Source organism: Paramormyrops kingsleyae, chromosome 15 (genome assembly GCF_048594095.1).
Source record: "Paramormyrops kingsleyae isolate MSU_618 chromosome 15, PKINGS_0.4, whole genome shotgun sequence".
NCBI lineage: Eukaryota > Metazoa > Chordata > Actinopteri > Osteoglossiformes > Mormyridae > Paramormyrops > Paramormyrops kingsleyae.
In genome coordinates this window covers 3,952,911-4,236,223 of record NC_132811.1, presented here as the reverse complement: position 1 = coordinate 4,236,223, position 283,313 = coordinate 3,952,911, and the positions used below count along the sequence as shown (strand labels likewise).

General features: G+C 46.2%; 13 protein-coding genes and 1 long non-coding RNA gene across 44 annotated transcripts; 8 read left to right on the top strand and 6 right to left on the bottom strand.

The window, feature by feature from the left end:
- Positions 1 to 2,519: 2,519 nt before the first annotated feature.
- Positions 2,520 to 11,376, bottom strand: lpxn (leupaxin). Its single transcript, XM_072699735.1, has 9 exons — positions 11,156 to 11,376; positions 9,309 to 9,418; positions 9,135 to 9,196; positions 8,616 to 8,715; positions 7,691 to 7,978; positions 7,128 to 7,301; positions 4,240 to 4,321; positions 3,985 to 4,133; positions 2,520 to 3,218 (listed from the first exon to the last, which is right to left on the bottom strand). Exons 1-9 carry the CDS (start codon positions 11,166 to 11,168, stop codon positions 2,952 to 2,954), a joined length of 1,245 nt encoding a protein of 414 aa, XP_072555836.1. The 5' UTR covers positions 11,169 to 11,376; the 3' UTR covers positions 2,520 to 2,951.
- A 2,269-nt stretch (positions 11,377 to 13,645) lies between these two features.
- On the top strand, positions 13,646 to 21,763 carry znf692 (zinc finger protein 692). 5 transcript variants are annotated; one of them, XM_023844145.2, is made up of 13 exons: positions 13,646 to 13,924; positions 14,287 to 14,400; positions 15,092 to 15,275; positions 15,731 to 15,762; positions 15,937 to 16,572; positions 16,991 to 17,066; positions 17,175 to 17,246; positions 17,325 to 17,429; positions 17,578 to 17,637; positions 18,688 to 18,766; positions 18,851 to 18,965; positions 19,307 to 19,406; positions 19,614 to 21,763. In XM_023844145.2, the coding sequence occupies exons 3-13, from the start codon at positions 15,112 to 15,114 to the stop codon at positions 19,912 to 19,914; spliced, it is 1,740 nt and encodes a 579-aa protein (XP_023699913.2). In that variant the 5' UTR covers positions 13,646 to 13,924; positions 14,287 to 14,400; positions 15,092 to 15,111; the 3' UTR covers positions 19,915 to 21,763. The 5 variants fall into 5 exon arrangements, with proteins under 5 accessions (XP_023699913.2, XP_023699911.2, XP_023699912.2 ...); XM_023844143.2 differs by lacking the exon at positions 14,287 to 14,400; XM_023844144.2 differs by having other exon boundaries at positions 13,646 to 14,400.
- Positions 21,764 to 24,191: 2,428 nt separating this feature from the next.
- Positions 24,192 to 57,074, top strand: fcho1 (FCH and mu domain containing endocytic adaptor 1). Of its 2 annotated transcripts, XM_023843794.2 has the most exons (28): positions 24,192 to 24,348; positions 29,587 to 29,664; positions 30,347 to 30,406; positions 35,496 to 35,587; positions 41,097 to 41,171; positions 41,528 to 41,669; positions 42,344 to 42,496; positions 42,913 to 43,017; positions 44,759 to 44,857; positions 45,567 to 45,663; positions 46,745 to 46,862; positions 47,225 to 47,249; positions 48,249 to 48,303; positions 49,080 to 49,261; positions 49,360 to 49,384; positions 49,537 to 49,593; positions 50,043 to 50,094; positions 50,260 to 50,321; positions 50,455 to 51,408; positions 51,991 to 52,097; positions 52,433 to 52,559; positions 52,742 to 52,877; positions 52,987 to 53,142; positions 53,680 to 53,812; positions 54,156 to 54,355; positions 54,465 to 54,529; positions 54,996 to 55,163; positions 56,611 to 57,074. In XM_023843794.2, exons 3-28 carry the CDS (start codon positions 30,380 to 30,382, stop codon positions 56,637 to 56,639), a joined length of 3,441 nt encoding a protein of 1,146 aa, XP_023699562.2. In that variant the 5' UTR covers positions 24,192 to 24,348; positions 29,587 to 29,664; positions 30,347 to 30,379; the 3' UTR covers positions 56,640 to 57,074. The 2 variants fall into 2 exon arrangements, with proteins under 2 accessions (XP_023699562.2, XP_023699565.2); XM_023843797.2 differs by lacking the exons at positions 24,192 to 24,348; positions 29,587 to 29,664; positions 30,347 to 30,406; positions 35,496 to 35,587 and adding an exon at positions 40,691 to 40,992.
- On the bottom strand, positions 57,072 to 87,003 carry rfx2 (regulatory factor X, 2 (influences HLA class II expression)). 7 transcript variants are annotated; one of them, XM_072699964.1, is made up of 19 exons: positions 86,777 to 86,908; positions 84,693 to 84,827; positions 70,469 to 70,581; positions 69,580 to 69,669; positions 68,583 to 68,665; positions 67,684 to 67,975; positions 66,434 to 66,508; positions 65,037 to 65,218; positions 64,812 to 64,931; positions 64,607 to 64,728; positions 64,227 to 64,345; positions 62,753 to 62,865; positions 62,218 to 62,369; positions 62,017 to 62,114; positions 60,826 to 60,975; positions 60,539 to 60,747; positions 59,986 to 60,139; positions 59,851 to 59,893; positions 57,072 to 59,747 (listed from the first exon to the last, which is right to left on the bottom strand). In XM_072699964.1, exons 3-19 carry the CDS (start codon positions 70,571 to 70,573, stop codon positions 59,626 to 59,628), a joined length of 2,229 nt encoding a protein of 742 aa, XP_072556065.1. In that variant the 5' UTR covers positions 70,574 to 70,581; positions 84,693 to 84,827; positions 86,777 to 86,908; the 3' UTR covers positions 57,072 to 59,625. The 7 variants fall into 7 exon arrangements, with proteins under 7 accessions (XP_072556065.1, XP_072556063.1, XP_072556067.1 ...); XM_072699962.1 differs by lacking the exon at positions 84,693 to 84,827 and having other exon boundaries at positions 86,777 to 87,003; XM_072699966.1 differs by lacking the exons at positions 84,693 to 84,827; positions 86,777 to 86,908 and adding an exon at positions 86,361 to 86,667.
- A 9,373-nt stretch (positions 87,004 to 96,376) lies between these two features.
- Positions 96,377 to 111,506, top strand: acsbg2 (acyl-CoA synthetase bubblegum family member 2). The gene is made up of 15 exons (XM_023843973.2): positions 96,377 to 96,565; positions 99,194 to 99,314; positions 99,709 to 99,821; positions 101,766 to 102,034; positions 104,973 to 105,061; positions 105,355 to 105,475; positions 105,813 to 105,893; positions 106,163 to 106,312; positions 106,568 to 106,744; positions 107,330 to 107,511; positions 107,617 to 107,853; positions 108,893 to 109,110; positions 109,195 to 109,334; positions 109,751 to 109,997; positions 110,134 to 111,506. The coding sequence occupies exons 1-15, from the start codon at positions 96,559 to 96,561 to the stop codon at positions 110,250 to 110,252; spliced, it is 2,271 nt and encodes a 756-aa protein (XP_023699741.2). The 5' UTR covers positions 96,377 to 96,558; the 3' UTR covers positions 110,253 to 111,506.
- A 1,377-nt stretch (positions 111,507 to 112,883) lies between these two features.
- On the bottom strand, positions 112,884 to 128,009 carry mllt1a (MLLT1 super elongation complex subunit a). The gene is made up of 12 exons (XM_023843522.2): positions 127,652 to 128,009; positions 125,096 to 125,276; positions 122,878 to 122,960; positions 121,096 to 121,239; positions 120,863 to 120,988; positions 118,425 to 119,084; positions 118,252 to 118,339; positions 117,587 to 117,698; positions 116,807 to 116,906; positions 116,568 to 116,636; positions 116,346 to 116,417; positions 112,884 to 116,256 (listed from the first exon to the last, which is right to left on the bottom strand). Exons 1-12 carry the CDS (start codon positions 127,661 to 127,663, stop codon positions 116,128 to 116,130), a joined length of 1,776 nt encoding a protein of 591 aa, XP_023699290.2. The 5' UTR covers positions 127,664 to 128,009; the 3' UTR covers positions 112,884 to 116,127.
- Positions 128,010 to 134,624: 6,615 nt separating this feature from the next.
- On the bottom strand, positions 134,625 to 139,925 carry acer1 (alkaline ceramidase 1). 5 transcript variants are annotated; one of them, XM_023843671.2, is made up of 8 exons: positions 139,657 to 139,925; positions 139,247 to 139,367; positions 138,357 to 138,479; positions 137,924 to 138,038; positions 137,042 to 137,180; positions 135,735 to 135,872; positions 135,458 to 135,595; positions 134,625 to 135,358 (listed from the first exon to the last, which is right to left on the bottom strand). In XM_023843671.2, exons 3-8 carry the CDS (start codon positions 138,456 to 138,458, stop codon positions 135,181 to 135,183), a joined length of 810 nt encoding a protein of 269 aa, XP_023699439.1. In that variant the 5' UTR covers positions 138,459 to 138,479; positions 139,247 to 139,367; positions 139,657 to 139,925; the 3' UTR covers positions 134,625 to 135,180. The 5 variants fall into 5 exon arrangements, with proteins under 5 accessions (XP_023699439.1, XP_023699441.1, XP_023699440.1 ...); XM_023843673.2 differs by lacking the exons at positions 139,247 to 139,367; positions 139,657 to 139,925 and adding exons at positions 138,570 to 138,709; positions 139,162 to 139,222; XM_023843672.2 differs by lacking the exons at positions 139,247 to 139,367; positions 139,657 to 139,925 and adding an exon at positions 138,570 to 139,240.
- An 8,170-nt stretch (positions 139,926 to 148,095) lies between these two features.
- myo1f (myosin IF) lies at positions 148,096 to 172,155 on the bottom strand. The gene is made up of 28 exons (XM_023843873.2): positions 171,727 to 172,155; positions 167,800 to 167,931; positions 165,596 to 165,685; positions 165,405 to 165,499; positions 163,555 to 163,642; positions 163,071 to 163,160; positions 161,992 to 162,123; positions 161,695 to 161,829; positions 159,310 to 159,442; positions 158,110 to 158,306; positions 157,920 to 158,000; positions 157,705 to 157,791; positions 157,179 to 157,265; positions 155,084 to 155,251; positions 154,790 to 154,875; positions 154,500 to 154,581; positions 154,249 to 154,355; positions 154,062 to 154,160; positions 153,453 to 153,597; positions 152,427 to 152,541; positions 152,094 to 152,263; positions 151,624 to 151,769; positions 150,716 to 150,862; positions 150,449 to 150,597; positions 150,216 to 150,275; positions 149,757 to 149,964; positions 149,442 to 149,611; positions 148,096 to 149,329 (listed from the first exon to the last, which is right to left on the bottom strand). Exons 1-28 carry the CDS (start codon positions 171,727 to 171,729, stop codon positions 149,253 to 149,255), a joined length of 3,279 nt encoding a protein of 1,092 aa, XP_023699641.1. The 5' UTR covers positions 171,730 to 172,155; the 3' UTR covers positions 148,096 to 149,252.
- Positions 172,156 to 174,007: 1,852 nt separating this feature from the next.
- On the bottom strand, positions 174,008 to 221,250 carry adamts10 (ADAM metallopeptidase with thrombospondin type 1 motif, 10). Of its 4 annotated transcripts, none has more exons than XM_023843695.2 (25): positions 221,103 to 221,250; positions 211,257 to 211,626; positions 206,175 to 206,536; positions 204,371 to 204,530; positions 203,538 to 203,740; positions 202,187 to 202,270; positions 200,979 to 201,124; positions 199,720 to 199,763; positions 199,105 to 199,210; positions 198,215 to 198,361; positions 197,667 to 197,808; positions 196,319 to 196,426; positions 195,359 to 195,504; positions 194,611 to 194,674; positions 193,387 to 193,489; positions 188,865 to 188,998; positions 187,480 to 187,603; positions 184,878 to 184,958; positions 184,519 to 184,682; positions 184,293 to 184,419; positions 183,665 to 183,794; positions 182,090 to 182,294; positions 176,497 to 176,673; positions 175,993 to 176,149; positions 174,008 to 175,898 (listed from the first exon to the last, which is right to left on the bottom strand). In XM_023843695.2, exons 2-25 carry the CDS (start codon positions 211,357 to 211,359, stop codon positions 175,789 to 175,791), a joined length of 3,327 nt encoding a protein of 1,108 aa, XP_023699463.2. In that variant the 5' UTR covers positions 211,360 to 211,626; positions 221,103 to 221,250; the 3' UTR covers positions 174,008 to 175,788. The 4 variants fall into 4 exon arrangements, with proteins under 4 accessions (XP_023699463.2, XP_023699461.2, XP_072555530.1 ...); XM_023843693.2 differs by lacking the exon at positions 221,103 to 221,250 and adding an exon at positions 216,600 to 216,744; XM_072699429.1 differs by lacking the exon at positions 221,103 to 221,250 and adding an exon at positions 216,470 to 216,528.
- An 83-nt stretch (positions 221,251 to 221,333) lies between these two features.
- On the top strand, positions 221,334 to 240,919 carry zap70 (zeta chain of T cell receptor associated protein kinase 70). Of its 8 annotated transcripts, none has more exons than XM_072699431.1 (15): positions 221,334 to 221,562; positions 222,336 to 222,511; positions 224,562 to 224,815; positions 230,828 to 231,376; positions 232,219 to 232,379; positions 233,057 to 233,195; positions 233,290 to 233,368; positions 233,580 to 233,602; positions 233,700 to 233,739; positions 234,516 to 234,711; positions 235,114 to 235,320; positions 237,189 to 237,381; positions 237,526 to 237,666; positions 238,215 to 238,327; positions 239,952 to 240,919. In XM_072699431.1, exons 4-15 carry the CDS (start codon positions 230,975 to 230,977, stop codon positions 240,073 to 240,075), a joined length of 1,818 nt encoding a protein of 605 aa, XP_072555532.1. In that variant the 5' UTR covers positions 221,334 to 221,562; positions 222,336 to 222,511; positions 224,562 to 224,815; positions 230,828 to 230,974; the 3' UTR covers positions 240,076 to 240,919. The 8 variants fall into 8 exon arrangements, with proteins under 8 accessions (XP_072555532.1, XP_072555531.1, XP_023699465.2 ...); XM_072699430.1 differs by having other exon boundaries at positions 224,507 to 224,815; XM_023843697.2 differs by lacking the exon at positions 221,334 to 221,562 and adding an exon at positions 221,573 to 221,620 and having other exon boundaries at positions 224,507 to 224,815.
- An 899-nt stretch (positions 240,920 to 241,818) lies between these two features.
- On the top strand, positions 241,819 to 249,548 carry mob3a (MOB kinase activator 3A). The gene is made up of 4 exons (XM_023843995.2): positions 241,819 to 242,080; positions 244,034 to 244,697; positions 247,335 to 247,537; positions 248,100 to 249,548. Exons 2-4 carry the CDS (start codon positions 244,280 to 244,282, stop codon positions 248,127 to 248,129), a joined length of 651 nt encoding a protein of 216 aa, XP_023699763.1. The 5' UTR covers positions 241,819 to 242,080; positions 244,034 to 244,279; the 3' UTR covers positions 248,130 to 249,548.
- A 2,725-nt stretch (positions 249,549 to 252,273) lies between these two features.
- mknk2b (MAPK interacting serine/threonine kinase 2b) lies at positions 252,274 to 263,659 on the top strand. 3 transcript variants are annotated; one of them, XM_023843803.2, is made up of 14 exons: positions 252,274 to 252,419; positions 252,995 to 253,167; positions 253,850 to 253,937; positions 254,076 to 254,177; positions 254,382 to 254,479; positions 255,823 to 255,902; positions 256,200 to 256,273; positions 256,457 to 256,561; positions 256,688 to 256,743; positions 256,827 to 256,922; positions 259,783 to 259,977; positions 260,333 to 260,497; positions 260,591 to 260,631; positions 260,869 to 263,659. In XM_023843803.2, exons 2-14 carry the CDS (start codon positions 253,117 to 253,119, stop codon positions 261,134 to 261,136), a joined length of 1,419 nt encoding a protein of 472 aa, XP_023699571.1. In that variant the 5' UTR covers positions 252,274 to 252,419; positions 252,995 to 253,116; the 3' UTR covers positions 261,137 to 263,659. The 3 variants fall into 3 exon arrangements, with proteins under 3 accessions (XP_023699571.1, XP_072555656.1, XP_072555657.1); XM_072699555.1 differs by having other exon boundaries at positions 256,457 to 256,743; XM_072699556.1 differs by lacking the exon at positions 252,995 to 253,167 and having other exon boundaries at positions 256,457 to 256,743.
- A 3,073-nt stretch (positions 263,660 to 266,732) lies between these two features.
- Positions 266,733 to 267,976, top strand: LOC111860266 (uncharacterized). Of its 2 annotated transcripts, none has more exons than XR_002842005.2 (2): positions 266,733 to 266,982; positions 267,303 to 267,976. It is a non-coding gene; the product is annotated as an uncharacterized lncRNA (long non-coding RNA). The 2 variants fall into 2 exon arrangements; XR_002842004.2 differs by having other exon boundaries at positions 266,733 to 267,054.
- A 349-nt stretch (positions 267,977 to 268,325) lies between these two features.
- On the top strand, positions 268,326 to 282,699 carry rexo1 (REX1, RNA exonuclease 1 homolog). Of its 3 annotated transcripts, none has more exons than XM_023843780.2 (16): positions 268,328 to 268,697; positions 269,325 to 271,234; positions 272,203 to 272,310; positions 273,441 to 273,651; positions 273,865 to 274,004; positions 274,283 to 274,420; positions 274,585 to 274,708; positions 274,833 to 274,958; positions 275,684 to 275,821; positions 275,917 to 276,030; positions 277,591 to 277,664; positions 277,919 to 278,029; positions 278,263 to 278,378; positions 278,778 to 278,916; positions 278,989 to 279,109; positions 281,217 to 282,699. In XM_023843780.2, exons 1-16 carry the CDS (start codon positions 268,514 to 268,516, stop codon positions 281,303 to 281,305), a joined length of 3,843 nt encoding a protein of 1,280 aa, XP_023699548.2. In that variant the 5' UTR covers positions 268,328 to 268,513; the 3' UTR covers positions 281,306 to 282,699. The 3 variants fall into 3 exon arrangements, with proteins under 3 accessions (XP_072555965.1, XP_023699548.2, XP_023699547.2); XM_023843779.2 differs by having other exon boundaries at positions 273,438 to 273,651; XM_072699864.1 differs by lacking the exons at positions 278,778 to 278,916; positions 278,989 to 279,109; positions 281,217 to 282,699 and having other exon boundaries at positions 268,326 to 268,697; positions 273,438 to 273,651; positions 277,919 to 278,285.
- Positions 282,700 to 283,313: the final 614 nt, after the last annotated feature.

Genomic DNA, 283,313 nt, shown 5'->3' with positions numbered 1-283,313 from the left:
ATAAGATCTAGTGTAGCACCTCTGCAAACGTCATTGGCTGTCTCAGTTTCTCCTCCTCGTTTTATCTCACTCCATCCTCTCCTCTGCCTGTGAAATGCTTCTGTGTGACCCATGGGCGGACCCTGGCAAAGGGCGAGAAGGGCAATCGCCCAGGGCGGCATCTTCTGAGGGGGACGTAGCAAATCTCTGCCACTATCGTCACCCTGCCTGACTTGTCAGTGTCTGTGACAAAGGGACATTGAGCGCTGAAGCTCGCTGAGGCTCTGCGCGGGCTTTGACCGTGAGGGGAAGAGCAGTCAGAATGGCGAGGGGAGATGTCCAAGCCGTCATCGGTAAACAAGCCCGTTATTTACTGGTTAATTTGCAGCCCCTATGATGCCGGCACTTTCCGTGAAGCCAGGGCTGTGATTCCCCCTCTCTCCCCTCCTCTGTCGCGCTCCTCGCTCCCCTGAACGTCTATCACTTGCACAGCATCGCTTGCACACGTGCATCACGCTTGGCTTAGCACACACACATAAACACGGGGGTGGTTCGCAGCTCTTTGTGGCCTATATCTGTGCGCAAGTGTGTGTGTGTGTGTGTGTGTGTGTGTGTGTGTGCGCGCACATGTGTGTATGTCATTATCCAGGAGCCGCTCTCCCCACACCCTGCCAGGATCGGTGGCTGTAATTGATGGCTTTGTCACGTTGCCCTAACTGCCTGTAACATCTTGCCACGGTCTCGGGCCCCCAAGGCACAGCGAGGGCCCCTGCTGACCGCTAAGTGACTTTCGTCATGATCATGGGGCCCCAGAGTGGGGTCGGGTTTCAGTGTCATGATGGGGTTATGCCCCCCACCTCGCTTCATCCTCTCAGCTGCCCCCCCCCCCCCACACACACACACACACACAGGGTTGGCCCCCCTGGTTCCCATTAGCTTGTTACAGCGCAGTAAATGTCACCTGAGTTAAGGCCCAGGAGCCCATGTGCTTGGCTGCGGTTCATCAGCCCACTGAATGGCCACAGATGCTCTCCCGTTACCCAGCATTCCTCTCTCCCTCACTCTCTCCTCCATCTCTCCATCATCCTGAGTCCATTTGCGCCATCCTCTTCCTCATAATGAGCATCCTCTTTCTCTCTTTAACCATCCTCTTCCTCTCATTAACCATCTTCTTCCTCGTAATAACCATCCTCTTCCTTGTAATAACCATCCTCTTCCTCTCATTAACCTTCCTCGTAATAACCATCCTCTTCCTCTCTTTAACCATCCTCTTCCTCTTTCTCCCATCACATCAGTTTCTGGATTTCACAGGAAGAGCGATAAGTTCAGCAATTCCAAGGGGGGTTTACTGTCAGGATTAAGCCTGAATCTGAGTGATCCCCCCAAAGCCTTAAACTTAATCACCTAATGAAAGTAATCTGGGGGTGACCTCTGCGGGCGGCGTGAGGGGTGGGGGGTGTGATTTGTTTCAGCTGAGCCCCTGCCTGCACTGCTTTGCACGGGACCCCCCCTTCGTGAGAGCTGGACAATAAAGCCCAGAGAACTGCACCGTAAGGGGCTGCATCATGGACCTGCATCAAGTCGGGGTACAGGCAAGACCGGCGGGGGGGCGAGGAGGGGGGGGGCTCTGAATGCGGCGCTGACAAGATGATTTATTCCCAGCTCCCGGTAACCCAAACACCCCCCTGCTCTCCTCTCACTTTCGCACTCTCCATGGTCCCCCGCCCCAATACACACACACACACACACACACTAGCTACCCCACTTGTACTACAGGTTTCACAGGGGGGGGACAGAGATGGTGGGGCGGTGCAGGACACAAAAAAGAGAAACAAAGTGTAGTGATTGGTGCTGGGGGGGGGGGCAGACTTGAACAGAAGCGCTGCTCAGCCGGAGCGGACGGGGAAGACGGGGGTCTCGGGGGGATTGAGGAAGCAGCAGAGAAAACACTGAGTGGGCGCGAGCTGGCCGGACAGGGCCTGGCGCGCGTCTACAATAAACAGAGGATCTGGGGCGCAGCGAAATCTGAGGCTGCAGGGACCCTGCTTCAGCCGGGCTCTCAAAGCGCCAGGGTTCCTGCCCCCCCCCCCCCCCCCAAAGGTGTTTGTGCTGGCAAGCGCAACATTCTAGGGGTTTACAGACCCTGTGCACACGTGCGGTAACGGCACAGCAGGGTGTCTGCGGACGCCGGCTACAGGAGGCGTGTGGCTCCGTGGGTTGGGCGAGATCAGAAGGTTGCTAGTTCAAACTTGCTGTTGGACCCTTGAACTAGGCCTTTAACCTCCCTGAAATGCTCCATAGGCACCAGAAAAGTGATCCTGCCTAAACTTCACTCTCAGCTGTGATTGCGCGTGTCTCAGAGGAGAGTGAGATGAGAGATTCACTGCTTGCTCCTTTTCAACTGCAGCCTGGTTTCTCGTGCAAAAAAAAGGCTGTTAGATTTACTGCACCGTCTGTGATAATTACGAGCCTCGCTCCAAAGGACCATCCACACAACATGCCATGACTCCTTTTTATTCAACAGAAAAAGTAAAAAAATATGAGTGGAGATTAGAGCTTTATTGCTTGACACAAGGCGTCACTGGGACTGCAGCAGGATCGGTAACGCATGTAACTTCTAGCTAGGCAGCAAACATTCTGTGAAGTGAGGAGCACCTCTTCAGATGGAACGGCCCCTGAAGATGTGGCCCTGTCATGGCTGACTGTGTACACCAGCGGTGGCCAATCTTACCCGCAAAAGGGCCGGTGTGTGTGCAGGTTTTTGGGGTAACCGTTAGGTCAGCTGTTCAAACCCAGGTGTGAGGACAGCCAATCGGTCCTCTAATTAGTGACCTAATTAGGGAGTTGCAGCGAAAACCTGCACACACACCGGCCCTTTTGCGGGTAAGATTGCATGCACTAGCTGAGCTGTTTAGCGGGTAACCTTGCGATCATGTGACTGACCACCAGGGGGTGCTCTCCCCCCAGCACCATCAGAGGAACAGCTTGCTGTGGCAGGTGGCACAGTAGGGTTTGCCTGCCTGCTCTTTGAACACCCCCTGGGCGAGCTGCCGCAGGCAGAAGGCGCAGACGAAGTGCTCCGGGTGGAACTTGCGGTCGAGCGCGGCGATGCAGCGGCCGGAGATGGGGGCGCCGTAGCCTCCACACAGCGTTCCCTGCCGCGAGTGATAGTGCAGCATGCAGAGCGGGCGGCCGTCCAGCTCCATGAAGCAGCCATCCGAAAAGGGGGTCAGGCAGTCCTGAGGGGCGGGGGGGGGGGGGGGGAGGGCAATTTCAGGGCACGTTGCTTATCGCAGTAATCATCGCAATACTCATTCTGTAGTCGCATCGTGTTAGGATGCTATGTACGAAAGACTCTAAAATAATTTTAGAATAATACAGTGTTTAGAGTATAGTTTCACGAAAAACAACATGACAGATCCATATGATAACATGTGTGATAGATACAGAGCTACAGCGTTCATTGGGTATACGTCTCGTCCTTGGGCTGTGCATGCAAACAAATTGGCGTGCAGATTCATAATGAAAGATAAGGAGCACGCTCTCGATTATTTACTTATTTTTTGGGAAAGGGGGGTCTGTCGATGTTGGGGGGGACCCCTCCCACTTATCCTGCCTATTTCCAATGCCCCTGTCCAGCTACTGGTCAGAGTCTGTTGTGACTGTCTGTGTTGGTGCTGGGACATTTAGAGAGGAGGTATGGTGAGATGAGGAGAGGAGAATGGGGAGGGGACGTGTTTTGTGGGGGGGGGGAATAAGGTTAAAATAAACCGCTTTGCATCTAGAATGTGGTGATGCTTTGTTTCTGTGACAGATCTTACAGTCTGTCCTCCAGGAAAAACCCTCCAATCGATAATCATGCCTATTAGCAATGCAACACCCCTGCATAAGGACAATGAACACTGCTCATGAGCGCCCCCTGGCTTTGTGTGTAAGGATGGCGTGTTTGTGGCACACATATGGTACAGATGGCCCTCACGCCGGTCCGGGCAGAAGGCGACATACAGCACAGACGAAGCATTGTGGGTGCCAGGTCCCGTTGGCCGCAGACAGGTAGTTCTCCTGCACTGGCTTTCCGCAGCCAGAGCACTTGGGCGCGAAGAGCCGGTAAAAGTCATTGCAACAGTAAGGCTTGCCCTCGTGCTCCATGTACCCTGCAACAGCAGCAGACTTTGAGCAGGGGGACTTTTATTTTGAAACATGATGATGGATACAGGGCCTTCAGCGTCAAAGCTACACCAGGTTCCTCCTGGGACTTACCCTCAGAACCAAACACCTCTCCACACTCGGCGCAGAAGAAGTGCTCAGGGTGCCAGGATTGGTTCATGGCTGTCAGGATGTTCTGCGGAGAGATTGGGGTCGTACGGAAAAGTTATCGTCCCTAAGACAGCAGGGCACAGAGTGGTGAAGGAAATGCTACACACTGAAGGTCCAGGAATGGCTGACACAAGGAGAACATGCAACCTCCACACACACAGAACCATGGTGGAGACTCGAACCCTGATCCCAGAGGAGCCAACAGTGTTAACCACAGCACCTCAACAGTTATGTAGTAGATCTGTAATCTATTTAAAATAGGGGGGCACAATTGGGATTACCATGTTCGGTGAGACAAAAAAGAGGACACTGTCACTCACAAAATGCCACAAATACAAATGTTTAAGTGATGTGACTTCCGAAAACACGTAGGGATGTCCATATCGTTTATTTTTTAAAGAAAACGTGCAAACGCTGCGCGACGATACTGAGTGGCCGCCATGCACTGGAAACTGGTGCCTTTTCCTTCACTGTAACTTGCAACACTGGGTCACGTGGGTTGCAGTGCTAAACCTGGGCAAACAGGCGATTTTTGAAAAAAAATCCAGACGCCCAGACATGGGCCCCAAAAAGAGGAGATGTCTGGGGAATCCTGGACGTGTGGTGACCCTCGACATGATGGCACAGTGGGTAACGCTGTGGTGTCACACCTCCAGCGTTAAGCCTGATTCATACTTCGGTGTAGAATCTACGCAGTGATGTGCAGTAATATTTCCTGGGAGGTACATGTCAGGCTCCAGCAGCACAGGGTGTGCGGCTACTCTGTACCTACGACGCTCTACCAACGGCATACATTCTACACATAAATATAAATCAGTGTTTAGGGTGCGAATCCTGCCTCTGTGTTCATGCGTCAATCGCCACATGGTGCCTCTGCGTTCTCCAGCTTCCACCCACAATCCAAAGAAATGCAGCCGGTCTAACTGGTGTCTCTAAATCGCCCATTGTTTGTGTGTGTGTGTGTGTGTGTGTATTCCGTGATGGCCTGGCATACTGTCCTGGGTGTACCCCAGCCCTGTGCCCTCTGATGGCCTGGCACGCTGTCCTGGGTGTGCCCCAGCCCTGTGCCCTGTGATGGCCTGGCACACTGTCCTGGGTGTACCCCAGCCCTGTGCCCTGTGATGGCCTGGCACTCTGTCCTGGGTGTACCCCAGCCCTGTGCCCTGTGATGGCCTGGCACTCTGTCCTGGGTGTAGCCCAGCCCTGTGCCCTGTGATGGCCTGGCACGCTGTCCTGGGTGTAGCCCAGCCCTGTGCCCTGTGATGGCCTGGCACTCTGTCCTGGGTGTACCCCAGCCCTGTGCCCTGTGATGGCCTGGCACTCTGTCCTGGGTGTACCCCAGCCCTGTGCCCTGTGATGGCCTGGCACTCTGTCCTGGGTGTACCCCAGCCCTGTGCCCTGTGATGGCCTGGCACTCTGTCCTGGGTGTACCCCAGCCCTGTGCCCTGTGATGGCCTGGCACTCTGTCCTGGGTGTGCCCCAGCCCTGTGCCCTCTGATGGCCTGGCACTCTGTCCTGGGTGTGCCCCAGCCCTGTGCCCTCTGATGGCCTGGCACTCTGTCCTGGGTGTACCCCAGCCCTGTGCCCTGTGATGGCCTGGCATACTGTCCTGGGTGTGCCCCAGCCCTGTGCCCTGTGATGGCCTGACATACTGTCCTGGGTGTAGCCCAGCCCTGTGCCACCTAGAACAGGCTCCAGTCCTCTGCAAGACTTTTCAGAATAAGAGACGCGTGACATCCTCCACAAACCCAACAATAATAAAAGATGGATGTAGTTTTTGATAAATGAAATTTTAAATAGTTCCTGCCGTTTGGATTGTGTTGAAGAACAATCCAAATTCAAATCCAATTCAAAGCGTTAAATGAAGGCAAACAAAGTGCAGCACAGCTGCCTGTGCAGGTGGCCCTGGATGTGTACGATTCGTACTTAACAAGGAAACACAAAACAGAATTTCCATTCAAGCCCATAGCTGGAGTCTTGGTTTTGTGTTATAAATTATTTGAAATTTATTTTTAATGAAATGACCAAGTGCCTGTCAGGGGACTTTTAGCCTCTGTAATATATCGCAGAGGAGGGATGCAGTCATCTTCTCTTTCAGTGAGGGGGGGGGGGGTGTTTGTTCACCATACTCTGGGCTTGGAAAACTACTTCTGCTTTCTTTAATTAAGGCTTCCTCGCCACACGTATTTGTAAAAATGTGTCATATTTCCCAAACTGCAGTCCAGTGAGTTCAGCTGATTTCGTAATAAATGTGCTTTAAATGAGTTCAGTATATTTCTAATTTTTGTGAAATTATACAAATTAAGAAAATATAAAATAGGTGTATAAAATAGATATGAGTCTGAATGTAGATGGGGTGAATCATACAGGCCAGAAAGCTGCAAAGTATAAAGGGAAATATATTTTTAACCAAAAGGTTTCTGTAAAAAGCTTACATTATACTATATCAGTGCTTCACCACCCAGCCCTTGGGGGCCCCCAGACAGTCCACGTTTTTGCTCCCTCCCAGCTCCTAGGCAATTACGAACATTGAATACCAGTGATGGCCAAATGAAGCTTCATGAACCATTTGCTGTATTTTTCTGACACCACTAGATGGTGCTCTCTGTTCAAAAAAAGGGCATAAAGCATGCCCCACCAAGAGCACCCTCTAGTGGGGTCAGAAAAATACAGCAAATGGTTCATGAAGCTTCATTGAATACCTGGTACAGATATGCTGGGAGCTAGGAGGGAGCCAAAATGTGAACTGTTTCGGGGTCCCCAAGAACTGGATAATTCTGGATAGATGTTGCTAAGCAACCGACATGATTAATAATGAGAGCATGGTGCACCTGCAGAATTGGGGCCTTGCAATAGCCACAGCGAGGAGAGAAGAGGTTCTGGTAGTCCTTCTGGCAGTAGGCCTCCCCCTCCCTCTCGAAATAGCCGGTGGTGCCCAGCTCCACGCGACAGATCAGGCAAACAAAGTGCTCCGGGTGCCACACCTGCCCCAGGGCCGTGATGAACTGCAGGACAACAGGGGGCAGCAGAGAGTGGGGGCAAATTGAAGATAGATTACAGACAGGTTTCAATATAAGGAAAGAGAAGAAGAAGTAATCATTCCTTGTGAATAATGACCAAAATCACACCATCTCTCCTTTGTCATTCATATGCTGTACATATGGTCCATTGGTAATGTTACCAAGCCAGTTTATCATTTTAATTTATCATCTTAACTGTCTGAACTGTCTTTTCTGTACATTTGTTATTTCTATTGTGTTTGCATGTTTTTGCATATACTGTACTGTGTTTCTCCTGTGTGTCTTGTGACTTACTATTCGGTACTAAGCCGAAACCACATTTGATACATATTGACAACAAAGTATCAAAGTTCTGGACAGTAATAGTAGCACACCTTTCCCACAATGCACTTCCCACAGGATGCACAATGGCCCTTGGCTGAGGTCTGCACTCCCATCTTCTCCATATCGGAGGCCAGTCTGCCTAGGAGATCATCTATGGAGGCACCGGCTTTGCTGGGTTTGACCTCCTTGTTGGACGCATTGTCACATGTGCCCAACACACTGTCCTTTCCTCCCTTCGCTTGTCCCTCATCCACCCCCTTCCTCTCCGTCTTCTCCCCCTCCTGTCCCGATTTTGGAATGAGTGGGGACGGTGCCGAGGTTGTGGGAGAATCGCAGAGCTATGGACAAGAAAGAGCCAAGACATCATTCCAGCCTGCGATGGAATACAAACCCTGTTTGCAAACCCGGGACGACGGGCACGAATACTGCAAAGCAAGTCCGATGCCCCGAAACAGGCGTTTCATTGTTATCTTGAGGAAAGTTGGAGCTAAGAGCTCCCCCTGTTGGCCAGTCGAGCAAAGGCTGAGAATCCAAGCGCTAATTTCGAATGAGGTAATTTCACGAATTAACCCTCTGGAGTCCGCATGCGGGATAAAACAGAAATCTAGCCAAACCGTGTAATAACCTCTGCAAGTTATTTTTGTCACAGACGCATAAAAAAACACACCCAGAAACCTTAAATAGTCTATATATATATATATATATATATATGGGGTGGAACCATACAACTGAACAGTTTCAGCTATCAAAACCAAGATGTTATTAAAAAAACATGTGATTCCTCTTACCAGTTTGTCATGCATTTCCTTGTTCCAAGAAAACATTTTATTTATTTGTTTCATCTTCCAAAAAATACAAGCAAATACTATCATTTTAAACTTGTGATTAATTATGATTAATTACATTGTGTTATTGTGATTAACTGGCTTAATAATTTTTTATTGATCGAACCACTAATAAAAATATAAACTTTACCCCTTGTTCCAGGCCCAGAAGGTGCTGCATAATGGAGTCCAGCTCCCTTGTGGCAGAGCCGGGGCTCAGCAGCGTGGTCTGCACCTGGTCCGGGATTTGGCTGGCATACCGGGGGTAGGTGTAGAAGACAGTAGGAGGTGAGTTAAGGATGAGATGGGGGGAGGGGCTGACATTAAGGTCTTGGTGAAGCTGAAATTCAGCAGTGGTTGAAACGAATGCTGAATGAGCCGATGCTGGTCAGAGAGTTGGGGGTAAAGGCCGTGAATGTGGGGGGTGGAGATACCGGGAGGCGGGAGAAGAGGAAGGGCCTGGAAAGCTGGGGAACCTGATCCACGGAGGGCTGATGTGGGGGTGGGATTTGAGGATGACCCCTCAATAGGCCATTAATAAAGCCGTAAATCGGAACTCCAGTCCTGGAGACCCACTGCTATTGGCCGATTGAGAGGTCATCCCACAAACCTGCCTCCACACCAGAAACTCCATGAATGAGATTTTCCACGCCAGCTGTAGATTCTGCACCTGTAGACGTGGACGCTGGATGTATCCTCAGCTGGCAGTTTGGTGGTGTACACTGGAGTGATCTGGGGATAAGGACACTCAGAGGACTCTACCCACACAGACATCTACTCCATTATCCCAAATGAAGAATCCTCCCCCCTAAATACAGCACTGAATAGCATAATCTCAGTTTACCTGCCCAGGCTTACTGCTTGCTTCTCCTGTCCCAGTTACTCCCACACTAGCCTGAGGAATAGCATCTGCATCCTGGGAAGACGTCCGGGACAGTTCCTCCAGAAGGAAGTCTGCGAAATGCATTAAATTCTACTTAACATGCTGCTTTAAGGTTTATGGCAGGGTGCAAATATGATATTCATCATTGTACTTGTCACGCCCCACTCTGTCCGCTCCTGATGTGTGCCACGCCCACCTCGCAACCTCGTGTTCATCCCTGGTTGTGATCAACTGTGTCCTGTTATGTCTGGCTAGTCTTTTGTATTTAGTCCGTGTCTCAGTTAGTTTCCCCAGATCCGTCATTGTAGTGTCCGTGGATGTCTCTGCTTGTTCGTCTGTTGCCTATTAAAACCCTGATTACCCGTGAGTACGGCTTGCTCTCGTGCTTCCCTGCTCACCTTCCTGCCAAAATGTGACAGAACTCTTTATGAGACAGTAGACTGGTTCACTTTGGAAAAACATAGGCAACTTCTTTGGCTTTAATTAAGGGATGATTGGCTCCTTGCCTCCTTATTTGACCGTCTACCTGAACATTCCCAATGTGCCCAGTGTTGGTATCTATTCCCCATGCTCTAGCGATCGTTTAGATCTGCTAGTTCCCAAAGTTCCCACCACGTTTGCTGAGGGAAGTTTGATGTTGGTTGATTTGGTTACATTGAATATGCTCAAAGCGACTCCAAGACCTCTCACATTGATACGTTTAAGTCTATGTTGATGAGGGTTTTAAGACTTGAATTAGGTTCATGTCATTGTTTTTAAATGCACCGTTTTAATTGTTGTAAAATTTAAATTTGTTTTATTGTATGTTTTTGTTGTCTGTGTTAATGTTTTTTCTTTCTGCTATCACACCACTCTTGGCCAGGGATCTTGATCTCCAAAGGTCTCCAGAGGTGAAAAGTTCAGGTCCAGAAAGTACAAATTCCAGACCAAGATTTTGTTTCACCCAATCAGTTGAGTATAAAGAGTCACAGTCACAGAGCACTCAACTGGTCGGGTGGAACAAAATCTTGGTCTGGACTTGTACTTTCTGGACCTAAACTTTCCACCTCTGAAGGTATCCCAGGTTAGAAAATACCAGCAAACAAACAGACAAATGTATTTCTTTATATACTTGAGTCATTGTGGAGTTTTTCCTGACTGATGTGTTTGCTGATTCCTCCATTCGTGGTGGTCAGACTGACAGCCAATGGCTATCGCTCTCAGTACAAGAGTAGATTCTCCACGCAGGATTAGAATTAATTTACCCTATGCTGCAAAGCTGGATCTGCATGCTGGAAAGGTACAGGAATACCACTCTGCTCTGCTCTTGTGATTATACTCAGATACTCAGTCTCCAGCATGTGCATCACCTAAGACAACCCCCCCCCCCTTTCCGTTCTCACTGCAAGGTGCAATATGCCTGCACTGTCAAACTGTGCTCTGGTTTATTTCTGCTTCCTGAGGAAACAACCCACAGCCACGGCTCAGGCAGCAGAAGTGAGACTCTGACACAGATGACTAAATGCCTTCCATTACTCAAAAACAGCTTCGGGCTGCCAATCCTGGAACACTTTACTGATAACTTATGTCACGGTTAATGTATTTCTAGAGATTCTTTTTATACCAGGCTTCTGAGTGTGTTTAACACTGCATCACTGCATTTACCACACATCCGCAGTTAAAAGGGCATTAAATAAAAACTGTAACTGTCCAGAACAATCTTTAAACACTGTAACCTGTTTGTAAGCTGAAAAAACAAATGAACCTAGACGTTTATATGTATATATATATAAATGATTTGTTAAAAGGAGACATTTGAAGAAACTCACCAAGCTCATCCATCTTTGCCACCTCACAGTCTCGCTGACTTTTAGAAAGAAGTGAGTTTCAGCCTTGGTGATGCATTTGTGCGTCGAGAAACTGATTTGCTGTCAGTTACTGTGACGACGGGACTAATCTCGCATCAAACCGAAAGTACAACTTCCTTTGAAAATTTCAGCATTCGGGGTGTGAATGTTCTACCCCTGTTTGTACAGGTCCATGTCCAATCTTCGAGCTCAGGTGGTTGGTTGAATTTGTTTCTCTCGATGCCCCCTTCTGTGGGCGTGCCCTGTGCCGGACTGGCATCTCAGCCAGGATGTCCCCTGCCTTATGTCCTTCTCTTCCAGGCACAAACAAACCTTAAAATGATTCTTTTATTTCCTTTTTGCCCACCAATCCTTTTGCTGTAACCGCTTGTCCTATGGAGACTCCATCTCAGTAGCTACAGGCACAAGGCAGTTAACAACCCAGGATGGGGCACCAACCCATCACAGGGCACACTCACACACCCAGGATGGGGCACCAACCCATCACAGGGCACACTCACACACCCAGGATGGGGCACCAACCCATCACAGGGCACACTCACACACCCAGGATGGGGCACCAACCCATCACAGGGCACACTCACACACCCAGGATGGGGCACCAACCCATCTCAGGGCACACTCACACACCCAGGATGGGGTGCCAACCCATCTCAGGGCACACTCACACACCCAGGATGGGGTGCCAACCCATCACAGGGCACACTCACACACCCAGGACGGGGCGCCAACCCATCACAGGGCACACTCACACACCCAGGACAGGGTGCCAACCCATCACAGGGCACACTCACACACCCAGGACGGGGCGCCAACCCATCACAGGGCACACTCACAGTCATTCACACCTGTGGGCAATTTGGTAACTCCAATTAACATCAGCGTGTTTTTGGACTGTGGGGGGAAACTGGAGCACCTGGAAGAAACACACACAGAGCCAGGGTGGAGACTTGAATCCTGAAGTAACAGTGCTGATCACCAAACTGCCCCCTGCTTCATTTCTCTACACCCATTTATCCAGCTGCATATTTCAGTAGAGCAGTATTTCCCAACCCGGCTCTCAGGGACCCACAGATGATTCATGTTTTTGCTCCCTCCCAGCTCCTGGTAAGCAAACACATGGCCTTGTTTGGGGATCCCCGAGGACCGTATTGGGAAACACCGCTCTTGATCATTTCACATCAAGCACCTGTTCTTCAGGATCTTCATGCAGGAGATGTTCTGAGGTATATATATATATACACACACACATACACATATATGAGGAGCTCAGTGAATTCAAGCGTGGTACTGTGATAGGATGCCACCTGTGCAATAGAAATTTCCTCGCCACTAATTATTTCACAGTCAACTGTTAGTGGTATTATAATTATAACATAGTGGAAGCAATTTGGAAGAACAGCAACTCAGCTAGGAAGTGGCAGACCACGTAAAATCACAGAGCGGGGACAACGCAAGCTGAGGTGCACAGTGTGCAGAAGTCGCCAACTGTCTGCAGACGCAGTAGCTACAGAGCTCCAAACTTCATGTGGCCTTCAGATTAGCTCAAGATCAGTGCGTAGAGAACTTCATGGGATGGGTTTCCATGGCCGAGCAGCTGCATCCAAGCCTTACATCACCAAGTGCAGTGCAAAGAGTTGGATGCAGTGCTGTAAAGCACGCTGCCACTGGAATCTAAAACAGTGGAGATGTGTTCTCTGGAGTGACCAATCACGCTTCTCTGTCTGGCAATCCAATGGACGAGTCTGTGTTTGGCGGTTGCCAGGAGAACGGTACCTGCCTGACTGCATTGTGCCAAGTGTAAAGTTTGGTAGAGGGGGGATTATGGTGTGGGGCTGTTTTTCAGGGGTTGGGCTTGGCCCCTTAGATCCAGTGAAAGGAACTATTAATGCTGTAGCATTCAAAGCCATTTTGAACAATTTCATGCTCCCAACTTTGTGGGAACAGTTTGGGGACGGTCCCTTCCTGTCCCAACATGACTGCCCACCAGTGCACAAAGCAAATCAAGGACATGGATGAGTGAGTCTGGTGTGGAGGAGCTTGACTGGCCTGCACTGAGCCATGACCTCAACCCGACAGAACACCTTTGGGATTAATTAGAGCGGAGACTGTAAGCCAGGCCTTCTCGTCCAACATCAGTTCCTGACCTCACAAATGCTCTCCTGGAAGAATGGTCAAAAATGATCATAAACACTCCTAAACCTTGTGGACAGCCTTCCCAGAAGAGCTGAAGCTGTCATACCTGCAAAGGGTGGGCCAGCTCCATATTAAAGCCTATGTAAGCCTGGATGTCATTGAAGTTCATGTGTCCCAATACTTTTGGCAATATAGTGTGTGTGTGTATGTGTGTGTGTGTGTGTAAGCGACTTTTACGCGTTGCACGTTTCGTCATTCCTTTTAAAAAAAAAAAACTACATTTCCCATAAGGCTTTACCGACGAGGAAGCGCTTGGTAAAAAGCAAAACCCTTTCCACTTCCTGTCATGCCTTAGTTCCTGTGTAGGGCTTCATTAAATGGTTTTTCCGTCATTAAACGCATTAATCATCAGTTGATTACAGGTTAAATATATCGGAACGACTTTCTTCTCCTTTTCGAGGCACCGTGAATGTCCTTTGCTATCGGACAGGTCCTGAACACGGATTTCCAGGATTTGCACGTATTTCAGTTCAGCCGCCGAACTTAAAAGGGCAACTGGGTTATGGCGGGTGGGACCCGCTAGTAATCAACAAGGTAAAGTCAGTTAGGGTAACCCCATGTTGCAGTATCCTGTACGTTTTTATGTTCTGCTGAAATACATGTAGAAAACAACTACAGTGTCCAACAGATATAAGGATTTATTTACAAATGTCGGAATTTAGGCTATATTCATGTGCCCGTATGCATGCATCTTTCTATAACCAGCTGTACATTGTCAATCAGACGTCACTGAAACGTGCAGGATAGAATTATTTCAAAGTTTTTATTAAAATATGAGTTGTTGATTGAACTGTTAAATTCAAGGATCGGTATTTACAAACGGATTCAAACAGGTGATTAAATCGCGTTTGTGACTGAGTTGCGCTCCTTGCGGAGTGTCCCTGTTCCTTCCAAAGGGTGCCCTTCCGTACGTCGTGCGTCCCGGCATGGGTTCGCGACCCTGAAGGGATGCATCCGTAGACTGCTGTCATAAAACCTCATCAAGAAAACTATTACTTCTTTACATCTGGGTGAGACGGACTTTCAATGAGACATCTACGATGGGTTGGAGCCCTATCCTGGGTTGTTCCCTGCCTTGCGTCCGTAGCCTCCAGGATGGGCTCTGGACCCACCCCGCGACATTGAATAGGATAAGTGGTTACAGAAAATGAATGGATAGATGGAGTAAGATATTAGACTAAGATACGCGTTTCACGTTTTCAGGCCGTTGAGCTGCTAAAGTTACCTAATCAAAATTCATTAACGACTTATCAGGCAGTGGTGTCTTAATGGTTAGGGAAGCGCACTTGTAATTGAAAGATTGCAGGTTCGAATCCCCGATCAAGCACCACTGAGGTACCATGAGCAAGGATCTCCCGGTCCCCGGGCGCTGATTTAACTGCCCCCTGCTATGTCACGACGTCACATATGGGTTAAGTGCAGAGGACGCATTTCGTTGTTGTGTGCTGTGGTGTGTCAACACTGATCACTAAAAAAAGAGGTTTTCATAATAGCAACAAACTAATTGAAAAATATTAAAGCGCAACTTTGCAGTATATATAATAGTTTAGGACATTTAACCTTTCCAGTTTTAAAGATGATTGTAATTAATTCCATTGCAAAACTAGTACTGAATAAGTGGCTATGGAAAATAAAAGGATGGCTGGATTGATGTACTTTATTTAGGCTAGGTCTTTACAAACCTGCCCGGTGCTTGTTTAGAGGGCAGCCGAACTGCGGTCATGTTGTCCCGGGACGCGCTGCGGCGCCAGCGCAGGAGAGAGTTGGACGCTCGGCGGAGCAAGTCGCGGGTGCGCCTGGGGGGGTGCCTGCAGAGCTGGGGACAGCTGAAGGACAGACTGGGCTTTGCCCTGCACTCGGAACTGGCTCAATACCTGCTTGCGAGGTACAGTAACACTACCTGCCCCATTCCGGACAGTCTGCCGTATGTCCAAAGCGACTTACAAATATACTACACAAAATATTATACAAAAGTACAGTCTGGCACCCGGGCTCAGTTTCATGACCCGCTCTTATACTCTTAAAGGGAAGTCTGCTAAATCGACAAGTAGCATGTTTGTATAAGATCCGTAGATATCTTAGACTGTAGTATGACCTTACCGATGTGTGTCTCACAGATTACAATAAGAAATGAGGAAGTTATGGTGTTGTGGGAAACTAGGATTTTTTCACAGTTTAATAATATTTTTTGCTAGTTGCACAATTGCCGAGTTTTATTTGGAACCACATCCTTGGTTGCAAAACAGTAGATGAACAGTAAGTTTCCATTTTGAGTTGAATTAAGTTTTGCCTTGATTACAGGTTTTGCTCTTTAGTAATAACCTGCTCTGTCTCCCTTAGCTATTTCTCCAAGGTCTGCATCAAGTGCTCAGGTAAATGAGCTCACATTGGCACTGTTTGGTGTCTTGCTTTTTAATTGCACGTTGACACCATGTTGCTGATCTATGTTGCTGATCCATGTTGCTGATCCAGGTCTTTGTGCTGTTCCGCACGGTTCACAGCAAGCGGTGTTTAGGTGAGAGTCTGCTTTGGCACTTTTCTTCCAGGTGGCATGAGCTTCGAGCAGAGAACGGCGACCATAGTGACGTCGACAGAGATGCTGCAGGGCCTGGTGCTGCTGGTACATCGACACGGGCAGCAGTGTCCTTTCCCGCCCACCATCTGCCGGGGCACCACGGATGAGGACACCTGTGGGGGACAGGAAGGGGATAAACAGCCAGATGAAGAGAAGTGGGCAGTGAAGAGGTGTAGGGGAGCTGGAGAGGCTGAACTTGGTGCTCAAGGGTCAGCCGGTCATGGAGAAGGAGGATGTTCCTCCTGCCTGGTGAGGGAGGAGGAGCAGACAGAAGCAGAGTCTCGGACAGGTGTCGTCCTGAGCTGCACCTGCCGGGGGGGGCATGTCTTCTCTTGGTGTCCATCTGGGAGCACCAGTGAGGAAGCTGGAGAGGGAAGTGGGAGTGATGTCACAAGGGACGCTGCCCCCCCCGCAGGCCTGAGCAGGTACACAGAGCTGCAGAGCAGGGAAGTTAAAGAAGCAAGCAGGGAAGTTAAAGAAGCAAGCAGGGAAGCCGCTGGGGTGGAAACCAGAGACACTGAAGATGGCAGCATCGAGGAAATTAGAGAAGCGGGGAACCGGCCGGAGGATGGTGACGGAACCACAGAGACAGAGGAGCGCAGAACAGGTCCGTCTCTGTCTTTGTGTTTTCTGCATTTAGTCTCCTCCATGTCTCAGTCCTTATTCCTCATACACTTGAATGTAATGTATAACATTATTGGGTGCCCCCATGACTCTGGGGGAGGGCACTTTTCACCCACTTTCAGAGTTAAGGGTTCAAAATCCACCCCACCCTGTGTGTGTGGAGTTTGTTCTATGTCACACAAGTTTCCCACAGATACTCATGCCACAGTCCGAAGAGATGCAATTAATCTAGTTGGTGTCTCCAAATTGCCCATTACGCTGTGTGTGTCCATGTCCTGTGATGGACTGGCATGCACTGTGTCTTGTGCTGTGCTTGTTGTGATTGGTTCCAGACGATGGATGGATTGATGGATGGAATGGGACGGGATGGCATGATAATTTTGTGCATTTTCCTTGGACAGGGTCAAAACCAGTGTCAGAATCAGAGACAGGACAAAACGTCCCACCAACAGAATCTGTACAAACACAGGAGACATGGTACGCTGGTTTTCTTAATAACTAAGTGTTTCTCATATATGTGTTTGTTTATTTAATTTTTTTAAGTCTTTCAGATTCACTGGTGTCTGTTCCCACTTTCTGTTCTAGGAAGCCCACTGACGGTGAAGAGAAAGACCTGCACGATGCCAAGCACAAGCACTACAGCAACGTCGTGGAAAAGTATTTTTATAACTTCCTGTGTGCGATGATTAATACCAGTTTGTGATTGTCGGTGTCAATTAATTGCTTCCCCTTCAGGGAGTCAACTGCCATACCAAAACCTACCACAAGAGGGAGACAGAAGACAATGATTCAGCCCTCGACGGAAAAAGCGAATTTCAGGTTAATCACGAGGGACAACAGGTGCCCCCTTTTTGTACCTTGAGTAGAATGTTTGTTGTTTTGAATGTATCTGAATAAAGTAAGTGGATGTGGACAAACAAGCCAGACACAGGTGCATCATCAGTAGCAAAATGCCAATCATCTCTTGTTATCTCATGTATTTCCTTAGGAACACAGCGAGAGGGATAACCAGCGATGACATTTCTCAGATTGCTGGCAAAAGAAAAAGGTCGGAAAAACGTTCTCATTATCTGAAACCTCCAAACAGATGGTTGTGTTTTACTGTGACTTCCGTGGAAAGAGATTCACATTCCACTGATTTGTACCATGCCGTGTCTTAATGTGTCTTAGGCTGCTTATAAGTGCTGCTTGGTAGTGACTCCTGGGCTCATAGCAGCAGTGACTCCTGGGCTCATAGCAGCAAGCAGCAGTGACTACAGGGCTCATAGCAGCAGTGACTCCTGGGCTCATAGCAGCAGTGACTCCTGGGCTCATAGCAGCAAGCAGCAGTGACTCCTGGGCTCATAGCAGCAAGCAGCAGTGACTCCTGGGCTCATAGCAGCAGTGACTCCTGGGCTCATAGCAGCAAGCAGCAGTGACTACAGGGCTCATAGCAGCAGTGACTCCTGGGCTCATAGCAGCAGTGACTCCTGGGCTCATAGCAGCAGTGACTCCTGGGCTCATAGCAGCAGTGACTCCAGGGCTCATAGCAGCAGTGACTCCAGGGCTCATAGCAGCAGTGACTCCAGGGCTCATAGCAGCAGTGACTCCAGGACTCATAGCAGCAGTGACTCTAGGGCTCAGCACCAGTGACTCCTGGGCTCATAGCACCAGTGACTCCTGGGCCAAGACTATATCGCTCTCACCTTAGAACACATTCTTACTATTCACAAAACAAAAACGATAGTAGACTAAACCAAAAGTAAATTGTAGTACGGGGAGTTCCACTGCGCAAACCATTACCCTAAAAAAATAACTATATGCACATTATAGGAAAATTGTAAGAACATACTGTTACTCATTCTGCAAGGCCCCTAATTCTGTCTCTTCTTGGACCTTCTCTTCATTCTGCCTCTTGCCAAATTCACCACCCGCACCTTCTGCCTGAGACGATGCTGCGCATATTGTCGATCTTCTGTAGGCGGGCGTTGTGATTATACAGAACATCTGATAGCTGACGTGTGTGCAGTTTCTTCTCTGTGTGCCCACATGGTTGGTGGGTGTGGGGCATTTTTAAGAGAACCCGTAACTGCAGCCGCTGTCCTGAATCCGATTCCAGGAAGGCGACACCCAGGGACATTTTGCCCTGTGAGGTCGATGGCTGCGACAAGATCTTCTCCACTCGCCAGTACCTCAATGTGAGTAGGACACCGGCGGCCTCCCCGTCGCCGACAGGCATTCCTCCGGCGCGGCGTGGTAACTCCGCCCCTTCTGTTGCACAGCATCACATGAAGTACCAGCACTTCCAGCAGAAGACGTTCACTTGCTCCCACCCACCCTGTGGAAAGTCCTTCAACTTCAAGAAGCACCTGAAGGAGCACGAGAAGCTGCACAGCAGTGAGTAACCCTCCGCCCACCGCCTCCATGTCAGTGCAGCAGCAAACGGCATGCATCCCGTTACCATGGCAACAAGGAACCGCAACCCCGCTCCAGTCTAACTGGCGACATAGCCCATCCTTATTCTTCAATTTTAGCAGCTGTAATTTTTTCAAACTTATTGATGTATTTAATGACTTCAGTATATGTGACACGCAAGTTAGGGGTGCATGTAACGATAATATCATAAAAAAACAAACTTTATCTGCAGCTCTGAAGTTGTGCCTTAAAGTTGAGTGAGTTTGTAGTGAGAGCTGAGGGTGTGGACGCTAACAGCGCCGTGTGCCGTTTGCTCCGGGGAGACCGGCGGGACTACATCTGCGAGTTCTGTGCCCGCGCCTTCCGGACCAGCAGCAACCTGATCATCCACCGCAGGATCCACACTGGCGAGAAGCCGCTGCAGTGAGTTGCATGTTGGCGACGTTGGCGCGGGCGCTGCATCGGGCGTGTGAGCTCGTGGAAGCATCAAGGAAGCAGGACCATGCCTAGATCATTAGCGCCGCTAACGGATAGCGATGTTAGCGGTTAGCGGATAGCTAATTGTTAGCGACGCTGACAGTTAGTGTTGATTTAAAGTAATGCAGGGTGTGCATGACTCCCTGCCCCCAGGTGTGAAGTCTGTGGATTCACCTGCCGCCAGAAGGCCTCCCTGAACTGGCACATGCGCAAGCACAACGCCGAGAGTGGGTACCAGTTCCCGTGTGAGATCTGCGGCCGGCGATTTGAGAAGAGGGACAACGTGACCGCACACCGGAGCAAGAGCCACCCCGACCAGTCCCCTGCCCCCCCCGTGGGCACCGACCACATAGAACCAGCGCTTGACTCCCCTGGGGAGTCAGATACACCCAAAGGCAGGGACCTCCCCTCTCCGGCAAGCGACAGTGATGGTGACTCCTTGTCTGCAGTCTGAGTCTCATAGATAGATGCCTTTGTAATATGTGATACACTGTGCCATTGTGAACGAGTCCACAGATCAACCCATATGCTGTGGTCTGACTGGTAATGTGCCGTCACTCCTTGTCTTTCTTACAATTGCTACACTTGTGCCCTCTTGTGGTGGGTATTATGATTGTTACGGTAAGCTGACATCTAGCTCTGACTCAAACGCAGGACTGTCCCATTCCGGTGAGTTTGCAGATTTCCCTGCTCGAAACACACCTTATTCAGCTCACCAACTAATTTCCAGGTTTAGTAGGTGTGCTTGAGCAGGGAAATCCGCAAGCTGTGTCACAGACTGGTCATCCAGGACTGGAATTGGGAGACCCTGCTGAAAAGATTTGCCGTACGTTCCTCTGGTCATGTGTTCAATTCCAAATTCCTCTTGTACTACAAGTCTGATAGACATCATACAGGAAACTGCCCTTCAGAATGTGTTCCTTTGGACAAACAATTGAGTAGCACATATAGGGTTTTACCTGGACATTTTTGGACCGTTTTGAATACTGTTTTTACAGCGTGTTTTTGGAGAGGATGGGATGATGCAAATTGCTCTGTTGCTGCGTCTGTTGCCAATCAGCAAAGGGAGCAGCAGGAAAAGCTTCCTCCTGATTGGTCCAGATTTGCAGGTGTTTATTTTCATTGTTCCTGATTGGTCCAGATTTGCAGGTGTTTATTTACATTGTGCCAAGCTCCTAAAGCAAGGGAAATGGAGATTTTGACATTTTAAGACTTTTTGGAACAACCTTTTGGAACAACCTTTTGGAACATTTTGAACATTTTAATCTTATTTTAGATACATTTTACCATTTTTGTAACTATTAGGATACATGTAGAAAAATGTCACGCCAGAGGTCGTCTTGGGTGTAAAATTTTCTCAACATCCTACATTATTTTTGTATCGTCAATGTTGTTGTGATTCCTTGCCATCAAATGAAAGCTGAACATTGGCAACAGACCAGAACCAGAACTTTTAAAAAGAAAAAAAAAAAAAAAAAAAAAAGAGCTGTCCGTCTGTTTGGATGTCGGAGCTTTTTTGTCTTAATAAAGACCTCAGATTTATACCGTTGGCCGTTTTGGGCTCGATTTCCATCAACTCAGGGGTCTGCAAGATCAGGAACACAGCGACACCCTTTTGCGGGACTTTCTAAAAGACTAAATCTAGCTAGTTCATCGGTCGGGTCTTTTGACAGCTAGGGAAGATGGCAATTAATTTGATTCTGGAAAGCATTTGGCTCCGTAGCAAAACGGATACCGTCGACTGGCGTGCACAATGGTGTCATTACAGTTGCAAAGAGGACGTGTGAGACTATTTCAGGTGGAGTTAAATGGACTAATTCAGCTTCCTTCCAGTCATTCACTGGCAGCTGCCCCGGCTTGGTCTGTACGGCTGTGAGTCTGAAAAGGAGGGGGGCAAGTCCACTTTCTAAGTACCAGCAGATAAGTTGATCCGCTTCTGCTTTTAATTGTTTCATTGTCTTGCTTAACTGAGAGCACAATCCTCTTACTAGATGATTTAAAAAAAAAAACAGCAGCGGCTGCAGCGGGAAGCACGTTACCAGAAGGTTACAGGTCTCCCATGTAGGTCTTGTAGGATTTCTGGGTCCTCGACCTGCATGCTAATAAGTTGCACAGGAAGAGACTAACCGATTGCTCCCCCCCTTCCTTTCAGTGATGAGATACAAACAGTCTGCACTGATGGTATCGAGGAAACTGGTTTTGGTTTAGTAACAGAAACAGATCTTCAGGCTGCTGTGCTCTGAACATATAGATTCCTCAATTTAAATATAAACTGTATTTGCCAGTAAAAGTTTTGAAAAATCTTTTGTGAAGTGAATTGCTGAAAATATTTCATTTCTGGGCATTGCATTGACCACAGGTAATATAGAAAGCACATTAAATTCCTTCTTGCTGGTCTGATTTTATCTTTCCAAATGATGCTGAATCAATGATGAAATATGATGCTTGAGGAAAGAGGTGTGGTATATGAATCTTTGAATATTTGGCTTCAGTGCGTGACCTTCTGCATGAACCCTATCAATAACTCTTAAGGGATGGTACTGAAACTGGCCCTCATTCCCAGTCTAGGGGTTCCTGTATGTATGCTAGTGTTGTAGTCAAGACCGCCTAAACCGAGACCAAGACATTCCCGAGACCGGAGGGTATCAAGACCAAGACACTGCCGAGACTTGAGGGTACCAAGACCAAGTCCAAGACCAAGACCGAAAACAGACTAGCGCTAGAATCGACATCACATTACTCAGATCAACTGTAAAGGCATTGCTGTAAAGTGTCATTACTCGTTAAATCAAATTCATGTTATCTTTTCAATTATATTGTCCATATGTCAATATGTCTCTCATTTAAAATCTCCCAGATTTGTCATAGTTACGAGGCCTGATTGAAAATAATATTCTCAGCAATCCTCTCCTATAACCATTTTATCAGACGTCGTCAAGGGAAAGAGATGGGATGTACCAGAAAGATGTTCATATTAAGTCTCTTATACCAGGGACAGAGGCCTCAGGTAAGCTATGAATACAGCTATTTAATGATCCTTTGCTTTGAATTGAAGAGAATGAGCCTCCAGATTGACTTGCACCTCCATGACCGTGCTTTCTAATGAATGTAAAATACCTAATTTATTTGAATTATAACTATGCTATAGACTTCACGCTATGATGCGATGTGTATGATGTGTGTGGACTGTGAAGCACTGGCAGTGTCCGTTGAGAAAATGTATAAAATGTAACGTTTTTAAAATAGATGCATCTGACTGGTTGCATTTGAATTGAGGCGCATAATAATGATACTGTTCTGTGAGGATGTGCTGTTTTCTCTTTTTGTCCCCATCCCATCGAGACCGCTATATCCGACACCAAGACAAGACCGAGACCAAATGGAGTCGAGACCAAATAGAGTCGAGACCAAGACAAAACCGAGACCACAAAAAATTGGTCTCGAGAACTACAGCACTAATGTATGCTGGGTGTCCTTTGGTTTTTTTGGATTACCACTGTTCTCACAGGTGAATTCTGGGATTTGGGGTACATTTCTGAGTTACATTTTTAAATGTCTTTATACACCCTAACCAGGAAAAGCGGTTAGACATGGCCGAAATTAGGGGGCGGTGGTCCCTGGGCTAAAGTCGTTGGAGCCCTACAACTGGGGGCCCTGGGCTACAGCCTGATTAGCCTGTGCACGAGTCCGGCCCTGTGGTCGGGCTACAGCCCCAATTAGTGCCTGCATGAGGCCCTGCAGTTAGAATGTAGACCCAGTTAACCTGTGCATATAAATTATTTTTCTAAAACCATTTAGCAATTCATCCTGAATTTACCCCTTGTTCATCAAGTTTTTTCCTAGGGAAGCTGGGGGGGCTGTTCCATATTTCTTTAGGAGCTTACCCCCCCCCCCCCCAAAGGCTCAAATCTTAGAACTGCTCCCGGTTGCCTAGTAATCTACTGTGATCACTGTACTGGGTATGTGGCTTGAAGGACGACAGATGGATGGACAATGGACCTGTATCACAAAATGAGATTTGTCAGTTAGCGAGATAACTTGCCAGATTTAAGGTACCCCAGTTTAAATTGCTTCATTCACTTACATGTAGCCCAGACTACCTTAAATCCGACACGTTATCTCGCTAACCCAAAAATCCAGCTCCGTGATTCAGGTCCATCGTTCCTCTTTTTTGATCTCATATTCCCGTTATTCAGCTGAATAGCTGAATGACTTAGATTAATCATAATTTAGCGGAACACTAAGGCAATGTCAGAGGTGCAGAAAGTATTATTTTTAAGAGAATAGGAGACTAAAATCCATAGACTTGTCAGTTAATCCAAAAACAAATACTACCAAATGCTAATTAATTTATTCTGGATACTTGCACTGTTATCAAAAATTAAGGTGTGTGCATACCTAGAGCATTCTCCATGTAACTCGTATCTGGCACTTAAAATCAAGAGGAACGTGACATAGTTACAGTTGCTAATATTTCCCTAACAGAACTTAGCATACAAATATAAACTTTCCTTTTGAGATGCAGAGATTCTGAAATAAGTCGTATAATGGGGATGCTGTTATTTTGAGGTGATTACACTCCTTAAAGACCCGTAAACCAGTAATAAAAATTCGTAATCCAAGTTTAAAAAGACTGTAATTACACCGCACAGCTATTCTTACTAGTCGAATTGAAAATCTGGATCGGAGCCGGATTTGAATACTGAGCGCGCCGATGTCTTCAGATCCATCCAATGAGGAGCGGCGTGGGCGTGGCCTCGCGGGGCCTCGTAACATTCCCAGATGAAAGAGGGGAGCGCAGCGTTCTGTACGTATCGCGGCCGGGAGACGGGACAGGTGGACGGGCTTGGATGTCCTTCTGCTCCGCCTTGTATGGAAATATGCGCAGGTGAACTAAATCCTTTCGTTTTCCGGCGGTTTGTAGAGTTCCAGTCTGAGCCAAGTTTGCAAAAAGCGGCGCTAGTGCCAGTGCAGGTGGCGATGGGGCTGGTGATCGTTTTTGTGCAATTATTAGTGAGCGCGATGGCTGGAACAGTGCGACGATCCCGTTAAAGTTTTTAACAATCACTTAATGGAAATGCAACCTGCTAAATGATCGTCAGCATTTTCCTTCTCTTTCTGGACTGAATATAATGTCGCTTGGAACGAACACGTGCTTTTTGATCGTGGTGTATTGTAACTGCATGTGAATTATCCCACTGTTTCATTGTTTTACGGTTAGAGATTTCTGTCGTGTCTCGACTGAGATGGGAAGAGAAGCGCTAGGTAGGATATTGAAAATGCACCCCGAACTGGTCGCATGCATACGAATGTCGGGAGATCCCCCGTTTTTTTGTCTCAGATGAGCTTATCTGGTCTTAATCTGTTTGTTGCACAGACACTTACTAAGATGTTTCAGATTCTAGGCCGGATATCAAAGTGGGCAAATGGATGTTAAACTATTTTTGTCTGCGGTAGAGTTGAACCCCTGTTCCTTGTGCAGCGTGCTGCAGTTACGGCGCTAGTTCTGCATTTACTTATCATACAGAAAAAAAACCCTGTACCCTAAGGCAGGTTAGCTGCAGAAACTCCTCCGTTTGGGGTTAAATAATGCCGGCTGTCGTGGGTCAGACGCCGCAAGCCGCATTCGGAGCCGACTGATGTGACTGACTGACATGTGATTTGACTGATGTGGGACGTAAAAGCTTAATCTCGGCCGATGAATGAAGGCGGCATTAATTCTCCACCGAGTCCATTTATATCACTGTAAAGCATAAGTAAGCCAGACTTAGTCGATCATTATTGGCATCGCTGTAGAAGTGTTACCGAAAGCAGGAGTGTTTAATTGCTTTTCGAATTGCTTTACTCCAGGTGCCTGCTTTAGGGGATTGATAAGATCCAAAGGCAGTGGCCTTACCTTTCAGAGCCTCTGAAATTAGTGAATGTGTGTGTGTGTGTGTGTGTGTTTTGTTTTACCTTCTTACGTGACCCCTACATTCACTAACTAGTCCCAATGCATCTGCCATAGTGTTTTTGTACCGAACAAATGTTTAAAGGATGTTTTGTTAGGCCTCAGGTCTGTGTGTTTCTCTTTGACATTGGAACTGGCCAATAAAAGAAAATTTAAAATATAGAAAAGAAACTGGGTAATGCAAAGATATGCACTGAAATAGGGCTGCATGCAGTTCAGTGGAAGCTTCTGTGGTTTTTTTTTTAATGTAAGCCGGGAAGTCTGTTTTTGAGCATGATCACGGTTCAGCGGCTGTCCGCTTCCGGCTAGCTATCGTGTGGTCAAGCCCCTCCACTGTCACTGCAGGACGGAGCGAGGTTCTGGCCCCCGTCGGCGCTCCGAGGAGTCTGGATGCGGGCGGACAAAGTGGGGCCTCTCTGGTGAGGCGTTGTCTTTGGTGCCCCGTTATTAGAAAGCTGGGGGTTTTTTTTCTCTGCCAACAGTGTTGCAGGTGGTAGGACGTTTATGTGGGGAAACAGAGAGGAGAATGTGTGAGCTATCTTGATGGGTGCATGGGGGTAACTGTTGGCACCATTAAGAATGTAGTTATTAAAAATCACAAAAAAATTACCCACAAATAATAGAATTGTAATGGCTTATATTACATCAATAAAAGCTTAGCAAACAGTTGAGTGGGCGGGACTTGATGCTCCCCCTTGTTTGCACGGCCTGTTCTGCTGGTGACTCTGAATTGGCGTCCCGCTTCCTTCCATGTGTGAAGCACGACATGAAAATGACTAGAACTGCTCTAATATTTCCCTTGGAGTTATGACCGGAAAACACCGTCCAGGGCGTCAACCAGTCTGGGCTTTTAATACCCCCACCCTGTGGCTGTCATGGACATGCTTCTCTGTGGATACCCCCCCCCCGCCCCGTGGCTGTCATGAACATGCTTCTCTGTGGCACCCAGCCTGACGGTTTACCGTCCTTGCTGGCCAGGAAGGAGGTGACAGGTGGGGCTGGCCTCACCAGACACCCCCCCCCCCCCCCCTGCGGCAGATGGGATTGGCCTGGGCCATTCTGCAGGGCGGAATGGAGGCGTGGGTTCCACTGTTTTATTTAGAACCAGTTTGGGTGTGTGTTTCTGCATGGGCTCCAATTTTGGGGCTACAGTCGCGGTTCTGCAGTGTTGGTGCAGCAGCACCGAAGGTGTGATGTGCTGTGCTCGCATGGGGGGGGTGGCCAAAAAGAACATACCATGGACTGGCAGTTGGAGTGTAGTCAATGAGCAATATCTAACTGCAACTATTTTTTAAATTAGAGTTTTGGTGGTTCTGTTTTTTTTCTCTTTCTTTAGAAAGATGAAGAGTAAATAAGTTCTTTTATAAGCTGAATCCGACGGGTGGCCCCTTGGGTGGAGAATCCGACGGGTGGCCCCTTGGGTGGAGAATCCGACGGGTGGCCCCTTGGGTGGAGAATCCGACGGGTGGCCCCTTGGGTGGAGAATCCGACGGGTGGCCCCTTGGGTGGAGAATCCGACGGGTGGCCCCTTGGGTGGAGAATCCGACGGGTGGCCCCTTGGGTGGAGAATCCGACGGGTGGCCCCTTGGATGACACCGGAAATAAAGCTGTCCTGGGATTGCATGTCATTTTGTCTTCAATTCCCCAGTTTGCTCCACATTCATTGCGTCCGGCGCCAGCGTGACATCAGCCCTGCCTCTCGGTCACGACGCACTAGGCCTGACGTAGCGGGGGGTGACAGGAACGCGCTCAGCTGAACACTGGGTGTTAATCATTGCTCTTTCACACCCCAGATGGGTCAGTTTCATGGAGTTTTGACCAAACGTGGTTGATGATTCTGTTTGATGTATAAAACTGGGTTAAAATGTAGAATGCAAAGTTTCACTTGCAATAAACATTGAGATCTTTATTAATCCAGAGAAATTTATTTGCATATACTAGATTAGATTTATTTGCATATATGAACTAGGTAGAAACAGTGTGAAAGCTCCAGACAAAGTGCACATATGGTGCAAAACATACTGAGCAGGACGCGCCCAGTTTTCAATAATGATGCTTGGTTATTAAAATAAAATCAAAAGCTTATTCTCAGTTTTTATTTAAATGATAGATTTGTAGAACACGAGTGGTCAAAGATTTTACTTAAGGTGATTTACTAACCGTGTTGTTAAATTATCCTCAGAATGAATGTCTGTATGTATTGAAATCAAGATCATTTCAACTGTGAAGGTTAACTTTGATTCTGTGATGTTCTCACTGTGTGGTGTGTGTGGTTAGGGCAGTCGGGTTTTTGGTGAATAAAGTGTTCATTTGTGTTCTTGGCGTGCTTCTGAGCCGCGTGCGTGTGGTCAGTGTGTCTGGACTCTCTCCTGGGCTTATTTTGCATTTGCGGGCTCCCACAGTCCACTGTCTGCTGGGCCACAGGGATCCTCTTTCAACGGGAAAGTTGAATCGTCGCTTGTGTTTGGATCTCCCAGTGTGATGTCATTTCCTCTGAGGGAATCTGAGGGGGGGGGGGTCTTTATATCCAGAGGGTTTATATCTATGTACAGGTAGGGTGGTGTTCTGGGACACACTTTTCTTGGGGGTGGGTGTAGTGAAGCAGGAAATCGGCAGGTCTGTGATTTGGTGAAGCACCACAGGCTTCTTTCTTCCTGTTATATTTCCGTTGTTGCTTCCTTGTCACAGTCGAATCTTTTCTGTCTCACTGCGCTCCTGCTCTTCACCCTCCCCTTGGTCCCGCCCTGTGCATCTCTTTGACTGTTAGGATTTGGCCCAGCTGGTAGCCGGTAGCTGACCGGCCTAGTATTGTGTCACTGACTGTTCACAGTGACGCGCAGCCTGTACCACTGCCGACACGTTCTGAAGGTCCCTCTCTAGGCGAGCGAACTCTGCAGGCCGTTTTTAGCTACGTCTGACCTGATTCCGAAAGCCCGTGGATTCCTGGCTAGGTATCCTGCTACTTGGGGCTTCAGAACTCAAGTGCAGGATTCTGTGATGTATTATCAAGGTGGAACATGGTACCTGGAGACCGAATCTCTTTCTGCTCTCCATCACCACCTCCGAAGCTGACCCAGAAAAGTCGCCGTAGAGTTAATTGCCGTTCTGTTCTATATGGATCGGTCGCAGTCTCCGACAGCTTAAGCTGCAGTCCTCAGCAAGGACTTAAAGTATGGCGGCGATGTGCGTGCGCTGATCTGCGTCGTGTTCTATAAGGGTTACTATAAGCAAATTTTTATTTGAATGAAGTTGCCTGGCCTTGTTTTTACATCACCAGTGTGTAAAAAGTTATAAAACAGTATGTGTGTATAGTATCCGCCGAGGGCGTGGCTGGCCGCCCGCTGGCTTTCCCGCGGACCTCTGCGGAGGGCGTGGCTGGCCGCCCGCTGGCTTTCCCGCGGACCTCTGTGGAGGGCGTGGCTGGCCGCCCGCTGGCTTTCCCGCGGACCTCTGCGGAGGGCGTGGCTAGCCGCCCGCTGGCTTTCCCGCGGACCTCTGCGGAGGGCGTGGCTAGCCGCCCGCTGGCTTTCCCGCGGACCTCTGCGGAGGACGTGGCTGGCCGCCCGCTGGTTTTCCCGTGGTGCTCCGCCGAGGGCGTGGCTAGCCGCCCGCTGGCTTTCCCGCGGACCTCTGCGGAGGGCGTGGCTAGACACTCCTGTGCACCGGTGCTCTACGTCGCATCTCCCATCCAGGGCCTGATCATCCGATGAAGCCTTTACCTGTGTTTGTAGGTCAGCCATGAGTGTAAGAGCTGCTGAATGCTTCCAACACCTCCAGCTGCTGTTTGTGAAACACTGCAAATCGAAACAGTGAGGATGACATTAAGGGGACGTTTGAAGTACCACGCGTCGTGTTTAATGTAGGCGGTAATCCCCTTCAGCTGCGGCAGAGACTGAGCGCTGGCCTTTCCTGCGTCTAACCTGTCGCCGGTCATGTGGTCTGGCCCTTCCCTCTGGATGCTAAACACCGCTGCCTCAGCACCTGGTTCCTCACTTCCTCCTTGGTCCTCCCCGCTTAATCCCTTGAGCGGTCTGCCGCGTGTCAGTGCTCAAGCGTGTCAATAGTTTTAAAGTTAAAACTGGTGTGTCTGTCTCTTTGATGGTGACCCCTGCAACGGTTTCCGTGGCAACCCGAGTGACCCTATCCCCTGTGACACTGTCCTTTCCCATGTCTCAGGGGCGGTGTGGCTGAGTGCAGACACTGGTACTCCAGGGCTCTGGGTCCGGAGAGCTACCAGAGCGTGATCGTCCCTAGGTGAGTGTGGAGAAATTCATCCTCCTGTGTGTGAGATTGAGAGTGAGAGGTGTGTGTGTGTGTGTCTCCCTCTCTCTCAATACACCATATCCTTTGTTTTTATTATCTACGCTCCGTTAGAAGATGAGAGTACGACCGTAAGCCACTCTGCTGTTTCAGTTTCTCCTTCTCTGCCCTCGCTGTGTAGTTCTGTCTTAGTCAGGGATTGGTGACCAGGACTGCCTTCTGCTTTGGTCCCCACTGAGGCCTGGATCCCTCTTTACACACGCACACACACACACACACACACACGTTGCTCTTCGCTGCCGACGTGGGTGCTGTCCCTGCCCCTCCCGCCAGCGTCACCCACGTCACCTTCAGTTAAGCATCTGTTCTGCTCTCCTGCTTCTCCTGTGCAGCTATTGCCTGGAATCTTTCCGCCTGCGTGCGAATTCCCCCAAAAAACTGCTGCTCTCGTGTGTTTATCAGCTTCTCAGTTCTTGACGTGAAATTCCCTTGAAGGTGGGAGGGAGCCCTGGCTGAACGCTGTCCTACAAACCCTGGCTTTGCCCCGCCCCAACCCGCCCGCCCCATCCTGCCCTGCCCTGCCCTGGAGACCCAGTGCCCTACACCATGGGCGCTGTGTGTCACGCCCCATTACCGACAGACCCTTAACACTGGTTCTTCATTCTCCCACTCTCAGATTGCTGTAGAAGCCAACGAGAACGGAACCAAGATGGCGTTCTTCAAGAACAGCTTCTGGGTAGGTGGGCCTGCTTGGTGTGTGCGCGCGTGCGTATGTGCCAGTGTGTGCGTGTCACTCGGGCTGCGTGCTGACAGGCCCCCTCCCCATTTCCCCGATGCTGACTTGTCAGCTGGCCGCTAGCTGGCTTCCTTCCGGCCGCCAAGGCCACCTGCACCACTCTGTTAGCAGAGCGAAAGGGGAAACGGACCGGATGGTTTCACTTCACTCGAGTCTCTCGGCCCACTCCCTTGCACAGAGGGGGCGGTTTCGGCAGCTCAGTTTTTGCCCCCCCCCGACATGAGTAGTACCTCCCATTTATCAGCCTCTCTCTCCTCGAGCCTCCCCACACCTGCATGCGCTATTTCAGGTGTGTCCTACTTAACTCGCCGACTTGCCGCAGAGTTTGGGGGCAGGAGCCTAGAGGTGGTGGGGGGGGGGTGCACTGTTCCAGCGCTGAATGCGATCAAACATTTGTTCTTGTTACATAAAATTGGGCCAAGTCCTCTTGCTCATCATGGGCCTGCTGAGATGTTTGGGTTCCTGACAGCTCTCGTTTTTATTAGCGTTTGTTAGCGCCATGGGTGCTTCTCGGGACCAGGAACGCAAAGATCGCACTCATGGTGTCCGCAAGATCGGTCTTGCTAACTTGCCTCCCAAGAACAAACTTGGGACACTATGAATCATGGGATTGGTCTCATTTTAGCTACTGATGTATCCTTGATATTTCGGACAGGGCAAGAACAACATCTGGGGATGTTTACCCTCCTCTGTACTCTGTTCTTAGTATTGGAACCTGTCTTCAGCAATGGAAGACGATGTAAATCGGACACACGAGAACATAAGTACGGTCAGGAACACATCATGAGAAACACACCGTGTCTTTATGGACAGTTGGGCTTGGTTGACATCCTGTTGACCTTTGTGGCACCGGCCTGCCCCTTAGTGCTTAGGGGTACAAGCTGGTTTGTGCTGAATGTACCTCAGTGAGGTCTGGAGCCCTTGGACTTCCCGTTGTGCTGGGCTGGGTGGGGAGGGGGGAGGACCCGGACCCTGCCTCTCGGTCTGCCCCATGGGTATCATTGTGTGTGTGCACAAAGCCCGCCCCTCCCCCAAGAAGCATAGGAATGCGGCGCTCGGGGAGCCAGGGGTCAAACAAGGGCCTCCTGTTGTGGTCCAGTCGATATCCCGGTCGCGCCTCCCCCCAAGTCACCACACCTGGGCAGCTCTGCCCCCTCTTGGTTGTGAATGGGATCGGGGGGGTCCATCTTACACTCAAGTCGGTGACCGCGTGGTGAGTAGACCCAAGTGGGCCGGCGCCACGGGCCGCCAGATGCCGGGCTGTGTTAGGGAATTACACGCGCGGTAATTAATTGCGGCTCTGTGGGGGATTATGGGCCTGCGGGGGCCCGGCCCGTGAGCCTAATCCGAATGCTAATCCTTCCTCTGCTTTTGACAGCTTACAATACAGCCTGCATACAGTGGCCTGTTGGGATGCTTGCCTGCAAGGTAATTTGCGTCACTGCGTCGAGGGGCCCGTTCTGAGCGCGTTGCCGCATGGCATTCTGGGAACAAGCCCTTAACTTCTGGCTCATCCGCTGTGTGACTGCAGGTGCACTTAGATTGTGCTGACCAGTGTTCGGTCCGGATCAGAAAAAATCTGAATGTTGGAATGTATCTACTTTTAATGTGGGAACTTTTGAATTCCCAAAGAAACTGGCGCTAATGGAAGAAGGAAAACTGTGTGCAGTTCTGAAGCTGCAGGCCTGCTGTGTGTAGTGCTGAAGCTGCAGTGCAGGCCTGCTGTGTGTGTGTGTGGGGGGGGTACTGAAGTGGGCCCCCTTTGCTGTACCCAGGTGATCCACATGCCTGGGTGTGAATCGGCGTGGTGATGGAGTCTCTCTGAAAGCGCAGGTGTGCTGTGGCCTTTCATTGGCTCCAGGTTCCCACCCCCCTCTCTCAGCAGCCTATCCCTTATAGGATGCCATCTGTCTGTCGTTTGAATTCAGAGAGGTGATTGGTGGATCTATCCCTCCAACGCTGCAGAAATTGGGCTGAAATCAGTCAGCCTGGATGTTGTCCTTGTCTACATGGCGGGGGATGGGGGGGTTGCAGGCTGAATAATCCATGCTGGTTCTGCTCGTTCTCCTGCAGTTATCTCCATCCTGTTTGCCTTAACCTGGAGCGTATAAAGGGGAGGGACCATAGCCACTCTGGCTCCAGCTGAAATCTGATTGGTCCCTAGAGTGCCCACTCCTCTGTCATTAACTAATTCAAAGCATATCATTTGCTGATATTAATGTTGTCCCCTCCGTATGAGTTATGGATCCTATTGTGCCCCCACCTTAAATCCTTCAAGGCCGTGCCCCCCCCCAGCTCCTCCTGCTGGCTCAGCTGACAGAATCGACACAGCGGGTGTTTAGCTCTGACCTTAGGTTCTCCCGGGGTGGGGGTGGGGGCGGTGTCTTTCTGTAGTCAATGTTGTGCTGAGACCCTGATCTCCATTGGGGGGGGGGGGGGGGTATTCAGCTCAGAGCTGCTCAGTCTGCTGCCCCCCCCCAGCTGCACAGCCTGGATGTGTTGTCCTGGCTTTAAACTGGGTCACCCAGAATGGCGGTGACATCACAGCGAACCTTGATTATTAAATAATTAAGCAAATGCAGCCGTGGGCGGCCCAGTTTTGTTTAATGAAGCTCCCAGCAGCCCACACTAGGCCTTAGACGGGGAGATTAATGCAGGCCAACATCAAGTGCCCCCCCCCCCCCCGTCCCATCAGCGTCCCTTACAGCTGGCAGCTGAGCAGGCCAACCTGGGAGGAGGGGGCCTCTCCCGGAGCACCCCCTGCTGGCTACAGACCTCATTCTCATGCAAATAAGCCCAATGAATGGGGGGGGGTGTCGGAATTCACTAGAAAACAGAGCGGAGGAGGCGAGCTGTGACCCACACAATCGGGGAGGGTAAATGTGCAAGTTGCACTTTTATGACACGCCGACTACAGCGGTAATCTCTGCCGCTCGGTAATCTGGCCGACTACGTGAAATGGTTACTTTGGGCTTTTTGAGGTAGTGGGGGGGGGTGCGTTCATTCCAGCCCCTTTCTGCCCCTGAATGTCACTCACGCACACGGTGTCTTTACCGCGGGAATGTGCCGGCGGTCGGCTGTCCTGAGCACTTTAAGCTGGACTGTCGGTCCGCCGCAGCCGTTTTGCCGATGGATGCAGTGCAGCTCAGTCCCACACAAGCCAGCGTCCAGGTGTCTCTTTCCTCCCAGCTTCTCCAGCGAGAAGTAACCACCTGTTCTGCCCCCGGTTCATCGTGCTCCCAGAAGCCCACAGCGGCCTCGTCTCGCAGCCTGACACAGGAATGAACCTGATGGTGAAGGAGGTGACGGTGATAGTGGAAAATGAGCAGCACTGTGACACGGTGTGGTGTACGACCGCAGTGGGCCGACGTGAGCGGCTTTCCCGCTCCGTTTTGCTCTGTTCCTCCGTGCATTGTAGGGATCTGGCTCTCCACACGGTTGTACGTGCGTGTCTCTGCACTTCGAAACGTTTCTGACGTTCCTCTCCAACCTGGCGCTCCGGCAGGTATTTATAGACGTCAGGGGTGGCTTGTGGGCTCCCCTCCCATGCTGAGCTCATGAGATGGTCTTTTATCCTCCTGGGGGGGGCAGAGAGGCCAGCTCGTGGGTCCCGCCGTCCAGTCGTGGCTCGGCCAGGGCGGCGGAGAGGCCGGCGGCCCAAAATCTCTTGCTTTGGGTTCTGTTCTGATCCCTCTCTGACAGGGACCACGTCAGTGTCACCTTCTCCCCTGAGATGCCCCCACAGAGAGGCAGCTGTGCCACACTGTTTCCTGCTTGTCCCGTGGCTGATGCCACAGCATTGCAGCTGCACAAAAATAGGTTTGGCATAATGCCAGCACATCCATCCATCTTTAACCCCTTATCCTGGACACGTTCACAGGGGGACCTGGAGCTTGGAACCTATCCCATGCCGCACAGACCCCGATGCTGGGGCAGGCACAGGCGACGGGACACGAGTCCATCACAGGGCACGAACAAACGCACACTCGTACACGACTGCGGGAGGAAACCAGTGTGACATGGGGGAAAGACCCCACACTGTCCGAGTGGAGGTGGGGATTTGAACCCCCAACCCTGTAAGTGTGAGGTAGCGGTGTTTAGCCACAGTGCTGCCCCCGCGTCTTGACTTGTAATGAGAATGTTCTGTCTGAACGTGCAGATTATAGTATCACTACATGGCATCATGCAATTGAGAAAATAGGGTCACACACACACACACACACACACACACACACACCTCTGGAGCAACTGGGGATTGAGGGTCTTGCTCAAGGGCCCAAAGGTGACATCGCTGACCCAGGGATTTGAACCAGTGACCTTCCGGTCACGGGCACAGTCATTTAACCTGCTGAGCAACACGCTACTCCTGCCGGCTTGTGTGGGGGTGTCGTTTACCACTGTTTCTGCGGCGGAAGCCTTGAGTGTCAGTTCATCGGCCCAGACTGGGTGGACCCCTGAGGTGGGGGGGTTGCCTGCTCACTCCCATAAAGAATGGGTCGTCTTTGAGGGGGTGTACTAAACCAGGGGATCCCCAGGTGGTGGGGGCTGCAAGATGACCTGCAGAGTTTTTATTTATTTATTTATACAACACACCAGGAAAAAAACCTTAAACCTGAAAAAAATCCATTAGAACAAGTATATACAAGAGTATATTTTATGTTAATTTATTTTGTTCTAATTTATTCTCATTAAATTTAATTTGTATTTATAATTTAAGGTAATTGTCTTGATTGTCCTTGCTTGTTTTGCACAACACGCCAAAGCAAATTCCTTGTAAGTAAAAGTACTTGCCAACAAACGATTCCGGTTTATGTCATGTGACTCACTGCCAACTGGAGTACAGATTAGATGACTGATATATCATAATACTTATAGTAGGCAGCCGGAACTGTTCATTTGGTAAGTAGACAGAAGGTTCCAGAATATCTGGGGGAGGTGATTTGCATACGGATGCCAGCCCCCCCCCCCCCCGAGTCGCTGCAGAGCTGGTCCCTTAATCCCCCAACACTGACGTGTCATGTGCTTGCAGGGCGAGAAGAACGCCGGTTTCGACGTGCTGTACCACAACATGAAGCATGGTCAGATAGCCACCAAGGAGCTGGCCGAGTTTGTGCGGGAGAGGTAAGGGGGGGGGGGGGTGTGACTCCGAGCCGCACATGGGAGAGGTGGGTGCGAGGGACACACCTGTCACCTGAGCAGTGCCCCAGTGATTCTGTCCCCTCTCATTTCATCTTTACGCAGTTATTTCTTTCATTAAGTGTGACACATCAAGACCGGTGAACGACCTTGTCTTTCATAATTAAAATTCAGTCTGGTGACGGGTTCCTGAATGAATCACTCTGTTGACACTGAAGCACTGCTTAAACATAGCTGGGGTTGCACTGTCCGGTGTGGTTTTATGTATGTATTGGTGTTTCTTGCTTGTTAGTGCGTCAGTTTCTGCTGCCAGAGCCAAAACCTGCACTTACCCATCATGCATTGCAGGCCAGTGGAAAAACCACAAGATCAGCGGCATTCAGTGTTTAAATACTGCTGTTTGCGTTACGGGAGGGTGCTGCACTTCTTGGTTTGTCTCTGACATTCTCTTACTGTTAAAATGCAGGTAAACGCTGATCTCTCACTGGAATCTTTGCAGTCGGTCCTCCATCACTCGGCACGCTCTTAACACTGCAGCGAGCGCAACAAGAACGTGCCTCACTAGGAAAATGAAGGAGCTGCTTTTTTGGTGCAAGACACGCAGTGGACCTGAAACCGGAGAACAGTAAACGGCAAACTTGAGGATGTTAGCTAGCTAGTTGGAGATTCCATGCTGTACTTACTGCACGTCACGGATATTTTTTATTTTATGAAGCGCTGTAAAACTATATATGCGGGTCATTGTGGTTAGTAATGCAGAAAAGTACCTTTTATTACAGTAATAGGACACTCAGTGAATTATATTCCCCGATGGGCCGGCTGCAGGGGGTTAACTGAACAAATGAGGAAAGGGGCTAAATTAGGAAAATGTCAGTCTGCTCAGATAGAGCCCCCCCACTAAGAGAATCTGTGTAATGTAGCGATTTTTAATCAGACTTAAAATTAGATTTTCTAATCCCCCCCCCAATCTCTTAATAGGAAAACAACGGTCACAGGCAGCGATTCCCCAGGTGAAACAGGAAATATTCTGCCGTCATAGTTTATAGTTCAGGTTCATTGAGGGTTGGGGGGGATTTTCTTCATCTCCACCTTCCTCATGACCTTTCTTGTCTGATAAAGATTCTTTGCTTGCTCATGCTTTAGTGCCTTCAATGCAACACAAGCTCTTAAAGTGACAAAAGAAGATCTGGAAGCTGATTGGCTTATTTTACACTATTTTACCCCCCTGCCCCCCCCCCCCCCCCCCCACCGTGTCCTGTCTTGCATCCTACCCCCACTGTCACGTCGCATCTGAGCCTGCAGAGGGGGCGGCAGCGTGCCAAGCCGTACGAAGATGAGGTGTGCGGCCGCACGCACAAAGGGGACCCTGTTCTGTGGTGTGGGACCATCCCAGCATGCACTGCACCCTCTCTTTGAGCGCGCTGCCTGCGGTCCCGGGAAGGCCGTTCAGCGCAGACGCAGACCCCCGGCGCTCCAGTGGGTAAATAGAGGGACTGAAAGGTGACTTTGCTTAACAAGGTCAGACTGCTAGATGCTGATGCTTAACCCACAGTGTCAGGTGAAGAGTTCAGTGTCACCTGTGGGACTGAAGTCGCCGTCCCTCTAAGCTGAATTTAATTACGCTGGTCACCTAGAGAAGCCGACCGGCTTAGCCAGTTGACGGGTTCGACCCTTGAAGTGGCAACAGGACTTCGAAAAAACGAGTCAAAAATGTTAAACCTTTTTCTGAGGGCTGCAACCTGATGACTTAATACCTTCGAGTTTTAAGCAGCAAAGGCGATTGGTGCCGGACTGGAGCGAGAGGTGTGACATGAGAACTTAGTGACGACAAGTTCCTGGAAGAATTGCTCTGTTGAAACCTGAAAAGGGGATTTAAACGGTGATCCTGAAATACGGCATCCAGCTTTGGTGCCGTTTGGAGGCCGGATGGGTGGAGCAAACCAACAGCAGCTGGAGGTATTGGAAGGTGGAGCTATGAGAGACTAACTTGAGAAGCGCACGTCGTTCTCCTTGGTAGTGGGGGGGGGTTGTTTAGCTGCAGATTTTTAAGTTGTAAAAATGAATCAGTCCGTCACACCCTGCCATTTGGTCTTGCGTCTGCGGTCTGGATCTCCTTGAAGTATCTATTTATGTTGCTCTAGACATCCCTGAACTCAGGAAACCTAAAGCAGAGGGACAGACTGACCTCGACATGTGTTCCCATGGTGATGAGTCAGAGGTTGACTGGGACCGTTTGGGTTCTGGTTTATTTTCTGCATAGTTATCATCTAGGTTGCTAAAACACTCCGTGAAGAAGGACGTTTATATGGGAAGGAGCCCGGGTAGGAACAGCCCGATAAAGTAAATTCTCAGTGCTGATGGTGCAGTCTTGCCGTTTACCGCGGGTGGCCCAAATAGACAAGCCCTAAATGGCGAATTGCTAAGGAGACTTTGTGATGCTTATTCCAGCTGCTTGACGTCATCGTGAAGTAGACTTGGGTTATATACTGCCATGCTGACGTGCCCTACGTTGCAAACCTTTTCCGTGGCTGGTGAACTTCAGTTTAGGTTTGTCGTATTTAATCCCAGCTAACAAAATCACAGCAGGCGGGCACATCAACGGAAATCTCCCTTTTGATGGCCGGCCAGTGGGGAATCCAGCTCACTCTGCTGAAGGATCAGCTGGAGCCTTTGCTGCCTTATGCAGTGACCCAGGTCCACTGGGTGAGGAATGACGTCCATCCAGCACCTTCAGGCTGCTGGGTAAGGTGGCCTAGAGCCCATCGCTGGCAGCATAAGGTTGGATGTACCCTGGGGGAGATGCTGGTCCATCACGGAACACACACACACACACACACACGCACACACGCACAGTTATACTCTGGGCAATTTTGAGTTACCAGTTAGCCATGCTTGGTTGGACATGCACACACCCCCAAGCCTCCCCCCATTCTCTATACCAGTGTTTCTCAATCCCCGGGGACCCACAGACAGTCCACAGAGCGAAAACGTTGATGTTCTGTGGGAAACGCTACTCTATATTGTTGCTGACGCAGAAATCCTGGCGATTCTGCCGCCTGTGTTTCCATGCGGAAGATGTAAACGCAGCACCCGCTATATACCAGGGCACGCAGCACCCGCTATATACCAGGGCACGCAGCACCCGCTATATACCAGGGCACGCAGCACCCGCTATATATCAGGGCCGCTTATTTACAGCTTTTAATTTTTCTTTTGTGGTTTGATTTATTTCTGTCCTTACCTCTTCCATTCTGGCTTTGCTTGGTTTCTAGTGCTATTGAAAATAATTCACATGGCCGTGTGTGGACACCACAGTGAACAGGGACACATATAAATCATTAAACTTCTATATTTCACCTCAGAAAAGTAATTAACAAATCAAAACAGGTTAACTGCTACTGACAGATGGTGGAGACCCACAGCCACCCAGCAACGGCCTCGCTTTCACCCAGTGATGTTACTGGTGCCTCTGGACGTGTGATTGTATTTAGGAATTACTGCAAATGTTTATTAATCACACCACTTTGCAACACCTTTTACTGTTTATGTTGACTTGCTGCCAGAATCTTTTAATCTCCATGGAGCTGGAAGTGTGAGATGTCAGCACAATGGACAATGCATTACATTACAGTAGTAATTAATATGCAGTGATGTATACAGTGCACTATAGCTATATAAATATTTGTCAGTGTACAGAGTACAATGAAAGTTTTGCTGCCGTCGAAACGGTCCACTCACACACATCATAGTAATTAAACTGAGGTATAACTGGAGTACATTGTGGAAGAAAAATTGACACATGAACAGTTTTGTACATAAGACACTGGACATAGCATAGCAGCATGAACCCTGTATGGACACGACAGACCATAAATAGATGAGCTATTGCACTGAGGATGCTACCTGATATTGATGTTGCCCAAACACTGTGCTATCGTATCACGTACTAGGTGCAGTAAATGCAGTCACCAGTGCAGTTAACACAGATAAGGTGCAGTGGCATGTTAACACTTGCAGTGGTTTTTTAATGTGACTAGTGCCCCAAATTGACAAATGAATACTATTGGACGTGACATAAGATATAATGACAATAAACCACGTATTAGATAGATAGATAGATATATGGATGAAAAACTTTGGTGTAGAAGGTCCTAATGAAACTGCACTCTTCGTATCCCTCCACGATAAGCGATTGCTCGCCTGCTCTGAGATACACAGCACAAGAGCACATTCCTTCGGCCACTTTTCTCGACCATGCTTCACGTCGCACTGAAATCATCTTTTTGAACTGGTCTCAGAGGTGTATGGCAACAGTGCCAACCAGTGCACCAACATGGCGCCCTATAAAACGACATGCATGATGGGAGACTAATGACACTAATTAGATGGATGACTGGGCTGCAGCCTGCTGTAACTGGATCAGCCCCCCACCCTCCCGATAGCAGAGGAGTCCACAGCACAAGTCTCAAGGCAGGATGGCAGGAATTAACTGATCTTTCTGGTAGGGGGGCATTTGAATTTAATTTTATATATATGTCATTACTTTTTTTCTTGAGGCAGGTGAAAATTAAATTCATGTGGAGTAGTTAGGTCAATAATTTTTTTTTTTAATTTCACTTTTAGTTGTAGAGCAATATATAAAACCCTTATATTCTTTAAAAGGTAACACTTTACTTCAGGGGACACTAATAATATAGTATTATGCTATTACTTATGTATTAACCACAAATTAAGTCTTAGTTACACACTGAATCCTGATGCATCTTGTATCTCAAGTAATTACTATATTTGCTATATCTGTTAATTCTGACTGAACTGAAGGAACTACTGAAGGAGCAAATCATGAATAACACACTGAATAAAATACTGATCTCATGTTTGTTAATCATTAATGAACCATGATGCATCTTAAGATTGTTACTACTAAGTAACAACTATATTTGTTCACCATTTGTACTTGAGTTTTTACTAAGTATTTGTACCTCCTCAAGTGTTACCTTTCTTTAATAGCAATCTCTGAAATCAGATCACTATTAAGCACAGCTGTGTGTCCTCTTTTTAATAGAAGCGTAAAATCAGCAGAGTGTTCCCTATAAACCTTAAAACACTTCCTCCTTTTTAGGTGTCATCTTGAGTCCGTCATCAGATGTTTATTAGGAGAAGTGGTCTCCTGGCCAGAAAGCGTTTCAGTTCCGTAATCGCTTTGTGTGATCATTGTCTCTGCTGGTGACATGAGGAAGTTGGCGACAGGTAAAGGAATCACAGTATAGTGACAGATGGCGAAGGGGGCGGCTGTAAAAACGGTAGACAGGGCCAGCCTCGTGCGTCCAGCCGAAGCCGCGTAGATTAGGCCGGTTATTGTCGCATGTTCCCACGTGTCCGACTGCAAGGTGGGTTTCCCGTCTAAATACCATTGAGTTAAGCGAGTGCTTTGCCCCTGTTTGTGCATCTCCTCCTTCTGATTGGTTGTTTCCTTCTTTCCCTTTATAAATAGGGCAGCTCTTGAAGAAACATATTCCAAGTCTGTGAGTAAGATGGCCAAGATGGCGAGCAATGGAAGCCCTCTAGGGTAAGGAGGAGACATTTGTGTCACCGTCATCGATCTCCTGTGTCCCGCAGGCAGTCAGTGTGCATCTTTCTCACGTTGGCTCAGCAGGAAATAGAGTGGGAGGTGAAATCAGCCTTTTGGGGGTGGGGACACCTAAATTTGTCCCTAACTAATGAAATTTACTGTGCATCCAGTAAGCAGACATGGGCTCCTGGTTTATATCCGTCCATCAGTCTGTTTTGTACCAGCAATTCCTGTCAGGCTGTTTGGATGTCACATGTTGGGGGGGTGCTGCTTAAATATGGCACACTTGATTTTTTTTTTAAGTAGTATATATCTAAACTTGGCTGCTGAATATTTAATCCTGCTTCCCCCAGGACTTTTGCCCCAATGTGGGACCTCTTCCGCATCTCCTCAGACAAACTGGCACTGTGCCACCTGGAGCTGATGAAGAAGATGAACGATCTCCTTCGAGACATCAACAAGTATGGCGAAGAACAGGTCAAAGTTCACCGTAAGGTCAGCCTGGGCCGTCAGTCCAGATGTGTGCGCCATTAGTCCGGCGTTCGGTCCCCTTCCTCATCCCTCTCTTCTGTCTTCCCGTTTTCTGGCCCGCAGGATTTGCTCATTTGTTCTGCCTCAGTTCATGACCCCATAACAACTGAAGAGCAAATTTCCGTGCACGGGACACGTTTCCCAGAAAATTACCGTGGACTCAGTGATTTTTGGAAATGTGACAAAAGTTCTTTGTTGGATCAGGACTGAGTGGGTTTTGGTTCCCGATACTGTAACATAAGGAAGCCTGACATTACTGCCGGTGTCATCTCAAACGGCAGAAAGACGAGTGACATTTGGAAATTTGCTCCTCAGTTTCGGGTCTGTCATGTATGTAAGCTTAGGACACTTGTTAATAGTGGCAGCAGATGAAAGACGCACAACAAGGTCGTCTTGGTATTTTTGTAGCTGTTCTCTTTTTTTAATTTTATCTTCCTATTGGCTATTTCCAGAACACACTGTCAGTGTTATGTCCACCTAGTGGCTGAAGCAGTAACTGCACAGTAGTGTGTGGATGTGTAGCTCCATGCATTAGCACTGCGGAGGCTGGGAGCGAAGGCCCTTGTGGCGTGTGGCCCTTGTGGCGTGTGGCCCTTGTGGCGTGTGGCCCCTCTCAGGTGAGCCTGTCGCCCGCACAGATGAAAGAGACCGCGGTGGGAACGCTGGAGTCCGTCCAGGCCCTGCAGACGCACAGCAGCCAGCTGCACAAGGCCCGAGACGGCCACCTCTGCAGGCGCGCGGAGGTGGAGCGCCTACACCGCGAGGGCGCCCCCCAGAGGGACTTGGAGAAGGTGCGCCCCTGAGCGTCTAAAGAGAACAGAAGGATAACATTGGCATGAACTAAAGACGTATAGACAGTTTTGCTGATAAGAATTGATTTATGAAGGAAAGGTAAAATAACAGCACCAGTGAAGTCTTTAAATTAAAAATTTTTAACTACATAAGGCATGGACGTATACAGGGGCGGGGCCAGAGGGTCAGTGGCCCAAGCTGAAATCTGATTGGACCCTAGAATACCCCAGCCTCTGTGACTCACTGATTCCAAACATATCATTGGCTAATTATAAGGTTGGCCACTCTGTAAGAATTATGGCCCCTGTTATGCCGCAATCTTAAAAAAATCCTGAAAAGAAGGCCTTTATTGTAAATGACGCCCCATTTTGTTATATTCTTACTCTGTCATCATACCACCACTCCCCCCCCCCAGGCAGAGCTGAAGTCTAAGAAGGCAGCTGCATCCTTTTCCTCTTGCGTGGAGAATTACAAGCATGTGGGCAGTGACTTCGAGCTGAAGATGAGTGAATCTGCGCAGGTTAGTCTGGCGGCTCGCTGGGGTTTAACAGCCACACGCCTGCCGTTGCTGCCAGGAAGCACACGGTCACTCTGCCGTGGCTCTCGCTGGCCTCGGCTCTCCTGGAGCAGCCCCTGCGTCGGGTAGACGCCTCTTTTCATTTTTAATCCCAGTGGGATTCTCAGAGGTGCCCAGACTGATATCCAGAGTCACTGATCCTCGCTGGGGAAGGAGTCTAAGCTTCCTTTCGGCGCTGCACAGCTGCTTTATCCCTTCAGTGGTCTGATAAATCTTGTAGGCTCATGCAGACCAGAGACAGATGGCTTTCCTGAGGTATGATGTCCTTCTGATATCACATTTCAACCTTGAGAAAACTTTGAGAAGCTGCCATTGTTTTTTTTTCCTCCTTATTTGACTTCAGGCTTTTTAAAAACCCGGCATTTGCATTTGGTTGCCTTGTTCACGCTTTAACCTGCTTTTTAAAACCCATTTTTAAAAAAATCCAAGTTTTAACCCATTTTTTCAGCTGTCCCTGCTCTACCAGCCTGTTCTATCACGGTCCACTCTGCTGCCACCTGCTGGTGTGGATGTCCTTTTTGATGAAGTGTATGGTATGATGTGCTCAGAAACAGAATTCACATTACTGGCCAGGTACACCAGCATGTACTGGGAATTTGTCTTGGTGGTATTGGTGTGTACGTTCACAGACAACATAGGACATAAATTAAGAAAATAATAAATAGTATGAATAACCATGCAAATCAGTACAGATTAGTCGGTAAAACGGTATTTACAAAATGTTCAGTGAGTACAAGTCTGACTAGATGTGCAACTAAATGTGATGTGTATGTTTCTCTTGAAGGCCTCATGTTTACAGGAAAGAAAGGGTCTTATGAAATAATACAACCAGTGTACTAATATATGAAGTCACAGTCACACAAATATCTATGTGTGTGTGTCTGTGTATAGATACCTTATTGGTCCCTTGGAGGGCCAATAGGGAGCAGAAATGTGGGGTTAAGGGCCTTGTTCAAGGCACCACGGGTGTGGCAATTCTGCAGAGGGTGAGCCCGCTGAGGCAGGCACAACCCCTCGAGTTGCACTTAAGTTGTGAGTTCCCTTATGTGTACACAGACTTTTTTGTCTCTAAGTCTAAGACAGACTATGGAGGGAACAGCGATCCTCCTTTTAAGCAAAGGGCAATACAACAGTAAAACAGATCTCAAACCATCTGTAGTTAGTTTCAAACCAAAACACACCAAGAACCAAACTGGTGACTGACGGAAGCCTTGTACCTGCACTGAAATGAGGCACCTGCTGCCTCCACTGAAATGAGGCACCTGCTGCCTCCACTGAAATGAGGCACCTGCTGCCTCCACTGAAATGAGGCACCTGCTGCCTCCACTGAAATGAGGCACCTGCTGCCTGCACTGAAATGAGGCACCTGCTGCTTGCACTGAAATGAGGCACCTGCTGCCTCCACTGAAATGAGGCACCTGCCACACCATACAAACAATCAAACCCGCTGGCTGTCTGCAGAAGTGGTGCCAAGCGTCTCTATGCCACTCTGGGCCTCCTGATGCCCCCCTCACCTCCCGGTGACTCCCTCAATCCCTTGCCTCCTGCACCTCCCGGCACCTTCCTCACTTCTTGGCACCTCCCTCAATCCCATACCTCCTAGTGCCTCTTTCACCTCCCTCACCTCCTCTACCTCCCTCACGCTAGTAAATCGATTTGTGTGCTGTGCTCTTGGTCTGAGCAGAAGTTCCAGGACATAGAGGAGGCCCATCTGCGGCAGATGAAGCAGCTCATCATGTCCTACGTCCACTCCGTGGAGGACACGCACGTGCAGGTGGGACAGGTGAGCAGGCCCTCCTGTTTAACACCAAGCAGATTGAGCGTTTGCTCCTTTCTCTTCACTCCCTCCTCATCCTGTCTCTCCCCTGCTGGACAAACACGCAGGGTTACCTATATAAAGAATTAATATTAGGTTGGGAGATTCTAGCAAAGTTTATGAAGCTGATGAATTTTTGTGGTCTTCAAAATTTAATCTATGTGACCATTTAGAAGACTCTTTGATATTTGAGAAAAAAAAACATTTAGACGTTCTTTCAGATGTACAGTACTGTGCCGAAGTCTTACTTAGTCAAACATGATCCTTAAATTATCTTGATGTCGGTATAAAACTGTGATTTTATGTTTGTGAAAATGTCAGCTTAGCCGTTTCAAAACCTCTCCTGAAGTCACCCCAGTATTTCCTGCAACCGTCCAAAACATCCATGCATTTTTTTACCTGACCACCAGCACACATTGATGGGCTAATCAAAACCTCATTGAGTTATTAAACTAATTTAATTAATTCACTACTTGAGCTGGTGGTGACCCAGGGAAGCCGTGTGGGTGGTGCTCTTGCAGACATCCAACATGATATTGTTAACCTTTTGGAGAACAGAAGAAATTCTTGTTAGTGTTTGTTGATGCTCTTAATTTGCATGCATTACACTCTTTGACTGGTTAAGATTATTGCACAGGGCGCCATATGTTTTAATGCTCTGCTGGACATTGCCCAGGTGTACGAGGAGTTCAAGCAGAACGTGGAGAACATCGGCACTGAGAAGCTGCTGCAGCGGTTCGCTGAGCAGAAGGGCACTGGCAAAGACAGACCGAGTACGTCCACCGGCCGGTTCCACCCCAAACGGTGCCGCCTGCATCCATGTGGGTCTGTAGATGGACAGGTGTGGTCTGTAGATGGACAGGTGTGGTCTGTAGATGGACAGGTGTGGGCTGTAGATGGACAGGTGTGGGCTGTAGATGGACAGGTGTGGTCTGTAGATGGACAGGTGTGGTCTGTAGATGGACAGGTGTGGTTGTTATGGGGGGGTTTGGAGCCTCTGCTGGGAATCTCAGGGGTCAGAGCAGGGGTGCACCCTGGGTGTTTGAGGGGGGGGTTGGCGGTTGATTGTGAGCACACGAAGGTACACGCACACAATCACAAGATATAGGGGTTCAGAGATGCCGTTGGTTAGCCTAACTGGGAGGATTTGGACTGCGGAAGGACAGGTGTGTGACACTGGGATCATGTGCCGACTCGGCACTCAGAGCAGAAGTGAGACTTGACCCCAGACCTTGCCGGTTTGGCCGTGACCATGCCACCTGCCTTGCCGTCTTCCGGCTAAACCCAGGGATCTCTGTAGGCATGTTCTCCCTGTGTTCTCTGCAGGCTTTTCTCTGACGGTACAAAGGCATTTTCTAAATTTCTCCTGGCGTGTGATCATGTGTGAATGTGCCATGTATGCTGGGCTGGTCCCCATCCAGCGTGTCCCCTGCCCTCTGTCCCCTGCCCTCTGTCCCCTGCCTGCTGAGATGGATAACTCTCCTACTGGATAAGTGGTTATAGAAAATGGAAGGATGTTTTACATATTTCCTTTTTTTAGTCCTGTTAAGCTTGGTGATGAAATTAAACCAGTTGCGGTAAATACGGAGGTTCTCTCTGCAGCCTTTCTGTTTCTTGCTGGACTCTTATGGGGTTGGAAATGTAAATGGGGCCATTTTTGATTTTCTTCCTGAAATGAGTCCATTGAGTCAGCTGTACACTCAGAATAGGTGTCAATGCAAATTTATGCAAATGTGTTCCGGCGTTTTCCGAGACCGGCTGAGAGCCGTTAACTCTGCATGCGCCGCTGTCCAATGCGCTGGTGCTGGTTTGCCTCGTGTGTCTCACTGCGTCTCGTCTTCCCATGCGCTCCAGCCTCGGCCAGGTTCGAGGAGCACGTTCCCGGCACGGCGCCCGAAGGGGCTAAGAAGACGCGCGGGAAGTCCTTCCGGATCCCAGGACTGGGCAGGAGGGATAAGGAACCTGGAACCACGTGAGTGAGCAGGAATTTGCTGGATTATAAAAGTTGTGCTGACAGTTTCTCAAAGCTTGTATTCAGGGGACAGTGTGTGGCTCATTGGGTTTGGATCCTGTTCCTGTGATCAGACAGTTGCTGGTTCAGATCCCCAGGTCTGCAGAACCTTTTTACCGTTGGATCCTTGAGCAAGGCCCTTAACCCCCAATGGCCCCGGGGACTTGGCTGACCCTGTTTCTCAAAAATGTGTGTTGATTTGGGGAAAAAAAGCATCTGGCAAATAAAATGTAAATGCACCATGGTCATATGTAAAAATTCTCCTGCATGTATGTTAGTGACATCTCTGCTGTTTCACTGGCGTTTACTTTTGTGTGTTACAGGGATTTCACTCCTACAGAACCCCTGGTGAGTACAGCAGCACACACACACACACACACACACACACACACACACACATTAACCCTAATTCCAACAATGATGACCTTAACCCCTACCCAGCCCTAACCTTAACCAAAAGTAACCAAACAAAATACAGGACTTTTGGCATTTTAAGTTTTCTGATTGCAGTCACAGATTTTTATGAAGTTAAGTTTCCCCTTGTGGGGACCAAATGGTCCCCACAATGTCATCAACATATATCATTGTGGGGACATTTGCTCCCCACGCCTGCACAGGTAAGCTGAAAGGCCAGATCGCAGGGATCTGGTCACATCCCTTCACACTGCATTTAAGCGCCAGTGTCCAGGTTCAGCCTGGGAGCTGTGAAGCATAATTACAGCCCCCAGCATTTCTTTTTTCCCCAACACTCAAAAATGGGGTATAATGTAGCCCATGGCCCTGAACTGGGTATGTAATGTAGCCCATGGCCCTGAACCGGGTATGTAATGTAGCCCATGGCCCTGAACCTTGTATGTAATGTAGCCCATGGCCCCGAACCGGGTATGTAATGTAGCCCATGGCCCTGAAACGGGTATGTAATGTAGCCCATGGCCCCGAAACGGGTATGTAATGTAGCCCATGGCCCCGAACCCGTATGTAATGTAGATCATGGCCCCGAACCGGGTATGTAATGTAGCCCATGGCCCCGAACCAGGTATGTAATGTAGCCCATGGCCCCGAACCGGGTATGTAATGTAGCCCATGGCCCTGAACCCGGTTTGTTTAGCAGTTGGACTTTGGGTGTTGAGTGGTTGGCTGTATGGGTCTGTATTTGCCGACCAGCTGATATACACAGGCCGTGTGTGTAGGGGGGGTCACCCGTTGGGTCATAGGTGCTGGTCTATCTGTCATCAGGCCTATTTAATGCGTACACTGCTACCGGCCTGGAAGGCTGATCTGTGGCCGCTGACGCCCGCGGCCGCGTTGGGGGCAAACGCCGCTGACCACCATCTTGTCTGCCCACAGCATTCCCAGGAGGTGGACGAGGAGGGCTTCGTGATTCGGACCGACGGTCAAGGTGATATCCTTCACCGCGAGGAAGGAGCCGTGCACATGCCGCACCCCCCCCCCCCCCGCATTATTCTGTCTCTGGTGTTGGCTGCTGCCCCAGCGAGGCAGAGAGGGCACCAGCAGGAGATAGCAGCCACCTCCCTGCCGCCGTGCCCCCCCATTCTGCAGCCGGAGCACATGACGCTGTGCGAGTGGAGTTAAATAACAGGAAGACGAGGGCGATAAGATTCGGGGGGGTGGAATCAGAGATCCTTCCTGTCCTGTTACCTCGCGGCTGGTGGATGTCAGGGCCTTCGGTTATCACCGAAACAGCCGGTTTTCCATAAACATCGTCCATACTGCATTCCAAGGATTAAAAAAAATACTTTTAAAAGGATTATGGGGAATATTATAAACTGTCCTGAAAATGTATTTATCTGAATACCCTGCAGTCTCTCTGATTTAAGGGAAGGTATTAAATACTGTATATAATTGGCCCGTATGTGCAGGAGGTCCGTCGTCGACTGTGTACTTATTCAGAACCAAACACAGCTGGTCTAAGATAGTTTGTCACAGAGCCGGAGAGACTTAATGTCGGTCAGTTCTGATAAAATGTGCAGCCATCTTTGCGTACTTGGTTTTGAGAAACGCCCTTTGTTCGGTAGGTGTGATGCTGGGAGATTAATTTTATGGATGCCTGAGGCTCCAGAAGGTCTAAGGCTGAGCATCCTTTGCGAGGCTCCTTTCAAGCTTGTTTCAGAATGCCGTCGCCCCCAGTCCTGTTCTGACCCTTGACTGAAGGCGTACGCTGCCCCCAGGACAGGGAGGCCAACTTCTACTCTAGTGACTCAGACTTTGACGATGACGAGCCGAAGAAGTTCCACATTCGGATCCGGCCGGCGAGCAGCGGCAGTCGGGGTAGCTCGGCGGCCCACGAGCTGGAGCTGAGGGCCACGGTGGGAGCGCTGATGCTGCCCCCCAACAGAGGGGTACGCAGCCTGCTGGGGATTCGGGGTTTGGGACACCGGGCCGTCGGTGGGTCTATTGGACATGTGTGACTGACTGTCTCTTCTCACTCAATTTTCAGATGTCAGTGAGGAGACACCTCGTCCGTAAGTCTGCCTTTTTCATAATCTCTCCTTCCAGAATCTTCCGGAAGGTCTCATTGACCTCAGTGACTCGTCCCCATATTGTTCCCGTCAGGAGCGCCCAGTGAGATCCGTCCAATACTGCGGCATCCTTATTTCTTGTACCTGTGTTGCAGGGGCCACCAGCTGCACAGCAGACAAGAAAGGAGTGAAAGAGGGTGCCCCCCACGGAGGTGAGATGGCCCCCTCGCTCCTCTTTGCGCAGACATCTAGGACCACAGATTATGGCTCATCAGAGCTGCTGCATCGTAACAATTTGCTCTCCAGTCCAGCACTTCATGATTTAGGCTCTGATCAAGAGGATCTGGTCAGCTTGTGACTCATTAGGCATAATCTCTGTGCCAGTGATCGGAAGGTCGCCGGTTCGAGTCCCAGCCACGTCTGTGGGGCCTTAACCCCCAGCTCCATGGGTGCTGCTCACCTACATGTGTGTCATGGAGAGCAGGATGGAAACCGCTTTGTGGAAACATCACCAGATCTGCAGTGTAACACCATGACAGAGCATCATGCCGCTGGTTTTCCGTCTACGGGCCCGTTTCCCGTGTTAGGGCGGGGTGTCCGCAAACGCCGTGTAGTGTGTCCTGATTGGTGGTGCTTGAGTATGATGGTTTTTCTGCCTTAGAGCTCGGACAGGATGGATTGCGGAGGTCGGCTTCCAGTCCGGACCCCGGCAGGTAACCGGCACCCGCCCTTGGCGGAGTTTTAAGGGAGAAAAGTTTTTCTTCTGCTTTCATTGGTGTCATTTGGAGTGGCGTCCTGTAAGATGAACTATTTGTTGATAATAATGACAATTGCAATATGGTGGTAACTGTAAGCTTTCCCTTGTTGTTTTGCTGCAGATTGACAGCAGGTTCCTGTTCAGAGACTCTATTCGGACCGCCGCTGGAGTCCGCGTTTGCTGGTACGCAGCTCGGGCCCTCAGGGTCATTCCCGCGTGCTTTGTCTGGTCGATCCCTTCAGTAGCATGTAACACGGCCTGTGACTCACGCTTTGACTCTATGCCCTGCGCTTTGACTCTATGCCCTGCATTCCAGATCCGGCCTTCTCTTCTGACTCCTCGTCCCCAGACAACGTGGAGGACTCGGGGCTGGACTCTCCTTCCCATCAGCCCCTGGGGCTGTCCCCAGACCCAAACACGTGGGCGTCGTGGCCCATCACCCTGCAGAGCGCGGTTCAGCCTGGGCCTGTCAGAGCGCCGGACACCGTCCTGACCACGTTTGGCAACCCGTCATCCCGACAGACCCACCCGGAGCGGGATGAGCCGGTGGGTGACCGGACTCAGGGACGCCGGTCTCCACAGCGCCCCCCCGCTCACGCTCCCTGTGTCCCAAAGACGGATCCCCAGCAATGGAACTGTAAACAGACTCTCTTGCTGGACTCCTTCCTCCGCACACATAAAAGGAGTGCATCCCCCGCCCCACCCCCACCCTCCCTGCCTCGAGATGCCAGGGGGGGGCAGGCACGCCAGGACTCTACCTCTGTCCCCCAGAAGGACACGAGAGCGTTCCCGAACGCCTCCGCCTCCCAGAGAGAACAGGACAAGGAGACGACAAAGGAGTTCCCCATTCTGGATTCCCCCGAGGACCCCTTCTCCATCACCATGATTGGCAGCCCTACGCACCAATCGGCTTTGGCCGCGGCGACTGCCTGGAACAGCGGCAGCAGCAGTAGCAGCGGTAGCAGCAGGCTAACCTCCACCTCCACCTCCACCTCCGGCTCCGGCTCGGGGTCCCGGCCCAGAAAAGATATGCGCTGGGGCTCTGTGCACAATCCCTTCAGTGAGGGAGCCTCTGTCGGGGTACCGGGGGGGCTGCGGGACAGGGACCGGAGGTTCCGGGCCTCGGACAGGGGGCCGCGCAGGAATGCAACGTCTTTCGCAAGGAATTCTGGGCCCCAGGAGGACCCGCGTGTCCCTGCGGACAAGGAGCAGAGTGGCTTCCAACTGGGCAGGCGGGCTGAGTGTCACCCTGCTTCTGGCCACAGCACCGGTAGGGGGGGGGGGTTCATTATCTGCTTGCTGGTGATGGTGAATTTACAGCTTTGTGAACGGAGTGTCACTGTCACCTTTTGTCACTGTACCTGCAGCCAGAGTTTGATTTTTAAATGTCAATTTGTGCTTCAAAGGATGGATACTTTGTCTATTTTATATAAAGTGAAGTACAGTAATTCTGTGACATTCTGATTAAAATGCCTTTCAAAGCTGCGGAGATGCATTTGTGGGCAGCTTTACTCATAGGCTTCATGTTAAGCAACAGAGGCGGGACCACAGGGCCCCAATCGATAGGTTATTGGACCCGCCATTCAGCGATTCGAAGCCCATCATTGGCTAACAGTACCGTTGACCCCTCGATGATTTTGTCCCCCCTCTTAGGCACGAACTTCCTAATTTAAAAAAAAAAATGTAATGGCAAGTTTTGCTTGTTGGAAAGCAGATATGCTGAAATCTAAGGGGAAACACAAAATATAAAGACTGATAATTTCTACACTTCCAGAATAGTAAAGTTTGCAATTATTATTGCTGAAGCATCTTGTTTTCAGACCATTAATCTGTTTCTCGCCTTTTCTTTTAGACATGCCCCCTCATCCACAGCGGGAAAATGCTGAGCTCCTATTGGCTGCACCACCGCAGCCAGCCAGAATGCAGAGGGCCAATGGCCTGCTGAGTGGTTGTCACATGGTACATCACTTTTTTTTTTCCTTCTTCACTCCTGTACTAGCTAACATCCGACACCTGAAATCAATGTCCATCAACCGTTCTTATCTTTCACTTTTTAAACAGTCTGATACACAAAACAGTCTGTAACATCACTAAGAAAATATCTATGGGATGAAACAGATTTGCTATTCTTATATAAGTATGCTATTCTTATACTGTCTCTGCTAAATACTTACACTCCTAAACTCTGACTCAGAATTAAAAATTTGTGAAATGTGACATTGATTCCCCTTTAACTTTGAAAGTGATTAATGACACAGTATAAACTGTTTGTAATGGCGTCGCTGCTTTTCCAGTCCAGGTCTGTGTGCTCCTCTCCGCTTGCTGACCCAAACCCCATCCACACCTCATCATCCTCTTCCTCCAGCCCCAGTGAATGGGGATGTCAAGAGCCTAATCACCGGGTCCGCAGTCCCACCCAGGGTGGGTATTTCATTATTCTTAACCCTAATCTAAATTTCAGGGCGGGTAATTCTTTCTTTAACAATAACCCAAATCCCAGGGCCTGTAATCCTAGCCGTGGTGGGTAGTTCTTCAGCCTTCCCAAAATGCATTGCATATACGTTTCTGGCCCCCATTATAAGCAGCCTTGTTCTTGCGTCCAGCCACACTGCCGATGACCTCGGCCGGTTTGTCGCGAGGCCCCAGCCCCGTCTCCTTCACGACCCAGGATGCATTGCCTGTGGCTGCTGCCATCACAGAGTACATCAGCGCTTACTTCAGCGGGGGAGAGCACAGCCGGTCAGTATTCACTGCTCGTCGTTAACGGGGACTCCTTTCTGGAAATGTGAGTTACAGGTGGGGGGTATGACTTTGACGGCGAGATCTTTTGGCTCCTATCTCCACCTAGCTGTCTGGTGAAGATCACGGGCGACTTCACCATGTCCTTCCCTGCTGGAATCATTCGCGTCTTTGCTGCTAACCCCAACATCCCCGTCCTCAGCTTTCGATTAGTCAACCTTGCACAAATAGACCAACTCGTACCCAATCAGAAGCTGCTCTACAGGTGAGCCTGCGCTAACACTTAGCATATCACTATCATGGTGATGTACACTGTGTGGATGAAAAGCATTAGCAACATTTGTCTCTGTTTATGTTATTTTATTCACCTTCTAGAAAAAGGCAATAACGTAATACATATCAAATATTGGAAGGAGAAGTGTTGAACGTCTCGGAATTTTCTCCGATTTTTAGACTAAAAAATAGCCCCCTTTTGTTAGATGATGGCACTGCAGACTTGTGGTACTTTCACCCAGCATCCAGATGTAGCCGTCTGGAACGCTTATCCAAAGGTCCTGAAGGAGCTTTCAACAAGTTCGGGGCACAAGTTGCTACCTTGCTCTTCCTTTTCTATCCAGCTCATGCTAAACCAGCTCCGTAGGGTTTAGGCTGGGGGGAGGGGGGGGGGATTGTGGGGGCCAGGTCATCTGTCACAGCACTCCATCTCTTTCCTTAGTCACAAGATAATAGGTCATTATCGTATTGAAAAACAAATGATTTTCAGTGCTTTACAGATTTTTGACTGGTGTGCTGTTTTCCTCAGTGAACAGTCCCAAAGTGAGCAACACACCAGGGACTTCTGGTTCAACATGCAGGCTCTCAGCAATCACCTCCAGAGAGAGGCTGAACTCAATCCCCAGGCCTTGTACCACAATGTAGGCCTGGTGAAGTATCAGGTGAGAGAGGGAACGCCTTGCATTGTCTATAAATCATGTCCGGGGGTGTATCTCAGTAAGCGTACTGCACTGTACTTATGTTCTTCCATTACCCAAGACCTGTTCCAATACTAAGAACAGAAGTACTGACCAGATGTTGGTCTTGACCCGCCCCAAATATCAAGGATACATTGGTAGCATCCTTGCCAAATGAGACCAATCCCACAATTCATTGCAGCCTAAGTTCGTTCTTGGGAGGCAAGTTGGCAAGATCGGTCTTTCCAAGACCACGGGTACGATCTTTGTGTTCTTGGTGTCGAGAAACAGCCGCGGCGTGTATTTTTTTTTTCTTCCCTCTCCCCAGGTGTCGTCCCAGGACCCCTGTCGTGCCCCACTCCTGCTGTCCGCGGAGTGCCAGCGAGGGGGCACCGTCACCCGCGTCTCCCTGGATTACCGCAGCCCGGGGCCTGGCGTGGCGCCGTCTGCCCAGCTGACTGGCATCCAGGTGCTGCTGCCTCTGCAGGCCACAGCCAGCGACGTGCAGTGCCAACCACCCGCATCCTGGTGAGACAGCGGGCACGTGAGCGTGGGGAGGAGTAGGGTGAGGGTGTACAGACAAAAATGTGAAGAAAAACATAAGGAATGATGGAGGGTATGGCTGGGTCTCCTACAGGAACGCTGAAGAAGGATGGCTTCTGTGGAAACTGCCCAGCTTCTCCTCCGCCAATCACAGTCAAGGTACCGCCCCATGTGGTGTTTCCTTCCCCATCTGTCTCTTCAGAGGCTGCCTCTCTCCTGCCTCCGTTTGATGTGCAGGATGATGTTTCCCCTCCCTAACGCGTGCTTTCCGAGAGACGCCACCTCAGTCAGCGTTTTGGCGTAGCAGAGCTGTCTGTTGTGTGGTGTGGATGAGTTCGCGTGCAGGGGGGGGGTGTATTGATGGACTGGGATAAACAAACCTGACGTATCTAGGTCACGCAAAGGAAGACGGCACCGTTCAGTGTACCGAATAAGACCTCTGGGTGTTTCAGATTGTCCATGACGGGGGGAAAAAAAAAACAAAACGTATGAATACTTATCCACTGTGAGGGCATCTAGGATGTTGCTGCTGGATTTTCGCCTTTTAGTGTTTGGTCATCAATGATCGGCCAGCAGTAAAGCTTGTAAACGTAATGAATGTCACTCAGTCTTCCCACCCCCGCAGGCCCAGGCCGGCTGTGTGCAAGCTGGCAGTGCTCCGACCCCCCACGGGGACCGCCTCCCAGCCTCGGGGTGCAGTTCCTGGGTTCCGGAGCCTCCCTGTCCGGCCTGGACGTGGAGCTGGTGGGGAGCAAATACCGGCTGTCCCTGGTGAAGAAGAGGTTCGCGACAGGTAACGAGGGCAAGGCTGACAGAGCCCGGGCTGCACACTGAGCTATAGAGCACTTTGGGTGTCCTGAAAAGTTTGATATAACTGTGACATTCACACTATCAACCGTAAGAATGTGCAGCTCTTCAGATAAAATAGTAAACCATCAAGATGTTGCATTTATTTACGACGCAAACCTGTTAGCAGACTGATTCTAATTAATGAATGAATGTCACATTTATATCAAACTTTTCAGGACACCCAAAGTGCTCTATAGCTCACTGTGTAGCTGCCCCCCCCCCCATCTAGATGATGTGACAGCAGTCATTCTACACCAGTGCGCTCACCACACATGGCTGAGGTAAAGGGGGCAGGAAAGAATTCACCCATTAGAATCTGCCCCTTTACCTCAGCCATGTGTGGTGAGCGCACTGGTGTAGAATGACTGCTGTCACATCATCTATGTGGGGGGCTACACAGTGACCTATAGAGCCTGAAAAGTTTGATATAAATGTGACATTCACTGATAGGGCCACAGTGGGCAGTTTAGCCACTGGGTGCCCAGATCTGCACTGAGATCCACACAGACCACAGGATGTGCGCCCCCTTCTGGCCACACCAACACCTCTTCCGGCAGCAACCCAGCTTTCATAGCTGGTCTCCCATCCATGTACTGGCCAGGCCCAAACCTGCTTAGCCTCAGGTGGATTATCCAGTCTGAACTGCAGGTGCTATGGCTGCTGGCATAGTAATGTTTTCCTGATCTTCAGAGTTATACCGACTTTATCAGGTTGGCTGATAGCATAACTTTAATAAGGAAGGCAATGCAAATCAGTGGCAGCACAACTGTACACTAGGCCCTGGGGCAAAAATGGACCATGCCCCCAACATGTACCCATCACGCACTGCAGCAGTTAGCAAATTCCACAATCATGCTTTTTTTTCATTAAATACAAGCCTCAACAACATAGTTTGACTACGAAACATTACAAACTACTACATTTGAATTTTTAAATATCATGCCAAATATTTTTTGGGTTATGACTCCCACCATAATGAGATTTTGTACATAAAAATGAGATATAAAAGTAGCATGTCATGGTGTCATTGGTTGCCTTAACCCTCACAAATATTTAGCATATATGTAAGATTCGCAATCGCAGTGGGGCCCTCGACATCGCAGTGGGGCCCTCGACATCGCTGGGGGGCCACGGCTACCTTGCCTACCAGTCTGCTCCTGATGCAAATGTACACAGCATTCTTTTTATGGAGAATGGGACATCCACCAGTGTTTCATTAGATCCAGCAGTGGCCGCTAGTGCTTCAGTTGGCACTGGATGGCTGAGACAGTGAAATGTAGAAACATCTGTTTAGATTTAGGGGCATATAGCCTATAGAGGCCCACCTGACCATCCGGGAGAAGGCACAGGCCACCAGCTGCTTACAGATGCCTGTGTGTGTCTCTCTGCAGGGAAGTATGTGGCAGCTTGTTCAGTGTGAGCGGCACGGATGCCTGGGCACCACAAAGCACTTTGGCCCCCTTCCTGTCCCCCCTGGAGGGGACGAGCAGTTGAAGAGGCTCCCGCCCCTCGAGGATGCAGCCACACAAAATTCAGCAGGGGGGGGATGGGGGAGGGAGGGTCCTGCAGAAAACAGGCCCATCGCAGGCAGATGCTGTACTGTACTGCTCCTTGTTAACCAGACACTCATTTAAAAAAATGCACAAGCGGACAGCTTCAGACGCTGTTCTGGGAGAGTCTTTTTGTAATTAGGTTATATGCTGTTTGCATTAATGTAAATAAGTTTAGCTGCAGATAAGCATAACTGAAAACTATGGGTTGAATTACTGAGTTATTCCTGCCAGTGGTCAGTAGTGGATTTCTCAGCAAACTCAGTTGGTCTATTACAATAAATGATACTTTTTCAAAAACAAAAGGTGACAAACTCATTTTTTATTGGATCCCTGTCTAATCAACAACAAACCAAACCTGTTTACACCAATTTTTAGACATTCTGAGAAGGTACGAAATACAACTTAACTATGCAGTTTTGTTAAAGACCACAGCATGTCTTCAGGCTAGGCAAAGTGTAGTTGACATTTTTAAGTAAAAAAAAAAACAAAAAAAAACCTAACATTTTAAAACACCCTCAGCCCTACCTTTCCACAACATTCATACAAGTTAGAAGACACTGCCTTACTGGGATCTTAACAGGTAACAATACTGGGACATGGGGTAGGATGGTATGGAGTGACATAACTAAATGACAGGTCTCCAAATAACAAGAGTATTAGGAAATGCAAACACTGCAGTTCAATTGTTTTACCAAGGAGCAATCACTTCAGAAGCATCGTGACATTTTAATATTATTTATTATAAAATGTCTTGAAATACACTGAATATACAGCAGGAAAAGGGGTAAACAGCTATAACAGAGCTGTGGGTGGGGTGAATGAGGGAGAAGTAGGGAAAGAGAGAGAGAGAGACAGAGAAAGGGTCACCGAATACAGGCGGAGGGGTATCGGGGGTCAAAGGCAGACTGGACAAACACTGGGGAAGACCAGCCACACACCAAGTCAGTCCCCGTCCCCAAGCACCGACCATGACCGACGGATGATCGGCTCCCATCGATTATGAACATGGGTTTCAACATAGAGGTGACGGATGCCGTACAGCCCATTCAGAGAGCTACAGTCCACCAAACTAGCTCTGACGCCCATTCAAGCATGCTCAATCAGCCAAAAGAGCGCCGACGGGGACTGACCAGTCACTGATAGCCCGACTGCAGTGACGGCTTGGTGTGATCCAGGGTTAAGACTGGTCTTCCCACATCACAAACTGCTTATCAGACGAAACGTACAGATGGAGGCTCACCTGGCCCATCAGGGCTGACGTTTCTAGAACCACTCCAAACCGTTTCCTCGTATCCGATTTCGATAAGCATCTTAGATCTGATGGGGATGAAGGCCACATTTACTGCCACTGGTGCCAGAGGCAGGATTAGTCTGAGGGGAAGTTGCAGAGCTTGAAGTCAAGGTGAAAATGGAAACACCACTTTTCTACATTCGAAGCTGGAGTGGAGGTCCTAACCCTCCCTCAGTAATGTCCCCTGGGGTAGAACGACAGCAGCAGACTCAGAGCAGCGATCGCCAAGGTGGGGGTTTCAGTGTCGAGTGGTTAGCGGCACGGGAAACACTGACGTCCTAATATGCAGTTGAGGACAAAATTATTAGCCCCCCTATGAAATTTTAAGTTTCTTCAAGATTTTCCAAAGTGCATTTTTAACACAGCAAGGAATTTTCAACGTAGCATTTCTGAACATATTAGTTTTTTTTAGAAGGAATAAATTATTTATATTTGCACACAGTAGCAGAATTATTTCAGAAAAAAACAAAAATGACCAGGGACAATATTATTAGCCCCCTTTAAGAAATGACAATTTATTGACATTACAAGCCACTTATGTATAACGATGTGCTTTAACGTCACAGGTGATTTAACTTAACAATTAAGTTGACAGGCAGAGTTGGAAACTATGACTGCAGGCTGTTATCCAACAAAAAGGATACACAATTGACTATTAATATCCGGAGGGCTAATAATTTTGACCATGGTAGTTTTTGGTTTCTGTGGCATATTTTCATTTCTGTGCGAAAAGTAAAATAATGTAAGCATGCAAAATAAAACTGAGATGTCTAAAAAAAGCCATCTTAAATATTATTTGCTCTATTTAACAGCACTTGGGAAATATTTTTAAAACAATGAGATTTTCATAGGGGGGGCTAATAATTTTGCCCTCAACTGTATATCACCTGTGCGTCAGGCATACTGCGAGAAAAGGCAGGATGGGAACTCGCAAGGTCACGACGGCCTCACGTTCTCAAGACAGGTCACGTACAATCGATTCACAAAGAGGACAGATGTCATACAATCAGCGGCTTATGGAAAAAAGGACCACGTCACGTTCGAGTGGAGAACAAGAATCCTTTGGTTGGGGGGGGGGGGGGCACAGCCGAGGCCACAGGTTAAGGTACGTTTACAGCTACGCCCGAGAACAAGCCAGGCTCCGAGATGATACATTCAGACTGTGGGGGAGGGGGAGAGGCACCGCTGTGGGAGGGGGCTGGAGTTTTTTCCATCTAAGGCACTGGAGGAAGAGGAAAAAAGAAAACATAGTACACAAACCACCAACCAACCATACAAGGGTACTTTGTATAGAAAGTGAGTACTGTACAAGGTATGTCCTTATATTCACAGTTTGATTTGTAATACAGAGGAGGAATTGGGGGGGGGGGGGTAACAATCTGAACCAACCCCCTAGTGAAGTCCCACAAAATCCCATAGTAGCACTTGTTTCTCTGAGAGATGGACGGCCCTTTGGAGAGAAAGTCCAGATGGAGACCCCATACACTGCTCCTGCTGCTCCTCTGGTGGACCTCCCGGCCTGCAGAGGGCGCTGTGGCAGCTGGCCCAGCGCCTTTTTACCCTCAGATCTCCTGCAGAGAGTGATTGATCTCCACACGCTCTCTCTTGACCGTGGGCTCACCGGTCCTCTGGGAAGTGTCGCCATCGCTTCCCATCTCGCTCATGTCGTCAGGGTACGGCGGCTCTGGGGGGGGTAATAGGCGACAGGGGGAATGAGCGGCGACATCACGGAGGAGCCCAGGCGACTCCCGAGCTACCGAATGGGCGTCGGGGATGTCGGGGCTTACCTTTATCCATAAGCATGGGCATCATGGAGTTCAGATCACTGAACTACAAGGGAAAAACATGGTATGAATGGGAAGAATCTATAACAAGCTAAACGATACCATCAGCACGATGTAAAGCGGCGGCCCGCTGCACACCTCCCCCATGACGGCGATGGGCGTCTCCCCGGTCGCCAGGGCGACGCGGTGCTCTACCAGGTAGAACATGTACTCGTCGTAGAGCAGCCGGATGAGGTGGAAGGAGCCGAAGCTGGCGGCGCTGCGCAGGGTCAGGTCGCGGATCACCATGGAGCTGCGGGGAGGCGCAGAGGGTCATTAGTGCGACCCCCTCACCCCCTCACCCCCTCCGCAGAGCCAGCTGGCCCTCGGCGTTAAGTGGGGGTGAAGGAGTCAGTGCAAAAAGTGCAGCTCATCTGTGGAATGTCAGTAGCCGGAAACTGTCTGGTGTTACGGTCCTAAGCGATGCTCCTTTTCACAAGCACAATTAATCAAAAGTTCTTTTGGTTCATTTTGGTTCTTTTGGTTCTTTTAGTTAATGAGACCTGAATATAGAGGGGAATTCCTCTTAAAATAATGGCTCTTAAAGGATGCAGCATTTTCTAACAGCCGGAATGATGAATCCTCTAATCAAAGAGCCGATCGCCAGCAGGCGCCCCCTGGAGTCGAGACCTGGGAACAGCGGGGGCCGTACCTGTAGAAAGACCACTTGAGCAGGAACTGTCGGGCGGCTCTGGGGAAGCTGGGGCTGCCTTCATGTGGCTTCAGCACCTGGTTCACCACGTTGTCCAGCCAGGCGGCCCACTGGTCCAGAGAGCTCTGCTGCTGCAGCGTCACCTTGAAGTCCTGCTCCAGTTGCTGGACCACGCTCTCGTTGCACTGGCACACCCACGAGGCCTGCTCCTGTGAGGGGGGGGGGCATGCTCAGGCCGCCAGCAGGGGGGTGCGGGGCGTGGGGAGAGGATGCGGCACGGAAGGTACCTGCACGTTGGCGAAGTCCACACGGTTGAGGTCGCTGAGCATCTGGTTGATCTGCGAGGTGTTCTGTAGGACTGCGCGCGCCGCCTGCGCCAGATGGTTCAGGGAGGTGTATCTGCGCAGCGTCTGTGCAAAGGCGCTGACCACCGCAACCTACGACACACACACACACACACACACACACACACGTCTGTGTTGGTGTCTTTGTGGGAACCGACCATTCATTTCTATGGACATAACCCTAATCCCAGCCCTAACCTTAACCATAAGTAACCAAACTAAATACAGTGGGGCCTGCAGTTCACAAACGCAATCCGTTCCGGGAAAGTGGTTGAGAACCAATTCGTACGCGAACCAAGGCAATTTTTCCCATAAGAAAGCACTGAAATTCCATTAATTCGTTCACAAGAATATCAAATAATTTTTGTTAATTAATTTTCTGGTTTTATAGTAAAAACTTCACAGAAAAACACAATACAGTGTGGCGACGGGCAGACTGAGGCATCGCGGGAGCAGAGAGAGACAGAGACTTGCTTGCCGGGAAAATCACGCTCCTTATTAACAGTCCTTAACCCTTGTGGTGTTGTTGTTAATGTTAATGGTGGCGTTTCCCTATTGTCATGCGTGTGTTTGCGTGTACCCGGTCCGATCCTCGCGTATATTTAGCGTGTGTAAATCTTCCATTGCGTGTGCATCTTGCAGTTCACCGTCTGACAACCTCGCGTTTCCCGTCTGTGTATTTGGGTTCGGTGCTCATTGGGTGCCTGTTGTGGTCCTTCTATTTACAATCGCACACAGGGCATGCTGGGACATGCTGGGGCATGCTGGGGCATGCTGGGGCATGCTGGGACATGCTGGGACATGCTGGGACATGCTGGGACATGCTGGGACATGCGCCCCGCTGGTGCTGCACTAGTATAAAAAAAGGAATCTGGTCGAGGAATCTGTTCGTCAACCAAATATTGTACGGGAGCCGATACATTTTTTCACTAAATTTTTGGTCGTGAACCAAATTGTTCGCGAACCGCAGGCACCACTGTACTAAACGCTTGGCATTTTTAGGGAGACAATCATCTCTGCACAGAATGCAAAAGACACATCAGCTATGACAGAACAAATTATTGTTTTTCTAGCATCTTTGGCTGATTTCTTTTGGGGGGGGGGGTGGGCACAGTGCCGACAGCAGGGCAGTACCTTGGAGCGGACGATGTCCTGGGGGAAGTCACTCATGGCTGTAGTCAACCAGCTTTCAAGACTCTTGGCAAAGTTTCGTATGGCTTGAGTTAGGGTGCCTGGGGGGGGGTTTAAAGGTCCGTTAAACAGAATACACAGAGGGGCGGCTCTATGGGGGGGCTATATCCACGCAGGTGCAGGAGGGTGGGGCCGCGTACTCACTGGGGACGGGCCGCAGCACGTTGGGGATGAGGATCTCTACCAGCGCCTGGTACAGGATGTGGTCACAACTCCGCATCCACAGCTTGAGGGGCTCGTACTTGCACAGGGCCACCAGCTTCTCCCTGGTGAGGGAGCTCTCGGGCTCCTCCTCGCTGCAGAGACACGGCCCTATCAGCCGCAAGCTCGCGCTCGGTCACGTGACCAGTCTCAAAGGAGGCGCTGCCCACATTTCACAACTTCCTGTGGTTGTTATGCCTTATGATTACTTTGGTAGGAATACACACAAAAACAAGGCAGCCAGTCACTCCATTCCCGAGTGTAGGGCACTATCGGTTCATCGGAAACATTCATATTTCGTGACACATTTAAACGTTATTATGTGCAGTAATATGACAGGAATGTGTTTGGGCGTGTTCATTTTGAAAGCCACTTATGATCTCTGGAGTGCCTCAACTGCCCTATCTAGACAGTCATACACAAAATAAATTTAATTGCTCGTGGGGGTGTTCTCCATTCCAGTGGATGCATTCATTACCTATTAGGAAGTGCAGTGGCTCCGTCACTAGAGGGCGCTGTTGAATACCAAAAGGTCTGCCAGAGTTTCTCAATGTAGTGGAACTGCAGGTTCATCACCACGTCCAGAGTGGCCTGTGAGACACCACAGCAAACAAATGAAAGCTAATCTTGTGTAACGATTACAACACCGGGCTCTCGGTTACACAGCTGCCAACTTCGGTAACCCTTTTATGATACATTTTCCTCCTCATACTCCCACAAGCACCGTCACTATTTACTCAAACTTAGCTTTAAAAATAAAACCTTAACTTTAATGTCTAAAACTCTGGTCTCTTATCCGGGATACACTGGTGGAAATGTCACTTGTATCAATGCAGGAAGTTAAAAAAAAACGTCTTATTTATTGCATAAACTCAGAATCAGTCCGCACTACACTGACTGTGTGTACGTGCTCGCAGTTGACAGGTGGCAATCCGTCTATGTGAGGAAATGCCTCTCTTCCCCTAGTGCCTCTGTATGTTCGGAGAGCCTGAGGGTGAGGAATCCCTGACCAAGACACACACGTGCATCGGGTGCTGGAGAGACAAGCAGCAGCATGCGAGCAGACAAGAACGGCAGCTGGGATAGAACAAGAGCGCCTCCAACAGGCCAAGGCGAGGACTCGCGACACTGCACCGTTCCACATTTGTGATTTACACTGTGTTAAGCAGAACCTTCCCCCGATAGCCAGTGTTTTTGCAGAATAGATTTTCTTTCAGTCTCGGGATATGTTTTTGCTCCCTCAAACTATTGCCATAGCAACCTTGTTTGCTGTTGCCCCCAGCAACTGCTTAAACACTGGACTCCAAAACAAAAAGGAAAAAAAAAAATTCCCATCCAAAGGGGGGAAAAAAACAAGTTTTTCCCTCCCGTGTTTTCACAAAGCTGGCTTTGAGCCTGCCCGAGGAGCCCCGAGTTCAGAGGAATGAGTCGGCAATTCCATGCAATCGCCCACTCGCTGTCACGCTCCACTTTTGTTTAATGTCACAATTCAGGCCACAATTCAGGCCATCCGATCATGGATTTCAAAAACATCCTTGGGACGGTAATCACTGGTGCTGGATGCCCACGCAGCATCTGTGCACCACGACTGTACCTCAAGTCCACATCAAATCCATGTGTAGCCCAGGTCTGTACCCAGGGGCGATGGGCCGCTGGCCTTCCGCAGAAACCTTCTGTAAAACGCGCACCGCTGACATCCCCCTCTGCTCTGTGTAACGCCCATTATCAGCCACATGTTCCTCTGCTCTTGTTTCGCTTTCGCTCCAATAACATTTTTTAAGTGTTTCACAATATAGGCTAATCATTCAACAACCACAGCAGCGCCACCTCTGCCCCTTTGCTCTTAGTCATTAATGAAACGCACATTAGTCACTTAGTATTTAGTGGTTGCAGTTCAGAGCTCGCTCCCCCCCCCCATGGGTCCTGCTGAAAGCGCCCCCTGCTGGTCATACCTCGCAGTGGTCCCTGTACAGTCCCTGTAGCTTCTTCACGTCACTCACGGTCAGGCACTCAGGCAGCGGGTGGGAGTCCAGGTTGGGGGTGGGGAACGGCGGCAGCGTGCGGGACAGATCTGGCGGGACGGTCACAGGGACACGCAGCCGTGAAGGAGCCATGTGCTGAGGCCTCGAGAGTGGCTCCCCCTTTCAAACATCTCCCACCCCTCTGCCAGAAGTGCCTTAATGGCTAAAATAAGTTAATTACACAAGGCACAGTACCTGGGAGCCGGTCTACAATTCCCCTGTCATTGCTATGGAAACAGGTAAGAGATGTGGTCACGATGTCAGGCGAGCTGAGCTGCGCCCCCTGGTGGCCACCCCGGCTGGCACCTTACCGATGTACTGTTGGTGATGCTGACTCTGGGCAGCTACTGACTGCTCGGGTGTGATGGAGAGGTGCTGCGCCCCCCCGGACAGGCCGTCCACCCCGCCGTCTACCTTCTGCATCGGCTTGAACCTGTGGGAAGGTGGAACGGGGAAGTGCGTTAGTAGGTTTCCGCTAACAGAGGTGTGCGTGTTAGAGTGGGGGGGAGGGGGCACCTCTGCTTCTGGTGCACGGGTTGTTGCCGCATGGCCATGTACTGGGAGTCCTCCTGTAGCCGGTTGAGCGGCGAATCCGGCTTGACACGGATGCCGTAGTAATGGTACTTGGAGTTCCCCCTTGTGGAGAGAGAGGGTAGTGCTGGTGAGCAAGGATTCTAAGAGTGTCATGGCGGCGCCCTGCTTTGTAACCCGACCCGGTCGGACGGCGGCCCCATCTCGCACCTGGTGCCCAGGCGACGCGTGCGCAGGCCCATGAAGACGGAGCGGATGAGCTTGCCGAAGGAGGCGGCGTTCACCGGGTCCAGCTTCTGTTCCTGGCAGTGCCGCAGGTAGTGGTTGTACAGGGAGCTGCGCGGGAGGCTGACGCCCTCTGCTGTCTCGTAGTTGTCCAGCAGCCACTGGAGCTGAGCAGGACACATGGGCAGATTGAGGCACGCTGACCGCTCTGGGCCAGTGAGCCAGGTCTGACTGTGAGCCTGTCCGTCACAATGACAATGAGCGCCATCGGCACGGAGCGGATGACCAAGCAGACGCATGGGATCTCCTAATCTCCCGGGGTCTTCGTCTCGTTACACCCAGACGACAGGCACAAACAAACGCGTTTTAAAAAACAGTGAGAAGTTTCAAAGTTCCATCCCGTACCGCGCTCGCAGGGAACCAAGCGAATCTGGCGGAACGTCACATCCATTACACTGAAGCTTAGTGGTCCGACATGCAGATGTGCCATTATTACAGGAAGGGGAGTGAAACACCGAGGCGGTTTCCCACAGAGGCTGCTCTGATGTCATGGATAATTATTTTACAGTTGTGCAGCACGTAGGGGGGGGGGGGGGGGGGGGAGGCAGGGGTGGGGGGTGGTGCATCTCTGAAAGATACATAATCGTCTGTGTAACTACAGCAATGTAATCTCATCTCCAGGGCGAAGAGATCCGTCAGGAGTCTTGGACGAGCCGGACAGTAAGTGGCAGTTGGGCACAAGGTGCGGAGCAGAAAGGGGAGGGACTGGAGGACAAAGGCAGCGTATCGTGGGGAATCTCCCAGAAGGCAGACTCTCTGTTATGAGCATTAGGGTGCAGACTATCCCCACGATGGCAGAGCAAACGAACAAACGCTAGCGTCACAGTCGTGATTTTCACCTGAAGGCGATTTTGGCCGAGTGTCTGAACGTCTCGCATGAAGGAAGGCCGGGGGGTGGGGGCGTGAATTATATTCCGGGTGTGAAGACGGAAAGCAAAAAGGAAATCAAAAGGCTCCATGTCGGTCGCGCCCATTCCTGAGCGTCTGGGAACCCACTGGCACGCCGATTGGCCCTAACCGAACTCTGAGGATGTTATCCAAGGAGAAGGGTGTTGGAGGGTGCAGGTGGACGGGGGGGGGCGGCAGCGGGAGGCTTCGTGCGCGCACACGGCCACACAGACACCACAAAACACACAAGAGGCCCAGGGATCAGGTCTGAGGATCAAGGATCGACTGATCTGGCCTGAGAAGGCCGAGAGGCGATGGGTTTGGCTCGGTCGTGGTGGGGCGGGGGGGGGAGCAGGCAGGCAAGCAGGCAGGCAGGCAAGCAGAGGAAGGGACCCATGTCTCCAAGCGCGCTCCTGGTTGACTGGTTGACTTACATGGCTGTTGAGCAGGGTGCTTTTGTGAGTTGCTATCCCCTCAGACTTTTGGAGGTTTTCAATCGCCATTTCAAGCTAAAGAAAAAAAAAAAAAAGAAGAGGAAGAAGCATGCAGATATATAAAAGAGGGAAAGAAAAAGAGGAGAGGAAGAACAAAACACAACAGAAGGGAAATGAGACTTAGCTGCAGCCAGATCTCTGCGTTCCCATTACACTCGAGTCAGTGTTGCAGCCGAATTCATTACCGCTAACAAAAAGCATGCAAATGAGAGGACTCATAGGGTTAAGCTGCAGACTGAAGGCCCTCCTTGTCTGACAGTGAAATGTATGCAAATGTGGACTACAAGCGGGGCACGGGGCCACACAGCAGTCAATGGGAGTAAGCTGTCAATTTCCAGTCCCGCCAATAAAATTATCACCCCTCCCAGCAACCTCTGACAAAGGGGGTGGGGGGGGAGGAAACAGTGAAAAATCACCAGAGTAATAAGGAAGCACATCGCATAAAACCCCCCCCCCCAGCCGGCGCCATGCTGCAATGCCAGTGTCCTTCCTGGTTATCGTTGGCATGCATCGTTTCCAGCATGTGCCCATATTTCAGCCCCGTGCGGATGCTTTGAATCCTACAGCCCCAACCAGGTGATCGGGAGGGTGTCATGTGCTGAGGAAGTATCCGTGTGGTTAAGGGGGCAGGATAGATGCAAGCGGAAGAAACAGGGCCCCCAGCTCCCAAGGCTCCAGGGGGGGCTTGTGAGCGCCACATGCTGCGGTGGCACGAGGTGGGAGAGGCTCGCCAGTGGCGAGGCAGGTGAAGACACCGCCGGGCATCGTAACCATAGCGCCCTCTACCAGTCACCCACAGAACTGTGTGGAGCAAACTGATCGTAAGCAGAGGATTTTGGGAACTGTGCTGGATACTAATTACTCAGCTGGACAGGAGCTAATGAAAATATTACTGAATAATATGATACATGTTCAATAACATCAAAGTCTGCAGTGACGCTCTGCTCATTTCCAGCATGTCTGGCTTGATAACTTGACCTGACATCACACAGCTCTGTGCAGCCCGGAGCCTGTGGGTGTCCTCATGCTCGTCAAGCGCACCACCGTTAGCTCGCGTGACTCGCCCCCGTCCTGACCCACAATGAAGCAGATGCTCAAACACACCACCAGGGGCAGTGTGACGGTTACGGCTGCCTCTCGGCGCCGGCTGCGGGGTCCCGGAGGCCCCAGCGCCTCCCATTGGGGCGTACCATGGCGGACGAGGCTCGGGCGGAGTGGGAGACGTGATGCCGGCTGCCCTCCATGCCGCTCCCGTGGATGAGGTAGGCGCTGCCCCCGCTGGAGATTATGTGACTGCCGCCCACATCCATCGTGATGCCCACCATGCCGTGAGGGGGCCCGCCACCCCCGCCCCCGCTGCCGGCGGCGGACGACACGACAGCTGTGACTGGCGTACCGGCCCCAGCCTGCGTGTCGAAGTAGGTCCCTCCGCTGGACTGGCCGTACAGCTGCCCATCGGTGTTGTAGGAATAGGCTGTGCGACTGGGTGGGGGGGTGGGGGGGGAAAGGGCAGGTATTTCAGGAGCAGTGTTTTCTCCAACATCGCACACTCCGCAGTGCCCACTGGCTCAGCAGTGACACGCGAAGTGAGAAGGGGCCACACTGCAGCACACTGATAAACAGGCATCAGGGCATCACACACTGCAAACAGCCACAGGAAGCATTTCAGTCTGATGGAATAACTGACAGGGAAAATCCTACCTTGCAGTCCTCAGCCAAAGAGAGCCGATAAGCGCTTCCCAATTATTCCTATTGGCTGGGCTTTAAGTCTGTTATATCACTCTAACCTTGTGCACATCTGTTTAATTAACTTTTAATTACAAGCCAATTAGTGACACGGCAATGAAAAGGCGACAGAAAGGCAGATAAGAAATAATACTGACAGAAGAATGCTGCCTTGTCGACTTCAATTACCATTTCATGGTGTTATTTATTTATATCGCTAGTGGCGGGGAAGCCACCTGTGGTCGGGAAAAGAAAACACTCAAGCTAACGTGATTTTTTATTTTTTTCGGGGGGCACTCTAAGTACACGCTCCCCCCGGCTACACCCCCCCCCCCACCACAATAGCTCTCAGCCAGGGACTTACATGGTTCCGTTGGTGTACACTGCCTCACTGCCATCCACGTACTGGATCTGCGATTGGTACACATGCTGGACCTGCTGCTGCACCTTCGGGGGGGGTGGGAGAGGGGGGGGGGAGCGTCAGATGGCGGGCATCCGAAATGGGGACTTTAAGGAGCAGATTCAGGAATTTGTGGGATGGGGAAGTCAAATCAAAGCCAACCAGTCATAAATATCCCGTAAGGCACTGCACAGAGACAGTAAGCTACCCATTTCCCAGGGGTTACCATGCAAATGAACATCCATCCATTGTCCAACCCGCTTATCCTACTGGGTCGCGGGGGGTCCGGAGCCTATCCCGGAAGCAACGGGCACGAGGCAGGGAACAACCCTGGACGGGGGGCCAGCCCATCGCAGGGCACACTCACACACCAGCCACCCACACATGCACACCTAAGGGCAATTTAGCAACGCCAATTAGCCTCAGCATGTCTTTGGACAGTGGGGGGAAACCGGAGTACCCGGAGGAAACCCCACGACGACACGGGGAGAACATGCAAACTCCACGCACATGTGACCCAGGCGGAGACTCGAACCCAGGTCCCAGAGGTGCGAGGCAACAGCGCTAACCACTGCACCACCATGCCGCCCGCAAATGAACATCTTTCTCTAAAATCAAATAGAGATTTGCTTGGGCAGTCCTGTCCCAGTTGTACGATGTCTACTTTGCCACTGGACACTTATAGTCAAACCATTTTCATTCAATTCATTCATTCATTTGCTTAGGAGATCCTTACAATCTATCTTCTGTAAAGCATACAGTCTCAGTCACATGACCTCCACCCACCCCCTACATTTCTCCAAAGGCTTCACCTTTACTGTACAGAAGCACCTACGTGTGACAACTAGCTTTACTGAGCGGCTTCGTTTGCACAGATTCAGAGGAAACTTGCGTAAAGACAAGCGCGGGCATGGCCGGCTTCCTGCCCGCGTTCTCCGGCGGCCGGGCGTGGCGTGCCTACCGGCTGAGGGACCTGCTGCACCCTGGGCACCGGCAGCGGCTGGGCGGGGGTGCTCTTCTGGGCCGAGCCCGTGGCCTGCACCAGCACCCTCTGAGGGGGAGACGGGAAGCCCCTTCATATCAGCACACATCCCCCCCCCACCCCAATTCCTCCCTTATTACATAGGTGTTTAAAAGCTTTGCAAGCCCGAAAGTGTGTTGGGGGGGTGTCGGACATTTTCACGAGTGCCCCCTAAGCAGCCACAACGCGGGCTATTTAGTGCCTGGTTTATGTCAGAAGCTCGCGATCTGCGAAGCTACAGCCACATAGATCACACAGCTACACTAAGTAGGGCAGGGCTGGCTTTGCTCAGGGGGGCTCAGCCGTCAAGGCTAAATATGATGCACTAGCAGAAACATTAACAGTAAAACACAAAAGCCGGCTCTTGGCTCCCTCGCAAAATCCTGATTCCAAAAGCACCATCTGTAAAAGCTGTACAATTTCTAAGATTTCTGTGGGGGGGTGGGGTAGGCGGTAGCTACACATGGCCCCTGCTTTGACAACACAGCTATGGGCAAGCAAGCGCCATAGAAATCACTGCACATCTCTCACTGCAAACTCATCACTGTCTGTGCTCACAGGTCGCAGGGGGTCACACTGGAGGGTCTGCGCTAAGTCGCTGATGGTAAACAGTGGCCTGCAGGCACCCGAGCGACCTGTAGAGGGAGCTTCTGCTGGGAGACGGTAAACCTCCGTAAATCTCCTTGGAATCGAGGCAGGCGGGTTCCCTGTGTGATTATGCTACATTCTGAGCTATGGAACGACCCCTTCGTTATATCGGTGGAGGGACTCGAGAGCAGGGTTACGAGAACGTCCTGAATCCCAGACGACTGATTTCACCCAGAGGTACCTGCTGGGAAGCGGGCACGGCCTGCACCACGGGGGCCTGGGCTGAGGTGGACGTGCGCAGGGGCCCGCTGGACGCCGAGTCGGACCCTCCCTCCGAGCTCTGCATACTGAAGCCTGTGGGCAGAGGGCACAGTGAGCCAGTTCAGGAGGTAGGAAGCCACACGAAACACAAATCCCACAAGTCCCGGGAACCACCATAGGAACAAGCAGAGCCACCACTACATCACACTACTCATTTATCTGATGCTTTTATCCAAGGCAATTAACAGTAGAGGGAAGGGTTACAATTTGTGTGTGTTGCCTGGGATTTGAACCTACGACCCGTGTGCGATACTCTACTTATTAAGCTACAGCATTACATCCACCTAACCGGACAGGGAACAGGAAGCCGGCAGACCCAGAAAGAGTTCCCACATGGCTCTGATCCGTGAGGCCCACTCCAAATCACGATAGCAGAGAGACCGTCACGGCAACGGGCCGAATGCTACCGACAAACGGGAAGGAGAGTGACTCTGTGGCTAAGCAAGAAACAGGACGGCTCAGAAACCTTAAGCGGTTCCCCAAAATGTACAGGACACAAACCATGTGACATGCAAGAAAGTGAACAATAGCTGAGCACAAAGAGAGAAGCGCTGTGGGAAATGAGCGTCGAAGCAGAGGAGAACCCAAGAAACCACTTCTTCTCCCTCAAAACAAAAATCTCTACAGGCAGCGGGGACTCGGCCCCCGCCTTGCTCCGGAAGGTTTCCAGCATTTGTTTCAAATGAGAGATGTCCTTTGGGGGTTTCAATAATCCAGCTGATATGAGGAAATTCCTGAATGCTTTGTAAATGTTGGTCGGTTGCTATGGTGAGGAATCCATGGCAACCACCCCCGACCCTGCCCTCCCAAATACCCCCTGCACCCCCTTTCTATTTTCTTTTGAAGCTCATGCAAAGTAACTTGAGAATAGAGGGAGAGAAAGAGGGGGAGAGACAGAGAGAAAGAGAGAGAAGGAGAGAAGGGAAAACGACAAGGAGGAGGGAGAGAAAGGAGGAAAACTTAGAGGGAGCACATCTACGAATGGAACGTGCGACCCCTAATCAGTCAGCAAACACAGACGAGAGACTTCATTACGCCATCTGTCACATGCAAGATCTGCGCAAGACCACAGTTTAAGTGATGGGAAGTTTATTAGTCATAATACCCCAATATAACATCATAATGAATGCAATGATATTACATACCATACCAGGCTTTAAACCTTGAGATAATTCATTTTAACTCCCAGGAAAGGAAACTTACTGGTTCATGAAATCATGAGAATGTTTTTTTATGATTGTGTTCAAATTTAATGACATTCTATAAAGCATTGTAAGACTATTTCCTTTAAAGAAAAAAACTCTGGCTCCTGTTTGTCGAGCAAAAATACTTCCTCATTTTACAGGGAAGCATAAAGATTTTGAAATCTCATTTTCACGCCATCAGATCTACAACCACCCTGGCAATGGGTGTGCCGCCTCTCTGGTTGCCGGGACAACAGACTGGATTGGCAAAGGAACGCAAGGTGAGTAATCGGTGTTAAGGATGGTGCAGGTACTCAAAAACACCAAGGTGACTGGGGTGGTTACCTCTTCAGGACACGGTTACCAAACCGGTCTGCACGTGCACGGACATACACATGCCTGTGTACGTCTATACGTGCAAATTCAACATTTTGCATTTCTAGAAAAATGTTCATACAGCCATAACAACAAAAACATGTTGATGGGCACGTGTGCACGCCTCATTCCAGAAGCATCTCAGCTGTCATCCGCCCTATCAGATGGCATCCAGAGGGAATGACAGCACAGACGACCCTATGCTCCACGGTAACCACGGTACCACCCCTGTTTCTCAGTCAAAACACCCGTCGCTCGAATGCATCTCACATCATGCCGCTGGAGGGGGGTCCATAAGAGACACAACACCCACCAGTCTGCCCACAACATCAGCAAAACAGCTGGTCAAATCCAGATGCGGCATATTAAATCAAAGCTCTTTCAACACTACAGCCTGATGACTTTCATACCTTACTTTGACAGAACGAAAAAGAAAAAGTCAGGGTTCAAGTTTCATGCTCTTTTAAAAGAAAGGAATTTGACCACTGCGTCCACTCAGTTATAAATATGTGCTTGACAATCTCTCCAGTTATCTTTGGACTGGTTTCCCCAGTGGCAACATTTACTCACAGGGGAGAGGAATGAGCCAGACTCTTACGTCCTGGAGCTAAACATGGCCCGTTAGAAATCAGCCGCTTTACTTAGACCTGGGAACTCTCAGATACACAAAGAGAATTTCAATAAAACATATCAGGCCCAAAATGCCATCAATGGAGTGAAGCTGACAGACAGCGCTGGACTTGGGGGACAAGGGGTAGCACTGAGCGCAGGGACCGTGGGCAGGCATTCTCCCCAGCCCGCCAGAGGCCCCGGTGAAGGTTAAAAGCCACACAAAATTCCCCACCAGCCGCTGTGAGGCACACAAAGGCCACGGGCTGCGGGGGTCCTGCAGTACCCCGGCCGAAGCCGAACGGGGCTGCGCTGCAAAACTTCAGTTTTCTGGCTTCCTCGGCGAACTTTCTCCATCTCCAAGTTTCACAGAATGACAACAGAGACGCTCGAACAAAGGGGGACACTTATGCAGAACACGAGAATGTGGAATGACTGCTGCAGCAGTGAATATCACTACAGCTGTAGATCCATTTACTGCAATTTAACTGTCACTTCCAGCTGAAAATCTCTGAGCGAGAGCAAAAGAAACCTGGGAAACTCGATTTTTAAGCCTCTATTAATTTAATACAAAACCATACCTGTTATTTTGCAGGAAAGTTGGGGCACGGTGTAATACATCAGTCACTGGCTTATCTGATTTGCGGAGCATTCAATCAGAGAAAAACACATACAGATGTTCAATTAAAAGCAGGAGCCCACAGTCTTGGCTCTTGTTTGCACTGGCCCACATTGTTTGCAGAGCAACAGCGGTTTCCAGGGGCAACACCGTCCACTCCCGTTTCCAGGAGCCTGTTGCCAGGCGACCAACAGAATACTTCCCAAACCAAACAATGCCATCCCCCAACTGATCCCTCTATCTCAAATTAGCCAGAAACTTACAATAAATATGTGAGCCATTACTTTCAGGCACCATGAACAGGACAGAGGGAGAGGATTTAGTTCCTCTGCCACAGACTAGTTCTGACAAGCCATGGCAGATTAAATAGTTTTGTCCTTTAAAAACATTTTAATCAACTAATTAAAGAAAAAGGCAAAGGAAATTATAGTCACTTCCAAGGAACAAATAACATTAAAAAAATTATTTGTAAGCAGAGGCAAAAACATCCCAAATTACTTAAATTACCCTGTTACAATTACTGAAACCATTTTATAATTATCACAGGAAAAAAAACACATAAATCAGATCATTTCACTTATCCAAAACAAGTTGTCACAATAACGACAATGCCTTCACTAAGCTAACAATTCCATCGGAAAGGTATATTTACAGGGCCATGTGAGAGTGAGACTCGTGTGGGGTCACCCTATATTTACAGGGCCATGTGAGAGTGAGACTCGTGTGGGGTCACCCTATGCGTGGCTCATATTTACGCTTGTTAGCCACGGTTGCTAACAGGCCAGCCTCACAACACTCCAGACAGAGAACCGAAAGCTAGAATGGAGAAGGCGAAGAGTCCTGCTTTGTTCTGTACCGCAGACACCCACGGCCCACTTTCCTCCTCTGCCTTCTTCCACCAGGATCATTGTTATGAATATTCACTTACAGCCTCCTTACAGCTGCAGAAGGACACACAGGAGCTCCGAGACCAGATAAGCATGTGTGATTGACCGTCTGCCAGAGGTTTGCTGGGCTTTGCTTTGATCCCCCGTCTATCAACAAACTGAAATGTGCACATATGTAACTTCAGAATCAGTCTCAAAGTAAACAAAGGCGGCACATGAAAAATCCACATGAAACCTGCTCTTCAGGTCTTACATATGTATGTCATTTGCTACTGAAACAAAGTTACTCCTAAGGGTGTCAATGGAACACGAGCTGGAGGGGTTGGTCGGGGGGGGATGCACAGCTCCTTAGCATGAGACCCCAGATTCATCCCCCCTCCATCCTTCTGGCTGTAGCCCACGACCAGTGGCCCCCAGTAGGAGCACATAAACTAAGAGCGAATGAGGACACTGTTCCCATGGAGACAGCCCCCCCCCCCCCCCACCACCCATCCCCTACAAGCAGACCTTCACCCACGGCACATCCTGAAAAGTCGAACGCTGAAAATGACAACAAGCTGGAGCAACACTGCTGAACTGGGGCATCTCCATCGCAGAGCAGGAGGTTCCCTGGCCCTTCACTGCTTTTCACAGTCGGTTCATCTCTACAGACAAGATTGTATCGCTTCTCAAGACAAGAAGGCAGGGTGGGGAACAATGGCCAATAATAGGGAGAGGGAGGAACAACATTTGATAAATGACAGCTGAGTCGACCTATGGCACGTTAGGCCACATTTTGGTCATGATCAGTTCCCCAGGCCTGAAGATGACGCATGAAAACAGGTAAGTCCTCAAAGCTAATGACTCACTGCATCTCCTTACAGATCTCCACCCATCAGGTGAGGAGGTCACTTACGACAGACTTGCATCCCATTCTCATGTAACCAACATACCGATTCACAACCAGTGTCCAAGTACACCACTCTGGTGTGATTTATTACCAAAATCATAATTGTTTTGAATACTGATTCCCACAAACACTGCTCACTATGCAACTGACAGCTTCTGGGAACGCTTATGGTATTTCTTGTTGACTTACTAAAAGGTAGAGAGGATGAACTATTCACATGAAAGAAAAGCAGTGTCTTCATTAGTGTTAAGACAGTTTACAGCAATGCTCTCACTAGATAAATTGTCTGCATTTGGCACAAAATTCTGCATGAAGGCTCCATAATAAAAACCACACCATAGCCTGTCTTGTTATTAGCCTCACATAACTGACTGCAAGGGAATTCCAATCAGATTCCCGGATGCTATTATTTCTCTACAAGGCCACAAAAGGCAAATTCATAGAGAAACCTGTTTATAAATAAACAGAGTTAAATGCTCTGCATTAGTATACAACAGGAAATGTCTTGTTTGAAGTCAATTCACTGAACCCCAAACTACTTCTTGCCTTTGCAAAATAAAACTGAAACAAGTTTAAATACACAGTTTGCTTTTGGAAAGTAAAAGTGAAAGGTGTTAAAATATACAGTGGTCTTCCTGAAAACTGCAAAACCCGAACTGCTGATAGAACTTCTCTACAGAATTCAAAACAGGGAAACATTTCATCCATCTGTTTATGGAAAACACCTTCATACACTATAAATATAAAAGTATAAACTCTGCAACTGAGAGTTTGTTTTGAAAACTGAGCATGCTGCAAGATAGTACACAGGCAATATGTTTATTAATACACACTGCATTTACAGGTCAGGCAGACCACCACAAACAAACAATGGCTAAAAGTATTTTCTAATTGGTAGCAGTCGGACAAACCCTGAATGGGCTATTGTACAGAATGAGAGATCACCCATCATATCAGGTGGCTGCACATAATTTAATCCTTTCAAGCGAGGAGGAGAAAAGCCAGCAGTGACTCAGTGACATGCTGTGGCTATTAGAACACAGAACGGATTCAAAATAATTACAGAATAGATACCAACTATTAGAGTACCGTACATATTTAATTTCCACGTTTTTGGTGAAGTGCTACCACGACACTTAATTGGACAAACATAATGGAAACGGAATGAATATATACATGATTGAATTGGATAACGACAAAAGCGATTGTGTAACAGGGCAAACACAGAATAAAACAACGATTTTGAATGATCAAATATGATCTTGGAGTAATAAATCATAACTGAGACATCTCAATGCAAAGAAAGCTCCCTGAAACAACCCAGGGCGATTACTGCGAACACCTGTGGGACCACATTAAGCACTACAGCTCAAGGATGCTGCCTAACTAATGAAACGCAATGCAATTTATTATAGTGTTAAATAAACATAATTGAAATGAACACTTCACAAACGCTCTACGTGGGACAGTATTACAGTAGACAAGAAAGAATCCTTGAGTGATTCTGAACTTATGAGGCATCCAAAATGACAACATCTGGTATTAAGGGAAAAGGGTATTTTAAAGACAGAAACACCAGGAAGAATATCAAGTGTTTGAATCATCTACAGCACTCTCACTATCAGTACACGGGGGGGGGGGGGAGTTCAGGTCTATCTGATCCTCTCGAATTCTGACACCAAACACGCTCAAAATTATTAAAGAATAAGAAAAAAAATAAAACGTCACCATAACTCTATTTTAAGGACAGGGGAGAGTATAATCTGCAGTGAAACTGAAGGTCGTTGCTTGAGAATTTCTTATTAATTAAATAAATAAATCTGGACTCATTCCAGATCAATGTCAAGAAGTGACAATGCCTGATGGTCATTCAGGCGTGACTCACAATGCACAGCAAACAATGACGGAGTACAAACGCTCTAAGATGAAGACGCGCGGCGGCCATCTTCCACACGACACCTTGCTACCTTTGTTCTTTCAATGTAAAGAGTGTAAAGATAAGAGAACAGGACCATGCTACTCGTATCAAATCAGTGCAGCTTATGAGTGAAAATCCGACTACAAGAAGCGACGCGAACCACACCAGGGAAGCAAAGGTCTCGCAGAACCTGCCTGTAAGAGGCTGCGTATGTAAGCAAAGATAAGTCTTCAGTGTCAGCAGGTATGTATTACGGCATTTGCTTCCGAGTACTTATATACATTGAGGATCACCTGCCTTGTAGTGATACGGCTGGCATCTTTCACAGTGGACTCGACAGGCCTGTGTAATAAAGAAATACAGTCTTCTGGATATCAGACGGCTGGGGAGCTTCTTCAAACTGTCAAGCCGCTAAGGAACAAATGGTATCTTATCCCTTTCAAACCACATCTGAGGACTGGGAAACGTCACTCGTGCAGCATCCTACCTCTGAATGTCACAGGCAGCCCAAATCAGTGGGGGATCATATAAACACCACAATCCATCCAGCTTCCTCTCAGAAAGGCTTATTCTGCTTGGCAGCGAGTCGGCAAAACAAAGACGCGACCCTGTCATGTTTCATGCTCTTCCGCTAGTATTATTTCAGACAAGCGAGTGAAATGCAGATTAACCGTCGTGCCCCAAACAGGTGTGACCGGTTCCCACTGCAGTGTGCCCACCTGCCCCCCCCCCCAAATAAAGCCTCAGCAGGAAACCTACAGATCCCGGAATTTCACATGCCGAGGTTGAGCAGAGCCAGTGGGCCTTCGTGTCACAGGCATCAGTGTCAGGCTAGAGGGCTTGGGTCAGGTGACAAAGCAGAAAAAGCAAACATGGGAGTAACTGGGACCAGTGAGTGAGGAGGTGAGTGCCACAATTGTTAAGGAAAACTTTAAGGGCAAAGATGACAAAGAAACACACACCTTAATATACTGAAGAAAAAGAACCAGTCAGCTCAGGGCGATGTCAGCCCATCCTGTAGAATGACCAAACACTCAAGCCACTATAAGAACAGACATAGCAGGATGGAAATAATCATTAGGAATGTCAGGAACTTAAACCTGAAGGGAGCTACGAAAAGCAGGGCAATAGTTTTTAATGGAGTTTGGCCACATCCTGAGGGCTTCTCATCTGGGAAACTGATCATGCTGTAAATTTTATAGTGTGGCTAGGCATGAAAAGACCCACAGATTGCTTAAAACATTAGCAAGTGTCAAGAGAGTACACACCATCAGCAAGAGGACAATAGGCAGCCGACCGACGATGTCATCAAACCGTCGTGGGCCTTGAGCAGACATTCAAACACCAGATCGCTGGCTCCAGAATTTGTTCCGGACCTTCAGGAACCTGGCATGTACTGTGGACGCCGTTTTCTTGAGCCCCAACCACCAGACATCACGCCTGCTGCCTTGTACTAATCTCACTCAAAAAAAAAAAAAACAAAACATGTTTTTGTTTGCCACATGCCAAACAGCAGCCAGCCACGGCAAGAGAGAGGTGGTGCTCTGCTTTGGTGAATACAATGATGAACCTTGGAAATGTGTGACGAGCACACAGGCATGAAACCACCACACCCAGCTATTAAAGAGACAGAAGTGTGCAGCACTGCACCTCAGCTTCCAGGAGGACCTTGTCCTAACCGCACTGCGAAACATCAGGTGGGAAGCTGACAACCATAACAAACACAGGAAGGCCCGTGCAGCTCTCCAAGAGCTTCATTCCCTCACCCGGCACTGAGACGCAGCCCAAAGTGTCTCTAGCTTACCTGCAAAGCACGGAACACCCAGAGTTTGCTAAGAAAAACCCACAGCCTGGCAAGGTACCCAGCCCACAGAAGCACCAAGCTGGAAATAAACTGGGTGAAAAGGCCTGCACCAAAACGGCTATACGAGCGGAAAGGACAGCTGAAAATTACTTGCAGTCGAGTCAACTTGAAAAGGAACACCAGTGTGCATGTGACACTTGGGAGTGGTCCAGGCCACCAGTGCCGTCCACCTGGACCGGAAGACGCTCATATGACACCGTGCGGCGAGAGACTCCGAGAGGGAATATTCATGCGACAAAGCATGCGCTGAGCGAATCAAAACAGCAGTCGGCAACTCATTCAAAGCAGTATGTATAGGAGGCTGTAACCGTGTTTACAAAGTTTCAGGCCCCTAGAATTACAGATAGGATCTAATCAGAGTTTTGGAAGTCACATGCCATTGTCATTCATTATATACTGCCGTCTTACATAATACCTTCTGTAAAATGAATATTTTATAAATGTTTAGAAATATATGAACCCAGCAAGTCATTTTTATATAAACAGTTTTTATCATTCTGCTTTTATCTCACACGGCTGCTCATCTCAAACATACAGCAGATATCTGATTTCAGATAAAAACTCCACATTTGACACTGAGCTCCACCAACAGAACCCTAGCAAGGACAGAAACACAAAGAGTGACGCCTCAATGAGTTAAAACCTAAATCACCTAATCGAGGCCATAGAGGAAAACACCAAGCCATTAGGCTGGTACAACAAGACCATAAGCTGCCTCTGTTAACCCTGTAACATTTCCATGAAGAGAGCTTAAGATGTGAGCAGCTTATTTTGTTATGGGAGATATCAACAAATTACAACCAGTCTGAAAAACCCTTGTGAGATTTTTTTAAAAAGTGTGCTTTTCGTTCAATGTGGGGGGGAAACACATACGAGTATGTTTTATGTGTTAGTGTTCAGAGGGCTTGAGGGGGGGCTCTTTCTGTTTTTACTGTCCCCAGAAGAATGGCCAAAGGAGAGGGAGGGGAAAAACAGCCATTGTAATGTAAATGGAAATGCCCTGTCGGCTGTTTGCGGCAGGAAATTTAATTAGCAGTTCTGTAGCTACAATACAAACCAGGTGGAATGTAAGGAATGCCCATGGCAATGAGGACAGCCAGGAGCAGAAGGAAAAGTGTGCTCCACTACGAGGAGAACATGTCATATTAACGCAAGTTCCAGCTTGCTGCTGTAGAACGGAACAGCCATTTGCCGTTAATGTTTTTTTCCCCAGAGTAGAGATGGCTTGTCATGGGCAAATGTGCAAACCCAGAACACCAATTTTACTTATCACTCTTTGAAGGCCCACATGGATCCTGAAGGAGCCTAATCAACACACTCCATATACAAGTAAACAAAGAAACAATACATACCTTTCTCATTTTAAAAGGTTGCAAAATGGCACAGAGAACCCTAGAACAAATAAAAATAAATCCAGGCCCCCCCAGCTCTTTACAGACGTTGATAGTCTGCTGGGCCTGAAATTTATGCCAGGGCTCTGCGCTGTTCATTTAGAGTAACAAAAGGCACGATTAATTAATGAAGGCCAGCTGACTAAATGCTCTGTTGCAGGGTTATTATTGGTGTAAAATAAGAATTTTGGGGAAAAAAAACACAGATAAATGAATAAATCTCTCCTACTTCAGAGCAGCAAGACGCATCCTTTCATCTTAGGGCAATAATAGTAATTGCCTGAGCCACTACTACAACCTTAATCCCAAGGCAGTGACTAAGACATCATCCGTTCTTTTGTTCTGCACGGAAACACAAAGTTTGTGGCACTGGAGGTTAGTTGGTGAACCACAGTGGTGCATTTTCCACTCAGAACCAACTGTCCTCTATACATGTGTATCTCCAGTGAAAGCAGGTGTCCATGAAGACTCATTCACTGAGGCAGCAGCCACAAAGTACACTTACAGTATCAATCACACTCCATCCCAGCAGCCAAGGGCTTATCAGGGTTGCATATGTTAGACGCTCTAAGATAGGATCTGGGCCAGAAGGTAAATAATCTAACAAGGTCACTGATTACAAACACACATCCATTCAGAGCAGTTTATGTGTATTAAAAAAAGCACAACACAGTTTCCATTTTCTGCTACTGTAAAGGTACGGAGAGGGTTGATGTTTCTTCTAACTGGTGAGGAGAAGCTTAAACTGACAAATGCTTCACTCCTGTACCTTGCAGTGTGACGATTAATCACTGATAGCCAGGGACGTACAGGCAAATTTGAAGGCAGTAAATAAATAAGGTTGTCAAGTTAACATGTTAATGTTTTCTTTCTTAGATTGTTTTACACATGAAGTATTTTGATACACAAACGGGAAAATAGTATGATCAAGGATTTTTAAGAGACCTATAGTATTCCTTCCCAGCTGTAAACACCACCAGGGTTTTGGTAGTGACTTTGCATGGAATCCCAGAATTCACAGCTAAAAATCAAAACATACAGGTAGCCTGTCACTGGAAGCTGATGAAGGGGAAAGAGGAGGAAACGTAGTTACTTAGTTCATTTGGTTTTAAATTTACAGTTAGGTTTCTGTGTTCCTAAACATTCACCTTTTGTCTTGAGAGCAACATCATAAAGCAAGAAGAAAATTAAGGGCCCGTTGGTGGACCTAGGGAAGTGGAACGCTTTTATGTCGAAGTTGCTTTTTTTGACCCATGCAACAGTAATAGAGGCATAATTTATTTTTGCCTTTATATTGAGAGTTCTGTTTAGAATAAATGCATTTCTATACTGAAAATAAAGACTATCAAATCACAACATGAAATTAATCTGCAAGGTGTATGATTTAAAAAATAATAATAATTTAATTTCACAGCCCTTATAAAACAATGCCCTCCGTTGTCTTAGTGCCATCTGTTCACTTTTCTGTAAGTATTGAAATTCATTCTGTACTTGCTTGCAGGTAGTATTTCTACTGGAAATTAATCATCTGTACATCATTTGGGGACCGGATGTGCAAATATTTATGATCATAAGTTTTAATGTTTGGTGTGATGAATCACGATTAAATCGAATAAAATGGGCCAAACGATTCATTTTTAAAAATGGATTCACCGACCTATGAATTAGTAAATAAATTTGAAAAAAGTGTAAAAAGTATCTCTGCAGTACAGACTGGCCTGGATGCCAGCCTCGCACGACTCTGAATATCAGAACTAAGCATGTACTGGAAGGGGGAGGTGCTGGTGAACACACCAAAACACGTTGGGTTTTTCCGACCCATTCCCCACGGGCAGTAGTGACTGCAGGGCATGGATCTTTTTTAACCCACGGTAATCCTGTGCCCTCTGCATCAGACACTATAATGCCTGCATATGTCCCCCCCCCCCGTAGTCGACGTTCTTTTGCAGAAGTCCCAAAAGATATGTAAAGCAGTGGTTCCCAACCCGGTCCTCGGGAATTCCGAGACAGTCCACATTTTTGCTCTCTCCCTACCGACAGCAAAAGTGTGGACCGGCTTGGGGTCCCCGAGGACCAGGTTGGGAACAGGGCGCGACGACATGCTGACGTTTACCAGGGAACCAATGGGAAGAGGCGAGCCACGACTATATGTATGTGACGGCAGAGTGCAGTGTCGTCGTATCACTGCTTCTCAATGTGGACTGCAAGTATGGTTGGGGGGAGGCGGCTTAACTAACAGCAGGTATTCATTCCTTCTTGGGATGATAATCAAAGAAATCACAAGGAAAACTCAACGTTTTGCATGTGTGTGTCCTCTTCTCCCGTCTGCAAAAAAATCATGAGTCTGTGAGCTGGGGCCTCTACCTGTACTCAGGTATACCATACAAGAGGATACTGCCATTGTCTCCCACCCAAACAAGCGCCAAGTGCAATATGACATACACAAAAGGTGGGGACATGCAAGCAAGTATAAGGAGTCAAACCGGCCTATACCAGTTGCTCCCCCTCACCGAAGCACCTATTCCTGTGACCTGTCTATGCAAGTTCAGAAATATGCACCTACAACAATTCCGCAAGAGACCTGATTAAAAACACCAACTTTAAAAGAAAAAGACTCTACCCCTTTTTTTCATTACTTTGGGTGTATTTGTGTACTGGGTTGCCATGTACACAAAACAGCTGTGTGCTCTGATTGGTGCTTAGAGATTCATTACCATTCCTTTATTTTCTTTGTTGTTCATGTGCAACCAAATTAGAAGCTGAAATTGCACACATGCATGTAACTAGATGCTCTGTCAAATGAAAAATGCATGGGAAAGAGTTATATGGTAACACTTTATGGGGACTTTTTATGATAAAAGAAATAGAACTATGTTTAAACTACATTTGCCGTACACAGGTCTAGCAAAACAATGTCACCAAACTACTGATGCACTCATTTCAGGCATGTAGCAACTGAGAGTTCATCACCAGCGAAACGGCCAAGCCGCCTGACCAGCTGTCCGGTGCCATGTCCACCAAGGGATGATTTAATGGAGCTGTTCACAGTCAGCAAATGTACATTTTTAAGCAAGCAGTGACTCCATTAATACTGAAGAGCCGGTTACAATAAATTCTGCCATGGAGCACAGCTACGACTTGCAATTCAGATAGAAATATAGCTATAAACACCTGGGTCGTACAATTAAAACGCACTTCAGCCTGTCATTCAGTAAAGTATCTATAAGAGTTACAGTTATAACAGAAAAATGACCCCGTGACACTTGCGGCAGCCGCTCTGAATAAAAAGACAAACACAAAGGTAGAGTATGTCACTGAGCTGAAGTAGATGGACAATGTTACATTTTATGAAAAAAAAAGACTATTAAAAACCTCTTAAATCCAGAAGGTCAGTTCAGAATAAAGACCCAGGATAAGTACAAGGTAAAACTGGTACTTTGGTTCATGGATTATTTACCGGTGTTAAATTTCCAAAAGAAGATAAAATAATCTAGTTAAGGTAGCAGGAAAAAAAAAAGTCAATAATAGAGGAGTAAAACTCAGGTAAAGTTGAGGGTTTCTAGCTCCACCACGAACCATCTAACAGCATCTTCAGTTGTGTGCTCATTAGGTGAAGCAAAAGGCATGGGGGCGTGTAACAGGAACAAAACTGTATGCTTGAGATCTCAGCAGTCAATTATATACAGGCACAGTCTCCCACAAGCACTGATACACATATACTAAATCCTCTGCATGACATCTACCATTGGTTCTAATATGCCCATCCAGAAAACCAGAACCAAAGACCTGTATTATGAAACAAAAAGGGAAAGAGCCATTGGTACATCACCCACGCCACGATCATGCCAATTATCCCTGTTAATGCCACAGCTTTCAGAAACCTGGAAAAGCAGCCAAAAAGAGAAAATCGGCAGCAGCCGCACGCAAGATTACAGTCGACTCCCACAATATGCGGCGTCACTGTGCGTAGAGCTCATTAAGAGACGCGCACCGGAGCACCTCCTCCGAAGTGCTGGAACCAGAATGCGAAGGCGAGTCGCACGGCATGACACAGGAAGCCGCGACTAGCCTGTCCTGTGCACCCTCGCACAACGACCAGCCCTAATCAAGCCATTCTCACATGGAACCACACTGAGTAATTAGACAAATGTACAGCATCACAGATCTTGCAAGCAGTTGTAATGCTCCGTCATAATTAGCCACACTACAATCTTCAGTTTACACGAAGATAAAGTAATCTATACTGATAAGCCCCTTGCTATATAAAACAATCAAAAAAGAAGGGGGGGAAAATCGAGCGAAAGACAAAATAATGGCACCAAACCAGCTAGCTATAATATCTTCAACAGATTCTGAGCTCAATCAACGTCTGGGGAAGGAAAAGCATATGAGAAAAGTGAAAACCCACCTATAGCATAGTTTCAAACACCGAGTAGATCCATGTTGATATTCTGAAGCTCATTCTGTCTTCGGCTCTGCTTGTGAGTATTACCTTATCGCCAAAGCACAGACACCAACCTCAAAGGACAAACCCAACAGGCATCTGCAATTCAGGCAAGCAACAGGAGGCCAGGTAGTCTTCCATTCAACTCCATATCCATAGTACTCATCCCCCAAGGGCAATCAGTTACTCTATCCACCATGCAAAGAACTAAACCAAAAAACTTCCTTTTCTTCTTAAATACCATACACCATGCGTCAGTTATTATTATGCAGAGAATAACTGATGAAATTAGTTGTACACTATGCCATATATACGCACGATAATAGGTAACATAGTACTATTTCAGATATTTCAAAAGAATTAAGTTTAAAATAAAAGATAAAGGACATAAATAAATATAACACGCAAAAACCACCCAAAGGCCACAAACTTTCTCCTCTCACTATTCAGGCATATATTTTAATTAAAGAACAAGAAAAGAGGAAAACATTCCAAAGCAAGAGGTGTTCATGGTCATATTTGTCTCAATTACTGCAGCAAGGGATGGTCCTTATAGCCTTTCTTGGTCGGTCTTCTATTAAAACCGAGCTTTGATTAAAAGATCAAACACGCATCTTCAACGACAAAAAAGCTTTCATTGAACAATGTCCGCATGCTGAATGACATCTTAATTGGGGAACGGTAAATATTCATTTCGTGCTACAAAGGCAAAGAGGAAGGGATGGCGAGGAGAAACACACATCTTAACAATGGAATTCTGAATTCATTACATCTCCTAGCCCTGTGTATACTATCTTTGAGCACACAATACATGGCGATTTGAATACTCAAAAATGAGCAATCATGAAAGCAAGCTACAGTAAAATAAGAGTAACATATTCGCTAAGAAATGAGCAAGGTCAATCTAACGATGGTAAGTTTCAGTTGGGGCTCAAATCAGCAACAAGTGTCTAGTCACTACTGCCATCATTGCTTTAAATCGCGAAGCATAAATATGGCAGATACACGCCTCGTGTGTAGATCGCATATACGGGAAAAATACTTTGCCATTGCACCGTGCTTTTAAAACACGTTGATGTGGTTTTAGCTGTAGTTTTTGTCAGCTATCTGAAGCAGCTATGCAATACCTTGGTAAAGACCGGACAGGCGGACACGGTTGGCGCTAGTCAACAAAATGCGTCACTGGCAGCCACCCCGCCGACCAGAAAGCCGTCTTAAAACTTTAACATTTTAAATTTTGGTCCCGAAAGCAGGGAAAGCTACGTGACATATCGACGGAGCCACCGGGGAGAAACTTACGACGGGATGCCACCTCGAGTCACGCCGATCCCCTGAACAGGATTTAAAAGGTTCTAGCTAACTTTTGACCCTAAAAACCAACATTAATAAGTGCCGCCGAAGAAATCGGCGAGCTAAGCATGGACTGTCAGACATGACAAGTTTATAAAAAGTTTTAGTTCAGCCCATTTTCCGCCTGACTACATTCAACAAGTGTTCGCCAAGCGGAGCCCCCCCTTTTAGTCGAAGATACGCGTTTCCACTTATGTGTCGCCATGAACAAAGTACAAAATAATCAACACGAATTGTGCCCCGAGACAACTGGTAGAGAAACACGCCGTTCATGGAGCTCACCGACAGCCCGGAGATGGACCAAGCCCGAAATGTGGCCGCGCTGGCGGCGCCCGACTGCCTGGCTGGCCGCGGCACTAACAGGCGGCCACCCTCCCCTCCTCACACCCTCAGCCGGGCGGCTCTTTTTTAAAGTTACTCGGCTATTAACTTGCTGCCCGTTTAGACAAAGATAGTGTTCGGGTTACCAGGTAGGAAGCTAAATTAATAAACAGACTCCTGGCTTGTTTCTCCGTGTGTTGACTAGTACGCTCACTGGCCACCCAACTAGCTAGCTACGTTTACTGAGTGCATGAGGAGGGAACTGGGGAATATAGAAGAAAGAAAAAACACACGTCCGTCCTCTCGCTATCATTGATAAGTGAGAACAAATTCGTTTTAGTTATCTAACCAGTAAATACATATATATGTATATTCACCTTTGACTTGTGTATAGTTCTGATCTGGCTGAGCTCTCTCTTTCTCCCTTTCTCTCTCACACGCTTTCTCGTTTCCCGTTGCTGCTGCTGCTGCTGTTGCTGCGTGTTGCTCCCGTTGGTAAGTAACTGTCTCCACGACTACAGTCACTATGGCGCGCGGGGGTCTCGAAGCAACTGTTGCTATCCTCTTCTGCATACGTCATCAAAAACACACACACACACACACATGCACACACGCGCATAGGAGGAGGGAGGCTAAGTTAGACTCCGCCCTACCTCTTCTCTGTCTCCAAACTTCCACAAACGACAAGAATTCTGGCGTGGTAACCATTTGATTTTCAGTATTGAGTGGGAAGTTCTCCCCCATGTATAAAACTCAATTTATTAATACATTTATTTACAGCGCAGATATCAAAAGTTGCTAATCTAATAAATAATAGGCCTGCCTAAAGGTATACTAGTGCCAAGTCTGATTGTAATGTCTTCCATAATTATCAGTTTTTGCAGATACTTATGTGAAGTTAAGAAATTTGTAACGAAAAGTGCTACTATGACATCGATTGGACCGTTAACATCTTCAATACACATAGTTTCTGAAAACATTCAACTGCATGACTACTACAAAGATTGTACGTTAAGTACATAACTTCGGATAAAGGTAATTATCTTAACAATCACAATACTGTGAAAAAACACTTGAATTTCTGTATGCCTGCTCATGATCAACAGTATATATTTATAGATATTACCAGAAAGGGAATCCCAAAAAAAGAACATGATTTTATTTGGTAAAGAATCAAATGGCAAGATATGCAACACCCAATACTCCTGCAATTGTTGATAATTTTCTCACAGTGCTGTGGTGGAATTCTACACTCCTTGGTTCAAAACTGTCAGTGACATTAGTGTATTTCAGCCTGAAGATATCTGTGGAGTTTAGATTTGGACTTTTACTAAGCCAGCCGAAAACCAGATATTCCAATGTACTCTTGCTAAGGAGTCAGATGTTTTCGCTGGAGGACCCAACTGTGTTTCAGATTCAGGTCACAGATGGCCTGATATTCTCTTGTAGGGGTTCGTTGTATGTATTCACAGCTCCTTTAATAATGGCAATTCATTAAGCTCCTGATGCAGGAAAAGTTTCTCCAAATCATGACACTATCGTCACCATGCATCTTAAAATGCTGGATTCATGGATAACAGCCTCAGCCAAAACAAGAAGGACCTACAGATGCTCTTTGTGACTTTCTGGATGATTGTATGCCTTGTTTTTGGAGAGATTTTGGCAGGAGTGTGATTGCCAAACAGTTTTCCTATTGTCCCAGTCTTTCTCCAGATACAGACAATACAGCTCTTACTGTGATTCAGTGGAGCAAAAAACCTTACAAATGACGCTTTAAGCGTTCCCAGATTGATAGCAATCAATAATTTATTTCAGCAAACCTACAGGAACTTTTTATTCAGTGTGTGATGATTTGCCTCTATCTCCCATATACTGACTTGTGCTCATAGAAAACCTGAGCAGGGCAGGCTCAAATCAGGTATGACTGTTTTTAGTCTACTAAAAAAGATCATCCTAATTAATCATTTATATGGGTTGAATTAACTGGGGCACGCAATTACTGTTTCACACCTGAAGATTACATGTTCTATTTCCTTGGACACCAAAGGGAAAAAGTTCCCCTGAAATCCCCCGAAAAATCTAACCAGATTTAAGCAAAAAAAAAGAAACGAAAATTCTTTTCACGTGTGAAAGATGTAACAAATACTGTTTTATATCAGACATGTTTATCCTGCAACGTTTGTCAGTTTCGCTTTGCTGAAGAGCAGTGAAACAGTATACTGTATGTGCATAATACCGAATTTCATTATCCACATTAAATAAGTTCATTTTCCACTAAAAAACAGGCAGCAAACTAAACTATCTTTGTTAGAAGATCCCTTCTAAACAACGATATACGGATTCTGATTTTGGCTTCTTTAAATAAGGCTGTCGCTAATATACGTTGCAATGTATACGGAACATTGTATAAACATCCTTTTTAAATAACCCGGTCGCTTAAATTAATGGGCTATGCAGCAAAGTATGCCATAAACTGAACGGGAGATAAGTTCACCGTACATGTTAGCGAGCAACAGCGAATGTTAGCGACGTTTGTTACTATATTTACAGGCGTTGCTATGCGGAAGTGTCATCACTGCCGATTTGTCACGCGGCGGAGTGGCCAATTACATGATCTGGCGGAGGACTAGTGTTAGTTCATGTCACGTCAAAAACAACCGGCTACAGATTTTTAGAAAATCCAGCTCTGAATGATCGCACAGACGCTGAATATGTACTATGTGAAACAGAACGTTTAAAATATCTGTCATTGAAAAACTTCACAGCGGACACCCTAACCGTGGAGAATGGGGAACTGCCCAGACATACCACATAAAGGTGGGCTCATGGTATTAGTTAATTAACTTGCACCTGAAAGTTACAGTCCCAAGATGGTGGTATTTTAACAGTGACCATTTAAATAAATCTGTATATCAGTGATGACGGTGACGTCTAAATACAGGAATGAGGGGTTGAAATAGCCCCAATTTACCACCACTGCACCAGTCTAGTCCAGGGTTATTCAATTCCGGTCCAGGAGCGGAATAACTGTGTTGCACACTGGCCATACAGGGCTGGAGTTGGGCAACCCTGGTATTGTTGATTTGCTGCAAAAAATAATTTTAAAAGCTGCTTCTACTACAGGGCATGGGCAGTTTCAATGGATCAGAATACTGAAATGAACCAGGAATATTCCGTGACAATGGTAAACAAATAGACTGGGACAAACACAGCATGATGGACTGTATCTTTGAAAAACACGTCAATTTTTTGTGTCTATGAACACAGGCCTAGTTTAAAATGTATTAAAACATGTTAAAATGTTTTGATATCATATTCTGAGAGTGATTAATCAATATATTATGACACATTTTGAATTGTGCAAAGCACTGAAATCACTTAAGTAATAAAAAAGTGCTGAATATCAATATAATGGAAACGAATTTTGAGCTTAAATGAATTTCCTGATGATAGTTGTACTTGAAAAATGTACCACTGGGTGGCAGTACATCTATATGGTAAGACCATAAAAGCAAAATTCACGATTGCATCATTCTTGTCCACGTGTACAAGAAGTAGTAATATACTTAGAAACGTTAAATCCGGCCAAGTCACTGAGTAAACCCAACATCTGTGCTAATCTGGGAGTGGTGAATATCTGGACCGATAGTAAGCTTAGCATACCGTGGACGGACAATAATAACAGAAATCCGCTGCTATACTAATTCATCTTTAAAATTGAGGTTGAAGACAATGTTTAATCTTTTGTCGCCTGAATTTGTCACATGCCAAATACCGTGGCTACATAAAACACGTTTCCTTTTACAGAGTGGCCATTTTATTACGTATGTCTGCTCGTTAACGTGAAGGAGCCAATCATGTACCTGCAACTGAATATACATACGATGCAGGCTGGGTCAAGAGGTTGCTTTTACAAATGTTGTAAATGTAATAACGAATAATAAATATTTTATGAAATGGTATTATAGATTACATCCACCAATTAAACATTTTAATGACAATAAAAGTCTTAAGTATGGTAACAATAGTAGCCCAATTATTCCATCATAACACACACAGAACAATACTAAATTTGTTACCAAATAAATCTAAAGATGAAACAAAATACAAACAAAAAATGTACTTTTATATTTTCAGAAAGATTTGATAGAAGTAAAAAAAGATATTTTAAATGATGATGACTGATATATTTATAAATGTCATAGACTTCCGGTATTGCTATGTTAGGGATGGTCTGAAGAACATTGTGACTGCCTTTATGAAAAACAATTGTATGTAACTGATTCTTGTAGATGGAAATCATGTCTTTATGAGCAGTTTTTGAGGTATCAATCTGTCCTTCCGTATAGTTACTGTGTGGCTAAACATGAAAATGTGCTGAAAATGGCTAAGACACATAATCTAAGTGGTTATAAATGTGTTGTGACTGGAATTTTCATATGCTATAATGACAAGAGTTTACAGAGCAGTAAACAAAAACATGAACGAGGTCGAAGGAGAATGGCCAGACTAGTTAAAGCTGACAGGAAGGTCGCAAGTGCAAAAATAACAGCTGAGTACGATGGTGGTTCGTGGACAGGCTTCCCATCTTGGAACTTACATCTCCTAGCACTGGTTCTGAAGGCAAAATGGAATTCCACCTGGTGCTACACAGGCGTACTCAATAAAGTGGCCAATGGTTGTACATGTATTGTATATTTAATGTGAAATTAAAGTAACAGAATGTATGCCTTTTATGCTTGCGTCTCCATATTTCTGCTTGGAAAGTTCGATCGATAACCGACTTCATACTTGCCATCAGTTATTAGCGTTATTAACGCTATGTTGTTTTTTAATTCTCGGGAAAACATAAGATCAATTTGCTGGCCATAAATTATAAACATGTCGCAGGTCATATAAATAAAATACAAATAAAAGGATGTGTCCCGTTTTGATCGTGATAGATCCTCCCAATAGGCCTTACTATGAAATAACTAACAAGAAGACTTGTTCAAATGACATATTAAGATTAACTTATGAGCTTTTTCCATTTCCCATGTTTATTTGCCATAAAGGTCACGGTTCTTGTTATGTGGTGGGAAAGTGACACACGAGAATCACGAGAACTACAACAGTTCCCGGTCGAGAAGGCCGAGGAACTCGGAATCAGAAACTAGGGGGCTCATTTATAAAGGCACTCGTAAAAAACATTTATACGAAGATTCTGGGATTTCTAAAGAGATAACAAAAATAAAACATATCCTGAAAAAGTTCGCACATTTACAAATGGTCCAGAGCAGTCATACGAACGTTTTGGAGGAAACGGAAAAAGCGACATCTAGAGTTCAGATAGAAATGTGGATATAAGTTGCATGTACGGTTAGTATTGACGCTTTGTGAAATACGTGTTAATCAATACAGAAACATTTTTTATTATATCTGATATCCAACCAGGCCTAACATTGAGCATTGTTTTATTTTTTAATGAAAGACTTTATATATACCGATATATTTATTGTGTGGAATCTCAGTTAGAGGTGTGCATACTGAAAAATCAAAGAAGGCACCAAAACCTGTGCACCCACCTGTCTAAAAACATATAAAAAGGTACAAAAACACCCGTGTGTAAGTATGTAAGAAGCAGCATCATCGTGGCACATTTAGCTTTGTTAGAGAAGGTTAGCACAGACACATACTAAGGAAGCCAGTATTTATGAGATCACAGTGATTGTTTTTCCTATGATGATTTGTGGCTTAGCCGTTTCAGACTGCCAAGAGCGATTCTGATGGAAGCGTGTGATGAATCAGCCCAGCTTAAGACCGACCTACATTACGAAATCACGCTGCTCCCGTCCATATTCAAATACTGACAACACTTGGATTTTTGGCGACAGGAACAAACCAACAGGAACTAGCTGAGAGATCAGGGATTTCCCAGCCCATTATCCCTCAAATAGTTTTTTATGTCATTGTCCGGTTAGTTGAGCTGACTGCACTATACTATAAACTATAAATTTTGCACTTCATATTCTGAGAAATTCCTTTTTTCATTTTGTTTGTGGCTCCATTGTAACAAACGTAGAATATGTGCATTTATATATACACGTGGCTAATTTGCATTGCCGATTTAAGGTAATTAGTGGCTCGGAATGGGACATTCTCTTAAGCGTGGACACACAGGCCTAAGACTTGTGGGATTCATAATCTGTACAAGCCATATCACAGTTTGTGCAAGGTTTTATAAATCTGACTTTTATTGTTCACATGAACATCGAGTTTTCGTACGAGGATTTCCTCTCCAGCAAGAACAAGGAAACATTTTTATATATATAAAAATGAGCTTGTAGGGTCCTGGACTTCGGTGGGAACACGCCTGTTGTGTTGTTGTGTAGACCCACATAATGTTGAAATGGATTTAATATAAATGCCTGTTTGCTCTCTTGGCTTTAGTATAGATGTTTAGGCCTGCTTTCTGTCAGAAGTGGGCCTGCATCCACCTTCAATAAATAGGCCTAAATACGTTTAATCAGTGATATGAAAATGAGTGGAAATGACCTTTCAGGTCGGTGTCATGGTGCCCTTACCCCTATCGCTCCTGCTTGTGTATTTAAGATGAATGACAAGGCGACTTTTCTGTCCCAAGCTAGAAATGAGACAACCAAGATCAAGTCAGAGACCATAATTACCGAAACACACTGACTGGCGTGGATCATCTGTGGTAAAGCTTTGGAAATTCTCCCTCCTAAACCGACAGTGTTTTTTGTGTTTCAGGTAGGACACTTTCATCCATTTTGCTTAAACAGTCCGCAACCGTTCATGCGCAGAATGCTGGTTAATTGGTTTAATTTGTAGCATCAAGCAGAAACTCACTGTTTTCTCTGCTTACTGGTTATCTGGCTATTTATAAAGATGTAACATGAAATGAAACCATTGTGTCAAAAGTAATTATAGGAATCTGACACACTTTAGTTCTTCTGGGGTTGTATTTTCTGTCATTATTTGTCAATGTGCGAAAGTGAAGAAAGAAATATGAGGAGTATTACTCCGCATAATACATGCAATTACATTTGGTATTTACAGTTATCTTAATAGAGTAGAAAAGTCGGGACAATTAAGTCCCTTTACATACTGATGGTTATTATTTGCTCAATGAAAAAACAAGTCAGTAGATAGAGTTCTGACTCTTAAGATGACAGGTGCTGCCTTGATACATAGACTTAGCTGCATCACAAAATTGCCCGACCGTATAGCAAACATAAAATGAAACAGACAGAAAATAGACACTTTTAATGGAGTTATTAAAATTGTTTACGCCAAATTCATAAGGCGCCATCACTATCGTTACTACTAGTAGTTCAAAACGAGCCGGTAAACTTATGGCTGTAATGTCTTCAGAAGTATCATGACCTCGTACTGTTTCACGCCAGCCAACCATCCATCCGCTTTCCAAACGCGCTGTCACACACACAGATCATGCCGAAGTTAGACCACGCAGTCAGGCAGAAGCGCCCCGCCTCGTACGGCGGAGTGTGGCCGAGGTGGGGAGATGCTCTCCCGGATCACGCGATGGTGCGGACCACGATTCCCTGGGAACTGACGTGTCGCTAGCCTGCGGGGGGGGGGGGTTGTGTTGTGAGAAAACAACGTGTCATTTACGCAATGCTTTGTTTCTAGTAATCCCTATGGGTGTTATGAATAATAATTTTAGTCATATTACATGTACCTTCACATGGGGCTAACTGATGACATGATTTAAGAGGGTTTTTCGTTTTCGTCATTTGGGCGTGTCCTGTCGTAATCCTTTTTTTTGCAAATCGCCTGCGTATATTTTGAAATAGCCTTGTTCGTCATGAAATATAAAAATATCACTGTACATTATGCTGTGCTTGAGAACACTGATGACATTGGCCAAAATAAACACAATGAATATCACAAAAAATATCAGGTATTTGTAAATATTTATATGTAATGGTGCTTTTTTAACTTTATTTTTGCTGTCACTTTGCATGCATGATTTTTCAATCCCTTGCTTTGATTTGATTGTAGTTCAGTAATCAAATTTCAGAAGAAACAGTAAAAATGTATATTATTACTATTTCATTGAAAATGTTTCTGTTATTTCAAACCTCTGTGGAGACTGACTTTGGACCACTACAGACTTATGATGTGAAAATTTTTCCATAAACAAAAACCAGTGCAGTAACAGGGACACTTCGGTGTAATAATGTCCTTCAGAAAAGATGTAAAACTGAGGTCCTGGCTCTCTGAGGTCATAAAAGATCCCTGAGCATCTTTCAAAAGAGTAGGGGTGGTACCCCGATGACCTGGCTAAAACTGTCCACTGTGTCCTTATCAAATCTGGCCTCCTAATCATCCCCTGTATCTCACTGGTGAATTTTCTCCTTCCCCGTCACCACCTCAGCTACTGTGTGGTGAGCGCACTGGTGCAGAATGGCTGCTGTCGCATCATCCAGGTGGGGGCTACACAGTGGTGGTGGTTGTGACCTTCATGATGGTAGAAGTGGTTCCCCATTGGTTCTGTAAAACACTTTGGGTGTTAGAAAAAGAACTATATAAATGTAACTTTCATTCATTCACATCTGTGACTGTTGCTCTAAAAATGTATAAAGCAGAAGAACACTGAGTAAAGACTTGATTTGACTAGACAATTGTGCATGGAAATGTTTAAGGACTAAAGACATCAACTAAGCTTTATCTATCCACGCATACATCATTTTACCTGCCAGGGGCCTGGATCCCATCCCAGGCAGCAAAGGGCACAAGGAATAGAGCCCATACACACATAAGCTGGGTACACACCAAGTCAATTGCAAAAGGCGATCGTCAACCAAGGCCAGCAAATGATTGGCGCCCATCGATTGTGGAAACTTGCGCTGGAACACAGCAGCATGACTAGAGGTAATGGACGACGTACATCCCTCAGAGAGAAAAGCTTCACAAACTAGATTCGACGTCGATTCAACATACTCAGTTGGGCAAAACGGCGTCAACGGGTACTAGCTCTATCCAACCGTGCTGCACACACCAGCCCAATAGGCAGACACACCGACAGCCGGGCAGCAAAAAATCGACTTGGCATTCCGGGTCAAACACATTGCAGGCAGTTTAGGGAAACCAGCCAATCTGACTGCATGTCTCTGGAGTCTGGACTATGGGAGGAAGCCTTAGCCCAGTGGAGACCCACTCAACAGGGAGAGAATATGCAAACTCATACGGTGGCTGGAGCCTTCAACCGCCAACCCTGGAGAAGTGAGGCATCAGTGCTACTGATTACTGCAGATGTCTGCAATTTAAAAATTCCTATTTAGCAGACACTAGTATTGCAAGCAACTAGTATTCATCTGCTTGTATAGCTGGTTATTCACCTGAAATTCAGGTTCAATCCCTTGTTGAAACATTCAACATAAGGACTCAACTAGTAGGCTATGCCTTATACCGTGCTACAACGCAATCCCATTCCCAGTTACTTATCCAGACTACTCTGCCTAAAATAATATATTTTATGCAATAGTACTGTGATTTATTATGAGATGTCCATCTGACTGGAACTGATTATAAAAAATGATAAAATGCCATATGAGGATTATGTATAAGGTCATGCGATGGGTAGATAACTGCTAGCCTTTGTTTTATTCAATTAAGACAGCATTGTAGTCGATGATCCGACACGGGGATGAGCAGCTCGGTTTTGTCCTGTAGTAACCTCGCAGCATCCGCATTGGTCAGGATATGCTGATGTGAGGGCTGCACGACATCCTCATGGGAGACGAGGGGCTGTTCAGTCAAGTGGAGTGTCTTCCTCGCCACCTGTTCTCTATTGGCTGCAGAGCATGACCAAATTTGGGAGGGCTGCCTTGTGGTCTGACGCTTGCTAGCCAATGAGGACCCCCCTTTTTTTCGTATGTAACGTTGCAGGAATCTGTCTGGGTGTAGGGGGGGCGTGGCCACAGGAGGACCGGGGGAGGGCGTGGCCATAAAGCGGAGCGGGGGGGGCAAGCCGGTATTTCAAATCCGAAGTGTCAGGTACGGATTTAACATCCGAGTGGCCCGCTGTTAGTGAAAACGGAGAGAATACTCTAGAAGGCGGGGGACTTCAGGAAAGGGCTCGACGAGGAAGCCATCGAGATTCTAGAGACCGTCAGCAGACCCGGATTTGAGGATGCACCGTAAGTCTGTTACTTTGTTAAGCAAAAACTGGAATAATGTCGCCGAATCATTGACAGACTGAGAATGAATCACCGTATCAAACGTAAATCTGTTTATCGCGCCTGGTTTTCTGGTTGCTTTTAGACCCGGCGCCTTGCGGCATTGTGCCTCCGGAAGAGGATGCTCACATACCCCCCTGCGTGTATTAATGCCGCGTATTCCAAGTTATTCGTGTGAAATAAGGAGCGTGAAACCACGGGAAATATATTTGATATCATGCGTTGGTCGTAGTATCACTGGGGGCGGGTTGAATCCGCGGCGGAGGCGATCGCTCCGGACGGGATGCGTGGCGTGTGTTTAAAATGCCGGGGTGTGGCGCCAGGAAGCGGCGTTCACCGGCTGCAGACGTGTCCCCAGAGCGGGCATGTGCTCGGGATGGCCGTCTCATTGCTGAATCGGAACATCGGGGGGATCAAACGTGTCTCATCGTTTAGATTCACTTTCACAAATGCGGTATTTAGAAGCTGTAGAGCATCGCCACATGCGAGCCGCGAAATGCACGGGGCGTGGCCTTCAGCTTTAATGCACGGTTTTTTATTAACCACGCTGCCGCATCGTTGAGTATGTCAGCATATTTGTCCAGGGTTTGTGCCTGGCAGACCAACATCATTAAGTGGGAAGCGGTATCCATGCACGTAATGAGGCACTCCTCTCCTCAACACGGGGGGAGCTCACAGCGATCAGCCGCTCAGGGATGCTGCGATCAGGATCGGGGGCTCCAGTGTTACAATGGCAATAAAGTTAAATGCCTAGCCCAAGGAATGGGTGGAGGGAAAGATAGGCAAGCTAGAATAACGTGTTCTCTTAATGTATGACAGGGATATTAACTGACTACATTATTTATGTTTAGAGGGAGCGGCAAGACCGCCAGATCACTGGGGTAATTTTTTGATTTGTTCTGCCTGCTCCTCCTCCTCAATGATTTACATATAATGCGTTTTTCATTACAACTGGTAACCCAGACTGAAATTCAGACACCACCTGTGTCTCTTATAGCGGGAGGTCTTTGTTTTTTATGATTCTTTTAAAGTTTTTTTCATTGTAGTGTGTTGCCTGGTCTCCACCCAGCATCACTGAAATCGAAAGTACCATTCTGAGCCGAGACTGTTTCCTGTAAGCCTGTCAGCTTACAGCACAAGAAACACCCTTGGCCTCCTGAATCAGTGCGGGAGGGTGGTGATATAGCAGATCTGGGAGGGCATTTTCAGCTGCTGGGGGGGCATTTCACTGTTTCAGGAATAGCCGTAATGCTGGGTCGCATGAGTTTTTCTATATTTCCACGCCTGACGCAGCTGCAATCTGAGCACTCCATGCATATGCAGTCTGGGCCGCACGCTAAATGAGGTCACCCCCCCACAGACCCAGCAAGCACCCCCCCCTCCCACAGCTCCTGGCCCGCATCCTGGGATATTCCCACATTTTAACATTCCGCACAGTTTGCAAAAGTGGGGGGGGGGGGTGGCTGAATCAATATCTGAACGGCCATCTGGGGAATGCTGTTGTTTTCGGAGGGTGGGGGCAGGGCATGAAGGGACGTGTCACACAAGGGCTGGAACAGAGTGCTTTCTGGGAGATAAACAGCTTCATGGTGGCAAGGTGAAGAACCATTCGTGGGGGGGGGACAGTTTGCGTCAAAGAAGGCTGCACGTATCTCTGAGGCGATCCTGCCTGCTGAGTTTGGGGGTGTCACACCGGGTAGTACATGCTGTCATCAGAAGATGAGGACTGATGACGGCGAGGGGTCGCGCTGAGCGGTGAGGATGTTCTGTGACCCCCCTCGCGGACATGCCATGCCTCCCGCTGTTTCCATGATATCCAGTGAGGACCTTTGTCCCGTCTGTCCACATGCCAAATATCTGCAGGTCACTTGACACCGGTGTTAAAAGCCAGCGACGCGATGTGTGTAATCTGGCAGCAGCGCCCCTCGGTGTAAGAAGGTCCCCCCCCCCCCCCCCTTCTGCCCGCACAGCCAGGGCCGTCGGATCTTAATAACCTCTCGGTGCTCAGCCACTCAGATCCTGACACAAGCCTGCCTCTCCTATCTGTGAGATTCTTACCTCGGGGTGATGTACTGTTAAGCTCTCTTATCAAAATGCGATAAACAAGCAGAGCATCTTGTTTTGCACAGTCTTGCAGCCTCTAATATGTTTTCCCTAGTGATGCCGGTTCTCCGTTTAAACCCAGGCAGCTTCCACGTAGCCCAGAGCCCCCTGCGGAGTTCTCGCTGTGTGATTCAAGCTTCAATGGATTTTTTTCCCCCCATTCTGAATGAATGAGGCAAATACCCAGCGCTAAGCGTGTAGCATAAGTGTGACGGAGCCCCGGAGCGCCTCTGGAAGCTGTGTAGGCCCATTGTCTGCTTGGGGTGGCAGGCTGGTCGCCGTGGCAGGTGGCTGCGTGGCCAGTGACTGGGCCTGTGTGCTCCTCCGCAGAGGCCAGCCTGCGCCCGACTTGGCTGCCCTTTCCTCTGTAAACGTCTTTGTGTCCCGGTCGCCCCCGGGGCTGTCCGAGCCCCCTCCGCCGCCGCTCGCGTGCCTGGCAGCACTGCTGACGTATGTAATGTTTGTACCCCACCCACATCTCCGCAGTGACCGAGGTTGAGACCCCCGACATGTCGGCCGCCGCAGTGATGCCATCCCCCGTGGAGCCGGAAGCCCGCAGCACTGATGACAACATCGTGTCTCTGGATGACATCACCATGGAAGCTAAGTAAGTGCTTACTGTCCCCCCCCCCCCCACCTATGAAATTTTACACCAGTTAACTATTCACTGAATCACAATGAATTTAGCTACCTAATAATCAGGAAGGTAAAAAAAAATAAAGTAAAAAGCAATAGTTGTTTGGGAGTAAACCTGGATCTTTGCTAATCTGAGTTAATGCCTCTCACAGCTGCTCTCACAGCTGTAACCAGTTGTTGGCCAGTTTCTAACTGGAATGCAGTGGATGTTCGTGAGGGGGGGTGGGGAATGATCCAGGCTTTGTTATGTGGTACTGAAGGGTCAGAACAATGTGTACGACACAGGCAGTGGATCCTGAACAGATGGCAGATGACAGATGTGGCTGACACAGGGTCATCACTGTCATTGTCTGTTATTCCTTCAGTGAGTCATCAGAGGAGGAGGTGCTCTGTGAGATGGAAGCGAAAACGGGGGCTCTGGCCAGTATCAACCCCTCACCCCACATGACCAGGCTAGAAGAAGTACAGACACAGCAAGGTGAGCTTTTGTTATGATTATAATTACTGTTGTATGGCACATTTCAAAAGTCAGTGTCTCAACATTCTTTGTGTTAAACATAAAAAAAATGTTTTTTTAGGGGTTTCCCATTGAAGTTTACAGGGGCTACAGAAACAGTTGACGCAAAATGTGGCCCAAAAGCACCCAGATTTTCCACATTTTACAGGAAATGTAGCCAGGAGGGGGGCCGCCAATTACAGCAGCCTGGACAGGCTTCCTGATCCCCCGGCCCCCCCCGCCACTATGTTCAAACGCCCTTCACTTCCCAAGCACGAGTCAGCAGAAACCCATTTTCCCTCCCCCACGCTGACGGACACATATTTTTATATCTGGGAGACGTGGAGCTTTTCTGTAGGTCCATCCGTCGCTTTGAGATTGTAAAGTAAGCTTTATTTGGTTAGAAGGACGACAGACGGGCTGGAGAGCTTTAAAAAGTACAGCCTGCTGGAGTGAGACTCACCCCTTCTGGATACATCAAAGAAAGAGAAAGAGAAAATAAAGAAGTAAAAGTGTTTTTGATAGATTCTGCACTACATCGATAACAGGCTTATAACGATGGGAGAAGTGAGTTTGTTTGTTTTACTGCTAGATCACAAACTGCAGCTGGAGATAAGTCCATGGCTTATTTCATAGCATTATTATTATTATTATTATTATTAATAATAATAATAATTATTATTATTCCATCATCATGCCCCACAATATTTTACCGGGGTTTTCGCTACTCAGAGTCTTGGCACTGGAAATTTTAGCCATTTGTTTAACAAACAGGAAATGAACAGACAGGAAGCAGACAGGGAATAACAGGAGCCGGTTATGTAAATGTAACGCATCTGATGTTCCGTCACCCGCGATGGTCTTTTAAGAGCAGCGTGCGCCGCTGACCCTGTAAGGTGCACGCGGGGACCGTTCGCGCGTATCTGCACGCGGGGACCGTTCGCACGTATCTTGTCAGTCCGAGCGCGCCGTGACCGCTGTGAAATTTCCACCGCGCAGATGAACTTTGTTCTATTGACAGTAAATAGGAGCCGCGATCGAGTCAGCAGGCGGGTGACGTGAGCTGAATGCCAGGCTGGCGACGCGCCACGCTGGCGTCTCAGTGTCCGGGCGAGATGGGTCACTATTCCTGCTGCCTTTTCTATTCACTTTCTTTTTAACCAAAGTAATTTGTGACCTAGATTTAAACAGGCCTGTGACATCCTGCATGAAATCTTATTTCAGTTGATGGCAATTACTTGTAAATGAGCATGAAAACAAAATAAAAGTGATGCACATGGAATGCGAGGCTTTTGGATTGTGCATCACTGGATGTACACTGCTGATTTAAAAAAAAATTGAGAATAAAGGGGTTTTCAAACCTGGAAATAGAAGACAGCCCCCCCCCCACCCCCTCCCCTATTCCTTTCTGTGTGTGAGCTAGCTTGGGGGGGGGCAGGATGGTTTCAGGTCTTCATATCCTGATACTCTTCCCGATTGTTCTGACCTCCCACCACACGAGGGTGACATTGAGGGCGGGGCGCCCGGGGGCATGGGTGCTTTTTCGGGGGGGGGGGGGGTTGGCCGTGCATCTGACACCAGCAGCTGGCGAGAATGAGGCTCCATAGATAAATGGGGCCTGCCAAATCCCCCCCACTCCCCCAGCACATGCTTCTGCTGCCCGTCACACGCTCCTCTAGCACAGGGTCCGGATGCCTGGAGCCCCCCCCCCCCCAGAGTGATGAGTCCTGGCTGCCAACCCCCCCTCCCTCTATCTCTTCCAGATGGGTGGGGTTGTTTGGAAGTTATTTACGTGCTTAAAGTATAAAAGCGGGGTTAGCGGTGGGTGAGGGTGAAGGATCATCCCGTCACTCAGGCACATGGACCGTCAGGAGATCAGGGCTGGATCCACCCACTCAGTCGCCCGTCTCCCTCTCCCTCCCCCAGGCCACGTCCCGCGGCCGGACTCCCTGGACCTGGCCGCGTCCGAGTCGCAGCTGTGGACCTCCAGGGGCGACTGTGAGGTGAGGCTGAGGCTGGCGGAGTCGGGCCTGGCGGCAGAACCGCCCGTCACCGTGGACCAGATGTTCAGGAGGTCGGTGGAGAGGTTCGGCAAGCACACGGCGCTGGGCTGGAAGGAGGGCGAGCAGTGGAGGACGGCCAGCTACGAGGAGTACTATCGGCTGTGCCGCACGGCCGCCAAGAGCCTCCTCAAGGTGAGCTTCCAGCTGCAACACGTAGGGGGCGCAAGATGCAAAGTTATAGACACCCAACATGGATCCTAGAGGCCAGGCAGAGTCAGAGGACCTTCCTGATCTGTACTGTATTCACATTAACTTCATATTAGAACTGTGCAACACAAATATTGTCTCAACAAATACAAAGCATAACAAAATCAATATCCATCATGGTGCCGTACTTGTGTTCGCATTGACAGCTTCCATCTTCGCATTAGGACGGTCGCGTGCATGTGTAGCTGCGCGGCTTCATCCGGCCCTTTCCGAATGTCGCTCGGGGGAAACAAACACAAACACACAAAGGTTCCTGCATACCGGACCGAAAGTCCCGTACCGAAAGTTTTCGGTAGAAATACGTGTACCGTCACACTCCTAATAAATAAATAAATAAATGAATACATAAATGTGTATATATGTGTGTGTCTGTGTATATGAAGTGCTTTGCAAAGGTATTTTACACACTTAAAAATTATCAAGATATTCTGGATTACAGAAGATCCTACATACACGTTTTTGCTGTACGTATATTTTTTGGGAACTCCTCTAGTGACTCTGGTAGTCCCCTTGATAATGTCAATCAGACAAAAACACATGAATATGTCGCTAAGTTTCTGAGTCTGGCCACCTGGCTGGTATCCTCACATGTGACTCTGGCGATCGGCACGGCGACCTCTTTGGTCCGAGTGACCTCGGCTGTGCTGATAGGCTCTCGCCTTGCGTAATAAGGACATCTCCTTGAGAGACATATCGGTGACACTAGGTGATAAATGTCCTGACCACGTTGCATAATGTCACCCCTGGATCGTGCTGCTGCTCTTTCATCAGCTGGGATCAACAGCGATAAGCAAATTAAATAACACAAAATGTTAGCTGAGTGCCACCCTATGACTGTGTTGTGTGAATGGCCAGACTTGGGAGCTGTTCGGTTGCTCAGTGGTGGTGTAATTATTGCGGAGCTGCCACAAGCCACTGCACCCTTAAACACCGGCTGCCAATATGTACACAGACGTCAGATGATTCTCTAACCTTGAAGCTGCTTTACAAATATGCCAGCACTTCCCAAAGCAAACATGGCACCGATAACCGTCCATCCACATGCCACTGCCCTTTAGGGAACCAGGCATTTTGATTGGTCATCACCATGGCCAGTGTAACTCTGAGACTGTGGGATGTGGTGGGCTGACTCTAGCTGGGGGTGGTGGGGGGGGGGGGGATTAGGATGAGAGGCAGGGGGTCAGAGTGTCCCGTGTCTCACCCTCACCGACAAGGAGTCTGGGGGCTTCAAATGCCACACGCCAGAGGCCTGGTCATTTAAGACGAGCCTGAAATCGCTTTGATCACTTTGTCTGCTTATTTATGTATATTACTCAACTCCACTTTCAGCTTCATTGTACCCAGAGGGCAACTGGTTTTGCCGCAAGGCAACAAAGACAAACATAAAATAACATAGAAAGAAGGGAGAAAGACGACAGACCGGGGAGACAAAAGGCACTGAATGCAACAGCCTGAGAAGCGCACACACATATATACATATAAATATATTCTGATACATTGACTGAATATTTCAGAATAATTGTTTTTTTTCCTTTGTGTATGCAGTTTGGATAATTAGTGTTTATTTTAATAAAAATTAATTTAAGAATCCAGTTGGTGATTTATGGATAAAGGAAATGTGGGGTTGTGGTTCTGCTGAGGATATTTCTTCAGTAGAACATGGTTTGGGTTTTAAGGTAACTGGGACTGGAAATCTTATTAAAACTGAAGGAATGAGACACGGCAGTAAATATGGGAAAGTACTGGAAGGGAACGTGCTCTAGTCTACTGTGAAACTTGCGTTTGGGAGAAGGTTCTTCCAGCAAGACAGTGATTCCAAGCAACAGTAGAATCGCTCAAAAACATTTTTACAGTGAGCATTTTTACAGTGAGCCGTCAAAGCCCTGATGTCATCCACTGAGAATCTGGAAATGGCAGCACTATCTCAATGATCTGCTGAAAATTAGGCCAGAGAAATAAGGGAGAAATCACCTGTGAACAGCATGCGAAGCTGCCGTGTCCTTATCTCTGAAGACATCGTAGGGCCACAAGAATGATTCCTGGTCTTAGAGGAATGTCATACGAGGAAAGGTTATTTGAGCTATATCTGTTCAGCCTCAAGCAAAGGAGACTGAGGGGGGACATGATCCAGGTCTATAAGATTCTAACAGGTTTGGATGCTGTTCAACCGAATAGTTACTTCAGCATTAGTTCAAATACAAGAACTCGTGGCCATAGGTGGAAATTAGCGGGAGAACATTTCAAACTGGATTTAAGGAAGCACTTCTTTACACAGCGTGTAGTCAGAGTATGGAATAGTCTTCCTGATAATGTAGTGCAAGCTGAATCCTTGGGTTCCTTTAAATCAGAGCTAGATACGATTTTAACAACTCTGAGCTATTAGTTAAGTTCTCCCCAAGCGAGCTCGATGGGCCGAATGGCCTCCTCTCGTTTGTATAGTTCTTATGTTCTTATGTTCTTATGACTTACCGCTGTCATTGGTGATTCTGCTAAATAATGTGTGTATGCGTGTTGAATATTTATCCAAGCAAATTTGTTCAACATTTTATTTATAAAAAAAATTGGAGCAGTTTGGTTGTCATTAGGTACGCTGATTGCTTTGGCAAGGCGCTGTACCACCGTGTGGGGGCAGATGTGGGGGGGGGGGGGACTTGGCTCAAATGGGAGACGCTTTACTAAGAAGAAGAGAGAGACTACAAAAGAAAGACCATCGCAGACCGACGGCCCCACAGAGGCGGAACCTCCACCACAAATGGCTGATTTGACAGATGTCTCTTGAATTTGTTGACACACAAGGTCCGTGTGCGTGAGCGTGCTTTGCCCATCGACCTGACCGCAAGATTCTGTTCTGTTCTGTTGACAGCTGGGTCTGGAGCGGTACCACGGGGTCGGGATCCTGGGCTTCAACTCCCCAGAGTGGTTCATCACGGACATCGCTGCTATTTTGGCAGGGTGAGTACCCAGTACTGACTGGTGTCAAGTCGAGTCAAATAATTTTATATAGATCATTTAAACATAATGATAGTTAATCCAAACTGTCAGACCCGACTATTTAATAAAATAAACAGTAAGATTCACTTGTAAGACTCAGTTTAAATTAATCATCAAAAAGCATCACATGACAGCATCATGTGACAGCATCACATGACACGATTGAGACTGGGTCCTGCTCGGTGCTCAGAAAGCCCACCTATAGATGCACTTCCTGCCCAGTCATACGGTTGTTAATGGTTCCTGTGTCACAGTGGGTTTGCAGTGGGCATCTACACCACCAACTCCCCGGAGGCGTGCCAGTATGTGGCGGAGAACTGCCAGGCCAACATCCTGGTGGTGGAGAACCACAAGCAGCTGCAGAAGATCCTGCAGGTACGGAGAGAGTGGATGGTACCTGCACCACTAACGTGAGCCTGAGCCAGAACCTGAACTCTGAGCAGAGTTCTGAGCAACGAACACAAGTCTCATCATCATTAGGACCAGCTGGATTCACATTCCAGTTTCAGTCTATGTCATGATTATAATTTGAGTTTAATCGGTCTTAATCTGGTTCTAAATGTACTCAGTGGCATAAGATCTTATGCACTGAAAGTTTATGTCTGTATTTTGTTTGGATTATGTTTATTAGCTTTTATAGCCTGCCATGTGTCGACATCAACAGTACACTCTGATTTACTGATGAGTTTTTGTTATTGCACATTTGTTTCAGATTCAAGACAAGCTTCCACATCTGAAAGCCATAATTCAGTATAAAGATTCTCTGAAGGAAAAGAAACCAAATTTATACTCGGTAGGTTATAGAGTATTATGGTTGGGGGTTGAAAAGATATCAGAATTTTTTTAGATGTTCTTAATTAAACATGTTTAATGTTTCGCAAAAATTATAGCAGAATTATAATTTTATTACTTTTGTTATTATGAAAACACTGTCATTCTGTCGAGCTAGCAAATCTTACGGTATGATTTACATGGCTGTGAATGTTGAATGGTAAAAAAGCAGATAGTCTCATTGTCTGCCTTGATTATTTGTCTCTGGTTGGCTGATTCCATCTGGCCCAGTGGGCGGAGTTCATGGCCTTGGCGCAGGACGTGCCAGACAAGCAGCTGGATGACATCACCGCCAGCCAGAAGCCCAACCAGTGCTGCACCCTGATCTACACCTCGGGCACGACAGGGCAGCCCAAGGGCGTGATGTTGAGTCACGACAATGTGAGGCCCCATTCCCGTTCATGGTTGTAAATCTGGATTAAAGTTAAACCATTTTGAGTGTAAATGCAATTTGACTCTAATTCTGATTTAACTACTGTGGACACATTTAAATCCACCGCTGCTTGTTTGAGTCAGATTCTAATAGGTGTCATTTTCAGCTCCATCCTGATCTGAATCTTCTGAAGTGTTAGTACCTAGTCCATCACGATCGCCCTGCCCCTGCCTGACCTCTTGGGGGCGCCCTTCCTCCCGCAGCTGACGTGGACAGCGTACGCCACGGGAAAGAACGTGCGGCTGACCGAGGCCGATGCGGCACAGGAGGTGGTGGTCAGTTACCTGCCCCTGAGCCACATCGCGGCGCAGATGATCGACATCTGGCTCACCATGCAGGTCGGCGGCGCAGCCTACTTTGCGCAGCCGGACGCCCTGAAGGTGAGCGGCGTCCGCCATCGAGGTCCGAGCCCCTTCGCACCCACGGCCCCCTCCCACCCCTGTCATCCTCTCCTCAAAGCTTTAAGCTGGACATGGCAGTTCAGCTAGTTGGAAATAGAAGCATCTTTTCTGCAGAATCTCCACCAGACTCTAAGTGGACAGGACTGTGTGAGGGTTAGAGGTCATCCAGCCTCATATACGCCCCCCCCCACCCCACCCCACCCCAAGGTGATTTTTAGAGGCCTGGATAAATGGCCGCATGTTGACCCGCAGTTTGTCAAACCCTGTTAATTCACGAGTGTTACATTTAGCTAGGAGTCCGTGGGGGGGTGGGGGGGGGGGGTTGGGTGACATCGGCCTGAGGAGGTGGGGTAGGGAGTGTGTGTAAATCCTTATCGGGACCACGTTAGTGTGGGGGGGGGGGCATTGCAGTGCAATGTGATCCTGTCAGCTGACTCCTTGTGACTCTGACTGGAGCCCCTGTCCTTTTTCCGTGTGACTGCTGAGGCATGACCTGGGTGGTGTGTGACAACGTCCCCCCCCCCCCCGAACCGGGGTTAACTGCGTGTCGCTGCTGCTCCGCAGGGCTCACTGGTGAACACTCTGCGGGACGTGCGGCCCACGGCCTTCATGGGAGTCCCCAGGGTGTGGGAGAAGATGCAGGAGAAGATGAAGTCAGTGGGGGCCAAATCGTCCACCGTGCGCCGGAAGGTGGCCAGCTGGGCCAAGGGGGTGGGGCTGCAGACCAACCTGAGCCGGATGGGGGGGTACGAACACACGGCCCCACGGGGGGTAATGTCGCCGCGCCCCAGTCGCCGCTCGCTCATTCTCATTGGCTCCTTCTTGCCCCTCCCCCCCACCTGCACGGACAGGGAGATGGCACGCACCCCCCTGAACTACCGGCTGGCCAAGAAGCTGGTGTTCCGGAAGGTCCGCAAGGCGCTGGGCCTGGATCGCTGCCGGAAGTGCTACACGGGCGCGGCCCCCATCACCAGGGACACGCTGGAGTTCTTCCTCAGCCTGGACATCCCCGTGTACGAGCTGTACGGCATGAGCGAGTGCTCGGGCCCCCACACCCTCTCCCTGCCCGACGCCTTCCGCCTCACCAGGTACACCCCCCCCCCAATCAGGGGTATTCAGCCTGAGTGATATTGCTGACCTGTTCTGGGTGGTTAGTGTGCCCCCTACTGGTCACCCAGACTACCCACATTACAGCGATTGAGTTCATACACACCGGCCCTTTGCGGATAAGATTGGCTACCCCTGGGCTAGAGGCTTAGCTTGCTGAGCCACATGCTGCCCCCTAATGGCAGGAAAAGCTGGTGCATTTTTAAATCCAAAAAACTCGCACTGCCACGTAGCATCACCCTAGCGATTCCCCGGGCTGAACCCGGAGCGCTGGACCAGGACTTCTCTATCATGGGGGGAGAGCTTGGTACAAAGCCACCTGAGAGCCGGGGTGGGGGGGGGGGTTTGGCGGGCGCTGATGCAGACGGCAAACGGCGCATCGAGCCAAGGTGAAGCGTGTGGAGATCTCCACGCGTGACGCAAGTGGCCGTCCGGTTCCCTCTGCTGTCTGGGTGTGAGTCACGCTGGATCTGCCCCTCTCCTTAGTCACTGGGGCTCGCGTCAGTGTGTGAATGAGCGTGTGCAGGATGAAGGGGGGGGCCCGTGTTCTGTCAGCGTCAGAATAGGGATATGCATGTGTGTGTTTATACATGTATGTAGCTGTGTGTGTGTCTTCCATTTAAGGAAACACCTTTTACTGTGAGGCTCCGTCGCTTCACTTACTAAACATCAGTAAGGGGCTCAGTCTGCTAAGCCTCTGTGCTCGTGATTGGAAGGTCGCTGGTTGGAGCTCCGGCATCGGCACAATAGTCGTGTGTCTGCGGGCCCTTGAGCGAGGCCCTTAACCCCCAGCACCTCCGTAGGTGCTGCTACAGGTGGCTGCCCTTCGCTATCAAGCCTGCCGTCACCTACATATGTGTCTGTGCCATGGAGAGCAGGATGGAGAATTGCCCAAAGGGGATCAATAGTGTCATTATTATTATTATTATTCTGAACAACAACAGAGTTCCAGTACTTAATGACGGATCTCTTGCACGCACATCACTGAGCAGTCTCTGACCGCCCCCCCCCCCCCGGCAGCTGCGGGAAAGTCCTCCAGGGCTGCGAGACCAAGATCTCGAACCCGGACAGCGAGGGGAACGGCGAGATCTGCTTCTGGGGCCGCCACGTCTTCATGGGCTACCTCAACATGCCCGAGAAGATGGAGGAGGCGCTGGACGCAGAGGGCTGGCTGCGCTCTGGGGACCTGGGCAAGCACGACGGCGAGGGCTTCCTCTACATCACCGGCCGCATCAAGGGTGAGCCGAGGGCCGGGGCTGGGGGTCGGGGGCCCAGAGGTCGGGGCTGGGGGCCCGGGGCCTGACTCCCTGTGCGTCTTGCAGAGCTGATCATCACGGCCGGGGGCGAGAACATCCCCCCAGTGCCCATCGAGGATGCAGTGAAGGAGGCCATACCACTGATCAGCAACGCTATGCTTATTGGCGACAAGAGGAAGTTCCTCTCCATGCTGCTCACCGTCAAGGTAACGACTGTTCTGCGGGGGGGGGGGGGGGTGCATCACATGACACTGCACACCTGTGGCCCACGTGCAAGGTGACACTACATGTGTCATTCTGTCTTTCCCGTTTTTTGGGTGAAGTCCTTATGAGTCGCTTTATTGCCATGAACAAAACCAGAGACCACAGAATAAGGGGCATGTTTGCTACAGTGTTTCACAATCTGCCGTCTTTCTCAAATGCCTCGGATCATTGTATTCCACCTCATAACGATGGATCAGAATCGCATCATGTAAATACCGGTGACATTCTGTAAGCTTGCCTTTGTGATAAGTACACCTACTGCCATCTGGTGGCCAACTGTCATACTTTTCACTGCTTTAATGTTCCGGCTGTGACTGCCTCACCCAACGTCACGCGCTGATCCATTCGCCCCCTCTAGTGCCAGGTGAACGGCGACACGGGCATCCCGGAGGACGAGCTGACGGAGGAGGCGGTGGAGGAGTGCCGCAAACTGGGCAGCAGCGCCACCCGGGTGTCGCAGATGGCGGGGGGGCGCGACCGCCTCGTTCACGCCGCCATCCAAGAGGGCATCAACCGCGTCAACGAGAAGGCGGTCTCCAACGCCCAGCGCATTCAGAAGTGGACCGTGCTGGACCAGGACTTCTCTATCATGGGGGGAGAGCTTGGTACAAAGCCGCCTGAGAGCCGGGGTGGGGGGGGGGGGGGAATAAGAGGGCCCGCATTTTCAAAATGACAGAAAATATTGTGAAATCTCCAGAAAACCGGCCTGTTGCGATTTATGTTGCTTCTCTTCAAACTCAGGCCCGACCATGAAGCTGAAACGGCCAGTGGTGATGAAGATGTACAAGGAGCACATTGAGAATTTCTACACGGAAGCAGTGACCCCCACCACCCCCGATAACCCTCTGCCCCCCAAATAAGGCTCTGCCGAGGGCCCGGGGCCCAGGGGCCGGACGGACAGGGGGACGCACTCTCACCTGCACCTCCACGCTTCAGCAAAGTGAAGAGACCCAGAGGTCAGAGAAGCAGTGGTTCCCCACCGGAGAGCTCACTGCGCTTCCCCACCGGAGAGCTCACTGCGCTTCCCCACCGGAGAGCTCACTGCGCTTCCCCACCGGAGAGCTCACTGCGCTTCCCCACCGGAGAGCTCACTGTCGTGCTTAACTCCACCTTGGGAGGTTCTGATTGTAAATGTTTCCGTTTGTGTGGTTGTTGTACATAATGAACTAGGATCTCTGGGGGGGGGGGGGAAAAAACTATAAAATTGCTCATGTTTTTACAATATTTATAAGCTGATTGTTATTAATATCATTGTCATTATTACTACTGTGATGAAGTACAATAATTCTGTAATTGTACTATTTACTCTGCAAAACCATACGAAAATCCAAAGTGGAATTTGAAGGAGTTTTCATAAAATGGAATTCCTGTCGAATCTTCAGGGTTCTTTTTTTTGTATTTTGCGTTTAGTTTAATTTTATTTATTACTTCGATGTTGCCAAAGTTACAGAAAGGCCAGTGCATGTCAGGTTTCTCAACGGATTGTGGAAAATCCTGTTTTCTCGCCACGCGCCGTTTTCACGGACTTAAAGACGTGAAAAGTGGAAAAGAGCTGTTAAGTGAGCTGTTGTTTTAGCGTAGCGGTTTGTTGTTTTGCTTGTATGTACAATTCCCCACATGTTCATGCAGCAGCACTGCAATCTCCATATTTGTCTGTGACAGTTGTTTCTCATTGTTCTGACATAATTGTATCCTGACAGTGAAGCTTTGTTTCCTTTGAAAATGTTTTAATTCAGCCATGTCGTATCACATTAACACCCATAGAATCAACAGTGTGTTTAATATATGCATCTCATTATATTATAATGGCACACTGTGGATTCTAGATTTCACTACTCCGGGTATGTAACCAAAAACCCATTTAAAAACTATTGCATGGAGTAACCAAGACGAAGCTCAGATAATCCCGATTGTCCGCGATGTTCTAATGCTACCCGTAGGGTGAAGGGATTCAGGCAGTCGGGCTCTGATCTGGTCCTTTTCATCACTGGGTGACTGATGTATTGATTGTTTAAGTTTGTGACTGAAGGTGTGAGCAGAGTTGGGCTTCAGCTCTGGGCCTGCACGAGGACTGCATCAAACAATTTCTATTAAAAGTGAAAATGCTGACTGAACATCAAGCTCTTTGGTCTTGTTTCTTTCTGACACATTTTACGGTAAAGTGTGGTATTTTCACATTTAGTCCAGATAATCCCACGTGTTAAACTTCACACCAAGCCTCCAGCGTCGGGACCACTCGTAGCATGGCGTCAGTTTTAGCCAAACCATTATCTGAGATGGAACAAAATGCTTGAATTGTGCTCTTCAGATTCGTCACTTTGAGTTTGGTCCCCACCTTTCTGGAAGCAGTTGTGTGATGCTTTTAGCTACAAACTGCACAGGAAAATGATGCCGCTGTAATGAGTGTAGAGCTGGGGTCACCAGCCCCGCTCCTGGGGACCAATCACCCTGCAGCGCTTAGGGCGGCCCTGACTTAACACGCCTGGCAGGTAAGTACAGCCGGCTGCTACGCTGAAGCTAAAGTGGCGCCGATACTGAGATGCTACTGCAGGGCCTGATTATCCTTGTCAGCTGGTTTAAATCACACACCAATGGATTAACCGTTTGTCTATTTTTAAACTCGCATAGCTGTGTGTTGTGAAAATATGCTATAAGTTGGGGAAATACTTTTTTATTTTTAATTTTGCACTTCTGACAAATCACTTGGAGCTCAATAATTCAGCATTGTGTGCTTTGGACAAAGGAACAGTACTTTGTCAGGACCGTGCGAGGGTGACGACACGTAACCAAGGTGCATCGTCAGCCAGGATACACACCATCAGTACTGTTTCTGTGATGGTGTGATCCCTGCCGACCCCCCACCACTGGCAGACAGAGTCCAGTAGAGGGCAGTTATCTGACCCCCCCATTGAGGAATGTCAGCAAACCTAAAATCATTTCAGTCATCTGAACCCAGTCATCTGAACCTGCCAGAGCTGAGCTCCACTGAAGTCAACAGAAACTGCTTGTAATGCCTCACATTAGCCACTAGAGGGAGTGCTGTTGGAGTCAATGGCTGGTGTAAAAGAGGAGTGATGACATGTGTCGACTGTGATATTCTACACCCTGTCAGGGGTCTTTACTGCAATGTTTCTGAACCCAAACCCCAGCCAGTGAAAAGAGGGGTGACTTAGTGGGGCTAAACCTAACCCTAACCTGACACCAGGCGGTTTGGATCAACACACATCCACCTGGCAGGCGACTGTGATATACCTTATTGCCATTTTTTTTTTTTTATAAAAAAAAAAAAATACTACTAATAATAAATATTAATAGGCAAGTTGCACCTAGTCCACTTTCTGCAGCTGATGCTGTATGAACAGTGGCAGAAAGTTGACTGGCTAATTTTTACTTAAGCCTAAAATACTGAACGACAAAAATACCGAACGTGGATCCGGTTAGACAGGGATAGAACAGAATTGCTATTTGTCCACAAAGTCACGCAGGTAGTCTACAGTACTCAATGACTTTATTAATATGATTTTAAAATAAAAAATAAAATTATCATCCTTATTAAAACTTGCATCATATGGCCACATGGTGGCATCGTATGCCGAGTTAATATACCAAACAAAACGACACTTTTCTTTCCACCCCTGGGAGGGGGGAGGGGGGGGGGCGTCGCTCAAACCAAAGTCACATTTCATTATCAGTCCCCCCCCCCTCCCCATTGATTCGGTCATCCACGAAATTCATAAACACCTCCCTGTGCGCCCACATCAAAATGAACAGTACTTGAAAAAATACACAAATGTTACCTTTCATCTTAAATAAAGGTGTCTGAGTGAAGCTTTGTGACGCACCTAAGGTTTTCAAACAGGACGCCCCCCCCCCCCCCCGTGCACCGCATTTGCATTTGTGTCCCAGCGGCGGGTGGGGTGGGGGGGGGGGATCCCAGGAGGCCAGCCAGCCACAGTGCTGTGGGCTTCGTTTGCCATCCCACCTCCTCCTGAAGGACCTTCTGAAATATCCAGTGAAACCATCCTCTGCTTCCAACAGCAAATCTTAACACAATAAAAGGAAACTGCGAAGGTAAAACCCAGATGCAGCTTTTCCTGCCGCGGTGAGCGCCGGTACTCCCCGGTACTCGCCGGTACTCGCCATACCTTAGTGATTCGGGATCAGAAACGCCTGGCTATGGATCCCAATAAAAAAATTCAAATAAAAAAAAAATTAAAATTAAAAAGTATATGCTACCATACCTCACAGAGTACGGAAAAACGACTTTGCCACACACCTTGAGTAAAAACACTCAAATATGGCAAGACAAACCCACAAAAAAGAAAAAAAAAAAGAAGGGTTTTCCAATGATCTGCCTAAAATAAGTCCACTTGGTAAGAGTTATTGTTGCGACACGACTTTTCATTCAACACCTTGTCCACAGTGTCCGACGACGACGACAGCTGCAGACCACGACCGAGTCCCGCGGGGGAAAACCTTCACGAGACACGAGACCCCAACACACTTGGAAGCCGCATTTTCTTTTGAAAATGTCAAAAAATGTCCCATTTTTTCTAAACAGGTTGGCAAAAACAAAATTAATACTTTTTGTAAGTAAATGTATAAAATCCTTAGAAACACAGTTTACATAATTACATAAGTACTGGTGTCACCACAGTCAGAAGTGCAGAGGTATAAAAATGAAACACTGACTGATAGCAGACCGGCCGGCTGCCCTCTTACAGCCTCTCAGTACCCCCCCCCCCTCACCCCCCACCCCCATCTTCACTACACAGAGAACGTGCAGAGTGCAGAGTCAAAAGGTCAGAGTTCACGAACTGAGACTTGGAGTTAAAAGGTTAAAAGTTCAAGAGGGGACCAAAAAAAAAAAACACAAGAAGTCATTACCATGCAGAAATCTTCACACGGAGAAGATTTAAGGTTTTGGCTTAATAAAAAGCGGAAAGAAAAATGAAAGAGCGGGAAAAAAAAAAAAGTTTGCGTCAATTTGATGATTACTGCTCCAAATCCGGACTGAATGGTGTATAAATATACAGGAATTCCTAACTGGGTACGTTAAACTCTGTGCTTTAGTCGTTAGAAACGGCTCGTGATGGACTCCGCTCACTCATGCTGCACGGTGGGAGGGACAATCGCTCTCGAAGGCAGGCAGCAGAAAGGACGACTCCAATAAAGCTATGAACGCCGTACGCTGTCGCGCGAAAACACACGTCTCTGGGGGCGAGGAGTCGAAGGAGACGCGCGTGGGGGGGGGGGCAGGAATCATCTCCGGCGTGGATTGGGAAGTGGTGGCGACAGACAGCCATCCCGCAGCCCCACGGAGAGGGGGGGGGGGGGTATGGAGGGAGCTGCAGACACCGTCATTAAGGCCCAACCAGCTATAGAACCACCAAGTCTCCATGAGAGGTGAGAACTTCCACAGAAAACCGGAGACGGCAGCAGCGCCAGGCCGCCAGTGTCACAGGGTGAGGCTCCACCGCGGCTGCCGGTTCGAGCGCGCGGCTTTGTGTACAGGATGGCGTGGCAGGACAGGAAGGGCAGGATGCAGCATCTACAATCGATGCCTAGAGGTTTATAAACAAGCCGATCGATATCAGCCGCCCCCCCCCCCCATCCTCCACCACCGCTTAAAAGATAAGATGCTGTCATTTCGGCACGTGTCACAGCCCGGGCCGCCGGCCTATCAGAGCTCTTCCTCCACCCCAGTCGCACCAGCGTCCCCACGGCACACAGGAGCGCTTAAACAGGTGTCATTAACGAAGCGCTTTTTAGGCCGCTTTCTGCTAGTTAGCCGTTAGTGTTCAGCCCCCCACCCCCACCAAGCCATTCTGAAATGGACTCTGTAAAGGCACTGAGAAGACAGTGGAGGTGGCGGTCATAGCCCTGTGAAACCAACACAGACAAAGAGCAAATGGGCTTCTGAGTCACTATTATCAACGTCAAAATCAGCTAAATCGAAAAACTTCTACAATATCAGCAGGAAAATAAAAATGTACACCATCCCACACCCAGGCCGGCGTCTTCAGCTCGAGGGCCCCCGCCCCACTAAAAACGGCCTTAGAGAAGATCCTCCGCTGCACCCCTGCTCCACGAGGCGCTACAACAGGGACACACAGGGGGGGGGGGTCACTCAGAACTACCGTGGAACCTGATCTGGGTGACCAGCCTCACCCAATAAGGAACCCCCACCACAACAGAAGAATGTCGAAGCAAAATTCTGCCAGGCATTCCAGAGGCTGGGACCCCTCCCATTCACACACACACACACACACACACACACACACACACACACACACACACGGGGGCCGAATCCCCTTACACGCATGCGAACTTCAGCAGAAAATAAGTGCATGGGGGGGCGGAGTATGAAGAATGAGTGTCGCCCATGTGCGTGTGGATGGCCCAGTGGTCGCACTGCGCAGTAGAACACGCAGACTCCATCAGAACCATCCTTTCTGGCTCCTTTTCCATAGTCCAGCTCAAAGTCCAGCTCAGTCCGATCTTCCCCAACCCCCCAGCTCCTACACGTTTTCATGCCGATGGCCAGTCTCCCTCCCCCTCCCAGCTCATTCGCTTCTCCTGCACCTACCAACAGGCAGGAGTTTCCCCCCCCCCACATTTGCCTCCAACAGTCCACTCCGTTCTCACGTTTCTCCTTCTCCAAGCCCCGCCTAGTGTTCCAGGGAGGGGCAGCTGAGGAGGAGAAAGGCCCCGCCCACTGTCCCTGACTTCCTGTCACGTGGCGGTGGCTTCCAAGTAACTCTGTAGCTTACGGACCGTCGACTCATCCAGCGAGAAGAGGTCGAAGTCGAAGGTGGTGTTGGTGACGTTGAAGTGGCCAGTCTCCTCGATGAGGTTGACGATCTGGTGGAGAGGTTAGGGACAGAGGATGAGAGGAGGACATGAGGATTTCTTCCAGGGGATGGAGAAAGCCAGGACTTATGGACTCTGACCTGTTGTAGGACATTCCTCTCCCTCAGGGCCATGAGTCGGCGGTGAAGATCCACCAGTTCTTCCGTGTAGGCCTGGGGGGGAGAACACAAGGTGCAAATGGCTCCGCAGTGAAGCACTACAACATCGAGCCAGTGTTGTCAATCTGGCCCAAAAGTGGCCAGCGATTCAAAGACCAAAATGGAAATGCATAAATAAAAAAAATATTGATTTACCCTTCGTACCTTGTTGTACCCCTTCTTCATCGCCTTCTCGGGTCGGCTACAGGGATCTGGACTCTTCCTTTCGGACGCCTGCAGAGAGGGGAGGCAGCAGCAAGAACAGGGATGGAGAGGTGAAGGGGAACCGTGTGTCACCACGCACAAATCCTCACAGCAAAAGCAAGGCCCATCTGTGCGATCACAAAGCCCGATTCCCCTGCCCTCATTCGCAATGACTCCCCCGGGACACTAGGTGGCCTCACTTTATTGTTGGAGGAGACGTGCTTCTGAAGGGGGGGCGGCGGGTCCCGACTGGGCCGATGTGAGCCATCGCTGCTGTCGCTCTCGCTGTCCAGACTCAGGCTGCGAGACAGAGAGGCGTCGCGACATTAGCGAGCGAGCCGAACAGGAACACCCACCACCGCCATTACCGTGCGTCGCCATGCCGACGCTCTCGCCAGCACGCAATTTTATTTACGTCTGAGAAACTTTGCCACGGACAAACGGTCCATAGAACCGGGGGGAGGGGTGCAACCAGATCCCTGCGATTTTTGGAGCATCATTAAGAACGCAGTGATGAACAATCACAGAAATAAGCGACAATTTAATACCGACAAAACACTTCATATCAATAAAAGCCTGAATTACACCTGTGCTTTAAAAATTGGTCTTTTAAGGAAAGGTATTGGTTACACAATGAGTGTCGCAATCGTATATCTGCCAGTCAACTGTATTTGTAACGGTATATTTAACATTAAGTCATCGGTAGTATTAGCCGAATCTCAACATGGATCACAAGACGAAAAGGAGTATCATGCTGCAGGAAGTTGAGTTTTTTAAAAAGCAATCTGATTAAGGGGTTTAAGTCTGTTAATGGTCCAGCTTCGCTGAACAGAATGAAAAACTACATTCAGCACACATACAAATCACAAATGGTTCTGCATGCTGGCTAGTGGCCACCAAGCCTGTGACTGATGTTCAAGTGTCAGAATGAGGGACAGACTTTGGGATCCCGGGAAGGGCGGCGAGGCAGACTCACTGACCGGGAATCGCGGTTGGGTGGGTTGGTCTTGACGGGAGTTCCGTCCTCCGAGCTGCTGTCGTCGTCGTCGGACTCCTCCGACTGCAGGCCCTCCACCATGGAGCGCAGGGGCCCTGAGGACACAGCCGGGAGGGTGGAGTCACAGTGAGCTCACGTTACGGATGGATGGTTCCGGCGCAACGCTCCTAACCGCCACTGCTGCCGGCAGCAGGCGTATCACACCGAGAACATTCCAGAAGGTTCTCACATGCACCGCTCGCAGAGTCACCTCACTGACACACTCCACATAACACACTAAAAAAGAAGTACTTCGTCTTGAGGTGCACAGAGTATTACTACTTGTGATCAATAAAGTACATCTATAGACATCTGCCCTACAAAGGGGGGGGGGGGGGGGGCGGGGGGAAGCAGTAACTACGCTGACATTGAAACTGAGAAAAAAATGTCGGTAAATGACATCGAAACAGAGCACAGCTGAACTAAGATATTGTGTCATAAGATAAAACAGAGCCTAAGAGATCTGATTTCGGTCATAACTCGATTTTGATCAAATATGCAGTAATGGTGTTTCGCCTTTGTGGGGCAGACATGTGCTCTGAGATGCAGGGACTGTCGATATCAAAAAACAAAACATTCCACGCTTCGGTTCGGCGCCTCGCCCGCTACCTTGGCCTTGTTTCTGCGATGGCTCAAAGTCAGACTCAGAGCTGGAGTCCGAACTGGAACTGGTGTTGGACGGGCTGGAGGGTGCCGACTGCTGTGAAAACAGGGAGGTGTAAAAACCAGGAGCACCGCAGCACAGGGGTGGGGGCACGGCACGGCCAGGAGGCCTCCCTCACCTCGGACTTGGAGGAGGCCTCGTCCTCCGAGTTGGACTCCTCCGATTCCGGGGGCTTCTTGGACTCCTTGACCTCGGGCGCTTCCACCTTGACCTTTGCCCAGCGGCCTTTCTCCTTGGGGGGTTTCTTCTCCGGATAGGAATGAGGCGCCGTGGAGGAGGAGGAGGAGACGCGGGGGGAGGAGCTGGTGAAGCCCCCAGCAGGAGCCGCTTTGGGGCCCTCCGAGCCTCCCTTCTTGGGCTTCTTGACGCTGGGCTTTGGAGACTCCACCGTGGAGGAGCGCTTGCTGGGCCCCTTGGTCTCCGGCAGGCCCCCCCCTCCTCCGCCACCCCCTCCACCCGACCCCCCGCCTTTGGGGGACATGCCTTCCATCTTGGGCTCCTTCAGCGTGAGCTTGGGCTCTTTGAAGGCCGCCTTAGGCAGTGTCTTGGTCTCCTCCTTCACCTTGATCTCCACAGGCTTCTTGGAGGAGGAGGAGGAGGAGGAGGAGGACTCCCGAGTGGATTTGCTGCTGCCGCCTCCGCCTCCATCGCGGTCACCCTCGGCCTTGGACAGACCCTTACTCTCCGACTCCTTCCTGGCGTGCTCCCGGTGCTCCTTCGTGGGTTTGTGAGGCTTGGCAGCCTTGTTGCTCGCACTGCCGGCCTCTTTACTGGACTCCTACAAAGCCACCATCATCAGATCATCAACACATCTGCATGGCCTCAGCTCCTCGACTTACGATGGGGTTACATCGCACTGAACGCATCGCAAGTCAAAAATGTCGTAAGTCGAATATGAATAAGTAAATAATTATTGTGACCGCAGATATTTATCTATTTAATGATAGAAGATCATCCTATCATTAAATGTACATTACTGTACAAAACATTAACCCGACACCATACGACATGTTGTTAAACACTGAGAAATTCACTCTCGTGATCGCTATAGCGCTCGGATGCGTGGATGCTATCACCACCTAGAATCAGTAGCAAATACCGTACAGCATATCGCTAGGCTGGGAACAGATCAAAATTCAAAGTCTGATGAGTACTGAATGTACATCGGTATCGCACCGTCATAAAGTCCAAATAGCCGAAGTCGAACCTTCATAAAACAAGGAGCATCTATACGCTTACATTCCATTCTATGAATAATGTACTTGGAAATATATTGGCGAAAAAAAATACTGCAGAGACAGTTACTCGTCAATCTTCAAATTTCTTCTTTTCACAAGGCTTGATTAACAGTGGTAATCAAACACTAAACTGTTTCATTGAGAACTGCGACTAAGTTTCTAGCTGCAGAAATGCAAGCTCATCACGTCTTTATATATAAAACACACAACGGTCCGGCGGACTGAGCGCGGGCAAACAAGCAGACCGCGCTCTGCTAGAAACCCGACATTCAAGCCGTCGTTATGCTGGATTCCCAGTTAAATAAGAAAAGGACGTTTCTGTGGGCTACATCAGGGGCGCTGGTATCAGAGCGCGCACGACGTTAAGAGAGCATATTTTCCACATGTCGATATGTCGTTGGTGCCAGAAGCCACCGAGTGCAAAGGCAGCAGGTTTAGCGGCGTCTAAGAATGGATCCAATTATGCAGTTAAGGTCTCGTTAGGGACATGAAGCACGAGACATGCTGCCTTACTGGTTTCAATTTCAAAAGCAGAGACGAGAATAGCAAATAAATATTGCTTTGTAGCATCCGCGGCCTGCCGCCAGCAGTTAGGACAGCACGTGTACAGCGTGGAAGGATCTGGAACTCTTAAAGGGCCTTGCGTTTCCTGCTGACAATCCCAGCGCCATGCAGGCCTTCCCAGAGAACCCCGGAGACATCACAGGCCCGACGTGCGACTTATGGAAGGGCCACAACCACGGATACGCTCCGCTGACTCTCAGAAAACACCGGTGATGCGTCGGAGTCACAACCTAAACTCTCACAGAAGCTGGGCTCGAGGCAGACATGTTTATTTGGACTTCGGCAGCCAATGACAGAAGAGGAACAGTCGGTGCATCATAACCCGGGCTGGGGTTTCAACTGTACGATGGCCGCTTCTCCCAGCAGCAGATACGTTTCATTCCAGATGCACGATTTTATGGAAAATGTGTATTTACATGTGTAGACACCCACCCAAAAATGTAGGTCTTGTTTATTAATGAACATGAATCAAACCAGACTAGTAATTTCACATTAAGGATGATAATGGAATAAGACTGAATCTCATCTAAGCAATTAAGGTCACAGAGACTTTAGGCACGCCTAGAGCCTAAAATCATTATTTTCTGTTATGCATTAAAAATAATATTGATGCTAATACTTTCTGTATCCCTACTTAGATATTTTTGCACAAGTGGAGCAGGGTAATCATCCTCGTTGCTTATTGTAAACTGGGACGTGATTAAAAGTCTCAGGAAGACGACAAAGTAAACACCTGCTCCCTTGCAGAACTGACCTTTGAGCCATGGGACGGTTTAGTCTTCTTGGGATCCGAAAAGGCAGAGAGCGGGATAGTGGGAAGCATGGGGTAGTCGGGGCTGGGCCTGGATACAGCCTCCGCCCCCTCCGGCACCACGATAACCTGCGGGGGAGGGGCGACGAGCCACACTGTGACCGAAGCGAAAAGCAACCACTTCCACTGCAGGTTAAATAAGCAACATGGAGGGAGGAAACGGCCAGCATACTCACACCGCCGGCCTTGACCAGCTTGTGGCGGAACTCGCGGGTGGGGTTGTTGAAGGTGAGCTTCTCGCAGCGCAGGTGGTTGACGGGGGGGTTGCCCTCCAGGTTCAGGAACAGGTCGTAGTTGAAGCACACCTTCTTCGGCTCTTCCTGGTCACAGGGACAGAAAAAAACAACAAAATAATGTGAACTGAAATAAACAAAAATAAAATAGCAAAGCAATACGATGTATAAAGAGCTGAAATAGCAAGAGTAAAGCAAGATATAGCAATAAGACTAAGAGCAGACAGATCCTGTTTGTTTTGTGCGACTTGCCGTCCTGCTGGGCCTTGCGCTGTCACACTCCCACACGCTCAGCGCTGGTAATCCCGCATTAAACTCCCAGCCAAGCACTCAAATACGTCTTTCCCCAGCTACATGAGCTGGATCATCCCTGCCTGGCTGACCTCGTCTAGCTTTACAACTCTTCATCAAGTGCTCCTCTTCATTTTAAATAACAACCCCCCCCCCCTCCCCAGAGCTTGCTCATTCAGCCTTCTCTCAGCGTGCTAAGCCCCCGACGAGATGGACGGTCACAGAGCCCTTTCAAGCGGAGGGTGGTAGCCCCCCCCGGTGGGAGGGGTCCACGCAGGCCGGCCATCTCCACCCCATCCTTCAGCTCAAAGACGGCCACAGGTCAAGGAAAGGGTGATGGACACGCCCCCCCTCCCCCATCCAATCAAAGTTCTACGAATGAGAAGATGGCTTCGCCGCAAACCGTCCAGATGAAGTTCACCACGCCAAAATGTCCTTCTGGCAAGAATGATCATGACGCCATCAGACTCCGGAGGCATCCGAGGGTTTGCCTGATGGCACCATGAAGTGCGACCCACAAGGGTTACCAAGAGAATGAAGTGGGTGAAGCGTCACTAACAAGACTGGTTCTGGAGGGAGGGAGAGCAGGAGGAGTAGGGGTCACGCCGAGGTTTAGTGCAGGCATGTGGGGTATGCTAATCTACAGGTAAGGCTGGACAGACGGCATGTCAGCCATTAGCGCGTGGGAGACCTCAGCCGGCCACGGGAGCGTCTGGAAGCACATTACATGGCCCATTAGTTACATCCACCACAGGCAATCCTCAGGAGACCCGAGTGAAAGACGAAGTAGGCTGCCCAGGAAGCTGTGATTGAAGTCGAGAATAAACATTTGCATGTGCCTTCGGAGAGACGAGCGGGACAGTCGACAGGCTGCGTCCAGAAGCTCTTCTTAGCGTCAGGAGGCGGCAACTGTCTGGCGGAGGAGCCGCCCGTCCCGGCGAGGCGCCCAGGGCAGCGGAGCACCGCTAAGCTCCCCTATCTTTCCTCACAGCCCCTTTCGCCCTCATCGTGGACCAGCTGCCAGCGGCCTGCCCCTTCCGCGGTCAGAGAAAAGGCCCCGAAAATCCACGGCTGGCTGCCCGCCTGCCGCTAGCGGCGCGGTGAAGCGGCAGTTCCTGCGGCCGCTTACCGCCGAGCGCCCACGCCTCCTCTGGGCACCGACAGCAGATGCCGACCTCCGCCTCGGACGCAGAGGCAGCACTCGCACTTCGAACGACACTTATGACCCGCTAGATTTACTGCCCCTCTCAGCTGCCCGATAAAGCCCGAATAACGCCTCTGATCCCTGCATCCAGCACAAACCCATGTCCTCGCGCCCCATTGGCCGAAAACCTCACCTGCTGCAATGCGGTCTGGGCTGTAAAAACCTGTCACCGACCCTGAACATGCGAGTAAACAGCAGCTCTCCCCAAGCCAGAGACACTCACGACTTGCCTTGTTCTTGAAGTAAACCTCAATGGGCATAAGAAACCCAGCGTAGCCAGATTCCTCCACTTTGTACGGCGGCTCCTTGCACACTGAAAAGATAAGGATACACCATTTAAAACAATATATATAAATATGGGAATCACACACGTAAATGCCAGTGTGTGAGAAAATCTCAGACTAAATGTGATTCATGACCCCAAAAACCCACCCCTACAATAAACAGATCTAATATTTGCAAAAATAAAGTTTCACAATTAACATAAAAAGGGGGATTGTTTCCTGCTGAAGTACCCACTTCAGCCCAAGAAATGAGTATCTGGGTATTGACATTTTCCGTTTTACCGTGTCAGCACAAAGCTATTAAACCTGCACACAAACAGAGTGCGGGTTTAAAGAGTCTTGTATTGCAGCTCCTTACATAAACACCACATTTGTCTGGGCCGCTGCGCGTCGTGTCGGGTAACGAGAGCACAATCCCGCCTTTGTCGCGAACCTCACCGCCACAGCAAATTCAAGGTGGCACTACCATGACCAACCTAATGCTGATTACAAGCAGAGCAAATCAGCAAGAAGAAATTCCATTTTAGGGAGCTCTGTCGAGGGCAGTCTAAAGAAATTAAGGGAAATAAAGACACCCGATTTAGAATTTTGAAAAGTACCATAATGGTGTATAATTCACTGTACAATAGACCAATTAACCCATGCAATAATTATTTATTAGTATCATCATCCCACCGCTATTTATTACTTCTCCCTATACTTTCTTCTGTAACTAATGTATGAGTAACTGTATGTGTAACTGTATGGTGCTATGATGCTACTAGAAACTGGATTTCCCGTAGGAATATTCCCGAGGGATTAATAAAGTTCTCTTTATATCTATCTATCTATCTATCTATCTATCTATCAGAGCCAATCCTGAAATCTCTTATTGAGAAATATCACGTAAAGATGAGATAAACCCAAATCCAAAAGCACAAAATGCAAAAACGCACAGATGTTTCAGCTACACACACCATCGGCATCAACACATACATTGTAGATATGCGACATTAGCTACATTAAGTGCCCAATAAGGAAAATTAAACAAATGAAATAGGTTGCTCATCACCACGGCTGCAGACAATTACGTGCCAACTTGGCAGGCCTGGCGTCACAGGACGCGCTGAACTGAATTTGACGTGCCAGTAATGAAGACTTTTAAACAGCACAAATCCAGGACTCATAAAGATGAATATGTACACCGAACAGAGCCTACAAATCACACTGCCAGCTCCCAAAATATTACATCATACCACATCGTTTTGTATAGTACATACCAGAATCGGTGCAGATTCAGAAAAAGGTAAACTAGGGAATAGAGTAACCAGCTCAACATAACTCCTCCAGTACTAAGAGGACGTGGGTAGAAAATGAAGTCTAAGCCTCCCCAGTCATGCCCGCTCTCAGCAGCAGACTCTGGACACAGTCTGCTAATATCAACACAACCAGATGCATTCTGGGAAGAGATTTCTATATTCCATGTGTCGCCGCTGTACGTGCCAAGGCCACAATACTTTGCATAAAGGTTGTGTGCCTCGCATCCTTTCCACGGTTTTGCCCATCTCCAAGCATTTTCTGCCGCAAGCAATTATCATCATGACCAGACAGAATGCAAAAGTAAAACCACACCAGCTAATTCTGGCTACACACTAGACTGGGTGGCAGACAGACAGACTCAAACCATCGTGTCACACAAACTTGTAACGTACAAATCCTAAAAATACCAGATCCTTCAAAACAGAACTGACTGAATAAAACACTGTTCCGATACGGGTCACTGTACGAGAATTATAAGGCATGCTTTCATAAACCAACATAAAAAAAAAAATCACTTAAGTATTATTCCTAAATCCCATTCCTTGCAGACACTGCTGACAAAGTAATCAAATGCCTAATTGAAGAAAAAAATGTTTTGTATCAAACTAAGTATGCAGATATTTCATTAAAAAAATTCACTGGTCTTGGGGATCTTTGTTAGTTAGGTCATAATCCTCAGGCTGGGTCTCAAATATTTATCACGATGTTCCCAATATTCATTAAATAAAATTCAACAGCCGACGGCTCATATTAAACACGTCAGACGGCTGTAAAACAGGCTGCCGGCGTTTCCATTTCGAGGGAAGGTGGCGAGAGTGCACCCCCCCCCCCCCCCCCGCGTGACAGACGCCCCCGCTCTACCCACCTCGCTTCGGCTTTGGGAAGCTCTCGTGAAGCCGGAAGACCACCTTCTCCACAAAGTGCTGAATGTCCCCCGACTCAGGGCCGCGAACAAACACCATCCAGTCGTGGGTGAAGCCCTCCGTCGTCACCTTCTTGCGGAGTTGTGCCCGGTGACCCAGCTCCAGTTTCACCTGTACGGTGCACTGGGGATGAGGCAAGATGGACGGGTCAGCAAATAAAGCCGCAGAGAGCAGCCAGCGCAGAGGACGGGATGCTGTGGCACCAAAACTCAGCAGTCACTGCAGTCACGCAAAGAAAAGCGAATCAAATTCAGAGAGAAATACAATTATCTGACGTTCAGCGACGTAAAACCGAAAGATGTCTGATCAGATACATCACCGATAGGGTATATGTGTGTATAATAATGCGTTGCATGAAATTGTTTACAAATACCCATCACCAGGAGCCCTGTAAAGAAGGGGGCAGTTAGAACGATTCCAAGGGCCCCTAAGCGACAAGGGCCCTAAAAAATTTGGAACATAATATGACTGGTCTGGGTTGGGGGTCCAAAATCTCTAACCATACCCCTGCCTGTCACAAAACGTGACAGCAAGTGTCACTCTTTCACTTCCGGCAAGGCAAACACAAACCTGCACTACCCCAGCTCCTTTTTTTGGAGGAGGGGGGCAGCTTTAGACCGGAAATCTCCGCTGGCTAGCTGTGGTGACACGGCGCCCGTGAAGCCACATCGGTAACCTCAGTAGAAGCATAGATCAGCGAAAACACCATCACCAGTGTCTCTGCAAATACAGCGAGGCGGGCGAGAGTCGCAGCCATCTGCACCAGGGGTCGGGGGGCACTGATCCTCAAAACTATGGCCACTCCAGGCAAGATCACACTGTCCCACGCCGAAAGGTGCCGGGGATAAACAACCACCGCGCAAAGCCGCGGCTCACATAAGGGCGCCTCATTAGCACGGGCCAAGGCTGCAGCTGACTTATTCCTCCTTTACAAACACGCGAAATCTGTGCAAATCTGGAGATGTTTTGACAAACATGAATTATTTATATGCCACCCAGCTCAAAGCAGAAGCTGGCAGGCAGGAGGAAGGGAAGGAGCCGGGGAGACACCCGAGGTGTACATTACTGCGCGTTTCACATTTCAATCATTTAAGGTGATGAGACTTAAAAAATAATAATAATAATAATAATAATAATAAACAAAGTTTCTGTCCCCCTCGTATGAACCCAATTTCAGACTCCAGACCAGTGCAAATAGGCACTTCAACAACAGATCCGATTCGTGTTGTCCCATGCACAGTGCAACATTTGTAAAAAATAAAAATAAAAATAATACTCAATGCTAAAAATAGTATTAAGGTTCGACGGAAAACGAGGCAGCGGATCACACCTGGAAGGAGCGCGGATCGAGCCGGCGGAGGCCGCTTTGCTACGCCGCGGCCAGTGTGGCCTTGCTCCCGGACGCCGCATTCCTCGGCTCCCCTCCCGCTGCTCTCCGGAAACGTGGCTCCGGGACTTAAGCCTATCGCCTCACAATAACTTTCGATCCAACCTCCAAAAAAAAAGTTAAGTTTCAAAAAGGATCAGGCGAGCCGTAGCTCCGTCCTGCAGCAGCGGACGGGTTGCTGGCGGAGCCCGGAGCGGCGGCGAGGTTCCGGAGCTCAGGCTGCTAAGCTACCTAAAGCTGCCTGCATGCACAGCCATCGCAATGGCCCTGCAGCCGATATTTCGCCCCTTGCACGCTAGCTATCCCCTTCCGGATTGAACCTGACGTGAAAGTTCTTGCAGGGAGCTTTCTGGACGGGATGCGATCTCCCGGCGATCCAACGTGGCGGCGAATAACGAGAGCAGAGGAGCTATAATGAATGGAGGTGAAATATGCCCGTGGTTCATATCCGTACGGGGTCGGATTTACCTCCACGATCCTAGCCACACTGCCAGCTACAGCCAAGTAAAGGGATTGCTAAGCTCGCTTAGAACCACCTCGACTATGCCACTCCAGCTCCCCACGCAACCCTAACCACAGCTCATCCATCGGAGCGTTAACTATTTATCCATCCCACCTAATAACGCGCACAAAATGCCCCGGTGGAGCAGAGAACTATTCCCGCTTCCCTTTGCGAACAGCTGGACCAGCAGCACCAGTCTCCTTCCACATCCCTCCCCCCGCATTCTTCTCTTCCTCTTCTTCCCCAAAGACCTGGCCGAGAATGCAGCCAGCCAGCCAGTCCTCCTGCGGGCGCCTTCCAGTCGCCCATCGCATCCGAATCAATGGGGGCCGAGGTGGATCGCGATGGCAGCCTGGATGCCAGCGTCGGCCCCGGCTCTAGCACGGCGCTTTTGTGATCGCGCCCGACCGCGGCTCTGTGTCCGATGACATGCGTGCCTTTAGCCAAGTACTTACCAGGCGACGTTTTTCCCTTCCTCCAATTTCGTATTATTCTAGCATGTCTGCTATTATAAAGTGGCTAGGTAGTTGGCACGGTTCTGTCGCGGCCCCGTGACCACGTCTAGCTTCCCAGTTAGGCATGCACCGATCCGCTGGAATGCCGTATTACCTGATTCTCCATGATCCTGTCTTCGGCGATTGTTCTGTTTATTTACAGCGGCGACGGGCAAGGATGTTCCCGACTCCTCATTGTGTGTCAATTTCACCCAGAAACCGGAAGCCGCACGGCACCCCTCCCGTCCCACACTTCGGGCAACCCACCCAAAAGAGAAAGCTTTTTGCTCGGAGGGAAGAAGTGCAAAGGTCTAGCCACCGGCGAACGACCGAGCAGATTCTATTATTGTTCGGGCGAGACTTCCCTCCTGTGACAGAAAGCGACGCTGGCCAATCTTTGATTGTTGGGAGCCATGTCATCCTGGAAAATAAAAGCGCTCCGCCGGAGACCTGCGTTAGGGACCTCAGAACCGTATAGGCACGCGGCTTTTCATTGGCTCACTCACGGCGATCTATGCCTTCTGATTGGTCTCCGCTGTGGTGAGGTGGGGCTTGGATGCTTATTGAAAGACCGAATGGGGCGCAATTAAACTTGGAAATATTGAGTCTGCCTGCTCACGTATTTCATGTTCCTAGTTTAAACTTATGTGCTTGAAAGAATCTTTTTTTTTGGCGTTTTGCCTGTGTATGTGTTTCTTCTAATTCCCCGTGATCTTCAGGTGCATCTTTCTATTTTGTCTTCTAGCAATAAACTTGGTCCTTTGGTGCTTGTAATAATTGTATTAAACTACCCAATATTTCAGTTTGAGTACCGTTAGTCTCTGTAGCAGCATGTAACGCTTGTGTTAGCAGCCATCTGGCCTAGGTTCTTTACCAATACCTACTTCATAACTTAATGCAAAATCATTGAAGAAAATCTGATATTTGTATAATTTCTTTTGTCAGTTTCACAGTCTATTTGTACTATAATGTGTGTATATATATATATATATATATATATAATATCTTCAGAAGGGAAATCCATCATGCGAATTACGCAATGATGTATTACATAACAGTAGCACTCAATGATTGAATATGATAGGACATTCACACAAACACTAAATGCATTTTACACTAAATCATCGTGCATTACCACTGTGGACGGGAAACTGGAGAATACAGAGAAAACTCCTGCATTGCTGATGGTTCGACCATCAGTCCCACTACTGCTGATACTGTGAGGCAATGCGATGACATGCTTATTTAAAAGCGTAATGACAGATGTGCAAACTGACAAATATTTTTTCTTATGTGTTATTGCTGTTGATACTGCGTTTCAACATTATACCTAAGCTGGTTCCAAGGGCGATAAAATCTGGCAGGTCTGTGTTCACAAGTCCTGCATAATGAGCTCCCGGGGGGTGGGGGTTGTGGAGAGAGCGGAGGTATTGGGAAATGCTACTGGTGACTGCGCCGGACAGGCGTACGGTGGGGGCTTTCTGCTAGGTTAGATAGGAGGACCTGGTAGATGCTGGCAAAATGCATGCGTGAGATAAAAGGCGAGGACCTCTGCGCGTGGCTTCTGTAATCGGTGCGTGGCCTGCGGTGAGCACGTCACCACTGGACCTTTGAGCAAGGCTCTCATTCCCGGCACCCCAGGGGCACTGGTTGACCTTGTTCTCCGATCTTCACTTGTACGTCACTTTGGACAAAAGCATTCGTTAAATAAAATTAATAGTTAACGTAGAATGGAAAGAAAAAACTGTGGTAACACAGAACCGGAAAGTCAAACTCTTTTTACTTTATACTTTTGTTTTTATAGTTTATATATCTATATTGCATATATTTTTACTTTATGTAGGGTTTTGTATTTCATATTGGGTTTTTAAACTGAAGTTTTTGCTGAAAAGTTAAAGCGGCTTCCACCAGCAGAGGGCGACAGTGAGACGCTCTCCGAACAGAATGGAAACACTGTTCACAAGCCAAAGACGGCAGTACATCATGAGGACAGGTATCGGAAGCGCTGCGGACATGCAATAACAAGGCCGTAACAAATCACGGCTGACCGATTATTCTGGGCAAACTGCAGTTATTTTCACTATAGTTATTTTATTTATGTAGTAGTAAAATTGAGTGAGCCTGTTTAAGCTGAGAGATTAAAAACATACCTCGCTTTAGCCTTTAAACCCAGAATGGAAATACCCCGTTCTATGTTCTTTCATAGAACTGAAATACATTACGTTTGTCTGTTTAAATGTTTGACTTTGAAATATATGTGTTTGATCACGTTGACAAAATTTAGATTAAATTGATGGGTAAAGTGTTTTGTTAGATATGGTTAAATCACAGTTTATCTAAACCTAAAACCGGTTCAAATGGAATGAGTAAAACAAATCAATCAGTACAAAACACTTAGAAGTGTAATCCAGCAGGGTTGGGGCCGTTCCGGAATGCATTGATCCATTCCAGTCCAAATCAGGAAATGGAACTGGAGCTGGGATTGTAAAAAATAAACTACAGGGAACAGAATTGGAGTTGAATTTGAATTTCAGGGAGATTTAAGTTTCAACTCCAGTTCCATTTCCTGATTTGGACTGGAATTGATCAATGCATTCCGGAACGGCCCCAACCCTGTAATCCAGCTCATCACAAGCATGTTTCAAAGCTCTTGTATGTGTGGCATGCTAGCCATTATGTTCAGAATGCCAGTGGCCAGCGGTCATGCTCTGCCAGGTTCTGTTTTCCTGTTTTAGTGAGAATTTCCACTTGTGTTCTCCATTTTCCTCCCTGAGTCCAAAGACATGTTTTCAGGTGAATCAGTGCCATTCAATTGTGCTTTTGTGTGTGTGTGTGGATTAGGCTTATATTACATTATGGGGACCCAAAGTCCCCCACAATGTAATAAAAACCTGTTATTTTGATGTTGTGGGGACCATTTTTCAGGTCCCCACAAAGATCTGTGAATGCAATCAAAAGCAAAAATGTCTCGTATTTTGTTTGGTTACTTATGGTTAGGGTTAGGGCTGGGTAAAGGTTAAGGTCGCCATGTTGAGGTTAGAGTTTTCCCCCATAGAAATGAATGGAGAGTCCCCACAAAGATACAATTACAAGCCTGTGTGTGTGTGTGTGTGTGTGTGTGCCTACAATGGACCATCCAGGGTCAGTTTAAATGCAACCATCACACCAGAAGGAGCCAAAAGATTTAAGTGAAGGAAAATCAGTTTCTTACAACTGTGTGTAGTTTTTTATAACGATATATATATATATATATATATACTGCGATGGACTGGCCCCCCGTCCAGGGTTGTTTCCTGCCTCGTGCCCGTTGCTTCCAGGATAGGCTCCGGACCCCCCGCGTCCCAGTAGGATAAGCGGGTTAGACAATGGATGGATGGATATATATATATATACACTCACCTAAAGGATTATTAGGAACACCTGTTCAATTTCTCATTAATGCAATTATCTAATCAACCAATCACATGGCAGTTGCTTCAATGCATTTAGTGGTGTGGTCCTGGTCAAGACAATCTCCTGAACTCCAAACTGAATGTCAGAATGGGAAAGAAAGGTGATTTAAGCAATTTTGAGCGTGGCATGGTTGTTGGTGCCAGACGGGCCGGTCTGAGTATTTCACAATCTGCTCAGTTACTGGGATTTCCACGCACAACCATTTCTAGGGTTTACAAAGAATGGTGTGCAAACGGAAAAACATCCAGTATGCGGCAGTCCTGTGGGTCGAAAATGCCTTGTTGATGCTAGAGGTCAGAGGAGAATGGGCCGACTGATTCAAGCTGATAGAAGACCAACTTTGACTGAAATAACCACTCGTTACAACCGAGGTATGCAGCAAAGCATTTGTGAAGCCACAACACACACAACCTTGAGGCGGATGGGCTACAACAGCAGAAGACCCCACCGGGTACCACTTATCTCCACTACAAATAGGAAAAAGAGGCTACAATTTGCACGAGCTCACCAAAATTGGACAGTTGAAGACTGGAAAAATGTTGCCTGGTCTGATGAGTCTCGATTTCTGTTGAGACATTCAAATGGTAGAGTCAGAATTTGGCGTAAACAGAATGAGAACATGGATCCATCATGCCTTGTTACCACTGTGCAGGCTGGTAGTGCTGGTGTAATGGTGTGGGGGATGTTTTCTTGGCACACTTTAGGCCCCTTAGTGCCAATTGGGCATCGTGTAAATGCCACGGCCTACCTGAGCATTGTTTCTGACCATGTCCATCCCTTTATGACCACCATGTACCCATCCTCTGATGGCTACTACCAGCAGGATAATGCACCATGTCACAAAGCTCGAATCATTTCAAATTGGTTTCTTGAACATGACAATGAGTTCACTGTACTAAAATGGCCCCCACAGTCACCAGATCTCAACCCAATAGAGAATCTTTGGGATGTGGTGAAACAGGAGCTTCGTGCCCTGGATGTGCATCCCACAAATCTCCATCAAATGCAAGATGCTATCCTATCAATATGGGCCAACATTTCTGAAGAATGTTTTCAGCACCTTGTTGAATCAATGCCACGTAGAATTAAGGCAGTTCTGAAGGCGAAAGGGGGTCAAACACCATATTAGTATGGTGTTCCTAATAATCCTTTAGGTGAGTGTATATATATATATATATATATATATATATATATATATATATATATATATATATATATATATCTCATGTCAATCTGTAAATAACAATGTCATCTTGATCAAATTTCTCATGGTTACTTTTATTGTTGCATTGTAAAAGGGTTGGTTATGTAATATGTATGTGTGATGTAACATATACACACATACATAATGTGCATGTATAGTGAGAATGAGGGAGTGAGACAGGGAGGGAGCCATAAAGGAAGTGTGACTCTCCAAAGTTCATATCCGTGTGTTTCATAGTGACACTCTAATTCTGTGTAGTGTGCCAGGTCATGGAGTAAAAGCACAGAGATTTTCCACATTAGAGCTTTTGGAGAGTCTCTGCATCTGGGTTCTTGTTTAAAAAAGAGAGAGACAGACAGAGCGAGATAACTCACTGGCGCTCGAGAATGAGCCCAGTGTTTAGTTATCCGAGGAGCTATAAATGTCACCCATTCTCAGTTTTTAACGTTCATTTCATCATTTCACAAAGCTTCTACTCCTTGAGATCCAAACATAATCAGCTGCTCCTGGTCTTTGCATCACAGTCATTCCTGCGGAGACCCCTAGATGTTAATATTGTCATGTTAATGTAAGGGGCTCTGAGCTAATAATGGACCTGGTCCGTTCTCTCCAGCCCTGTCCTTTCATCGTACTCATGTGACTTGTAGAACGTATTTGCCCAGGAATGTGTCTCAATGAGCGTCAGTGTGACAGGCTACGTGCTTGCAGTTTTTCTCTCTAAAACCCCATCCAAATCTTTCACCCTGTAATCATGGCTCATGTTACTTAACAGTAATGCGCTCACTTCTTCAGGTGCCAGCTCAGCTCAAACACTTGTTGTTTTACGAAATTTGCTAACATCCGTCGATGACTTATGTGTGACTTATTGTTTTTAGTACCTCTCTATGTGCTGTGCTGTCAAGAATACTTATTATTGTGCAAACAAATGTTGTAAGGCTACGTGTGTCACCAGACCTGCGAACAGCCTGCACTGGTCCAGTTCTGTCAGATCAGTGGGTTTCATGGGAAGGACTTGTGCAGAATTCCAGATCCATCTACAGAATAATGCGTTCAACACTAGGCGCATATACTGGCACATTTGCTGTCAGTCCATGGAGGAGTGAATTACTGTTTGAAGTTTGAAAGCCTTTTCCTGCATGTAGTGAAGCAAATTGGTATCTCTAAATTTCCCATAGTGTTCACCTGTGTGTTCTACAAAAGACGGACATCCTCTCCACGGTGCCCCCCTGCCTTATGCGCTGTATTGTCTAGGACAGTTCGAACAATCCCTGTACTGGGTAGGACTGGTGGATGAATCTATGAAGGAAAATGATTGCTAATAACTAGCTGGAATCCGTGACCAGAGAGTTATTAGGAAGTTATTGGGAACTGTTGGTTGAATCATATTGCATGTTTAATCGGATAAGAAATGTCACAGACTAAAACAGACATACTCAAATACCATAGCAAGACTTCTGTACTGAGAAGGTCCAGGAAAAAGTCGCTTTTGCATCAGCTCATAAGGGATCATGTCTAATTGTTAGATCTAATCCAGTGCTGCCATCTAATCAAAGTAATTCAATAGCGTATTGTATATTCAGATAAGACAGATATTTGACAAGGCCGTATTATTACCTGAAAATTTCTCATTCATTAAAATGTATATAACCCTTTTAGACTTGTATGGAGGCATATTCTACAGTTCAAAGGAAATCCTTCAATAACTGTTCACCCTGGCAGAGAGAAAAGTCACATTTAAATGATTTCCTCATATATATATATTTTTTTTGCAAAACTACGCTTATAAACTGATAATGAAACACATAATGTGACCATCACCTTTCATTACTGCTGCGTCACAGGAATTAAATAAAGCTGAAATAAACACCAAACCTATGAGAAATGTATCCCCCCCCCCCCAAAAGGATTGTAGTGCGTTATTGCTGTTGTCCTGAGTGTGAGGAGTTTGATATAAAGTAAGTAGGTTTATTTATATACCATATTTTCACAGACACTGGTCACAAAGTGCATTATAATAGCAAGAGCAAATAAGGAAGCTGGGAACTCAAAAAAAAACAAACAAAGCAATGAGATACAAATAAAAAGAATAAATAAATAAAATGAGATACATAATAAATCCGTAAGAATAATAAAGATAAAGGGAATAAAAACAGTCTACCCAAATGGTTGTCTAAACAAGTAGGTCTTCAGCTGCCTTTTAAAAGGCAGGCCAAGGCATTCCGCAATTTAGGGGCAACAGCCTCAAGTGCTCGATCACCGCAAGTCTTTAGACCAGTGTGCAGGACAGAGAGAAGGTTCTGATTGTTAGACATGAGGGAACATCCTGATTGGTGGGAATGAATGAAATCTGTCCAACATGCAGGGGCCTGACCATGCAGTGCTCTGTGTGTAAATGTCAGAATTACTGCTTAGACAAGAGGCAACACAATAATTCAGTCTGCGTAGTTTATTTGGAATTTGGATCCACTTGAAGTTTATTTACTGCTGTACAATAGACAAAACAGATCTGAAGTGCCCAGTGGTGTGCCTGGAAGGTTCCAGAGGCAACACACATCATTTTAGGGCTAAAATAACATGAAGTTCACTGGAGCCACCAGGAATGACTTACGAAGTGAACTTTGATAACACTGGTGGATCTGCTCTTTTGTTCCAAGAGTGTTTGTGAAGTCAAGGATCCATTTTTTTTTTGGAAAAACTAAAAAAATAATATGCTAAAAATCATAGCATACCACAGCTTACAGGCTATTTACTATTTTATTAAAAAAAAAATACAAAACATTATATACATTTCAACTGCGTGGATCACAGGATGTTGATACTCTCAAATTGTGAGTCTCCAAAACACCTTGTCTCCTTGTATTGTAAACAACGTTTAATGCACGTAAGTGTTATTCCCAGCTGAGGAGGAGCTGTAGGGTAGGAAGACCTTAAGTTGCATAAGGTATTGTCATGTCAGTGAGAGACTTGTGTCTTTGTAACTCTGTCCTTCAGCAGCTCTTCTGGGTCTTGGTGGGCTCCTTTAGGGTGATGTAAGGGAGACCTAAGGCCCAACTGTTACTCGGCCAGTACTGCAGGTCTGGCAGCGAGTAAGGGATCTCACGGTAGGCATCCAAGTAGGCGATGAGGGTGCTGCCATAGGCCGTGGCCACCACAATCAGGATATGCCTACAGGGGCAGGATGTACACCGGTTCATTGGAGATGTTCACTTACGCTGACAGACATCACTTATTAAAGGAGGAACTTATTCTAAGTTCTACTCTCACCAGATCCCGTGCAAGTAGCAGAAGTTCAGCCGCTGCCAGAAGCTGCAGCCAAAACGATCGCTGATCCAGCAGAAGATGGCGAGGACCCAGAGGCCGATGGAGGTGCGGGCCAAACGCAGCACCTGCTGGTCAGTGCAGCTGCGAGGAAGGCCGTGGAGAGACAAGCGTTCAAAACTTCCCAAGTCTAGTTCTTGATAGTTAAACTATAAAGGTGAAGCAAATGTGGCTGGCGAGTGCGTTTCTGCCAGGTGACGCAGATGCCCGTCCTGGTACAGACCTGCGCAGCTCCATGGTCACATAGTACAGGATGTGAATAGCGAAGAAGTTCAGCGCGTAGGCGTTAGCCGTAGGCTTGACGAAGGACGACAGGGTCGTGACGGTAGTCATTAAAAGGACGATCCTGGAGAAAGTGGTCCTAGAGGCGGGAGAGCGATGAGAAGCAGAACGTTAGCTCAGGGAAGAGGTGTCAGTACCCGTTTTAAAATGCATCTGACATTCGTGGTTTGGGGTATTCACAAGTTAGCGGTTCACAATTAAATGTAGTGCTCCCAGGATGTACAGTAGTAACTTTGTATATACAGAAACATAATTTAGATGGTTTTTCTATTATATAAACAGGTCTTGATGGGAAATGGAAATGTAATGTACCATGTAAAAAGTATACAGTACAGTACTGTTTATTTAGAAATTGTTAATAAAATAGGCTTTTATGTCCTCATTCAGTAGCAGACTTATGGGTTGAAGTTGGGGGGGGGGTGATATGTAATATATGGTAATTTTGACATTCGCTGGGATTTTCCTCCCTTTTACATCTAGACTTTTCTGACGTCATAATGCTGAGAGGAACAGTCTATTTCATCAGTGATGTGTACAAGGCATCCTTCACAATACAGGCAGTTTTACTAAACATTGTTTGACTGAGCTTTTATTTCTGGCCTGAATCCATCGGCAATCATGGGGATCCTACCCAATGATTTAAGTTCATTGTTTTCATTCAGCTTCTGCATTCAACTGAGGGTGCATGACAGAATAATAGTCCTTAAAATGAAATGCAGTTGATGCAATATTGTGAATAAAAAAAAAAAACAATACTTTGGATTTGAGAATGTATATCCATAACAATACATACATTCTAAGAATGAAAGGAGCAAATGAAATTTAATGAGTTTAAATGTAACTGTATTTGTGACAAAGAGCTCCATGAGGTTAATAGCAGTAGGGTTCTGTCATGGAATACAGAGAATACCAAGCTTTTGAATTGTATCCATTTTATTTATTTGTTTGTGTGTTTGTTGTTTTATACGTTTGTTTTACATTGTTTTACATTCTCATTTTGCGTTTTTGTTTTGCTGATGTTTATTGTATTTTATGTGTTTATAGTCGTGTTGTGAGTCTTAGTGCCAGGCAGACCAGAATTTCACTGCACACTGTACACACTGCATGACTGTATGTGACAAAACTTTGGTGTGATTTAATGCTGCACTGTGCCCTGAACTGCAATTAGGTCCTGGCATGATCTATCACACCTCCTCCACTAGCCGACGGGTCCCGCAAGCTGAAGCCCTCCAGGTGCTGCATCATTACCTGTCCTTAATGAACGAGGGGAAGTGTGTTCGGGGGAACCAGAGGGAGTAGCCGATGGCCAGCACCCAGAGGATGGAGAGCTCGTCCAGCATCTGGCCGATGAAGCTCAGCGTCATGTGGAAGTACATGGAGAAGAGACCTACGGGGAAGAGAGACGGGCAGAGGGTCCCGTCACAAAGTGGTGACGAGCTGCAGCGTAGCCGGCGGACAGAAGGCCGCAGAAGAGGAGGTTCGCGTTCTCGCTCCATCGCAGCCGCACCCCATTCCGACGTGCCAATTTGAAGCGGTTTCCAAAAAACAAAATCCTCTTCAATTAACGTTACAATAGAAATTATAATCGATAAAACGGCCGCTTAAAAGAAAATAACTAGGACTCTACAATAAGCATCGAGCATTCAGCTTCAGAGCGAGGAAACCAGACCGTGTCCCCCCCCCCCCCCACAAAGCTGTGGGCTTTAATTCTCTTGCTTGCTCACATTCCCTGTAACCTAGTTCCACTGCTCACAATGACAGACCTTTCATCAGGGTCCTGACTGATCCCGGTTCAGTTACCTGACCTCAGCTCTGCCCAGTACTACATGAGTGCAAACGGGTTTGGCTGCACCTTTGCGGACACCATACCGGCCCTCTGCAGATGGATGGTTTTCCAACTGCAATTTCATTAATGAAGAAAGCTGTCAAACACTAACATATTATTCTTTGTAATGCTGCAGTGACTCTGACTGTTAAGCCTGCAGTGACTCCTTTTATTTTTACATGTTGGAAGTTTTAGGGATTTGGAATGACTTAATAATAATAATAACAATAATAATAAATAAATTATTATTATTATTATTATTATTATTATTATAATACAAAACCGACCCAAGAGGATGAACTTACCCACAAAGATCATCATGAACCAGACCAGATGAACAGCCAGATTCCTCTCCCTGGCATAAGGATGCAGGAGGTACAGCATTAGGGGGGAGACCACAAAAAAGATGAAGCTGCTGACCTGTAATAGAACAAGCAAACATTTAACCAAAGTACATACGGAGAATGGATAGGAGTGAAACGCTGAGTATTCTCCATATTTTTCCATGACAGATAGTGGATTCCCCATCAATATATTACACTGAGAAAGTCTAGAGACCATCAGAAACACTGAAAAACATTGTATCTAACATGAAATGAATTCTCCAAGTTATCCAAAGCTTCTCAGTCACTGAAGCTGTTGCTTTTTACCAAAAATCACACAGCTTGTATAAACAGATATAAGGTCATTACAGACCAACATGCCGACACCGTGACGTAGCCAGGGTCGCACTCTTACTGTGTTGAAGAACTCCACCACGTTTTCGGAGTGCTGGTAATTACCCTCACACCAGTCCACCTCCGAGCTTTCGTAGGAAAACACACCCGGCGTCTCTGCCATCCCGTGTGTTTATTCAATAGGCTAAAGAAAGAGGGGAGTGTGCCAACAGCGGCTCAGAATAATCCACAGATTTGTGCATCCTATTATAATACATAACTCGAGGCTACTGACTGGTGTTTGCTGCGGCTTCTCCGCAGTCGCTCCTGCCCCCTTGATAACTGACCACAGCTTTCACGGATCGCAGTTAACTTGTAGTCTCAGTCTTGGATTACCTTTCCGGTAACTGATCCCGCTCAGTGCTTTAAGATCCCCTATCCGAAGTCAGCCATGGCGAAGCAGACAATGTCAGGTCGCTCGTAACTGAGAGTTTCTCATGTGTTATCAGCTCAGTCTAGGTAAACTACTAGCTATAAGATTTCCATAGGTCTGTGCAGAGTGCAGGCAAAGGTTTTCCGATGCAGAAAGACAGACAGATTAGAGGAATTTTTTATGCTCTGACCTGAAAGATTATTGTCAATAATTAAATGCAAACTTGCGAAGCGGCTTGTCAAAGTTGTTGTTTATAAAAAGTTTAACCTAATTTTCAACCGTAATAACAAGTCAAACCGCGCTTAGGCCTATAAAATATTGCTTTTCCCCTTCACCACATCGTGAAGTCTCTGTATTTGCTAGTTATTTTTATAAACCTAAATATTTCTGTCATTCATTTAATCCACGCGGATTATACAACAACAAAATATCCGGCATAACGAAGTAAATATACCTTGCATATGGGAGATATAAATGCTATATCTGCTGTTAACGTGGAATGAATCCCATTATCCATGTGAGGTGAGCCGGTCTTTTACCTCGCTTCCGGAAATCGGTGCGCGTCTGTCAGCCCGGTCAGCAGCAGCACCGCCGATTTAAATAGGGAAGCAATGTCACCGGTCCAGTTACACTTGTCCTGATAGTGACATCACATCTCCGCTAGGTTCGGTTTGTCGAGAAAAACAGGAGAATCAGAAAAGCCGGCTGCTCTCACCTGCTGACATGTTTGCAACTTATATCTATGCAATGAAATAAATGTAAAATACCAGCCGGCTGCCAGTACATTTGCTCGGCAAACTGCGAAAAAAGAACTGCCAACATTATTGCTTGTTCAGTTTCAACATTTAGACACTCCTGGGTTAGATAGGCCTATTTACGGGCAGCCTAATATTTGGGCACCGCACCAGTCCCCCGAACTAGTCTTGAACGCGGCGCACGACTGACTTACTCAGCTTTTATGCAGAAAGTCTTCAGGCCTCGACGTCAAAATTCTATTAATGGACTTAAAATGTCACTCTCGAAATGTTTTAAAATGTTTTCTGGTCTCCATTAACTAGGGTGACCAGATAATCCATGTCAGGGAGGACACTTTGAGGTACTTCGGGTTTTACAAACTAATTTCAAACTGAAAGGCTCCTGTGCTCAGCTAATTAGTTCAGCTCTTCTTCTAGTGACACATGCACGATTATAGGAGACTGACCAATTAGCACACAGTAAGAACTCAGTGCTCAAGTGAAATCCGGGTCCGTTTAGTTTACAAATCCTGTCCTAGCTCAGAGTGTCCTCCCTGACATGGATTATCTGGTCACCCTACATTAACGCTTTCTTCTGAAATGTAAGTCAGACCGGCATCGTACGTATTATCGTTAAGATTTGTATGTTCAGGGCTTGTTCAAGCTACAAGCCAATCTTGCCCAGTGCAGCTGAAATGTTCTTTTAAATCGCGTGCTTCCTGGAGATAGGTGGATGGATGCAATATAGTACACTTTAAATTCAAGTTTTTCTGCAGGTGGTGAATAATTAAAGGCATAAGCGTGACAGAATATGAATTACAAACACTTCTGTGATAAAAAAGGAGCCTTCAGTTAATCTTATAGGCATCTACATATTACTGTATTGGCTTTGAAAACTATACATATGTGTGTGAGTCACTAACATTTTTGGTGCTATATAATAACATTCAAGCAAATTAGATATACATACTTTAGGGAAATCAGCAAATCACTGCTAACAGGCTAAGGAAAGTTTAAACATTTCTAATAGCAGACTGATGACTTCACAATGATCCTAGGGTGACCAGATAAGCCAGGTCAGGGGGGAGACTATGAGCTATGACAGTTTCTAAATGACCATTTCAGTTAAGACCTGGATTTCACTCAAGCACTGAGTTGTTGCTGTGTGCTGATTGGTCAGTCTCCTGTAGTCATGCATGTGTCAGTAATGTAAATGTGAAACACCTGGGTGAGTCTTTCAATCAAGGAAACAAACCAGCATAAGCACGAGATGAACTATTTAGCCAAACACAGGAGCCTTTCAGTTTTAAAGTTGTTTGAAAAACCTGAAGTAGCGCATAGTGTCGTCCGCCCCCCCTCCCCCCGAACACCATACCTGATACATCAGTGTATTTTTTTAACATTACACTGTCAGAAAAAAGGTACAGACCTCCCAAGGTGCTAACAACGTTAATGTACCCCCAATGGTACAGAAGTGTTCCTCAGAATCTATTTTTCAATCTTAAATTTGACTAAAAGGTACATTTACCTACAGTTAGGGTACAAGTGGCAGACCCTTAAGGGTACAGCCCCAGGGACAAACATGTGCCCTCAAAAGTACAAATCGGTACTTTTTTTCTTACTGTGTTCTAGGATACGATAAAAAAAATCAGAAAATCAGGGTTGGTAACTTTCCATTTAAAGCTTTTATCTTTCCAGATTTTAATGACTTGAATATACTGATTAACATTTACAACAACTGACTGGAAATATCACAGGGTAGCGCTGAGTTTCAGGCCTGACACCTCGCCAGTCGGACTGGTCTTTCCACTGCTCAACCTTCCATTCTCATTACATCATCTTTTTAGCACCTGGGAATGGAAGGAAACCATGTTTTTATTTATAGGAATAAAGCTAAAGTGTTTTACTTATAGGATCTAATCAATTGTATTTTTATGACTTATATTAACACAGATGAAGACGATTAAAAAGGAGTTAGTAGTTGTTGCCTTGTCGGTGTTGTTAATCTTCATTATTTTAAGACATTATTTTAAGACATTTATGATCTGGACTGGACCGGCCAGCTGGAATACTAGGCATTTTCTCGGAGGGCCAATGGGTTAGTGGGCTGGCAGAATTAATTATGGGTAACCAATCAGCAAAATTTATTGTGGGGAGCCCCCCTAATTTTTCAAAATATATTGAGGGCATGTCTGTGTATTGGGCCGGTTCAGGGCCCAGCCCAGCCCCGTGGATTGAACAAATGAGTGTAGAAGCAAGAAATCCTATATTCAGTATAGGTGTGTGTGTGTGTGTGTGTGTGTGTGTGTGTATGTGTATCTATATTTGAATAAAATATACAAAGTAACCACAGCTTTTGTCATTGGTTTTATATTTCACATTTTTTGCAGAACCTAAACTAACATAGTGTATTGACAATACATTGGGTACATGGATGAAAAGAGCAAACTGTAACAGTATTTTGGAGACACTTTTATTTTGGAGACATACAACTGAGAAATCAGGGCATCCGATCCCGGGGGCAATTGGGGGTTGACAGTTTCATATTTGAAAAGTGCAACATCAAGGAAGACAATGGCAAAACTTAGCCAAACGCAAAAATAACAATCTGAAGTATTTACTCTAGACATTCATCAACTCATCCATCAAGAACAAGTTGTGCCAGTAACGGGATTAACAACAGGCAGAGAGTTAAGTTTGAAGTTCAAAGCTGGTGGAGCCTGAATGCACTGTGCGTCTGCAACCGCGGAAGACGGAATGGCTGTCGCTGTCTGCAGCACACATTGCCAGGGTGTCCATTCCCATGTGCTGGAGATCGCATTAACTTGGGTTGCCAGTGGTTAGCATAGTCTCACACCTTTGGGACCAGGGTTCGAGTCTATGTTCTCCCCATGCATTATGAGGTTTCTTCCTGCAGTCCAAAAACATGCTAAAATGAATTGATGTTGCCAAATTATCCGTAGGCATTAATGGTGTGTTTGCCCTGTGATGGGTTGCCACCCTGCCCTGGGTTGTTCCTTGCCCTGCACCTGTACAGAAGCTTCATGGAGAGGCTCCAGATCCCTGCATAGAACCAGCAGGTATGGAAAACACTGTAGATAAGTCTCTCAGAGCGGGTGTGTGGCGACGTCCGTACAGACTGGTTAACGGCTGCTTTTGTGTGCTTTCCGACCACCATGATTTACTACAAAGTATGATTTCTTTTTGTCCTTCCATCTTCAATGTCAGAGAGCAGGCTGGGGGGACACACGCTGGACCGGATGCTGGTCCGTTACAGGCCACACTCATAGTCACATCACGGGCAATTTAGAGAAGCCTGTTCAACTAATTGCATGTTTTTGGATTGTAAACAGAAACCCATTCAATACAGGGAGACCATGCATACTCTACACCAGTGTGTCCCAGCCCAGTCCTCGGGGACACCACAATCCACAATGTTGTTCCTTTCCAGCTCCCAGCAAAGCAAAATCCTTGGACTGTCAGGGGGTCCCTCGAGGACTTTGGGGGGAATTGTGGACTGGGTTAGAAAACATTACTCTACACCTATAGTCGGGGTGGAATTTAACCCCCCAAACCTGAAGTAGAAGTACCCCCTACTTCACCCTCAAGCCACTAAATGGCGTTTCATGCCAAATTAAACATTTTAATTAAATCATATTGACATGAACCCATTACATGAGTACTTAATTTCTTTAATTGTGTAAACATTATAAATTGTTTGTCGGAGTAATTATAATGCTGAAATGGCAAACAACTGTTTGGGGAGTGAAATAAATCATGCAGCATTCATTATTAATAATCAGCTAACGGATGTTTAATTACTTGTTTGCTACACTTGGTCATTTAACTAAATGATGGATTTAATTTGATTAGCAGTTTTTTTTGCTTAATTAATGCTAATTCAGTATACAGGAAGATCAGTAACGTTTTATATGAATTGTTTGACACACTCAATTGATTTCTCAATCAAGCCTATTTAATTAAGAGGAAGACGGGCATGCATGGTAGGTTCCAGGTATCAGGCTGGGGGGCCGTCTGTCTTTCTCACTGCAGCACTGCAACGCAGTGTAACACAGCTGGGTTATACAGTAGTGTCAAATCACTGTGAGGGATTGACTTCACAGTTGTCAGCCCACAAATACTCATATATAAAAGTACTATTTTGCACCGTTTATGAATTAAGTAATTCATGGAGCATGAAAGTGAGATTGATGCTGACTTCCATGGCTGTCACACCCCTGCTGTTTGCTAATCCATGGAGAGGTTTTTTATTTCAGGACAGTGATGGCAGCTATTCATATTTAATGGCCTGTGCTTTTGTCGAACTCTCAAGGCCGGGGTTCTGAAGTCACTGCGAGACTCAGACACCCTAGATGGCGAGCGCAGTGCAAAGGCAAACTTTTTATTGATGACTTGATGGGCAAATAAAGCTACATTTCCTTTTTTTAACCACATACCAGATCATGCAGTCTTTTCAGTCTCTGTACAATTCACACGCTATATAATATAAAATGTTGAAAGAGCATTTTCTATTGGCATCACCGCTGGGGACAAGGACACGGAGGCTAAATGTGACAGGGCATGCCTGTGATCTAGGTCTAGTGTTACCTTTAAATAATTAAGAAAATAATAAGAAATCTTAGAAGCACCTCGTAGCTATTAATCAGGGTAAGAAGTGCCTCTACTTCCAGATTGGCTGCATAAAGCCATAAAAAGCATAATCGTTACTTGGTAGATAAAAAAACTGATTTGAATAGGATTAATAACTAGCTTATATTATACAGGTATAATTTCTTCTTCTTTGCCGTCTGTCTTCTATACCCAATAATTTTATTTTGAACAGAATCATCTTATGGTACAATGTCAGAAAAAAAGCACCAGTTTGTACCTTTGAGGGTATAATTACTTGTTACTGGGTCTGTACCCTCAAGGGTCTGCCAATTGTACCTTAGCTGTAGGTAAATGTACCTTTTAAAGTACAGAAATTGACTCGGGGGAATATATTTGTACCATTGAAGGTACATTAATGATGTTTGTACCTTGGGGAATAAAACTGTACTGGGCTGTATCCTTTTTCTGAAAGTGTATAATTGCCCATAATGCATTAATATTTGGAGAAGCGGAGACTGGTACTGTGACGAAATGTCCTGGGTGGCTGTTTGTGGTGGCATGTGTACCGGCGTATGAATAATCTAGTCATGAGCCTCACAAATAGTCTCCCTTTGTGTCCCGTGTTTTAGGGAAGCCACCAGTAATAATATACAGTCACACTAGATACCAAGAAGTGCCTTCTTTATATCTCTGGAAATATTTGCTGTTTTACTACTGAGAAAAGAACTTGTATTACTCACAAAATTTGAGGCTATATAAATGTTTTGCGTGATTTATACACAATGAAACGATTCATAAAAGTGTGTTACAGCTAGTTAGTGGTTTTTAAGGCTGATTCACTGCCTGACTGCAAATCAAAATGTTTAGAAAGTACCCTTAATGACACTTTTCTTTTCTGAGTTCTTTTCCAAATGAATTACAATAACCTGAGAGCCAGTCCTCAGTACGCAACCAGAACTGAGTTCCCTTATCATTAGTGTTAAAGCTCTTGTTTGTAAATGATCTCAGGTCACTGAAACTTGGGCGCGGCAGATTGGGCCACGCATAACATATAACCAGGGATGGACATAACTGGTGCGCAAGTACGCATTCACCTTTATAAAAACGATACGCGCGACAAATGATTGTTTGCAAAAGCGCTGCTATGACAACAAAATACCTTGCATGCATTTTAACCTGTACACCGCAAATGAAGTACAGTTAGCATATAACGATTAAAATGCATTATATTTTGTTTTCATATTAGCGCAAATGCACATAAAATAAGTACACATTTATAGTTACCACAATCGATTGTCGCATGTATCGTTTTTAAATGTGAATGCGTACTTGCGTACCAGTTATGTCAATCCGTGTATATAACTATATGGAAGCCCATAGGTCGGGGACAGACTACTACTAGCCTCAAGTAGTGTGAAAAAGTGGCTTGTCGGGGTTTTACACAAAAATGTCCTAAGGGCAAAACGATAAATGATTGGTTCAGAGAGATAACCAATCAGATTATTGAGGAGATGGGTCCAAGCAACTAGAGGAGGCGAAACCAACCAATCAGATGTCTCGGTCCCTCCTCCTCTTGAATCTTGAAACTTGAATCTTTTTCTATCATTCTGTGTCCATTCACCATTCAGCCAACCCAGGATGGTGAAACAATTATGGCCTGGCTTTTGGTGCCTTGCCCAATGTTGCCACTGGGTAATTAGTCTTAATAGATTTTGCTTGCCCTGTAATGCAGAACAATCCTCAGTTAGTCGCTGTTGAGAATGTGCAGCCGCTTGGCTGGTTCGGATGCATAACTGTGATGAGCTGTAAGGGACGGGAAGGTGTGAAGCTCACCGTGAGGGATGCTGAGATTCGCTGGATACTTTGAAGCCTTCCGTTTTGAGGTTGTATCTTGAGCAGACACCAAACTCTCCTGTGGATGCTGAGGATGTGAGATTCTCGGCAGGATCAGACAGATCCCGTAACTAGCTCTGATTTTTCGTGTGCGTTTTGAGGCTATAAAAAGCCCCACTTTGGGTAGCGGGTATTTGGGGGTAATGACATCTCGGCAGACCTCCACCAGGACCATGCAAAGGCACAGATCCTCCAGATGTTTAAGTGATCATGAACAATTTGGAAATCCTTATAAGGTCATGGGTTGCATAGGCTCATTGATGTTAATTATCATTACTAATACTAATGACTATACCAATGTTTCTCTATGGTATGTCAATGTGTGTTCCCTGGGTGTTTTAATCCCATTTACGGATGACCTGCATCATCGAACTATTGTTTATGGGTGAGGAAGTCATCCGTGTATGTGTGAAGGACCTATTTTCAATGACTTTAAATCTGTCGCATCAAGAACCGCAATGCACACATCCATCCATCCATCCATCCACCTATCCTTTGTAACATGCTATTCAGTAGCTGGTGACTGAGATTCTGGATCCTGTACCCAGAAGTTCAGGCCAGGGGGCACAGTACCCCCCCCTATGGGATCCCAGTGCCTTACAGGGCAGATATTCAAACTAAGGGCAGTTTAGAGACAGCAATGCAGATATGAAACTTTGAGGCCAGCTACGGTCCTGTGGTCACCAGGGCTTTAGTGCATAGTTCCCTCCCAAACACACAAAGACATGCTGTTAAGCTAAAATGGTCACATTGCGTTACATATGTCCTGTGTTGCAGACTGGCTCACGTTACAGCCGGCCCACGTTACAGACACAAGCTTTGTATTTGCTTTATTAGTTCATTCCAGTCACATAGTTACTGATATCTATTTTCAAGTAAGTCAGCGTCGTCTTTTGGTAAGAATAAGTCAAAAATAAGTCATAACCGGACGACATGTTGAACGTAAAAAGGTACAATTGCGACACCTACTGGCGAAAAGCCCAAAAAGCGCTTCGGAGGAGAAGATCTTCACTGGCACGACGACTAAAAGAAAACAGCAAGCAGGAAACGTAATAATAATCCAGCCATCAACCACTTATTATTCTGTGTGGGACACCAGTCCATTGCAGGGTACACACACTCTACAGGCAACTCAGAGTCAATTCCGGGAGAACATGCAGCCTTAGGGGTGTGAGGCAACAGTGCTACTATTACTACTGTTATTACTAATGTTATTACTACTGTTATTACCAGGGGTGCTGTAAAGGGTGGGGGACGATTCCTTTAATTGAGTCTTACACACCTGAGAAATTTGGAAAATAACTGGATTGGTCTGGACTGGGGGGCCCAATGTAATATACCTTCTTGATATTTTTGATGTTGTGGGGACCATTTCTTCGGTCCCCACAAGGGGAAATTCAGTTTTAGAAAAATCTGTGAATGAAATCAAAAAACTAAAAATGAGAAAAGGCTCGTATTTTATTTGCTTACTTATAGTTAAAGTTAGGGCTGAGTAGGGATTAAGGTCGTCAAAGCTGACATTAGGGTATAGCCCTGCTTCTGCCCTGTGCCGTCTCTCTCCCTGCCTCACTGACCGGGACAAGCTGCTGTAAGATGGATAGATAATAAGACCAGTTAAGTATCTCATATTCATAATTAATACTAAATAATGATTAATGGAATATGCATACAGATGTTTTCATGAATTTGTGAGGATTGCTCGTTATACAACATTCATTTTTAATCAATGATTTATCAGTCATAGCGCAATCTGACCCAGATCTTTTTATCTGGACCAAAGTAGAGAACATTTTCAGGTAGCTTCAATGTCACCGTTCTCAAAATTTAATAGGAGAGAATTAAATATTATAAACTGAAGGGTGTGTAAGACTCAATTAAAGGAATCCTTACAAGTGGTGAGCTGAAAATGTGTCACTGGAGGGGATGGCAGCGGATTGCGTGGAGCAGCATAAAAGCATAAACAGCATGCCGTGAGGAGGCTCAGCGAATGTAGACCACAGTTACTGAACAACCACATGTCTGTCTCTGATTGGCCAGCACCCAGTTTCCTGAGGCCTGAAACTCACGCTCACGAACGCCAGCCACACGCGCTCAGCTTGATAAGATGAGGTCGTATGTTTCGGAATAAAGATGCACTTGTGTTTGGCCAGTTTACTTTGAATTTGTTTAATAAATCTATTTACTGCACAGTGATTCAAGTGAATAACCAGGAAATTTTATTTACTCAAAGACGTTTTAATGTGTCCCCCCCCCCATAGCCATCCTCAGCACTTAATACTTTACATTTACTAACAAAATCCATGAGTGGAAATAGGATACAACATGAGCCTTCCCTTTAATAGAATACAACACCAGCCTTCCCTTTAATTCATAATTTTTTTTTTTTTTTAAGTCTAAGGTAAAAAAAAACTTTGCATTTATAATCTATTGCTTTTATAAACATATGTCTGTCATATAAAAAAATGATATCTACGTATAATCTCATAGCCTCACAATTTAATTTCACGTAAATTCCCATTCAGAACCCTAATTTTAATATTACTCATCAAGTATGCAGATATGTGGGTCAAAAGTGACACCAGAGTAGGGTGACTACCTAATCCAGGTCAGGGGGACACTATGAGCTAGAACAGGGTTTGTAAACTACTATTTCAATTAAAAAGACCTGGATTTCACTCAAGCACTGAGTTGTTGCTGTGTGCTGATTGGTCAGTCTCCTGTAATCATGCATGTGTCACTAATGTTAATGCGAAACAGCTGGATGAGTCTTTCAATCATGGAAACAAACCAGTATAAGCACAACTATTCAGATACTATACGAACTATTCAGCCAAACACAGGAACCTTTCAGTTTTAAAGTAGTTTCAAAAACCTGAAGTAGCTCATAGTGTCCCTCCTGACATGATTTAGCTGGTCACCCAAAGCTAGAGCCCTTGCATGCACTGACTACAATCAACCAGGCTATGATCATGACGCAACACAGAAGAAAAGCCTTTTTAAAATTTCAGGGTCCTTGAGGAGATGGAAAAAAGTGCTACAGTGCCTCACAGTGGCCATTTTGTTGTAGTACATGCCTTGCGAGGGAAATACAAACAAAACACTTGTTATTCTGCCCCTGCTCTGTGTTCATTCGAGAACATCAGAAATTTAAGTTGGTTTATTCAGTATTCTTCCATTTATGTCATTTAAATATGAATAACACTGTATATGCTTCAAGCACTTCGAAAGCAGTGAGGTTACTTCCCCTATGCCTACACGATCGACACAATGAGGTGGTGTGGTGTGATGGGTTTTTTCTCTATAGTCCTCAGATTTTTTCAACGTAGTTCCCAGGGAAGAGGCCCTCCCTGCCCTGGAATCTTCCTTTCCACCAGCCAGAAGAGTCTGCAGAGGCAAACAGGTGCAATCAGACGGCTACCTCTAACTGCTCTGTGAGAAGGCGAGAGCGTGCATGTTCTCATGGCAGCTACGATGCATCTTGCTCGCTCATCCTCACCTTCGCTGAGGAGGTCGATGATGTCACTGACATCAAAGCTGAGCTCGTCGACATCTTGTCCCACGTATTGGTACAGGGCCCGGCAGCGCGGGCCTGTGGGCCGGGGTTGGGGTTTGGGTCGGCTCGAGGGGGCAGGCGGTGCCTGACTGATGCTCCTCCTCCTCTGCTTCCTAGAGGAAGTGACAGAAAGAGGCCGAGAGGCAGAAAGAGGCAGAAAGATAAAGAGAGTAAATAGTTCATTCGCATGATAGGTTATGCCGCTTTGCACAAATTTGTACGGAAACTGCAAGACGTGATTCTGTGAGTAATACGTACCCTGCCACGCCTTGGTCCGGCACATTGAGGAAGTCCAAGTTTTCCTGTTTTTTATAGCCTGGCCTTTCTCGGGCCTTAATGGATCCTAATTTCGGTGGCCCAGTGGTCGGGGGACCACCTCTCTTTTGGGGTGCGCTGTACATCTGTTCTCCTTTTCTCGATTGACCGTGGTTACTCCTCGAAAATTGGGCTGCGCCATTTTGGTGCCCTGCATTGAAGTGGCCGCAGACAGTCATACTGGGGCTCTCATTAAACATTTAGTCTCTTCATGAATAATATTGTGAAAACATCAGTAGACGGCATAGTTGAGGAACAGACAATGTAACCAAAATGTTTCCACGTCCCTGCAGGGATCTTGCTGTTGTCCTGGTTTCTACCCAACTTAACCAGTTAAGGAAATCCTCCTGCTGAAGGGAGCTGGAGCTGAAGATGACCATGTCTACTAGAAGAGAGACTCACCTTTGCTATGTGCTGGGCCCCGTCTTCCCTGGCTCTGGGGAAGGCTTTTCCTTGTTGGCTCTGAAAAACATTTGTTGTGATTTTAAACACATCGCTTCTTGGTTTCAATTAGCGAAGCCCCCCCGAGATCTGCTGCTGTGACGAGAGCAGAGCCACCACCACTGCCTCCCTTTTCCTCCGTTCTTTCTCTCCCTCTGCTCTTTCTTTCTCCACTCTCTTGCTCCAGTACTTACTGGATGTCTTTGGTAAGCCATCTCCCACGGTGACGTTGAGGGTCTTTCCCGCTGGTTTGATCTGGGCCAGGTCTCCCTGCCCCCGAAGGAATGCCACGTAGCGAGAGCCTCCACCACCCCAGCCCTCCTTCTTCACCTTGAACTCCAGTCTGAGAGAGGAGATGGAGGGAGGACATTACGGTAGGAGCCTAACTGGCACCCTCAGGCTGCAACGCCGATACGTGACTGAGTGCGTGCGTGTGTGTCTCCGGATGTCCTTGCTCGCACCGGTCGTTGAAGGAGAGGGTCAGCTTGTTTTTCACGACTTCCTCGTAGCGCTTGCACAGCAGGCTGAGGAACTCTGTTTTGAAGGTGGACTCCAGGAGACTGTCATACTGAGAATCGTGAATGATGAAGAAGTCATCTTGCCTTGTGCTGGAAGGGAACAAGCATGAAGGATAAGATACAGTTACCGACTAATTTTTAAATTACTGATGCTGTCTGTACAATTACTGATTATGTTAATCGATAACACTTTACTTCAAGATCTGGTCCTTAACTATTAAACTACTTTCCTCTTTAAGGTCTGTTCCTTCCCTATTAATAAAACATCTTTGTTGTACATCTCTTGTCTCACAAAGTTTGTACCAAAGAGCTTATAAATGATCAATTACAATTCATTTCTGAGTATGCTTATTAACCCATTGTTTTATATTTGCGAGTCATGTGTAAAGACCGGGAGCAAAATATAATTGTGATATATGTGATGATTTGTTTGTGAATGAATCTTTCAATCTACAGTATTAATATATAATCAAATCATCAGTGACAATTTATTAGTAGTAAAGGAGCAGACCTTAAATTAAAGTTTTACCACTAATTCCTTTGGCCTGCTGTGCATACGGAACATAAGGACGAGGGCCACGCCAGGAACAGGAAAGCTAGCTGCAACAACTGAGCTGCCATTGCTGTTCTATCAGCAAATAAAACGAAAAGAGAACACATGAAGCAACAAGCATGAGACATATGCTACTTCCTTTATTAGCCATAATTAGAATAAAGCAGAGACGAGAGCATGTTCTACGCAAAGGCTGATGACATCACCATCACATGGCAGGCTGTGGTTTGAGTTGTCAAAGCGAGTGGCAGGTCTGAGATGACTCAGGGCCGGTCCCCACGGAAGCCGGCTCTCTCACCTTAGCGATATGCAGCGGATGCTCCCGATCTCTAGCTTCCGTTTCAGCACCTCTTTGATTTGCCCCTTCTCCGGGCCTTTCTTCACCTTCTCTCGGCCTATGAGGTAGATCCCCTTAGGCGTCAAGATCAGGTCCCTTTTGATTGCCTGGAAAAGACAGACCCAAACAGACGCCGGAGGAGTGTAAAGCAGTGAGAGGAACACATGCAGTGCAGTATCACTCACGGTCATGTACTTAAACCATCTACAGTGGCAGTTCTTCTGTAAATGGTGGGGAATTCCGAAAAAATAGTGCAGTATGACAGTAGTCTAGACATCGCATTTTCTGTTTTCCTATGAATGTAAATTTTGAAGAATCATTACCACAGCGTTTCCACACCACATGCTCTCTGAAGTAACGAGTCTACTTATTTTCACACTGCTAGATGGAACTGGTGTGTAACTAGATATGTCTGTTCTGGGATGGCCCACCTTGAACCTGCGGTCGAATTTGTTGACTGAGTCGGCGAAGTCAACGCGCTCCCTCTTGGTCAGGAACTGCCGCAGCTCGGGTCTCTCCTCCATGCCCAGGTAATCGCCGACAAAGTTGCGGTTGATGCTGTTTCTTCGTCGTTCCTTTGAGTTGTACAGGATGTCTGAAGCTGTGGGTACAGTAGAGGCATATTACAGAATGCTCTCCCTCAGCCTTGCATCACTTCCACGGGACAGTGTTTGATGTTCAAACCCACGTCTTGCTTGATGGCCACATTGGGTCTCCGCTTTGCCTTTCTCCCTCCAGGCCCAACCCAAAGCCCTTTCACTCACCCTCCTCTCTCATCTGCTCATACTTCCTCCTGGCTATGTACTTCCTCCAGGCTTTCTGGATGGTCCTGGCAAATGTGTCAAACTTCCTCTCCCTCATCTCCTCCAGTAAAAAAAGCTGGTGATAACAGTTAGGACACAGAGTGTATTGTTACTTGTTATAGTCGGCTTGTTGTATAGGTCACAGAAAGGGGCTGACGTTGTACATTAACCAAGGTAATGAAGAAGTGAATGCCATGCAAGGTCAGTTGGGTGTTCTGGCTAGTGTATAAGTGTTATGAAGCTTTTCTGGGAGTAGAGCCCTGCGCGGGACTATTTTTTTAATCCCGCTCCCGCCCACTCCCGCTGAATTTCTGACCATTACCGCCCACTCCCGCTGAATTTCTGATGATTCCCGCCCAATCCCGCCCGCTGTCTCTGTCACTCCCGCCCGCTCCCGCCCACGACAATCTAAAACCCGCCCAATCCCGTGAGATTTGCGTTGGGTCCCGCGGGATCCGCGGGATCCCGCTCCCAATGCAGGGCTCTACCTGGGAGTACAGCAACGGGGAAGGTGTGTCGCCTCAATCCTGAAGTGCCAGATTTGTGCCCGTTGTACACTATCGCTTTGCCGCACTTCACACAACACACAAAGTTCAGCTATTTACCCTCTTTGTTTGTTACAATTTTAAAGTTTTTCCATATCTCCGATTTCCCCAATTTTAGTTTTGTTTTATATTCTCCCTTTGCAATTTTATTAACAACATCAGCTGCATCCTCCATCCTGCTAAGCTAACAATTTTGGGACCCGCTGTCTATTTTTATCCCGCCCGCTATCTCTGTCACTCCCGCCCGCTCCCGCCCACGACAATCTAAAACCCGCCCAATCCCGTGAGATTTGCGTTGGGTCCCGCGGGACCCGCGGGATCCCGCTCCCAATGCAGGGCTCTATCTGGGAGGCCAGCCCTACAGTGCATTCATTTGAACTTGATAATGTGTATTATTCACCTATTATGCATTAGTTCCAATGTTGCAAATATATGGCCATACCGATTCTGGGTTTTTGACAAAGACTTTGGAGCGGCCCATCTGGTACTGGTCTGTATCCATGTTGACGGAGCGTAGGAGATGCTGTACACCCTGTTTTTCTTCTCCCCTCCAGTGTGGCCATGTCTCAACTGTCAGGATGGCATACCTGAGACAGGCAGACAGGAAACCATCTCATCAAGGGTAAGGGATCATCCTATGAAGGGTAAGAGATCATCCCATCAAGGGTTTAAGGGATCATTCTATCAAGGGTAAGGGATCATCCCATCAAGGGTAAGGGATCATCCCATCAAGGGTAAGGGATCATCCCATCAAGGGTAAAAGATCATCCCATCAAGGGTAAGGGATCATCCCGTCAAGGTTAAGGAATCATCCTATCAAGGGTAAGGGATCATCCCGTCAAGGGTAAGGGATCATCCCGTCAAGGGTAAGGGATCATCCCGTCAAGGGTAAGGGATCATCCAGTCAAGGTTAAGGGATCATCCCATCAAGAGTAAGAGATCATCCCACCTAGAGAAATGCAAGATAGGAATGGATATATGGTGGAATCACATACATATACAAACATATAGAACGATCTGACGCCCCCCCCTCCCCCTCCCCCTCCACTACCTCTGTATGAACTTGTTGAAGACCCGACGGTACGCGAAGCCGGCCCTCCTCACACGGATGTTCTCCTTCAGGCCCAGGTACTCCACCTGGTGCTTCACTCTGCACATGGCCACAGTGATTACAAGCCTGCCCACCCTGCACAGTTCCCACTGGACATTCACTAAACAGTCGGGCGCAAGAAACGAACCGGCTCTCCTCCCAGTCCTTGGACCTCTTGGTCTCGTTGGGCTTGATGCACCGGATGTAGTGCGGCGTGCACTTCATCAGCGTATTCACCAGGTCATTCGCTTGTTTCTGCAGACAAAATGCGTCTGGTCACCCGCTGTCATGTGACTTCCTCCACACTCGTCCTCTACGCTGTAATCTAATGTGGGTTTTGCTAAATGCAGCAAGTGATAGGCCAGAAGTCACACGGCCGAGTGGCAGTATGCATCAGACCTTGATCTTTGAGCTGGCGGTGGAGGGCCGGCCCTTCTTCTCCGTGTTCAGGTTTTCTGGAAACAGACTCCGTATGAAGTCACTGTGGGGGGATGGGAGAGACCACAACCATGAAGCTTCCCTCCCTCAGAAGTACCTCAACACACTTCAGCAGTCCTGAGCTAAGGCCCTTCATGTTAATGTCGTATCGCCTGTGAGGCAGCAATCTTCGTCATCTTGCTCTTATCTTTTATCACATCGCCGATATCTTGCCCATTACAGAACTGACATGCGATGGACGGGGAGCTCACTATTCACTGCTCTGCATCAGCTCAATGAGGTCCGTGAAAAGCACGTCCCGGTTTCTTTCGCAGAACCCGTTGATGTCGTACGAGACCTGGAATAAGAGACGAGAGCCAACCAAAAGCACAAATGTCACTTCCACTCTCCACTGCTTATTCACTATTTATTCACTATTAATTATAGATTTTCACCCCTATAATATCTGATTCAATATCTAATTCTGAGAATCTCGCTGCTCTGCCTGGTGATAGAAACCCCTCCCCTGAGTTATGCCCCCTCCCCCCCAGCCGTGCTGAGCCCACCTTGCCTGCATAGTGGTGGATGACGAAGCCCGAGCTGAAGCTGTTAAAGTGATCGTGAGTGCCCACGGCGGCCTGCAGCTTCTGCAGCAGCGTCCCATCTGCCCCCTCGCCCTTGGCGTGCATCGTGGCGCAAACATCATCCAGCACACTCATGATCCCGGGGGGATTCTGTAGATCGGGGGGATGTACTGGTGACAATATGCTTTAATGTGTCTGAGTGAAGTCAAAGGCACAGCCTTTATAAAGACCAATGACACCAGGAATAATCGCTATATGTGCATCCATCTTTCAAAGCCATTTACCACAGGGCAGGGATGGGCAGTATTTTAGATAAATGTATTTAAAATACGTATTTGAAATACAAAATACTATTTTGTATTTTGTATTGTAAAGCCTTTGGGAAAAATCTAATGTAATTTGTATTTAAATACATTTAAGATGAGCATTTTGTACTTTCAAAATACATAAAATACTTTGTGCCAATCAACCTCTTTATCTGGGTGCTGATTTAGTTCAGACACACCCCTCCCCCAACCTTAACACTCATGCACGTGAGCTGCCTGCAGCAGAGTCAGCATTGGATCAGCGACTTTACTCAGTTTTCCGCATTAAGGTAAGGGTGTCATCCTGATCAATTCCGTGTTGATTAAAGTTAAAATGGTGCATCATTCAGATTTGCCTTCAGTAAACATGGAAGAATAAAAAAGCACCGACATGTGTAGGAGGAAAATAGCGTTAGCTGCCTGTTAGCCAATCAGTTTTGATAGTTTTTTTTTAAAAAATCTATCAACTAGCTAGTGAAATGTGTTTAAAACATTACTGCATGTTAGGGCTGGGTGATATGACAGAACTTTATATATCTTAGGCAGCGATGATATAAAGTGTGAATTGATTAAACTTTTCAAAATCGTTTACATAGGCCTAGGTCATTTAGAGCAAATAAATCCTTGCAGTGTTTAGTGGGGCAGCAGGAATTATTGGAACGTTGGGGTGGATGAAGAAGCATGAATGAATGAATAATATAGTGTGATGTACTTGGTTCAGTTGTACTTTGCTGTTTGAAGCGCGAAAGGAGATTCATATTTACACTTGCACGTTGCCAGGTAAAGTTTTTTTTTTTTTGTGCGCACACTCCGTGACAGAGTGGAATATATGGAAGCCCGTTTCCGCCACCGTAGTAACGAGAAGCGTAACACTCGAAATAACGAGATAACTAAGTCAAAATTTCGACTTTAATTCTATATAATTTTTTTCTCCGGTGGCGGAAACGGGCTTCCATAGGAATGCCGACAATGTGCCTCGTTATATAATTCTGTAAATCGGTAGTACACATCTAAATGTTTTTGTTTCAGAATATGTCCAGATATATTTCAGCCTAAATAGGGATGCCTGCACTTGATGGCCAATTTCACATGTATTTTGTGTACTTTAAAAATACAAAATACTGTATTTGTATTTAAATACATTTTTTTACACAGTATTTTGTATTTGTATTTAAATACATTTTTCCACTCAGTATTTTGTATTTTTATTTTAAATACATTTCTATGTATTTATGCCCATCTCTGCCACAGGGTCACTGTGAACGTAGACCATATGCCAGGAAGCTTAGGGCATAAGCAGTGTCTGAGTGGGATGCCTCAGTGTGACAGTTTAGCTAGCCTAGCGACCTCAGAGTGAAAACTGGCTAAGCTAACAACCTCAGAGTGAAAACTGGCTAAGCTAGCTACCTCAGAGTGAAAACTGGCTAAGCTAACGACCTCAGAGTGAAAACTGGCTAAGCTAACGACCTCAGAGTGAAAACTGGCTAAGCTAGCTACCTCAGAGTGAAAACTGGCTAAGCTAACGACCTCAGAGTGAAAACTGGCTAAGCTAACGACCTCAGAGTGAAAACTGGCTAAGCTAGCGACCTCAGAGTGAAAACTGGCTAAGCTAACGACCTCAGAGTGAAAACTGGCTAAGCTAGCGACCTCAGAGTGAAAACTGGCTAAGCTAGCGACCTTGTGACCTCAGTGAAAACATAGTTAGACTAGCTACCTCTGAATAGCTGTCAGACATACAAGAGCAGTAGGGGAACTCAGGGCAGAAAACTTACCAGCTTATTCTCTATAAGGTCACACACCACTTTGTTGTTAAAGTACTCTATGGGAGTCCACTTAATGCCTTCCTGCACATACTCTTCCTGAGAACGGAACAGGAAGCAGGCTGCTGTTAGCACGAGAAAGTGGAGGAAGGCAACGGACCTAATAATCACATATGACGTTATTAGAAGCACACTGTGCGCTAGGCGTATCTCAAGATATACCACAATCTGATGTTATCTTATACAGTTTGATATTTTGTGACGCGGGGTTAAACAGTGAGCAGAAACAACAGCAGAGACTTTCATAATTGCGAATAAGTAAATAATCGCGACATGAATTTTTAACCATTGAGTCCTCATGAATCATTGCTAAAAAGCCACTTCACATATTCAATTCAGTTTGCCTCAGCGGATTACAACTGCTTTAGCAATCCCATGCGTCTGTGGTGACTGGCTTGACTGTAGAGGAGAAACAGTGAACCGCAGATTATCGCAAAAGCAAGACTTGGAGAGAAGGAAAGCGGGAGTGGATCTGTACCTGCTCCGCCTTCAGCGTCAACTCGATGAAGATTTGCTGCAGCTTTTCATTGACGAAGTTGATGCAGAACTGCTCGAAGCCGTTTTTCTGTAAGAAAAGGAGGAGCGAATGTCCGTGTCCATTTCACTTCAAACTCACAATTTACTAAGACAGAAGAGAGTGCCCTGTATCGTATCGAGGTGTCTGTTTGAGGCTGGAAACGTGAACGTAAATACCTGGAATATTTCAAAACCGTAGATGTCCAGAACACCGATGCTGTACTCCTCATATGGTTTCTGCATGGCTTTGTTGATAGCCTGAAGGGGAGATGCAGTGTGAAGGTAACGAGAGAGCAAATGAGTTTGAAGACACTGTACCCATCAATTGCATTTCAAGGTGTTGTCAAGCCGTTGACATGTCTCTGACCTCCACCAGGAAGTCAAAAACGCGTGAGTAGAGCGCCTTGGCCAGGGCATCGCGAGTGTAGCATGCCTGCTCCCTGCTCAGCGTCACGTCGATAGACTCGGACTTGCCGCCCCACTTGGAGTCCATTTTGCGGCTGGTCAGCTTCTCCTGCAGGCGACCCGAGTCGATACCCAGCAGGTACGCGGGGAAGGCAAGCACTGCGGAGCAAATGTGAGGACAGGGGCACGGATCGCGAAGAAGGTCAGTACTGACACTGCAGGGGGTTTCGTGCTGGTGACAACAGAATGGTCATCAGATTCCCTCTCTACCTTCAAGAAATGCCTCAAGACCCATCTGTTCCATGAATTCCTCTACTTGCCTGATGCTTCTTTACATTCCCTGAATGTTCTTATGTTACATTTCTGGTCAGTGAATAGTCATATTAAGTTCTTGTTCTGCTAGAAGTTGTTGTGTAGATCCCGCTCACACTCGTATCTGGGCAGCTCAGCCTAGCTGCACGTCTGCCTTGTTGACTCCTTGACAGCACGCATGCTTGTCATATGCTGTTTGCCTGGCTTATATGTTGCTTTGGACAAACGCATCTGCTAAGTATGTAAAAATGTAAATGCAAATGTAAAGTATGCTTGCAAACAGGAGTGGGTAAGCACTGCATGGGGTCCTTAGCCGTCGCTAGTCTGTGTTATTTGCTGTTCCCTCATGTTCAGCAGAGGTGGAAACAAGTCATTGACTTTCAAGTAAGAAGTCTCAAGTCAGTCCACTCAAGTTCCAAGTGATCACCCAAAACAGGAATGTCTCAAGTCAAGTTTCATAACAAGATAGTCAAACACTAAGTCAATTCCCGAGTCAACAAAACAAAGTCTCAAGTGAAGTCTAAAGTCCTACGCTACAAATCTGATTATAATTTAATGGCACAGCAAAGCTATATAGTATATAGCTCTAATAATATAGCATGTGTAGTGTATAATTTTGCTGCTTTGGACTATAATCAGACTTGTCTAAGACTTGTAGCTTAGGACTTGAGACTTTGGTTTTGTTGATTCAGACTTGACTTAGTGTTTGACTATCTTGACCAGAAACTTGACTTGAAACTTGCCTGTTATGAGTTGGAACTTGAGTGGTAATGTCTTGTTCCCACCTCTGATGTTTAGAAGTCTGTGTGAGCACCAGGAAACTGTATGGATATCTGTGTATTTCACTCACGATCTGTGCTCTCCACCTGGCCGTAGTTCCCAGCCTCGACAAAGTTGATGTTGCCCAGGTGCAAAATCCCTGCCGCAATCTGTAACACCAGCGTCTGACACTCCTCTGTGATTCCGATCACCTGCATAGCTTCCTAAAAGCCAAAAGAAATGCCAGAACATTCCTCAATGAGGCAGCTGGCACATTCATGCTGACATTAAGCTGTACTGTAGGTGTTCCCTAAGACACGGTTAAATTCCCACCATGATAATCTTATTAAGAGCTTTGCAAAAGTAAGTGCCTTAGAATGTCCTCTTTAGCAATCAGCGGCAGATAATAGCTTTGACTGTCATAATACGTGTAGAAGTATCAGTCTCTGGTGCTTCAGAGAATGTGAGCCCCGTGAGAGCCTCATACCCCACATGACATCAGGACAGGTGAACTGCACTAGACCATGACTAGAAAGATTATAGTGCAAAACAAGCATTTTCAATTTTGCCAGGGGTACATCCTTCACCAAGGATGTCACATTGTCAGGGTCAGCGCCCGACTGGTCCCGTCCTTCGTATTTCTTCCCTGTTGGGCCAGCAGGTGTCGCTGGTCATCCCGTCTTGTCACCCCTTGTCAAAACCTTGTGTGTTTCATCTGTTTCCCTAACTACCACATAGCTCAGTGGGCTTAGCATGTGGCTTAAAGACTGAGTCAACGGTCATGGGTTCGAGGCTGATCTTGGGCCAGCCTCATCTGTTTATTTGTATTTCTTGGATTTTTTTTTGTTTCTCAGTGTTTATTTTCTATATTAGTTTTCTTGCCCTAGGTCTTCCCTGCTTGTGGTCTGTTTTGTTCCATTCTAGTTCTGTTTAATTATCCTTGCTTTCTATTCATAGTGTTTAATTCCCAGCTAATTGGTTATTTGATTATGTCTTACAGCTGTTCCTTTGTTAGCCACAGCTTTTCTATGTGTATTTAAGTGCCTTCCCTGCTCTCCTCTCCAGTGAGTATTGTGTATTGAGTATTAGGTGCCTGTGTTAATGATGCTCTGCTTGGTTTTCCTAACCCTAACCCTAACCCTGAGTTGTGTGATTACTTTTAAAGCCAGAGTCTCATAATTGAAGTATAACACTGTTTGTTTAGTATTTGTTTTACACAAATACTTTTTTACACAATTGCAGTACTGTGTAAAAGCCTTGGGCAGTCAAAGAAACTGTCTAAAGCTGTTTATCTGGGTAGGAACTGCATGCTTGGTTAGAAGAAGACACAACTTAACATCAGAACGCGAGCAAACTAAGTCTAACAAAATGAGAATTTCTTTTGTTCTCTGAAAAGTTACTGATGTCTTGCTGCATGGCTAGATGAACGCCGCTTCAGTTCCCAAACCTTTCCGCAGGGGCACCTCAGCCATTGCGTTTTAAACTACAACGCCAGCTCAATTAATTTATTACTTAATTAATTTATTAGGAGAGGTTTTGAAGTGGTTAAGCTGACATTTTAACAGACACAATATCACAGTTTTAAACCAACGTGAAAATCATTTAAACGTTTTCTTTGACTGCCTAAGACTTCTTCAGAGTACTGTGTTTCTTATCTATTACACTCGTTTCTGTCATGGCCCGATCGTCCGCTCCTCTCGTATGCCACGCCCCCTCGTTAACCCCATGTGGATTCCCCGTATTTACCAGCTGTTCCTGATTGTTGTCAATTAGTCCATTGTATTTAGTCCGCGTTTCCGTTTGTTTCCCCAGTCCGGTCATTGTAGTGTCAATGTGTTGCCTGCTTTTTTTGTGGATTAAACCCTGTGTTCCCCTATTCACGGCTTCATTCGCCTTCTTCCGCCTTGCATCGTGACAGTCTCAACAGTCCACCCCGCTGAAACAAGACAGTGTACTGCACAACCCCCACCCATCCATCCATAACCACAAAATGGTGTCTATCCCAAGAAGTACTCGACAGTCAGGCAGGGTTTACTCTCAAACACGCTACTGATAAATGAAACACGTTGCTTCACCGAAACTGTGCATCTCAAGGATTGTGGGAGGAAACCTGGAAGATATCGGCACAAACAAGGAGCCCAGGCAGTTATCAGGCCTGTATGTTACCTACAAAGCCGCTGTGACAAGGAAAACGACCAAAGAGATCAACCATGCAAGATTTCGTATTTTGTACCTCTGGAGGCATACAGTGCCGTCGACAGATATACCGTAAGCCGATTGGAGTGAAACTAAATGCGTTGAGTCACATGGGCAGGATGACATCATAACAACTGTCCCCTTAATTAAAAAAAATGGAACTTGAGTAAAGTAAAAATACAATGAATTTCTTTCATTTTACAAAGAAATAAATACTGTACAACACTGAAATTCTCAAGAACAAAACATTAGATCTCGGGTCTTAAAAAAAGACTTTTACCATGGTTTCCTGAAAGTCTTTGCTGTCAATGGTTCCATCCACCTTGTATGTGCCAGACTGGTTCAGGTAATAGAAGTAGTCTGGGGTCATGATTCCCAGAGCTTCTCTCTGCTGGGCTGATGCTCCTTCCAATAGCTGGATTAAAGAGAGAGCGAAAACACCTACGGATACACCCTCATACATCACAAACCCCATATGCTTGCTTTTTTATAACTGAAATAAGACACAAAGAATCAGACCAAATACAACGAGATGCTGCGATAGTGCAGAAGAGGCCTGTGTCTGCTGGAGTCTCACCTGGTAGTAGATGTGGAAGTTCCTCTCGCTTTCATTCTGGTTGACCACTCTGGACTTCTCAAGCAGGAAGTTGGAGATCTTGCCTCCATCTGGTTCTCCTCCACGACTGAACTGAATCTCAAAGTATTTACCCTGTCAAGTCAGAGACACAAACCTACATAAAAGGGCAAATAACACGAAGAAAAAATGTGTGATTTGTAGTAACAACAATTTTATTTTGCCTGATATAAAGTGACGGTACATTGGTCGGAAGGCCATAGACCATCTGTATTAGACATCTCCTCCCCCACAAAAACATTAACAAAAAAAAATGCAGACTGAGACTAAAAACAGTCAAAATGCTTTCAGGCCATGTTGAGTAGGGCACACATACCAACATGCATGAACCTCATGAGCTCGTGGCCATAGGTGGAAATGAGCGGGAGAACATTTCAAACTGGATTTAAGGAAGCACTTCTTTACACAGCGTGTAGTCAGAGTATGGAATAGTCTTCCTGATAATGTAGTGCAAGCTGAATCCTTGGGTTCCTTTAAATCAGAGCTAGATAAGATTTTAACAACTCTGAGCTATTGGTTAAGTTCTCCCCAAGCGAGCTCGATGGGCCGAATGGCCTCCTCTCGTTTGTATAGTTCTCATGTTCTTTCACCAGCATATATATTTGCAAATGTAATTTTGTGATAGAGAAATTCATCAGTGACCCAAAGTGGAAGAGGAGGTTTAGGTTTAGGCGGATGAGGAACTGGTTAATGGTTGGGTGGGTTGAAAAATCTATTTAGGTGAACAAGCTGCCTGAAAAACCACATACCAGCTTGATGGGTTATAGACAGTTAGCAGCTGAAGTCTGAGAGCCTTCAAAGAGGACAGGGCTTTGAAAACATCACGTAAATGTGAGACTCCAGTAATTATTGAAGATGCAAAATGCAAGTTTAAAATATGAAGTCATGAATTTGATGCAGTCGCACGTTTGTTTTGAAAGTGACTGTAAATGGATAAATACGGATGTGTGAAGAGCAATCGTGTGAGCAAAGGAGGAAGATGACGCGTGAAGGCGGGTTTTATCTGAGGAGGAGGGACTCACAAAGCGGCTGGAGTTGTTGTTGCGGACGGTCTTGGCGTTTCCGAAGGCCTCCAGCAGAGGGTTGGACTGCAAGATGATGTCCTTCACATGCTGGGGGCACCCAGAGAGGAATGCAGTGTCAATAAACCCCAGAGGAATGTGAGAAACGGTAACCAACAGTGAGGTTTCCTCCTGCTGACCACTAACACAGCCCAACCCACAACAAACTTCCCTCATTTACATATACGAATAACACGGCAATGAAGAGTCACTGTTACATGAATTATATGCTTTTTATTGAGGTAGTTCGGCTTGCGTAGCTACATATTTCATTTGGGTTTTCCCAAAGGTACAGCAGTTTTCCTTCTGGGATCTGAACACGCACCCTTCTTGCCAAGGCTAGTTCCTTGGCATCGGCACTGACTTCCATGCCAGTTTAAGATTCAGATTCCTCTTTGGTTTTTTTTGAAGCGCCCGTCTACCCCGCGGTGGCAGCACCAAGTACCTGCACTTTGGGTCCCCCGCCGGACACCTTGGAGATGTAGCCCATAATATACTTGGCAGCTACGGTCTTTCCGGCTCCACTTTCGCCACTTCGGTGGCGCAGAGACAGACGTCACACGGAAACACACACATTGCACTGGTCAGCGCTTACAGCGGCGTTTTCCAACCCGATCCATGCGGACCCACAGCCAGTCCACGTTTTTGCTCCCTCCCAGCACCTTCCCAGACAGTCCACATTTTTGCTCAGGAGCCAGGAGGGAGCAAAAACTTGGACTGTCAGCAGGTCCCCGAGGACGGGATTGGCAAACCCTGGCTTAGAGGGCAGGTCAGTCCTGCTTCCACAAAGACAGAAGATAAGCATATTAGACAACGGTTAAGCCACCGTAGAAGAAGGTACTTTCAGTTTAAAGCTTCATCAGGAAGGAAGTCCTCTATTTATTTCAGGTATTTTGAGAAAACCAATCTCCATCAGTGACAATCTACAGGAAGTCAGGTCCATAAAGCAGAAAACGGAAAGCACAAGCGAGCTGGTTAAAGGGCCCAACCCTCCTCTGTGTCACTGTGTGACTTAGTTTAATTAAGAACAAACCAGACTGAGCAAAATAGAGAACTAAAGTTCTGAAACTAAATATTACCCATAATTGGCATATGTGTGTAATGCCTAAATTGGCAATAAGTTATCAATTATTAAAAACTAGGCAACACCCATGTTTTTGGGATTTCAATGAGCAGAAGTCTGGTTTTTAATATTATCACATTGGAAATGCATTGGTATGTGAAATCTGCACTCACTCTGCTGTCTTTCATAACCTAAACCTGAGCCTGTGACCGTCGATCATTCCCTGGCCTGGAGCTGTAATGCTCTACAGCACGCCTCCATACTACGGATGGACTGTCTTTCATCGCAGACGATGGAAACTCACTGCAAACTACGGTCACTTCAGAAAAAAAAAAAATCCTTAGAAGCTACCTTTACACATGCAAACCGCAAGAGCAGTCAGGAAACTGAGAACAGGGTCCCTCTGCTAGATGGGGGTTTTAAAGGTGAGAAAAATACTGATGATGCCAGGAGGGGATTCCAGTTTATCGTCTTGCAACTTTCCTCTGAATCTGACTGCTCAGTCAACAACAGTTATGGAGAAGTCATACCTGCAGCATGGTCTTACAGTACATACTCTTTAGACCATATTGCGTATGATTATGCATATTGCATAATGGTGGTGGAATAGCCAGTGCTGGGCAGTAGCTAGTTACATGTAACGGCATTATGTAATTAAATTGCTAAATAAATGTAATTGTAACCCATTATAGTTACTGAGAAAAAAACATGTATTCAGATGACAGTTACTAATCAAAATGTTGACGATTACGAAGGGATTATATCTGGATATATTCTTTTTAGTAAAAAGCTTATATTTAGAATATAAAATTATTTTGCATCCATTTGCCCTGAAGAAATGCCTGGCAATTCCCGACAACGTGGGTCAGCAAAGCCATTGGCATTTCTCAGCTTTAATGCCCAGTTTAAAAAATTTGTTGGAAAAGTAATCAAAATGTAATCAAATGTAATATGTTACATTACCTTGATGAAGGAGTCAAAGTTACATTACTTATTAAATTTTTAAAAGGGTAACTAATCTGTAACCTATCACATTTAAAAAGTAACCTAGATACGGCATATGAGTGTGTCAAAATCTCCATCATATTGCCCTTCTCAGAAACCATAATCTAAGCAGGGGAACTGAATGATGGCTGTTTGGTCTTTGATAATCACAGCCAGTGGCGGAGGGCTCTGTTATGAGAGCTTCCGCATTAATGAAGTGACTAGTGAAGGCAGTGATGGTTACATACCTGATAATAACACACTGGTTTTCACCATCGATCATCATGTTTCGATACATGTTGTCTGTCAGGGCATATATGTGCGGTGGGTTTTCATACTGGGCCTAAGAGACAGACGGAAACGAGACAGAATGAGGTCATCGTTTACGGCGTGTGATAAGAGCTGCAAGTCAAAATGAAAGAAGGAAGGTCTCACTCACGGCTCCTTGGTAGAGTTCGATTTCCCGGTCAGTGAAGTAGGGCATTTGTTTGAAGGGGTTAACAGATATCAGGACAGAGCCGATGTACGTCTGAATTGTTCAGTTAAGTACCAGAAAGGAGACATGGCAGAAGCACGGTTGTGTCTTTCTCAAGGCAAAAAAAAAAAAAAAAATACTCTGGCAACTAATGTCAACATCCATACCGCTTAATCCATTTGGGTTGTAGGGAAGCTGGAGCCAAGCTCAGCATCTTCAGGTGAGAGGCAGAGCACATGCTGGGCAGGTTGCCAGTCCACCACAGGGCCAACACAGACAAAGAGCCACACACACTCACACCTATGGGTAATTTAGAGTAGCCAGTTGACCTAAGCTGCATGTCTTTGGACTGTGGGAGGAAACCAATGCATACACAGGGAGAATATGCAAACTCCACACAGAAAGGCACCCTAGGTGACCCAGGGATCAAACCCAGGACCTTCTCGCTGTGAGGCGACAGTGTTAACCACTGCACCACCGTGCTGCCCTAATGTCAACATACCAGCTGTTATTCTGCTTTCATTGTGATACATGTTATTTCACCATGATGCAATAGAAGAAAAACCCGCGTATTTGAATGAAATGGAAGGTGTCTCAATATAACAAAAAACGGGGCTATCCACCGCTCAGTATTTAAAGGCCAACAATAGTGACAACGTTCTGATGACGCGGATCACAGGGGTGATGCTCCGCTAACTTGTGGACCCAATCCAGCAGCCTGCTGATTTAGACCAGCCCCATAAATAGCCACGGTCCGATGGTGCGTGAAACACTCTATCGTTTAAATCCAATACAGAACACTGAACAGCTTCAAATAGTAAAGAAACTGCCAAGAAAACATAGCAACCCCCTGAAATGTCTACTGAGGAATGAGGAAGTGTGCAGACAAAAGGCTCACAATATGATGCCGTAGAAAACAGGAACAACTATTTGCATGTTTAATGAGAGATTTTCAGCTTGTTCATCTCTGACTTCTTCCCACTCACAGTTCAAATATGAATAAATGCCTAAGGTTATTTAGAGGTAGCAGGTCTTATTTTTTCAAACGAAACATCTTTGACCTACAGGCAAACTTCGGAGGGGCCTGAATAATGTAACCTCCGTCTTGGTGTGTATGACATGAAGTTGCGACATTTTTCTTGTGCAGAATATAGAATGGCAAAATAAAGACGTGATATGTTCTGATGGTTTAGATGAGACATAAATTGTCATTATATATTCATAGTCATAAGATTCCACATGGTCTTATGTTGGATTCACTGAATTTATCCAATAAACTGAATTAGTGAGCTGTGGCTTTTCCCTGCATTGAAAACAGACACACTAATGATTTTTTAACCAAAGACACAAAATAATCTTAATAGGAAATAACTTATTTAAATTTTTGTACAAGAAGAACCTAGAGTATTTGATCATGATGCAGTAAAGGCAAGATCTAGAAGAAGTACTGAGTTTACTATGAAATGTATTTTTATCGTTAGGCTTTTTTGGGGTGCAGGTCAGTCAGCTCCAGGCGGCTCAGTCCGTTCTGGGGAGTCCCGCCCATCACACTCCCGTACTTCTCGTTTTCCTTGTATGGTAAAGAAATTGCAAAACCCGAGCGTCGCTCATGTCACCATGTGTCAGGTTGGACAGGCCGCTCTGCAGGATGTTCTACTTCCCCAATATTTTCAGTCCCCTTTCTGAGCCGGCATCCATATTTATATTTAGAGGATTAAACCCAAGCGGAGGGCCTAATCTTTGTACGTCTTCAACTAATAAATTGTGTTACACCATCTTCCCGACGTTGTCGTAGCGTAACATGCACTAATTTTATTCCACAAGCTGACCGCCCGATTAAACCATCATTCACGACAGGGCCAGAACATTAAAACATGGCCAAGTCAACCGCATGTATGAAAATGGGTGGCTGGATGCCAGTTTAGATGGACTACTGTGAGTATCCGCCCCCCCCATATCAGAGCAATTGTATTTGTTGTTCTCGCAGCCATCCGAAATGTACCTTTCACCATCTATTATTATATTAAGGCAGTAACCACAGTTTCACCCTCTTTCACAAGAGTCAAACACTTTATGTTATGTAGCCTATTTGTTTATAGCGGCATGAAAGCTGCATTGTAAACCACACATACATCATACTACACATAATCACTGAAACAGAAGGATACAAAGATGTAGTCATCCATGTATCGCTTCTTCAGGTTCTCCACGATGGCATCCTCTGTGATCTTTGACAAGAGGACCATGTCATCCACTCCACTCTGCTTCACATTCTGACTCTGCCAGTGGTATTTACTACCCTGTGGGGGAAATGCAAGCACATAGTGTCTACATAGGACAAGTAAACCAGATCAAGTGATAGGTGTAATCTCACATAATCATCCCATTCTGATACACTGGGGCATTGTTTACAGACAGACAGACAGACAGACAGACAGATTAGATAGATAGATAGATAGATAGATATATGATAGATAAAAATATGATAGATAGATAGATAGATAGATTGATAGATAAAAATGATAGATAGATGGAAATATGATAGATAGATGGATAAAAATATGATAGATAAAAATATGATAGATAGAAATATAATAGATAGATAGATACTTTATTAAACCATAAGCAAACTGAGGTATGACTAATATAGGTATGTATAATTCTGAGTGATATCAAGATGGGCTTATAATAGAGGGTGTGCGAGTGCCAGCTGTACGGCCTGTGACATGTTCTTAATTCATTGTTAAATCTGTTCTGCATATCGATCTTTCGTTTTACTCAGCAAATAAAAAAGATGTGATGTCCATATTCCCCCCCCCAAATCGGCAGGCTTCGCACATAGATATTAGTGGATTATTGATGCTACATCATTTTTTATTGTCTCCCATTTCTCCTTCAGCTCAGAAACACCCTCGAGTGGCCCACTTGGGGGAAGCCCCCCTAGACACTGCCCCCCAGGTTGTATAAGCTGAAGACCCCTGACTCATGATCTCAGTTTAACCGTTAGTGGCTCATTCCTCTTTGTTCCCCAGCTAAGCCATTTCATGAAACAGTTTACAGTACTGAGAGATAGATAGATAGATAGATAGATAGATATCTATCTACTGTATCTATCATATGTCTGTCTGTTGTTTACTTTCTTTATGAAATGAGACTAATAACATCATCTTAGAGATTAAGATTTGAGTATAAAAATTGCTGCAAAATGGCAGGTAGTGTACAAAATTTTTACTTACCTCAGTATGTTATATTCTACTCACAAACCAGACTTCCTATCAACTAGCACTGGATGAGCTACGTCTTATATAATTAACCAGCCCCTATGGAAGTTTTTACTTTCCTTGATCATGTTTCAACTGCTTTTAATTTGGTCACAACCAATACCAAAATGGTGGACATTGTGGTTACATCTGTGATTGTAAGTTACCAAATTGATAATATATACCTGTAGCAGAACCCAGCCTTTTTCAGATGCTAGTGCCATTTGTAAGGCTGGGGACAGAATTCAGCCCAGAGTCTCGCTCGCCCTTAAGTAAGCATCACCCCCAGGCCGCACACGACAGCAAAATGTTTCCAGTTTTTGCTATTGCTTTGAGCAGAATTAGGGATACATAGTCTTGCTATTATTCTGTGTGTCTGGCTCACGCCCATTTAACTGCCTTAAATAGACATTCGGAGTGTTTGGAGATGCAGCACACCTTTGAACTTCATCTTGCGCTGCCAAAGAACCTGAGATGTCTCTGCTCTCCTTGCACACTTTCGCATGCTTTCAAACCCACCGGTAACTGTGATTGAGCCTGAGCATGCACAGGTGAGAAAGCCAAAACGAGAAGACCAGATCTTCTTCTGAAGAGTAGTGCAACTCTGCCATTCAGAAACAATTACTAGAGATTCCTTGCTGATCACCACAATCCTGCATCTGTTGTTCAGCCTTTGCCTGTCTTGACTGAAAGAATCATTGTCAGTGATGCTGAAACAGGGTCTGGCTTGACCACGGCTGGTGTCTGTCACAGCAAAGGCTACGCTGTTGCAGTGGATCATTAACATGGTAAAGGGTATAATAAGGAAAGGAAAAGGCTTCTGCAACCCTGAGGGATCCGTCTGTGATGGACACTGTCTTGCCCTTTCTCTTTTCTCAGCTTGTCCCTGGTGCTACAGTATATCTTGACGCACCAGACTTCTTATTGGCCGATTCTTTGTTTGGCCAGAATGCACATTGCTGCAATTCATGCTCACTCGTCCATTGTGATAATAAACACCTGTGATACCAGTCACTTCACGACAATGCGACCACTGAAACACTAGGCTTAATTATGTTACATGTACCAGTTCCTATTAAAAACTAAAATGTTAGCACAGGTAGAGAGGAACAGAAAGCATGGAAATCTTACATTATGGTCCAGTCACCCTCATAATCCACATTTATTTCCTATACTGATAAACCAACTATAATATATCAAGAGCAGCCTTCTTGAACACAAAATACATGGCCCGGTAGTACTCAAAGAGGAAGTGTGGTCAAGGAGATTGTAAGGCCTTCTGAAAGTTCCTCCTTGCCCCCAACCTTGTGAAACTTAGATGTTGTGACACGCAATTCTACAGTTCCTCCAGATACTGCTTCCTCTTCATGCTGGCCAGATGAAAGTTCCTGTGGTCAGGTCTCCCAACAAAGCCGAAGAGGCTGACTGAGAAACAGCCCCTCATGAGGAGAGATCTCATAAGTGGCCAAATCCGGAAAAAGGGCAGCGTTTTACCAACGTGTGACCTCTGGCGTACCCAGACCAGTCACCATGAAATGGATAACTGTGTTAAACCAGACCCTAACACGGAAACAGCAACAAGGCCAAAGATGTCGAGTAGAGGGGCATAAATCACACAGAAGAGTGAGACCGTAAAAAAAAAACCCAATCCATACAGCATCGGACAACGAAAAAATGTCTGAAGGTATAAATAAAAAAGAAACATATAAATTAGACAGCACGAGAGAAATCAATGAACTGTCTGAATGTTGTTTTGCTGTGAAGGTCGTTGAGTGTCTGTAACAGCCCATTAAAAGTCGATCAGGCATAAGGTCTGTAGACATCTGGAACACAATCTTACAATCTTCATGGAATTTGATATTTTAGAACCTTGAACTGAGCACTATGCAAACCTTAAACAGGGTCAAGAAGATCTGAGCCCAAGAGTCAAGATTCTGTCTGATCTTCCAGTGCACCTGTGCATATCTGTTTTTCAATTAAGTAACTCCCCACAGTCATTAATGTGCGGCAGGAAATATATTATGGCATCTGGGATATCTATTAAATTAAACTCAACTGAACTCATCATTTTACAAAATTATAGATTCCAGTCACAAACACTGAATACAGTTGGACTGTATGTCTACGTTTTAAATATCGCACAGAAATTACATCAATGAGAAGATCTTACTTTGCCTCTTCAAAAAGTCAAGTTTAAGCATTAACTTAATGGCGTGCATGTACAGACCAACATAAATACACGCTTGAGTGAATCAACCTTCCTCGTCTAACACACAACCCCCCCCCCCCCACCCCCCAATCAAATAACGGAAGGAGCTGACCACATTTTTAGATATTTAACAGCTCTACACGGAATCATAGTAATGATCGAGATGAAACTGGTAAATTATTTGAATTAAGACAAAAATGCTTTTATTAGCTGAGAAACGCTTTGAACATTTGCGCAAATAACTCATTTAATAAATCTATTAATCCTCTGGTGTACAACCCTACAGGGCATTTTAGTCTTCTAATTAAAGGACAATTTAATTTTAACACTTGCCAATGAATTTGGATACTGAAATATCAATGTAGAAATTATAGATCTATCTGAAAGTGGACGTTTTAATTCAAACTATTTTTTTTTCTTGCCGAGTGAATATGTTTTAAGGTCAGTTTAAATTTTTTATTTTTTTTTGCACCTGTAAACGGACCGATATTTCTACACTAGGCTGCAAATGAACAAACTTAAAACACCGATGTGAAAGAATTTCCCACACATAGTATTAGCTGTTGCGGCGATGCATCAGCCATCAAGCGCCGGTGTGAGGTGCAGGAGGGAAGGCGAGTTTTTACCATGGCAGCGGCGTCTGTCCTTGGGGGACGGGGAGTCTCTCCTGTCTTGCGGTCTGCCGGCCGTTGTTGCCCCTGTCTCTCACCTCAGAGCCCGTGCACTGGAGCTGGAGCTCGGACTGGGCAAGGAGATGTGCTCTGCCTGCGAACTCAGACTGCAAACAAGCACTCACTTCCTCATCCACCCACACAACAGGGCAAAGACCTACAAGCTCTCTTCCGCCAGATTGACAACACCTTTCTCTATTAAATATCAGTGGACTTTAACACTGGCCTCTGCCTCCGGAGAAGGCGAGCTTTTTTCGGTAGAAATACACTGATCCGATCTGGTTGACACAGAATGCTCCCAGCGCACTGCCCTGCCTCATGAGGCCGAAGAGGACCGTCGAGGTGGCGGCTCGGGGAGGTGAGATGTTCAGAAGTCCGTTACATCTCCCTTTCCGCCCAGGGTTACACCTAACTGATGAACAGAGAGCAAAATCTCCTCCCAGTAACCGCAATTAGCAGTGTCTGTAACAAACTACTGCTTTCAGTCACTGGGAAGGGGACACCACAGAAAAGGTGATGGAAAGCTCCTGAAAGCTGTGCCTAAATAGCATTTCAACGGTAGTGATTCGCAGTATCGATGTATTAAACTACACTTCCAACTGCTTTTGAATGAATAAATTTGGAGTAATGTTTACTTCGTGTTTGGGCATGAATATAGCGGTGTGCCTCGCCCCCCCCCCACCCGCAATAATTTCACTACTGCCCCCACCCATGAAGACGGAAGACTATTTACTAACATCGACTCCTGGTCAGAATGAATCGATCAGACACATTTGGCAAAAAGGTGACAAAATACAGTACTGGTTATTGGGTAACACTTTATAATACTGTTCCTTAGTTAACAGGGAAATATGCAGGAAGTAAGCAGCAACAAAGGAGTAGCGCTTCATTAACACCTAAATTGGTACTATTAACTACTAAGGAGTTATGCTTAATTACTCAATAGGTAATAGTGAACTAATTATTATAGTAGTTCTCTATTACTTCATTAGGAACTATTGAGTATTGCTGGTCTCACTGGGAATTATGTACTAGCTATGGATTATTTCTAATAACTACTACTTCATTACTCATCAAATGAACAGTGCTTTTTTTTTGGACTAACAGGAACTTACAGGCTACTGTTCTCAATGGTTTTTGCCATTTTTTTTCCTTTTGGAATAACAGGCTTGTTTCTTCCTACTTGTTTGTATGACATACAACTTATTCTACAAAATATTACTGCCAAAAATATGTATACAGTACCTATACTTTATAATACTGTTCTTGTTCTTTAGTAACTCCTATGGAAGAAGTCAGTAACGCCACATTCATTACTAATGAGTTACAATTAGTTTTATTTAGGTCATTAGTAAGACTTCATTCCTTATTTAAAATGCATACATTAATTTCTTAATGTTTAGAAAAGATCAACAATATGTGGTGGAGCACATCATGTGGCAAAACACGAGTCTCTGATTGACCATCCCTTCAGTTGGACTTCAAAGCACAGTTTGAAGAACACTGGCACTGAAGTGAGGTAAATAATTAAAATGTAGGTACTGCATATATATTTTAGGCAGTAATATTTTGTAGAATAAGTTGTATGTCATACAAACAAGTAGGAAGAAACAAGCCTGTTATTCCAAAAGGAAAAAAAATGGCAAAAACCATTGAGAACAGTAGCCTGTAAGTTCCTGTTAGTCCAAAAAAAAAGCACTGTTCATTTGATGAGTAATGAAGTAGTAGTTATTAGAAATAATCCATAGCTAGTACATAATTCCCAGTGAGACCAGCAATACTCAATAGTTCCTAATGAAGTAATAGAGAACTACTATAATAATTAGTTCACTATTACCTATTGAGTAATTAAGCATAACTCCTTAGTAGTTAATAGTACCAATTTAGGTGTTAATGAAGCGCTACTCCTTTGTTGCTGCTTACTTCCTGCATATTTCCCTGTTAACTAAGGAACAGTATTATAAAGTGTTACAGGTTATAGTTATCTTAGGGATCTGGCTTGCGTATTAAGCCCATAACAAAGAATTAGCCTCAAAATTTCAAGAAAAATGACACTGAGACGCACTGTGAAGTTCATGTAATACCCGAGAATGGCAAAAATAACACAAATAACAAAACAGTGTAAAAATGACAGCAGCGCTCCCCAGAGAAGCGTGTATCCATGCGGATGTCCATGTCAATGTTGTAGACAGACCTATGAATACCAGTGGCGAATAAAGGGTCACTGCCCATGAAATGTATTTACAATGCACCATATTTAGTCATTTATTGAATTATTTTCATTTCAACTGGTGTACATAAGAATCGCAAACATTTTTATAATACTGGATGTACAGTACATATCTAATAGCATGTGAAAATGACATCTGTCCATCACATTTTCTCAGAGAAGAAAAAATGGTTTGATTGTGGTCAGCCACAGTACATATCTTTTAAGCTTATACCTTGAAAATTTAGTTTTTAAAAAGTTGTGCTGATTTGTTTCTGAGGTAAAACCATCAGAGTGATTAATATTGAGTATTATTACTGATACAAAAAGCTTCCGAATGCGCGCGACGCAGCTGCCCGCTGGTCCGACTTAGGGGGAATCGTAAGCCCTCCGCAATTTCTGCTCCTCTTCCCCGGACTGCGAAATAGTTGAGAACTGACCTCAAGCAAACCATTTATATTAACTGAAATACATGATCTCTGGAAGAGGAAAAAAATAGCACCATCTCAAAGCTGTGTAGGAGCGGTAGGTATGACAACTCGATGTGACGCACGCCTTTTATTAGAAGTACTTGCACGCTACCATTGTGGCATTAGAGCAAGTGCCAGATTCAGCAAGGTTTTGCAGCCATGCATAAAGATATATATATTCTTCTTTTAGGAATCAAAAACAAATATCAAAAAAATATATCTATTTGTTAATGCTATGTTAATGTCTGAAATATTTATTTAATTTAAATGAATATTAAAAGTGAAAAAAATGCAAAATGATACATGGCTGCAAGAGCTTGATAAATCAGTCCATACATCCATTCATCCACCCATTTTCCATAAAAGCTTAGGCAATACAGGGCATGGGGACCTTAGAGCCTTTCCCAAGAGGCACGAGGCATGAGGCATGATACACCCTGGATGGGATGCCAGTCCGTCACAGGGCAAAATCAAGCCAAATCATTTAGTAATAAGGAAAATTGGACATTCCTGTTCAAGTGTACTGCTGGTCTTGACTCACTGACATTAAAAGCACTGGAGTAGGTATGTTAAACCATTCTAGCCACGAATCCCACGTTGCATTCCTACTGTTATTGCACATGAAGTGCTATATTAGTCTAGCGATAGTGCTTTTCAAATACAGCAGTGGGACAGGGAACTGTTCTGGGTACAGTAAGGAATTCCTACTGTGCTCCTGTCAATGGCAATGCAGTAGCACCCAGACTGACAGACGTATAGGGCAATGATGAATGGACTTAACTGCGCGTCCAGCAGCCAGACGCATGCTTGTGAACATTTACAGGAACAACAACTGTGCCAATCCATCACTTCACATGACGTATCAGATGATCTGTGAGGTTTCAGAAAAAACAGAGTAATGCGAAACCAAGAAAACAAGGCAGTATAAATTCCAACAAAAGCAAAGGGGGAAAATATCCATTTTTCATATCACTGCAAGGTTTCAACGCGACCACAACGTGTAATACAGTGTTATGTTATACAGTGGTCTCCCATTACAGACATATTAACAGGCTACAATTTAACAGGAATAAGAATTTCAAGTTGAATGACAGTTGCAGCAGAGGGTGACTGAGGGGCTGTTGTGGCAGTTGACGACACATTTTGACAGCTATGCATTCCCTATTTTTTCATTTCATTCCTCACTCATTTTTTCTTGCTGTATAATACTATAATACCCCCCCCACCCCCCATGATCACTGCATAATTCACCGTTTGTGTAACTCAACTCCCCCCCCCCACCACCACCATTGCAGGTCATCACACGTGAGCTGGGCAGGAGGCTGGGGAGTAGGGAAGTCAATGTCCTTGGCAAGTCTTACAGCACATCTGTCTGAAGTATGGTCGGCTGCAGAACTTAAACCTGAGCACCAGGGGGCAGTATGCCACTGTGTTCACATCTTTGCATTCTGCTTGAAACAAAGAAAAAAGCAACAGGTGAGAATAAGCTGGGGATGGGAGGAAGCATGAGACAGGCATAGAGCAGGCCGCCCAAGCCCTCACCGTCGGGGTTGTCCGTGGGGCCAGGTTCGCACTTGCTCTCGCACTGCTGCATGGCTGCAGGTCGGTGAGCCTCTGGACATTCATTGGACTGATGGCCGGTGTGCGTGAGGCACTGCACAGAGCGCATCTCCTGGCCCAGCCCGCACTTCGCTGAGCACTGCGCCACACAAAAAGACAGTGCCACAGTTGGGCTCTCATCGTATACTGCAGTGGCAAAGACCGCAAGCCAAAAAAGCCTTTTAAAGGAACGACAGCATGAGGAACAGAAAGCGTGGCTAATCGTCAGTACGTATGCCGTCACTGCTGTGAGAAAGAAATATTTCCAAGATAGTCTGTTTCTTGGAAAAGCCCATAAATGGGGGTGAAGCAGCGTTTGAGAACAGCTTTTTATAACCCTGACTTAATTTCCATACTGTGGCAAATTGGTACGGAACCCTGGATCAGGATGTAGCAAAAATAACAGAAACATTTGTGTGTGCATTAAAAACGGGCACATTTTCTCACCTCTCCCCATGGGCCAGTCACCCACTGCGGCGGAGGGCATCGTTGGAGGTTGCAGCGCACCCTGCTGGTGGGGCGGCTGCTCTTCAGGCACTCCGCCTCTGGCAGTGCATCCCCACTCTCCCCTCTCTTGCACAGGATAACACGATGCCTGTAGCCTGGACCACAGCTGGAAGAGCACTGGGGATGGAGACAGAGAAACAGATGTAGGCTTCGTCCCAATTGTCCCACTTAAGTGCAAGTGCACTGAGATACTGCATAACGTATGTTGACGTAAGATGCAAAGTGCACATGTGTATGTGAAGAGCCCTTCTGCGCTAAGGGCATAAACCATCACGCCACATGTGGTAGCGTGTAAGCATGAGCTAACTGGGGTTAAAGGGATGAAGCCATCTTGTCTGTTCTGGTCCATTTTAACCAATCCATACTGTTCTATTGAGCAGCTGTTTGATTTCGTGCCACATTAAAGGTATGCTATGCTGATTGCTATAATCTGCTGGGCAATCAGATTAGAATACAGTAGATTAATACTGCCTAAAGTGAGTTTTTTTTAATCCAAATCCCAGTGATGTTGGCTTGTAAAGGCTCAATTATACTTCTGCATCAAGCCTACACAGAGCTTATGCCATGCCCTTCACCATTGCAAGCATTTATACTGGTGCGCTGGTGTGTCTGTGTTGCTCTGAATTTACATCACCAAAGCACTAGTTGGGTGCATCGTTTTGCTAAGAAATTTGTACTCTGTAAACAAAACTTATTATATTAATAATTATTATTTTTTCCAGATCATCTAGTATACATATAAAAATCATCTTAAAGCTTACTGTCACTGCTTTTAAATGAGCACCGCGTGCTGTCTTCGAGCCAATCATAATCATTCTCATCCTTGCTGTTTAAATTACTCACAGACAGGTTTGCGAGAAATTTATTTTGAACTCCTTTTTGCTTTATAAATATCACAATATTTATCGCAAAAACATTCACATCTGAAATTTTTCAATATCGTGCATTGGGCCTGGCTTCACAAGAGAGAGAGAAAGAATATTTGTGCTATTATCAAAAGGACATATATATTTTATTTATATATTTATTATAATTGTTTTGCGAAAATGTTCCTTTCTTGTGTGCATAAACTTATATTAAAATAAAATATTCTCAGACTCAGTACCTATCTACCAATCACCTGTGAGATTTGGCTTGTATGTGATCACCGGTTGCCAAGTCTACTTATTCTAGGCAACTTTGGCCTTGTTTTATTTTAAAATCAAATGGAAATATTGGTGGTTGTGGGTTGCAGTTTTCTGGGCTTGTTTCTAAAGTGTAGTCACTTATCTTCCATCTCTCTCCATCATACCTGTGTATTAACGCAAAACTGCTGAGTTTGTCCTGTTTCAGGATCCCATTCCCTCCGCCTCCCTCCTTCCCCATACATATCAAAACAAATCAAAATCCCATGAATGGAGTTTCTTTAGCTAGTTCACTAAAAAGGTACTAATTGGGCAAAATACGGGACAAAATACAACAAAGTGTGAGAAAGAAAGTGGATTAAAAGACTGGATTCTACATCAAATGTCAATTCAAAGGTAGTATGCAGGTATGAAATACATGCAAATAGGCATTAAAATGGACCAGAACAATCCGTTCCATATATTATGTCAGGCAAGTTTATTTTTTGTGAGCTGCAGCCTAGCATTCCAGCTGATGCCATCAAGATAGTCACTCAACAAATCAGGAAGCCATGTCACCCCATTGTCCCAGCCCTACACTCAACTCACATTCTTTTTCCATTCTCATCCCTTCCCTTCAGTCGGTTCATACGTGCAGATGAACTTGTGATCCCGGTACTAGCTAGCTGCACAAGGCAAGTGAACGTAAAATGAGTTGAAGTGGTGGGTAATTTCAAACGTTTTGACTGAGCTCATCAAATATCATCAAACACACAAGTCATTTTATGTGCAACTTGGCTATTTGTCTTGCTGGGTATCGGTACAGTAGCTTACACTTTGGCTAGCAGTTTTAGGGGTTTATTCAGTTAACTGGCACTCCATCTGTCAAGGTCACAACAGCTGTCATTTATCAGTTGTGTTACATACAGTACCAGTCTAAAGTTTGGATATGCGTTTGACCAGAGTGTGAAGGAAAAGTGGCCAACGTCCTTCAGGACGGCTGGAAAAGCATCCCAGGAGGCCACCTCATGGAACTGGTGTAGAGGGGACAGTAGGGTCAGTCAGTCCCTGGATCACCTGGGGTTAAGGGCCTTGCTCAAGGGCCCAGTGGTCACTCTGCTGACCCAGGGATTTGAACCAGCAACCTTCTGAGTCCCAACCCACAGAGCTGCCCCCCCCCCCCAACAACTCATTACTATTTGCTTTTGTTTAATACTATACTATTATAATACTATTTTTTTTGTTTTGTAGTACAAATAAACCTTTCTATGGACAGGTGTATCCAAATTTTTGACTGGCACGGTATATATACACACACATATATACACATACAAACACAGAGCTTTCAAGGCACTCTGCTTGCACAGCAGATGAAGGACAAACATCCAAAATGTTCAGTTTCTTCTGAATATATATTTATATCATCTCCCTGGCCCACCCTATTACAGAGAGCAGAAGTGAAGCCTGTTATGCAGCCCTGGCGTGAACAGCTGCAACCAGCAGCAGGCTAGTAACAAACTAAACACAATTTGCCCGACACTAAAATCCCTTCTGCTGGAAACAAACAACAACAAAACATTTCTGTAGGAGGAAGTACGCTGCTACCAAGCCGACCAATCATAGTCACGACTGCCAAGCCGACCAATCATAGCCACGACTGCCAAGCCAACCAATCATAGCCACGACTGCCAACGGTGGTCAGCTGGAGGGAGTGAGATTTTGACTTCAAGACAAGTCTACACATACATTTACATGTATGTAACTTTTATTAACTTGTAAATAGTCTGTAGGGTTTGCAAACTACCCCATTGCTTTTGTTGTCGCTAATTTTGGGTTTATAATGGAATAATATTTATTTGCTGTGAGATTTCTTGCATGAGCGCGGGAGACTGAAAGCGTGAGCGTCACAGCAGATGTGTGGGAACTGGCCGCCCTGCACAGCTGCTCTGGCCTGCGTGGCCTTGACATATAGCAACATTTCTAGGGAGTGCATGTCTACACTGTACCTGCGATGTCGATTCTACGCAGAAGTACTTGCCACCATTAACTCTCTTAGCCTGTTGATTATAATTGATAGCACGCTAACAAAATACAGCCTAAAGCATAAATCTGCAGATCTCCATCTGGTACAGGCTGTGAGTGATATGTACCTTACAAATAACTAATTACTACATACATAAGGACTGACAAAATATGAGAAATAGCAAACTGAAAAGGACCGAACTTTGAAGTAAGTAAATCAGTTACAAATGCAGCCACAAGTCCGCAATGTCTGCCAGCCCTCTCATGGGAGTCAGCAGGTCTGATAATCACTATGCTTTGTTGTGTAACAGCCACAGAGTCTGAGCCCATTTTATAGCACCAGGTGCACCTGGTGATGCAAACACTGTTCCCTCATCATGTTCTATGTTCCCTGGTAATAATCCCCCCCCGCCCCCCCCCCAAAAAAAAACACACTACTAAACATATTCAGTAGTGGTCTGAAGAACAACAGGATGATGTCGGAAGTCTTCCATGGCCTCACCAATCCCTAGATATAAACAGGTGGAATACAAAGTGCAAAGCAGACCTCTACCACTTTCATCCTTCAAAGAAGTGGAGGTACACAATGGTCCATCATGCCAGTACACACAGTTTGGAACATGTATGACATCATCCCAAGAAAGACAGAAGCCATTCATAAGGCAAACAGTGGCTCTAGTCCTTATTAGGACATTCTTTATTAACATATTTGCATTTCCATATGCATTTCTTGTAACCCTGGGTTTTGTCCCTTCATTTGCACCTGATTAAGAAATAGGTTTGAATTATTATTGAATCCAATTAGGACACGTAATAATATCACGTTCTATAAGCCCATTCATCCTTTGACCAATCTCCCGACTGCTTGTAGAGCTCATGGTCAAGGTGACTCTGGTGCCTTTCCAGGACGCACACTGAGAGAAATCTGTGACATTTGTATCAGATGTGTCACGTCTCCACTATTATGAAGCAAACACTAAGTCTTGTATTATTATTATTTTTGCCTGTTGTCGCAGTAAGTATGTACATCGCATTCGGAAATAAGCAGATTATTTGCAATGAAATCGCACACATGTGTGATCCTATGAATCTGATCTGGACACCTGTTTCAACCATGGCGCAATAAATAAAACAGGACCATAAACATTTCTTATGTGCACTGAGCCTGGTCGTGTTTTACAGACAAGCTCATCATCCCTCTAATGCCTGTCAGCACACACGATTACTTTACTGATTATGTTCTGTGACATGGCGGTAACCATTTAACTTTCAGATTATGATTTACATAATATTAAAAATTGCACTCTCCATTCACTACCAATGAATGTAAGCGAGTGACAGCTAATGAATATGAAGTGCATACAGTATGTGAGCATTCAAATTTAAATTGCATGTAAAGAATTGTGGAGAACCAATGGGTGTCGCTTGTTATTATTGAAAGATATTACAACTGGATAACTGAATGTAGAATATAAAGCTAGCTTTACCGCCCCAGTGTAGGAGTTCCACATTATGGAAAAAATTAAAATTACGCTTTTTTTCCCCCTTACTTTGATAAGCCGACTCTGCTAAGTGATAACCCGTCTGCTTCTGGCTAGCTACCTGAGGCTAATGCTGCGTGCACAGAAAACATGACGGGGGAAAAAAAAGTAATTTTCTCTCAATGACAAATACACGGGTAATTGTACAATGGCTAAGACACGTGAGGATGAGGCAAGGACCGAGTACAGTCACAGTTAAGGGCACACACGACAACTGGATACACAGCACAAGTACCTACACTAAAAAATACAAACATGGGCTATATGCAAAACATACATGGGGTTATATACACGCGCTCATGAGGCATGCTGGGACAGGCAGACGCTGCCGGTGCTACAGTATCATAGCATATTTGAATTATACATAGTTCAATAATTTAAGTTGCATAGTACTATAATTTGAAAAGCATCTGAAACATATGTATTTTATCCTTTAAACTTGACTGACCAACAATCCCTAAAATGCTAGGAAGTGTCAAGTCCTGTAGTTTCCCCAGAACTGTCCCCCACCAGTTAAAGGCACACTGGCCATCAGAAAAGAGCAACAGGCCTTACGGGGCAGTGCATCTGAAAACCACTGCCATGTAAATCCCGGATCTGTCCCTAGTAGGAAGACCTGACAGTAACCCTTGATTGTAGTTTGCTATTATGGAGTGAAATGGCCCTGACTCAGATGGAGTGTATCAAGGTTGCAGTACACTATCCTAAAAATTCGTCCATACAAATACCTTACACCAACACCCAAATATGTTAAATGATAAAAACACGATATGGCCACCGACACTAGTAACTCACACACTGACTATAAAAGAAAAAACACTTCTAAATGTAGCATAAGGACTTTTTTGGAAAGATCGTGAACTATACCTCAGACCAGTCCAGGGCCAGCCATTCGGGGGGGCAGGTCTGGTTGTTACAGGGTTCGGTGAGGGAGGGACGTGGAGGGGCGCACATACTGTCATCCTGGACTTTCTCCTCCGAGGGTGAGATCTTCCTCTTGCAGAGCACCTCGCGGGTACGGACACCCCCGTTACAGCTGCGACTGCACTCAGACCACTCCCCCGTCCACCAGCTGTAAGAATGGGATACACACACACCAGCTCTCACCAGCTGTAAGAATGGTGTACACACACACCAGCTCTCACCAGCTGTAAGAATGGTGTACACACACACCAGCTCTCACCAGCTGTAAGAATGGTGTACACACACACCAGCTCTCATTAGCTATATGAATGGTGTACACACACACCAGCTCTCATCAGCAGTAAGAATGGTGTACACACACACCAGCTCTTACCAGCTATATGAATGATGTATACACACACCAGCTCTCACCAGCTATATAAATGGTATATACACAGACACACACCAGGCCTCACCAGCTATATGAATGGTACACACACACCAGCTCTCACCAGCAATATGAATGGTGTATACACACACCAGCTCTCACCAACTGTAAAAATGGTATATACACAGACACACACCAGGCCTCACCAGCTATATGAATGGTATACACACACACCAGCTGTCATCTGCTGTAAGAATGGTATATACATAGACATACGCACCAGGCCTCACCAGCCATATGTACGGTATACACACACACCAGCTCTCATCGGCTGTAAGATTCATAAATACACATAAACATCCAACAGCTGCAAGGATCGATAACAAACACGAACACAAATTAATGCACAATAAGATCCACCAGTTGTAAGACTCATGCTGACAAACACAGACGTAATGTTAAAACACACCTGCTGTACACAAACAGGCACACAGAGAAAAACATGAACCAGCCGTGAGAATCACATGCACATTTGATTTCTTACTAGATATGACTCATATAACTTTATGTACACACACACACACCCACATTAACACTCACCAACCATAGCACATTAACACTTGTAACACTTAAACATTGTCTAAGAATCACAAAACTTCCAGACAGCTTTAAGGGTGAAGTTCAGGGTGCACCCACACACCCACACAGACACACACCCACATACCCACACAGACACACACCCACACACCCACACAGACACACACCCACACACCCACACAGACACACACCCACACACCCACACACAGTCCCATTAGCTTCTACCTTTCAGCGCGACAAAGTATAACTGATTATTCACATCCAGATACCCACAAGCAACTCCAGGCTTATCTCCCAGGGGATGTAAGGTAAATAGCATTTTCACTTGACAAGTAAGGGGTGCAATTGCACCCCCTGCAGCCACAGTGAAATCGCCCGTACAGATACCTACTCTCACACACACCTGGGATACTCAAAACATCATTAATAGTATTGTTTTTCTAGCAGTCAATGTCAGTGTGCAGACTGAGCATTGGTACTTTAAGATAAGCAGAGCACCAACACATCATGAAACAGTGCAGCTGAAGGTGATGCCCCAGCAGCCGGAAGCTCACGTTGGTGGGCACGGCTCAGAGTTGCACGCTCTCTTCTTCTCCTTGGGCTTGCTCCTCTTGTCGCAGAATTGGTTGAAGACGACCGAATGATCAGCCTGCTTCTTGCACACTACCTGCTGGGTCTGAACCCCTGTGAAGATGAGCAGAGCAGAACAATGACCTTAACTCTGGCCCGGTGATGTTACAGGGTGGATCCATGAGACAATGCGGGACCCCGACCTTAACTCTGGCCTGGTGATTTTACAGGGTGGTTCCATGCAATGGAGCTGGTGCAGCAGTGAAGCCTAGTGGTCAAGATCAAGGCCACTGGCTGGTTTTGGTGGTCATCACATGTCAGTTTTGAGATTAATTTGTTTTTTGGGACAATTAGTGATTTTATCAGGAATGAGGCTTTCGGCCTGCTTACGTCACATGTGCTCCCCAAACACAGGTGGCTTCAGACCCTCCTGAACCCAGTTTGGCAGGTTCTAGGTGTTCATGATATGGTGAAATGCATCTGTTTCTGAACCGCTGTATGTGCGTGTGTTGGGGAGGGGTTTCGTGGGCCAGTGATTTAACCAGAAGGTTGTATGATCCTGGCAGAGGGACGAGTGAAAACCAGCAAGGCAGGCAAGAGCAGGGGGCGCACCTCCGGCACACAGGGAGGAGCAGCGGGACCAGGAGGTGTAGTGCCAGGCGTATCCACTCAGTGCGTCACGTTTCATGGGGGGGTTGAACCGGTAGTGAATCCCTGGGTTTGGCTCCCGCACCAGCACCTGCACACACACACACAGTTGTTGGTGCATTCAAGCTGTCCATGACACATACACTGATGTATCCTGGATGGTACTTGGGCAATTTGGTCAAATTGTTACCATAACAACAAGCGATATGTTGGTGGGCCCAAGTGCTTCCAGGGTTTCCGGTTCGTCAGCTGGCCGCCGGTAGTGGAAGGTGGTCCCAGCGATGTCGAACCTCCGCGGGGTGTCTATAGTCAGCTTCCCATTAATAAAGTACTGGTCCCCTTTGCCCTTCAGCACTGAGAAATGGGATTGCAGAGTGAGTGTCCACATGGAAACAGAACACTAAAGCCGTGTTTCAAGGGGGATCCATGTCAGGTAAACTTGGAAAATCCAATTCAGTAGCCTTTTCCAAATAATGGAACATTTGGTGCCACAGAAATTGTTTTCTAATGTGCATAATTCTAGAACTTTCCAGAAATTAAAGGACTCACCCAGATAGTTGAGGGAGACGTTTAGCTCCTGGATATGAATGAACACTGAGCCTTTTGGGATCTGAACCACCTCTTCATAACCTGAGGACATAAAGGCCAGATGGGTGTGTCAGAAAAACAGCCACCCAACTGTGGAGCGAATGATGCATAACTACTGTTTGACTGTGCAGGTTCCCAATGGATTAAGCAGGGCCTCTGGATTCCAGCAGAATTCCTGGAGAACATTCTGCAGCTCCACCAGTGAACAGCAAATACGTCTGTAACCAGACTGCTCTGTCCAGCCACCACAGCCCTGTAAATAACTCCAACCCCGTTCAAAAAAAGAGAAATTAAATAAATAATTCATTCCAAGTCAAGGGAACCGTCAGGGGGAAGGACAAGCTTTCCTCCAGACCAGCAGAAGCCGGGGTGGGGGGGGGGGGGGGAGTAATTTTCGGCAGCCGAGAGCCCCACTTGCGGTTTCTGGTGGACAGGAAAACGGAGACGCTTTCCTGTTAGAATCCGAGGGCCCGTGTGGTAAACAGAAGACGCAGAGTGCCAGAGAGCAGTAAACCCCCCCCCCCCCCCCCACCCCGGCCCTCGAACCCTGAGTGACCCCTTGCGCCGGCCAAAGCTGGATCCAGGTCAAAGAGAGAACAGGGAAAAAAGAAGGGAAGAGAGCAGAGAAGAGTAGCAAGAGATAGACGAAGACAGAATTCGGTAAATGGAAAAAAAAAGCAAGGAACGAGAAGTGTGACAGAGAAATAAATGGGACTCGATGATTAAGGCAACGCTGACAGGAACCTGTATTCCTGTCATCTGAGATTAGGAGGCCGAAACAGTCGGACCATGGCAGTGGTCTGAGACATATAACAACCTGCTGTCCTGGGAACGGAACGGAGCACATCGTAATGCACTGGTACAGGTCCAGGATAATTAGCGGAGATTTAGCCCCGGGGTCGACTTGTTAGCGGGTTGGTTTTCTATGGGACACGCTTCTCAGAAGCGAAATCGCACTGCCTTCAGTCCACCACTGAGCCGACTCACGCTCCCGGCTTTTTGGCTTCAGCGTGTAAGAAATTTGATATCTGGCACTGAGTACAGCCTGCTGTAATTCAGACGGGAAGCGAGGCTCAGTTACGAAAAAAAATTCAGTGTGAGCGAGCTCAGTGTGGGCTGTAAATTAGCCCCGGCTCAAAATACATGGCACGGCTGTGGCCGGGCCAGGTCCAACTGTCCCCAGATATGGCTGCCCCCACAGCGGGTGTCAGTTCTGAGGCTTTCCGGGGGAGGTTGGCCCAGAATAGAGCTGGACTGGTGCTCAGATCCACGGGCAGCCAGAACCCAAGGATCCTGCCTCATTTCAGCCCAACACCACAAGGTCATGCCACAAGTCTGGCTCACTAAGGTGAAGGACTGGCCTCACTGCCAATGACCCCCCCAGGCGCATTAGGCTGGTGACCTCAGGTGCTAGAGGGCAGAGTGGGGCTCAACAGGTTAGGATTCATGCGCCCATAATTGGCAGAGTGATGTCATCAGCAGGCCCTTAAGCGAGGCCCTTAACCCCAGTCATTCCAGGGATTGTTTGACCCTGCTCTCTCAATCGTACATCACTTTGTGCTAAAAAAATAAATGTAACTGTAAATGCAATGGGATTGCAGAGTGACCCTTAGGGGCCAGGGAAGGGCTAAAGACAGAGCCACAGCCAGACACATGACGTACACACGGTCGGTCCTGCTCAGGCACTGCCACCGCTCGCTCCTGCCAGCAACCCTGCCTGCTTAAATTCATTCTATATATAAGAACATTTTATCAGAACTAAGCCGTCTAGACTCAAACTGCTAAGCAGGATGGGCAGCTGCGGTCCGAGGGCAGGAAACAGCACTTGCCCTGGAAAGTCATTTTTAAGCATGAATTTTGGGGAAAAAATTATGGGGAGTGGAGTGGAGATGCAAACAGTCTATGTGCAAACAAATAATTATAAATCATTCCAAAATGCCTGAGGCCCCTTAACTCCATGGGCAGCAGTCCAGTGTGTGGTGCAGTTTTATCTAAAACCCAACAAACAAGCACATAATAATACCGCTTTAATTTCCGCAGGGCGATTAAACTGACTGTTTACTGGTGTGTGACTTGGCTCAGTAAAATTCGCCATGGGCCAAAATTTTTATAAATATTTATGCTCACAGTTATTTTAGATTTTCAGCTTTGGCTTCAATTTCTCCATAATTTAAAGAGATATTTTACTGGCCCAAAAAACAAATAAGTACTGCAATATTTAATGGGATGTTCCCTGTCACTAGTGCCCAGGACAGGTTCCGTTAATGCAGTACTGAGGCTGAGCTGAGAACCTCCTACTACTAGTAGCCATGGAAACCATGGAAACCAGCATCTTCACCTCATGGCAGCCGAGGGCCGCTGGCAGTGTCAGCAAGACCAGGTCACTTTTGCCTTGGCATGGATTCACAGATTTGACAAGATCTGGAGCCACATTCCAAAAGAGGATGGAAAAGACACGTGGAGACAAACAAGACAGAGCAGTACGTTTCTGTGGAACTGCCCTGCTTACATGCCGAGTTGGTCAAAACGAGCACAGCAGGCGTGGCATTGAAAGGGCGAGTACCTCCTTCAGGCAAGGAGTCATTGAAGATGCCCTCGACGACCTCACAGCTGCTGCCGTCGCCACCACAGACCCGACACCGGTCCTCTCTGGTGTCGGAGCCCAGGATCCGGTCACAGCCCACATGCTGCCAGACATTTTGGGATGAGGGTTGTGGGTCAGAGGGAACAGAACTGGCATTTTTTAAAAGAAATGCTCCAACAGAGGCACAAGCACAGAAACCAGAATGCACTCACCTGTACTGTTCACCATATCGTCTTTATTCACGAGTGAAGCTATGACTACACTTTAGACAGTCAGAATATATTTATTCAGTGTCATCTAAAGAAAAAAAAAATCTCCTTTTAACTTGATTCTGTCATAAAACTATTGCATTTCCTAACAGGACTTGTGAATTATCTAAGGAAGTTTTAAGTCTCGATTAATTCTCACCATCAGCTAAATCTGCTTCGGTTTTCTGAGTTTACCAGCTGGTCCACAGAGGAAAATACGTTTTAGTTTGATAATGAGTGCAGAGACACTTGTAGCAGGCAGACCATGTGCAGGACGTGCTGTGGATATGTTGGGGACATGTGTTATGTAAGTCTGCACGATGCCATATGTTTTTAAATGGCCCTCCCAACTTAATCAATCTCTCCGTGTCTGGAAGCACACCACACTGTGAGGGAAAACAAGTCCTCGTTTTCTGCTGCTCTGCTGTGGAACAAACGTAGGGCACAGAGAGCAGGAAGAGAAGCACGGAAAGGAGAGAGTGAAAGGAACGAAATGACTGGGGGAGGAGATGCGGAGGAAAGCGAGCCCGATCTTGCACAGCTGCCCACGGAAGAGCCCCACAACGCGAGGGTCACTGAGTTCTCCTTCAGCTCAAGCCCAGCCTCGCTGTTGATAAACAGACTCGTTCCCCTGGAAGGGTGCCACGACTCCCACTTAACCCAAAGCAACCCCGCTCCCCCCGCACCCACGCACTCAGAAAGAGCGAAACAAGAACAATCAAACAAATGCTAAACAAAACAAAGGAGAACAGAGAGCGACTTCAAGCTGCTAATGAAAACCTGCTATGTTCTATGCAATGGCACAGAAACTGTACAGCAGCTGCTGGGGCTTTTCCTCCTGGATTTTCTGCGCTGAAAGGTTTTGTGTATTCGTACCTAATTTCACCATGTCCTGCTCATGCGCTCACATCAACAGCTCAGGGTACAACTAAGAGCCACAGTCTGTGAGTATGGCAAACTGAAACGCAAAATCTGTAACAGGAAACATTTCCCGGAGGGGCTGTAACTTGGATGGACAGAGCAGAAGCAAACACCATTTGTGCACAGGACTTGTTCTGCAATTGATTCAGACAGAAATACATTGGTCAGACTGTCTTCAGACAACCGCTGTCATACCTTGCACTCCCCATTCACACAGACATCCAGAGAGTCATCGCGACAAGGTGTTCCGTCCACCACGGCTGGGGCACGCTCTGTGTAGAAGTTGTAACCCTCCGCCAGGCAGTTCAGTGAGCAGGACTTTACACCACCTGAGCAAAAGAGAGAGGAAACAGGATGAGGTTTAAATCGTGTCATCTTTCGAAAGCTCTCTTCCACCCATTATACTATAACTTACTATAACATCTAAAATGTCAGAATATCTCTGTATTTCACACTTAGGGTATGTTCATACATTTGAACAACACCAATTATCAGTGTATTCTATTTTACTCATGTGAAATTGAAAACAGACATGATATGCAAAGTTTGGACTAATGAATTTCATTAATTTTTGTAAACATACATTCATTGTATTCCCCGGACTGGTTTTTGAACTAGTCTGCCGTCACTGCTACAGACACTTTCTCATTAGTGCAGTAACTCAAAAAGTATTTGGTGGATATTTGCAGACCCATTGTGAAGATCTGGAACTTTTCAAAATTTGGGACAAATCACAGCAAAACTGAAGCAGCACCCCGCAGCAATAGCAAAGAGAAGGGCAGCCACAGACACTAGATCTTGTTAGCATAGTAACTCAAAAAGCATTTGACGAATCTTTTTCAAACTTGGCAGACGCAGAGTGAAGATCTGGAACTCAGGACATTTTGGGACAAATTGCACTGAAATGCACATGAAAGGAAAGTCACAGACTCTGACTACACTGAGTCAAATCACACAAAGCTGGGTTCTTAATAAAGACTTTTTGTAGAGGTGGAGAGAGTATGCAGGGGGTTAGAGATAATAGAGGTTGGGGCTGTGGGAGGACTGTGGATTAGATGAGGGGAGGGGATGACGGGGCTGTCCAGGAATTACAATGTCATGTTTCTGATAGAATGTAGTTCTAAATGTGTTGTCCGCAACACATTCCAAAAACAGTTGGGACAGAAGTATGGTTACCACTGTTATATCACCTTCCCTTTTGTCTGGGAAATAAGGACACTAATTGTTATATTTTTGAAAGCAGGATTTTTCTCTGGAGCGGCATGATGGTGCAGTGGGTAGCACTGTTGCCTCACACCACTGGTACCATGGTTAGAGTCTCTACCATTCCAGTTGCCCCCCACAGTCCAAAAATATGCTGAGCTTATTCAAAGTTACCGATTTGCATGGAGGTGTGGGAGACAGGTCTGGACTGCAGACAGGCCAGTTTAGCTCTCAGACTCTCCATCTGTGAAGACATGCTACTGTAATGCACACAGAATGTAGCTAGACATGGTCTTGCTGAAAAACGTAAGGGCACCCCTGGAAAAGATGGCCTCTAGATGGCAGCACACGTGGCTCCAAAACGTGCCCTTCAGCGCTATGATGCTTTCAGAGAAGCCTTCAAGGTTCCCTTGTCGTAGGCAGTAACACACCCCGACACCATGAAAAACACTGGATTTTGATCATCGCATTGCTATAATCATTTTTCTCTTTTGCCCGGAGAACATAACATCCATTTTCCCCAAAAATAAGTTGAAAGGTGAACTCGTCAGATTGCAGTTCACGTTTCCACTTTGCAGCAGTCCATCTCAGATGAGCTTGAGCCTGAAGAAGTCGACATTTCTGGATGTTGCTCATGTATGGCTTCTGCTTTGGGTTAGACTCTTCACTTGCATCCGTGGATGCTGCAATGAGCTGTGTTTATCAACAACATTTTACCAAAGTACTCCTGGGAATATCCTTTTATGGATGCTCATTTTAAGCCTAATCAGGATAGCATCACCTGTTCTCTGTTCATCTTGTCACCTGCAGAATGCTCCAAACAGGTTTTTTTTAAATATCCCAGTGGTAAACACACCCCTTTCCCAGTTGTTTTGGAACGTGTTGTAGGCATCACATTTAGTAAGACTGTACATTTATAAAAATAAATTAAGCTGAGTGGTTCAAGCTTCATACATACGGCTTTGTTCTCATGGGTAAAATTGAACTCACCAATCACCAAGGTCTTTCTTTTTATTAGCATTTTTCACGCTGTTTTGGAAATGGGGTCGTACTACCTGCACTGGATTCTAAGCATTCACTGTAATTACATTCAGCCACAGTCACTCAGCATTGTTCCACTTTGCTGAGTTTACAACGCTACGTAACTTACTAATGGCAAAAAAACTAATTGCTGCCACTTTCCATTTTCCCGTTACACAGTGGCACATACATATGCTTTGGATTTCTCAGAGGGAAGACAAAACAAGTCAATTATATAAAATGTTTCCTTCGATTATGTGCTCGCGCCATGGAGATCGAAAATGCATCTGATGGCCGCACACAGCATTTTAATGGCTTTGCGAGTCTTTCTGTGAAACGTCGTCAGTTTGCTCTTCCACAGCTGCTGAGGACGGTGGTGCCAAGGTAGAGACAGAGAGAGGGAGAGGAAGGGAGAGAGAGTGAGAGGAAGAGGGAGAGAGAGGGACGAGAGGGGGAGAGACAGACAGAGGGTCCAAAAGGGGAGAACACTGGGACCGAGGCCAGCTGAAGGTGATTATATCACTCTCCCTCTGCTTCCCAAACACACACACACACACTGACACACGTGTCGGCACATACAATCTGCTCTCTGATGCCTGACCCACCCTGCATCTCTCCTCTTAAGAGGTTTTACACTTCCTGAATAGTTACAGTAAAAACCCCTTTTTTAGGAAGAGATATCAAGAGTGGTGAATTTTTAAAAAATTCCTAGGAATGTGGGATAATCCCATGGGGCATATGAGGGACAGGGAGAGAATGCGAGGATGGCGAAGCCCACTTGCGCCTGTACAGCCCCCACCCCCCCTTGAAGCCACATGCACGCTCCGCTGAGTGGCGAGTGCCCATTCCCCCGGGGCTCCTTCACACCTCCCCTTCCCACCGTGTCTCATGCTGGCCCGGAACGTGATTTCAAAGCGAGGCAGACAGCTGAGGGCCTGCAGTTCCTCCCTCCTGCGCTCACATCTCCCTTATCGTCTCTCTGACTCCATAATTGACCCAGATTCCCCGCCTGTGTCTGGCTTGACACCAGTCATGTGAATCTGGCACAAAAAAAGAGCAATAATCCGTCCTAAACTGCTTTCCGGTCGGAGCGCTGTACTGCAGATGACAATCAGAGTTTATTTGCACTTACTGTCTCAGCGTTCCTGCTGGTGACCCCCCCCCACTTCACACCAAAAAATCTAAAATGGCTTCCCGCTTACTGCTGGGGCTTCCTCTAGACTACAGGACCTCAAGGAGAACCTTGTTTGTTTGTTTCGTTTCTCACCAGCAGTCGTAGTTTTGTACAGAAGCCGACACGTTTTCCGCTTCATGTGGTGTGAAAATTCCAGGATCCCAAACAGAGGAACTATGAGGCCTTTCAGGGAATAGCGGGAAAACCATGATTCCTGTGCTATTCTGCTCTGCTCCAGCTGCAGAGCGCAACAAGCGTTTGAGCGTCTGCACATGTCAATGCGCGCCAGCAGAAATGCGAAATCAAGGAGCACGGGAGCCCTTTGCGTTATCTCGCTTCATCTCGGTCTGCGATGTGGTTTACAAGTCGCCAGCTACAGCCAAGGGGGCGTGGCCAATAGGCAACGGCTTCGTGCTAGCATGAGGAGGCGATAAAGAACGGTTGGCTCGCCGGTTTTATTGGACAGACTGCAACGACGTGAATGGATCCGAAAAAAAAAATATGGCTGTAAGAACCTCTGCAAGCTTCTTTCACGAACCTCTTTGGCTGACTGGCAAACGCGTATGAGCGCGGAGGGGTAAGAGAGACATTGAGTGCGAGGAAGAGCGAAGGGAGGAGAAATTGTGGTACTACTGGAAAGAAAATGGAGGGATAGAATAAACAAAAATGCAGAGAGGGGGGGAAAAGCTGCAGATAGACGGAGAAACAGTAGACGGACAGGACAGAAGTGCGGCTGGAGATGTACGAGCAGGTCTGTGAATGTGGTGCAGGCTATGGCAGCGTTCATATTTTAACAGCTGCTCGGGATTTTCATTGTAAAATCAGCTGACTGGATGAAAGGAGCACTTGTTGTCTGCAGCCGGAAAGGGCCTCTCTGTAAGCCATTATGTTATTGGACTCACAGATGAAAGGCAGTTATGTCGTCGAAAGTATTTATCTTTTGCGTCCAGCTCGGTGCTCATCAGGCGCAAGGAATTCTAGCTCGGGATTCTGGGAGAGGGCTTTCCAGGGCGAACATATGGGAGCCAGACTGGAGGGTATCGGCAGCTCCCCCTTTCTGGCCCTCATCTGGGCCCCGTGCCCCGACGCAGCCAGACGCTGTGCTCTGCAGTGGCAGGTGGTGCATCTGCAGCCACATTACAATGACACTATAGCCCAGGAAGCTGGGGGAGGGTGTGGCCACTTCTCAGTCACCTGGCAAAGAGCGGAATGGACCCCACACTGGCCGGTTCATGGGCATCAGCAACATATAGCGTTAGCAGAGTATCCCTTACATACAAAAACCTACCATAAGGTGCCCCACATGGTCCTGGTACTAACCTCCTCTATACGGTTTCCAGGTGTAGAATTTGCCTCGGAACGGCACGTTATCAAAGTCGGAACATTGAATTTGCCGGAAGTCCTGAGAGCCGACAGGACACTCCTGAGGCAGAGAGAGAGAGAGAGAGAGAGAGACACTGATAGTTAGGCCTGATCAGCCTGCTACTACATCCATGGCCACCTACACAACCACGGAAACCTATCTATGGTAAAGAACTTAAATTTCTTATGACCTTAATCAGTCTCCAGTTTGTATTATTTTTGCTCTGAAACCTAAACTACAGCAACAGGTGGAAGTTAGGAGTTAAGAGTGGGGTGACCTTTCAGCTTAACAGGACCTAAGAAAAGGAGCTGGGCTTAAGGAAGAATTAGCCCTTTGATGGAGGCTGTGGTGGCTGAGGGGCTGGAAAAAGCCCAGCGCAGGTTTAGGCCGCGTGTTCTGACGCTGGCACCTGTTACGACGAGTCCAGCAGGACACAGCGATCCTGAGGAAATGTGATGCACCTCAGGCCGTTTCCCTGAGAGACTCCAGAAGCATCAGCTGGAGATGTCTGGCGTAAAAGCCGACCGGTCACCGACTCCTTAAGGGTGCTGAGTGATCTCTTCTGGACTGCTATTAGGAAAAATCCTGTCAGACAGCAGCGAGTCGCAGCCCCGGCCTGCAGCAGGGTTACTGCGCTCGCTACGGCTTACACCCCTGGCCTGGGTACCAGCACTGCTGCTCTTTATTTAGGGGGGTTGGTCACACCACTCACACAGACACTGTGCGCCGTAGGAAAAATTGCCTTCATTCCTTCATATTGCCCCTTTTTCTGAACCAGCTGATCATGAATTGTAGCGGGGGGAGGTCATATGGATGTATAGTTTTACAAAAATACAAGAAATAATTGTACTCACATATGTATCTATCTATCTGCCTACCCATCCATCCATCCATCCATCCATCCATCCATCCGACCAACCTACCCACCTACCTGTCTGTCTGTATATAGCATATATGCATGTATACATACACAGCGATGCATAAATAGGGATAGATTCTCTCCTGACTTGCTAAATTCTCCAAGGCCTTCTCGGCCCACCAATTTGGCCAGTCTTGCAAAATGACCTTGAGATCAACGGTGCTGCAGTCGCAGCGTGAAATGCAGCAGCTGAAATGCAACGAGACGCCGCATGTTTCGAAACGGCCAAGGCACACGCGCACCTACAGTAAGCGCCACTCACATCGATATTGCAGGATCTAAATCGCTTCCTCTCTCCCAGACAATACTTCCCACCGATCGTTGGCCTGAAAAGAAACCAAAGACACATGACATCTGAGGATGATTTGCATTCATTGTTAATCACACGTCCGTCCATCTAAGCCACAGTTTGGAATCGCAACCTATTTTCCAGTCTCTTCAGTGACTGACACGCTGAATCGATCCTAGTGGCTCCCAGACAGATACAGTAAATGGGGCAGTCTGCTCAAATGTTTTATACCCTGATTGTGAAATATACATCCCATAGCGTTATTATTAGGAATTCTGCTGGCAGTCGGGGCAGAAACTTTAGGAGCCAAGAGAGCAGCATTTCCCAGTCGGAACATTGCACACGCTTCCAGCGGAGCGGCTCGACACGTGCGTGGACGGCGGAGGGCTCCTGAGGACAGTGCCTTGCTCCGACCTTAAAGGGACCTCGGCACAAAGACGCTCCGGACTTAAAACAGGAGTTTCAAAACGTCTTGAGGAACTGGCGTCCTGTTCACAAAACTGCCACTCTACACAAAAACCAGAGGCATTGAACACCTAAGAATCTAACTCCGGGGTCAATAAAAAACAAAACAAACTCTGACGTCCACCAATCATCCAAATTCAGGCCAGAAAGTCACCTGGCCTTCTGTCCCGCACGCTGCGGCCAGATCAGGGGACCGTTAGCCAGGCCGGCTACCGTGGAAACGGCTCGGCATACCCTTCCACTTTCCATTGCCTACCTTGGGCTGTCGCAGTGCCGGGTGGAGGAGGACACACCTCCCCCGCAGGTGCGGCTGCACTCCTCCCACGGTGACCAGAGGCCCCATCCCCCGTCCACGCCCTCGGGCCGGGTGCCGAATGCCACGCACACCCGCTTGTAGCACCACTGGGGACGAAGGATGGGCAGTGGGCTGAGAGACGGAAGGGGGAAGAGCGAGGCCCGTTCTGGGAACGGAATTCTGGGACAATGTGGGTCATCACCATGGCCCCGGGATGGGGGAGTGAACAAGCGCGCTAACGGTGTGAAATGCTGATGTTCAGCAATTAAAAAAAAGTCCATGGTCCGCACATCACACCCCAGCTGCCTACACGGTATGACATGTGTCTCTCACTCAAGCACTTCGCTTATCTTTTCATCTATTTCATTAATGTTATAGTAAAAACCTAAATGCATATTTCTATACTTCATAGTCTTGTATTTCTTTTTAAACCTTGATTGAGGGAACCGTGCAAAAATTTCAGTGCCTTTGAACTTCTATACCTCTGCAAATGACAAATAAAGTTCCAGTTCAATTCAATATCTGCTGAAGATAGTCCACAGCAAGGTGTGTTCATATGAGGTACATGACCTTCGCTGGCCCTTGAAGCCCGTCACTGGAGTGTGCACTGCGCGGTTTCCTCAGAAAACAAAGACAGCGAGTTGAAGGTGGCTGCCCTGTAATCAATTACGTTTGGCCCGATCCAAAACACATCGGGGGGAGCAGGAGGTCAGACGGGAAGTGCATTTTTAACAGTGGATGTTCATTTAACTCTGAGAGTGCTGATTTCAGCCCTACACTCCCCCAGCACTCGATATCAGCATGTAACAGAAACCAAAGCCCTCCCCCCACAAATCGTTTCTCATTTCCTTCACGGGAGAACTCCCCACCAACGTTACCGTTCCCTCTTTCCTGGGGAGAATGCTCTAGCCCAGTACTTACTCCCTTCTCGATAGTGTTGGTCTGGCAGATGGTTCCTTCTGCGGCGGGGATGCTGCTGGTGATGCAGTGGTTGCTCTTGCTCATGCACCACAGCTCGCTGCAGACTTCCTGCGAAACACGGCGGACACGCATCAGTGCCGCCCCCGTGAGGCCTCCGAGCCGAGGAGGTGACGGTGCATAAAGATAATACGGCAAAAGACGCCACTGCTCTGCTTTCTCCTATGTTAGCTACACGCTCTGGTGCTTAAGTACAGTGCTTGAAGGTTAAATGCCGTATAATGAAATGCCAAAGGGGACCCGGGTGTGTTCCCACACCAGAAATACTGGGTGTAGCTACCAGTGTAGCTTAATTATCCTTGGGAGGACAATAGGTTGGACCTCTGAACCACTATGAGTTTGAGATCCTCACTGTTCAACCTTTATAAAGGTACACTATGCAGTCAAAAGTATGTGGACATCCCTATCAATTAGAGGAATTAGCTAATTAAGCAGCTAATTAGACACACCCACAACTAACACAGGTGTATAATTTAGCATCCAGCAACAAACGCTAGCAGCGGATTGAGTGTTTGTACAGAGAAGGTGCCTTCCAGCTTGGCCCCATGACAGGACGCCACCTTTCCAATAAGTCGGTTTGCCAAATTTCTGCTCTGTTACAGCTGCCAGGTTCAACCGCAAATGAGGTGACTGTGAAGTGGAAACACTGGGAGCAAATTCAGCTGCAAAGTGGTGGGTCACACAAACTGACAGAAGGGGACCTGATCACCCAGCATCAATACCCAACCTGGATGGTAGCAGATCCCATCAACAATGTTCCAGCAGTTCATGGAAAGCCTTCCCAGAAGAGTACAGGCTGTTATAGCAGATAAGGGCTAACCACCTTCATATGAATACCCTTGGTTTCAGAATGAGATGTTGGACAAGATGGTGTCCACATACTTTTGGCCACATGCTAAACCTGACCCTTCAATAACCCTAACTTATCCTACTGCATTAATGGGTAAAATTATACACCAGGGTGTGCAACATTGCACATAACTTGGCAGCGACTAAGCAGTAAATAAGCGAGGTAATCTGCTAAATGTAGCACCCTGAGGTCTTTGACCATGAGGTCTGAGAGGCATAAACCTTAAGAACATGCTTATTGAATGACCGCAGTGTTACTCTGACGGGTCGACGGCATTGATATGAGGGCAGCTGAGGTGGAGCATGACTGTGAGCTGGAGACGTTTCAGTCAGAGAGGGAGGGAGAGAGAGAGGGAGAGAGAGAGAGAGGGAGGGATGAGAACGGGAGCTGTGGGGGGGCAGAGCAGCGAGGCCAGACATGGGCCCAGGGAAAAGCGAGTACCCCGTATTTACACTGGCGAGACTTCACCCCATACTGGAAACGGCACTGCTCGTCCGCGTCGTACACCTGGCCCGGTGCCGTGGTGGGGTACACAAACTCCTGCTTGGGAGGCATGTTGTTCAGGCAGGAGCCCATACCTGAGCTGCAGGGGGTCAGAAAGGGAGGAGCGCGGGTTCAGGACACCGAGAGGAACATAGCCCGGTGGATGGGGGACAGAACAGCAGCACAGACCAAAAGAACGACAGTACGGGGAAAAGAAACAGACGAAACAGCAACCTGAGGGAATATGAACAGCATAGACACAACAAAAGGACAGGAAACATGGGGCGTATATGGAACAGCTTGGACACGGCACAAAATCGTAGGAATTGTAGGGAACCAAAAGCATTCCAACAACACTGACACAGACCAAAAAAGTGACACGCTCCTTTCTCACTTATTTACAAAAGCATGAATAACCCCCCCCCCCGCCAACCACTAAAGCCAGGCTCTCCTGACACGCCAAACTGCTGGTGTGTCAGTTGTCATCATGCTGGTAGCTGGCTTACTCCAGGAAGTTGGTGATATAGTCCCGGCTGCAGGCTGACCACACAAACGGGTTGGTCTTCATGGTGATGTGGGCAGCCATCAGCTTGGCCATCTCCTGGCTGCGGGCGCCACACGCGTTGCCCACGCCGTCGTGGTTCATGCCAAACCTGCCAGAGGGGGGCGTCATGGTCACCTTGCTTTGCTGATAAAGCAAATCACACTGCCGGCTCCTTGGTGTAAGTGTGACTTACAACAAGAAAATCACGAGCATCATCTGGTAACCCTTTGGTTCCAAACAATAAGTTAACCCAGTGATTCCCAACCCAGTCCTCGGAGACCCACAGGCAGTCAACGTTTCTGCTCTGTCCCAGCTCCCAGTAGGGAGCAAAAACATGGACTGTCTGCGGGTCCCCACTGGGAAACACTGAACTAAGCTACCTGCTTTTCTGGGTTTTTTTTGCCATATTTACTGGTGTCTCCCTTTCCCCCCCAAGTCCAGTCCTCCATGACATGCTCGTGTTCACTATGCTCTATCTCTAAAACTTCTCTTTTCTCCCTCTTTTCTATCATTAATAACCCTCTAATACGCAGTAATGCCCACAGGTGGGTAGTTCAGGTCCAGCGAGTAAAAGTCTAGACCAAGATTTAGTTTCAACCAACCAGCTGTGTGACTGTGACTGGTTGGTTGAAAAAAAAAACTTGGTCTGGACTTTTACTCGCTGGACCTGAACTACCCACCTCTGTTAATGCAAATACATCAAAATACTGACAACTCAATTAAATTGACATATAAACACCAAAGTCCAATTAAAAAGGACAACAGTGGTAACTGTCAGCTCAGAATTATACTGAGAAAGTGTACAGGGCCTAAAGTTGAGTGAGGTGAAGGCAGCTGCCACAGTGCGCTCACGTGTGCCCGATCTCGTGCGCGATGGTGAACGCGGTGGCCAGGCCGATGTCCTCGTTTATGCTGCAGCTTCTCTCTGGTTCACACATGCCTCCGACGGGCGCCAGACCTGGCGGCGGGAATAACAGGCTCAGGATGGCGGGAAGAAAGGGTCCACTACGGTCACACGTGCGCACATGTGTTTTCACAAGATTATTACGCACAAAACACTCTAACACAGGGAAAGACGCACGCCGTGTAACACAAATATCACCTCAGTGTGACCAGTGTGCACAAAATCATTATTTACTTTTTAATGCTTTCATTGTAACTTCAAACATTTTTTTGGTATATATTAGCTAAATTGCCAGCAAACAAAAACTCTTTCCAATGGATAATGAAGAAAAGATCTTTATCCGTCACTTTCAGACGCGGTTGAGACCAGAAAGGTGGCCAGTGCTGGACGGGGCCCCCGAAACCCGCAGAGCCGAATCAAATCACACCCGCTTCCTGGGCTGCTGCCCTTCCCAGGATCTAAGTTATATATAGTTTCATGCCACGACACAGTGCCTTTGTATACGAGGTGAGTGTGAGCTGCCTTGTTCCCCAGGCAGAGCTGTTATTCACCGTGGCTCGTACCTAGGGTTCCACATGGCTTGTTCTTGTAGATACAGATGTCGTACCTGGAAGGAAAAGCGAAATAAACTGATCTGTTTGTAAAAATATACAATGCAGGTAAGACACACAGGGATGCAGGCTCTCCTGCTGATGTTCCGGCCCTAGAGTCCGTCCCCAAACTTCAGCCTGCTTAATCATCCTAAATCCCCTCCCAGTGCAGGATGAAAGACAGTAACAGAGAAACTTTTGGAACTCAGCTTAATAAAGATGGAGGAGTAAAGAAATTAGTTTTTCATTCGACTTCCACAAGTGAAACACATGCAGATTCTGGGCCCATCCAGTTCATTGCAATGGGTTAACAAGTCTGAACAATTGCAGGAAAAGTGGGGCGACCACAGCAGAGATGTTTGGGGTCTTTTTCCAAGTGGGTCGATAAACACCTTCCATTCTCTCTACAGTGCGTCTCACTGCCTGCACAGCCTATGCCTGCCACACTACTGCTTTTCTTCCATTTGATGTTTCTTTTCTTTGTCTTCCGCTTGGCCCACATCACAGTTTATACCCCACTGCCTGCCCCTATCTGCCTGCAGGGCGCCACCAAGGAAAACTGGTCGACAGATCTCCTGACGTAGGCTAGCGCCCCCTGCAGGCCCAGCGCCGGGAGTCACTGAGGCGGCAGGTAGCTGAGGGCTCCTAGCAGACGGACCCCCGTCGAGACGAGCCAAGGTCACTCTGGGGATTCCGACAGGCTTTTCAGACCATTTTAAGATGTGCTTAATAAAAACAAAACTGTCACTAAACACGGAGACGTAACTCAGTCAGCACTCTCAGGCGCTGCCGCCGTTGCTGGATTTTTCCACCGTCACGGAAACCGCGGCACGACGAAGGTGCGCCTCACTCCTCGGAACGCACTCAGGGCCGCCGGACGCCAGGCAGCTGTGCGAGTCCTGCATTCTTCTCGCTATCCAGATGTGCACTGGAGCACAGCGAACCAGACTTCGAAACTGTGGCAAGACCCGGCGGAGAGGTGCAGCTTCGCACACCCAGTGAAAGTCAGAGTGGGGAGGAACAGCAGGGTGCTCGAAGAGGTGGGTCATGTGACCTTGCACGACAGCCACACCGCAAGTGAATGATGGAATGTGTCAGCGAAATGCAGCGAGATTCACGGCACTGGAAGTGCACAGCCAACATCCAGCAGACACAGTGACTGTGCTGTGAGTGAGAGACACAGTCACAGTCACACGCAGTGTCACAGACACACATAGACATGTGGGACTGACCTTGTGATGAGCACTGCGGTGTCGTGGTGCGCGATCCCGTTGTCGGGGATGGCGTTGCCGTTGCCTTTGCGGTTGGTTATGGACTTCTGCCACTTGCAGAAACTGTCCAAGGACTTTCCTGCGTGGTGGTTAATCTCCAGATTGGGCTAACATGAGAAGACAGGGAGTAAAGACTGCATCACCACCGTATCGACAAAACCCTCCCTCAGGAAACATTTCCATAACCCTGGAAATCTGGACGTAAGGGACAGCCATTTTGAAACAATGATCGCTCAATTTCTTTCCAGTGAAGAACCCATCTGATCATGTGATAACCCACAGTCTCCATAGGGGACAATTAGTCTCCCACAAGCAAAAAAACTCCAGAACAACCCACCACCCCTACGTGGCATCCTCTATCCCAGGCCACGCCCCTGTTTCTTCTTTTGGCTGCTTATATGCAGTGCTGTGACCACACTTTCTGGCCTGGATCTAGGAGTAGCACCCACTGCCATCCCCTACACTGGCAGTGAGATCAGAATATTTTCCTGGCCTGCTGGGTTATACTCATAACACAGGAATGCACACAGAGACATAAGTTGTTATTATCCCATCCCACAATGCCCCCGTCTTTGGGGCCAGCGGTCTGCACAGAGGCTCCTCCATCCCCCCATCTGGCTCCACTGGGCTGGGCTGGACCGGGACCTGCACTGTTTGACTGTGGTGTTTTTGCATACACATGTAAACAAGTCCGTAAACTTCTTCTACAATGGCTCTGGGATACCGAGCTGATGAATTGAGGCTGACTTCAATTACTCAGACGGCAGGTTGAAGGGAACAGTACCCTACAGTCTCCTGAAACATGACATTTTTTTTTTTTTACGTCAAAAGTGGCAGCGTCCAAATGTGCGTCACAGCTGGGGCCTGAATGGTAGCCGGTAACAACGGGAGCAGTCATGACTGGCCGGGTGGCAGTGACCCAGAATCCACCAGTGCAAATGGCCAGGCACACGAGGCGTACCTCTGCAGGCAATTGGGGGCAAGGAGAGACACTCGGGCTAACGGCCTCACTAACAAGGGGCTCATTGAGGCAGAGTTGCGGCTGTATCCGGGCACCACGCACAGTGGATGTCCGTGGCGGCGTCTGGCATCGTAAACACCACCGCGTGGCAGCCGACAAAGGCGTGAGCACGTGCCGCGGTAACACGGTGTCACGCCGGGCCACGTACCTGGTCCTCGGTGAGCAGGATGAGGCGGGTCACTACGATATTCACTGCATTCCCCAGGCTAGAATCCTGGAACAGTTTGGCAACCTGACCTCCAAGGAAGCAAGAAAAGACCAGTCTTAAAAACGAGAGGAGCTCTGACACTCAACGGGGCTTCACAACAACAACCATTAGCCGCACCTTTCTGAAGGGCACTTCCCGCTAGTTCTCAGGCTAAAAGACAACTGGGGCACTTGCTGGAGCAAGAAAACATTCCAGAAGGGCGGCGCCACTTCAACTCAAGAGCGAAACAGTATGTTGCAGAAATGTCCAGCCGGAGACTTGGTCTCTTATGCGAAGAGAATATTTTTTTGCATAATTGGTCTAACAATCAAACTAAAGTACAGACGCTCCTCTACTTACGAACTTTCAATTTGCGAACTTTCAGACATACGAACGAAAAGGACTGTAAGTCCAAATTGTGTTTGTTGGGCTCCCGTTTCCTGTCCGCAACATCAGATTTTGTTCTGTGCGCCAATTCCGCCCAGTACGACTTCTGGCCGCTACTCCCGCAGCGTAGCTTGTGTACTCCCAGCATCCCGGTTCTTTGGACTTGCGCATACCCAGGGATTGACAACTGGTACGCAAGTACGCATTCACCTTTAAAAGCGATACGTGCTGCAATCGTGAATGCGTACGTATTTTATATGCATTTGCGCCAATATCACAAGAAAGGATTTAACCTTTATATGCTAATTCATACTTCATTTGCAGTATAGAGGTTCAAATGCATGGTAATTTCTTGTGATATCAGCGGAAATGCACATATGCATTCACGCTGTTACAACAATCGATTTCCGCATGTATTGTTTTTAAAGGTGAATGCGTATACTTGCGTACCAGTTACGTCAATCCCTGCGTATACCCTTAAAATGATGTTGAATAACAACTTACTAACATTTCAAGTTACGAACGGCCGTTTGGAACGTATCTCGTTCATAAGTAGAGGAGCGTCTGTATACATATAAGCCCAAAGTTCCCCAAACTGTTCAAACAAGGCAGCCATGCACATCAACCAGGGTTGAGGCAGAGAGCAAAGTTAAACAGTTTTCTTGGGGCAGATATAGAGCCATCTGAGCGGGGTTGGATGACTGCGTCATTCAGTGGCACCATCGTCTAAAACGCTACAGACGAGACCTCTCACGACTCCGGTGGTACCAAGGTCGGGATTAGCGTGTCCCCCTATCTATCCAGGCAATAGACTGCATCAATGCCTTTCAGGTGTGTTAAAAAAAAACATTTCTTGGCCTTCACAAATGTCCTCCACAAGTTAATTCTTCCAGAAACGACCGTTGTGACGCGATGAGAAACTTACAATATTCATGACGGCGAGAATGTACTGCTCCATGTCGCGTCGGCCGTGGTAGCCCACCATCATCTTGTCAGCCACCACCAGAGTCTCCACGTAGCGCTCGCGGCTCACCGAGCGTTTCAGCGGCAGTTGTCCGCGGCCCATCTGGTTGGGGGAAGGTTTCAGAGGCCGCTGCCACCATCCTGGGCCCTTGCCAGGCTTCTCATCTGAAAGGCGGGCGGGTGAGGTCAGCAGAGAGAGCCGCAGCATGGACCGGTTAGCCACGTGGCTCTTTACTCTGCCGCGTGATGCTTCACTCAGCGAGCCGCAGTCTTCTAGGGTTCCCCGTGGGGGTCCTGGCCTGAATCTGCTCCAGGCCAGATTGAAACATCAATCTGAACCACTGCACAAGATGTCTGTGTCTGTGAGCTCAAAAAACACGCTCATGCTAAAGCTAAATTCTCAGTGCTAAGGGACTGCAGAAACTGGACAGGGTTCAGCAGCAAATCTGAGCAGAGTAACCCCTGGCTCCGTGGTAACATTGGCATGAAATCATTTTTATACCCATAATAAAAATACCTGAATGCTGTGTTTATTTATTCAACATTTTAATGGGCTAACAGATTTCCCAGCAAGCACAGAACAAATTTATGAAAGTGAATGAACACTTTCAAAAAAGAGCACATTTTATTACAAAACCCAAAGAGTATACTTTCAACATGTGGTCACTGACAGTGACATCCCATGACTGGTACAGGTTAAACAGTTGGAAGATTGGATGGATGAATGATGGAGGGATAAATGGATGGATAGAGGGAGGGGGGATGACTGAGAGCGAGATTCATGCCATATGTTACCTATGACCCCACAGGATTGGTCCATATACTGGTGTCGTAGGGAAGACCTTTTGTACACCACATGGGGGCGACCCTCCCTCTCCTCCACACTGGTCAGATTATCCGCTGGCGTCAGCGGCTCAATGAAGAACTCTTCGTCCCCGGACACTATCACCCCCTGCTGGAGAAGTCAGGACATAACACAGCTTCACAGACACTGTGATAATTACCAAAATGACAGTATACCACTACAGTTATAATACCATTACTGGGAGTTCCTGTGGCTGTTTACCTGCCTGTTCTTGGTCTATTTACCCTTCATCCTATCGACACCCATCCAATCACGGGTCTCCAAAGCATGCTCATCTACAAACCTGGACCTTCTCTTCACAGCCTCTCTAAAGCACTGGACGGCTTCAAGGGACCCTTACGGTGTCTCAGCATCACTTCATAAGTACCTCAGTATCATAATGCAACCCTTTCCACACTGACCCTGAACAGGCCAATGGGTTTAAAGCATGTGTTGTTTCCCTGTTCTGTTGCTCGACATCACGGTTTAAAGTGTGCATAATCCTATCATGTATTTAGTAATGCTCTCCTGAACACAATGAATTCCCCACTGAATTAAATTACGCCACTCCGGCCACAAGTAATTATCTGCAGTCTTTTATTTGTGCTTTTGTGCACATGTTTAATTCTCTGTTGAGGGCACGCACATGTCATAATGGGACCAATTAACTCATAGCGCTCTCTTGTAAAACTCTTATCGACGGTGCTTTTGCACAGCTGTGTAACACTCACAAATCCATGACGGTGCCCAGATGTTAGGTCTCCTGGGGATTTTTAATTACGCCCAAGCTCAGAGGTAGGCATGGATGAACAGATAATCAAAGCACAGTACTCAGCGCATTGCTGTGTCAAGCAAAACACACCGTTAATTCTGAGAAGCATGCGTAATATTTCCTGCCTGTTAATAAAACTTCAGATTAATAGGGCGTGTGCCTCTGTAGGTTAGAGCCCATGGTGGAAGAGTCTCCAGTTAAAATCCCATGGTCAGTAGGGTGATGTCACCGTCGGGCCCTTGAACAAGGCCCTTAACTTCCAATTGCTCCAGGGACTGGCTGACTCTGCTTTCTCAACTGTATATCTTTTTGGATAAAAGATGGTTTCCAATGAATAGAGGTAACAAACGAACGTGACGATAGGTGTGTTCCGGTACAGGGTGGAACTAATTTCAGCCTAGGAGATTTATTCCCAAGACCAGCACTTTTTGACTTTGTTCTGGGGGAACTTTGATAAATGATGTCACAGTTCAAGTCTTATTATCCCTATAAAATAATCACTGACATTTGGAGAAGAAAATAAATCATAAATAGCACACCGAACTGTTAAATCAGACTTTTTCAGCCCTGCCTGGTCCCTGTTTAACATCCATCGTTTGACAAACTTCCAGTGATTAGCTGTGGCACCTCCACAACCATACACTGCGCTCAAGTGACCAGACAGACGCATGTACTGCATATTTGCATGTTTTTCTATGCAGAGCAATAGTGGTCTATTGTGTGTGTTTGAGAATTCGCTGCTTAATATTCTTAAGTGTTTTTATGGAATTTTAAATGGAAAATTATATTGTTTCCGATTTTAAACTTGACAGATTATTTTGTTGATTGGCACATCAGATAAGCGGCTAACTGGGAATTCTCCCGAGTCTCCTGATTGGTCATTCCGAGAATACTCCCGAGTCTCCTGATTGGCCACTCCAGGTCTGGGTGTGTTTCAGTCAGTGATTGCGCCCCAGTGATTGGACGGTCATACCAGTACCTACCAAGCCATTGCAGTTGCTGAGAGCCACCTTGGTAGTGTGGTGCTGGTTCAGTAGGTGACCCACGTAGTGGCAGTGCAGGGAGTAGGGGTGGCTCCAGGCCAGGCGACCCCTTCTCCAGTACTCCACGCGGAAGCGCTCGGACAGCAGTCCCTGGTGTAGTGTCAGGTTGAGCAGGAAGTTGGTGCGTGGCATGGTCAGCTGGTAATAGAGCTGGTCAGAGCTCACCGGGCTGTCCGCACTGCGCCGGTGCCGGTGGCGCCGTGCCTCTCCGCCCGTTGCTTCTAAAGACAGCGCTTCGCCCTGTGGCCCTACACGCACCGGAACGGCGATCTCATAGTGGTCCAGGCTGGAGAGGAACGCCACTGTGTAGAAAGAGGGGGGCAGAGTCACAGCCTGTGTCACACTGGGGTACAGTCCTAGTGCAAATAACATTAATGTACCCCAATGGTACACAAATGTTCCTCAGAGTCCATTTTTGTACCTTAAATTGTACCTATAACTAGGGTACAATTAGCAGACCCTTGAAGGTACAGCCCCAATGATAAGTAATTGTACCCTCAAAGACATTATTTTTCCTGACGGTGCAGCGCATAGCCCAAGGCTCACCAACGAAACTCTCCAGGTGTTCAGGAGACCCAGTAACATGGCTAGCAGAATCTGTGTGTCCTCACGCCCCCAGGGCTGTGGGTCTGACCTCAGCTTGGTGCATGTGGAACGCCATCTCCTCCCCATGTGGCCGTGGTACGTTCTCCAGGTGCTCCACCTTCCTCCAACACTCCAGAGATGTGTTTTTGTAAACTGATCTCTGAATTTGTCAGCAGTATGTGATTGTATGTACATGAGTAACTGCCTGAGATGCACTGGCACCCCACCCTGGGTGTCCTCAGCACCCTATACTCCCAGTGATGTGCTCCTGGCTCACCACAATCAGCATAGGATCACACTAATAATGGTCGTTGGTTCAAATCCAGGGGAGCACATCTCACTATTGCAAGTCACTGTGGATAAATGACTAAAACAGATAGACAGATGTTATGTGCTTATTGTAGCAGTTTTGCTGGTGTTGCTTCTGCAGTACCAACAGAAGAAGCAGAATTATTGCGAAACTTAAAAAACGTTCTCCAAAAAAGGCTCCTGGGGGCTTATGGGCTCATGCAGTTAAGGCCATGATCTGTCTCCTAGGAACTTCCTGCCTTACTTCCTGTCGCAGGCAGAGGGATCATGGATTCAGCATCCCGACTGAATCCATGGTGTTTACAGGGGAAATGGCGAACGCACACGAGCCATGTCTTCAAGGTCCTTCTGATCGCTGTACCTGTTCACGGCATCGAAACCGGCGCAGAAAAGCAGACCCAGCATTTACGTGCCCGTGCCAGCTCAAATAAACAGATGGCAAAGCATCATTCCCTTCTCCCTAAGCTATGCAGAACTCGGCTAGGCACGGTATTGGTCTGCAGCGGCAATTTATGGACTGTCGCTTCGCAGCTGGACAAAAGTTATTGGCTGCACACAGAAAAAGCTATTGTTGGACGGCCCGTCCAGTAAAAAAAGGGCACCTTTATGAGTTAATAACGGAATGCGACAATGTGTTGTAAATACTGTGGACAAGGACAAAAGGCTGGTTACAACTGGAGATTAAGACAGGGCCCTTCTAGGAAAACAGCACCAGTGCTTGATCAGCTGTATACGTGAATACAAATAGGAAACTGCTTTGCGTACACATTAGCTAGCAGGCGTTTCTAAAAATTCTTGGAGAGTCCTATCAGCTGCCCGGAGGACCCCAGTTCTGTCACATTCTTCCTTATCCTTCCCCCCCTCCTCCCGCAGCCCCACCCCCCCCTCCCGCTCCCCAACTTGAGTAATGCTGTCTAATTACAAAGCACTTCATGCACAATGACTTTGTGGGTCTCCATATTCCCCCCCAAAGCACAGAAGGGCCCCAAGAGGAGAACATTAAGCCTTCCAGCGAGAGCCTTTTGCCCCGCCCCCCCTCTAGGACCCGCCCTGAAGGACCGAGCTGTGCATTTCCCCAGACCTGCTTGATCTCTTGTTTACTCGCTAATAAGGAAGAGAACGATACCTTTATGGAGTCAATAAAAGGGAACACAGTGAAGCCCCAAGCATATAAAAATGCTCCATTTACTTGGGGTCGCTTTAATTAAGCTTTCAGAAGGGAAAGCCAATGGGAGCACTGGCCATTTTTACTGTACCGTTCCCAGATGTGTAACAGCTGTCTCTGGGCTGCAGTGAGGAGAGGCTGCCTCACCTTTGTGGAGCTTCTACTTATTGCCGTGGACCGTGTTCCCGACTCAACAGGCCGGGGGGGTGGGGGGGGGGGGGGGCGGTCACCACGGAGACAACACAGCATCGTCAGGACGACACGGCGGCTCCTCTGACGGCGCCGTGGCTTAAGGCACGCCGCGGACAGCTGAATACGTGTTTCATATCCTCAGCAACCGGCTGGGTGTCTAACACGAAAACAGCTTTACCATGAGGTCACCTAAAGGGATTTACCTCTTTATTAGGCTTAGGGGAGCACAGGAATAAAGGACTGTCTTATGCCTGTAAATATGGATTTTACAGTGTATATCTGTCGAGCATATAGTCAGCAACTAAACAGTTAATATGCTAATGCTTTACATTAACTGCACCTTCATAATGCATTCATAGAACACTCATAAGAAGCATGATTGTAATTATGATTATATCCATCCATCCATCCATCCATTTTCCACCGCTTACCCGGGGTCGTGTCACAGGGGCAGCAGCCTAAGCAGGGATGCCCAGACCTTCCTCTCACCAGCCACCTCCTCCAGCTCAATACCAAGGTGTTCCCAGGCCAGCTGAGACACGCATCTCTCCGACGTGTCCTGGGTCTGCCCTGGGGTCTCCTCCCCGAAACACCTCCCCAGGAGGCATCCTAGATAGATGCCCGAACCACCTCGACTGGCTCCATCTTATGCGGAGGAGCAGCGGCTCTCCTTTGAGCCCCTCCCGAAAGTCCGAGCTCCTCACCCTGTCTCTAAGGCTGAGCCCAGCCACCCTGCGGAGGAAGCTCATTCCAGCCGCTTGTATCCGCGATCTCATTCTTTCGGTCACTATCCAGACCTCATGACCATAGGTGAGGGCAGGAATTTAGATTGACTGGTAAATGAAGAGCTTCGCCTTCCAGCTCAGCTCACACTTCGCTACGCCAGAACGGTACAGCATCCACAGTCGTCTGTGGATCTCCTGCTCCCTTCTTCTCTCACTCATGAACAAGACCCCGAGATACTTAAACTCGTCCACTTGGGGCAGCACTTCATCCTCCACATGGAGTGGGCAATCCACCCTTTTCTGGTTGAGAACCATGGCCTCAGACTCAGAAGGTGCTGATTCTCATCCTGGCCGCCTCACACTCAGCTGCAAACTGCCCCAGTGAATGCTGCAGGTCACTGGCCGACGAGGCCAACAGGACTACATCATCCGCAAGAAGCAAAGACGAGATCCTAAGGCCACCGAACTGGACCCCTTTCACCCCTTGGCTATTCATAAATATTCTGCCCGAAGCTAACCCAAACCCCACCTCCGGTCCCACTTTGGCCATCCCCAACTTCTCCCTTCGCCACTAATTATAAATAAATTAGAATAGACGCTGAGTTAAAAAAAAAATGTCAGGAAACTCGTAAACTACCTGCACGTTAAGACAACGACACTAAGAGAGGGACGCTGCGGCTCGACTAGCCGCCTGCCGGTCGACCAGATCCTCACTGCGCCACTCAGCAAAGGTCACAGAGACGCAGGCTGGATGAGGCTTCGCAGGAAGCAGTGTCACACACCACTGGAAACAGATGACTCTGAGACCACAGAGGTTAAACATCAGAAACACACAATGGCCACCTTGTTCTGTTGTTTAATTGGTGGGACAGGGGGCATTTTTGGAGAACAGATTGCCTCAGTGAACCATCATTACCATCAGACATGCCTGCATGGTGTCCCAGGTGGACCTGCGAAGGTCTTGGCCATGTGCGGCTGGGTAGGGGAGGTCAACAGTCACTTCAATTCCCCAGTTCCTCATCGCTTTCCCCAGTTCCTTTGTTTAATGTGTAATGCACGGTGATTAGCCCCATTTCAGCCAGAGGTTCATTTTTTGTGGGATAATTACCCCCAGAAGGACAGCTACAAAACTGATATGAGCTGTGGGATACAACTCTGATGCAAACTGGGCACCTTAACACAGCTACAGAGGATCAAAGTAATTCATTTATATCACTAGCTTTTACTTTATCTAAATACCTGACAAATAGCTAAGTTAATTAGCTAATTTACTATGGTCATTATGATCTTTTTTCAATGCAGTTTCTGCTAATAATCCAAAGATTATTCAGGAGCTTTTTTGTTTTTGCTTGCTTGTATCTTTGACTCTATAATCAAAGAGCTATTTTCCCAGTCTGTTTAAAGGATTATAGTCATTAGCGTATTCAATTTAACAACAACAATACGGCAAGTTTGTCAGCTTTGGGGCTCAAACAGTGTAAAGTATGTGGTTCTGTACATCGCATTTCACCTGTATCTGAGTAAATAATCAATCCAAAGACGGAAAATGAATGAATTAGCCCAGTCAGAAATAGCCAAAGTGAAAACCTTTTGCACAGTCATTTGTGTGGTTATATAGACACAGTATGTGAGGTTCAACAGTGACCCACTGCCTTGGCATGTTCCTGGGGTGTGACCCAGACTGTTCAGCACACACACCGCTCCAGGAAATAAGATAATCTTAATGAAAATGAAACGACACCAGATGATTAAATCTCCACCATTTCACATAAATTTTTATTGGTTAACTGTTGGTTATGATATGAGGTCTTCAATGAGTTACGTTTACGTACAAAGCTTTTCCTCTTTGCTTGCAGGTCTGTAAGTGAGCGTCTGCCAGCTGGGGACACATTTCCCAACTATGTAATTTGTTAGTGTAGTTAGAAATCACAGGCACAGAGTCTTTCCTCACAGAGCCACTCACCTGAGCCTCTAATACCTATTTTGATTGCAGGCATTCTGTTTGCCGCCTGAATGAAACGTTTCCCAGAGTGAAAGGAGCCTCACCTTGAGACCGAGTGAATCCCTCAGCAGGTAGACTTTCGGCGACCTCTGCGGCAGCCATGATGAAGAAGACGACACAGGCCAATATCCTCCTCGCTGCTTCCATGATTACTGCTGGTAGCGTCGGTGAGGACCCCAACCCTCCGTCCCAACATGTCTTCTGCCCTGTAACTTTGCCTGTTCACCAAGATGATGCAGCGAACCGGCAGGCCATGGCAGTGGCACCGTCACCTCAGCTTCTCAGCGGCTTCGGAGGCTGAAGGAAACTGACCGGGGCGTCTCACTTCCGTCTTCAGGCGGTGGTCGCAGAACAGACGAGTGCTGGCTGGCGAAATGGCTTTGGCACGCGAAGAGCACGATATTATAGGCCTCCCTGTAGAGATTAAAATAACCCATTATTAAAAGAGCATAACACCAAGTAGCCCAGTCTCCAGCATTCAACATAACAACATGAAGACATCTGCTCTCTCTCTCTCCAGCTCCTCAGGAACATCTGCTCCCTGCTGCCTTTTCTGAAGATCAGTCCATCTCTGCTTTTGTAGAAAACATACCCTGCCAATCTGAAGGCAAGAAAAAGTAACCTTCTCCTTAGGAGCTGCATCTCTCTGCTTTTGCAATCGACTTAACAAACAATTCAGAAGCGGAACCACGAAGGAGGTCCTCCTTGTGCTCTGCTTGGAAAGACATAAACCGGATATGAGAGTATGTAAGATGACATGAAAGAGAATTAAACAGCTGGAGTGAAAAGATACCTTCCCGATTAAAAAGAGACCCAGATTTTCTCATCTCATCTCTCAAGGACTGTAACTGGCAAGGATAAAAACTCACATTCACAGAGCTGGGTATTTGCTGAAATTTTTCATATACGTCTTACCTGTAAATAAGGACAGTTCTGTAATTGTGTAGTGCATCCTTGACATAAACACCCAGTCTTAGAAACCCAGGAAATATCATCCTCCTGTTACTTTACCCACAAGCTGAAGCTAACACACTCCCCACTACAGTAACAATTAATTTCCCTGGTATTTTCCAATGGACAGTCTCATTTACCGTTTACATTGCTGCAGTACGGAAGCAGCATCTCTGATGCCCTACACCCATCGCTGTGCCCACCCCACAGCCCCCCCTCCCCCCCCCACACAAACACACTCAGTTGGTGGAGTCTGGACCAAGACGCGAAAGCTGAGACTGCACATTGGCCCAGAGAGCTGGCGGCAGGCCAAATGCAGGCAAAGGTAATCGGAAGCAGATGGGAAAATGATTTGGTGACGGGGGTGAAGGAATAAGCTACATCCTGACAGAAAAGAAAGGAGAAGAAAGGGAAAAAGGAGGGGAGCGACGGGGGGTGAGCAAATGGAGGGATACGAGAGGCCTGTGTGCACTAATCTCCCTGCACTGAAATCCAGGAGGGACAGCCATTGCTGCCTGGGTTGGGTACAGCTTGGCACTTTTCAGCAGCAACCCAAATAACTTCTGCGGTTCCATCTTTGCTGTAGCCAAGGAGCTTCTGTCACAGGCTGTGAGGGCCAGTGACCAGTCTGACATGAAAAAGCCAGGCCTGACTTTCAGTTCATGGATCTTGCATGCTGGACGTATTCCTTGAACTGAAATCTCATCAGAACCACCTTTCAGGATAAAGGTTTTGTCAGAAGAAAGCTCTGAGCGTGCCCAGTACAGGTCAGCTCCTGTGTAACCTTCTCCTGGGTCTGACACTGAGAGGGACGTCCATGTTATCCCAAGCTGTCCACCAGATCTCTGGCTTAGGTCAGATGCTCCTGCTCCATCTTCAGTGAGGATTGTCACTTTGGCCCAGGTACTGTCATATAATGTAGGCCCAAGCACTACAAAATTCCCCTAACACGCAGTTCGTTATCAAATGCTACACACTCCTCTTCAAGGGTTTCCCAAACAGAAGTAAAACAGGGGGGTGAAAAGGCCATTTAATGGTTCTCTTATTTCCTGATTTGACGTACCACACACAGCGAATTTCAGAGCCTCCAACAGCACTTCATGATCATGTGCATTACAGATGACCTGAGGCCCATCTCATCTCGACCCAGCCTTCACCACCCCCATACAACCCCCTGCCCTACTTGGTACAGTCCACCTTTTCATTACTACTCGTTAATGTCTTATTCTGTTGTGCGGAGATTAAGCGTGTAGCAACACAGCAAATGTTTTTCATTAAATCTTTACAGTGTTGTTAAACAGAAACCAATTTTTTTAATTCTATTTTTGTTTCTTTATTGACAATGATCTGTAAAAATGTAATTGACATTCATTTATATTCATTTCTGCCTACTCGGTAAATCTTTGCACACCAAAGCAGTTCAGTATGCCAATAAAATAAAAGAACTGACCAAGATTTATATACTTGGCAAACTAGAAAGCTTTGTCTTTTATAGTTTGTTCTTCATAGTCCTTTAAAATTTTCGTTTACTCCTTCCAAAGTGTTTGGTATAAAGGAAATATGGCTCTTTTTGAACTTGAAACCCACAGGCCTGTTTTGTCACCTTTCTCATTTTAATGTACGTCCTACTCATTATGCTCCTGGCTCATGCTGGCTTCCCTATATGTCTCGTAACGCCTCAGACAAGCTCAGCAATGACATTCTGTGTGTTCCACACAAAGGCTTCTGGGGTTCTGTGTGGAGTCCCTGTTCTTGCCTCATGTGTCACACTTCCGGGAAGGCTTCCAGGTTACTGAAACCCTGAATAGGATCGAGAAGCCGGTGTAATGCGAGTAATTTAGTCATAAAGGCCCTTAAAGCCAGGTCACCCCTGAAAAAGGAAACAGACTTTCTGCTGTGCTGCACTCTAGGCACCATCACTGAAGTTACCCTGATACTAAATCAAGAAAAAAGAATAACGTAACACACTAGGGTCAAATTAGGGACTCCGTGTAACTCCCCCCCCCCCCCCCCCCCACAAAAAAAACCATAGCTTCACTTTGTTTTTCTAAGCAAAAGAAAGAAGTATCAGATAACGAGAGAAACACCCACCCAGCAACATGCAATTTCAGGGTGTGTCAAGGAAAACCATTTAGGCTCAACATAAAAGGTCACTTGTTCTAGGGGAAAAACCTATCAGGAGAGAAATCACTGTAGAATTGAGCAAAAAGCTATTTGATATAGGACTGTCCTTCTTCAGGTAAAAGCAGTCCCTATTACCCAAATTAAAACACGATTGCTGAGTTTTTTTGCTCTGTTTCACCCAGTAAAGTCCAGGTTTATAAACGTTAAACCTGGTTTTCACTTACTGCAAAAACATGAAAAAGTTCAAACATATGACCATTAGGTTATTTCAAACGGCAGACGTCTTTAGCATAGCCCACAGTAAAAGACTGACCGAAGACATTAAGTCACCATGAATAATCATCTCAATATACTGCTCAGAAAATAGCTTGATACAGGTAATGTACAGGAACCGGATTTCAAAGACGCAAGTACACAACGCTTAACTGCTCAGGTTTTGTTTTCCCTGAGAGCAAAAGAACGGAAAATTGTCTCCACATGAGGCTTTCAAGTCTAACCTTTGCAAATCAAAGAAACCGGGGCGATAATGACAAGCATTCGTTTAGTGTATTCTAGTGGGAGAGAGTTTTATGGTACTTACTTGCAGTTAATTAAAAAACAAATAACCACAAATGAGCGCAAATGCAAAAAGCCACCAAAACAATGAATATTCCATATGAATACACAGTGCCGGTTGGATCCCATGTGGTGCCCTTTGCACTGTGAATACTGCGGTTCTGAATTTCCATTATTAACCGTATGAGAAAGCCTGAAGTGACCCTGGTAACTGATGTTAAAGCCACAGCTCGGGGGATATTATTGCGCCAATTCCTTGGGTTTAGTTCACGTGTGGTTCAGCTTCAGCTCACAATCTGAATATTAATCAAATTGTTTCCTCGCCGGCTTTACCTCAACATTTTAAATGACTGAAAACAGACCACAAAATGTTGTTATTACAGAAAAAGATATGCTGTACTTTTGCATACACATTTTTTCAAACCAGTTTTTGGTACTGTGAAATTCTAAATACCACTGTGCATACGTGGAAGTGCACAGGATATAGAAGTGTACACACAAATAAAAACGGTCACTTATAATTAGCAAACACACTCGTTCAATAAACATACTAATATCATACATATTGGTTATAAATTTAGCGTTTGATCGACGAAAAATAAAAATGTCCGTACACTGTGGGGAATACATAAGGGCACTACTCAATTACAGAAAAACTTGTCTTAATAAATCAGATTACAAGTAAAAGTATTATGAAACCAACTGCCAATTTATAATATGTTTAATTAAATTCTAAATAGCGATATAATATTTAGTTTATCTTTATTACCCTCCTCTTAGCCTTCAGATATGAATGCGCACGGCTTTTTCATGCATAATTACTTTAGTCATACCTTCAAAGTTAATTTCACGCCGTGTGGTGCGACCGTCCATTCATATCGGTTCAGCTTTCCGCCTGCTGCTGCTTTAGTGCTGGACTAGATCCGTGACCAGATTCATGCTAGACTGACGAGCGCTGGACAGGAGCCATGTGACCCAGACTGGCCGGCCGGCCCCTAGACGCGCACAGCTCCCCGCAGAGCCGCGTCGGATCGGTGCACAATGCAGCCCTCCAGATTACATTCAACTTCTGTGCATCCGTCAGCAACAACAATGATGTGTTTCATTTTTATTCTTTTCAACTAAATTGGTGAAACAGCAACGCTATAAAATGTCATTTGGTAATCTGCTGTATGTGACAGACTGAAAATAGACCGAAACAATGCAATGCGTGGCTTCCAGCACACGACGTCTAGCCAAGCTGTATTAAAAAACGAACAGAAATGCATTGCGATTCTTCGTTTTCTACTTTTATTGTTATAAAATAATGTCATAACCGGAAAACAAGCTATTCTGACTTATCTTTAACCGAAGCCAGATATAAATTCTACTTTCATTTTAAACGCACTCACAAAAATCAACTTTGTTAAGCGCCTTTTTTGAACATAAATACATGTCCGAAAATGCGCCGTATTTTATTACGTCATTTATCGTTGCAATTTTCAACTACCTAACATCCACCTGATTACAGAAGCTATACCACTCCTTTTGTAAATCCACAGAAATTAAATGTGTACAATGTCCAATCAAACACTGCATCCACATAAACACGTTTTCTGCAAATGTAAAAAGTACCGTAAATACCAACCTTTGCCTGCAAATGTTAATGTTTTAAAGCACGATCTTTGCTTATGTGAGTTGAGATGACAGGCGAATAACTGTGAAATACCCAGAACGTTTCCTTACAACATTCACCTTGGTTGCTTCTAAAAACTTACAATTGGTTTTCCAGATCACTTTCGAGAAGAGCCGGTAGTGTCCTGCCTAGTGGCTAAGCTGAAGCGGTGGGTTCAGTGACTCGGAGCCTCGTACCCACACACCCAATGTCCCAGTGAGAAAGAAATGAAAGTACGGTATCGCTCACACTGGAAACAGCGATCATCAAGGAGCAGGAAGTAAGAAAAGTAATAGCGGTCCGGTCCGCAGAGGAGACCTATTCTCCTTCTCTCTCTCTTCTCGCTCTCTTTTTTTCCTCGAAAAGTGATCGCTTCATATCAGGAGACTTGCATCATTTTGCCTTATATATGTATATATGCGGCTTTTGGTTATATGCAGGATAGTTCTTTACTTTGCTATAACATTTCTGTATATTCAGTCTACTGGCTTCTATAGCATGTATAATATGCAGTAAAACAATGACTATAAAACCAAGTTCATAAACTGAAAAATACTGAGTAAGAAGCTGGCACTGGGGTAAGATAGATGTAATGGCCTTTTATAGGAAGATTTTCTGTCTTTATTAATGTTTTAAAATTGTTATTCTGTTGCCATATCTTAGTGCTTTATAACCTAGAATTTGAGTTGCTTATATAATAATAATAATAATAATAATAATAATAATAATAATAATAATGAAACTCTTTCTCTCCTTGGCTAAGATCAGAGCGCTCTCTGCTGGAATCCTTAAGTACTACGCCTTTCGGTTGTCACTGGGAGTTACAAAGTACAAGATGTACAGTCAGGGGGCGACTTTTTACTTGAACAGCGAAATCAACAGCCTAAGCATATATAAATAGCAGGGCTGCACGATGATTTTAAGTACTACGATTCCCTCGTGCAGTCCAAAGATGTGAGGTTAAGCTAATCTGTCTCCATATTATGAATAGTGTGTGTGTATGTGATGTGATGGATTGCACTCAAGCAGGGTGTATCCTTGTGTCACGCCCTCTGCTGTCTCAATACACATCCATCCATTTTTTTTAACTGTTTGTCCTATTAAGAGACACAGGGGGTCTGGAGCCCATGGGCGCAAGGCAGGGAACAACCCAAGATGGGGCGCCAACCCCTCGCAGGGCACGCACACACACACACACACACACACGGGCAATTTGATAACGTCAATTAACCTCAGCATGTTTCTGGACTGTGGGGGGAAACCAGAGTACCCAGAGGAAACCCCAATGATATGGGGAGAACATGCAAACTCCACACACACAGGGCCACGGTGGAGACTTGAACCCTGGTCCCAGAGGTGTGAGATAACAGTACTAACCACTGCACCATTGTGCCACCCCACTGCCTGGATAATGCAAAATACATACAGGTATATTTGATAATGACAATTAACAACTATGTTACTCGTTTATATATTTACTATACTGTACTTCTTAATTGCTGTTTAGGCTATACCAGGGGTCATCAACAAGGTGCCCGTGGGCACCAGGATGCCCCCAAGGACCACATGAGTCACCCGCGGACCTGTTCTGAAAATAGCACAACTCATCAGTGAGCAGCATCTACAATTTAATTTTATCCTGTTGCTATTCTTCTTTAATCACATTTGCATTTATTTAGATTTGAAAATGACAATATCTAAAAAAGCATTTAAAACATGTTTATTATACATGAAGGTTAGATAAGTTTAGGAGGCCGTTTCAAACTGGCAGCCCTTCGTATGGCTCAGTACCCGTGAAGTAGCTCTCAGTTTCAAAAAGGTTAGTGACCCCTGGGCTAAACTATATTGCCTAGGTGTGTAGAAGGCTATATCATCGGGTGGCCATCCTTATCCGCAAAGGGCCAGTGTGTATGCAGGCTTTTGGGATAACCTATAGGTCAACTGGCCAAACCCTGGTGTGAGGACTCTTCAGCAAATCAGTCCTCTAATTATTAATCTAATTAGGGAATTGCAGTGAAAACCTTTATACACAGTGGCTGTTTCTGGATAAGATTGGCCACCCCTGCACTATCAGGGTTTCTTAAGATTTGAACAAGTTAAATTTAAGACTTTTTAAGACCTCTTTAAGACCATTATGAATGCAACATATATTTCACATTAATACGGGCAAAAATGTATGAAGGATATGAAGGAAAATCAGAGTCCCAGAATTATTTGCAACGTAATTTACTCACATTCAACATGAACATTCAGCTTATTTTGATGAGAGGAGACGCCACGTTACCCCACATCACCACACACCAGCTGGGCATGCGGCGATAACATTCTGACCAGGCTACACAGTTTGCAGCTAATGGTTAGCAGCTAATGGTTAGCAGGTAGCGCTTATTGCTTCCGTGTTGGTTTCATTTTGTAGTTCTGTTAAAGGGTGATCAATACATTTTTCCATGAGACACATTTAAAAGCGAGAATTAAGTTAATGCAACTTTATATAAGTACAGTAAGCCCCACATACCCATGGGTGATACACATATAACGTGATTTTTGTGTACATACATGTGGTAAAGTTTAATTGAGATATTATGCACAGTAAGACACTATCAACATTAAATACAGTAATAATGAAGTACATTGAACATTATACAGTACTGTGTAGTACCTTACTGCACTCTCAGATGAAAGGGATTCTGACATTTTTGCCTCATTCTCAAGACACGGTATAGCAATGAAAATATATCATGCATCGAGGGATGTCGATAACGGAGCCATGAAAATTATGCTTTTTATACCCCTCAACTGATGAAGGTCAGGTCAGGTCAGATCAGGTCAGGTTAGGGAGCATTCACTGGTACAGGGTGTTGCCACACCAACCACATGACAAAACACCATGGGTGTCTCCCTGGACTGGTCCAGCCACCCAAGTCCTCAGCAATGAGCATCCAGCGATCCGGTGTTCTGCCCTTTTTTATAACCGACAGAAACTGCTTCCAAGCGCTACAGCACATGCGTAAGTCAGCAGTACGCCATAGGTCGCTAAAGTCAGATTGTTTCTGTTCATATTCTGTTGATATTACGTGCATTAAACAAATCGTGGTGATTGTTATTATACTGTTTATATTCCGAATCCTGTTAATATGGGACCAGATTTTACCATTAAACTTGAGGGTACATGTGTATTTGTTTTGCTTGTTGAGACTACTTAAAACGGTGGCCTTTGTTTCAGTTAAAGCAGAAATTATTAAAATTATTTAAATAGAAACGTAAATCTCATTAGTCGAGTTACCTGGAACTATATTTGTTCGATACAGAAGCATTACAGTGTGTTTTCAGAGCGAGGTCTGCATCTCCACATCTTATGAGTCAAGAAAGGCGAGTTGTGTTTACTGATGTAAGAAAGTTTTTATTACATGATTGTACTACCACTGAAAAGTAGAATTAGGTGATCAGTGTTGACACACCACAGCACAAAGTGCACAACAATGAAATGTGTCCTCTGCATTTAACCCATATGTGACATCATGACATAGCAGGGAGCAGCTAATTCAGTGCCCGGGGAGCAGTACCCTACTCAGGGTACCTCAGTGGTGATTTGCTGGTCAGGGATTTGAACCAGGTAGCAGTTTCTGGCAGCATAAAATGTAAAATTGCTACCCCCTTTCAAAGTATAGGAAAGTTAGCATTCTTATACAAATGTCCATTCCAAACTATGGGTATGACGTAAGTGACACTCCCTCACAATGCAGGTAATGTGCCTCATTCGGGACTCCCTGAGCATCCAAAGTCAAAGCAGTGGTAACCAAGGGTTCTCAAAGGAGTTCGGTCTTCATCTCAGGTCACTGGGTAGTGTCCAGTGATAAAGGAACATTGGAAAAAACATGGGCTGCTCTTACACATTTTACAACAAAAATATTGTATCATATACCTGTACATAACTTGTAATAGGAAATTTTTGTTAAAAATATCTTAGCCCATTGTGGCCTGTCTGCGTGTGGCGCATAATTTTAAACCGTCAGTACTTTTTAATCTTTTTTTTCGGACCGCAGTAAACTACAGATAACTGAAACCACGGATTCCACTGTAACCCCATCCATCCATCCATCCATTATCTACCGCTTAAACGAGGTCGGGTCGCAGTCTAAGCGGGGAAACGCAGACTTCCATCTCCCCGGCCACGTCATCCAGCTCCTCTGGGGAAATCCCGAGGACTTCCCAGGCCAGCCGAGAGACACAGTCCCTCCAGCGTGTCCTGGGTTTTCCCCGGGGCCTCCTCACAGTGTAACGTTGACTTAAAAAACCAATCAGTTTTTAAGACCTGTCTGTATTCCATTTACGACATTTAAGCCCTCACGTTCAGGCTGAATTCTAGCCTTTTTAAGGAGCCTTGGAAAGTCTGACTACGATGTTCTTATACTGGCGAAATCGCCTTACGACACATTTCTCACAGGCGCGTCCCTGTCGTTAAGTGATGGGGGGCCCAGGCTGACATGGGTTGGGGGGGCCTACGTGAGCTATTTTTTGGAGCCGAAAGAGAAACGAGGGAGAAGTAAAAACGATGGAACATCAATCATATGCAATCCAAACGCGGGTCGTCGGCAGTAAAACTTACCGATCAGGGTGGGGGGCGGGAGTGCTGTCAGTAAAATTCGACGATCTGGGGGGAGGGGGGTGTGCCAGCTTTTGCTATAGTTAGTCTTGAATTTTTGCAGACGTTCGTTTAATAATTGTGTTCTTTCCACGTCTGTTTGTAATTTGTTAACCACTATAGCGGGACAGTAGTCTCTTATCTTTGATGTTCTCTTCTTCTGTCACAGTACTTCGTGCCGGGTCGCGTGGCAGCAAAAAAACCGTTAGGCTCCGGTGTTACACGAAAGTCTCGAGTAGAATAGTCCATTACAGCCGGGACGGGGGGCAACTTTGTCTGCCACTAAAATGCACATAACAGATATTTGCTATAATTTTAAATGATCGTATTATGTTATATCCATAAATGTAACTGAAGGAAATTTTGTCTTCATGAGGCCCCCAGTTTTCGGGGGGCCCTGGCAGCTGCCTACCCCCCCCTTATGGTAAGTCCGCCCCTGAGCGACACATGGCTATACTGATTCTGCCAAGTGAAACTGCATCGTACGTACATTATTTCTACTATGTATAGGCTGTGTAATTATCATATCATTCCTGGTTTTACTGTATGTTAGTGTTATTTTAGGTTTGATGTGTTGCGTGGCATGATTTGGTCGGTTACTTTTTTCGGCTTGGAAACGTTTTCCCATATAAATTAAGGGTAATTGCTTTTTCGCTAGTGGTATCGAGTGAGGGGCGGCATGGTGGTTAGCACTGTTGCCTCACATCACTGGGACCTGGGTTCGAGTCTCCGCCTGGGTCACATGTGTGTGGAGTTTGCATGTTGTCGTCGTGGGGTTTCTTCCGGTTGCTGAGGTAATTGGTGTAAAAATTTGTATGTTTGCTTGTAACTGGGGCTGTACCCTCAAGGGTCTGCCAATTTTACCATTAGCTGCAGGTAAATACACATTTTAAGGACCCCAAGGAACATTTTTATACCATTGGGGGGTACATTACTGTTGTTTGTACCTAGGGGATGTTCCTCAGAGTCCATTTCTGCACCTTAAATTAGACTAAAATGTGCATTTACTTACAGCTAAGGTACAAGAGGCAGACTCATTAGGATGCTGTTTCAATTAACCTTTATCTTTTCATTGTTTTTTGTATGTCTGTCCTGTGTGAGTATATTGAGAGTGATGAAAAACCAGAGACAAATTCCTTGTATGTGTAAACATACTTGGCCAGTAAAGATGATCCTGAAATTATTTTTTTTTGACAGCGTATGGAGCAGCTATGAAAAAAAGACTCCTTTCAAAAGCTCAGGACCTTCTGTGCTCCTATAAGGAAAATGGTGGAAAATAAAGTTTTGCTGTGCAGAGAATTAAGGCTGCAAGCTTGATGTAACAAAGCAACAACCTTAAAGATACTCTGAAGGATACTGGCTGCCTAACTGGGGTGAGGTACCTGGTCACGTGGCCTTCCATTCGCACGTTGCATATTTAATATGTAAATGTGATTAATTCAGTATCTGGTTCCATGTAATGTATTTTTTTTTCTTTATAAAAACATCCAAGTAGGAATAGGTGTAGAAAATCAAAATTATCAGGTAAGCATTTTTCGCTGCATGTTTCTGGATACATAGCCTTAGTTTGAGCATTATTTTATCAGTGTTGTGAAGAACAGAGATTCGAAGACCCAGTGTGTTGGAGACGAGGATTTTATTTAGCAAGGGAATAGGCAAATTGAACGTGAATCATTGGGCTGGGATCGCTGTCGGGGGTCTCCGGGCATGGATGGTCGAGAACCGGGGGGATCAATCCTACAAACACAGGAGAAATTTGTGATGAGTCCGGGGGGGTGCGAGGGATTCGGACGGGCTGGAAAGACAATGGGCGGGAGAGATCGGGCAAGACGAAAGACACTAGAAACCCACTCAATAAGTGCCTCACACTGAGTGAGAGAGTCAACAGGGTTAAGTACTAAGCAGGACAGGTGCATCATGTTCAGTGCCTTGATTCTGCCGTGTTCACACGCGGGACGTGACAGTTGTGGTGTTCAGTGTGGGGTATTTCAAGTAATTCAACAAAACTGCAACGTGATTAACAATTAGCACGTTCAGCAACTGTTTGGTACATTATATGATCAGTGTAAAGGAATCACGTGACCCCCGAAAACCCTTAAATCTGAGTTGTATAATTGGAGAGTAAGAGTGTATTTTTATTGACTTTGTCATTAGAGAAGAAAAATGATGTAGCTGAACATTTGCGAGGCTGATGCATGCTGCCCCCCATACTTACCAAAATTGTAAATAATTAAAAAAATATTTCTTGCCCATAAAAAGTATCAGATATTATTGAAGTGAAATCTGGTAAAATGCATAAAAGGTCTTTACTGTTAATGGGAAATTTCATATTTTCTTTGGAGCAGAAGGCATGAAATCACTATAATAGAGCTTTGCGCTTTCACTAAATACCATGAAAAGCATGAAACTCCAGTGTTCACCTCTGAATTTGGCTTTTGATGTTTTTTTTACTAGCACTAGTGATGCTACCTAGCAAGCATGGACTGCCATTAATTACAGTACAAACATCCCTTATAAGGACAGGCCTGCAGACACGTAGCCACATTTCAAAAAACGTGTTAGAAACCTCCCTGAGAATTTTTTTGGTCCCGACCAGGAACTTAACAAGGTAGTAAAACTGTGAGTTTGAATTTCCCTCAAAATGTGTATTGCGGTCTGTGAAATCTATAGAGGGACGCCCCCACCGGTGAAATTTACCCCAACGACCTATAGGTAGGGTTGCCAGATCCCCCAAGGAATTTATGTCTGGCTACGGGCCTGGCCTTATGTGTTGGTGTCCATGACCCGTTCAGGTGCACAAGGCAAGACTTCTGTTTGGAATCTTTCAAAATGTTCACATACAGCATTGGTGGGAAGGAGAAACTAGGACTATACGTTTTGATACAGCCCACATTTTTGCCTTTTCATCCTCCAGGGAATAAAAAGCAACGCAATGAATCACTTTATCCACTGGTTTTATTTTTTTCCACTTCGATCTCTTCTCTGTGATTGTATAATTTCAGCTCTGCAATGTGAAAAACACCTCAACTGACACACATTCACAGAGCATTGCCCCCTGAAGGTGTTCTGACTTGCTGGCAGAAGAAAGTCACTTATATTCCGGTTCACTAGATACATCGTGTCACTTTTGAAAAGCTCATCATTAGGATACTGTTTCAATTAACCCCTAAATCTTCTACTGCCAAACCATGTTGCTGACATGCCTGTGTTCCAGTGAGGGCATGATTTGTTAATATACAGACTCAGAGGCTTTAAGACCCAAGTCTGGCTCTGGTCAACAAGGTGATAACACACGAATACAAGGCAAGTGGAAATGTAGAATTCAAAATCCACTACTGCTTGTTTTTAATATTTTTTTTTCCTTGTAGATGCCGGTACAGATATTGAGTGCGTCACTGGCAATTGCTCTTTGACATTTGGCAGTTAAACAAAGACGAGGAAGTTGGTTGCTACTTCTGAGAAGCAAGTAGAGAATCCAGAACTGTCTGCGTTGCCCCACGTGCCCTGGCTTACGGCGGAGCCGACGCTGGCTTTCAACCAGATGTTGACGAGCGGGCCGAGCCTTCAGGTGTAGCCGTCGCCCGTGAGAGCCTTTCGCCTTGCAGGGGCCCTGAGACGCCCAGCCTGCTGCCCGCCAACAAACCGAACTCCCTCGCCATTAGCTGAAGAAATCCACGGTGAGTGCATACAGGGTCCTGTCCCATTCTTTAATCTGCTGTGGGAATCTGACAGCATGTCTTCATATACTCAGTGAAATGCTGTCAAACACAAACCACTTAAAATAAAGCATCAGAAAAGGTCAAATGTCTGGATTATTTACCTGTCAAGCTAATTTTATTTTTAAAACCAAACCCTATAAGTATCCTATTATAATTACTGATTATTTAACACGCATCCGCAGTTGAATAGCATGGCTATAATTTCTAACTGTAAAAGACTAACTTTGTCCTCCATTTTGCCTTCATGAAACCTGAACTTAAAGCACCTAACGAATATTGCTAATATAAGCAATAATATCTAAGCAATATTATATTAACTACTGCTTTCATTAAACATTTTTAAACCACATCATGTTATGATTTTTAATACTACTGTGCCTTTATGTTATTTTCATATGAATAATATAGCAAATGAGAAAATATGCGTTTATATGTTTCAGTGTATTTAATGCTTTAAATTGCAGGCAAGATTTCAAAAGCAACCCTGCTTGTTACATAAAGGAGACCAAAAATAAAAATAGATCATTTTTGGGCAAAATGCTACAACACGTCAATTATATAATGTAGCCCAGAGACAGTAGTTGTAAACATGAAATACATATCCTTTGTGTTCAGGTTCTCACATGACATTTTCATGCTTTATTGATAATTGCGGATTTTCATGTGATAACTTCAGTAAACAACAGGAATAGCTGAAATTACAATGGCTTATTATATTCAGTTTGTGTAACTTTTAGCCGAAGTTAAGAAAACCCATTGAATAAACAATACGGCACAGTTTTTGAGTGTTACATATTTTTTATTTGCCTGAAGCTTGAGGGAAATCATAATTAAAATCATAATTGGACTGTGACATATTACAGCATTTTCAAATCCAATTTACCTTCTAATTCGAAAGAGCCATTTTAAGGCAAATGTTTTCACCAAAAGTGTGTGTGATTAATATTTTTTCTTTGCCAGTATAATCAAAACACATTTGCAAACTGTAAATCGGTTCAATACACAGATATAAAATAATTCCCCTGAGCAAAGTGTGGATGCCTGTTATGTTTGAATGAAGAGACGAGATATTAGCATGACTCAGATAATTGGGCTCCTTTAATATCGACTGACTGCAACTTTCTGATTGATACATTTGAGGAATAAGAATACAGCACTACAGAGCATAAAGCAAGGGAAATATATAATGTAACAGCCGTTTGATAGATGACCATTAAAGGGAGGAATGCGGGGGCAGATTTTAATAATCATCTACGTGTTGGAAAAATTTGCTTCTGGTTTTGGTTTCCGTTGAAACAGATTTAGGTATGAGTTTGTTTATAGGCCTAAGCAGTGTCGATAACATATACTGAGAACAAATAAATTAAGAAATAAACACTGATAGTAAGTGTTTATTTTTTACATAGTCCCCTTTCAAGAAATTACCTTGTCTATGTCCGCAAAATCGGACGAGTCACGGCATTATAAGCTAGATCAAGAAGTTGGCAATGATCCGGTGTATTTTGTCTGAGATATGTAAGCACAAAATGCATGGCTACTGAGGAATATGTGTGAATTTCTTTTATATAAATGGCAATACACAGATAATACTGTCCTGCATGCAAAATGTGGAGCAGGTGGTTACATCAGGAGCAGACTTGTAAAAAAAACAACATATCCTCAGATGTTTTTATCTTTACTGCTGGTGTCATTATTTAGGTAGAAATCAAGCGTCTGCCATAAGTACTCTGTTACAATGTAATCCTACAATTTATGATGTACTGTTTTAAAATTGGGTTTCTTATTATCTGGCCCTTACAAAATGCACGGCTGTAAAAGTTAACTTTTTTTTTTTAAAGGGAAAATCTTACTCATGCAATGGGCCTGATTCTTGCACATTTCTTGTGCTGGAATGTGGGATGTTTAACCTTTAAAGCCTCAAGCTGCCGCTCATAGATCCACAGAGCAACACCAATTAGAGCACAGGAAAAGTGTCTATGCTCAGAGATGCTATCGCTGCCCCCTGTATATTTTGCCTCTCGACTGTAGGCTCAGTGGAGCTGAAAACCATTTCTTTCAAGATGAACTCTGGGCATCTAGTCTCTGTGCTTTGCTGTTAGGTATGTTGGCTGCATTTTCTGTTTTGTGACCCTGATTGCTAAGAGGAAATGACATGTTAGTTGTTTAGTTGAAAAACTGTGCATGATTTAATACTTTCTTCATTTCTCTAGTTTACAGAATACACTGGTGCAAGAATTAGGGCTTCAAGGTATTTTTTTTCTTTATGGTACATACTGTAGGTAATGATGCATAGAAGTACTCTATATATACACAAAGATATACAAATAACAAGTAAATGTCATTTAAACATTTTACTTTTTCTAAACAATGTAAAAATTATACCAAAACAAAAAATATTTAATGCATAGTCGAATTTAGGACAATAGTGGTCAAATACAGAAGGCTTGCAGAGGTTTAGCGCTGTATGGATGTTAAAGGTATCCAGCGTCATGTAGTAGGCAGAAATTTAGTCATTTAAGAAGTTTACAAGTTATATGGGTGCATGAAGTTAAAAAAAAAGTTTTCCAACGCAGTGAAAAAGAGCAAGTGCAGCACTTTCTCCCCGCTGTCTGACCAGCGCCGTGCACAATCTTCGTACCTCTAACCACAGTGCAACAGTCGTTGACTTTCAGACGATACACATTTTATTTAGTGGAATGGAGGAAATTGTAAAAGGTCGGAATAATCGCGCTATACCAAAATAAGGCAGAATAACACAACTGAGAGGTAAGGATGGAAAATTTATGTCAAAACGGTCGTGCCTTTTCACTCTCACTGCGCTAATGAGAGAGTGAGTTTCGACTTGGTTCACAGACATGAGGTGATCTGTTTTTCTTGCCACACAGACTTTATCTTATTCCTATTTTTACAGCTACAGCAATTATATCTCCAATTATTGTTTTCCCCTAGAAATTTATTCTAGTCTTGGATCCTGACCATCTTGTTTTTCTAATTTTTTTTTTCCAGCATATGTCAAATTTAGCTACTTGAAACTTCTTCCATAGAGTGTTTAGTGTGTAGGCATATTGTCTAAAAGAGCTCCTCCAGTCTCAAACACCTTCATAGTGCAGAAACCTGCCACACATCTCTACCTCTTGGTCTCCTCGCTCCTTTGCTGTGGCCAGAGGTTGCTGTTCTGTAAGGTGCTCTTTAGCCAGATGTGTTATACAGTTGCCTTTGCTTTTGTTGTGGCTGTGGTGGGCTCTCTGTCAGGACCTCCCTCATGAATGCAGGCAGGATTATTGGCTGCAGCAGCCCTGCCTGGGCTCTGCTTGACTGCAGCTGGTGGGTAGAGAGCCCAGCTCAGTCCGTAGAGACCTTTGCCACGGGAACCAGCGCTGGTTGGAACCCTTGACTCTAAAAGAGAGCAAATCCTCACATCCTGCTAACAACTAAAGGAATTCTTCCTGTAGTGTTTCTACAAATCACAATAACAATAATACTGTGTATGTTAGTCAGAATAACATTTTTATTATTGGTCTTGATCTGCAAATAAGTTTGAAGCAACTTCTACATCTTGCCGTTTTCCTTTCTGTTGGGTATATTACGCAGTGGTTCAGGTAAATTTGTGTGAAAACTTCCCTTTCGCTATAATTCCACATCCTTCACCAGTTCCCTACCACCACACTTTGTGTATTTGTTACTTATGTAATTGTGGCGATCTGTACCAGGCCGAGGTCAGCATCACGGCGGACATTTTGATCAAAATGCTTTTTTACATAGTATTTAAAAACAAGTCTCGCTACGGACACTTTTGTCTGGGTATGGAGAACTCGAGGATCCCGGTTCGGCGGAGTTAAAAAGTCCACTAATGTCCACAAGCTATTGAGAAGACTAGCGGCACTGGAGATGTGAATGTCACAGAGACTCGAGCTGATCGTGAGAGTGGAGAGCAGAAGGGCACGAGCAGGACCCTTCATTAGCCTGCAAGCCCTTTAGTTCCTGAATCCTGAATGAATCCTAAAGAAATTCAATGGTTTTACAACCTTCAGCTTCTTCTTGTCCTGTCTGGTGCAAAAACTACACATCCAGCAGCCATTGGCAAAAGCGGGCGCCAAAGATGAAAGGGTGTTCATTTGTTTCTGGGATTTTGTTGGGCCAATAAAAGCAGCTTCTACTACTATAACAAATGAAAAATACTACAATAGTTAGGCTGCTCAGTTGTTCTAAAATATAAATCACAGACAGCAGTACATTCATATATACATTAGTCGACAGAGACAGCCAGTACCAAATTATAATGACATATAATGAAAGTTAAAAGGAATAATGAGCTATAATCTTCTAATGTTTGACGCAGGGGAATGGTTGCCTTTTCAAGCTTCAGTAGAGCACGGAAAAGCAATCATGATTTGTGGTATAAAAGTTTTCCAAGTCTTTTCTCTTTCCCACATGCACGGCCTAGATTTGTTCACCACCGCTCTTATAGGAACGCCAAGGTCAGTGCATGTCTTATTTCAAAACATACGCACAATTATCTTTACAACATGCACTATTTTGACGTATTTATTCTACAGCAGTATAAACTGACACTTTACCTAAGAGCGTGTTTTTAGTAATTTATAAAACATTCATAACAAATAATACATTCACAAGGCATTATAAACATGGCTATAAATATTTATCAAAAGGCATAACACATTATAACCATGTATATTATGCATTATGACTGTCTTATGAAGCTCTCATCTATAATGCACTATAGATACATTTATAATGCAGTACAAAGCATCCTTAATGCTTATACTGACTATTATAATGCATTATAATGCCTCTGGAAGGCGTATTTTATGCTGCTATAAGGTACAGGAACTTATTTAATGCATTTTGACTGATGGCCCTCTGTGTTTTTGATCCCTGTATTTGTTGCTTTTGTGCACCTGGCTCCATACTTGCATTCTGCTAGCGACTTCCAGACTGTAATCTGATTGAAGACGCCTGTTTTCCTCTGATAAAACAGTTTTGACGTCTCTCTGCGCCACTTGAACACTGAGACATTTTCCATTCTCTATCAGCTTAATCTTCGCTGTCTACATGTTAATACTTTTCACGCTGTTTTGCACTTATTTGTGGTTTACACGAATTTTGGGTATTTTAGCCGAAATTTGATGAGGATATTACATAATATTTAGCAGAAACAGTAAATAAAATAACCCCCCGTTAAAAGAATTTATTTCATTGATCAAGGTATTTGGGACTAAGTTGAATTTTAAATGAAAATTTAAAATAGCCGTATTTAGTGTTTAATGTGATTTTTACATAATGTTTTTCCATAAAATTCTACATTTAAATTTCTCAAGGCATATCATCTCAAGTGTTTTATTGTAATTATGTTACTGAAATTGTATTACAGATATATCTTTATTATATCAAAGGTATTAATGCCCAATACAATTTCAGTTAGGCAATTACATTTAAACGGCACTTTGGAGCCTGTCGCCCAGGTACTTCGTCTCACTGCCTGGTAAATGCGTCTTGGCATCTCCCTGACATGGTGCTAAAGACCTGCAGTTGTCTGTTGTAGAAGCCATGGAATGCTGAAGAGACACCTGCAGTAGAGCGCGGAGCTCTACGATGAGGAGAAGCCGTGAGGGGGCGGATGCTCAGCTTCCTGTTTTGCGGCTGTGTTCCTTCGCGCCCGACAGTCCTAGTTAATGCAGTGCAACGCAAAACGTTTGGTTTCTCAGCGCATCGTGTGCAACACAGAAAAACATGCCATGTGCTCTAGCTACCAGCAAGGCAAGACCATGCCTTTGATAATAGCGGAAAGTTCCCACCGGGGTTGTTTTTACAGTCTCACATGCAACTTTGTCACAATCTGCTAAACATCCATGTAAAAGTCAACTTAGTGAATGAAAGGTTTTGCTTAATTTCTGTATTTCTGACAGCTCGTCTGCGTCTCTTTTGCTCCCCCTCCCACATTTTATCCAGGCATAGCGGTGAGCGGAATACACGTCCATCATATTCATTGTGCACCAACGTATCCCCAGCACAGACAAGCCCATTCCTCTGCTGAGGTGCAGCCTCTCCGCACTCCTGACGGACAGAGACCCTGACTGACAGTCACGCAGGCTCGCTATGATAGACCAAGCCTCTGAGCTGCCCTTCTACTATGGCAGCATCAGCCGTGCCGACGCGGAGGAGCAGCTGAAGCTGGCAGGGATGTCGGACGGGCTCTTCTTGCTGCGACAGTGCCTGCGCAGCCTGGGCGGCTACGTGCTGTCCATCGTGTGGAACCTGCAGTTCTATCACTACTCCGTGGAGAAGCAGCTCAACGGCACCTATTGCATCTCAGGCGGCAAGGCGCACTGCGGCCCAGCTGAGCTCTGCGAGTACTACAGCAAGGACGCAGACGGGCTGGTGTGCAGCCTGCGCAAGCCGTGCCTGCGCAACCCCGACATGCCCATCCGCCTGGGCATCTTCGACAGCCTGAGGGACAACATGATGCGCGAGTACGTGCGGCATACCTGGAACCTGGAGGTGAGGCCTCTTCCCCACTGATGCGTTGCTGCTGCATCGCTGCTGTGTCACTTAGGGATCCCCCTCATCCAGCTGCTTTGCCTGGTGCAACAGTGGCCATTTTTAACGAGTCGCAAAGTGAAAATTCGTACTTGTAGTTACTGGTCCAAGCTGACGTGGCACCCCAGGCATCACACCCCCCCCCCCCGTCCGAGGCAAACTGAAAATGACTGTCCCAAGCAGCCGCCTATATTGCCAAAAAGATTGACCAGATTGGAGTAGCTATCAGGATTGACTGGGATCCCCTCCCATGCCCTGGAATTTCTGGGATAGGGTCCATGCATATGGCGACCATCTACCCTGCATGGAAGATGGATGGCTGGATTATCAGAGCAGAAATATAGATGGCAAAATAATTCATCCATTTTCTGTAACCGCTGGTCCCACTCAGGGTTGCCGGGGGCTCAGAGCAAATCCCGGAGGGGACGCAAGGCAGATGGCAAAATAATGAACACGCAAATATACCAAGTTATTAATTCTCGCTCTTACACTGAAGGTACAAAACCCAAGTCAGAGGAGGACTCTGCCCCCTACTGGATTTGTTCTGTCCATCATTCGTATGTCGTTCCACTTACCCGTCTTCAGGGGAGTAGCTGGATATAGGCCACTGTTGCCCCCCTAATAAGGCTGACACTTTTACAATAGATATAATTCGGTGGAGGTGTGTTTCCCAAGCATGTAAATGATCATTTTTCATATTCAGGGGCACATATAAAGTGCTGCCCCCCCCAAATCTGCCAGGGTCCCCATGTCCCTGCGACGCGCCTGACTGTCTTTATGGGTGGGGTGTGATTTGTCCTCAGGGCGAGGCCATGGAGCAGGCCATCATCAGCCAGGCCCCGCAGCTCGAGAAGCTGATCGCCACCACTGCCCACGAGAAGATGCCTTGGTACCATGGCAAGATCTCGCGCATGGAGGGCGAGCGTCGCCTTTACTCCGGGGTGCAGCCCGACGGAAAATTCTTGTGAGCTCAATAATAATAATAATAATCCTTTGTTTGCCATTTGCACAAGTATGATTACAGGCACATTAAAGTTTTTCTCTCCACCTGCCCCGTCTTGCTCTCCATAGCTTGGGGCTCACAGCACAGGGTCAGGCAACATTTGGTGCCCCTGGACCTGGGGGGGGGTTAAGGGCCTTGCTCAAGGGCCCACAAACACGTGACATTTTTGCCGATGCCGAGATCTGAGCAGTGATTTTCCGATTACAGGCACAGATACTTAGCCCGCCGAGCCACTCACCTCCTTCGAGGCTTGTTACATAACGCCTCACTTCCTCTCAATCTTAGGTCAAGCACAACTTGTTTACGAGGTTGTGCAACAACACTGTCACGCTATTAGCTGAACACACCACTCTCTGTCCAAGCTGACTTTCATAGGCTATGAACCCATCATACACAGATATAGCTGCTTTCAAATACGTTCACTGTTTTAGGGTACAACAGAAAGTCCCTACTGGCAAGTGGTCACAAGTCAACCTACCTGACCTATACTCTGCCCATTTCTTTCAAAAGCATTGGAACTCGACATTGCCAGTTAGCATTATCTGCTAGTCACAGTGTCCACAAGTCAGCTTATCCAGCCAGCAAGTGCTGTGTGAAAATCATCTACATTTCACTCCTGCCTATCTATTGCCATTCAGAGTGAGAGAGAGAGAAGAATCTGGGACCTTCGCCCTTTCCATCATGTACGGCAAAACCGTCTATCATTACCAGATTCTGCTGGACAAGTCAGGGAAGTATTCTATGCCGGAGGGAACCAAGTTCGATACTGTTTGGCAGGTAAAATTCTCAGCCTTCATTAATCACAAATGATGAACGTGCCTGTGAGCCCACCGCTGACCTTGCTGCCTGGCCCCCCATGCCCATCCTCTAGCTGGTGGAGTATCTGAAGCTGAAGCTGGACGGCGTGGTGACGATTCTGCGGGAACCCTGCGTGAACCCCAACTGCACCGGTACCAGCGCCTGCTTTGGTTTGACCCATCTTTCGCTTTTAGACCACCGGATCTGCTACCGCTGTCCTACAAACGTTTTACTGATAAATGCCATGAGATTCAGCCAGATTTTCTAGAACACCATAGCTAAAGCAATTATCAGTGCTTGTTATTAAAATGAACCATGCTCACGTCGAGCCTTTCCTGTTTTTTTTTTCTCAAACTGATGCAGACGTTCCTGTTTTACCCACCGCAGTAAGTATTGGTGCCATGCAGATACGCTTTCCATTGGCATTGTGACAGTAAAGAGTGCATGAATAACCCAACGTCAAACCTTTCTCGCTCACTACAGAGACGGCTTCGTCCCAATGGATACACGCCGGCACCTGGAAGTCAGTTCCATACCCCGTCTCACCCTCAAATAACGTGAACCCCCGTATCTATTTTCTGGCTTTCACCCAATCGCCGCTGGGCACAATTACTCAGACAGACTTTCGTATAGCAGTTCATCTTAGGCCGTCTGTCTTATTTGCAATTCTTATATAAATAATTGGTAACCAACTGAAATAAATCTGTATAGGAATATCACCAATAGCAATCACATGGCTAGCTCAACACTGTTCCACGCATGGACTTATTATGTTAATGAATATAAAACATAATATAAAAAAAATAACAATATAAACATAAGGTCCTTATGGGGAGCTTTTATTTATAAGTACAATAGCTGAGCTGTTCTCAGTGTCTAACCAGCAATAATATTACACAGCTTCCATTCATGTGTCCACGTCTCCTAGAGGACAGCTCATTCGTCAGACTGATTTGCTTTGTGTGGCATCACTTGGTAATGCAGAAGAGCTTGAGATGTAGTTGTGTGTCCATGTGTAAATCGGCTTATGTATAGCACATTTCTTAGAAACTGGCTTGGAATAACGAAATTCCAAAAGGGTGGTATATTACTCCCTTAAAATATTAATGTAAAAAGTGTGTCTTCTTATGAAGAGGTCTCGAAAAATGTCCATGCATAGTTGCATTAAAAATCCCCCAAAACCCTCTTAAGTAACCGGCAGAGGAATCGGTGTTGAGCTTGACCTCCAGAGGCAGCCAGCAGGCTCACGCTCCCATTCAGGAGACTCACAGGTGGCTGTGATTCCCGCTCGCTCTCCAGTTCCCGCCGCTGCTGCTCCTATCGACCGGCGTCAGATGCCGATGGACACCAGTGTGTACGAGAGTCCCTACAGCGACCCTGAGGCTCTGAAGGAGAAGAAGCTGTTCCTCAAGAGGGACCAGCTGATGATCGACGAGGTGGAGCTGGGATCAGGCAACTTTGGCTGCGTCAGGAAAGGGGTGTATAAGATGAAAAAGTGAGGAGGGGTGGAGATGTGCGTTGTGGGGGGGGGGTTGTTTGACTACAGTAGTAATAAATATATATACAGGAAGTAGGTAAAAATGTGGATCAGACAAGCATGATCCATTTAACCTAGAAGAAGACATTACGTGTTTTGTGCTTACATATACAACTGTAGTCTTTAAGGGGATGAGATTTAGAACATATCTAGTGAGTGCCTGATTTATACCTGAAATACCTAGAGGTGCCACTCTACTTATGTACTGACTCTATAAAAGAAATGAACACTAAGGTACCTAACACTAACACTTCTTTGCCACAGTTTAATTCTCACTCGGCCTGACAGACTGGTGTTGATTGCTCCTTGTTATTTTCCACGCCAAGCCACAAATTTGTCCTTCTCTATATGTTCCTCCAGGAAGCAAATCGACGTAGCTATCAAGGTGCTAAAGAACGAAAATGAGAAGTCGGTGAAGGACGAAATGATGAAGGAGGCAGAGATCATGCACCAGCTGGACAATCCTTACATCGTTCGCATGATCGGGCTCTGTGAGGCAGAGCATCTCATGTTGGTGATGGAAATGGCACCTGCCGGGCCACTCAACAAGTTCCTGTCCACAAAGAAGTGAGTCCCACCTGCTAATCATGCAACTGAATCATGCCTGAACCATTTGCCGTTTACCATTTAAAGCTGCAGTCAGTTTTATTCTATATCACGGTTGACCACGAAAAAAAGTAGATTTTTAATATATCAGTTTAAACGTAGTTTACTATAATTACGTTGGTCGCATCTGTTACTGATAATATGTTTGCCCAGTTGCACACGGCCTGATTTTTTCAAGAGACTGACATGTGTGAGTCTGGCATGGTGCTGTCATGAATGACCAAGCATCTGCAAGAACCTTCCCAGCAGTATTATTCTGAGTTTCAGGCAAACTTTGGTTTCTTTAAAGTAAACCGGCATCTAGACATGAGAATAGCTATCCGCTTGAGTTCACGGCGCAATTTCAGTAGAGCAGGGAAGCAGAATTTGCTTTAGGATTTTTTGCTTTGTATTAGTAACACTGCAAACACGATTAGGAGAGGTGTATGGGAAAGATAAGGCAATGTATCTATCAGCGTGTCTGGATAACAAAACCTAAGAGATGCTCAATTGCACCGAAAAAATAGATATGTAAAATAAATTAAAAATTTTTAATAGGACTGCATCATAACAATCATGATGAAATAAATTCCATGTTCTCTACTACCAAGTACAGTCACATATCCGTAACGATAAACCCATAGCGTTAAACACACCTATAGCTGTTTCTTTCTTTTAGCCTGGCCTGAATATCCTGACAAAAACGTCTTAAATGTCACACGGAGATTAACTTGTGGAGGTGGTTTCTCACTTGTTGTGTACACACAGTCAGATGATAGTCTCACAGGAGACAGCATGTTGGATGTGTTTGCAGCAACATATCCGAACTCGGTATAACAGAGCCGACAGACAGTCTTGGTCGTAGTTAGTCTCTCCAGTGTTTGTGTAATTTATTGGGAAGTCAAAATGTTCCCCGACTTCTGATTTAAGTGACGTTGGAGGATCTTTGAACTCTGTAGCACTAGCGCTAACCAACTCTCAGCCACAATTACCATAATATTTTCCATGTTGAGCATCTACTCATGAATTTAGGTTTCACCCGTGTCAAGAAATGTACTCATTTGTTTCGCTGAGCGTACCGAACTGAAAAGGATGTAACTGAACCGCACATGGCGGATAACTGTACTATTACAGCCCTTGTCTTTAAATGCGGAACCTGAAATGCTCTTTAGCAAAAACTATTTAAAAATCACAATGCTTATAGAATTCGAAGGACCCGCCACTAGTGCTTACCTATGAGCACTATTACACATTTATTTGTGTAGAAATGCTTTTATCCAGAGTGACATACAGATGAGAAAGCAGGTAAAGGTTTTGGGTGAAGCCCTCGATTTTGACTTTAAGCATTGAGTTCCACAGTAATAAGCTGGAGGTACGGTGCAGGGAGATAGCTGCATAAGTGCTACCACGCAGAAGTATGAATGAAAAGGAGAGATAGTAATGTCTACAGCAGGGGCAGGCAACCCTAATCCTAGAGTGCTGGTGTCCTGCAGGTTTTCTAACCTACTTGGTCTCTGATGAACCACAACTGATCTCAGGCAGGTAGCAAAGGTGGGTTATTCAGGTCCAGAGAGTAAAACTCCAGACCAAGATTTTGTTTCAAACATCCAGTTCAGTACTCTGTGACTGTGACTCTTTATACTCAACTGGTTGGTTGAAACAAAACCTTGGTATTGACTTCTACTCTCTGGACCTAAATTACCTACCTCTGGCTCATAGTAACTCATCAAGTAGGATTGAAAACCTGCCGGATACCAGCACCTCAGGATCAGGGTCACCTTCCACCGGCTTATAGGAACTAGCAAAGTTACTGTTGGTCCAGTCATGTGTGGTGTCTCTTTAATTCTCAGAGAGCAACTCAACATGGAGAACGTGGTGGAGCTAATGCACCAGGTCTCCTTGGGCATGTTGTATTTGGAAGAAAACAACTTTGTGCACAGGGACCTGGCCGCACGTAACGTTCTGCTGGTGAACCAGCACTACGCCAAGATCAGTGACTTCGGCCTCTCCAAGGCCCTGGGAGCCAACGACAGCTATTACAAGGTGCGGCCACAAGGCGGGGTTGTCGTCTCTTTTCCCCGACGTTCTATTTTGTTCTACGTGTACTTCCCGTCTTTGCTGTCCTAACCTGAAAAAAGAATTGCCTTCCTTTGTCCTCCATCGGAACACGCGTGGACGCATGTGTAGGCTCGCACAGCAGGGAAGTGGCCGTTGAAGTGGTACGCCCCGGAGTGCATCAACTTCCACAAGTTCTCCAGCAAGAGTGATGTCTGGAGTTTCGGCATCACCATGTGGGAAGCCTTTTCTTATGGGGGGAAACCTTATAAGGTATGGCTATGAAAGTACGAGCTAACAGTAAATAACTCAACATATCTTATATTAATATAAGCAGTTGCCACTTTGTCCTTCGCGGTTTCAAAATATCGTGGGGTCAGCATTAGATGGGAATTTTTTTGAGAGTTTTGCAAAAGCTGCAGATGACACGCGAAGGCCAGCAGACGACATATAAAATGTTTAGTGATTCATGCATAGATACATGTAGGGTGCTGGTTTGCGTGTTTACGGCACCCCTCGTAGTGAAGTCTCACAGTGATCTTTGTGTCTCACAGTGGTATCTCATGTGTGTGTGTGTGTGTGTGTGTGCATATATATATATATAATTTAAAATTTTGCCAGGTGTCCCATTATCACAATACTCACCCAATATGTATATAAAATATATGTAATATATGTATCTATATAAAATCTTGATGATTCTTGGTGACTCTTGGTGACTCTTGATGATTCTTGGTGACTCTTGGTGATTCTTGGTGACTCTTGGTGATTCTTGGTGACTCTTGATGATTCTTGGTGACTCTTGCCCTTGCCTTTGACAGAAAATGAAGGGTCCTGAGGTCATCAGTTTCATAGAGAGTGGGACTCGCATGGATTGTCCCACTGGGTGTCCAGACGTGATGTATGCTCTGATGAAAGACTGCTGGACATACAAGTGAGACCCTTTGTTAACCTTTCATTGTATTGACATGTAGGCTGATTCATGCTTCCATATCATTCATCAATTGCAGAGAGACTCTTCGTAATGATTTTGATTGAAACAGAATGAATGTCTAATGAAGTACAGTCAGTTCTGCTACAATGTGTGACATCACACCATGAATCGATTGATATATTAGTACCGAAGTCCAATGCAACGCAGAATCGCATTTGTATTTGTGCAATTTTTAGTTGCAGAGAAAAGCACTACTCAAACTACAACACGATACAGTCTTAGCAAGAAATACTACTTGCATGTAAAAATAGCTAATCCAAGTAAACGATAGTGGTGTCTGATTCATGCATGAATCATTCTTTTGAACCGATTCTTTTCAGTCCCTGGAAAAATTGCAGTGTGAAAATTCAGGGAATACTGTAAACTTCTTTGACAGTTTTACTATGTACTTTCACAGTTCCACTATGAAACGTTCATAGTTGAACTGTAAACTACAGTATAAGAATAATTAAGGTATAACTGTAAACATCACAGTTTTACTGTGAACTTTCACTGTGCATTTTTTGTCTTGGGTGAATCGGTCAATCCAGTTTTCATATCTAAAAGACTCAAGCTTTTTGAACATCCGTGCATTGCACAGGTTAAAATGATAGATTCTAAAAATCTGAAAATATTTGATAAATTATCATATAAAAACCATGGCCATCCACATGCCGTAATCCGTTGTCTTTGTGCTGTGTACGCGCCCGCCCGCACGGTTGCCTTCCGCATGCCGTAATCCGTTGTCTTTGTGCTGTGTATGCGCCCGCCTGCACGGTGGCCCTCAACATGCCGTAATCTGTTGTCTTTGTGCTATGTACGTGCCCGTCCTCACGGTTGCCCTCCGCATGCCGTAATCCGTTGTCTGTGCTATGTACACGCCCGCCCGCACGGTGGCCCTCAACATGCCGTAATCCGTTGTCTTTGTGCTATGTACGCGCCCGTCCTCACGGTTGCCCTCCGCATGCCGTAATCCGTTGTCTGTGCTATGTACACGCCCGCCCGCACGGTGGCCCTCAACATGCCGTAATCCGTTGTCTTTGTGCTATGTACGCGCCCGTCCTCACGGTTGCCCTCCGCATGCCGTAATCCGTTGTCTTTGTGCTATGTACGCGCCCGGCCGCACGACGGCCCTCCACATGCCATAGTCCATTGTCTTTGTGCTGTGTACGCGTCCGCCCGCACGGTGGCTACTCCTGAGTCTCGGCTATCGACAAGTTAGTGAGTTAGACACGTTTACTTGAAGTTACTTGACAATTCTCATGAGACCCAAAAGACCCATAAGAGATGTTTATGATGTAATTTCTTAATGTATTACTATTGTTTGTTATTTAAAATGGATATAATTATATTATTGGCTACTGGTATCACTGTCTTTTTATTTAATTCTTTTTTTTGGCCTAAGTTACTAAATTTTGGAGTTGCATTCCCCTAACTCTGTTTTACCCACTGGATATGTGCCCTTTACTATGCAATTGCAGTGAAAGCAAGGTTTTTGACGAAGGTATTAATTGTGTTGTAGCAGGACTGACTGTATGATGAATGAATGTGGCAATGAATTGAAATCTCAACCTTTTACCTCCAGGCATGAAGAGAGGCCTGGTTTTGTCAAGGTCGAGGAACGCATGCGGACATACTACTACTCCATATCCAAAAAGACCACTGCAAGCACTGAGGCAGGAGCTTCTGCTGAAGCAGCGGAACCATAGACCAGGACTTAGAGCCAGTCTGGCTTTTGGCCTGTCCACCAATTACGCAGCTTGATGCTATGATTAGCCTGTTCTTCAGCTGTAACCTATGCTGTGTAAAACTGTAGCATTGGCTAGACCAACGAACGCTGTGTTGATTGAACAGAAGGCTTGTGCATTCAATGAAAGTTCTATTTGTTTTGTCCGTACTTATTATGGGGTGGTAAAGGTGACTTGGTTAGGCATTGAGTAAGGCTAAGGAACAAAATGTATTGTGAATTGGTAATCTCAGTGTTTTAATGTTATATTGTTTCAAGCAGTTTTGCTAAGACCGACCTAGCAGGAGAATAAGTGTAAATGAAGTTTATTGACAGTTCAAATACTTCTCTTTCACAAAATGTCAGTAAAATTATTACCTATTAACTTACAAGTGTTGTAACAGCGACATCTGCTGGTCGATAATGAAGAATTGCACCTTAGCAACAGGCAAACTATACTGTACAGCATTGCTTTTAGTGTCCATCCATATTTGTAGGATGAATGTTGATGAACGAATCGAATATTTACTGTATTATGAATGTGCATTATAGGTATTTTAAGGTAGGACCAATAATCTCCTGTAATAGATTATCCGAAATAAAAACTTAATCTTTATTAGTGTGCTGACAGCATTGCGTAAGAAAGGTGTTGCTTTTTGGTAAAAAAAAAAAAAAACTTTGACAACTGTAGTCCAGAATTCATAAATCGCTCTAATGTTGCTATTTTTATATTTGAGCTGTTTTAATTAGATGGGTACGTTTGCATTTGTTTTCAAGTTTTTTCCTTGTATTTGATAACATTTAAATAAAATGCTTAAATTTGTGTATTTCGTTCGCATAATGTTTCGTTCATTTAAACTACAGAATTCCACCCTAAGCGAATTTGTATCCTGCTATATTACAATCTGTAGCACCGGCTATGTATGTAAAATTTGGTTGTTCTATCTACGTGGCGCAGACACTGTAGCGTCCTCGTACAGTCCAAGGACATATGCGGGTAAGTTAGCTCGAGCCTCGAATCTACCCATGATATGTGATTCGGGATATTACAGTGTGGGCTTTGGGTCACCGAGATTCCGCGTTGAAGAAGCTAGTACAACTATCGTGGATGGATGGATATGTGAGCCCATGAAGGACACATTTTGACTAATAAATTAGTTAGGTTTCAACACATACATAAATGAAACAATTTCCTAGAGTACCTAAGTATCATTAACCGGATTTGAAAATGTAAGAGTAATTTCCGCTTTGATCATAAATCGTTTAATCAATTTTCACAGCAAAGGAACTGCAAATGGAGATAAATTTCACAGTAATGAGAAATGTAGCCCACGAAATCAAGAGTGATGTGCATGGGGTATCAATATTTTGGATTTCTAAATTGTTACTTTACTGGAAGCACATCTGTTGCCGAGCCTGGGACTGAGCGTCGCACAACTAGCAGAGGCACACAGACCCCCGATGCCCGCCCGCAGCCCTCCGCCCTTCCTGCGCCCTCCCTTACCACCCAGAAGGGCGGCAGCAGAGGCACACAGCCCCGCGATGCCCGCCCTCCGCCCTTCCTGCGCCCTCCTCTACCACCCAGCAGGGCAGCAGCAGAGGCACACAGCCCCGGGATACCCGCCCGCAGCCCCCCGCCCTTGCTGCGCCCTCCCCTACCACGCAGCAGGGCGGCAGCAGAGGCACACAGCCCCGGGATGCCCGCCCGCAGCCCTCCGCCCTTCCTGCGCCCTCCCCTATACACGCAGCAGGGCGGAGTGCCTTGACGTTCCGTTGCAGGAAACATTAGGAGTCGTCTTTTGACCAAGTTTGCAGGAAGAGTCGGGCATTGCCCTTTATTGTATGCGCTGTATTTTACAGTGTTATTGTAGCCATCTGTATGTTACTAATAAGAGCTGAGGATAGGGCGGTCATTTGTTAGAGAGGGATAAACGTCGTTTTCGGAGGGAGGAGATCGCGAAGCGGAACAAGAGTCTCTGACTTCCCCGGTAAGTTCGGGCAAAGTGGCCGCGGGCTCGGTACTTTCCTCGCTTCGCATATCCTCTGCTTGCCACCTTACTCGTAAATATTGATGTACAGCTCGGTCCGATCGGCAGAGAGACACGAATAGCCCCGTTATGTAATTTGCTAAATGGGCTTTGAAAGCGGGTCGATCTCGGTGGCTGCGGGGGAATTCGGGGGAAAACCTGCTTTCACTTTTATGCCTGTTTTTACTGCAGCTTCCAATGTAACACTGATACGGGCAAAGCAGACGGCGCAGAACAAAGCACGTACAGGTAGCTGAAGTCCGCTCTTTCTAAGCGCGGATGGGCGGTTGCGCCATGTTACAATGTTACGGCAGATGGCTGGTTAATAAAACCCCGCGTCCGCACGGCAGGCTGAAACGTACAGCCCGCCTGCTTCGTTACGGAAAGGAAGTAGGGCATTTTATTTAGCAGGTGGTGATGAGGATGGTCGACAAACGTCCGTAAAGTACGGGCGCCGTCCGATTGCTGCCTGAGCGGAGACGGGCGCGGATCGCGGCGTTTGGGAGCCGCTCGCTGGGGCATGAGCTGCGGGTCCCATTGTTCGGGCTAAACCGAAAGAAATGTGTCGCCGGAAGGCGGGGATCGGCCAGGTCCGAATTGATGGACCGTTCCGTTACGCATCATGGTCGGCGGATCAGGCGGGTGGGGGGGTTACTGACATACATCGCTACTCAGCCGAACTTCCTGGAACTTTTCCGCTATGAGCTACAGCGCTGTGCGCCTCGCCATTATAATGAAATGCAAGGTCATGTTTTAAGCATTGTAAAAATAAGTCGGTAATATTCAGCGGACACCTTATCTTTTATAAATGCATCCGACGCTGTCATTCTTACGTCATTAGTCCGACGTGTTTGTATGAAGTATACTCTGTATGATTAAATTTTGAAAGTCAACGTGCCGATGATGGCGCAATTAAATTGCTTCTAGGCATAAAGCCTTACTGTCTTTTTTTAGTATCTATTGGGTGGCCTGGTATAGTGTAATTCAGGGTCTCTGATCTATATACTGAACGCACCAGTTCTGTTGGCTGTTTCTTCTGTGGCGTCAGGGCTGCCAACTTTGGTCAGCTGGCTGGAGTGAGATTTTCAATTCGAGACAAGTCTGCACACACATTCACACGCATTTACATGTATGGAAGAGTTTTATTACCTTGTAAATAGTCTGTGGGGTTTGCAAACTACTACGACGCTTTTGATGTCGATAATTTTAGGTTTATAAAGCAATAATAAAGATTTGCCGGAAGATGTCTTGTGTGAGAGTCTGAAAGCGTGAGTGTCACGCCAGATGTGTGAGAGTCGGCAATCCTGCAACATACATTAACATTTACACAATAAGACATTTGGACAGAGAAAGCGTTTTTATTTATATAGCAGATGTGGAGATCTGAAGTAGCATACGAGTAAGTATCAGAACACAGGACCAGGCAGTTCCTGCAGTATTTATAGTTGAGGGTCTTTCTCAAGCCTGTTTCCTGGTAATTTCAAAGAACTTATTCATAGCTGTTGTGGTTCACAGGGCCATGTGGGTTTGCTTCATAGACATTGGTTTTATTGCATGTTTAGAATTTAGAATTAGGTGATCAGTCATTGTTGACACACCAACAACGCGCAACAACGAAATGTGTCCTCTGCATTTAACCCATATGTGAGTTTTTGTTACATAGCAGGGGGCAGCTAATTCAGCGCCTGGGGAGCAGTGCTTGGGGGCGGTACCTTGCTCAGGGTACCTCAATGGTGCCTTGCTGGTCGGGGATTCGAACCTGCAATCTTTCAATTACAAGTGCGCTTCCTTAACCATCAAGCCACCACTGCCCATTTAAGTGACCTGATTCTCTCTCTACCATGCTTTTTTTGTAACAGTTGGAAACAAGCATCTGTCTCTGTGGAATAACATGCTTGTTCCTCCTCTCTGCAGCTCCATCTGCACCAGGCACCTTCTCTGTCACCTCTGCTCTGGCCTTGCTTGCTTCCACTTTCTCGGACAGGTTCCAAGACCTTCAAGAGTGAAAACGGCTGTGTGTTCTTCATGCGAAGCTGGGACCTGCACCCCCTCATTCCTTGCCGTGTTTATTTTTGCGTTTGACATTAAAGTAGAAATTGGGGCGACTGGAATAGTGTAAAAGCCAGACAAACGGAGTGTAGTCCGCTTTCGTCTGCCGCCATGTCTCTGGCACTGAAACAAGTCTTCAACAAGGACAGGACATTCCGGCCCAAGCGTAGGTTTGAGCCGGGAACGCAGCGGTTTGAGCTTCACAAGAAGGCACAGGCCTCATTGAATGCCGGTCTGGACCTGAAGCAGGCCGTACAGCTGCCCCATGGCGAGGGTCTCAACGACTGGGTGGCCGTGCACGTGGTGGACTTCTTCAATCGCATCAATCTCATCTATGGCACCATCAGCGACTCCTGCACGGACCAGTCCTGTCCGATTATGTCCGGCGGGCCCAAGTATGAGTACCGCTGGCAAGATGAGCAGAAGTACAAGAAGCCCACAGCCCTGTCCGCCCCCCGCTACATGAACCTGCTGATGGATTGGATAGAGGTACAGATCAACAACGAGAACATCTTCCCCACCAATGTTGGTAAGAGCACTTAATTGCATACGTATAATTCAACAGAGCATACAGTCCTAGTCAAACCATCAGGCGATATACGTGGCCACCTAAGAGGCCATCTTCTGAGGGAACATTGACTTAGAAAGTGGTCCTTGCGCCCTCTGGGCTGCCTGCACAGAAAAGCTATTCCTGGGTGGGGGGTGGGGCAGCTCCACATGGGCTTCGACCAGCAGTGGCAGCTTATAAACAAATAGGCAATTCCACATCATCTGTAATTTCCGTCACCAAAATGTCATGCATTACTGTAAAAACTAGCCTAGTACAATCTATATCATTCCTTCCCCCCCCAGCTGTTATGGCCTTTTCCAGTCAGGGTTTCCAATAACGGTCGTACCAGCATATTAACACCCAGCAAAATCATTTCAATACTATACGGATGTTTACGTGCACCCACTATTTGATAAGCAGATTAATAGCTGGCCTGAAATATTAATGAGGTGTATTTTGATCTCCAACAATTAGTAATATGAATAAATTCAGTGTATCTTTATGCTATTAAATTCCGTTAGCGGAGCGCGCCACATGCGGCTGTTTTGGCAAAGCATGGGAGCGATAAGCACTGAAGTGGCAGTGAAGAAAATGACAGCTGAACAGCCACAACATGTTTAAAAGAGGAGATACTGTGGTTAAACAAGGCAAAAAGGCGTTGATGGTGTGGTGGTGCTGTTTGCAGTTTAAAGCCCGACATGTTTATTAAACATTAGGATATCCTGAATCCATACAGATTACTAACTTTTGGACGTAACAGTATGTCTTAACATTTTAGGTGCACTACTACTCTGCTAACCAAACTGTGGGCATAAGCAGGCCTAAACATCACTATAGTATTGAAACGCTGGGCCGGATCAATTTTGTTGGTACGACTGTTATCTAAAGCCCTGTCCAGTGCACTGGACCTTCTAACAATATCATAATATAAATTTTTAGCAGACATCCCTGGGCTAATTTGACCTCAACTTCCATTATTGAAGGTTCTACCTCATCAAATATATCTTGGTTGTTGATGTTGTATTTCACAGTCTCTGGCTTTCAGTTTGCCTGTTTGAGGTTGGGATTTTTTAATCTCGTTGCTGTTTGGAATTACTGATTCAGAAGTTTTCAGAGAGATTTAAGATGGCATTTTCTGTCGTGCCTTCTGTCATCCAGTTTAACATCTAGGCTTTTTCTTGTTTCATTCCTCTTGGATGATTTCTTTGAATTACAACCACGGTTCCTTGGTTCTCTATCAGGTAGGTCCAGCATTGGTTTCTGGTGTTTTCTTAGGAGGAAATGGCTATATTCTCCATGTCTTCTTGAAAGTAGGATGGCCATGTTGTTCTTTGACTTCACTTGCTGCTTTCACATAAGGAGTTTGTGGTTTGAGCCACAATTTCCCCCAGGCTAATTTCATCAAGCTCTTCCATTGTTCAGTACGGGACTGAAGAGGTCATCGGATTTGCCAGAGCTGATTATCTCACCAGTTTAATTTCTGTTTCCAGGTCCATTATGGTATTTTCCTATCTTCTCCAACTTGTATTCATCAATAGTACAGTCGAGCCTTCCACATGGTGGGGGTTATGGGTGCAGGCCCCCCGCAATGTGGAAAAACCACCTAAAGTTTTTTGGTCCCCTTGGCCAGCAAAACGAAGCTTTTCAGATTTTCATACAGTGTAGTGCACTAAAATGGTACAAAAAGATACAAAAAAAAGCGAGACACAAAGATGACTGTGAGATCATTGCGAGGTTTCACATGAGGCCACCGTAAACACGCTTCGCATCTGCCAAACCAGCACTGCACATATCTTATCCATTTATGAGCTGATAAACTTCGTGTGTCTGTGGCTTTTGCAAAGCTCTCAAACACCCATTCAATTTCTTATGCTGACTGCACGATATATATCGAAACTGCGATGGGGAAAGAGCTGACTGCATATGTCTGCATGTCCTGATTATTTCAGCTTGAACTTCGTAAAATATTTCAAGTGGTTCTTATTTACATCAGTTGTTGGGGCATAAACCTGTATAACTTTATTGAAGGGGTGTCCATGAAATTGAATAAATATCAGTCTGCCTTCCAGAGCATTGTATCGATTTACAGTCTTTTCTTGTCCATTTACAGAGTAGTAAACACTGCGTTTGCCTGACTGAAAGTGTCTTAGTCCTATACAGTTAGATTTCCTAATGCCTAGGACGCTAGTTTGTAAGCGCCATCATCGGCACGTTGACTTTCAAAGCGCTTCTAACCAACTGCGTCATAAACACCGGCTGTACTCGGAAGGATCCTTGGCTCTTAGTAACATATTGAGTGCCTTCTAATCCGAGGGGCCATCTTCTAGTGGTGATACCATTAATTATTCTGTTTCCACCACCCGTCAGGTTTTCTTGTCAGGATACAGAAGTGATTTATTATGGGCTGATTCCATGCAGTTTGAAATGGTGTGTTTGCTGTCGTTACTATGCATCATTACTGCTAACAGACCTATGTCGCTGCTGTCTAATGTATGATGCATGGCAATTGTCCTCATTTTGAAGGCACGGTTTCATGAGGAGAAGTTTACATTATGAATAATTATGATGAATGGTTAATTGACTTTTTTTTTTTTTTTTTTTTTTAATCTCTTTAAGGTACACCTTTTCCCAAAAACTTCATGCAAGTAGCGAAGAAGATCCTGTCTCGCCTGTTCCGGGTCTTTGTACACGTCTACATCCATCACTTTGACCGCGTGAGCCAGCTGGGCGCAGAAGCTCACGTCAATACCTGTTACAAGCATTTCTACTACTTTGTCACGGAGTTCGGCCTCATAGACCACAAAGAGCTGGAACCGCTGGTGAGAGAGAGACCGCTCTGAATCAACATACGGTTTGGGTTTCTTTTACCAATAATGGTGTGCAGAGGTGTAGAGGGTGTTTGCGTTTGTTCAAAGTGTGGGACTATCTAACACTTTAGAGTAGTGGGAGACAACAGTCAGATGGATATAGCATTTTGCACACAAACTCTGATACACTTTGCAGTCAATGATGGGGTAGAAATTTTAGTCCTTTTTTGAGGAAGCAAAACCATTATGATGGTTCTGGGACAACCTAGAAACAAAGATGAGGTCCGCCCCCACCCCCCCGGAAGATAAAAGTTTGTTTCCTGTTTAATGTAAGCTTTATAAATCTCAATAGAAACTTCCAACAAAGACTGGAGGAAAAAAATTCTTCTGGGGAAAAGTTATGGAAGTAGAAGACATATTGAGTTCATATGCTACTGATGTTCAGGTGCCCAAGGGCACAAAAACTATTGTGACACATAACAACAATTCTCCGAAAAGACCTGAAGTATATATATCTAAAAAGAAAAATCACATATGACTGGAACTGGGCTTCTCTGTCTTGTTTCTCACACAGAAGGAAATGACGTCTCGGATGTGTCATTGAGGGACCCAGCAGCGATCGCTTGACTTCCCACCAGCTTGAGACGGCTATACAGAAGACTGAAACAGGAAATACGAACCACAGAGTCTATTTTTTTTAAATATGTATTGTAATTACATTTATAGCTGGAAATGTATTGAATAGCCTATTTTCTGTTTTTCATGGAAGATGGAAAATTTATAATCTAGTATTAACAAGTTATTTTTTTAAATGAAATGAAATCATTCCTTTCCTACTTTCCTATTTTGCTTTAACTTTTAGCTTACAGAATATGATTTATACCGTCGTATTTTTCATATATATATATATATATAATATATTTATATATATATATATAAAATTACTATTGACGACATAAAATACACACTGAGGATCACTTGCCTTTCATGTGTGATCATGCGGTTGATGTGGGGTTTTGGATTGCAGGTTGTTTGGTGCAGGATTTTTAAATGGTTTTAATATTTTGAAAGTATCCAATGTGGATTTCAGCGACCCACAGATTTAGATGAGTATCAAACCTCAGTTGAAAGACCTCAGGCCAAATAATTATCTGAACAAAAAAGTGTTTAACATAGCATGACTTGATCATTTGGCGAGAGATTTTTTGTTATAGTCTTGGGCTACATATTATTTTCCAAAAGTTTGCACTGGCGATTTTAGAACTAAAGTAATTGTGCTCACATAGTGGGGGGAAGTGATGTCTATAATCTTGCTGTAAAGAAATTCTGTACATTACAGCCTCTTCCCAGGTTTCAATGGGGTTACGTTCCTACAAACCTATCATAAGGTGAAAAATTTTAATACAGTACACCTAAATTAAACAGCATAGCTTAACCTAGCCCACCTTAAACATGCTTAGAACACTTGCATTAGCCTACAGTTGGGTAAAATTTATATAAAATCGTTGAACATATCATGTAATTGACTGAATAATTTAATGAAAGTGAAAAACATTTACCCGTAACACGGAGCATCGTAACCCGGGGAGCGTCTGTATGTACAAGTGCAGACAGTGTTTGCCCCAGCCAGTCTGTCAGCATGAGAATCCATTTGGTACATTAATGCATTACGGTTTCTGCCACTAGATGGGGCAAAAGCCGTGCAGCTGTGGGTGGACCGCCCCCACCCCCCCGGAAGATAAAAGTTTGTTTCCTGTTTAATGTAATTATGATTGGAAACATTTCAATCTCGAAGTACACTGGTTTACGACATATGAACGAAATTACTATTGGCTGTTAAACAGACCAAGTATAGACTCCAACATTGTAAAACATGGGGCCGAACCGGCCGTGTCCTACGGTGAGGTTAATCAAGTGATTTTGGTTGTGCAACAAATCACTGTAGTCTGTGGAACGCAGTATTTAAACGCAATATTTAAAATAAAACTGTCTAGCAATGCAAATAAAAGTGCGTAGTTCATTATTAATATTTCATTGTGTATTTCTTGCTGCTGTAGCACTCATTACCAATAACTGCTAGAATAATCACCCTCAGACTTTATCCTAACGTTTGTGACGGCCGTCTCGCTACGTTTTATTACGTATTATTTTTATGGCTTTGGTTTATCAACTGTCTCAACCCAGACACACAAACGCAACAAATACAACCAGATAAACAGTTAGTTACTCTAAGCAAAGCAATATCCTCAATACTCTTGCCTTCAGTTACGGATACACTAACTTACCCTATCACCCCTCCTTTGTGACCTGTGATTCCAGGTTTACAGATAAGCGCTTATGTAATTTGGACCGAAGGCAGGACCCCGTACTGTACTTTACTATACAGCTGATATAGTGAAATTGTTTACATCGTGACCCACAGCGTGATTAGCAGATTAGAAGTGTTTATTTACTTTGGAATTGTTTCGTAATTAGTTTCGTTATAGTTTGCGTTTTATTTCACAGTGATTTAATCACCCTTTAAAACCAGCAAGAGGTCTGCTTCAGTACTTCCGCACACCGCGCGCCCCCACGCAGTCCTCCGTGCGGTACGTGAGCGCGCCGCCGCTGCGCTGTATCACTCCACCGGAATGTGCGCGAGCTTTCTGGAAGGGAAGCGCGGCGCGGGAGGCGGGGCTTAGTCAAACCGGTTTAAAGCGGACCTCGCATGCTCTCTTTTGGGTCACGTGCGACGTCTGACGTCGTTTCAGGCTAATATTGCATGACTGGAGTTATCAAACTTTAATAAAACAGGGACCGTTAAATGAAAATAGACCAGAATCCCGTGAGCCCAGCCCCCAATGGCCTGTAAATTTACAAAAAAATGAGAAATAATAGCTTTGGCATATCATACTAATATACTTTACAGTAATTACGAACCGCTTTATTGACGAGTGTGTTAATCAAACTACATTTGCCCCACCTGCAATCCGAATAAACCAGTTAAGTGAGTGTAATAATTGATATATTACTTATTAAAGATGCTAGACCTTCGCGTTTAAAATGGCTTAGCTATGTAACCTGAATCTAAATTATCTTTTTTTAAAAATCTAAATCAAAGACGGTACTTACCCTTTGACCACTGGATCTATATGCTGCTGAGCTGGGTTTTTTTTTGTGAAAGCTCCTATGAAAACATGAAAACCTGGCAGGAATATAGTCAAACTTGCATAATGTTCTTTTGTCATTGTTACGCCAGTTAAGATCTTTGAAGCCAGTAATACCACCTAATTGGCAATTATTACACAATATTGAGGTATTTTACTAAAATCATCCAAATCTATAACTTATAGCTCAGACTGGCCATGGTTAATCAAAACAACAGGTTATTCAGAATAAAATCCTTCTTGTGGACAGGAAATAGTTTAATTACTGTACTCCAGTAAAGGAGATTTCCTGCAAACCTCATATTGAAACACAGTCATGAAACAAGCAAGATGCAATCATGTGAAATGATGTCTCCAAGTTAGCCAGAGTGTGTGAGTATGTGTTAATGTGCCCTGCAACAGACTGGCATCTCACTGAGGGCGTTCCCTGCCTTGGGCCCTATGCTGCCTGAGATAGCCCCCCCTAAAATGGAGGCATGGGGGATGTTTTGATCATCTTTGTATAAGTTATAGTGTTTCCTTTTTGGCAATTGCATGTTCATTCTAACCATGTGCACATGATTAAAATAGATACCTGATTCACCAGATTAGCTATCAGTCATACATTGGTCCTGTGTAGGCCTACACAGCACATAAGCATGTTTGGGGTAGCTCAGTGGGTTAGGAATAGGCATCTAGAAGGTTCTGGATGTCTGGCAGTATAATTATATCATCAGTATTGGGTGTTGGCTGACCCTGATCACTGGCCCATGCTTCTTCACTTACATGTGGCATTGGTCAAAAGTGTCTGATGAATAAATAAATGTACAGGCATTGTAATAGATCCAACAGTCTACGAAGACAAGGTTATTTGTTGCTTGTTAGTCTAATCTCTTTTAATTTAGGAATAAAATTAATCTGACTGATTAACAGGACTATCAGCATATAGGATTAAGGCATAAAACGACAGAAGAGATTTCCTGTTAAATAAATGTACAGAAAAAGATATACGATTAAAGGAAGCCGATCTTTTTTGGCCTGAGTCAATAAATAATTAGGTCGTCTACTTTTACTTAAATCACGTGACAGAACGTTGCTATGTAGGTTTTAATATTAAAATCAGCAGTAGAAGCAAACGAATACACACCGCTCAATCCCTGTATCTCGTTTTAGAAAACACAAGCAATAGTTTTTTTGTTTAGGAGGTGGGAAAATCCTTCGCTGTACTAACATTAAGACCACATTTCAGATTCCAGCCATGACTGGTTTTGGGGGGAGATGTTCTTTTGGGAATTTAGGAGTCGACAGAGAGAGCGCAGAAGAGCCACTCGACAACGCAGCTCCTGCAATTTATTCCAAAGTGTGAGGATAGAGTCATACAAACCGAATTAGACTTCACATTGGGGATGCGTCTTTGGCCGCTGGTGTCACTTTATATTCTGTAATCCCTTTTCCAGTGCAACAGGCGAGTCTGCGGGAGAGTTTAGCAGGCGCTCTGAGCCACGCCCCCTCTGCGCTGTAAACGTCACCCCCTCCGGTCACGCCTCTCCGTCATTTAACGGCCGGGAGAGCGGTGTTGGGGGAGGGGAGGGGTTAGCGGCAGCGTTGGGCGGGGCAGGGGGGTGCAAACTTATATAAGCGGGCTGCAGTGTTTTGTTTTTGGCAGCCACCTCACCCCCATCGCGCTTGCTGCTCGGCGGCCCTGCTTCCTCCGGAGCGGTGGGTTACTCAAACGGCGCAAAGGCTGGAGCTCCTGAGATAACGACGGGGTACTTTATTCTATTCTATTTTTAAAAGATGTTTTTAATTTTACATTAAAATATTAATTGCCGATGCTTTCTTTTGATTTAGTTAGGTAGTCTGCCACTTATTCAGCCTTGTCTTTACCATGACTGGCTAGCTTGGTGTGTAGTCTGTAGAATCAGAATCTGCCGCCTTACAGTTGGATAGCTACTAGATGTAACCTATTATAAGCTAGATATAAACCTGATATAAAAGCTAAAAAGTGTTTCTGATACAAAAGCGAAGAATTTAGCTAGTAAAATGACCACCAATGACAGTACTGTGCCGTTTATTTTTAGGAATCCTTGTGCTTATTTTTTAACGGTTTATTTTTTGGCTCGCGGCAGTCGTCGTTTATTTCGGTGGTGATGGTGGGAAAATCACGTTTTGTCGTCTGCACTGGCTGAGACGTTAGCTAGCTAGCTAGCGCACACTTCGGGATCCGTGGACATGTCTGGACAAAGTCAAGGCGAGACTCGCTCGCTGTCCCCCTGACTTAATAGCTTAACCTTTTTTTTAATATAGCTAATTGTACCTTTGGTGCTTCCCCCCCCCCCCCCAGACATCCCGTTAGACGGATATTCTGTAGCCCAGACGTCTTCGGGAGCATTTCTGTTTCTTCGAGAGTTTTCTGACTGTTTCCACCCCGAGCGCTCCGTTGTCAGCCATTCAAAGAAACAAAAAATGGTCCAGAATAAAATCACCGAAGTTACCGGATTTCACAGATCCTTCAAGGTCAGTGGCCTCCTGCAGACCGTTCCGTGTGTTAATGTACATCTGAGAAGCTCAGCCTTGGTCTGTTTGCGCAGAGATGCACATGTGAACGTTGCGTCGCATTGTAGCCCCAGAATGCGGGTCGCACGCCGCGTATAGTTTTTAAGCACTTTTATAATCTTTTAGGCTTTCATTCGTATTTTCCGTACGAACGTTAGCGATGATTTTTTTGATCCGGTGGTTAAAATAAATTAGAATCTGTAGCATTCTAGTGCATGGGTATTTCATAGGGCATTTATAGGTCATGGGATGTGTTATACGGTCGGCTGTCCGCTTCCAGCTGTGGTGCTGTCGCTGGCTTGTACGTGCATGATGCCGTTTCTGTTTGCCCGTATCTGAGTGATGTGCTGCCATCGTCCTAAATGAGCGACCGTTGGCGTATTATTAGACACAAAAAGACCTTAATCCACTCGAGGGATGTGCTTAATGAGGTGTATCTCCTCTGCATGCAACGGTTTAACGTTCCAGTATTCATAACAAAAAGCTATAGACCTTACGAGGTGTTGAGGCTTTGTGGTCCATTTTTACCTGTAGGTCCAACCGTTAATATGCCGCAAACCTGTATGAAGCCGATAAAATGCGCGATTCCGTACAGGACTATTTAATATATATATGAATATCTGTATTTTTCTGTCCTGCTTAGGGTCAGAACCCCTTTGATTCTGAATTCAGTAAAGCTAATGCCCACTTCCTTGGCTCAACCTTCGATTTGGATTCCCCTGAAAGACCCGGTGAGTTTGATCTTCGGGTTGATCTTTTTTGAAGAAATAAATGTCAGTTTGGATTAATTTACTTGTATTGGCTGTTCTTGCATATATATATGCATAAGCAGCAGCAGCAACATTGGTTTGTTGGCTGTTTCTGTGCAGAAATGCCTGCCAGTCAGCCCATTGACATTCCAGATGCTAAAAGGCGGAATAGGAAGAAGAAGAGGAGCAGGGCAACTGATAGCTTCACGGGGCGATTTGAAGGTGGGCCTGCCATTGACAAGGTTTAGCATGAGCTTTGCATGGCCCCGGTACCTTTTAGCTAACATGATTACCATTCTGAGAGCATATTTGGTTTCATAGCTTTTTAGGAGGATGATTCACTATAGCTTGTGTTGTCTTCCCTATCTGTAAGACTATGCCGTGTTGGTCGAGGTGTCTAAAGCGCATTTAAAAATCCTTTCTTAGATGTGTACAAGCTGCAGGATGAGGTGCTGGGGGAGGGGGCTTATGCCAGGGTCCAGACCTGTGTCAACCTCATCACCAACAAGGAATATGCTGTTAAGGTAGGACCTGCATTGAGCTTTTTAGCTTTGAAATAACTGGACAAAATGGCAATATGAATTGGTTTTGCTGATTGTGTATTGATGCACGTTTTTGTTTTTTTTTTCTTTTTGTGTCACTTATTTGGTGGGAGATGCATGTTGTGTAGCTTCTGGACAATCTGAAAGACACATGTCTCACAACCTGGCCAATATGCTTGCATTGTCGCAAAATCCTTACGCCCCAGCTTTGTAGTTCAAAACCTCAATTTAGCCGTGAACATTTTGTGCAGTTATCTGTGCCGGATGTCATCTGCCAACGGTTTTGCAGCTAGACTTGTGCCTGTGGTGCTAGTTCAGCACAAAGTTCCTTTGTTATTGTTGTTGTCTGGCCCATCAGCCAGCCAATGAGTGGTGAGGGGTGGTAAGCTCCACCTACAGTTTCTTGAATACAGGATCTCTATTGGTGGGAATCATCTGTTCTGGCAGATGTTCTAGAACATAAGGCACTTCTGAAAGGGATGGAGGAGGGGAGAGGTTATAACCAAAGATACTTTCGTTTGTGTGTGTGTGTGTGCGTGTGTGTATGATATATTAAATGAATATCTTCAACAGGTTTTTTTTCTTAACTGATTATATAAATTATACACTATTTTTTTTCTACTTTAAGGTCAGTTTTATGGTTAATAGATTTGATTTGTATTTCATTTAAAGCTGATTTTGACAAATTATTTTATTGATATAAAGAACCAAAATAACTGAAATTCATCTAATGTTATTCCAGAGTAACTTTTTTTTTTGCTACTGTTGCTCTTTTTTTGGTCTTGGGAGAGTGAGACTTTGACATTGGTTTAGCTAAGATTAGGCCATATGTCACCCCACCCCCACTCCCTGGGGGGTGTACTTGCACTGGTGATACTGTTGGAATGAAGCCAAAAGCTGAATGAAAACACTTGTAATTGGCTGGCCAGTGTCAAGCTCAGTGAAGCCCCTGCGGTTTGTCTTGCTTGGGTGTTTACCCTCCCGAGACCTCTGAGTATGCAACTTGGGATCGGAATGGTCTGTAGCAGTCGCATTTGCATTAAGGAAGACCAGGCATTTTGTTTTCTTGAAAATATTGCTTTTGACGTACATCCTGAGAATGTCTTTTGTATGAAAAGGGAACAGGCTAGAAAAGGGGGTTTTCACACCGACGTAAAATGAAGACAACAGGTGTTTGCTTCAGGTTGAGGTTATTTGCCATCACTTTCCCAGTCATTTCATCTGAACTTTTTGGGTTTTCCAGCACTTGTGTAATAAAAATGTAACTGTCTGCTGTCGACGCGATGCATCCTGACTGCCGTTTGAGACCCGGCTCATTTTCTCAGATCATTGAGAAGAGACCAGGACATAGCCGCAGTCGTGTCTTCAGGGAGGTGGAGATGCTCTACCAGTGCCAGGGCCACAGGTATTCACTAACGCTGCATTGGAACTGCACTGTTGATGTACATACTTTCACTAGAAACGTTGTAGTAAGGCAAAGCGGTAAATGTCTGCAGTGTTTCCCCCTGAGTTAACATAATCCTGTCATCTTGGTTGTCCAATTATCTGACAATCCAGACTGTTTTTCAGAAAGAACGGCACATGCTTATGTCTGGACAAAGGTGTCTGCTAAATGTAAATAATACTGATGTGCTGTGCTAAAACATAGCATTGTTGCGTTTCAGAGCATTGTGCTGATCCTTGTTCCTGCCTCTTTTTGCAGAAACATTTTGGAGTTAGTAGAGTTCTTTGAGGAAGAGGATAAATTTTACCTTGTGTTTGAAAAACTCAGGGGAGGTGAGAACAGTTGCTTGTAATGGAGGAGATGCTTAAAGCCTCTTTGAAACATTGACAGCTGCTGTTGGATATGTCAGCTGTGAAATTGGGGACAAAGACAACCCTTTGGAGCTTTTAGTGACCGTATTGCTTCTACTTCATGCAGATGTTTTAATAGACACGGAATATTGCTGTGCCTTGCAGGCTCCATATTGAATCACATCCACAAAAGACGCCACTTCAATGAGCAGGAGGCCAGCGTTGTGGTGCAGAACATCGCCAGTGCACTTGACTTCCTGCATACCAAAGGTAAGTTCAGCACCCCTTCAGAGGTAGACGTGTATTGGCGATTCTGTACCTTCCTTTCCAGCTCCTTGTCTGCTCCAGAGTACAGTTACATGCTGCTCGTCTTACCGTCCTTTTCCGTTTCAAAAGGAATGGCACACAGAGACCTCAAGCCTGAAAATATCTTGTGTGAGCATGAGGACAGAGTGAGTAGATTTCACAATGTTTCTACCGTGCACATTGATTCTTCTGGAAAATATAACCTTTACCGTCTTCATCCCCATGTCAGATCACACTTGTGAAGATTTGTGACTTTGACCTGGGCAGCGGCATTAAGTTGAACAGCGACAGCTCCCCTATATCAACACCAGAGCTTCTTACTCCGGTAAGAATTTAAGAATTAAATCTGTAATTTTTTTACCTGGTTGAAATTTTGGAAACATTGCATGGAAACAGTGATGCAAAGCTGTTTGTCAGTTTGCTGTCACGCCATCTTATCAGCCAGAGTATTTTATGATTTACGCTCATTCATTTATGGGCTGAAGGATATGACTTATTATGCTGATTAACTGGAAGCAAAATAGCTTTTGCTGTATTTTTATGCTGTTCCTCTGTACTTGTTTAATCAACCAAGCTGTTTGTTATAAGGCTGGGTTCCCTCTGGGGTAGAAGCTCAGGGCTAATGGTCACCTCAGTCACTTAAGAATGGTAGTGAGAGTTACTCATGTCCCTGTCTTTGTCAGGTATGGTAAAAGTGTGGGAGACAGACTCACAATATGTTATTCCGTGGGTCATTTAATGGCACAGGGCATGGTGCTTTTATTGTGCTGGGAAGTTACCAGAAAAACCAGATGTTCAAGACGGGGAAGTAAAAATTTAGTCTGCTTGTACTTTCCCAACCGCTTTTTTTGTTTAGAGATTGTTTTGGGGCGGAAAGTGCTGCGGGCCTTTTTCGCTTGAGTTATCGAACAAAAGATTAATTTAAATAAGGTTTATGGCTGTGTTTTGAAGAGGTTCTCCTTTCCTTATTTCCTCATATCGTACTTGTCAATAAAGGCCAATCAACTGAACGCAGGATGTCTCCACCCACTTTCCCTCACCCATTTTGTGCAACTCTGCATTTTCGTTTGTTTACACGTCTAAGGCTGGTGCTTAAAAGCCTGAGAGCAGCCCATCCTACCTAGCAACTAGTCTGTAATTGGCTGCCCCGCTGGGGCAGGGGAGGGGGGCTGGGGAGGGATCATACACTCTGTTGCTCATGTGTCGTCTGGTGTCTGTCTAGGATTCTTACTGGTGCCACTTATCTGGGTTTAGCTTTACCCAGCTAGGCTTGAAGACCATCCTGCAGCCTTTTTTTTTCCCCCCTGATTTTTAATAAATTTTTAAAAGTTGCATGAAGGATATCTGATTTGTGTTATTGGAGTAAGTGTGCATTTTCCAAGAAGTATGATCTTTGTGAATGAACTTGTCAGTTTTGTTTTGGGGGTGTTGTCTGTGTAGTTTGGTAAATGTGTACTTCTCCTGTACATGGCTTTAGTTCCTTTCGTGTGTTTACAGTTGCTGTCTGTGTGAAGTTTGGGCGAGCCGTAAAGGCTGTGAGAATTGGCACCACAGTCCTGCAGTAGCTGGGGGCTGTGGCTTTGTGCCCGTTAGCACAGAGGTGTGAGGCTGGGACAGACGGTGGCTCGGGTGGAGCAGCCGCGATGAGGTCAGGCATCCGTTCGACCGCGGGGAATTCACTGCGGTTCCCAGCGACAGGATGTGAGGCGAACGTGTAACAAGCAGAGTTTAAATTCTCATCACATGCTAAATTGGTCCAATTTGGAAGTTTACGCCCTGTACGACGGAGATGAGCCGTTTGCAGTTTACTGTTTTGTGCACTGTGGTGGAGCTGAATGGGAGCGTAGGAGTCCCTGGTTTTCCTGATGCTGCTTTGAGCTGCTGGGAGCCATCAGGCTTTCAGCTTGTACTCCCCCACTCTTCTCCACCATAACAGTGTGAGTTGAAGTCAGATGCAGGACAGCTTTTTTTTTGGGGGGGGGGCTGGGAGTGAGCAGCAGTGAAGAGGGGTGGGGGATGGGCCCCCAGCCACAAAGCTGGCTTTGTCTGCCAGTTGGACATTCCTGCGCTGCGAAGATGCCATTACATGGTTGTGTGGAGGGGGAGGGGGAGGGGGGGCAGAGCAGACAGCTGGGCTTGGGTGAACAATGGGGGAGCCTTAAGGACACATGTGCACCTACAGTAATGAGACTCCAGGCACGCCTCCCCCCGTCCTTTAAAACACGATAGTCTGCTTTGTTTATATAACCCCCCCCCCCCCCCCCACTGCTGACACATAGCGGTCTGCTTCTTATTCAGTGGAATGCTTATGCCCAGACAGTCCATGTTTTTGCTGGAGCTGGGAGGGAGCAGAGACATGGACCGTCTGGGAGTCCTGGAGACCCAATAGAGAGAAACTGGTCTAAGAAGATTAGGTCCCTGCAGACCTCAGTACTGCAGTCAGCCACACTTCAGTGGAACACAGCAGTTGTCTACACTGCAGTAAGTGTAGCAGACATCTTGCACTGCGTGATTGTGGGAATGCAGGCTTGCTTTGCCAGAACCCCACCTCGCATCTCGGTTGTGCTGAATTTAGCTTATACTTGCATAACAAAGGTTTTTTTTGTTTTTTTTTTCCCTCAGGCAAGCAGTGCATTTTATCCTTTAACTTCAGCACCTCAGCAATTTGAATCCTCAGACGTTAACATGGATTTTTGAAATGGATTGAGCCAGTGAGCTTAGTTATGGAGATTGTGTGGGGGAGATGTTTATGTTGGAATTGGGGGACAAAGCAGGGCCAGGGTAGGGGGTGGAGTGCAGATCTGGAGCAAAGTGCCTGGTGTCTTGTTTCAAAGATCCATTTGTGAACCTCTTTGCAACCCCCATCCACCCAGAAACTGGTGCTCATTCATCCCCTGTTGGACTGAGGTGGAATTGCAATGGTTCTCAGCACAGGGTCAACATGATTGTTTTCAGTAGACAATTTCTGTTAATGGTTGCAGGATCTTGCATTTAATCTCTATAGTGAAACTGAAGGTATTTGGACAGTGGTTCTTGTTTCATTCTGTCTGCTTAATTGTTGAGGTGGAGAAAATGATTATCAAGCAGTGACATGTGCATCTTCCCTTAACACACATCCATGTCCATCTTTCCTATTTTGGCGGAGGATGAGTTGACATTGTGACACAAGCCCTGTCCCGTTTCAGTGTGGCTCGGCAGAATACATGGCCCCTGAGGTAGTGGAAGCCTTCAGCGAGGAAGCCAGCATCTACGATAAACGCTGCGACCTCTGGAGCCTGGGGGTCATCCTCTACATCATGCTGAGTGGCTATCCGCCATTTGTGGGCCGCTGCGGGGGTGACTGCGGATGGGACTGGGGGGAACCCTGTCAAGCCTGCCAGGTACCCATGGAAACCCATTTAAAGAAGTCATGCTTCATGCATATCGTAAGCGCCATAGTGCATGTGGGAAGTGTCATGCTTCATGCATATCGTAAGCGCCATAGTGCATGTGGCATTTGTGATTTGACACATTACTTTGATAAAAACAAAATTAGCTGTTTTCCATAAACAGTTGTAATTTTCATCAACACCGAAGGTATAAGGTGCCGTAGGGATGTGTCTGCAAGGCAGAATATGTGTATTGTAGTTAATGTTAATGGTTATCTGGAGTTGGGTCAGTTCATGGCTATTGAAAATGGATAGTATTGAAGAGTTGTGTGTTTAACCTTTGAACTGCAATCCAACCTTTCTGCAGAACATGCTGTTTGAGAGCATCCAGGAAGGGAAGTACGAGTTCCCTGAGAAGGACTGGGCTCACGTCTCCTCTAGTGCCAAAGACCTCATTTCCAAGCTTCTGGTGCGGGACGCCAAGAACCGTTTGAGTGCTGCTCAGGTGCTGCAACATGCGTGGGTGCAGGGGGTGAGTTTAACGGCGCGGCCGCTGCGTCTCGCGGACACTTGTGCGGAAGGTGTTCTGAATGCTTAATCACGACCCCGTGTTCTTCCCCCTTAGTGTGCTCCCAATGCTTTGCCTACATCCATACTACTTCAGAGGTATGTTCTTCTCCTCACCATCTACACTGAATCGACAGAATTCCAGTGCTTTTGTGATGTATTGTTTGCAAACATGCTTTTTTTTTTTTGTGATGCAATTTTAAATAGGATCTCGTGAATATAGTCTCCATTCCACATTTGGTCTCAGGTGAAGGGTGAAGACTTTCACTGGTAAACATGGATGGTTAGTTGCTGGTTCCATTCTCATGTTCTGCAATTCCTCCTTCCTTTTTTCAGAAGAAGCAGTGCCAAGGATCTGACACTGTTTGCAGGGAAGGCCGTGGCCATGAACCGGCAGCTAGCCGAACAGGAAGAGACAAAGGAGGAACACGAGCGCCCCCTGGTGGTGACTGCAAGCTCCAGCTCCATGCGTCTTTCCCCGCCCTCCAGCTCCAAGCTGGCCAAGAGGAGGCAGAGGAGTGGTCTGCTAAAGCAGGATCCAGTCTCTGCCTCTGAGCTACACCAGCTCCTTGCTCCTCTGGTCATCGTGGGGGACTGTGCCTAGCCCAGTGTGCTCGTCCCACTTCTGCTCAGGGTTTTTCATGAGCCCCGTGGTCATCTTGCCAGAGCTCAGTCCATCTACCCTACTCTCCCCCCTGCCCCCCCAGCCTTCTTCCTGCAGGAGGAGATGGGAGCAGTTTGTGTGACCTCCAGATGTTTCCTGTTTTTTTTTTTTTTGTGTGTGCAATTAGTGGCATAAAGTGAGCTCACCACCAAAGGACTACCTGTCACTTTGTCTACATGTGCTACAACTGGACCCACTGTGAATTTCATTAGGCAGAAAGTCAACCCCTCTCTTGCTTGTATGTGTGTGGGCACTGTTGGTTGATCAGTGACAAGCTTATGCAATTGCAGCAATGAAGGTAACTATGTAACCAGCATTGAATTGGAACATCTGGCAGTCAGTTATGCCAGACCGTCTAGTGCCATCTGTTGCTGGGTTCCCTTAAGTGAACTTACCAGTGTCTCTTTAATATTCACTCTGCAGTGCATCTGTATGCACATGGCCTGTGTGTTCCTAGAAAAAAATGTCCAATAGAAAACCACCCCAATCCAACAAAGGTTTCATATAGGGTTTTTTAACCCTCAAGTGTCGTCCATACTGGGCTCTTCCCTGGACCAGCAACAACTTTGCACCTAAACACTATTTTGTTTTTGTGGCTAGAAAAAGTTGCATTTCAAAGTTAATACTTGATTTCCAAAGTGTTGGAGAAGCTAAAGTGGGAGCTTCACTGAGCATGTAAGCCATACGCTGTTGGGAAGAATATATATGTAGCGGTTCCTGAATTCATTGTGCACCGAATGTCACATCATTGATAATGACATCATTTATTGAGTTAATATTGCCCTGGGTGGGTTCTCATATGATCAAAGACAGACAATATCGACACATGTTTGTTAATTAGGCTTTTCTGAAAGGTCGGGGACAAAGGAGATTTCCTCTTTAGCTGAAGGCAACAATGTCTGTTTAGCGAAATGTCAAAACATTTCTAACAAACGCGTCAGTTTTTGGAAACTGAAAAAGTTTAAAAAAGCAGACGTTTGAATAGTGCTCAAGAATAGGGGAGGAAAATCATTCCAGGAGAGTCTTCCAAAGAAATGTCTTAATATGTAAGTAGATGGAATTACATATTTGGATCTCTGTCTAAGCTGTGCCATTTGTTAAGCTTTTTCGTTAGTGTTCAAACCGGTGCTGGTAATTGATCCTTTTACGTTCACATTGAATTATATTTAGTGGTTATGATGGCAAAGCATTTGTTAAAATGTGAGATGGTGGAGATGAATCTGTAGAAGTATGGCAGCAAAAAAACAATCTAGAAAATTAAGCTCTATTTTCTTTCTTTGGTTTCATTTCAAGGTGGGCAGTGACTATTTTGCTCCATCTTATTCTGGCAGTGTCTAAATTTCAGTTGGACATGGTAACCTAAAAATTAATCTTTGCAAAAATATTTTAATTGCTGTAGTCAAAATGAACTTAACCTTGAATTTGGCTGTTTGCATAAATTAACTGTTACCATGGGACAAAATTTGCCCAAACAATTTTCTGAACAGTGTTGCCCAGATGTTTCCCGCGTAATGTGGTCCTTGAAGAAAGAAAAGCAGATTAGTTTTGGCTGGGAAGTGGTTGATGCTGACTGTAATCCCTGATCTTTCACCAAATGCATTTATGGTGTTTGTCTTATAGTAAGACTTGATCTGTACATCTTTGTTTCCTTTTGTTTTGTTTGGAGGAGTCCATCATTCAGCAAATTTAAAGTGAAGACAAGGCACAAGTTGAATGGTCTTTGGTTTTGAAAAGACATTTTTATTTTAATTCAGTATTTTTTTATATATATATTCAACCCAGAAATCCCCCTTGGTGCATAAATGTCAGGATTTGATAGCATTATCCATTCACTGTTCTGCATGCTACCTCTGTCATAGAGATCTCTGTGCTACTCTTGGTCCTCAACATTTAGCCAATAGGACTAGCACGGGTATGAAATCCGATTTTTCACATCTCATTTTCTATGCAGAGTAGCACTGTTCGAGATCTTCTGACAACTGGGTCAACTGACAGTGGTCTCAGGTTAAAAACTGATCTTGTTTTCATTCATAAATTCTGTGATTTAAGGATTGCTTTCCGAAGCACTGGAAGAGTGAGATCTGCTCTTGCATCTCCCTGAAACTCTGGCATTTACTAACTGCCGCACCGAAGGGGGATGGAAAGGTGTGGTTGGGGTTTTTTTTCCCTTTAAAAATGAAATGTGAATTCTACCTGTTACTGACCAGTCCTAATGTTTCCATATTTTCTTGTTTAAGGTCTTTTGTTAGCACTGTTTAGTTGTTTTTTTTTTTGGTTTGTTCTTAAGCCCCAAAACACTTAGGGGGCAATTTTGAAAAAGGAAACCCAACAAACTTTACTGATTATTTATAAAAGCACTTTACTGTACCACATGGCAAATTGCAGTTAAAGTAAAATTTCATAAGACTGTTCTAGAATTTTGTACCATTTTCTAAAAAAAAAAAATAAAAAAACTCAAACTGATTCATTGTGCTTGTTTCAGTTTATATATGGAGGGAACAGTTCGATTTCAGTTACTAAAGATAGCTGCCTAATGCACTTAGACTATTAAGAAATTTAATCTGAATCTGTCAAATCAAAACGTGTCCTGATTTTCCTGTAATTTTGAAAAATACCACTGCAGCAAATACTCAATAGCGACGTGTGAGACAGCAGTTTGCAACGAAATGTTGTACCTGTAAAAATTGCCGTTTCCCCTCCCCTTGCACACTGGTAAGGTCTTTTTGTTTTGCAAGGTTTTTTTTTATGATTTACTAGTATGGTTTCACTGTTTATGGTCATTGGTTCAATTTTACATAAGTGTGGTTTTTTTTTCCCCCTCCATTTTCCATTTATTGCAAACACGTGAGATGTGTCAGGAACTACTACATAAAGTCTTGATTTGGTCAAAAATCACGTTTTTATATACTTGCATTATACTTGGAGTAATAGTCTTAGGCTGCAATGAACAACTTGAGGCTCCTGGCTCCGATTCAGGGGGATGATTACTTACAGAATGTATGACCGACCTTTTCCGTATCTTGAGTTCCAGTGTGTTCCTTTGTCAGTTGGTCGGAAAGGAAAAATCATTTGTTTGCACCTCAATCTTACATTAGTTCCGCTTTGAAAAAATACATCGTGCATGCAACAGTAAGGTATGTAGAGTTTGGACAAAACGGGACACCCAGTGCACAAACAATCCTGAAAATGGAGTATTATGGAATATTAATGAAATGAATATTTAGTGTTTCAAGTTTTTTGAGGAACACTGTAAAATTCTTGTGCCACATCTGCAGGGCAAGGGACAGGTAAAGGGGGGGGGGGGGGGTGTTAGGACACTGCAAATAAGGGACGAAACGGTAGGGGGGGGAAAAAAACTGCCACATTAGGTGTACACATGGGAGCTGCTGTCACAGCAGCCACTCAGGGCTTCAGTGAAAGTTAATTACCTCAGATAGGCTCTGGAGAAACATTTGGTTTCTGCTTCTGTGTGTTTAGCATGAGGTAACCCTGAGAGTCCTGTGCGATCTGAGACAAGCCAAGGGTTTGCAGCAGTTTCTTGCATGCAACATGACACTCTAACGTCTTACCAGTTTATTTGCAGGAAAATGAGATCTCATCACATTTTGATTCCAGATTGTTCTCTAGTATTGGACAGGGGGATCTGCAACACCTTTGGGCATCATCTTGAAGGACAGGCTGCTGGTGTGTAGGTTTTGTTTAAGGTTCAGCTGAGTTTGCACCAAAGATCCAAAACCATCTTTGCCAAAGGAGAATCTGTTTTATAAGTACCCTCTGTATTTACTCTTTCAAGCTTCTGTTTATTTCAACTTTAGTCACCTGATGAGAACAGTGTAGACCATTATTCCTACCTCTAAATCTTATCTCGGTCCTTGGGGGCCCACAGACAGTCCACGTTTCTGGCCCCTCCCAGCTCCCGCCTGTGGGTCCCTGACCACCGGATTGGGCAACACTGTTCTATACGGATATTGTCATTCATAGCTTTGCTTCAGATCTGATAACAATAGGACGGATAACTTTTTCAAGTATTTTGCTCCACTTGTTTTCCGGAGTCTGGGCTGTGTCTTCCTGTGCAGAAGAGGGCTGTTGTCCACAATTCCCTGGTTCTAGCACACAGATGTCAGACTCCAGTCCTGGAGGGCTGGAGCCCTGCACATTTTTGGGGTTTCCCCTCGTTTAACACACCTGATTCAACTTCTTGTGCTAATTACCACATAGCTGTTGAACTGAATCATTTGTGGTGGAAGAGGGAAAGAACTAAGCTACACAGGGCTCCGGCCCCCCAGGACTGCAGTTTGACACCCCTGCTCTAGCAGAATCCATATCCATATCACCAGGGTTACATGTGGTTTTACCTCCCTTAAGTCTTTTTGGAATTTTGTAAACAAATCTTTTCAGCAGAGGTCATTTGTATAGAACTTGCTGCTGTTTCCTGAACTGGTTTTTAGGAAACTCAACCTGTCTTTTGGAGTGATTTTCCCTCTTTGAGAGTTGACTAACTGAGGCTGCTTTTCCACTCGCTGCTTTTTTGGGTGGGAGTAAATGCCTACAATAAGTATAACTAGCACTGTGCCCCCCCCTCCGAAGTGGAGGAAATCTTCCTGTGCACATTTATCTCCAACATGTGCCTCTGGTGCTTCTTCAATGATGGAAAGCTGCAGTGATGTCCCATCATGCAGTGCTGCGTCCTTCCTGTTGGGGCTGGTAGGCCTACAGGGATCGTTCTGTAGGTGGGAGGGTAGCTCGTCTGCAGTTCAGGTGATGCTCTTCCCTGACTGGTTTTTCCTCTTTTTCTGGGTGAGGATAAGGTGACAATGGCAGTATTATATTTAAGGACAGGGAAAAAAAATACATCCACCCCTTATTCACACTTGCTTATATAATGCAGAGCCACAGTAAGCCTGGAATCCGTTCCAGATAAACACACCCTAGATAGGATACCAGTCCATTGAATACAGACACAAAGAAAAACTAACGGTTATTTAAGCAGATCAATCATATGTTTTAGACCATCTGAGAAAACCAGAGTACATGGACATAAATTATGGGGGGATGTAGTAATCAAAACCAGCCAATACAACCTCGTGGACCCCCTTAAATGGGTGGAGATCGACCTCAACCCCCCACTGCTCAACCCAAAGTTGTGCCCTTGCCAGAGAACCCAGGGCCGATGCAGCCCACTTTACATGCCTTCAGTGTTGCAGTAAATATAAGATCAAAGAGGCAGGTTTACCCCCCTTAACATGGTACTGGAATTGGCAAATGAGTGATGTACACTACAATATCACTAAAATATATTTTTGTTCCCAGTTACTTTTTGTAAACACGATAACACAACTGTGACAGAGAAACACGAATCGGGATCTTCGACGTCCTGCTTTGAGAGAGAAAAGAAAACATTAGGAATCCAGGACAGATTCAATTTGTTTTGTAATTTATTACAAAAACGCCCTTCTTTACCACTTTCCCCCCAAAAAAATCCCATATAATTAATATTCAATTTAGATGAACGAAAACAGTTCATTCTTATGCTTCCTAACGTTACATAATTTCTAATTGTTGCAACAACTTTAGGCTGATGACTGATTGCGGCGCAGGTGTGCTGGCGGTTGTGGGCCATGATAAAACACGCCACACGGGCCAGTACGGACTCTTTGCAATGTCATTTGGTAGGTTTTCCTAAGTTTATTAAGTTAGCCAAATTTTTATTTCGCGGCGAAATATCTTTACGTTTGTTTTTTTTATCGGAACGCTTTACCTGTCGCTTGAGCCACAGTATAGACTAGGTAAGAAATGCTGGAAACGTGATTTATCACACAAGGAACTATCAGGGGCTGGACTTTTGGGGGGGAAAAAATGTAAGTTTTACTTACGGCGCTCTAGCTGCATTGCATTCCTTATCTTTATTTTTTTTCAACGCCATTTACTTGCAGCTAGCCGACTAGGTACTGCTCTAACAAACCTTAGATGTTTACCTAGTGATTTTATTTGTTCTTTACATCTTACGTTTGGACCTTAGGTGGCACATTCCCCCACATTGTGTGGGGTTTAGTTTTTATTTATTTTTTTGGTGAAGAGGCGTTAACTGTGATCGAAATTTATCCAGGATGGCCACCAGCGTCACGCCTGAAGATGACCAGAGCTGGATCTCCGCAGAAGGCTCACTGTGGCTCAAGCATGGACTGTACCTGGGGAACGTCTCCGCTTTTGCTTATTGCCGAACATTGCTGGGGCAGCTGTGGTCCTACAAAGCGGACCCGACATGGAAATGGCCGCCAGTAATTCTGAAGCAAAGTCTAGGGGCTTCACTGGGTTGGGGACTTGGCGAAAACTCAAGCTTGGTGGGGGGTCGAGGTAATGAAAGTGAAGCTTCTCCGTAAGAGTTGAAGCCTTTTTATTAAAAGGGGCATAAATTCCATCAAATGGCAACTGGTGCCATTGCACGGAATGTGAATCTCTTACGGTTTGGTCACTACGGTTTAAAGCCACTTGCAATTCAAGAATCGTGTATATGTTTGGGACAAGTGTTGTGCGTTGGCCTAGAAGTTTTCCTTTTGGTTACAGAATGTGAAGTATTTTTCAATAAAGCTTCAATGTCTTCATCTTGAGGTACCATGTCAAAGTAGTACAGCCCAGCCTATGAACCACCAGTCAATCTTGACATGATCTCCCTTGCTTGGTTTTAGTCTGGTTTCCGTAGGCCGATATTATCCACCAGATGTCGCTGTAGTTCAAGTAACGCATTTTGTAATGGTTGAAAATAAAACGCCATAACCGCTTTGTTTTCGTCTTTCCTTTAACCTGTGCCCGTTCGGATGCGAGGTACAGTACAGCTGAGGCAACCCCATCATGACTCGTAACTAAATGGCGGTGTAGTAAGTACATCAATCACAGCCGCCACATAAGCAAACTCTATTACCTAATCAGTAGAAGGCTGCGTAATTATCAACAAAGTAGGTTAAATTACTACAAGTTGGTCCTGATTGGCTATAAAATCAGGGTCATGTGCTATTTAGCCTGTACACAATGTTTATAATTTACAAGGGAAAGTTCAATCAAGTTTCTACTCATACCAATATTCGGCAGCCAGGCAGATTATCGGACTACCTAATGACGTCAACACGTGCGACAGTGGGGTCCATCCTCTGTAATTGTCTTCTACTAAACATGGCGCCGTTTGGATGCTTGTGTGTTGTATGTGTAGAAGGCTAAACGGTAGTGAACGATACTCTAGGTTTGAAAGTGGTCGTCGCTCAAACATTTCTTGTGTCTTGTTCCGTTTTGGTTTAGCGGGTATGAAAGTGTTGTGCGTGGACGATGCTGAGATCCACCGGTTTCTTCCGTGGGATTGACTGCCCGTTTTATTCGGAAAGCCATGACGGGAGGAGCGATGGAGATAACTGCAATAGACCGTACTGTCACTTCAGGCACAGCAGACAGAGGAGGGAGTCTCTTAACGCAAATAACAGAAAACCGCTGCAAGCTTGTTTCAAACAAAAGGGTGAATAGCTTTGTTTTCTTTAAAAATATGGAAGTGTGCTTTGTGTTCGTTTCGTAGTAGTATTTGTGGAAAATTCTTGCAGGCATAAACAAGAGGTTGAGTAGTGATCTCAATACATATTATCTGTGATTTTTAACATGTACAGAGTGACGTCGTTCACTGTATAATGCGTATTTAAGCAGGCATTAAACTTCCCTCCCCAGGCGGCGGTGTTTTCTCCTGCTGGCATAAGAGAGGAAAAAAAAGGAGCTGCTGTTTTTCCCCCCTTTTTTAAATTATAGCACTCTCACAATACATATACATACTTTCTATCGTGTTCATTTTTAACAGTGATTTCAGATTAATAAACCTCAGTTCGCATATGACGTGTCTTGCATTTTCCGACAGTAAAACGAAGTCTGTGTTTCAGTTGTTTCGCAGATGTCTTAATAAATACTTGAATAGTTATGTCAGTTTAAAATACTTATTAACCTGAACTAGCTAAATATGTCTGAGCTGGTGTTGTATTTTCATATAGCTATAGTTAAATTTTTTTTGTTGTATTCAATTAAAGTTTAACTGTTATACAATGTTTTGTCTTTTTTTTATTTTGTAATAACTTAAAATACGTTTAATTTTTCTCTGCAGAACCGGACTGTGAGCCATACAACCCAGAGGTTCAGAATGGAGAGCTTGTGTCGGATGTGGGCCCCCTGGGTCAGGGGGCCCTGGAGCTCGAAATGGTCAACCGTGCAATTGAGGCTATGCGGGATGAGGTGGAGCGTGAGCAGAAGAAACTGTCTCGCATCGGGGATCAGCAGTATGATCCTACTGCCAGTAGCATCCAGTCGGGTGCCAAGAGACATAAGGCTTCTGCCACCCCCTTAGAATACGACCCAAGCAGCTACCAAATAAGTCCAGCGGCTGATTATAATCCAACCCCCTGTTCCAGCAAATACACCTTGGACTCTGATGATAAGAACACCTATGCAAGTGCCCTGGAATATGTGCCCACTACTGTCACCAAAACAGCCACAAAAAAGCCTCTTCCTTCCTCCCGGACTCTTCGGTTTCCCCCTCCAAGTCCCCCAAGAATTCCCAGCTCTTCCTCCAAGTGCAAATACACACTGGACAACTCCAAACCCCCCACTGATTTAGAATATGACCCTCTGTCTAACTTCTCAGCACATCCTGGGAACAAGAATAACAGGAGCCCTAAAGAGCAGAAATGCATGGGTGTAGCAGAGGTTGAGGCACCGTTGGGGAACAAGAAGAGGGGCCATTCTGCTATAGCGGAGAAGCAGGCTGTAGATGAATCAGACAACAGTTATGTACCAACTCTAAAGAAGGCGAGGCAGCAGCCAACAGTAGTCTTTGATTCCAAAAAGTATTCTGCAAGTTTTTCAGAGTCTGATGACGAGAGTTCTGGGTTGGAGTACAGGCCAACTTCTGTCAGCCGCCTCCAGAAGAAAAAGAACAGAACTGTGCCCACAGGAGACCCCGTGGTCCGGGGTGATGAGAAAGGGGAATGTGCCTCCGCTGGTAAGATGAGGCAGCGGCTAAGCTCAGAGACTAAAAGGGTGGGGAGGTCAACAGTGTGTGACTCAGAGGACTCGGAGAGCCTGGAATTTGTTTTCCGAGATGATCGAGCCACAGGGAAGAAAACGGCAAGTGAAAGCAGTAATAAGAAAAGCAGCAAATCGGGGAAAGGAGACAGTGACCAGAAGGAATCCTATAAAAAGAGTTATAGTTCAAAGGAAACGACAGGAAGTGCTGGCCGAGATGGTAAAAAGCCTGCTGCTAAGAAATCAGGCAAAGTGGAGCTCAAGAAGGATGGAAAAAGCGAGGGAGAGAGTGCAGAAGAGATGGTCCAGGTGAAGGACAGCAAGACCAAGAGCTGTAAGGATCTGCATAAGGTGAAGAGTGATGGGAAGAGTTCGAAAGCAGAGAAGAAAGGGGAATCTGGGCGGAAAGTCGGGGAGAGAGGGAGAAGCCATCCCAAGGGGCTCAGGGTTTCTGAAAAGGCCAGCAAGGGGTTATCTGTGTCTCATGAATTGAAGAATGGGAAACTGGAGGGCAATAGACACGAGAAAGAGAAGAAGGGCCATCGGAGCGATCGTAGTAGTAAAGATAAGAGGACTGAAACCAAGAAGTCTTCAGATATCAAACCCTCTAAACTTCAGAAAGAGAAGCCAAGGTCTCTGAGTCATGCAGATCTGTTTGGGGATGATAGCGCAGAAGAAGAGGAAGAGGGAAATGTGGTGAGAAAGTCAGCAGCTGCTTTCAAGAGGAGAGGTTTGATGATTAGTAAGAGGACAGCTTCTGAAGTCACCGGCTCTTCCTCAGAGGATGAAGGCGGGGAGCAGGTGGACTTTGCTGTTGGTCATGATGATGAAGATGATTACGGGGGTGGTGACAGTGGTGGTGGAAGTGAGGATGACTTCTCCAGCTTGCAAGTGGACCTGGATTTTGACTCTGACCCTATGGAGGAGTGCCTTCGCATATTCAATGAATCAAAGGACGTCAAGACAGAAGACAAAGGGAGACAGACAAAGCAGGTGCCGTGTCCCTCTGTATGAGTCATGGGAAGCTGCAAGGGAGGAACGGAGTTGTGCTAGTGCATGTGTTTTACAGATCTGTTTGTGTGCATGTTAAAGAGCATGGTTAGGATCTGAAATAGAGTCTACTGAGTCAGTGCTTGGATACTGAGATGCTTGGCTGATAACATCTCCCACGTATTTCACGCCCGCCAGCTGTGATTAGAGTTTCCACGGTGACCAAGCATGTGTAACTGGCAGTGCTCTTCTTTAATGCCAGAGAGGGTGGGTGTATTTTTTTGGGGAGTTTAGAATGATGGATCCAGAAGGAGCAATTTTGAGGAGAAAATGCAAAGCAAAGCCACATAGCAAGAAAAGTGGCTATTAGAGATGGAGGGATGGATGCTTTTCTCGGCCGAACTTGTAGCTAATGTTTGTAAGGAGACAAGTCAAGCTATGTCTTCAGTCCATAGGCCGGGTGGAGCTCTCTCTCCTAGAGATTCTCGTATGTTTCATTAATGCCTGGAGTAATGTCTGAATGACCTGGAGATGCCCCTTGATTTCGTTATACAGACGCTACTCTACTTATGAAAGTTTCATTCCAAACGGCCGTTCGTAACTTGAAATGTTCGTAAGTCGTTATTCAACATCATTTTAAGGGTATATACAAGTACAAAGAACTAGGATGCTGGGAGTACGCACGCTACGCTGCTGCGCGGCGGGAGTAGCGGCCAGAAGGCGTACTAGGCGGAAAGAAAAATTGATGTTGCGGACAGGAAACGGGAGCCCAACAAACACAATTTGGACTTGCAGTCCTCTTCGTTCGTATGTCTGAAAGATCGTAAGTTGAAAGTTTGTAAGTAGAGGAGCGTCTGTAATTACCTCAGTAAAGCTATTTGGCATGAAGCCCAGCAGAGTCTATGGTTTGTGAGGACAGGATGAGCCACCTTGGTTCTGTACCTGTGCTTGACATTATTTGTTTTCTTCAGTCGCAGCCAGCTAAAGATCTCGAGGAGAATGAAGGTGCTGAGAGCATGTTAACCACCCTCTTCCCAGGCCAGAAGAAAAGGGTTTCCCACTTCCTGGCCAAGGGAAACGTGAGTATGAATAGTTGGAGGTGTAGCTGCAATAATCAAGCTGTCTATTCAGTATGACTCAGTGCTTAAAAAGTAGGGCTGGGCATTAAACGATAACGATAATTGTCATGATATAATTTTCCTCTTAATCAATATGCCAAATGCTTAATGGAAGTTCGATATAATTTAATGAGGTCACTTCCTCTGTGAGTGTATGTCTACCGATCTCCATACACCAGTCGTATCACTGTGCAGAAGATATCGTCGGGGTGCTCATACTTGTATCTTCTGCGCCGTGATACGATTGGTGTGTGGAGTTCGGTAGAAGAAAATAGCTCATACATTAAACTGTTCACTACAAAGACTCTGGATTATCTTAAATAACCAGGCCATGATTTCTGGTAGGAGACATTGCTGATGAATTTTTCAAATGTGTTTTTTTTCCCACTTTAACCGTCACAGAAAGAATGCCATTCACTCCCATTATATTAGAGAAAAGATCGACATTTCTATCCCTGGTATCTCCAAAACCAGGCAACTCCCAGCAGAACAACTTAGATGGAGAGATGGTCCTAAAGCCTCTCTGCCCCTTTAAGCATAAATGAAGCATCAAAACAAAGAAATAATGAATTATTATTGAAAATAATGATTTTGAATTATATCGTAATATTTTCTTCCATATCAGTCAATATTGATTATTATCATGATAAAATATTTTGCCATGATAATAAAAAGCAAAGTTTTGCAAAAGTTTTCATTATTTTAAAATGGCATACAAAAGAATGTATAAAATGCATTAACATTACATTAAAAAGAAAATGCACACACAAATTGTCCAGCACCTATAAATAAATATTATGAAAAAAAGTATGGTAACAGTACTCAGTATTCATAACTATTCAGAGTCCAGATGTAAGAGTTCATTATTATGCGTTTGATTCAGCCCTACTGAAAGGAGTGTTTTATACTAACTTATCAGTGTTACTTGCTAAATTACCACACTTGCAGTGAAGTCTTTAGCAATGCTAATATTTTAGGTGTCCATTTGCATCTCTTTTATTGAAAGAATAAGCAGTGATTATTAAGAATAGGACAGGTAAGCTGCTTAAATTCACCAGAAGGTGAACCAATGGTTCCCTCGTGCCCAGCAGGTGGAGCTGAGCCCAAAGCCCGTGGTGCGTCCGTACCGCAGGCCGACGGCACAGGAGGTCTGTTACCAGCGCATGCAGATCGCCCAGCAGCAGGCTGCTCAGCTGGCAACGGCCATGAAGATGGCGGCCGCCACGTCCAGCCCTGCTGCCGGGCTCCTCGGGGAGAAGAGGAGGGTGGCACATCGACCCAACCCGGCCCTCTCCTCCGCAGGTTCTGTTACTGTACTCATATACCTTTAGTCTTTTGCCCTTGTATGGTCTAGTATGTATCTCTGTGGGCGCTTCTGAAATCACATACTTGTTTGCTATTTCGTAGGCAAAATACAGTATGCGAAGTGAGCAGTATGTCCAAATCCTCAGTATGGATGAGACAGTAGGCAACTGGCAAATGAGCCGTGGTTCATTAATCCGACATGCCCTGCAGGTCCCGCACTGAGCAAGCAGTCCGGCAGCGGGGCATCTCCAGGGACGTCTTCACTGAAGTCGCACACGTTTGCCGGAATCCTCTCCAAGACCTCTTCCACGTTGGGGCAGAAGAGGGTAGCGCACACACCCACGCTCCAGGTAGGTGTTTCAGTAAGACTGCCAAGGTGTGTAATCTGGGGAAGCACACTGGCACTGTGGCCTCGCTCCTCCGGTTTGCTTTCGGACCCGATCTTCATTGTTTACGTTCTTTGCGGTGTCCTCAAACTAGTGGTATTGTTCATCTGAGTAGGTAGTCCGCAGTGTTTGGTGCCTTTATACTATAAATAGTTACTTTCCTGTCATATAGAGTGTCGTAGGATTTCTCATAACGTTGCTGTCTGATTGAAGTGACTCGATGGTTCCTTATCTCCGGCCAGAGCTCCTCCCTCAAGCGGCCGGTCATTCCCACTGAGTTCGGCGCCAAAGTGCCGACCGGCGTGCGCCAGCGATACCTCAACTCCTTCATCGACGAGTGCCTCAAGTTCTGCACCTCCGCAGAGACGGCCTTCCAGATGGTGAGTGGCAGTGGTGGTGGAGATATGCCCACTAGAACCCGATTAGGGGGTCGCGTTCATGGACTTTAGCAAGGTTCTCCAGGTAACAGCAGGTAGAGTGTCGACCTGGATCCTTGTTCGGTGAGGCCGACGTAAGCCGAAGTCGGTCTGTGCCGCTTTCCCAGGGTCTGGATGAAGAGAAGGTGGTGTACGAGCGCAGCAGCAGCAAGAACATCTACCTGAACGTGGCCGTCAACACCCTGAAAAAGCTTCGCAGCAAAAGCAGCACTGCAGCTGTGCATGCGCCCAGTACGTAGACCCGTCACTGGCGTGTCCATGATGACGGACGCGTGCGGTACAGTGTGGTGTATTTATACAGACAGCTGTGCTGGTCTTGGTCATAACAGAGGCTTCATTGCGAATTTCCCCCCAGGGAGCCCAGCTGTGAAAGCCCACAAAAGGTCTCTGTCCCACGAGGAGGTGCTGGGGGGGCGTCTGGCTGCCAAGACCAGCTTCACTGTTAACCGGATGGGTAAGCAGCAGGAGGAGGAGCTCATCGGTGAGTCATCGTCTGTCTCTTTCTCATTGGACACTCTAGATGTCTGGTCCCCACCCTCGTCGCCGCATATTTGCAATACAGAGCCACCCTGATAGCAGTCTTAGCTGCTTAGCTGTGGGTTAGAGCCCATGATCGGAAGGTTGCAGGTTCAAACCCCAGGTCAGCACAGTCGTTGCACCGTCAGGCCCCTGAGCGAGGCCCTTAATCCTGGCTGTTACAGGGATTGGTTGACCCTCCTTTCTTAATTGTATGTTGCCTTGGATAAAAGGGTCTGCTGAACAAAGAAATCTGAATGTAAAATAGCCAGTATGTGAGGAGCGTGGTGACCAGAGAGGCGACATAGTGCAGCGTTTCAGGCCGAGGTCTGTCTGCTCCCGCAGGACTGAAAGACCTTCCGTTCGTTTCACATCGTTGGCACCTTCTACCTGACGTCATCCCTGGCAGTCAAACAAAAAGCCCTTTCATGCTTGTATTCAATTAAGTTCAATTTATTTTAATAACCTTGCCCTTCCCAGCAAAACCTTGCCCAGAGCACTTAAACATATAAATATATAAACACACCCAGTGCCCTGTGCTAGTAAACAAAGACAGCAGAAGGCGGAGCGGGGGGGGGGTGAGAGCCACTTAGGGTGAGCTAATAGTGGAGAAAGATGTCTGTGGTCTTATGAGTGGGTGCATACTTGGTTTAAGCTTGCAGTAGCAGCATTTAGTGCTTTTTGACCCAGGTGCCACCCTGTACAAGAAGCTGAAGCCCTACCTGATGACAGAAGAGCAGCTGCAGGAGCACGGCTACCCCAGGCCTCACCCCGAGCACTCGGGCCGAGCCATGGTCTACAACCTACCGGAGAAGAAGAACACAGATCGTGGGTCCCCCTTCTGTCTTAGTGGCGCCCTCTGGTGGTGAGCTTCCTATGTTGCGCTTTCCTCTTTTGGCTCACTGTCTGCACTGCCTCACCAGCACTGGCCAAGATCTGCTGCAGGTGTGGGGCGGAGTACAGGATCACTGCTAACGGCAGCTGTGTCCGGAGAGAGGAGTGCGCCTTCCACTGGGGGCGCCTGCGTCGGCACAAAGGTGACCCTCAGTGTGTGTGTATGACAATGATGTTTATATTATATTGTGGGGATCAAATGTCACCCACAATGTAATAAAAACCTGTTATTTTGACGGTGTGGGGACCTTTTTTCAGGTCTGTGAAAATCAAAAAACGAAAAAAGCCAAAAGTCTCGTATTTAGTTTGGTTACTTATGGTGAAGGTTAGGGCTGGGTAGGGGTTAAGGTTGCCATGTTGGGATTAGAGTTTTCCTCATAAAAATGAATGGAGAGTCCCCACAAAGGTATAATTACAAACATGTGTGTATGTGTGTTTATCTTTCTCTGTATCTATCATAAGAAAAGTGTTTGAGGTTTCCTTAGACTGGAGATAGTAAATAATAATTGATCTCATTACTGAGGATAGTGACAGCTGAACTGGACCTTGTGAGGTCTGTGATGTGAGTGTGTGTCTGTCAGGTTCTAACCAAGTGGACCGGGAGTGACTGTGACTAGGCCTATGGCCTCATTCAGCATGTTCTGTAGATCTGACTCCTCCGGTGGGTCAGTATCCTGTCCAGTATCCTTCCCAGTGTTTTACTGTATGTATACTGGGGATGGTAAGATTCACCGATTGACATCCGTGTACGGACATTAAAAGTTCACAATGTGATTGCCCTGATTTTTTTTTCAAAAAAAGCGTGCGCTGGATGCAATTTGAGATGAACTTCGAATGTGTTGATTTTAACAGTAAAATTCAATTTATTGAATACTTTTATTATTTAGAAATGTGACCAGTAATTTTGACCAATAACTATTCAGATTGATGTCCCCTCTCTGAAATGTTTCTGTATCTATGCCATTCGAATTGCACAACCTCATATTCTTTTGCATTGCATGGTATCACATTGAGTCACATTGTGTTGAAACTGCAGCACGATTGGGATGAATCACATTGTATTGCAGTTGCTTCATATGTATCTTTAATGTATCAAATTGTTGCCAGTGCATAGAGATGTGTATCACATCGGCCTCAGTGATGGAGATGCACATCCCTGATGTATACCAGGGCTCAGCAGCCATAGTCATATAGGGCTAGAGGATGGGTCTCATAGCGCCACTGTAGTATGTGTTCCACCCCCACTGATTAGAACAATGACCTGTAATTCAGTTCCCTGTTGGTAAGCCAGGAGCCCGTAAGCTGGATTTTTGGGTTAGCAAGATAGATTTAAGGTAGTCTGGGTCAATTGTACGTGAACGAAGATAAAATCCATTTAAGCTGGGATACCTTAAGTCAGACTCATTACCTAACTGACAAATCTTGCTTAGTGGCACAGGCCTCAGGTCCCTGCAGGCTTTTATTGTAAGCTTTAATTAGTGCTTGTTTTTGGATAGAAAGTTCCCTCATAGACCGGGCTAGAGAAGCCTTTGTTTAGAGCACCTGGAAAGGCCTGGGGCATTCTGGAGAGTCACATTGCTGGAGCAGAAACAAAGCCTGAGCTTAAAAAGCGACATGAGCGATTTAAGCGTGTTACCGCGGTCGGCTCTCGCCATGCTTTTTTTTTTTGCGCCGCACCCAGCTAACCGTCTCTGTGCCCTCAGTGCCAGGGGGCTGGGAGACTCAGTACAGCTGCTGCTCTGGGCTGGTGGGCTCCCCTGGTTGCCAGGTATCCAAGGTAAGCTTAATTTAGCTCCTTATTAATGGGCTACGTTGAAAGCGCCAAAGTCAGATTTGTACACAAGGTGGCAGCATTGCTGGAGCCAGCTGCAGGATTTGCAAACAAAGATTGTTCTGTTGGCTGAATTAATATTGTTTTTAGTCTATATACACAATATAGGGTGTCTCTTTGTGCATCCATACTGTGATGAAATTTTTAGGGTTTGTCTTGCTTTTGAGTGAGGAAATGATCCGAGTCCGTTGTGCCCATAGCAACACGTGCAGGACGGCCGGAAGGAGTCCCTGGACAGCTACGTGAAGACCTTCAGCAAGCCTCTGCCCATTGATGGGAACGTGGGAGTCTTCGCCCTCGACTGTGAAATGGTTTGTAGCCTTTTCTGGGTGTGGATCAATGGTAGATGGGCCCTGGACGGTATTTCCCAGCATGCTGAAATCGAAGCTTTCCATACAGGAGACCAGGTGCTGCAGTAATTAGTGCAGTGTTAACCAATCTGGTCCTAGGGGACCCACAGTCGGTCCACATTTTTGCTCCCTCCCACCACAGTATTCGTTTTGTGTGGGAGATGCGCAGAAGTGTTTCCCTTCTTCCTTGGCAGTGCTACACGAAGCACGGCCTGGAGCTGACCAGGGTGACGGTCATCAACTCGCAGCTGAAGGTCATCTATGACACCTTTGTGAAGCCGGAGAGCAGAGTGGTGGACTACAACACCCGGTGTGTCCCGGGGGCTCTGCTCACCGCACTGCCAACAGCAGACAGTGAAGAGAAGCAGCTCGCTTAGTCCGCATTCACCTTTAAGCAATATCACACTCACAGGATTTAAGAATTCCCTACAAATTCAGACTGTATATCAGGGGTAGGCAGTCCTGATCCTGGAGAGCCAGGAATCCAGCAGGTTTTCCATGCTACCTGCTTTCTGATGAACCACACCTGATCTCCACACCTACTTTAATAATAACGATCTGCACTAATGGTCACTTGGAAAATACAGCCAAATGTCACAGACTTTAGTTCTTGTAAACCTTTGAAAGGCAGCTGCTTCGTTGTTCAGTGTTTGTTTAGGCTGTTTATAAATCTGTGGTCTGTTTTATTCTTGTTTGTTTTCGAACCCAGGTTCTCGGGGGTGACGCAAGAGGACCTGGAGAGCACCACCATCACCTTGCGTGACGTCCAGGCCGTGCTGCTCAATATGTTCAGTGCCGATTCCATCCTTATCGGACACAGCCTGGAGAGTGACCTCTTTGCACTTAAGGTATATCCCCGTGCCCCATGGGGGCCCTGCTGGGATGCTGCTGACTTCTGACACCCATCCCTTGCTCCGCAGCTTCTCCACAGTACCGTGGTGGACACTGCTATAGTCTTCCCCCACCGCCTGGGCCTGCCCTACAAGCGAGCCCTGCGGAGCCTCATGGCAGACTACCTCAAACGCATCATACAGGACAACGGTGAGCATCTTCCTCGGGGGAACTCAGGACACTGGGGTTGACCAGCTGCAGCTACAAGTTTGCTTCAAAGCCAGAATTCAGTAGAGTGCATTCAAATCTGAGACATCTCTGTGTCAGAAGGGGCTACAGGTTTCCTAACCTAAAGGCCATTGTTAAATGTTAAGACATGAACTGCTAACATGGTGACAGTGCAGTAACCTAGACTGTCAGATAAAGGGTACAGCCTTGGTATGGGTTTGTTCTCCAAGGTATAAACAACATCAATGTATCCGTAATCATAGGTGTGGCTTACAGGGGGGATGGGGGGTTTAACCAGCCCCAATAATCAGAACCTCCCAATACAGCTCCCCAATCCCCCCCCCAGAGTCCACTTCTGTATTGTAAAAGGTACGTTTATCTTCAGCCATAGACAATTGACTGACCCTTGAGAGTACATTTACATTTACAGCATTTGGCAGACGCCCTTAGCCAGAGCTACTTATGTAAGTGCTATGTAAGTCTCAATGAAGGACAAATCATAGAGTTGTCCAGGGAGATCGCAAGGTCTTGGTATGGGGATGGATCAGCTACCAGACAATCAGAGATCCAAGTGGATACTTGAGAGTCTAGAGGAGGAAAGGAAAGGATGGGTGTCGTCTGCATAGTAGTGATAAGAGAACCCAGGTGAGAATGTGACTTTGCCAAGAGATTTAGTATAGAGGGAGAACAGAAGAGGACCAAGAACTGAGCCCTGAGGGACACCAGTGGAGAGCTTGCACGGAGTAGATGTGGATCCATTCAATGTCATTTCGTTGTCCATGTTGCTGCCGTCCTTAGAATCACCCTAAAACTAAAGAAAAGTGGTTGGGAACAAGGGAAATACAAAAAAAGAACACATTGAAGATTAAAGATTATAGATAAGACTAAAACCAAATTGTCCACAAAAACTAAACAAACACCGGACTAATAATATAGTGCCTCTCACGAGAAGGTCAGTGTATCAAGAGATTTTGGACAATTATATCCTTTCGACTTTCTGGGAACAATTTGGTGAAGGCCCTTTTCTGTTCCAGCATGACTGTGCCCCAATGCACAAAGCAAGGTCCTTTAAGACGTGGTTAGGTGACCACGAGCACCGGCGCGAACTTGGAAGTTATGCAGAAGTGCGGGGAAAGATAGTGGAACAAAAATTGAGCAGATGGAGTTATTTTTCTGTCTCCATCGCATTAAATTACGTTTTTTGCTTTTGTCTCCTTATTTCTGCATCAGAAAATTCAATCAATAACTAACTTACATCTGTCTAAGATTACCACTGCAGGCGGTTAGACTTGCCAGTGGGTATAAGCAGAATAACATTACATCATTTTTTATTCTTTGGAAAACGTAAGATCAATATCCTGGCCAGATTAAATAATGAATTATAAACATGTCAATAGGTGTTAAAATAAAATTAAATTGCTGTGTCCTGAACCAATATGGAACCTGTATTATTGGACCTCATAATTGATGCCCCCAGTAATTTACAGAACAACTTGTTCATTCTGCATCGTTTGGGGTGGCGTTGTAGTTTTGTATGAAATTCAACTTACGAGCTTTTTGTATCTCCCAAGCTTATTTAGCCCAAAGGTCCCAGTTCCTGTGGTAGGAAAGCGACACACTGAAGTGTGCAGGAACTGTCAAGATGGTTCAGGATTTCGGAACCAGGAATTCAATTTATTTTTATATCGTGTCTTTCACAACAGTGTTGCCCCAAGGTGCTTTACGTGGGTGTGTTGTGGTACATTATAACTTCATTGACAGACAGAATAATACAAAAACGGGGAAAAGGAAAGACAAAGAAATGAAAAATAAAGCCAGGTGACAACAGAGGAGAGGAACAAAAAACTCCCAAGTAGGGAGAAAAAAAACCTCTGGGGTCAACATGCTGGCATTTGTTGTTGTTGTTATTGTAGTAATACTTGAATCACTTGAAGAGGCATGGCTGATACGGTAGGGTACGCGGAGAGATGCTGTCGTCTCTGGGGGACCCTCAGGTGGTACGGTGACCCCATCGGAGGGGTGGCATCCTGAGGAACCCCAGCGGAGTGTGTCCTACTCACGGACCCCCCTCTCCCCCCCGTTTCGCCAGTGGAGGGGCACGACTCCAGTGAGGACGCCAGTGCCTGCATGCAGCTGATGATGTGGAAGATCCGGGAGGATGCCAAGGTGAAAAGATGATGGACACCCCTGCCATCACCCGCCCACCCCCCACCCCCAATGGCTGCTGAGAGGGACTGAAAGCGGAGAGACTGAAGGGGGCATGTGGGGCCTGGAGCTCGGCCCCGGCCCAGCGAGACCGTGATGGAGCTGAAGGTGAAGGATGGTCTAGGGGGATGGCGTGTTAGGGTCACTGTGGAGAGGCGCTCTGTCACGCTGGTCCCAGGTCAGTCGCGTAGCCGAAGTGTTCTGTGAAGCTGGGCTTGTCCCACAGTGTTTCTTCTGTTGTCATGACGATCCTAACTGTTATCGTCATTATTATTATTATTATTATTATTATTATTATTATTATTATTATTATTATTGTTGTTGGTTTCTATATTGGCTGAATCCTTCAGCTAGAAATAAGATGACAGGTCCCTGTGAATGAACTGTGAGAGTTCACCTGACGGGCTGTCCGTATATTTTGTTTACAGTTAAGTCCAGCTGCCCTGCATTTAAATCCCTTTTTTTAAGCGGAACAGAGGAACTTTGCAGCTAGTCTGGGGAACGGTATCTGGATCACTGTGGTTCTTGGAGCGCGGTAGGCGATGCTCTGACCGCACCCAAGCAGAGCTTTCTTTCTCAGGGGAGGGGCCCCGTTGATGAGAAATGATCTGCATTAACAAGCTCTTGTCAAGGTAGATGCGAGGGGGGTGGGGGCGTGTCCGCATGCGTGTGGCGCGCGCAAACCTGTAACTAACCATTCCTAGGCCCTGTCGAGATCTTCATGAGCTCTCAGCCACCAACACAACTCTGACCATGATGTGCAAATATCTGTGATTAGAGAGCAGCACTGACCAGACAGCAGACCCTGGTATACATGTCTAGGGAAGCTCATTAGAGCTTTAATGACATGGGTGCCGAATAAAGCCAGGATTAGCATTTTGTAAAGGAGCTTGATTGTACATATTGTCAAAAGTGGGGGGATGGAGGGGTTAAAAAGGATGTTGGGGGTTAGTTTTCCTTTCAGGACGTGTGATCTAAGGAAAATCTAAGAAAGAAAACAGAACCTGCGTATGAGAAATCAGTCCTGCAACGCTGCATTCCCACATGCGACGGACATCCAGCACTGTCCCACCTGTCCAAACCCAGCCAATGTGGGATGTGTACAGTGAGGTCAATTTCCCCTCACTGGTACAGTGGCCTGTTTGCACAGCTGTATTCTTCCCTGTCCTGTGAGTAACACTGCGTTAGGTAAACATGCAATAAATGCAGATAGAATATTATATTTAAGAAGATACTTGATTAACGTTCAATTTTGTGTAAGGCACAATAATATCCACAATGTCGACGAACACTTTGGCTGTAAATATGCTGCAGAGTTTTTTTTGTATTTGTTTCTTTGTTTTCTATTAAAAGTGTTAAAGTAAGAATTGATGGTGTTATTGAACTGTGGGGGTTTGGGATGGAGTGTGGTCTACGGTGCAGTCAGTCTGGGTTTAGGTATGCAGGTATCACTCATCACTCTCCACACAGGGGCGTCTGACGTCTGCTTTGGTTACTGTTTCTGTGTCTCTCTCTCATCCTCCTCTGCCTGTTTTTTTTTTCTTTCCTTCCTTTATCCTCCCATTTCTCTCTTGCTCTGTCCTCTTGCGTTTTGTGAAGTCCCTTCTGGCAGATGTTGCATTCGAGGACAGGATGAAAAAAAGAGTCCCTTTATCTCGCCCCCCCCCCCCCCCATACACCACCACACACTGCTCACATGTCAGCACGCGTTTCTCCAGCTTGGCTCGGGCACCGCAGATCCCAAAGATCCGGTAAGCCCAGATCAATACGAGCACAATGTTAAGGTGGCTGAGATGGGGGGGGGGGCAGGGTGTATCAGGAGCTTCCGCGATTTGAGCATGTGGGCTGAAACAGCTTAAAGCATTTCTCCTTCATTAGCAAATTCGATCAGCTTGCTCTCTCTGATCACCTTTGACTGCTGGGGGGTCAGTAGGGGTTGGGATGGCGGACACAGGCCCGGAGAAAAGCCTGTGGACCCCCT

Coding starts and splice junctions, on each gene's coding strand:
- mknk2b (XM_072699555.1), top strand. CDS start 253,117: ATGGTCCAGAATAAAATCACCGAAGTTACCGGATTTCACAGATCCTTC. Junction 254,480..255,822: donor ACAAGGAATATGCTGTTAAG/GTAGGACCTGCA, acceptor TCATTTTCTCAG/ATCATTGAGAAGAGACCAGG. Junction 260,632..260,868: donor ACATCCATACTACTTCAGAG/GTATGTTCTTCT, acceptor TCCTTTTTTCAG/AAGAAGCAGTGCCAAGGATC.
- acsbg2 (XM_023843973.2), top strand. Junction 105,062..105,354: donor ATCGCTGCTATTTTGGCAGG/GTGAGTACCCAG, acceptor CCTGTGTCACAG/TGGGTTTGCAGTGGGCATCT. Junction 106,745..107,329: donor CGCAGCCGGACGCCCTGAAG/GTGAGCGGCGTC, acceptor GCTGCTCCGCAG/GGCTCACTGGTGAACACTCT.
- mob3a (XM_023843995.2), top strand. CDS start 244,280: ATGTCTCTGGCACTGAAACAAGTCTTCAACAAGGACAGGACATTCCGG. Junction 244,698..247,334: donor CATCTTCCCCACCAATGTTG/GTAAGAGCACTT, acceptor AATCTCTTTAAG/GTACACCTTTTCCCAAAAAC. Junction 247,538..248,099: donor ACAAAGAGCTGGAACCGCTG/GTGAGAGAGAGA, acceptor TTTCTCACACAG/AAGGAAATGACGTCTCGGAT.
- mllt1a (XM_023843522.2), bottom strand. Junction 122,961..125,095: donor CTTCCCAAAGCCGAAGCGAG/GTGGGTAGAGCG, acceptor TTATCTTTTCAG/TGTGCAAGGAGCCGCCGTAC. Junction 121,240..122,877: donor AGGTTTACTTCAAGAACAAG/GCAAGTCGTGAG, acceptor CCCTGTGACCAG/GAAGAGCCGAAGAAGGTGTG.
- rexo1 (XM_023843779.2), top strand. CDS start 268,514: ATGCTGAGATCCACCGGTTTCTTCCGTGGGATTGACTGCCCGTTTTAT. Junction 272,311..273,437: donor ACTTCCTGGCCAAGGGAAAC/GTGAGTATGAAT, acceptor CCTCGTGCCCAG/CAGGTGGAGCTGAGCCCAAA. Junction 273,652..273,864: donor CCCGGCCCTCTCCTCCGCAG/GTTCTGTTACTG, acceptor CATGCCCTGCAG/GTCCCGCACTGAGCAAGCAG.
- fcho1 (XM_023843794.2), top strand. CDS start 30,380: ATGGCGTTCTTCAAGAACAGCTTCTGG. Junction 44,858..45,566: donor CGCACGTGCAGGTGGGACAG/GTGAGCAGGCCC, acceptor GACATTGCCCAG/GTGTACGAGGAGTTCAAGCA. Junction 45,664..46,744: donor CACTGGCAAAGACAGACCGA/GTACGTCCACCG, acceptor CATGCGCTCCAG/CCTCGGCCAGGTTCGAGGAG.
- myo1f (XM_023843873.2), bottom strand. Junction 158,307..159,309: donor CCAGGTGGAGAGCACAGATC/GTGAGTGAAATA, acceptor TTTGCTCCGCAG/TGCTTGCCTTCCCCGCGTAC. Junction 152,542..153,452: donor TTGTCAAAAACCCAGAATCG/GTATGGCCATAT, acceptor TGTTATCACCAG/CTTTTTTTACTGGAGGAGAT.
- rfx2 (XM_072699962.1), bottom strand. CDS start 86,972: ATGCAGAAGAGGATAGCAACAGTTGCTTCGAGACCCCCGCGCGCCATA. Junction 65,219..66,433: donor GCACCCTGCTCAACAGCCAT/GTAAGTCAACCA, acceptor TGTCCTGCTCAG/CTCCAGTGGCTGCTGGACAA. Junction 62,866..64,226: donor TGTACAGGGACCACTGCGAG/GTATGACCAGCA, acceptor GGTGTCTCACAG/GCCACTCTGGACGTGGTGAT.
- znf692 (XM_023844143.2), top strand. CDS start 15,112: ATGTTGTCCCGGGACGCGCTGCGGCGCCAGCGCAGGAGAGAGTTGGAC. Junction 17,067..17,174: donor GTACAAACACAGGAGACATG/GTACGCTGGTTT, acceptor TTTCTGTTCTAG/GAAGCCCACTGACGGTGAAG. Junction 17,430..17,577: donor TTAATCACGAGGGACAACAG/GTGCCCCCTTTT, acceptor GTATTTCCTTAG/GAACACAGCGAGAGGGATAA.
- adamts10 (XM_023843695.2), bottom strand. CDS start 211,359: ATGGAAGCAGCGAGGAGGATATTGGCCTGTGTCGTCTTCTTCATCATG. Junction 201,125..202,186: donor TCCTGCTCACCGAGGACCAG/GTACGTGGCCCG, acceptor TTCTCATGTTAG/CCCAATCTGGAGATTAACCA. Junction 175,899..175,992: donor CCCCACGGACAACCCCGACG/GTGAGGGCTTGG, acceptor TGTTTCAAGCAG/AATGCAAAGATGTGAACACA.
- acer1 (XM_023843671.2), bottom strand. CDS start 138,458: ATGGCAGAGACGCCGGGTGTGTTTTCCTACGAAAGCTCGGAGGTGGAC. Junction 138,039..138,356: donor TGGTGGAGTTCTTCAACACA/GTAAGAGTGCGA, acceptor GTTCTATTACAG/GTCAGCAGCTTCATCTTTTT. Junction 137,181..137,923: donor GTTCATGATGATCTTTGTGG/GTAAGTTCATCC, acceptor TCTTCCCCGTAG/GTCTCTTCTCCATGTACTTC.
- lpxn (XM_072699735.1), bottom strand. Junction 4,322..7,127: donor GCAAGGCCCCAATTCTGCAG/GTGCACCATGCT, acceptor ATCTCTCCGCAG/AACATCCTGACAGCCATGAA. Junction 3,219..3,984: donor CACAATGCTTCGTCTGTGCT/GTATGTCGCCTT, acceptor CCCGCCCCTCAG/GACTGCCTGACCCCCTTTTC.
- zap70 (XM_072699431.1), top strand. CDS start 230,975: ATGATAGACCAAGCCTCTGAGCTGCCCTTCTACTATGGCAGCATCAGC. Junction 233,603..233,699: donor TTCCTGTTTTACCCACCGCA/GTAAGTATTGGT, acceptor CGCTCACTACAG/AGACGGCTTCGTCCCAATGG. Junction 237,382..237,525: donor CCAACGACAGCTATTACAAG/GTGCGGCCACAA, acceptor ACGCATGTGTAG/GCTCGCACAGCAGGGAAGTG.